Source organism: Schistocerca serialis, chromosome 7, assembly GCF_023864345.2.
Source record: "Schistocerca serialis cubense isolate TAMUIC-IGC-003099 chromosome 7, iqSchSeri2.2, whole genome shotgun sequence".
Lineage (NCBI taxonomy): Eukaryota > Metazoa > Arthropoda > Insecta > Orthoptera > Acrididae > Schistocerca > Schistocerca serialis.
This window is the reverse complement of record NC_064644.1, coordinates 78905123-79193480: the sequence shown is the minus strand read 5'-3', so window position 1 is coordinate 79193480 and position 288358 is coordinate 78905123. Positions and strand designations below refer to the sequence as shown.

General features: G+C 44.3%; 1 protein-coding gene across 1 annotated transcript; it reads right to left on the bottom strand.

The window, feature by feature from the left end:
• Positions 1-73308: 73308 nt before the first annotated feature.
• Positions 73309-268537, bottom strand: LOC126412895 (zinc finger protein basonuclin-2-like). The gene is made up of 9 exons (XM_050082785.1): positions 268399-268537; positions 260112-260227; positions 219084-219186; positions 137275-137471; positions 111245-111485; positions 107603-107788; positions 93024-93292; positions 85151-85413; positions 73309-76668 (listed from the first exon to the last, which is right to left on the bottom strand). The coding sequence occupies exons 1-9, from the start codon at positions 268433-268435 to the stop codon at positions 76272-76274; spliced, it is 1809 nt and encodes a 602-aa protein (XP_049938742.1). The 5' UTR covers positions 268436-268537; the 3' UTR covers positions 73309-76271.
• Positions 268538-288358: the final 19821 nt, after the last annotated feature.

Here is a 288358-nt window from a genome sequence, read left to right as displayed (position 1 = left end):
AAGAAGACTGTATTGTTGTCTCTGCGGTACAGTTGCCTTAGCTTATGATGCGGATGGTCTATCTACATTGCCCCTGTCCTTGGACGCCCTCAGTACTTAAATGTAGAATGTAGGATGCTATTTAAAGAAAACGTACTGTTGTTCATATCTTAATAACGAATCACGTTACAAAAAGACATTCATACTGATTAGTGTCCCGCTGTATGGGATAGATTATTGGGGCGGCGGTAATTTATTTTGTGTGCCAACCAACGACCTACTCGCTTGGAGATGATGTTTGAAAAAGAGGCAAGTGAGGATGTAACAACCATCCAAAATGGCGGAAAACTGTGTTTAATCGTGTGGAAAATATGTTGCAGAAACCACGATATGTATCAGCGGACGCCGTTTTCAGGCCTGCAACTGGCAACTGGTTACGTATAGCGGATAGCCGGCGGCCGGGCGAGAATGTAACGGGCATCAAAGAGCACATAATCGCGACTACCGAAGATTAAACTTACATAAAATGTAAAGTAATATAAAAAGCACATGCGCTGTGGTATATCGGAATGGGTTTTATGCTAATCCGTACGTTGCAAAGCTAGGATTCTGGATTCATTCTTGAACTGGGAACAAGTTAGGGACTTTAAGTGGAACATTAATGTATTCGTTCCAAGCAAATATATAATGATGTTGAATTTTGATGGAAGCGTTTAGTAGCTTGGACGTGAAGAACAGCTTCGACTGAATGATTTCGAACTATGTTGTGGTGATTTATACTTGAGCTTAATTTGAAACATTCAAGAAATCAGACTGAGAGCAGTTTAAGTGAGTGACAGTTTATTTACACGGTAACAGTGAGATTATTGTTTGACTTGGGTCAATTGTTCGCATACTGCCACAGTTTAGAATTTTCCCCCTCAACTTCTTCTGATAAGTCAGATTTCATTGAGAAAAGTCAGGGCTCAATAACGACTAGTAGAATCCTACTAAGTATGGGGATTTGTATTGAAGTCTCGCTTTGTGTGGCTTCTCCCTGGGTCGGTGACTACATCTTGAAAGACTCAAGTTTCAACAGGACAGTCGTTTGATCGAATACATGCACACGAAGAACGTAAAAGCCCGTAGGATAGGAGAAACGCCGCACCCCTGGTAGGTAAACAACGTTTTACTCGATACACTGTTTGTTTCGCATCTGGACAAAAAGTTATTTTGGATGGTCATGATAAATTGGACACGCTGCAAATACATCAGACAATGTATATCAGGTAACATAAAGCACCTTCTCATATTACCCATCGGGTTTTGTCGAACGACGCGAAAGAACTGCATTTTCTCCTTCATTGTAATTTTTTTTAATAAATGTTGTTTCATTTATGTATGATCTTTTCTACGCATAGTTTAGTGCGAGTATTTTAAAAAGTAAAATAGTCTTCACTTTCAGATATTTGCTTATTTTTGCATAAGCACATTCACATGAAAAGTACTCTATCCCTCATGCACTCTTCGCAGTGCATCACAAAAACAAAACCAACTATTCAGAACACACAAAAGCACAAACGCCACGTGAGTAACCTAGCCGAGACAACTTCCTATGTTAGCAGACGACACCGCTGTGTCCTCTCTCCTTCTTCCACATTTTACCTTTACTCGAGTGAGAAATTTTACTTCCAACTACAAGTACAAGGCAGTCTCAGTATTGTGATTTTTTTGTGCTTGCTCCAAAATCTTCCGTTTCTCATTTCGATTGTCTTGCTGTTTTCTTATGGATTCTCTATCATCATCCTTCTCCCTTATGGGTTGTGCTTCATCACAGTATGTCCCCCTATGGTTTACATGTACGACGCCATTGTTTAGTTACAGCGAGAGTTGTATAGTATTCGTTAACGTGCTACAATCGTTATTTCTTCAAACCCTTGGTGGATACATCAGTTATTTAAGTTGCCGAGAAGAACCACATAAAAACCACACGTGGCGGAGAGTACCTCAGCCACCAATAGTCATTCTCTTCCTGTTCCACTCGCAAATACCTAATTTCTTTTATCTTGTCTTCGGTGTAGCAAGGCGAAAATGCCGGTTCATAAATTTTCTCAGTCGTGTTTGATGAACTCAACCCCATCTTCCCTTCAGTGATTCTCATTTGACTCCACGATCCTCGTAATACTCTTGTTTGGCCGAACCTTTCGGGAAGAAATCTACCAGCGCGGGTCTAGGGGGTTTCCATGCCTGCCTTCGATCCGACCTGGTGGGGATCACACTTGAGCAGTACTCCAGAATTGGTCACACTAGTATTCTATACTCGTTCTTCTTTATAGATAGCTTCACTTCCCTGAAATTCTCTCACGAAACGGAAGCCGACCACTGGCCTCGCCTACTATGGGCCTTATGTGCTCTTTCCACTTCATATCGCTTTGCGACGCTACGGCTGGATATTTAATCTCCGTGTGTGCGTCAAGAAGCACAGCACTAATACGGTAATAGAACATTACAGAACTGTGTTTCCCATTCATCTGCATTAATAAACATTTTCCTACATTTAGTACTTGCTGCTTCTCATCACACCAAATACCAAGTCTATCTAAGTCACCTTTTATTATCAGACAATCACCCAACTACAGTACTTCCCATATACTACCTCGTCATCAGAAAACAGTCGCTGATTGCTGCTCATCCTCTGTCCAATGATCCTTTACATGTGTGTACTGAGTACAAGGGCGGTCCTACCACAGTTCCCTGGGACCCTTCGGACGATACCCTTGCGTATGATAAACATTTGCCATCGAGGACATCGTACTGGGTTCCATCAGTTAAATAAGTCCTCTAGGCACTCGCATGTCTCCATTCCAAATCCTCGGATCTTCGGCAACAGCCTCCAAGGGGCAACGCGTCAAACGCTTTCGGAAATCAAGGAAAATGGATAACTGCCCGGTCCTCTTCATCCATTGTTCGGCCGATATCATCTGAGATAAGGCCAAGATGAGTTTCGGGCGAACGATGCTTTCCAAATCCATGCTGATTTGTGGATATTATGTTGAGACTTAGGATATGTTCAAGAATTCTGTAGCAAAACGATGTTAGTGATCACGTTCTATAATCAGCGGGTCCGTGCTTTTACCGTTACTACATTTTGGAATTGCATCCATTTTTTCCCAATCGATTCGGATTTGCGCTGGGCGAGAGGTTTTAGATAAATGCAGTCTACGCAAGATAAATTACTTTTCCCAATATTGTGTAGAACAGACCGAGAAGACCATTACTCTCTCTAAATTTCAGTCTCATTTAATTAGTTTGTTTGTCCTATACAAATTTCCCCAAACTTACAAGGTCTCAAAATTTGTAGTTGGCGTAGGATCCTAAACCAAATACTTTCAGTTAAGAAACGGAAAGATGAGTACCTGGCGTTACGTATATTTAGAAACTTCTTTGAGTGCCTCTCTAAAGTAAAACCTGTAGCTACTCGTGCTGTGCAGTCTTATTTGAATCCGAAATAACACAGATATAGAAAATGTAACCACTGTTTGAGTATAGATGGTGTAAATATTTTGCACGCAGTCCCTTCCGTAGATAGACTAAAATTCCCCACTCTGATAATTAGCACAAGCCTTTGACATACTTTATGCACGAGTGACCCTATGTGTCATTTCTTTAACATGTCCCCGTGTATTGTTACCCTCATCAATTTGCATCATGTCATCTTAACCTCGCGATTAAAGACTGCCATTTATGGAGCGTACAACTTTATAAATATACATATATGAAAAAGAACATGATGACGTCCAAAACTTGCTGATCGAAGGCAATAACAAATTGGGAATCAAAGTCTTATGAGTTTCTATAGTTTATATACTGAAATGGTGTGCATGTTGTTATTGTTGTGGTCTTCAGTCCAGAGACAGGTTCGATGCAGCTCTCCATGCTACTCTATCCTGTGCAAGCTTCTTCACCTCCGAGTAACTACTGCAACCTACATCATTCTGATTCTGCTTAGTGTATTCATCTCTTGCTCTCCCTCTACGACTTTTACCCTCCACGCTTCACTCCAGTACTAAATTGGTGATCCCTTGATGCCTCAGAACGTGTCTACCAGACGATGCCTTCTTCTAGTCAAGTTGTGCCACAAACTCCTCCCCAATTCTATTCAGTACCTCCTCATTAGTTGTGTGATCTACCCATCTAATCTTCAGAATTCTTCTGTAGCACCACATTTCGAAAGCTTCAGTTTCCGGTCTACAATGTTTATCGTACGCGTTTCACTTCCATACACGTCTACACTCCATATAAGTACTTTCAGAAATGACTTCCTGGCACTTAAATCTATACTCGATGTCCACAAATTTCTCTCCCTCAGAAACGCTTTCCTTGCAATAGTCACACCACATTCTATATGCTCTAGATTTCGACCAGCATCAATTATTTTCCTCCCCAAATAGCAAAATTTATTTAGTACTTTATGTGTCTCATTTCCTAATCTAATTCCCTCAGCATCACCTGATTTAATTTGATTACATTCCATTATCCTAGTTTTACTCTCGTTGATGTTCATCTTATATCCTCTTTTCAAGACACTGTCCATTCCGTTCAACTGCTCTTCCAAGTCCTTTGCTGTCTCTGACAGATTTAAAATGTCGTCGGCAAACCTCAAATTTTTATTTCTTCGCCCTTGATTTTAATGCCTACTCCAAATTTTTCTTTTGTTTCCTTTACTGCTTGTTCAATATACAGACTGAATAACGTCGGGGATAGGCTAGAAACCTGTGTCACTCCCATCCCAACTACTGCTTCCCTTTCATGCCCCTCGACTCTTATAACTGCCATCTGGTTTCTGTACAAATTGTAAATAGCCTTTCGCTCCCTGTATTTTACCCCTGGCACCTTCAGAATTGGAGATGAAGAAGCTTGCACAGGATAGAGTAGCATGGAGAGCTGCATCAAACCAGTCTCAAGACTGAAGACCACAACAACAACAACAACCTTTAGAATTTGAAAGAGAGTATTTCAGTCAACATTGTCAAAAACTTTATCTTAGTCTACAAATGCTAGAAATGTAGGTTTGCCTTTCCTTAATCTTTCTTCTAAGGTAAGTTGTAAGGTCAGTATTGTCTCACGTGTTCCAACATTTCTACGGAATCCAAACTGATCATCCCCGAGGTCGGCTCCCACCAGTTTTTCCATTCGTCTCTAAGGAATTCGTGTTAGTGTTTTGCAACCGTGACTTATTAATCTGAAAGTTCGGTAATTTTCACACCTGTCAACACCTGCTTCCTTTGAGATCGGAATTATTATATCCTTCTTGAAGTCTGAGGGTATTTAGCCTGTCACATACATTTTGCTCACTAGATAGTAGAAATTGGTCATGGCTGTCTCTACCGAGGCTATCAGTAGTTCTAATGGAATGTTGTCTACTGTCGGCGCCTTGTTTCGACATAGGTCTTTCAGTGCTCTGTCAAATTCTTCACGCAGTCCCATATCTCCCATTTCACCTTCATCTACGTCCTCTTCAATTTCCATCAAATTGCCCTCAAGTACATCGCGCTTGTATTGACCTTACTCCTTCCAAGTTTCTGCTTCCCCTTCATTGCTCGGGACTGGTTTCCCATCTGAGCTCTTGATATTCATACAGAGGGTTCTCTTTCCTCCAAAGATATCTTTAATTTTCCTGTAGGCGGTATCTACCTTACTCCTAGTGATGTATGCTTCTACATTCTTGCATTTGTCCTCTAGCCATGGCTGCTGAGACATTTTGCACTTCTTGTCGATCTCATTTTTGAGACGTTTGTATTCCTTTTCGCGTGCTTCATTTACTGCATTTTTATATTTTCTCCTTTCATCAGTTAAATTCAATATCTCCTCTCTTACTAGTCTTCGTCTTTTTACCTACTTCATCCTCTGCTGCCTTCACTATTTCATCTCTCAAAGCTACCCATTCTTCTTCTAGTGTATTTCTTTCCCCCGTATTTGTCAATCGTCCCTAATGCTCTTTCTACGACTCCTGGTTCTTTCAGCTTATCCAGGTCTCTTCTCCTTAAATTACCGCCTTTTTGTAGTTTCTTCAGTTCTAATCTATAGCTCATAACCAATAGATTGTGGTTAGAGTTCACATCTGCCCCTGGAAATGTGTTACGATTTAAAACCTGTTTCCTATATCTCTGTTCTACCATTATATAATCTATCTGAAACCTTGCAGTGTCTCCAGGCCGCTTCCAGGTATACAACCTTCTTTCGTGATTCTTAAACCAAGTGTTGGCTATAACTAGGTTATGCTCTGTGGGAAATTCTACCAGGCAGCTTCCTCTTTCATTCCTTACCCCTAGTTCATATTCACCTATTTCTTTTCCTTCTCTTCCTTTCCCTACTATCCAATTCCAGTCCCCCATGAGTATTAAATTTTCGTCTCCCTTAAGTATCTGAATAATTTCGTTTATCACGTGACACATTTCTTCAATCTTTTCGTCATCTGCGGAGCTACTTGACATATAAACGTATACTACTGTCGTAGACGTGGGATTGGTGTCTGTCGTGGCTATAATAATACATTCACTATGGTGTTCATAGTAGCGTAGTAGTATATGAAGTCAATATACAGCATAAATAGCTGAACACCAGCACTCCGTAGTCTTATAGAAGCCTTCTTTCAGAACTGTCTTCAGCTTGGAACTCCCTGGAAGATTAAAACTGTGTGCTGAATCTTAACCAGAACCTTGCCTTTCGCGGAAAATGTTCTTAGCATTTGAGCTACCGAAGCATGACTCACGCTCCGTTTTACTAGCTTCAGTTCCATCATTAGCTGTCTCCGAGTTTCTGAATTTACAAAAGCTTTTAGCATACCTTATCGGGCAAGTGCAGTAGCTTCTCTGAGATGAAGAGGTTGGCACAGGACAGTATGTCATGGCGAGCATCATCAAACCAGTCTGATGACTGATGACTCCCTCATACCCAATTCTCCCCCATACCATCGCCCCCCCCCCCAAAAAGAAACTGGACACAGTTTTCTGAAAAAAAAAAGTGTAGCTCTCTTAGCTGCAGCCTAGAGGATGTTACCAGAGTTAATCTTTCACACCGTAATGTTCCTTCCCCCGCAATGTTAAGTCTTCTGAAGCTTGTCCTCTTGGTTTCCCTAAGGGGAGAGGGAAGGCAATTTTTATCCCTATTCTGCCTATGCTACTTCACTCTTTGAAGAACTGTGAGTGTTAAAACAGTGAAATTTTTGATGAATGTATATAACATACATGCCTGGAATTGCAAGAAAAACGAACCAAATACCTGTAACGGATCTGAAGAAAAAATTTTTATTGCTTTCACTAATATAATTTCACTTTTTAATGCGTTAAATACTATAACACAGTTTCAGTTGCGGTGGTGGTTCTCAATTTCCTTGTAAAACTTATTACCATCCTGAATAGAAACTGACCAAATTCCGTACTTCTAACCCAATTACTATAGAAAATAATAGTACCTGTAAGTCAAAAATTGTAGTTTTGGGGACAGTTAATTAAAGTTTAGTATTGCAATTTTGGTATAGTTATTAATGAGAAAAACTTACCGCTAATATTTTCCAGCACCATACCGGGCACCATTTGACTCACACCGTTCTTTTTTTCTTCTCTTGGTCCCTCTTATTTTCTGTCTAGCTTCTTTTGTGAATTTTTAATTAGCAATTACTGCTTTGCAGATTCTCCCTTTATGTATTTGCACTAAAGATTTCGCAGTCTATCCAATATTTTCAAAATATCCAGTTTTCTTATTAAACCATCACTGAACCGTAAAATAGCATCATAAACACCAAATTTCAGGGTTTTAATCTGAATAAATACAGTTTTCGGTAACAGGATCTAAATGACAGAAGTCACACATTCATTAAAATTTTACGTTTTCCCATGAAGGCATTTCTTCAGCAAAGTACGTTTACTAATATCTCTAAATATAGGTATCATTTCATTTATTATTGCTGCAGGTAAAGAATGTTTGTGGTTATACGTTGCCCTTCTGTACTTGCACGAAACGGCAGGATCATTCGCGCAAAGACAGTGATACCGGAGAAAGAGAGTCCAATAGCTTTTTTCAGGTTTTCTAGATTCCCAACATTGCTTCTTATGGCCAAGCCATAAAATAATCTATTTCAACATTTGTCAGGAGACCTGTGCCACGCTCGAAAGCACGATCGGAACGTTGAGTATAACAACAGAAGTAGGAAATAACATACAAGGAATAAGAGGAACCTGTGCATTATCTCCGCACGGTGCGGAAAAGAAAGCGTGGCATTTATATACCAGATCGTACAGAGCGTCAGGGAAACCATAAAACCAACGAAAAAATTGTCCTAGTTCCATAAAACAAAAACTGTTTTCCTAGAAATAGCGGGCATTTCAAATACGCAAAAATGTAAAAATCGATTTCTTGAGCTCGTTTGCCTTCCGTTGCCCATAAAACTACCCACGTGTTTGAAAATCGACAGAAGCTGCACAAAAGGTAGTTTGTTCACGAATAAGCCGCTCACAAAAGTGTAAATTTGACTTAAAATATGGGTCTAGATCACGTAAAGCACTGTAATTTTTTTTTTTTTTGAAATTTGTAGTAAGATCCTATGGGACCAAACTGCTGAGGTCATCGGTCCCTAAGCTTACACACTACTTAATCTAACTTAAACTAACATACGCTAAGGACAACACACACATAGGCCCGAGGGACGACTCGAACCTCCGACGTGGGAGCCGCGCGAACCGTGCCAAGGCGACATAGACTACGCTGCTACCCCGCGCGGTTAACGCACTACACTTTGTACGTACTAAAAAATGTAAAAATTTCTCAAAACAGTGCGTTTTTCTGTCGAAGATTATCACCTGGTCTCAGATCAGTTCGGCTTTTGTGGAGCTTTCCTCGATTTATGAATCACAGTAACGTTCTTAAAATTTATCCAAGCTGCAGAGCACTAGATCCACAAAACCTATATTTTCTGTTCACATGAATTGACGCACTTAAGTTTCTATAATTGCATTTCCTTGTCTCTCATCTACTCTATTCCTCTTTTCTATTACTTTCTCTCCTTTCCTTTTCCTTCCTCTATATTTTCATCTTCTCTTTTGAAGTCTTGGTCACATTATCAATCACGTCTACGCCCAAATTAATGTAATTCGTATTCGTAGCGTCCTTCATGTTTGGTAAACCTAGAACTTTCTGCATATACTTAACGTGATGTTTGCGGCATTCACTTGCGAACTGCACTTTGGCCAACATTCTTTTGCGACATCATTATGAGATCCGTGACAGTAATCGTCGGCACAGCTACAGCAGTTCCCTTCGTACGTAAGAACAAGAGAACGACTTATCACGTCGAGATGCACTTGTGAACACGATGTGAAAGCTGCAGAACAAGTGGACTATCTATTACGAGCTGTTATTTCGACGCGGACCAGATTGTGTCTTTCGATTTCTGCTTATTAATTAGACACGCAGCTCTGCAATACCGCCTAGCAGCCATTAAATCAACACTCTATCTCCGCCTCAGATCGCAACCTTGCACGAACTAGGCTAGTAATTTACATAGAGCAGGAGATATGCCCGTGGGAGACGGCTGCGGCTGTGTGAGAACGAAGGAAGTACAATAAGGCGTTCTTTTAAGGACTGGTTCGCGTCAGCCAATGTAAAGCACTAATTTATCAACGTTTCATTTTCCAGTCGGTATAAGACATTGCAAATTTCACTTTGTTGCTCTTAAGGTTTCTTTAAATTCATTTTTAATCATTTTTCGCATGAATTTATGTATTCCGCTTCTTGCATTTCGTATTCTACTTAGCAAACATTCCTTCCTTATTTTGTATTTCACGTTATTCTTATAGTCAACAAACGGGCTACGTATCAAACAAGTCAGTTTACTAATTACAAAAAATATTGTGATTACATTTACAGAACTGTGCGTTTCGTCATCCTCTAGGCTGTATAACAGATTTACGAATGTCTTGATACTATCGCGCGGTATCAGGATCGTTTCTACTTCTATTATGACAATTTTTGTTGCCATCACAAACTCTTTCACTGCGTCTTGCTACTTATTAGACAGGTATAGTGTCTTACAGTTAACTAGAAAGTATGCTGATCGGTAGCTAACAAAGTTATTCGAGAGTAAATCGTATGTCTATGTAGTGTTCAATGAAGGAATGACAAATTTCCTTCTGAATGAACTCGTATTATTAGCGACAAATTCCATTAATGCATTCGTGTATGGGAATTATAGGGCAAGAGTTCTAAGACCTTGAACAACAACCTGCGTGCCGGCCGGAGGGGCCGAGCGGATAAAGGCGCTACAGTCTGGAACCGCACGACCGCTACGATCGCAGGTTCGAATCCTGCCTTGGGTATGGATGTGTGTGATGTCCTTAGGTTAGTTAGGTTTAAGTAGTTCTAAGTTCTAGGGGACTTATGACCACAGCAGTTGAGTCCCATAGAGCTCAGAGCCATTTGAACCATTTGAACAACCTGCGTGAAGTTCGTCAACTAAGACACTAAGCTAAGAAAATCCTATGTAATTGCACAGAGACGCTCAAATTCTGGCCACTTGTGACATAACACAGTGAAAGTAAATGGAACACCAAATATCCTCGATCCAGTGTGTATGACCTAAAAGAATTATCCTCTTAGCGAGGACAGCGCGCTTCTCTTTCTTTGTTTCTTTATTTTTTAAAGGAATGTAAGAGAGTATGTTTTTCCTTTATATTCATTTCTGAGAACATAAAATATTTGAATTCACACATTATTTAATCGTCTTGTGATGAAATCTCACTTTTACGAAAATTCTATGACAAAAAACTGTACGCACTTCTCTTTTATGCCTTTATTTGTTGTTGCTTTCACGATTGGTGGCAAATCATTCATATATAGTTCAAGGAAACTAGTAGCCCTGCATAGAGCCATGAAGGCACGAAATACTTCACAGCACTCTTGTTACATCTTTTGGTACTGGAGGACAACTTTCTTCTTGTTGATATTGGAAGGTAGCGATCTCAGTCCTCTTTTCTAGAATCTAACTTGTAAAAGTGAGCACATCGCGTAAGAATGCATCATTACGCTTTTGGACACGCATCTCCACCTATCCTTTATCTAATTCAAATGCTTACTCGTTCATAAAACACACATCCAAAAAAAAAAAAAAAGTTTTGCTTCACCGCGGTTCCCAGTAAGTCCCGAAGATAGACGCTGACTATGGATATTGTATCACAGCCACAGTTCCTCTGAATTTTCAGAGATGTCACAAACCCACGCCGGCCGGGGTGGCCGAGCGGTTCTAGGCGCTACAGTCTGGAACCGCGCAACCGCTACGGTCGGTCACAAGTTCGAATCCTGCCTATGGCATGGTTGTGTGTGATGTCCTTAGGTTAGTTAGGTTTAAGTAGTTCTACGTTCAAGGGGACTGATGACCTCAGAAGTTAAGTCCCATAGAGCTCAGAGGCATTTGAACAATTTTTTTGACGTTTGTCAACGACAGAGTAATTATGTCAGAGACGTAAAAGAGCCCAGAGAGCAGCTGAACGGAATGGACAGTGTCTTGAAAGAAAGATTATGAAATGAATATCCACAAAAGTAATACATGGATGATGGAATGCAGAAGAATGAAATCAGTCGATGCTGCTGGAATTAGGTTAGGAAATGATAGGAAATGAGTTTTGACATTTGGGCAGCAAACTAATTGACGATGTCTGAAGCAAAAAGAATGTAAAATACAGAGTGGCAATAGCAGGAATAGTGTTCCTATAAAAGTGAGATTCGTTAACATCGAATACAAATTGAAGTGTTAGGAAGTCTATTCGAAAGCTATTTATCGGAAGTGAAGCGTTATATGGAAACGAAACATGGACGATAAACAGTTCAGACAAGAAGGGAACAAAGATTTTTAAGTACGGTGTCACAAAAGAATGCCGAAAATTAGATGGGTGGATGGGACAACTGTTAAAAAGGTCCTTAGTCGATTTGCGTAGGAAAGAAATTTGTGTCATACCTTGACTAAAATAAGGGTTCAGTTAAAAACGATACATTCTGAGCCATCAAGAAATAGTCAGTTTGGTAATGGAGAGAAATGTCTGGGGGAAGAGGGGTGGGTGGGGGGTACGGGGAGGGGTAGGTGCGGGTAAACATTGTAAAGGAACAAAACTGCTGGACAACGAAAAACAATTTCAATTGTATTTAGAGGGTGTTAAAGAATGAAATCTTAAGGCGGTGATTAAGGTGGTGCAATTCGGAATGCTTTGGAATAAGGAACCAACAGCCAGAAGTGTGAGATAAAGTTATTAAGTTAGTAATAGGTGTCTGATCTCTTGTCACTTGAGTAGCTAGATTCCCATCAATTGACGTTACCCCACTGCTACGGACGCAAGACTATAAACAAACAGTTTAGTACTCCACCTGAGCCTATAAACAGAAAGTTGTTTACTTAATGCTTGTCATGATTCAGTTCACTCCTTCCATTCGTCTAGATAAGCTTATGTATTGTGGTATGAGTGGGACAGTGCACAAATGGTTTAATTCATACTTAACTGGAAATATGCAGAAGGTTGAAATTAACAGTACAGACAGTCTGCAGAAGCCATCAGAGTCCTCTAACTGGGTTGGCATCAAGAATGGTGTGCCACAGAGCTCAGTTTATGGTCCCTTAGGATATATTAACGACTTGCCACTCTATATTCATGTAGATGCAAAGCTAGTTCTAACTGCTGACGATACAAGTATGGGTGCTACAGTCTGGAACCGCGCGACCGCTACAGTCGCAGGTTCGAATCATGCCTCGGGCATGGCTGTGTGTGTTGTCCTTAGGTTAGCTAGGTTTAAGTAGTTCTAAGTTCTAGGGGACTGATGATCTCAGAAATTAAGTTCCATAGTGCTCAGAGCCATTTTCCATTCATGTCCATTGGGCATTCCGATGGACTTGGGAAATTCCAGCACGAAAAAGCGGAACACTACGCGAGCAGAATTGCTACAGAGTGGCTCCAGGATCACTTCTGCTGGCCACCAAACTCCCCAGACCTGTCTGGATCCGAGCGACCACTACGGTCGCAGGTTCGAATGCTGCCTCGGGTATGGATGTGTGTGATGTCCTTAGTTATGTTTAAGTAGTTCTAAGTTCTAGGGGACTGATGAACTCAAAAGTTAAGTTCCATAGTGCTCAGAGCCATTTTATCCCCAGACATGAACATTATTGAGAATATCTGGGAAACCTCGCAACGCGTTGTTCAGAAGAGATCTCCAACCCCTCATACTCTTACGGATTTATGGACAGCGCTAAAGGATTCATGGTGTGAGTTCCCTCCGGCACTACTTCACACATTAGTCGAGTCCATGCCACGTCGTGTTGCGGCACTTCTGCGTGCTCGTGAGAGCCCTACAGGATATTAGGAAGGCGTACAGGTTTCTTAGGTTCTTCAGTGTATACTTTTGTATAGCACAGATAGATACTGGAAGCTTGGTGCACATTACAGTTACGTGATTAGTAAAAGTTAGATTTTCAGCTATTATTATTCCTAGACTCTTCGCTGAAGGAGTTGATATTTATCTCCATTAGGGTTAAACACGGCATCATTCCGTCTTCAGGCCTCAAGTGACCCATCGGGACGATCCGATGCGGATAGGAGGGGCGTGTGGTCAGCACACTGCTCTCCCGGTCGTTATGATAGTTTTATTTGACCGGAGCCGCTACTATTCGATCGAGTAGCTCCTCTACTTGCATCACGAGGCTGAGTGCAACCCGAGAAATGGTAACAGCGCACGGCGGCCCAGATGGTCACCCACCCAAGTGCCGACCAGGCCCGACAGCGCTTAACTTTGGTGTTTCGTCGGGAACCGGTGTATCTACTGCGGCAAGGCCATTACCTTTTAAACCTGGTAGTGATTCCCAATATTTCGGACTATGAGCCCATAATGACCAATTGGGTTTCAGATGGGTGGAGCTCTAACTGCGTCCAGTTTGGTGGAGCACAGTAGTCGGTATTGAGATTCTCGATAGCTGTCTTAGAGGTTTTAGATCTTGCAATGAGGTTGGGCTGCAGGTCATCAGCGTACATGTGGTATTTTCAGTAGTACAATACTGATGACACATCATTTACAGAGAATGAAAAGAGTATAGGACGCAATTGCGAATCCTGGGGGACGCTTGATACTCCCTGCCTCCTTTGTGTTTTATGGTGCTGGAGATGATGAATTGGTGGCGAGACGTCAAGTATGAGTGAAACCATTGCACTGTACTTGAGGGGAAATTTAGGATGCTTAGTTTGGCAAGTAAAATACAATACTCCACGTTTTCAAAGGCTTCGCTGAAATCTAAGAAGTACATGAAAGTTGTCTCTTGCGCATCCATGGCAAGGTTCAGGTCACCTGTTTAACATAATTGAGGTAGATGCTGTGTTGCGATATTTACAGGAAGCATGACTGGTATTCGTAAAGTAGGTTGCTTGTACACTACTGGCCATTAAAATTGCTACATCAAGAAGAAATGTAGATGATAAACGGGTATTCATTGGAATATTATATTAGAACTGACATGTGATAACATTTTCACAAAATTTGGGTGCATAGATCCTGAGAAATCAGTACGCAGAGCAACCACCTCTGGCCTTGATACGCCTGGTCATTGAGTCAAACAGAGCTTGGATGGCGTGTACAGGTACAGCTGCACATGCAGCTTCAACACGACACTACAGTTCATCAAGAGTAGTGACTGGCGTATTGTGACGAGCCAGTTGCTCGGCCACCATGGCAGTCGAACATTTTCTATATCCAGAAAGGCCCGTACAAGACCTTCAACATGCGGTCGTGCATTATCCTGATGAAATATAGAGTTTCGCAGGGATCGAATGAAGGGTAGAACCACCGATCATAACACATCTGAATTGTAACGTCCACTGTTCAAAGTGCCGTCAATGCGAACAAGAGGTGACCGAGACGTGTAACCAATGGCACTCCATACCATGACGCCGGGTGATACGACAGTATGGCGATGACGAATACACCCTTCCAATTTGCGTTCACCGCGATGTCGCCAAACACGGATGCGACCATCATCATGCTGTAAACAGAACTTAGATTCATCCGAAAAAATGACGTTTTGTCATTCGAGCACCCAGGTTCGTCGTTGAGTACACCATCGCTGGCGCTCCTGTGTGTAATGCAGCGTCAAGGGTAACCGCAGTCATGGTATCCGAGCTGATAGTCCATGCTGCTGCCAACGTCGTCGAACTGTTCGTGCAGATGGTTGTTGTCTTGCAAACGTCCCCATCTGTTGGCTCAGGGATCGAGACGTGGCTGCACGACCGTTACAGCGACGAGGATAAGATGCCTGTCATCTCGACTGCTAGTGATAGGAGGCTATTGGGATCCAGCACGGCGTTCCGAATTACCCTCCTGAACCCACCGATTCCATATTCTGCCAACAGTCACTGGATCTCGACCAAAGCGAGCAGCAATGTCGCGATAGGATAAACCGCAATCGCGACGGGCTACTATCCGACGTTTATCAAAGTCGGAAACGTGATGGTACGCATTTCTCCTCCTTACATGAGGCATCGCAACAACGTTTCACCAGGCAACGTCGGTCAACTGCTGTTTGTGTATGAGAAATCGGTTGGGAACTTTCCTCATGTCAGCACGTTGTAGGTGTCGCCACCGGCGCCAACCTTGTGTGAATGCTCTGAAAAGCTAATCATTTGCATATCACAGCATCTTCTCCCTGTCGGTTAAATTTCGCGTCTATAGCACGTCATTTTCGTAGTGTAGCAATTTTAATGTTCAGTAGTGTATTTAGGCATTTGATGGCTGGTCGTGGGCAGTATATCCTAAGGTCTTGGACAGTGCAGGAAGAGTGCTGTGGCAGCGTGATTTATAGGTAATTGCATAACAAGTCCCAGTATCCAGGCCTTGTAGCCGAAATTTTTGCACGGGATCGACTGCTGGCGTTGATATCTTACAAGCGTGCCTTTTTATCCTTAAAATATGAGGTCGATGCGGAATCTGTTCGTGGCGCATCAGTCACGTCGCTCTCGCCCGGTGCACGGAATTACGGGCGCGCCGAGCGCTGTCGGTGGCGAGAGGCCTAAACAGATGGCTCGTGACGCAAGCGCCCATTGGCTGCGACGCAGGCAGCCGCACGCCTCGGCGGCGCCGGCTGTTGACGGCGGGCTTAAACGACACGCGTGCGATCGGATCGACCCCGCGTAAGCAGCCGCGTATTTCGGCACCCCCTGTAAACAACTCGGGCGGGCGGGCCGCGCTTAAGAAGGCGCCGCCGGCGAATATTTAGCACGTGTCGTCTTCGCTCCACTTAATCGCTCGGGCGAACCCAGCGAGCGGCTAGTCTTTATGAAGTGGGGGAGCCGATTTCGCCAGCGCTGACATGTGCCCGGCGCCGGCCGGAAGGGGAGGTTTGTTTGCGTTCTGCCCGCGGATGGGCCAGACGGCTTCACGAGACGGTCATTGATCTTGTCACTGTCCGTTTACTCGATTCAGACTACGACCACCGTTTTACAGGCCGTCAGTCACGCAAGTTGATGTGTGAGCCGTGAAAATTTGCAAATGGAGACAAATTTTCACGAGTTGCGACATAAACATAGTAATGATTTTCAAAGACCCACGAAGGTATTTATTCTACACTACTGGCCATTAAAATTACTACACCACGAAGATGTCGTGCTACAGACGCGAAATTTAACCGACAGGAAGAAGATGCTGTGATATGCAAATGATTAGCTTTACAGAGCATACACACAAGGTTGGCGCCAGTGGCGGCACCTACAACGTGCTGAAAAAGAATAGTTCGAATGGCTCTGAGCACTATGGGCCTTAACTTCTGAGGTCATCAGTCCCGTAGAGCTTAGAACTACTTAAACCTAACTAACCTAAGAACATCACCCACATCCATACCCGAGGCAGGATTCGAACGACCATAGCGGTCGCGCGGTTCCAGACCGTAGCCCCTAGAACCGCTCCGCCACTTCGGCCGGCGTAACGTGCTGACATGAGGAGAGTTCCCAACCGATTTCTCATACACAAACAGCAGTTGACCGGCGTTGCCTGGCGAAACGTTCTTGTGATGCCTCGTGTAAGGAGGAGTAATGCGTACCTCCACGTTTCCGACTTTAATAAAGGTCGCATTGTAGTCCATCGCGATTGCGGTTTTTCGTATCGCGACATTCCTGCTCGCGTTGGTCGAGATCCAATGACTGTTAGCAGAATGTGGAATCGGTGGGTTCAGGAGGGTAATACGGAACGCCGTGCTGGATCCCAACGGCCTCGTATCACTAGCAGGCGAGATGACAGGCATTTTATCCGCATGGCTGTAACGGATCGTGCAGCCACGTCTCGATCCCTGAGTCAAAAGATGGGGACGTTTGCAAGACAACAACCATCTGCACGAACAGTTCGACGACGTTAGCAGCAGCTCGGAGACCATGGCTGCGGTTACCCTTGACACTGCGCCGGCGATGGTGTACTCAACGACGACACTGGGTGCAGGAAAGGCAAAACGTCATTTTCTCGGATAAATCCAGGTTCTGTTTACAGCATCGTGATGTCGCATCCGTGTTTGGCGACATCGCGGTGAACGCATATTGGAAGCGTGTATTCGTCATCGCCATACTGGCGTATCGTATCACCCGGCGTGATGGTATGAGGTGCCATTGGTTACACGTCTCTGTCACCTCTTGTTCGCAACGACGTCACTTTGAACAGTGGACGTTACATTTCAGATGTGTAACGACCCGTGGCTCTATCCTTCATTCGATCCGTGCGAAACCCTACATTTCAGCAGGATAATGGACGACCGCTTCTTGGAGGTCTTGTACCGGCCTTTCTGGATACAGAAAATGTTCGACTGCAATGGTGGCTGAACAACTGGCTCGTCACAATACGCCAGTCACTACTCTTGATGAACTGTGGTATCGTGTTGAAACTGCATGGGCAGCTGTACCTGTACATGCCATCCAAGCTCTGTTTGACTCAATGCCCAGGCGTATTAGGGCTGTTATTACGGCCAGCGGTGGTTGTTATGGTACTGATTTCTCAGGATCTATGCACCCAAATTACGTGAAAATGTAATCACATGTCAGTTCTAGTATATTTGTCCAATGAATACCCGTTTATCATCTGCATTTCTTCTTGGTGTAGCAATTTTAATGGCCAGTAGTGTATTTGTATTATAATCCAGGAACGGAGGGCAAAATGTCCATAAACCAAATCATTAATTTCAGTCGCTAATGTCCATCTTCAGACCTGAATAAACGCAGCAACGCCATGTTACTAATATACTGATTCTACTCGTGCCTGAAGACTGTCATTACTGACTGAATGTATAGCTTTATTTGTAAGATGCTTACCTGGCGTGATCATTCAGTGCAGGACTCGATCTCTGAACTTACACCGCAGTCTTCTTGCGAAAACAAATTGATTCGCCAAGATTGCTATGATAACAAATACTTACGTACTGTCTTTTCTTTCGGACATGTCCGAAAGAAGAGACAGCGTTTTTGATCCAACAGCCATTGTGAATTAAGACACAAAGGAATTATAGGCCGTGGGTGTGAGTGGACATTGATTGAAATCATTGGGGAAAGCTGAAAATTTGGGCAGCTAACCGTCTGACCGAACACGCTGAGCTACCGTGCCGGCGACGACTAGTCCCTTCGGACACAGTGGTCATTGCAAAGAACAGACACACCAAGTATGTGCATAATTAAGGCCAGGCAGCCAATGATCTCTTCAGTGCAGATGCATACCAGGTTCGAACTGTTATGGTAATCGGCGAAATGCCTCCAGTAATGAGGATAGAGCACGGAGCACTACATTTGTAGTATGTGGATAGGATGAGAATTTGGATCTGACGGGAGGCGTGCTAGGATAGTCCGTGCAGCCGCAATTACCTCTGTGTCCAGATAGCTGAGAGGTCAGAGCATCTGCCTAGTAAGTGCAAGATCCGGGATCGACTCTCGACCCGGCACAAACTTTCAACTGTCCCCGTTGGTGTCAGTCTGTGCCCACTCGCAGCCACGATCTGCAATTCCCTTGTGTGTTAATATGTTAACAAAATTACTTGATTACTAGTTTCCGCATTATGCACTGCCGTCTTCATACCAATAAAAACAAAATATGCCGAGATTACAGACTAACGGTCATAGAAAAAATGTAGTAGGGCACGCGCAGCATACCAAATACGAGAAGTACATACCCATAGAATCGGGCAGTGGTAGTCAAGCTTAAAGCAACCTCTCACGTTAGGACTATACAACACACTGTAAAAAAAATAAGTAATAAATAATGTTCATATGGACGGATACAATCAAATGGTTCAAGTGGCTCTGAGCGCTATGGGACTTAACTTCTTAGGTCATCAGTCCCCTAGAACTTAGAACTACTTAAACCTAACTAACTTAAGGACATCACACACATCCATGCCCAGGCAGGATTCGAACCTGCGACCGCAGCGGTCGCGCGGTTCCATACTGTAGCGCCTAGAACCGCTCGGCCACTTCGGCCGGCACGGATACAATCCAAAGTAAAAGTATAATAATGAATACCTTCATAAGAAAAATTTATTCTGTGTGAAACTCAGAGTACAAATAACACGAAGAAGACGGGTACACCCCACATCTTTCCGTCTCGTGGTGTAAAGCAATGTTAGCTGCGACAGAGTAACTGACAACTGGATTTCGAGTATATCGGAAATAAGTGCTGAGAAGTACCACCAGATGGCGGTCATTGATCACTGATCCGCTGTGTACGCCCCACTAAATATCTTACATCACTGTCAGCTTTTAAATTTGGCACATTTTCTTTTTATAGAGCCGAAGATGGCAGTACATATTACCGAAATTAGTGCTCCAGTGTTGCGTTAACACAGCGATTTTAGCAAAAATATTGGTTTTCACAAGAAGACTACAGTATTGATTTATAATCATTTTGTGGTCCATCACTACCATGTTTCCTCACGGTTAGTTGGTTATACATTACTTTCGGCTACTAATTACCTGCATTTTTTAGCACAGTATTGTATGAGAGTGAATCGTGGATTGAAGGAAAACTGGAAAAGAAGGCAAAGGGAAGTTTTGAGTTGTGGTGTTACTGAAGACTGCTGGAAATTGAGTGGGTTGATATGAAATGAGCAGGTTCTCCGAGGAATCGGCGAGGAATGAATTACATCGAAAATATTGACTAGAAGACGAGACTAGATGATAGGATACTTGTTAAGGCGTTTTACCAAAGGCTGTTGGTTATCATTCACATATTTAAATGTACGACGTATAGGGTGAGTACGTTGAGGATATCTTTCAGCGTATAAGTCTCTAGCTCTCACTGAATTTCGTTGATATTCTCCGTAAATGAGAAGCATACCGACATTTTTTACGAAGGAGTACATCATTCACATTCGCTTGATTCGACGATACTAGTGTTACCGTTCCTATTAGTGTTGTATTGCTAAACCGTCGAATGGTACTTACATGTCAGTGGCACGTTAGATGACAAATATTTACTGTGCAAATATTTACAATTGTCAGAGCATGTGCTTCGATAAGTGCCGAAGTGATAGGGAATACCACTCAACCCATGATAAGAATACTGAAGCACTGCATTGATACCAATGGTCATCATTTCGAACATCTTCTGTAAATGGACGTTCATGCCACCTTTGTGCCTTTCGTTGACCTTGAAAGACCTTACTGTTATACATTATGGAATTCGTCTCGATAGCCACTATCAGAAAATAAGTACCAAAGTACTGCACCCCTTTAAAAAAAACGAAGTCGACCTTCATATCTCTGACGCGACCCCATCCTAGCAACAAAAAACCAGCGTCATATTATGGCCCCCGTTGTCCCATGCAACATTTGTCCCACAAACTTTTCAGCTCCTGCCATACTTTCGGAGCTATTCTTGGTGGCTATAGTTAGTGATTCACCCTTTATAGTCTGAGCTAATTACTTTTACTTTTTCTTATTTTGTATGTTTTCATTTGTTGATTTACTATCACAACATACATTCCTACAAAAGCACTGTGTTATCCCGAAAAGTGGGTAAAGTAAACCACCTGATGCACGGTCTCCTACATCTTTATGGTCAAAATTACATAGATTAGCGGACACTGTTTTGAGAAAAGTAATCAGGAGATTAAAAAAGAAATGCTATAGGAGAAAGCGTCCCATCATCCTAATGAGTGCACTGCATACAACGCGGAGCGTTCACGAAACAATAGAGTTTAATGATTACGGAGTCATACAGGTTGTCATTTCAGCCAAGACGATATGCAATCGAAGTAGGCAGGGAGTGGCTAATATCATCAAGCAGGGTGACTTGCAGGAAACTGACAGGCAAATAGAGGCGGGATTCAGCAGAAGCTTCAGCATTTGATTCATGATTACAATGAGAGACGACAGCCCACACAATTTAAGAATTAGGTAATGACCATCAGAAACTGTACGACGCTTGTTTGGTATGATTTGTTGCCAGTCGTGACTATTAATGTTCAAGTATTCATGTTACTAGAGAGTAATGGAACGTCATGTGAATATCCACATGTATACGTAGCTTAAAAACGTGTTGTAACTTCTTTGCTTGATTTTATAAGACTGTACAACTTTGTTCTACTTTCTTTTACGAACTATTTTCATGTTTGTAAGTGGGTGCCTAGTACTGATTAGTAAAAATCGACAGTGGCAGAAATAATAAAGACTGACGTAACAGCTGACGGTGTGCAACAACGTTTTCGACAAATATTCATGAACTGCTTTACATTCACTGGTACTCTGGATGTCGAAAGCTACATTCAAAGTTAAATACTGTCAGAAAAATCATGAGGAAGCTTTGTAAAAAGACCGCATGTTAATTACTGTTACAACGGTCTTTCCGTGGCAGCGAGTTGACTGTATACTTCTACGTATCACTTTTCTAAGTATACCCAACAAATATAATCTTGAGCATCTTGAGCTCCACATGTGATTAATACTAATAGGAACCACCACAGCTGTATTGATACGTATTTATTGTCTCACGAGCGGTTCCGTTTGTTAGAATATTATTAGGTTACCTTGTAATGCCAGTACCATGATTTAAGGCAACGAGACCTCTTAAATCATGATACTGGCATAACTCGCCAATCTGATAGTGTTCGAAAGAACGAAGCCGGTCGTGACACAATAAATGTGAATCTATACAGCTGTCGTGTTTCTCGTTAATATTGTTATTACCCAACACATATTCTCAAGGCAAACGTCACTTTTCTTCCAGACAGAGAGTCATTTAAGTCTTCCGAGCACCTGTGTGACATATCGCATCAGCTACATTGGGTTACCATCAAATCAGGGCGTCTTTAAATTCTTTCGATGCGTTCGCTCAAGCAAAATTGACGCGGAAGCTAAACAATGGTTCAACAGTCCACAAAGGTAATCTAAACTCTCCCGGGAAACATTTAGAGGCAATAAATTACAAAACCGGTAAAGCTGCACGGAAATTTCTTGTTTATTTGAAATGTGACCAGTTTCAGAACTTTTTAGTCCATTATCGAGATCGAAAACTGGTGAATATATAAATAAAAAGAAACTACTTTGCAAGTTTGGCAGTTTTGTAACTTTAGTGAGCCGTAGTAAGTTGCTGTCTATAGCCATTTAGCATGCTAAAACTCAGTAAATTTATAGGTAAGTCAGGACTGTTTGCGGAGTGTTTTGGTGTAAAGAACCCGCAGCATCCGGAGGCTCTGAAACGGAAATGTTCATTTTATTTGTTCCTTAGGTTATATTCCTGATGTTGCGCACCAGTGTGAATGCGTATAGTGTGAAAGATAGCGTTTTAATTGCAATAACAGAAACTTTCTGAAGTGCGAGTACTTTGATTCTTAGAAAAAAAGCCTCTTGCGTACACCTTGCAGGTATGAGACATATATAGTGTGTTTCAAACATACTTTTATGTTCTTCGGGGGCAGCTTCCTTACAATAAAACTAGGAAAAATATGGACACTAGAATGCATACTTTAAGAGCTAAGAGCACTTGTTCAGTAGAAGAGGCGTGTCTGACAGTAGTGAATACGAGCAAGTGCTCACAGGTCTTCAGGTGTACGCTTCAGAGTTCATGTTTACTATATATTTTTTTCTTGTTTTGATGTAACAAATCTGACGCCAAACTTTGTAAAACTGTTTTTGAAACACCGAGTGAAAAGTCATTCAGAAAAAGGTTTTCGACGAGAAATTGGGTAATAGAAGCTCATGTACGATTACACCAGTCTTGAATAAATTTCAAAACGAATGGTTTGGAACCGATGTTCGTAAATTAATTACGGAGAAGTCAGTGAATACTTTGATGATGTCGATGTTTCTGGAATACTTGATTTTGTTCGTAACAGTCTGAGAGGTGGGCATCCTAGAGACAATTAGCCTACAGAGAATTTAACGTCTGTGTTTCGTTATGAATTTCAATTATCTTCATAAGGAAAGAAAGCAGTTTTTAATATACCGGATGATCAAAAAGTCAGTATAAATTTGAAAACTGAATAAATCACGGAATAATGTAGATAGAGAGGTACAAATTGACACACATGCTTGGAATAACATGGGGTTTTATTAGAACCAAAAAAATACAAACGTTCAAAAAATGTCCGACAGATGGCGCTTCATCTGATGAGAATAGCAATAATTAGCATAACAAAGTAAGACAAAGCAAAGATGATGTTCTTTTCAGGAAATAATATGTCCACCATCATTCCTCAACAATAGCTGTAGTCGAGGAACAATGTTGTGAATAGCATTGTAAAGCATGTTCGGAGTTATGGTGAGGCATTGGCGTCGGATGTTGTCTTTCAACCTCCCTAGAGATGTAGGTCGATAACGATACACTTGCGACTTCAGGTAACCCCAAAGCCAATAATCGCACGGACTGAGGTCTGGGGACCTAGGAGGCCAAGCATGACGAAAGTGGCGATTGAGCACACGATCATCGCCAAACGACGCGCGCAAGAGATCTTTTACGCGTGTAGCAATATGGGGTGATATTTTTTTTTTTTTTGTTCCAATAAAACCCCATGTCAGTCCAAGCATTTGTGTCAATTTTTACCTCTCTATCTACATTATTCCGTGGCTTATTAAGTTTTCAAATTTATAATGACTTTTTGATCACCCGGTATGTATTTACGTTGTCAGTTTGCATGTGTAAGTGTGATATGCTTGTGTAGCGTAAGGGGCTGCCTAGTGGTCTCCGAGGTAGGGAGGTGAGCCGAAATAGAATCGAATACGAACGGCAAGAGGTTCAGTGAGTTGCCACGTTCGCTTAGACAATTGCTGGTCCGGTACCCAAATACCGCCTTAGAGTAACGATACATAAACAGTGAAAAATAGGATAAAGCACAGAACACAGCTGCCACGATTCCCAGACAGATGGCACACAAACTCACCTTCCTTGAGTTACTCTGACGACGGCACCGCCAGGAAGAGCGTCCGGTCACAGAGATAAATAAATAAAATGAAATTTCCCAAATCGTGAACAAGCAGATCTCGTGCTAGACGGTATAAACGCTAGAGAAACCGAGAGAGAAGTGTGCAGACAAACCACAGCACAGGGAATTGAGTATTCTTTCAAACCTTTGTAAATATCAGGTTGCCGACTATGAAATCCCTTGTGGACTTTACAAAAATTGAAATACTGTTTATTTATTCACTGCTTATTTAGTCTGATCAGATTATGGCCTTAAGCCCTTTCTTACATCTGAACAGGAACAACACATACTAAAGATGTTAACAATAATGATGAAAATAATAGTAGATACTAAGAATAATAGTGGCAATAATAGTAAGGGGCATTAAGAATGAGAACGATATACGTTAGTATAGGGCATTTGAATACATGTTTAGTATTGTAGAAGCAGACCAAAAGTGATGGTCCAGAATTGGTACCATATGTCTCCTAATTTTATCGTCTCTGTATTCTTTGATTTCAATTTGTCTTCTGATACAAAAATGAAAAATGTCAAGGCATTGAATCATGAAGCGGAACCATCAGGTAAAGTTATTAAAAGGTTTCAGGTATCAATCTATCAGATCACCAAAATCATCAATAATGTAATCGAACAGTTCGCTTATAATGAAACAAGACCATTTTTACCATATTGAATTGAGTGACGAGTTCGTTCAGACAGATACTTCGCAGTGGTAGACAACATCAACGCCATACACCCAGTCAATAAAGTGGAAGTTGTAAATGATTCGGCAGAAAGATGCGTCTAACTCGAAGACGACTGCAATAAAAACACACCCACACACACACAACCACAAAAACCCACACACACACCCACACAAACCGAACGAGTGTGTGCCTCAGTTCTTATCCGAGGGTCGCCGTAAATTTTCAGGGCATAAAAATGAGATTTCATCAACGAATAAGAATTAGTAACAAAAAATTGCGTCTCTCATCATATTTGCCTCATATACATTGTCCCCACTAAAGTTCTACATTGAATTTTGAAGTTAATCCAACAAATTTAATGTTGTTCTTGTGTTCCTCAGTCGAGAGATTGGTTTTATGTACCTCTCCATGCTACTCTATCGTGTGCAAGCTTCTTCATCTCCGAGTAACTACTGAAATCTACATCCTACTGAATCTGCTTAGCGTATTCATCTCTTGGTCTCCCTCAACCAGTTTTACTCTCCACGCTTCCATCCAGTACTAAATTTGTAATCCCTTGGTGCCTCAGAACGTGTCCTACCAACTGATCCCTTCTTCTAGTCAAAGTTGTGCCCCAAATGCATCTTCTCCCCAATTCTGTTGGGCACCTCCTCATTAGTTATGTGATCTACCCATCTAATCTTCAGCATTCTTCTGCAGCACCACATTTCGAAAGCTTCTATTCTCTTCTTGTCTCAACTATTTATCGTCCATGTTTCACTTCCAAACAAGACTACACTCCATACAAATACTATCAGAAAAGACTTCCTGTCACCTAAATCTTTACTCAATACTAACAAATTTCTAATCTTCAGAAAAGCTTTCCTTGCCATTGCCAGTCCACATTTTATATCCACTCTACTTCGACCATCATCAGTTATTTTGCTCCCCAAACAGCAAAACTCCTTTCCTAATCTAATTCCCTCAGCATCACCTGATTTAATTCGACTACACTCAATTATGCTTGTTTTGCTTTTGTTTGTCTCCATATATCCTCAAGATACTATACATTCCGTTCAACTGCTCTTCCAGGTCCTTTGCTGTCTCTGACACAATTACAATGTCGTCGGCAAACTTCAAAGTTTTTATTTCTTCACCATGGATTTTAATTCCTACTCCAAATTTTTCTTTTGTTTCCTTTCTGCTTGCTCAATATACAGATTGAACAACATCGGGGATAGGCTACAAACCTGTCTTACTCCCTTCCCAACCGCTGCTTCCCTTCACGCGCTTGGACTTTTACAGCTTTCTGTACAAATTGTAAAGAGCCTTTCGCTCCTTGTATTTGACCCCTGCCAGCTTCAGAATTTGAAAGAGGTATTCCAGTCGACATTTCTCTAAGTCTACAAATGCTAGAACCGTAGGTTTGCCTTTCCTTAATCTATCTTCTAAAATAAGTCGTAGGGTCAGTGTAGCCTGGCGTGTTCCAACATTTCTGTGGAGTCCAACCTGATCTTCCCCGAGGTCAGCTTCCACCAGTTTTTCCATTCGTCTGCAAAGAATCCATGTTAGCAGTTTACAGCCGTTACTTATTAAACGGAGTGTTTGGTTATTTTCACACCTGTCAACACCTGCTCTTTGGGATTGGAATTATTATATTGTTCTTGAAGTCTGAGTGTATTTCTCCTGTCCCATACATCTTGTTCACCAGATGGTAGAGTTTTGTCATCGGTGGCTCTCCCAAGGCTATTGGTAATTCTAAAGTAATGTTGTCTACTCCCGGGGACTTGTTTCGAGTTAGGGGTTTGAGTGCTATGTCACATTCTCCACACAATAACATATCTCCCATTTCATCTTCATCTATGTCCTCTTCAATTTCCATAATACTGCCCTCAATTTGATTGCCCTTATACAGAACCTCTATATACTCCTTCCTGCTTCTCCTTCTTTTGTTAGAACTGGTTTTCCATATGAGCACTTGGTACTCACACTCCTTTCTCCAAATGTCTCTTTAATTGTCCTGTAGGTGTCTTACCCTTAGTGATATCTGCCTCTACGTCCTTACATTTCTCCTCTAGTCATCCCTGCTTATCCATTTTGCACTTCCTGTCGATCTCATTTTGGAGACGTTTATATTCCTTTTTGCTGTTTAATTTACTCCGTTTTTATATTTTCTCCTTTCATCAGTTAAATTCAATATCTCTTCTGTTATCCAAGGATTCCTGCTAGCTCTCGTCTTTTTACCTACTAGATTCTTTGCTGCTTTTATTATTTCATCCCTTAAAGCTAATCAAATTTCTTCAACTCCTTTTCTTTCCCCCGTTCTTGGTAATCGTTCTCTAATGCCCTCTCTGAAACTATCTACAACTTCTGGTTCTTTCACTTTCTCCAGGTCTCATCTCCTTAAATTTGCACCTTTTTGCAGTTTCTTCAGTTTTAATCTATAGCTCATAACCAATAGATTGTGGTCAGAGTCCACATCTGCCCCTGAAAATGTCTTACATTTTAAAACCTCTGTCCTAAATCTCTGCCTACCATTATGTAACCTATCTGAAACCTTCCAGTGTCTCCAGGCATCTTCCGCGTATACAACCTTCTTTCATGATTCTTAAACCAAGTGTTAGCTATGGTTAAGTTCTAACATTCTGCGTGGTGTCTGTTTGATCTACATCGTGTCTCCCTACCACTTTCGCGCATCGACGCTCTGAGCGCGTTTTTTAGGGAATTGACTAGTTTGAACCTGGGACCTGTTGCTGGTAAGGAGACGTCAGACCACACATGACATGTAGAATTCAGAAGAGTTCAGTGAGACTAGCGATGATATAACCTAATACTTAATGATTTCAGCGTCAGCTCCACTGCACTCCCTGTAAAAGAATCTTAATACTAACTAAACTTAGTGAAAGGGGTTCAAGGCTTTCCTATTTTTAGTTAGCTGGTAAAATAACGTCGAAACAGCAGTTAAGTTTACCATTGGACATTTGATTCTACTCACAAAACATTGTTTATAAATTGCACTATTGATAAAAGGAAATGTTTTAATACAGGATGGTAAAAACGAACTGCGTTCAACAAAAATGTGAACGAATGTTCCCTGAGTGGGTTTCCAAGTTCTACAATGGATCGAAGGATGACCTATGCCATATCACATATATAATCTAGGTTTAAATTAAGTTTCACAAGAGAGAAAACTATCAAAATGGTCTACAGTGACCCTCAATTATCTTTAATTACGTATCTAACTTGTCGTAAATTACAGTGGCTGATGTGGCTTCTCAATAACTATATAACAGAAAAATCGTCGCGTTTCAGATTTTTACTTCAAGTGGCAAATGTGAACACCATGAGCTTTAATTGACGATCGACTCTAGTATTACGCAAAAAGGGGGTGTAACAGATGAGACTTCTGCAGTTCTGAGTGAAGCCTTATGCGCTCAAAAAATACGACATCGCGTGCGTTCATTACCTTGTCGGTGTTCGTCTGGGGGCGGCGGGCAGCACAGCTCCGCTCACCTCGCCGTCTCGGAAGCAACTCTCTCCTAACTTCTCCTTACTACAATTTACCGAAGATGGTTTAAAAAAACTATCTGGCTGTGTTTTCATGTGACCAATCAGGGTCACAGTGTTAAGCTTAAGCTCCACCTGCAAAAATTCTGTGTATCCAATGAGAAACGTTATACTTTTCGTGGTGGGGCAATGTTTTTTAAAGTTTGCAACGTAACAGAGACGCGAAAAGTCTCACGCTAAAACTTGCAGCTGGTGTGGTCCTTTTAGCGGTATCGTAAGATCTATACTGTTCTTCTGGAGGGCTCTATCTTTTAACATGGGCCGGGGGGTGGTCCTGACGTAACAGAGACGTGAAAAAGTCTCACGCTAAAACTTGCAGGTGGTGTGGTCCTAGCGGTTAGCTGGGAACGTGGGTGTCCGTCCCTTATCGTAGGGCCTTCCAGCTTAACACGGTTCTGTTCTCGGCTTCTGTTCTCGTTTCTCCCCTCGGAACTGCGTCTGTCTCACGGTGGAAAGGTATGACATGCATTTAGGAATTCTTGTGTCAGTCTGTGGTATTCCATTTGCTCACTCGTTACTCGTATTACTTTGGTTAATTTAATGTCACGATTTATTCGGAGCTATGTGACATACTACTGGATTTGCTTATCACGTCAGGGTTTTCATGGAAGGTGTTGGATTTGCCTGACACCTTACAAAGTTATGCTCTGTGCAAAATTGTACCACTCGGCTTCCTCTTTCATTCGATATTCACCCACTACTTTTATTTGCCTTCTTTTTCCTAGTATCGAATTCCAATCCCCCATGAGTATTAAATTTTCGTGTCCCTTCACTCCTCAGTCGGAGTTCAGTCGGCATCGAGCGCCAGTGAGGTCTGCACTGCCAATATTCGCCCGACCGCTGGCGACCCACATGCACTGTCAGGTGGAAGGAGACTTGAGCAGGGACGACCGTCGGTTGGTCGTTCGGTCGGTTGTGTCATCGGGCGACGTGTATTTGGTCTTTTGACCGTTTCTAGGCCCCGTCGGTGGGTCATCTTGCCGAACGTGGGTTGGTTCCTTCCTTGTGCAGAGATGTCGGGTTGCCAGTGGGCCGGTGTTCCCTCTGCATGGCTGGGGATGTCGTCCGTCGTCCGTCCGGAGACAGTCGGGACGGAGCAGCAGTGAGCTCCGGACAGCCACGACTCGCCCGACCGTTCCCGACACACATAACATGAGTTGGGACGACCTTGGTTGGTCGTTCGGTCGCTCTTCTCATCGGTCGACGACCGGTTATGGAAACTCTGTGTGTGTCGACTTGTGATTCGTCCTTTTTTTCCACAGTCATTGGTTTTAGGATTGTCGGAGTTCTTGGTGCAAGTGTTTACGTGGAACTGTGCGTAGCTTCTGTAATTTCCACTGAACAGTTACGAATGCTGTCTGCGTACTGAAGTAGGCAGTCGGTCGTTGGCGTAGAGCAGTGAGTCTGTGTTTCCTCGCCGTGTTGATGCTGTCCGGCATGGCGTGTAGGCCGACAGCCTTGGTGTTAATTTACATTTATGAGTGGTTATTGTCCCTTGGCTGTGTTTAAACGGCAGTTTTGAAGACGTGGTGCTCCTAGTATCTTCGTCCTCGCTGATGTTGTCGTGCCGTTGGTCGGGCAAAAGAGGATTGTTTGGGTTGTTAGTCGGTCCTTCAGCCGTCCCTGGATCGGGTTGCCGTCCGATTGTTTAATCTTACTTTTGGCTGCCTGTCTCACACAAACTCTATCTCAATTCTTTGTTATTCAGGCCTTAAGCCCTCAGTTTATCTATCTCCAGTGTGTGGCCTTCAACCGAGTTTTTATATAAAATTTTGTAACTAAGGCCTTCAGCAGTGCCGGCCGCGGTGGCCGAGCGGTTCTAAGCGCTTCAGCCCAGAACCGTGAGACCACTACGGTCGCAGGTTCGAATCCTGCCTCGGTCACGGATGTGTGTGATGTCCTTAGGTTAGTTAGGTTTAAGTAGTTCTAAGTTCTAGGAGACTGATGACCTCAGATGTTAAGTCCCATAGTGCTCCGAGCCATTTGAACCATTTGAACCTTCAGCCGTGTGTGTTCCTTAAAGCAATTTTAATAACAGGTGTTCGGGCCTTCAGCTTTTAAGGGCATGTTTGATTAAGTGTATTAGCAGAATAAAGTTTGTATGTTTTATGCAACTGACCGTAACTGATTTTGGCCCCTTTCCACAACTATAACCTGATCCGCTCTGTCCTGCGAAACCAGATTTCAATAATGACGTAGGAAACCCTGCCACGTGATTCACCTAAGCGCAAATGACAGCACCACCATCTTACCGCCCTTTTGTACCTTGAGTAGGCTGTACCACCGCCACCAGTAAACGTCGGTTCGCTATCCCATGACTTATGTCAGCTCAGTGTCAGCAGGAAAGCGCAAAATATGACATTTATGGACAAATAGTTTTGTATTAAGGTAATGTGTTGCAAATGCAATTATCGATACACATCAGTTGCACTCTGACAGTTGATAATAGATTAGATTAGTACTTGTTCAAAAAAAAAAAAAAAATGGTTCAAATGGCTCTGAGCACTATGGGACTTAATATCTGAGCTCATCAATCCCCTAGAACTTAGAACTACTTAAACCTAACTAACCTAGGGACATCACACACATCCATGCCCGAGGCAGGCTTCGAACCTGCGACCGTAGCGGTCGCGCGGTTCCAGACTGCAGCGCCTAGAACCGCTCGGCCACCCCGGCCGGCAGTACTTGTTCCATAGATCATGAATACTACACTTTGTAATGATGTGGAACGTGTCAGGTTAATAAAAGGTGTCTGTACAAGATATTACAACACACAAAATATTACATAGCACTTAAAATCTTTTTTTGGTGGGTTGAGGAAATTACCCACTTACTATATCCAAAAATTCATGTAATAAATAAAAGCAGTTGCCATTCAGAAGTTCTTTTAATTTCCTTTTAAATGCTATATGGCTGTCTGTCAGACTTTTGATGCTGTTAGGTAAGTCACCAAAGACTTTTGTGGCAGCATAATTTACCCCCTTCTGAGCCAAAGTTAGATTTAACCTTGAGTAGTGAACATCATCCTTTCTCCTAGTGTTGTAGCCACGTACACTGCTATTACTTTTGAATTCCTTCGGATTGTTAATAACAAATTTCATAAGTGAATATATATGTATTGTGAGGCTACAGTGAAGATCTCTAGCTCTTTAAATAAGTGGCTGCAGGATGATCTTGGATGAACTCCAGCAATTATTCTGATTACACGCTTTTGTGCAATGAACAAACTTTTACTCAATGATGAATTACCCCAGAATATGATGCCATACGAAAGCAGAGAAGCAAAAATAGGCGTAGTAAGCTAATTTACTCAGATGTATATCGACAAAATTTGCAATGACCCTAATAGCATAAGTAGCTGAACTCAAACGTCTCAGCAGATCCTCAGTGTCTTTTTTCCAGTTCAACCCCTCATCAATGCATGCACCTAGAAATTTTGAATATTCTACCTTAGCTACCGATTTCTGATCGAAGTCTATATGTATTAATGGTGTCATTCCATTTACTGTATGGGACTGTATATACTATGTTTTGTCAAAGTTTAATGGGAGCCCATGTACAGAGAACCACTTAATGATTTTCTGAAAACCATCGTTTACAATTTCATCAGTTAATTCTTGTCTGTTGGATGCGATAGCTATACTTGTATCATCGCATTAGTCTCGATTACATCACAGTATACAGAGAAGGACTGACGCTTTCACCAAGCTTTATCCCGAGACGATCATTAAAATTTGATGACTGCCGCCCGCTACCAGGATGTCCATCTGTGCACAGTGGGCCTATAATTAGAACGTGTCACTCCGCCTCAGTGTCGGCGACCTCGGCTGCCAGCTCCATTGACGACCGCTGGCGCGGCCATTGTAAACACGGCGTCGTCAGCTGCGCGGCGCCTTGTGCGGCCCGTGCCAGCAGATCAGAGCGCCGCCCGCAGGCCGTTGACACGCGGGCGATGATCGGCGCAGTCCGTTTACTTTGCGCGGACTTCTTTTTGTGCCGGCGGCGCGTGCGCTTCCGGCTGTCCCGTGACGTCAGCGGAAGCGAGTGACCGGCCGGAGCGCGAGTCAGCAGTCAGGTGGCTAACGAGAGCCGAGAGCCGCGTGTCGCCGTGCGCCAGTGCGCATGCGCGCCCGCCGTCCTGCGCCAATTAGCGCCGCAGCCTGCGAGGGGGTCTCAGCTGGCGGCGCCGCTTCCGGTCAACACGATTCCTCTTTGCTGAGAAGGCGAGCCATTCCGTAAGTAGTGCCTGCAGGGTCGGACTTCCCCATAATCCAGGTAGGCCGGTGACTGGGTCACTGCAAGGACGGAGGTCACCGAGTTGTATTATCAGACCCACTTCCCACCAAATTGGGATTTAGGAACAGGTTGTTCACGAAATTCAGTATTATAAGTATTATATCGAGAGGTTGTAACAATGGAAAATTGTACTGAAATGCAGGAGGATCTGCAACGAATTGACGCATGGTGCAGGGAATGGCAATTGAATCTCAATTTAGACAAGTGTAATGTGCTGCGAATACATAGAAAGAAAGATCCTTTATCATTTATCTACAATATAGCAGATCAGCAACTGGAAGCAGTTAATTCCAAAAATTATATGGGAGTAGGCATTAGGAGTGATTTAAAATGGAATGATCATATAAAGTTGATCGTCGGTAAAGCAGATGCCAGACTGAGATTCATTAGAAGAATCCTAAGGAAATGCAATCCGAAAACAAAGGAAGCAGGTTACAGTACATTTGTTCGCCCACTACTTGAATATTGCTCACCAGGTACGGTTGATAGAAGAGACAGAGAAGATCCAACGGAGAGCAGCGCGCTTCGTTACAGGATCATTTACTAATCGCGAGAGCGTTACGGAGATGATAGATAAAATCCAGTGGAAAATTCTGCAGGAGAGACGCTCAGTAGCTCGGTACGAGCTTTTGTTGAAGTTTCGAGAACATTCCTTCACCGAGGAGTCAAGCAGTATATCACGCGAAGAGACCACGAGGCTAAAAACAGAGAGATCAGAGCCAACACAGAGGCATACCGACAATCTTTCTTTCCACGAACAATACGAGACTGGAATAGAAGGGAGAACCGATAGACGTACTCAAGGTACCCTCCGCCACACACCGTCAGGTGGCTTGCTGGGAATGGATCTAGATGTAGATGTAGATGTAGATAAGGCTCTCAGAGTTGCAGCACAGAGTGAGGGAGAGAAAGAGAGAGAAATATTTTCATATGATACAATGAATGTCTGATCAGAAGTTTCCAGACACCGCTACGTAGTGCGGAGTTGACTGCTAGATGTCACGCCAGTATACAAGCAGACGGCGAGTATTGTTTTGTCAGTAAAGGAACAGTGATAGCAGTACGGATCGCTGAGGAGAGCTCAGTGACTTCTAACGTGGACTAGTCGTTGTATCCCTTGAGCAACAAAACCGTCGCGCACATTTCAACTTTGTTGCAGCTGCCGAAGTCGACTGTTGTGAAGTGCAAACACTAAGGAAGAACACAGCAATCCCAGGCAGGTCCCAAGAACTGACGAAGAGGGGCGGTCGGATACTGCAGTGGGTGGTTGTACAGAATTGCATGAAAAACGGCTGAGAAAACACACTTGACATCTTAACGCCAAGTAAACCTGAGCTAATAACGAGCATCAAAACGGAAGTAGGGATTAGTGAACACAAGGGTTATCGTAGCGAGACTGAGTATCGTAATTCCCAAATCCTCCAAAAATAAACGAAAAAGTACCTATTCCGAAAAGCAGGTAATTCACTTGACGCCTCCCTGAGAGACAAACTCCACTGCTTCCAAATTAACAATGTAAGAAATAGTATCGGCAGCACTTGAGAAATTTATACCAAATAAAATCAGCAAACGACAAAGCTGATCCCAACTGGTGCACAAAATGGGTCAGAACACTGCTGCACAAATAACGGAAAACGCATTCCAAATTTAAACCAATGCAAAATCTCCAAGACTGGCTATCTTTTACAGAAGCTCGAAATTTAGTGGGGACATCAATGCCAAATGCTTATTATAGTTTCCACAACGAAACTTTGTCACGAAACGTGGCAGAAAATCCAAAAAGATTGTGGTCGTATGTAAAGAATGGCAGCGGCAAGACACAGGCAATGCCCTCTCTGCGCGACAGAAATGTAAACACTATTGACGACAGTGCTGCGAAAGTAGTTTTGCCGACCGCTGTGGCAGAGCGGTTCTAGGCGCTTCGCCGGCCGAAGTGGCCGTGCGGTTAAAGGCGGTGCAGTCTGGAACCGCGCGACTGCTACGGTCGCAGGTTCGAATCCTGCCTCGGGCATGGAAGTTTGTGATGTCCTTAGGTTAGTTAGGTTTAACTAGTTCTAAGTTCTAGGGGACTAATGACCTCAGCAGTTGAGTCCCATAGTGCTCAGAGCCATTTGAACCATTTTTTTTCTAGGCGCTTCAGTCCGGAACCACGCTGCTGCTATGGTCGCAGGTTCGAATTCTGCCCCGGGCATGAATGTGTGTCATGTCCTTAGGTTAGTTAGGTTTAAGTAGTTCTAAGTGTAGGGAACTGATGACCTCAGATCCACAGTGCTTAGAGACATTTGAACCATTGTTTGAAAGCAGGTTAACTAAACACAGCCTTTCGAAATTCCTTCACCAAAGTAGACGAAACAAATATTCCATAATTCCAATGAAGAACAGCTGCCAACATGAGTGACTTAGAAGTAGATATCCTCGGAGCAGTGAAGCAACTTAAATCACTCAATGAAAGCAAGTCTTCTGGTGCAGACTTCGTACCAATTACGTTCCTTTCAGAGTATGCTGACGCAATAGTTCCATACTTAATATGAGTTGGATTTACGCATAACCAAGGCACGCCCAGGCCGAAGGCACCGCAACGAAAGAGGTCGCCGAGTCGTGGTCGATATACGAAGGATCCGTATCCAAACAGTGGAAATTGCACAGGTCACACCGATATTCAAGAAATGTAGTAGGAGTAATCCACTAAATTACAGGCCCGTATCATTAGCGTCGATATGCAGCATGATTTTGGAACGTGTATCGCGTTCGAACACTATGAATTACCTAGAAGAGATCGGTCTATCGGCGCACACTCGACGCGGATTAAAAAAAAAAAAAAAAAATCTTTCTTGTGAAACACAACTAGCCCTTTACACACACGAAGTGTTGAGTGTTATTGACAGTGAATTTCAGATTGATTTCGTATCTCTAGATTTCCGGAAGGCTTCTGACACTGTACCACACAAGCGAATTGTAGTGAAATTGCGTGCTTATGGAATATCGTCTCATTTATGTGACTAGATTCGTGATTTCCTGTCAGAGACGTCACAGTTCATAGTAATTGAGGGAAAGTCATCGAGTTACTCGAACTACTGCAATACAGCGATCGCCAATACTGCCAGCTAAATAAAAGATTCTGACTACTGAAGGCACTAACTACTGATAGGCATAGTTAGCAAATGAAAGATTTTGATAGAGAAGAAACAATGAATTTACCTTAATAGTGTTCAAAAGTCATCATATATATCAATTCATGACATCCATCTTTACAAATTTCCTTTTTCTGGTGGACAAACATCCAGATCGTCCGCTTATAGCAACCTCTCAAAACTCTTGCATCTCGCTCTCTACATCAACCACTGCTAGCCGCTCACCTCCAACTGCCCAACGCTACGCACTGTTCACATCCAACTGCCCAACACTACAGTAGCGAATATTCCAACAATGAGTCCAAACAGCCACAGACTGCACACAGCACAGTCAGTGATTTTCACACAGAGCTCTTCGTGGCGTTACCAACATAAAAACCTAAACAGCCTACTTACAACTGTGATTCGAGGTGGTCGACGTATCACAATCAAACACTTCGCTGCTCAGTTGGACGTCTCTATTGCTTATGCTGGCACCCTCGTCCACGAGTTGGCGTACTCGGTGGTGTGTGCGCGCTGGGTTCCTCCGTGCCTAATAGAAGACTATAAAGAGCAACTGCTTGCTCGTTACGATTCCGATCGTGACAAATTTTTGTCGAAGGAAACAAACCAGCAATCCGTGGAGTTGGGCCACACCACCTGTCATGTGAAGAGAGTTCAAAGCCGCCCCTCAGCCTATAGAGTCGTCGCGGCGGTCTTCTGGGACTCTGAAGGGGGTATCTGAGTTTCTCCCTCATGGTACAACGATCAGTTCGGAAGTGTATTGTGCTACCCTCAGGAAACTGAAGAAACGTGTCTTCATATTCACAAAAATCTAAACGAACTTCTTCTCCACGACAACACAAGGCCTGACAGAAGTTTGCACACCTGAGAGGAGCTCATAGAACTTCCATGGGCTGTTCTTAAGTATCCATTCTACAGCCCCGATCTTGTACCTTCCGACTTCCAGCTGTTTTACACGATGAAGAAGGCTTTCCATGGTGAATAGTGTGTGGATGATAGGGACGTTATTGATGCAGTAAGACGTTGGCTCCGACGTCGCCAAGTAGCGTGGTATCATGCGGGAATACAGGCCCTCTCAGTGGGTTAAACGGTGGCATTATAAAATATGGTTTGAAAGGTCTCTGTTGGATTCCTTTCATGTTAATTTCTTAAAACTGTTGTCATTTACGGCATACATTCCACTTCTAAATTTACTGTGGTGTTTCTGGCTATCTGGGAGGAGACTGAGCTGTGGAACGTGTTACTTTTACACATAAACAAGAACGATCTGTCACACTACTACACTTCAAAACACAGTTTATATGTAATTCATGTCACACAATCTCACATGGAACCCACATGCGCTTTCTTTTATATAGTGTATATGATAAGATACTGTCACCCCCTTTCCCTTATGTGTGAAAGGATGAATGAGCAAATGTATTTCTAGTTGCATGCTTGATGGTAACAGACAAGCCTGTCTACTAGAGATCAGTAGGACCACCGTTGGAACAGGTAGCTACGCTTTCTAAAAGCAAAGTGGTTTCTATTCTTGGTATGGTCCTGTCTGCCTCTTGTCATGTTGGTATAGGAAGCTGCCTCTCTGGTCACTTCCGATTGTATCTGTGAGGCACCCTCAGTGGGGGCCAACGCCCGTCTGTCCACGGCGAGCGTCTGAAGTGGTAAGATCTCCAGCTAAGCGCATCTCTGCTGTCCATAGGACAATGGATTTCTTAAGTTCATCCTAACTGAAAATTTAATCACTTTTGTTTCAGGTTTAGATCTAAAATATCTTATGTTATCTTAAACTGCAACGCAGTGTAATTCGAATGTGAAGTTCAGAATATCTTCCAGTAGTTGCTTTGTCACTACTTTGTGAGCAAAGTGGAACCACGTGTTGATGATCCGTAACTCTAACTACGATCATCAATCTTAAATGCGAATGTGCGTGAGATTATAACGTCTCGTCTTGACAATATTTTTCAATATAGCAACTTTTCTTTATGTTCAACCCACGTGGGGTGTACTTTGTGAGACCAGTACCACATGCTTATATAATTGTTTGACCCATCAGGCTAATGACGATAGTAACCAGTTGGAGGTTCTTCTTTTGAAAATTGAGTTTCGATGTAATTTATTTTAATTATCAAAATTATTGTTGAGTTACACTGTTTGTGTAAACCAAGTTGACCACGTGAAGCATGTGGTGTAAGCATCAAAGTAGCCCTCAGCTATTCTTTTCTGGAAGATTTCACAGAGAGTTAGTATGAATTTAGTATACCAGTGTGTGGTAATTTCATGACAGACAGGATTGCGCTACGGTCGCAACTTCTTTGGGTGAAAATTGAATCGGTTGGTTGTGGTTAATTTCCTCTTGCATATGTTTCAACGTTCTTCGTGTGTTGTTTTATGAATGCAGTGTTGTATGCAATCTCCAATTCTTGCCTCCATATTTGATGTGTTCTGTAAGATTACAAACTCATATTTTCACAATCCTAAATAAAGCACCAGTTTTGTTATGAATCAAGTTTAATATGCTGAAATTTTAATGGAACAATGATTAATGTTAAATAAATGTCCAAATATAAACTGATTTATTTCTTTTTATTTAAATTCTCTTTATATATATATATATATATATATATACTCACCGGTTTTCGTAAGATGACTATTAAAAGATTATAATTAATGTTAATCTGGTTGGCAATTTGGTAAACTTGACTGGATACCTGGAGAAACAGTTGCTCAGTAATGCAAGGATAACTTCCCCAGATAGCGTACAGCTTTTAACCCGCTGTTATTATCTTGAATATCAGCACCGCTTTCAGAACAACTTAATGCATCAACTTTACAGGACTTTACATGTTTTGTAGCGAAAAGAGTGGGGAGTATTATGGTGTATTGGAATCCTGAATAAAACCAGCCTACTTTCAGAAAAGAAAGCTCGTTGCCTTACTTACTGAATGCCCCTCAATGATCGGCAGCAATTCAGTAATTTCGGTCTTCTGACTCCATAAAACAAAAGAAATGCCACGTAGATTTTACAGTATCAATGCCGGATTGTCAGTCGTGAAAACCTGTTTGCAACAGAAAAAAAATTATATATAATTATGAATGCTAATGATAGTTCGTCCTAGTTCTAATGGCGTCAAGGAGCGTGAAACTAGTTCGAGGAAATGAGTGGAAACATTAATTAGCCATGAGAGTAATGGAGACTTGATGCAAAGGCGGTATGTACGGCAAGGTTTCCAAAACTGCCTCAGAGGTAGGTTCGCAGGCGGCTCGCAGTGCGGACAGTGTGGGAAACTGGTCGCTTCTCCCGACGCGGCCGAACTGCTACCGTGATAAATCGCTTGCGATTCCAGGGCGCCTGAGATGACAACGTACTAACATGGCGACAGACGTCTAAGCCACTCTTCAGAACAGATCAACATCAAGTGGACTAGGCGAGAAACTGCTTAAGAGTGGGCTGGGGACAGTGCCTCTGCCAGTTTTATTATCTACGGTGACTGCCTCCATCCTTTAAAAATAGCCCCTCTCCTCTAACCGATCCTTAAGGCTGCTGCGGTTATGTTGGACAAGGGTGTCTTCCAAGTTCTTAAGTTGGCTATTCCACTGTGGCACTAACTCGAGGACACCGAGGAAGAAACGGTGTTCCCCCACGACAGCTTGACACCTAAACCAATTTTAACCAAATGTCTTTTCTATTTTTTTTAAAGGTCCATGCAATGTTGCGACTTCTTTAACAACGTACTTTTCAGGTATAACAAATTTATTCTGACCTTATAAACCTAAGGTCCTATGCCTTTGCAACATATCGACAGAGCTAGAATTCTTAACAAATTTGGTTTAACAGTGTAAATATGTTTATTAAGTCTTTTAGCTCACTTAATATGCAGTCGATCAGTGATGGCCGTAATTGGACTCGTAAATTCCTCTTCTGTCTAAATCTGCGATTGAATGTTAAATTAATTGAATAAATATGTAGCCTTCTCTCTCTTCATATGGGCTGGACGTATGGGCAACTACTGCAACTCCATTAAAGCTACCTACATGTAAACAGGAGCGATAACTAGACAAGTTTTCGTTAGTTTCCTTACATAGTTAAATATACTTGTCACAGAGTTGAAATATCGTATGCTTTATGATCATGCTATGGTGAAAAATTTAGGTCAAGGGTAGTAACCTAGAAATTTGTTGACATCCACATATGTTAGTAGTTTTACATCTGCCATGCATCCTGCAACTTGTCCTCCGCAAGCTAAGAAACGTTCTTCTATTACTCGATTTGCGTCCATTTTAGGCTGAAAATATCTATATTATACAGCGTTATCTAACGTGCTACTTACAGTTTTCTGCTTTTTTGTCTTACTTCCCTTGTTCAATATGTGTTAAAAACGCGTAATCCTTTTGCTGTTACATACACTTTTGAAGCATTTCATCAGCAAAAGACAAAGATTCTGCCGCCCGTGTCAAGTAGTGTTATAGCTATGTGACGTTCATTTGTTTAGTTTCATGTTTGAAGAGTGGTGTGCGATTTCAAAGTGTTGCTGACATGTGATATATTTAATTCGCTTGTGTGTATATATATAAGTGGTCGAACTAAAACATTCATATTTCTTTACGTACTACACGAATATGTAATGAAAATGGGAGTTCCTATTTAAAAAAACGCAGTTGATATCCGTTTGATCTATGGCAGCGCCATCTAGCGGAGCAACCATAGCGCCATCTGGTTTCCCCCTTCAATCAAGTTTCGTTATTTGTAGTTTTTTCGTTTGACGCTTGTTTCGTGAGGTATTTGGCCCGGTCAGGTTCAATGGACCAACCTGTATAATATGAAAGAGAGAAAGTGAGAGACAGAAAAGGGGAGTGTGTCTGCGGAGGATACTTTGATCTTACATGAGAACATTATGGCGGTTCAGTTTGTCGGATACATGAAAAGTTGACTGACTGAAGAAACAAGTACCTTTTGTCCAAAATTTCCTGTGAATAACGTATGCTATTAACGACAATTTGGTCGGGAGGATGGTTCCCCTATACTCTCCGTCCAAATATTTCATTGCACTTGAGTATTGGACTTAGTTTCTACGAACCTTACCACACCGCTCAGGCACATGGGTAATAAATAAAAAATAAAAAAATATTCATTTTGAGGTATCTTGCTACGTCTTAAAAGTCGTTGTTCTTTTTTTACCTCTAGAATTTTAAGGTTACTGAAGTCTAAAATTATAATTTATGGACGCCCTGCATACCTCGGGACAACCTCCGTAGCTGAGTGGTCGGTGTAGATGTGTGCCGTGCGGAGAACCCAGGTTAGCTTCCCGGTGCTACCAGGGATTTTTCCTTGTTGGAAGGAGTGGTACGGGATACACTCAGCCTCGTAACACCAACAGAAGGTCTACTTGGATGATAAGTGGGCTGCAAAGTCGACAACGGCCGAGAGAGCGATACGCTGACCTCACACCCTCTGTGGCCAGAGCGGTAGCGTTTTAAGGTACGTTGTCCAAGACGCGACGCACACTAGCGACTGCGACGGGTCGCTACGTGACGTCAGAAGTTGCCTGCTGGCGCATGCGCAGTTCGAGTTTGGGATGCGACGCGCGACTATTGCGGCAGCTGCCGCAGCACTGCACCAGTGAGCAGTGTTGCGACGGAAGTCGGACGACACAAAGACGTACGGCTGCCAGAAAGATGTCGATTCAGTCAAGGAAATCTGAAATGAGCCACTCACAGGATGTGATGCTCTGTGAGCTGGTCTCGCAACATCCTTGCCTTTACGATTTGAAGAACCCTAAATATAGAGACACTATGTTCAGAGACAGAATTTAGGAAGAAATTGTTGCACAGTTGAAACTGGCAGGTGAGTGAATATATAATATTTTCCCATTAATGCAATTTTTTCAGGCCTGTTATGAAAATCAGCATAATCCATGCAGATGTAGAATTAGAATTATGGAAATGAACTTGCAGGTCAATTTTCGCATTACTCTTTTTTGTGACGATAAAAATTGAAAACGGCAAGTACATTATAAAATGAACAATCTAAAGTACAACGAGAAAGTTACATTTTACAGTACCTTCACTTTGAAAGTAAACGGTAGATTGGTGTCTTGATGATACCTTCTAGTTGTGAAAAACGACCACCAGATTGTTGTACAGCTTTCTGTAATCAATAGATGTTCGTTTTTGAGGAAGACGTTTCTCAACAGATTGCACAAACAGTATGCTGCAATAAGTAATTTGTCACATTCACTTCAATTCATTGGTAGAAGATGGTGTTCAAAAAACTTCTGCCAAAAGTGCACAACTGTTTTACAAGGCCCTTCTGGTGTGACACAGTTCACAATTGAAATTCGTCTTTTGTAAATCTTTTGAGTGCAGCTTGGCAAGATTAAATGTTCATGTCATCCATAACGATGTATGCTGTCAGAATGTAAGAATATGGAAGTTCGTTTGGATGGGAATAAAGTGTCAGTCGGCTATGAAAGTTGCCTTAGCTTATTCCAAAAGTTTCTGCATGGGAGAAACTGACAAGTATAATTTGGGGAAATTTTGTGAACAAGCACAGACATTATTTCTTCCACATTTCTGCCAGTGTATACTGTAGACGTTCAGAATGAAAATTCTAGAGATGTTTAAGGTGTAACCCTATCTTGTTGTCAAGAACTTGAAACAATGCGATGACGCTAGCATGCGCTTATTGTTAATAAACTTATCTTTCATTAGAATTTTAGGTGAAACGTTCAAAAACAGATGGAGGAATATTCGGGACTCGTATCAGAGAAATAAACGAGAAAGAAAGCTTGGAACAGGTTCAGATGCTTCAGCAAAACCAAGAAAATGGGTTCTGCTTGATCACTTGGCTTTAAGAAACCTACATTTCGTGGCATTTTAAATGAAATTGTTAAGAGCATATGGAGAAATATTAGTAACTCATACCGGAGAAATATATGACATAAAATGGTTTCATTAGGTCCAAATGTGTCATCGAAACAAAACAAATGCATTCTCTATCGTGTGATGACCACACGGTTCTCGTTGCGCGTCGACAGAACTGGCGGCTAGTCGCGACGCTCCCGGAGATATATGAGCCCAAATCTCGGAAACGGAGATCGATATCATTCTGATCTCAACTTTAAAAACAATTTCGATATGTTAGCTTCTTTTCATCGGCAACGATGTATGACCTAACGTGAACCATACGCAAAGTAGCCAGCGACCACATTTTTCACTGTACACAATTCAAATTTTATGCAGTAGGTTACTTGTAAATTAAGTATCGGAATAACTGTGACGAATATCGGAAAAATAAACACCTCTTTATCAAGTTGTGATGTGAAACTGTAAGATACGCAAACATCAATTTTTTGTGCCTTTTACTTTCCTCACAATCGATAGAGAAGTAATATACAGCGAAAAAAACCACACAATACCGGAAGAGATACTTTTCAATTTTTTAAAGTAAAAGGAAAATCTATATCGAAAAACTAACTCTGGGAGCCGATGTAACTTTGTTGCATTAACATACAGTATTTTTTACAGCAAGAAAATCGGAATTCTTATTTTTCTTATGCATTTGAATCCGCCGCCGCCGACCGTAGCTTGGGAAACAGCGACGACTCCAGTCGTATTGCGGCCTTGTCGCCGTCTGCCAGGGTGGGAAAAGAGGAGGGGGCAGCGTCGCAGTCGCAGCCAACTGTCGCGTCTTGCACAACGTAACTTTAGTTTGCTTCTGTATATCTCAGTCTCCAAGCATGACGCCACAAAACGCTATCAATGGGAGCTGCGAGAATGCAGTCGTGGCGCTCAGCACTGACAAAGTGCCACGTGGTGAGGAACACAGGAGGGTTGCCGGGTTTCGCAGGGTAGTGGGCAGGAAGCACGGCGCGCCGCCACTTCCCAGGCCCGATGACTCCGGTGGTCCCCGGAGCGAAACGCGGACCGCCATCTTCCGCGACGTCGCGCCTGATGCATATTCCATGAGACAATTAGCCGGCGGCTCTGCTGCCTGCGGTGGCACTCCGGTAATTCCTGCGGCAGGGATGCACAAATCTGGAAGGCGGCGTTATCGCGGTCTAAGGGACGACGCTTCTAAATGTGGTCCGTCGCCGCCAATGTGCTACGGAGGCAGAGGCCTTGCTCAGCTGCGACAGTGTCATGGTGATGGAGCTCTATTCGTACTATTGGTGAAAATACACTTTGTTGCTCGAATTTCAGTTCATAGAATGGTTCAAATGGCTCTGAGCACTATGGGACTTAACATCTGAGGTCATCAGTCCCCTAGAACTAAGAACTACGAGGGTCAGTCAAAAAGTAATGCCTCCTATTTTTTTTTCTACGTTTAATTGTCAGGAAATTTAAATGCAATTACATAGGTTGAAAACCACAACATTGAGGATCATTTTGTCATTTTTCAATGTAATCTCCGCCCATCTCTACAGTTTTGGTCCATCTTTGAACAAGGGCATGTATCCCAGCACGGTAAAAATCACAGCTCTTCTTCCTAAGCCATTGACGCACGGATGTTTTGACGGCCTCCTCATCTTCAAAATGAATCCCACGATGAGCTTCTTTTAGTGGCCCAAACAGATGGAAGTCTGATGGTGCCAGGTCAGAGCTGTATGGGGGATGAGGCAAAACTTCCCATCCAATTTTGACAATCTCGTCAGAGGTGTGACGACTGGTGTGTGGTCTTGCACTGTCATGCAAAAGAAGAACATCTGCCATTGATTTTGTTGGGCGAACTCGCTGAAGACGTGCTTTAAGTTTGTTGAGGGTTGTGACGTATTGAACAGAATTTATTGTGCATCCCTGCTCCAAAAAATCAACCAGAATCACACCCTCTGTATCCCAGAAAACTGTTGCCATAACTTTCCCTGCCGATCGCACAGTTTTGAATTTTTTCTTCCTCGGCGAGCTTGTGTGACGCCACTCCATTGACTGCCTCTTTGATTCGGGTTCAAAAAAATGCACCCATGTTTCGTCCCCGGTCACAATTTTTTTCAGAAACTCATCTCCCTCCAAACGGAAGCGCTGCAAGTGTTGGGAGGCTATTGTTTTCCTTGCCTCTTTATTCTGATCGGTTAACATTCTTGGAACCCACCGTACACAAACTTTTGAGTACCCCAATTGTTTAATAATCGTGATCACACTGCCTTTACTAAGAGAAATAATGCGACACACTTCATCTGCAGTCACCCGACGGTCACCACGAATGATGTCATCAACTTGCTGAATGTTGTGTGGAGTCACTGCACTCACCGGCCTGCCGCTCCGCTTTTCGTCAGTCAACGGTGTTTGCCCTTCAGCTTCCTTACAACGACGAACCCATCGTCTAACAGTGCTGACATCCACTGTCACAACACCATACACCTTCTTCAGTCTTTCATGAATGCTTATGGGCGTTTCACCTTCTGCATTCAAGAATTCAATCACACAACGCTGTCTCAAACGAACATCGATGTCGGCCATCTTACAAACTTCTGCTGTGCTGCCACCTGTTGACACAGAAAGTTACTACTGCAGTGGATTGCAGAAGAAGGTTTGAGGAATGGCGCCAAATTCAAATTTTTCACTTAACTTAATTTCTTTAAGTAGAAAAAAAATGGGAGGCATTACTTTTTGACCGACCCTCGTACTTAAACCGAACAAACCACACATGCACGCCCGAGGCAGGATTCGAACTTGCGACCGTAGCGGTCGTGCGGTTCCGGACTGAAGCACGTAGAACCGCTCGGTCACACCGGCCGGCCATTCATCGCTCTATAACTATTTTTTTTATAATATCTTGTCAGTTGCTAAGCAGTCTTAGCTGTGTCTGGTTGAACGTTTCGTGGCCACTGTTTACTTCTGCATCGGGATCTTCCACCGAAGACTGTTTCACGATTTCAGGCTCGTCCTCTGTTGCTGGTGACGGACTTGAGTGAAGTCCGCAGCTGGAAAATACACACTATCTGATCAAAAGTATCCGCGCACCTCTGTGTAATGGGTTGGTTGGTTGGTGGGAGGGGACGAAACAGCGAGGTCATCGGTCCCATTGAGTTAGGGAAGGACGGGGAAGGAAGTCTGCAGTGTCCTTTCAAAGGAACCATCCCAGCATTTACCTTAAGCGATTTAGGGAAATCACGGAAAACCTATATCAGAATGGCTGGATGCAGGTTTGAACCGTCGTCGTACCGAATGCGAGCCCAGCGTGCAAACCACTGCACCACATCTCTCGGTGTGTAATGGGTAATTGACCACTAGGTAGCACTAGAGCCGGACATGCCAGTATAAGAGGCGGCTGGGAGTCTTGTGCTGTCAGCAGAGAAACAGTAATGGCAGATGGGGCCGGGCAGCAGAGGTCAGTGACTTCTGACGTGGACTAGTCATTCGGCGTCAACTGAGTTACAAATCCATCAGGGACGTGTGGATCCGACGAGAGATGTTCAGTTTGCTGTTGGTGATGCGACTGTGAAATGGAATCTCGTGGAAAGAATCACAGCCAAACAATGACCAGACGGACCACGTGTACCGGCCGAGCACAACGGGGAGTGGCTGTAGAAAATCGCATGTAATCAGCAGAAGGGATTGCTCGTGAAGTTCAAAGTGTTACCAGCAGTCCGGCCATTACAGTAACTATGCGTGTGGTTCTAAAACGAATGGGGTACAGTTTTCGAGCTCTTCATGAGCCACACTTTTCTGTAGTCAGTACTAAGCGATGACTGAGACACTGCAAAGACCGAACGTTCACTGGAAGACGCATGACTGGAAACGAGTAATTCAGAGTGATGAATCACGCTGAAACGTCCCTTTAGAAAAAATTATGAATGACTGTGCTAGTAAACTTCTGTGTTATTTGATACGAAGACAGCTGAGTAAAACTGAAGGTTCTCAGACAGTTCTCTCTTTACTTATTCTGATCGTCACTAAACTAACATACAATATTTTTAGCGTTACGCAATCTGATTTTCAATAATCCCCACAAAAGAATGGCCCTGACTAACAATAACCTATACCTTTCATGAATCACTTACCTCACAAAAATCTTCGTTACTCTAACTACTGCAATATAGCGAGCGCCAATACTGCCAGCTAAATAAAAGGTTCCAACTACTGAAGGCACTAACTGCTGATAGGCATAGTTAGCAAATGAAAGATTCTGATAACGAACGAACAATGTATTTACCTGAATAGCGTTCAAAAGTCGTAATATATATAATTTTGTGACATCGAATTAAACAAATTTCTTTTTTCTGACGGACACTCGTCCAGATCGTCCGTCGTGAAAACTCCTACATCTCTCTCCCCACATCCACCACTGCTGGCGGCTCACCTCCAACTGCACAACGCTACGCGCTGTTCACATCCAACTGCCCAACACTACACTGGTGAATATTCCAGCAATGCCAACCAGCCACAGACTGCACACAGCTCAGTCGGTGATTTTCATACAGAGCGCTACGTGGCGTTACCAACATAAAAACCTAAACAGCCTACTTGCAACGCTAAGCCGTGTGACATTCCGATGCGCAAGCTCTGATTTGGCGAATACCTGGAAAACTTCATCCGCCATCATGTGCGCTGCCAACGGTATGGGGATGTGTTTCGCGGAGAGTATTACTGCATTTTAGAAAACGCTGAATGCTGGACAACATTGCAGCTTTGTGTACTACGCACAATAGAGGAACAGTTCGGAATCAATGACTGTTTTCATTATAAAGACAATACACCCTGTCATAAATAAAAATACGTGAGGCAATGATTTGTAATCAGCAACATTCCTCAACTGGGTGGGCTTGCCCAGAGTCCGGACCTCAACCCAATGGAACATTTTCGGGATGGATTAAAACGTCGACCTCGCTCCAGATCGCAGCGTTCAATATTACTACCTTCTCTAGCTCTAACTCTCGAGGGACAATGAACTGCTATTCCGCCACAGACATTCACGCACCTCATTTAATATGTCCTCAACAGAGTTCAAGTCGTAATGAAGGCGAAGGGTGGACACCGACCATATACAGGGTATTTCAGAAGTGATGGTCAATAACTGAGACATGGCCAAAAGTAGCTAAAAAGCTTCAAGAAACAAATCAACAGCTATCGAGAAACTACACACTTTCGGTTGCGATTTATCAGTGTCTAGGAACACACGGCATCTCTAAACACTGAAGCAAGTGTTCGAAATGTTGTCCATGCGCCTGCATGCAACACTGAACTCGTCTCTGAAATGACCTGCGAATCCTCTCAGGCAGTCCTGGGGAATTCCGTAAATGCTGGAAGGCTGCTTCAATCCGCCAGCGTAATTCCTCAAGAGAGTTCACCTTGGTAGCATAGACCAGTCTTTTGACGTGACCCCAGAGACAGAAATCCATGGAATTTAAATCCGGACACCTTGAAGGCTATGGCTCCTCTATTACCCTGCCGCTCTCCTAAATGAAAATGTGCTGGAGTACCGTCGTGCATGAACCACATGTTAACGCGGCCGTGCAGTGGGATGTCATTATGCACATCTGGAAGTGCAGTGTGAAGAAACTGAGTGTACTGCAGTCCGGTTAGTCTGTGGGTAGGAAATGTGGTCCTTTCATGCGGTCTCCGAGCAGTCCTGCCCAGACGTTCAACACGTAACGCTGCTAGTGTCGTGATACCTGTGTTGCATTAGAATTGACATCGGCCCACATGTGACAGTTATGGTAGTTAAAAATACCGCCACTGGTAGATCCAGCCTCATCTGTGAACAGAATACTGCCTACAAACAGGGCATTCAGGGTACACTGTTGCTACAGCCATTGCCAGAAATTCTTTCCAGGAGGGAAGTCTGCACTGTTGCGGGCTTGCACTCGCTGGAGATGATACGGATAGAGTGCTTGCGATGTAAAATCTGCCACACGGTTATGTGACTCAGGACACGGTCTTGGGCAGTAATTCTCCTAGTTGAAGTGCTCAGACGTTAGTGTTGAATGCGTAACACCCTTTCCTCACATCTGGTGTAATCGCTCTGGGTCGACCTTCTCGTATATGGCGAGCGAAACTCTCATTTCCTCTAAGGCGTTGATGTAACCGCCTAAATGTACCTGTCAGTCAGCCTGCGGAGAGGAAAAGCTTCTTCATACAATCGTGCAGCCTCAGCGGCACTGCCATTCGCTTTGCCACATATGAAGTGCGTGTCAGCGTAATCGTCATAGGTGTAACGTCTGTCCACGAAGCCTTCAGGTTCGTAACTTATTGTGAGGCCGGTATGGCACAGCGCACGCAGGGGGAAAGGGAAATAGTTGCGCATGCGTAAACAAACATATAGTCGATCCCAAACCTTGAGATACCGACGTAAATACTGCGGTATCCAGGTCTGTTTACAGTTGGTTCCCAACTCGAACTAATGTGCTATCCCGGCAACGGTTGATTTGGAGACCGCCGGCCGGAGTGGCCGTGCGGTTGTAGGTATTACAGTCTGGAACCGAGTGACTGCTACGGTCGCAGGTTCGAATCCTGCCTCGGGCATGGATGTGTGTGATGTCCTTAGGTTAGTTAGGTTTAATTAGTTCTAAGTCCTAGGCGACTGATGACCTCAGAAGCTAAGTCGCATAATGCTCAGAGCCATTTGAACCATTTTGATTTGGAGACCCATGTTTATTGGGGCTTTTTAACTCCTTTTGGCCGTACTTCTCGCGTGTGAATTATTGACCATCACTTCTGAAACACCCTGCAAATGTCCGCTAATAGGTGTCCGGACACTTTTGGTGAAATAGTGTAATTTAACTGACCGCTGACTGAGGACAGGTGCTTCGTTTTGCCAGCTGACAGGCCCGGGTGACCGACGAGCCAGCTGTGCCGTATAGGCGGGCCTGCCGGACAGCGGCCGTCGTCAGCGAAACGTCAAGTCATCATAACGGGCCCCCAATTACTCAGTGTCCTCGCTGGGACAGCGCACAGCTCCCACCTCGTACGCCGGCCGTCGCCAGCTGTTGCTTCAGCTTCCGGGCAGAGACGGGCGGCCGTCGGCCACCATTACCCTCTCTCCGAAGCTGAACACATTTCTCTCTTGCTCTCGTTACACATATGAATGATAAAACGTGTCCACACCACATCCGAGAATAGATTTGTACATAAACTGGGATAACCTACAGCGGGAGACCAACAAATCTCTCGCAAATGAACAAAATCTCTGCTGTAGTCTGAAATAGAGCGGAAATTTATAGCGACGGTCCTTTTCTTTACAGACGAATGGAAAAATTGGTTGAAGCCGACTTCGGGGAAGATCAGTTTGGATTCCGTAGAAATGTTGGAACACGTGAGGCAATACTGACCCTACGACTTATCTTAGAAGAAACATTAAGGAAAGGCAAACCTACGTTTCTAGCATTTGTAGACTTAGAGTAGGCTTTTGACAATGTTGATTGGAATATTCTCTTTCATATTCTGAAGGTGGAAGGGGCAAAATATAGGGAGCGAAAGGCTATTTGCAATTTGTACAGAAACCAGATGGCAGTTATAAGAGTCGAGGGACATGAAAGGGAAGCAGTGGTTGGGAATGGAGTGAGACAAGGTTATAGCCTGTCCCCGATGTTGTACAATCTGTATATTGAGCAAGAGTAAAGGAAACAAAAGAAAAATTCGGAGTAGGTATTAAAATCCATGGAGAAGAAATAAAAACTTTGAGGTTTGCCGATGACATTGTAATTCTGTCAGAGACACCAAAGGACTTGGAAGAGCAGTTGAACGGAATGGACAGTATCTTGAAAGGAGGATATAAGATGAACATCAACAAAAGCAAAACGATGATAATAGAATGTAGTCGAATTAAGTCGGGTGATGCTGAAGGAATTAGATTAGGAAATGAGACACTTAAAGTAGTAAAGGAGTTTTGCTATTTGGGGAGCAAAATAACTGATGATGGTTGAAGTAGAGAGGATATAAAATGTAGACTGGCAATGGCAAGGAAAGCGTTTCTGAAGAAGAGAAATTTGTTAACATCGAGTATAGATTTAAGTGTCATGAAGTCGTTTCTGAAAGTATTTGTATGGAGTGTAGCCATGTATGGAAGTGAAACGTGGACGATAAATAGTTTAGACAAGAAGAGAATAGAAGCTTTCGAAATGTGGTGCTACAGAATAATGCTGAAGATTAGATGGGTAGATCACGTAATCCATGAGGAGGTATTGAATGGGATTGGGGAGGAGAGGAGTTTGTGGCACAACTGGACTAGAAGAAAGAATCGGTTGGTAGGACATGTTCTGAGGCATCAAGGGATCACCAATTTAGTACTGGAGGGCAGAGTGGAGGGTAAAAATCGTAGAGGGAGACCAAGAGATGAATACACTAAGCAGATTCTGAAGGATGTAGGTTGGAGTAGGTACTGGGAGATGAAGAGGCTTGCACAGGATAGAGTACCACGGAGAGCTGCATCAAACCAGTCTCAGGACTGAAGACCACAACAACAACAACCTTTTCTAATTTACGTATCTAGGTAGGGGAACACAAATATGCCATCGAATACTTGGTTGTCCGACACCTTGAATAGATGGAATTCTTGCAGGGATGCTGAAAGAGGGATGTGATGTGCCACAACAGAGTTTACCGCCTGGTCTGTTTGATTTGGAAGAGAGAAATGTTCTAGGCAGAATGGGGAAATTTATGATTGTGAACACTGTGTACATTGTAAGCATTAGTTTTTCTCCTTCCCCTCCCACCCATTCTTAATCTTCACCTACTTATTCAGACTACCACTCCCACTCGAGCCAACAAGTTACTTTCGGATGTTTGTCCCCTTCCATAATAACCAAACCTGGTCTTTTGTTCATAGTTCCTTTAATGACAGAACTTTATCTAACCATGAAACTTTACATTTTAATGTAATTTAAAATAATGGTAGGACAGGTGTTATGTATTCCATTTTCTGTGTTTATAATGTATGACTTCCCTGTATATTTTAACCTTTTAATACTTACAAGGGAACCTCCCCATCGCATCCCCCTCAGATTTAGTTATAATTTGGCACTGTGGATAGGCCTTGAAAAACTGAACACAGATCAATCGAGAAAACAGGAAGAAGTTGTGTGGAACTATGAAAAAATAAGCAAAATATACAAACTGAGTAGTCCATCGGCAACATAAGCAATATAAAGGAGGACGTAAGCGCACGGTCGCCGTGGTCCCGTGGTCAGCGTGAGCTGCTGCGGAGTGAGAGGTCTTTGGTTCAAGTCTTCATTCTAGCGAAAATTTTACTTTCTTTATTTTTGCAAAGTTATGATCTGTCCCTTCGTTCATTGACGTCTCTGTTCACTGTAACAAGTTTAGTGTCTGTGTTTTGCGACCGCACCGCAAAACCGTGCGATTAGTAGACGAATGGACGTGCTTCTGCAATGGGAACCGAAAACATTTGATCCAGTAAAACACGTCTTATATATTCCATACGACACTGGTGACGGCATGTGCGTCACATGACAGAAATACGTTGTGGACCCACCTAACTTGCACACTTGGCGAATGGGTAAAAAGATTCTTCTACCTTGCCCGATTTAGGTTTTCTTGTGGATGTGATAATCACTCCCAAAAAAGTGATGAAAACATAAGAGTGTGTCACATAAACTGCAACAAATGAATGCAACAGTTTCACAGTCGCACAGTTTCCTCTGTGCTCTCTCAAAACATATGTTTTTAACGTTTTCAAGTTTTTCCGTGTGTAGACCTGTATATGTCCAAGGAAATCTGAACATGTCCTGGAATTTTGGAGAGCGAAGTTGATTATGTTTGAGTGCCTGAACTCTGATAATTGCCTGAAAATAAAAATTCTCAGTTGATGGAAGACTTGAACCAAGGACCTCTCGATCCACAGCTGCTCACGCTAACCACGGGACCACGGCGCTACTGAGTTCGCATCATTCAAAAAGTGGCCTATCTCCCACATGGACTACTCAGTTTGTATATTTTGATTATTTTTTCATACTTACACACAACTTCTTCCTGTTTTCTCGACTGATCTGTGTTCAGTTTTTCAAGGCCTATCCACTGTGCCAACTTATAACCAAATCTGAGGGGGGTGCGATGGGGAGGTTCCCCTGTTAGTACTCTTACTACAGCTGTTTTCTTTCATACAATATGAGGCTTACCGTTCCTTTTAAACACCCGTGCAAATAAAATTGGAGTATAGGTGTGTATATATAGGCAACGCTGTAACATTGAGAACATTGGGTATCCACCCTCTTCACTTCATCTACTTAATGCGACTACCTTTTTCCTCCCCTCTCACATCAATAAATCGCCATCACCTATCTATTTAATACCTTCGATCTACTCCTTCTAATCCTAATGTGCACCATTTCCTGATTCACTATGGACTGGCACCCCTCGCCAACTGTACCACCACTTTTTTCCCCATTTTGCACGATTGTACACTTGGTCTTTCATAACAATCATTGATCCTTTTAATTAAACAGTTTTCAATTCCAACGTCGTTTGTGACCATTTATTTTACGACTTCTGACAAGAAAGTTCGGTGAATGAAGTCAGACCGGTCGTTCGGGCAACACTGTCGACTCACGACGCCGCACCTGCGTAGCGCCCCGTGTTGACAGCCTGCCCCCACCGTAGTTCAGATGAACATCGTGTGTGTTCTGTGTTAGACCTGATGGAAGAAACTGCTTGTTTAGTGCGTTGGTTCCGAACTGAGATCAGGACAATGAACGAGCAAAGGATCAATTTAAAGTTTTGTTTTAAGCTTGGCAAGACGTCGAAAGAAACGCATACAATGGTTATACGTGTTTATGGGGATCAAACACTGTCCATGAAGTGTATGCACGAGTGGTTCGCCCGTTTTCGACGAGGCGGGAAAGCGTTTCTGACAATCTCCGTTGCGGACGACCGGCGACATTGAGAAAACATTGAGAAAGTGAACATATTAATGACGAACGACTGTCGATTAACTATGGGCTTGAACTGCAGATGAACCGTGAATCCGTGCGACAAATCCTTCCCCACGATTTAGGGCGGAGGAAAACGTGTTGTCGTCTTATGCCACATCAACTGACTGACGATCAGAAACAGGCACGTTTAGAGGCTTCACAGGATTTTGTCGAAACGGTGGATGCGACGACCACTTTCTTCAACGGTATTGTCACTCAGGATGAAACCTGGTGTCTCCGGTACGACCCTGAGACGAGACGGCAAAGCTTGGAATGGCGTTCTCCGACATCACCTCGTCGGAAAAAGGTCAAAGCCGAAAAATCACGCATAAAAACGATGCTCATCACCTTTTACGATAGTCGAGGCATTATCCACAACAAATTTCTTCCTGAGGAAAAGACTCTGAACGCTGCACGATACGAGATAATTTTGATCCGTTTCATGTAACGTTTACGCAGGGTACGACCCCAGTACGCACAACAGGGTTCTTGTTTTTTTGCTCACGATAACACTCTCCCGCACACACCCATTATCGTCAAACAGTTCCTGTCTAAAAATGGGGTGGTGCTTCTTGAACATCTACCATACTCGCCGGATCTCAATCCTCCAGACTTCTTCTTATTCCGTCGACTCAAACTCGCTTTGAAAGGAACGAGATTTGACGAGATTCCTGACATCCAACGAAACGTGGCGCGGCTTTTGAACACTGGCCAAAGGAACACTTTGTGCAAAGTTTCCAGGACATGCATCGCAGAGCTCAGCGGTGCATAGTTCTGGGTGGTGACTGTTTAGAAGGACAGAAACGTAACTGTAGTTCATAGTTCATCCACGTTAGTGTTACATGACTATTCACCAAACCTCACTGTCAGAAGTTGTACATATAACTGACCAATTTTTTAAATACGGTTGTAATTCATAACAATGTATAACTGTTTATTTTATAATTCACCATGTGTCAAATATTCCACTCTTCCAAGATGTATCTTTAATTAAATCTTGTACGTAATTATGTAGTTACTTATCTTTAATGACGATGTTGTAAGTCGCCTTTCTTACATGCACACTGGGAAGTTAGCTGTTCACGCCATAATATATAAACACTGGCATCCTCCGCCCACTTCAAAGATAATATAACCAGCTTGTACAATAAAGAGTCCCATTACCTGTCCCCAAGACGTACCATGGATCGCACGGTGCAGACTGGGATGCCTTTATGATGATCTTTGACGATCGTTTCACTTATGTCAGCGGCTGCCTGGGGACCGTGTAGCTAAGTTTAAAACCTGTGATTTCGTCATCTGTTTTATTCCACAACCAGATCAAACGTATCATTCTAATTGCCAGTAAATTACCACATTACACAAATTTTCTCCCATTTACTTTTGACAAAAAAGGTTTATATAACCGAAGATACATGTTTTCACGATGACTTGGGTTCTATTCAAGATTAATGATTTATAACACGTAAGTAAGGAGAAATATTGAAATAATGCGGCCCATACATTGATTTAATTGCGCGCCCTGCTTTTTTCTGATACTTTGTGTGATACTTGTACTTGCATTGTGCTTTAAACTGTTGCAGTTGTAACGCTTGATAATCTCCTAAGGCCGAAATCTACATGCTGGAATAAAACCTGTTGTACAGTCAAATGGTGGTTATGTCTTTCAGAAAGAATACAAGCAGCTCGTCAACTGCCCGATGCTTAAGAAAGGAGACCAAATATGAGCTGCAGCGACTACACAGGAAACACCTTGCTAAGTACAGCTTATAAGATCTTGAGCACGACGCTGCTGAAGCGGATAACACCATACATGGAGGAGACACTTGGATTCCAGGAAGCAGGATTTAGAAAGTGAAAATGCTCATTAGACCAACTGCGCATAGTAAGCAACTATTATCGAAGAGCCGGGAATTTCGCAGAGATGATCACTGCCTTTCTGTGCACTTCCAGGAAGCATGGTAGTGTGAATAGGCGAACAGTACGGTAAGAACTGGAATGGGCAGAAGCTATCAAAAAACTGATAAAAGTAAGACAGGAATGTACCCAAGAGACACTATACATGGTGAAAATGAATGGAAAGATGTCGGAGAAGTTCAAGGTGAGAAATGGAGTGCGTCAGGGAGACTACCTCTATCCTGCTGTTTAATCCGGTAATATAAAGGGCACCGAAAAAAATAACAAGCTTAGAGAGATGAATTCAGCGGGGTCGAAGCCCCGACACCCTGCACTAAGCAGAAGATGTAGTTTTAATACCACAGACCGAGCAACATTTGGTTCTGATGGTAAGAGTGTTAATAGAAGAGGCAGTGGGAGTAGACATGAAGATGAATGTGGCTAATACGATAGCTCGGAGCGAGCAGAAAGGATTATGACGAGCCTTTCGAAGTGAATGGTAATCTCTACTAGAGGGTAAAGGATTTCAAATGTCTTGCGGCAGTACTCAGTGAAAGGAGTGAAGTGGACCAGAAAATAATGGCAAGAATTCAAGTAGGAGACAGGTCAACACATGCAGTCAGGAAGCTGATCAAATCCTGGCTTCTATGAGGATTAGGATAGACGGGACTGTAATACACCCCGTCATCCTACACAGAGCAGAGACCTAGATTCTGACCCCCCCCCCAAAAAAAAAAAAAGACTCATCACATTTGAGAACGCAGTTCTAAGACAGACTTTTCGACAAGTGAAATATAAAGACGACTGAAGAAAGAAGGAAAAACCACGAACTGTAGGAGATGTAAATATTTCTGCTCATTGTGGCAGTGATTAAAGAGAGGAGACTGAAGTGGTGTGGCCACGGAATGAGTGGAGAAAGCCAGATCACCAGGCAGCTGATGGAAGAAGACACCTGAGGTAACAGACGAAGACCAGAGCTGAGATGGCCTGGTGTTATCAGAGGGGAAATGAGTACGATGGGACTGGCTGAATTGGAATATATGGCTACACGGTTTGTGTAATCATCCTAGAAACTAAGTCAGTTGTTGTCTACAGACCGATCGAGCGGCACTGCAAGACAACCGCCTCTTTTTAGAAATTAAGAATTTTTAAAATTCTTTGGAGACTTGGCAACTGAAATGAAAGTAAGTGAAGACAGCTGGAGAGGATTTTGCGAAATGAGCTAGGCGACACAAGGAATCACTCTTATCTCCCACGGTGTATGCGCTGTAACAAATCTCCGTGGCAGCAGTACTAGTTATTTCAGCTGTACTAGCTGGTAGGTAAACCCACAAGAGGCGACTCAAAGTGCTTCTCGCAGTTCGCGAATAAATATTCAAACTATTAAATATGTAATGTGTATCAACACACTTACCATTAGATACTTCCTCTGCTATCTCACACACCGGAATAATTCTAACTGACGATTTGAACTGGACTCGCAAAAGAATTGGCAAGACTTTTACTGCGAGGCCACTTACCGTCCAGAAATCAGTTTAAACTCTGAAGCTATTAACTTCTCATTCTTTCGAGTCCAAACTCCCATACCCTTATTCTTTTCCCGAGTCTCGACACCGCCACAACGTCTGTTGGCTTGCTTCCCATTCGCTGCCCCCGTCGTCTCTTTCCACCTGTGCTGTTTAGTCGTGGTGACGTCCATTGCATTCCAGGTTTGTAATACAGATTTTGAACCAACCAGCTAACATTAATGATAAGAGTTTAAAAAAAAAAGTTTAAATCACTACATACCTTAATCAGTCGCTTTCCATTAAGCATTACGTTAACATAAACACTCTGTTGCTAACCCAAGATGTTAGTGGTGTGCATATTTTCCATATTAAGTGAGGATGTGAGCATGTGAGTATTTACAAATAAGGTAAACTAGTTTTGCATGTTGAGGCGTGTACATTAAACGTTTGCAAGTTTGCTGTCGAGGAAACTTTACCCCAGTCTCTGGTTATGATGGACGCTCTTCTACTGCGAGGAGACAGCAGATGCTGGTCTCGACATCGGCACGGCCAGCTACTCTCGGGGCAGCGTTACCTGCGTTTCTCGATAAGTGGCTTGTAACCCTTTTCCGTGCATTTCACAGTGTGTCTAATGTAACAGCACTCCTCTGCGTTTTTCGTACTCGAAATATTTTGGACCCATTTATACACATATCTGTCCTGACCAGCAGTATTTCCAAAGGAAACCACCAAAAATGTTTTCTATACGGGGCTATATTCACTCGGCTTAAACCTTTTCTCTCACGTCTTCTCTAGTCAGCCTTCCAAGCTGGAATCTTTAAACTATTGAAACCCACATTCAGAATGCCCATTTATACGGCCTGGAACTTGTGAGAAAGCTACTCACAAGGGAAACTCCTCATCGCAATCCCCTCAGATTTAGTGGTAAGATGGCACACTGGATAGCCCATCAAACACTGAACACAGATCGAGCATGAAAACAGGAAGAAGGCCTACTGAACTGTACAAAAGAAACAGTGAGCAGTCCAAACTCAACATCAGAAGCATTGAGCGCATTTGAGACGTCACGTCCTCGTCGTTATGAAGTCACGGTGAAGGACTACGAACGGTGAGATCCGTGTTCAAATCTTCCTCGCGCTCATTTTTTTTCCAGAAAAAGACGAACTTTCCGTTCGGTTATTGACGTGTCTGTTCGTGTATTCAAATTTTTGTCTGTATCGTGGTCTAGAGTTAATTTCCAACAGCGAGGTTTATTACGTGAGTACCGCATGTTACGAAATCTTGGTTCAGTTTTGGAAGTTTTGGCTTTTGAATTCTTCTGTTTTAACGTACTTCACACCCGTTTATTTGTTATTTTCATTTCTGTCTATGCGGCATTTCGCCTGGTCTCACTATTCATCGCACGTACTTGCGACGATAATACACTCCTGGAAATTGAAATAAGAACACCGTGAATTCATTGTCCCAGGAAGGGGAAACTTTATTGACACATTCCTGGGGTCAGATACATCACATGATCACACTGACAGAACCACAGGCACATAGACACAGGCAACAGAGCATGCACAATGTCGGCACTAGTACAGTGTATATCCACCTTTCGCAGCAATGCAGGCTGCTATTCTCCTATGGAGACGATCGTAGAGATGCTGGATGTAGTCCTGTGGAACGGTCATCCAGTCCCAAACATGCTCAATGGGGGACAGATCCGGAGATCTTGCTGGCCAGGGTAGTTGACTTACACCTTCTAGAGCACGTTGGGTGGCACGGGATACATGCGGACGTGCATTGTCCTGTTGGAACAGCAAGTTCCCTTGCCGGTCTAGGAATGGTAGAACCATGGTTCGATGACGGTTTGGATGTACCGTGCACTATTCAGTGTCCCCTCGACGATCACCAGTGGTGTACGGCCAGTGTAGGAGATCGCTCCCCACACCATGATGCCGGGTGTTGGCCCTGTGTGCCTCGGTCGTATGCAGTCCTGATTGTGGCGCTCACCTGCACGGCGCCAAACACGCATACGACCATCATTGGCACCAAGGCAGAAGCGACTCTCATCGCTGAAGACGACACGTCTCCATTCGTCCCTCCATTCACGCCTGTCGCGACACCACTGGAGGCGGGCTGCACGATGTTGGGGCGTGAGCGGAAGACGGCCTAACGGTGTGCGGGACCGCTGCCTAGCTTCATGGAGACGGTTGCGAATGGTCCTCGCCGATACCCCAGGAGCAACAGTGTCCCTAATTTGCTGGGAAGTGGCGGTGCGGTCCCCTACGGCACTGCGTAGGATCCTACTGTCTTGGCGTGCATCCGTGCGTCGCTGCGGTCCGGTCCCAGGTCGACGGGCACGTGCACCTTCCGCCGACCACTGGCGACAACATCGATGTACTGTGGAGACCTCACGCCCCACGTGTTGAGCAATTCGGCGGTACGTCCACCCGGCCTCCCGCATGCCCACTATACGCCCTCGCTCAAAGTCCGTCAACTGCACATACGGTTCAAGTCCACGCTGTCGCGGCATGCTACCAGTGTTAAAGACTGCGATGGAGCTCCGTATGCCACGGCAAACTGGCTGACACTGACGGCGGCGGTGCACAAATGCTGCGCAGCTAGCGCCATTCGACGGCCAACACCGCGGTTCCTGGTGTGTCCGCTGTGCCGTGCGTGTGATCATTGCTTGTACAGCCCTCTCGCAATGTCCGGAGCAAGTATGGTGGGTCTGACACACCGGTGTCAATGTGTTCTTTTTTCCATTTCCAGGAGTGTATATTTTACCACATGACTATTCTTAACCAGTGTGTAGTAGAACTGCCAAAGCTACAGAAGGAGAACAGACACGTCAATGAACGGACGGACAGTATATAAGTAAATAAAAAAAAAGGGTCGGTTACGGAGAAGATTTGAACACCCGTCTCTCCCTTTGCAATCCAACACCGTGACCACACACGCACGATGCTGATGTTCTAATTCACTCGATGTTGCCCGTCTTCAGCTTCGATTGTTCACTGTTTCTATTTTGCTTCCTTTTTCACAATTCAATACGCCTTCTTCCTGTTTTCATGCTTGATCTGTGTTCAGTTTTTAACAGGCTGTCCACTGGACCATTTTACCACTGAAACTGAGGGGGTGGGGTGGAGGGAGGAGCGCTGGGGAGTTTCCCTTGTCAGAACATCGTTCCTCATACTGAAATTAGTCTTGAAAGTGTTCAGGTCCACCAAATCATACTCAGGAGTTCGTACCGTAATCTCTCAGGCTTCTGTTGTTTTAAACCCTTGTGGCAGATTACAACTGTGTGCCAGATAGTTGCTCAGTCAGGTTTTACCGATGAAAATTTCTCTGGCCACCACGATTCTACCTCTGGATTGAAAACTCTGCTCTAACACACTTCAGAGCTCGGTTGTGGAGGGCAATTAATCACGAGAATGCGCTATCAACATTACTACTTAGATGATGGATGAAATGTTTCTTTTAGAAAAAGTGGACTGCCTTTGTCATATACCGGGTGATCAAAAAGTCAGTATAAATCTGAAAACTGAATAAATCACGGAATAATGTAGATAGGGAGGTACAAATTGACACACATGCTTGGAATGACATGGGGTTTTATTAGAATCAAAAAAATACAAAAGTTCAAAAATGTCCGACAGATGGCGCTTCATCTGATCAGAATAGCAATAATTAGCACAACAAAGTAAGACAAAGCAAACATGATGTTCTTTACAGGAAATGCTCAATATGTCCACCATCATTCCTCAACAATAGCTGTAGTCGAGGAATAATGTTGTGAACAGCACTGTAAAGCATGTCCGGAGTTATGGTGAGGCATTGGCGTCCGATGTTGTCTTTCAGCATCCCTAGACATGTCGTTCGATCACGATACACTTGCGACTTCAGGTAACCCCGAAGCCAATAATCGCACGGACTGAGGTCTGGGGACCTGGGAGACCAAGCATGACGAAAGTGGTTGCTGAGCACACGATCATCACCAAACGACGCGCGCAAGAGATCTTTCACGCGGCTAGCAATATGGGGTGGAGTGCCATCCTGCATATGCATCGTACGTTCCAGCAGGTGTTTATCAGCCAGGCTGGGGATGATGCGATTCTGTAACATATCGGCGTACCTCTTACCCATCACAGTAGCAGTTACAAAACCAGAACCACGCATTTCCTCGAAGAAAAAAGGCCCGATAATGGTAGATGTGGTAAATCCAACCCATACCGTGACTTTCTCGTCGTGCAATGGAGTTTCCACGACAGTTCTAGGATTTTCGGTAGCCCAAATTCTGCAGTTGTGGGCGTTGACAGACCCTCGGAGCGTGAAATGAGCTTCGTCGGTCCACAACACGTTACTCAACCAATCGTCGTCTCCCGCCATCTTTTGAAACGCCCACACCGCAAATGCCATCCGCATCACTAAGTCGCCAGATAACAGTTCATGATGCCGATGGATTTTTTACGGATAGCGTCGGAGGGTTCGCCTATGTGCCAACCAAACAGAAGTGTATGGAATGCCGGTGCGACGTGCGAGTGCACGAGCGCCGACTTCCCCGTGCATAGACGAATCCGCTACATCTCCATTTCTTCCTGAACTGTCTCAGCAGCATTACGCCTTGTGCTCGGTCGGCCACTACGGGGTCTATCGTCTAAACAACCCGTGGCTTCGAACTTCGAAATCATTCTCGCCACAGCTGCATTTATCAACGGACCTTTACCCGTTCAAATCCACTTCCTATGGCGATAGGATCGTAACGCTGAATTAGCACATTCCCCGTTCTGATAATACAGCTTCACTAAAAGCGCCTTTTCGGGTAACGTCAACATGCTGCGACTGCTGGCGCATCTGATTCTCTCTCTCACTACAGCTCCATTTATACACAATTGTCAGGTGCAGTCACTGACGTTTTGCTGTCCAGCGCCATCTTTCGGACATTTTGTGAACTTTGTTTCTTTTTTGTTCTAATAAAACCGCATGTGTATCAATTTTTACCTCTCTACCTACATTATTCCGTGGTTTATTAGGTTTTCAAATTTATACTGACTTTTTGGTCACCCGGTACTTACCACTACACCGGGTCTCACAGTCCTTTACAGTAAAAGTTATACACATAAGTCCTTCATTTCCGTTGCCGTATTGTAGATAGTTACTTACTGAAACTCTTTCAAATCCGCGTATACAGATCGATGGAAATGTGTGTTTCATCCCCAAACAAGTTTCGTTTTAGTAAAATGAAACATCAATGGTGGTATTCTATGCCTGGTTTTCGCACACATCAGCAAACGCCGTTCGCTTGAATGTTTTTAAAGTTGTAAACAAACTGTAGTGGTAATATATGGCGGTGTGTTAATCAACAAATGTGTAGATCTAGAAAACCATATGGGAGTGGGACAGAATGAATAGTGCCAGACGATGGAATAACTCAGAAACGTGTTATCAGATAGTGCTTCCCGGCGTGCCCAAAAACCAGCCATTACATTCCACAACTGACGATGTTTTGTTTCAATAAAACGAATTGCGTTTCGTGACAAAACACACATTTTCTTGTAGTAGCCAAAATGGAATTAAATGACGTTCAGTAATCATACAGATAGTAAAGCGCTCTAAACTCAGATGCGGAAGGGCAGATGTTAATACTAACGAGAGATACAGCAAGCATCAGATATTTACAACTGATACATCATTACGGTCGCAGTTGTGATATAATGCAGATGGTTACAGGTTTCGGCCGTTGGGATCCATCTACAGGTATTTTTAGTGTGGTTAAAAAGTAACACTGTTTCTTCACAGTGCTTGGCTGCGCCAACGTTAGTTTTGATTACTAACATGTTGCACCACACATTTACCTATTCATTTAATGATTTCTGCAAAATGTAGAGTACGTTTAATGTCACTAGAATTGTGAGCAATCAATGGGGTGGGTACGAGATGCTTTCTGCACAGAGAGCGATTCTTCGTAGCTTTGCCCGTTTATTGTCTCTATTCCACTGTCATCACTTGTGCTCGAACGAGGTGATGAACACAAAATGTTGAGTGCGTATTCTGAACTGCTCGTTGTGACATCCTCTCGTTGTCAGCGGCCACCCCAGACGGCAGCTTAAGAGCTTTCCCCAGAGCTACAGTCCATAAATTATTATCGCAGCTGTCATTCCAAGTTCCACATGCTGTAAAGTGATTCTGGAGAAACAATGCTGCACCTTGAATCTCATCTGGAGTTTATGGCCACATATGTACGTGTTATAAATCATCGCATGCCTTCCGTAGTCGTCGGTGTTTCCTAATAGATCGATTGTTTTAATTTTCGCCACAGATAAAAATATGGAAGTCTTGTTTCGTCAGTGAGCAGTCCAATTTGCGTTTGCTGCCCCCCCCCCTCCCCCTTAGCTGAGTGGTCAGCGTGGCGGAATGCGACGCCAAGGGTCCCGGGGATCGATTCCCGACTGGGGCAAGATCTTTTCTCCTCTCAGGGACTGGGTGTTGTGTCGTCCTCATCATCATTTGATCCCCATCTCCAACCGCAAGTTGCCCAATGTGGCGTCGAATGCAATAGGAACTTGCCTTCGGCAGCCGAACTTCCCGGCCCACAATGCCGTGAGCTCGAGTGCTCTCCAAATGTTCTCTTCACAGAGTCTGTTCGCTACACGAGCAGAATGGGAGGGACATCCGTCATCTTGGTACCACACTGATAGCCTTTCCTCCAGTGAAATGTTTTCTAAAAACTGCGGCAGCAGCGTATCTTAGGAACTCGAGATACTTGAGCGTATTTAGATTCCCATCGATAAAACAGGGACCAATGATACGGGTCTTGGAAAATACCCAACAAACATTGATAGACCAATAGCGTTGTTTTTATCCACTTCTTTGAGTCAGAGCGGATTTTCAACTGATGATTAATGGATCTGACCAAGATTGACTTGCCCATGGTATGTAAACTACGCGTATTTCTTACACACAATTTTTCATAGATATGCCGCAACACATTACACTTTTCGTAGATAAAATTCGGAGAACTGTAGACAGTTTTGGAGCCCACTGCCATGAAGGTGTAGATATAGCGAAATGTGTACAGGATGAAATGCGATGGAATATAGTGTCTGCAGAACACTCGCTTTGTTGGTCCCTCTTGTACTTCTGAGAAGCCTCTTAGTGACATATGTACTGTATGTTACTCGTCTTTTTCCTTCACGTATTTTACTCTCCACACTTCCAGTGTCTAGAACTTTTTCATAGCGTTTACAAAGATATATCACGAATGTTTCACACGATCCTGATACTATTCAGCATACAACCATATTGCAGCTCTAATAGTCTGACGACATTCGCCATTAACGGTATTCTCTTTTTGGACTATCGTATATGCTGTGAACGTCTTGACAGATTCACGAGCAAGTTATCTGACTGCTACAACAGTAGAACACAGGCTGATGGGCTTCAAACGCACAGGTTAGCACAAGAACCATGCCTGTGTTACGTGTCTGCTTACTTCTGGTATACGACGCATTGTCTCTTCTCGTAACTATATTAACTATAGAGATATCGAAATCAACTTCACTTTTCACGTGGAGCTATACTAATTTCTGCTGCTACTATCTTAGTTCTAAAAGAGACCAATTCCACAGAGTTTCACTCTCAAAAATCCAGTTAGTAGTTCTGGAGAAGCTACAATATTTAGACGATATTTATCTATACTAAACATGAAACAGGTTCCTGCAGTCTGTCGAAGATCGTGTTGTTATTCCGAATTGTTCGCTCAAGCGCGTTCTAGCCTGATGCACGTAAGAAGCTACTTACAAAAGCAGAATACTGGAAAAAGGGTTAACTTTAAAGTGATCCTAATCACAGGTGGCTCCGTGTGGTTGGATTGACATCCCAACTGGAGCGGAAAGGACGAGGGATTCAAGGATGGTTCCCCAGTAAAACACGATAACAGTTCCGCTCTCATTTCTCCCAGAGCACTGATGGATAGGTGTACGTCAAAAACTGAAATTAATTTGTGAAGCAGGGAATTGTGGGAGAAAGACCCGATTTCAAGAAGGACGTCGCACAGATGTGCAGAACTATAGACCTATATCTCTACGGACTTAATGCCAAGCCACACACTGACAGCGCAAAACTACACTGCTGGAAGAGAAAAATAGTACTTCTGGAAAGACGACGTCGATTTTGGCCCGATGACGGATTGTGGCAACTGGAAGATAGCGAGTGGCATTGCCACAACAGTGCCATCTTTGTCTACGCTTTAATAGAGAATAGCCATGCCCAGAAGGTTCAGTGTGGTACAGATGTCTGAAGTACGCCGGCAGCGATGCCAAGGGCACGCACTCGTGCTTCCTACAGCGAACTCAGCTTCTTTTAAATGGTCCAGGTTGGAGCCTTCCGAGTAGCGGGATGATCTCTTGGAGATTGTCGCACAGATGATAAAATGGTAGATATCGAAATAGACGACAGATGGATAGACAAACAATTAAAATCGCTCAAAAGAAGAAAGGCCGCTGGACCTGATGGGATACAAGTTCGATTTTACACAGAGTGCGCGAAGGAACTTGCCCCCCTTCTAGCAGCGGTGTACCGTAGGTCTCTAGAAGAGCGTAGCGTTCCAAAGGATTGGAAAAGGGCACAGGTCATCCCCGATATCAAGAAGGGACGTCGAACATATGTGCAGAACTATAGACCTATATCTCTAACGTCGATCAGTTGTAGAATTGTGGAACACATATTATGTTCGGGTATAATGACTTTCCTGGAGACTAGAAATCTACACTGCAGGAATCAGCATGTGTTTCAAAAAAGACAATCGTGCTATTCGTCCACGAGACTCAAAGGGCCATAGACACGGGTTCCGAGGTAGATGCCGTGTTTCTTCACTTCCGCAAGGCGTTCGATACAGTTCCCCACAGTCGTTTAATGAACAAAGTAACAGCATATGGACTATCAGACCAATTGTGTGATTGGATTGAAGAGATACTAGATAACAGAACGCAGCCTGTCATTCTCAATGGAGAGAAGTCTTCCGAAGTAAGAGTGATTACAGGTGTGCCAAAGGGGACTGTCGTAGGCCCGTTGCTATTCACAATATAGAAAAATGACCTTGTGGACGACATCGGAAGTTCACTGGGGCTTTTTGTGGATGATGCTGTAGTATGTCGAGAGGTTGTAACAAGGGAAAATTGTACTGAAATGCAGGAGGATCTGCAGCGAATTGACGCATGGTGCAAGCAATGGCAATTGAATCTCAATGTAGACAAGTGTAATGTGCTGCGAATACATAGAAAGAAAGATCCCTTATCATTTAGCTACAATATAGCAGATCAGCAACTGGAAGCAGTTAATTTCATAAATTATCTGGGAGTAGGCATTGGGAGTGATTTAAAATGGAATGATCATATCAAGTTGATCGTCGGTAAAGCAGATGCCAGACTGAGATTCATTGGAAGAATCCTAAGGAAATGCAATCCGAAAACAAAGGAAGTAGGTTACAGTACACTTTTCGCCCACTGCTTGAGTACTGCTCAGCAGTGTGGGATTCGTACCAGATAGGGTTGATAGAAGAGATAGAGAAGATCCAACGGAGAGCAGCGCGCTTCGTTACAGGATCATTTAGTAATCGCGAAAGCGTTACGGAGATGATAGATAAACTCCAGTGGAAGACTCTGCAGGAGAGACGCTCAGTAGCTCGGTACGGGCTTTTGTTGAAGTTTCGAGAACATACTTTCACCGAGGAGTCAAGCAGTATATTGCTCCCTCCTACGTATATCTCGCGAAGAAAACATGAGGATAAAATCAGAGAGATTAGAGCCCACACAAAGGCATACCGACAATCCTTCTTTCCACGAACAATACGAGACTGGAATAGAAGGGAGAACCGATAAAGGTACTCAAGGTACGCTCCGCCACACACCGTGCCTTTGGGCACTCTAACCAGCTAACCGGTGCTCGGTACACGCAGAATGTTGTTAGACACACTCTTTCGCCGTTCTTGCAACAAGAAGTTAGTGTGTTGTTCCAACACGATAATGTTCGTTCACGCACTGCCAGTGGAACTCGACGTGCTCTGCAAGACGTGAGGCAACTCACCTGGCCAGTACGATCTGTGGACTACTCTCCAACCGAGCACGTGTGGGATGAAATGGGACGAGCAGTGACTCGTTGAAGTCCTCATCCAACAATGCTTACGAAAGTACGGGAACAGCTCCAGCAGCCGTACAGTATCGACTAAATTCGCCATCTGTATTATGAACTGGACAACAGAGTCAGCGTCTGCATTGTCGCCCGTGGAGGCCACACTATGTGCTAATATGGGAGTTTCAGTGTGGGTCGGTAACTGGCACCTCAGATCCGGTTGCGCTATTTCATGTACTCCATAAGCAATTTTGTAACAGTTGTAAGACGTGTATATTTCTATTGTCTATTGTCAAACCACATTTTATGAAAGATGTTTATATTTTATTAATAGGATTAAGTAGGAATAATTAATATTTCTCATGTCGGAATCAATTATGGTAGCAGGGAATGTCTGCACCAAAGTATTGTTGGAAAGAGAGACCGCACATTGACATAATTTTAAAAAGGGCGGGAGAGACAGATTATGGATACATTATAAGAAAAGAGCGGGAAGGACCGCGCATTGATACATTTTGTAATGGTAGCAGGGATTGTCTGCACCAGAATGCATTGCTGGCAGGAGAGACCGCACTTTAGCGTTCGTAGGAAGTCTGTAGTAAGCGAGATGTGAAACGAGTCGGTAGCAGGTCTGAAGCGAGAGGTTGAGAGGAGCAGTGTGCCTGCCAGCCACTAGCTGTGATTTACAAGAGATTATAAACGGATGTACAGAGACATCAGCTAACTATTATCATAAGAGGAACTAATATTATTGAATTAATTTTTTGAGAAACTCGAGACTACTGAAGGTGTGTTTGCGCATTGCTAGTTGTAAGGTTATTGTAAAAAGTAAGTCCCATTTGAACGTTTGTAAAATCATCTCATTCAGGATATAATCAATTTTTGCCAGCAGTATTGCATTACTGATTATAATCCATCTCAAAAACCATCAACGTAAAACTTCGCAAAATTTTATTTTTGTCAAGATAAAGTTTAACTGTAGGAATTACGTAACTTCAGTCAAATTAATTAAAGAATAACGTCAGCTTTGCTATTGAAGAATAACGTCAGCTTTGGTAATAAATACAGCCACTTATTATGACAGCCCACCAGCAGATAATAGAGTATAGTAAACTAGAGTAAGTATTTTCATGTCGCAGTTCGATTTAGCAGTCAGATGGCGATCCAGTAACAGTAAAATGGTACGTAACAGTTTCGGGTTATTGCAGGTAACGACTGAGGGCCACGACGACGACACATTCGATGTTTCGTCGAAATAATCAACAAATCACTTTTAATAAGCAGCATTTAAATTTGTGTGCGAAGAGTGAGAAAGAGAATTAATTTGAAAGGGAATATTTCATTTGTTGTTATTAAGCAAGAGGTAGAAATCCTAAGGGAAGGTTTCATAATTTATTGTAAAAGGGAAGGTTGCGTAACAAAGGAGACGGGAAGGTTTCACTATGAATCTTGAGTGAATTGAAAACCTTTCCAAGGGTGAGCACATTTTTTTCCGGCAGTGTACAGCAGAAACAGCAACATAAAGGAAATCACGAAAGATTATGGTGCGGCCCTCAGGAGATTGGAGGAGCGACTTCAGAGTGTTCGTCGGCACAAAAATGCAAACGAACTTCTCGTTCTACATGGAAAGCAAGGACTCACCCAAGTCCGCGCACCCGAAAGGAGGTCACTAAACTTTCTTGGACTATTCTTCCTCATCCACCCTACACCCCGAATCTCACACCTTCCGACTTCCATTTGTTTGGCCCAATGAAGCACGCATTCTGCGGGAAGCAATACGTGGATTGTTGGAAGGTTACTGAAGTAGCAACTGATTGACTCCGACGTCGACCAGTAGAGTAGTACCATGAGGGCAAAGAGGACCCCACAGTGAGTTGGCATGAGGCCGTCGCCTCGAACGAAAATTATGTTGAAAAACGGGATTTTGTAGCCAAAAGAGCAAGGAATAATATGTTTATTGGAATCCTGAATAAAACTAACCTTCTCTCACGAAAAAAAATGTGCATTGCACGCCCCTTGTAGCTTCATGACAGGAATATACAGGGTGAGTCACCTAACATTACCGCTGGATATATTTCGTAAACCACATCAAATACTGACGAATCGATTCCACAGACCGAACGTGAGGAGAGGGGGTAGTGTAATTGGTTAATACAAACCATAAAAAAATGCACGGAAATATGTTCTTTTAACACAAACCTACGTTTTTTAAATGGAACCCTGTTAGTTTTGATAGCACATCTGAACATATAAACAATTACGTAATCAGTGCCGTTTGTTGCATTGTAAAATGTTAATTACATCCGGAGATATTGTAACCTAAAATTGACGCTTGAGTACCACTCCTCCGCTGTTCGATCGTGTGTATCGGAGAGCACCGAATTACGTAGGGATCCAAAGGGAACGGTGATGGACCTTAGGTACAGAAGAGACTGGAACAGCACATTACGTCCACATGCTAACACCTTTTTATTGGTCTTTTTCATTGACGCACATGTACATTACCATGAGAGGTGAGGTACATGTACACACGTGGTTTCCGTTTTCAATTACGGAGTGGAATAGAGTGTGTCGCGACATGTCAGGCCAACAGATGTTCAATGTGGTGGCCATCATTTGCTGCACACAATTGCAATCTCTGGCGTAATGAATGTCGTACACGCCGCAGTACATCTGGTGTAATGTCGCCGCAGGCTGCCACAATACGTTGTTTCATATCCTTTGGAGCTGTAGGCACATCACGGTACACATTCTCTTTTAACGTACCCCACAGAAAGAAGTCCAGAGGTGCAAGCTCAGGAGAACGGGCTGCCCAATTTATGCGTCCTCCACGTCCTATGGTAATGTACATGTGCGTCATTGAAAAAGACCAATAAAAAGGTGTTAGCATGTGGACGTAATGTGCTGTTCCAGTCTCTTCTGTACCTAAGGTCCGTCACCGTTCCCTTTGGATCCCTACGTAATTCGGTGCTCCCCGATACACACGATCGAACAGCGGAGGAGTGGTACTCAAGCGTCAAATTTAGGTTACAATATCTCCGGATGTAATCAACATTTTACAATGCAACAAACGGCACTGATTACGTATTTGTTTATATGTTCAGATGTGCTAACAAAACTAACGGGGTTCCATTTAAAAAATGTAGATTTGTGTTAAAAGAACATACTTCCGTGCATATTTTTATGGTTTGTATTAACCAATTACACTAGCCCCTCTCCTCACGTTCGGTCTGTGGAATCGGTTCGTCAGTATTTGATGTGGTTTACGAAATATATCCAGCGGTAATGTTAGGTGACTCACCCCGTATATACCTAAAGTGAGGATAGTTGAAGGTCCTACGTTCCTACTGAAGGAGATGATTTCATGGACGAGCGTGCTATATGACCCACAGAGACCACATCCAGAGCATTGCTCTTTGAGATTGTCTCGGTTTTCTTTGTGTTGGGAGCTTCATGTACAGGGACAGTTAAGGAAGTCGTATCCTAGTTTTCCATTTATTCTTAGCATCCTCCTTTCAGTTCTTGGTTTCCGTATTTATGTATAGGGCGAACTAATATTTTGTATTTAAAAGTGGACTGGCGGGACAGCATCTTGCATTCTAAATCTGGCTTGTCGTGCTAAGCTTAATCTGTGCTCTGCATTTCTTGCTTTTTTCTGTTGTGTGAAGGCTGTATTTTGTCTGTGCTAGTTACACCGGTATCGCGGCGGTGCAACACTTTATTTCCTCTTCATGCGATATTACGTATTTCTTTCAACTTTGACAGAATATAGCAATAAGTTTCAGTTTCAAAACACATAATTCCTATGCCAAATATTGTAATTTCTCTGAAGCGCGTCGTATTTTCGGCTACGTGTCATAAGTTACTTCAAAATTGCGTGTCACTTTCTCTCATCTTCTTCGCTTCATTTTGGATACTACCTGGAAGCATTCTGAAATTCATAACATAGGGTACAGAATACTATGTAGTCGAACCAGTGTATCAGGTCAGTTTCTAACATGCAGCAGTAGTTATAAGAGACTACATCACAAAATGCAGGCGTGACACAACAAAGGCTCAGTCCAACATAGAATCTGCGATTTACTATCATTCATTCAGAGTAACACAGTCTTGCACAGAAATCTTGTATACACGGGTCAGTACTCGACTGATGAGATGAAGTCTCCACTGCCCCAAATAAAACGCCGTTGATCAGTGCTGTCTCAGCTCCTTATTCTATATGAAGGAGAGCACGTTTTCTGTCGCACATTTTTCCGTTGTTACTACAACAAATGATGTTATTCTGAAAACAAGCTGGCAGCAAAGTAAAATTACACATTGCAGTGAAAGGCTTGAGGTCTTTTTCGGTATGACTCTGTGTCATCCGTGTTTCTAATTAAATAGGTATTTTCGAAACATGAATGCAGTTATTCATGCTATCCGTTTGCATGTGCTACAGCAATGACATCTTTTTCTTCACGGGATCCACAAATGGACAAATCAGATTTAAAGTTGCTCTGTGTGTTCAGAGAATTCTATTGTGTCATAATCTAGGTGCATCTGCTGATAGACAAAACAAAAACGTACTAACACTTTCTGTAGTACGCTATCACAAAGTGTCCTGCTCGTAATCAGTCTCTTAGTTTCATTGTACTTGTGCAGCGATATGAACAAATGCATTGTCCTGACATAAACAAAAATTAACAATGGAAATTATAGCGATGTATATAAATAACTATTGTGTATTACTGGCAACAATAAACTACTCTAAGTAGTCTTTATCATTAATGAACTTAGCTTTCATGCATTTTGAAACTGATTGCATTCTTTGTTCCCCCTTCTTATTTATTCTGAAAAAAACTGCACTATGTTCCGATAGGAGCACTGAAATTATCTGAAAATGTATCGGGCTTTCTTTTAAGCTTATGTAACAATCAAGACCCTATGTAACAGCTAGACAGGTATTTACCCGATCAGTCGGAAAAGTTTCGAGAGGTGATTAAGAAAAAAACGATGTTGATTTAAATGCTTCAGTGTTCTTATATAGTCTCACCCCACTTGAGCGTAACGCACAAAACATTCGTACAGTCATATGAGATTGACAGAAAAGTTGTTCTTCGGGATGTTTTCAGCTCGAACATCACATTGCCTTCAATCTCAGTTATCTCATCAACGTCTCGACTCTTTATGTGAATGTCGTTTTGTGGTAGTTTCATATTGACAACACCAAGTTTCGTTACCCTTAACGATTTTTACTGGAAGAGTACTGTCCGCATTTTGCATTTCAATCAAGTCACGCCAGGCGTCCAGCGTCGTTGTTTTTGTTTCGGAGTCGACGTGCCTTTCCACACAATTTCTCCAAAACATTCAGGAGGATGTCTTGAACACTGGATTTGCACTCTCTTACAACTTGTGGCACAAAAACATTGACACGCTACAGCAGCACAGTCACTGATTATCATTATCAGTTCATAACTTAATGGTCGAATTCAAATCTGTTCATTACAGTTGTTCAGTTCAAACTCCTATTGTAGTTAGTGCGCTGAGATCGCTTGTATGCCAGAAATAAAATCAGTCTTGGGACTCTGAGTAATTAAAACTCACGAATTTCTATTAGTCTTGAGACCCTTCGCTGTGGGAACTGCATCAGCATTCTTATGGAAGTCTATGAACAACATTGTTCTCACATCTGAGCCTTGAATCCCATTATGCCTATTTTATAAGCTCACAACCCTCAAAATAATTATGTTATCATCAGACAATTGGAAGTTGATTATGCAGTGTCATTTGAAATTTATGGTCGCTGAAAATAGAAGGTAAGGATATATCGAAAGGTTTGGTCATTTTAGATAGTGACTCAGGATGTATCAATTACTTGTCCATTCTAAGTTTTAATATTGATACAAAAATTACAATTTTATATTTGTGGTACACATATACAAATCACGGTCATCACACCATGGACATACTACTGGACTGAACAATTGGTTCCTTATAGTCCTACTTGAGGCCATTTTAAATTGACATTAATGTAGGCAGGTATTTGTACATCATCCTCTAAACGTCAGTCTCGTCGTGGTCTTATATAGTAAAAAGAGAAATATTTCTACAAATGGCTACAGCCACTGCACAATCGCTAAAATATGACGTTGCATATAAATTTTCGCAACCAGTTTAATTCATGAGACTTAGGATACATCATGCTATAAAGAACCACAAAATTTACAGTTACATTTGTACAAATTCATACGCTGAAATGCAATTTTAGAAGACTGCCAAATAGAAAAATATGGTTTTATCTGCTGAGCGAGATTGAAATACAGGAACTTTACGTTAATACTAAGTGTGCTCGACAGAGCAGTAGGCAAGAGTTGCGGCACATTACACATACGATGAGAATTAAGTGCAGGCCAAGACCTGACAGTTATTCTTGATTCGTACTGCCACTCGGCAGCAGTTTGTGTGGTACACGGTTTTGGAGCTCCGCAGGAGTCAATACTCTGTTCAGAATTCCTTTAGGAGTGACACCTACGAAGGAAATAGTGGGTTGAGACCCAGACAGTAGACAATGCCATTCCACAAGTCCTGTAGCCGTGGCAACAAATCCTGGTTGCGAAACGTTCATCCACATCCTAACTCCCCCCAAATAAAATAATTCCCATTTGCACTATGTGGATGTTCAGGCAGTTAGTTCTTCTATGGAATTACTACTGTTGGAGGAGTTATTACTGTTTTTTTGCGTGATAATAACATGTTACTTACAAACGTATTGATCAGTAACCCATAATGAAACCAAAGCAATTGATCAGATAGCACTTGATGAGCGAGTGGAGCATCATGCTTAACATTTAATTGAAATTACTTTTGTTGGCAATCATTGACGCTGCTGAATTTGGAGCACATGAAAATACGATCTACCCTTAGGATTTCGTTAGTGTAATTTGTTCACTTATCTTCAATAACAAAAAAAGTGTCTTGCTTGACGAAAATTTGATACCGTTAGTACACGTAAAACACAGAGAGCGAAAGGTTAACTACAACATGTACAGAAACTGGACTATAGTTGTGATTCGAAGAACATGAAAAGGAAGTAATCATTGAGAAGGGAGTGGGAGAAGATTGTAAGCTATTTCCGATGTTATTCCATCTGTACATCATCAGAGCTGTGAGGTAAAGCAAGGACAAATTTGTAAAGGCAATTTGAGTCTTGGAGAATAAATTAATACTTTGATGTTTGAGAGTGTCATTCTAATTTTGGCAGAGAAGCTAAGGTCTTCCAAGATCAATTATAAAATGGATATAAAATACTGAAACAAAGGTAAGAGAATATAGACGAATGAAATAAGGTGGAACTGTGAGAATTAAATTAGGAAATGAGACTGTACAAGTTATGCTATCTTGTCAGCAAAGTAAGTGATAATGGTTGAAACAGAGAGAACATCAAATGCAGACTGGCTACAGTAATAAAAGAATTTCTGGAAAAAAAGAGGAACTTGTTAAAACGAGTGTAAATTTAAGTGTCAGAAAGTGTATTCTCTGGGTGTTTGTCTGGAGTGTAGCAAGGAACGAAGGTGAAACGTACACAATTAGCACTTGAGACAAGAAGAGAATGGGTTTTTAAATGTGGCGTCACTGAAGAATGCTGAATACTGATAAAGCGAATAACGAATGGTTACGTATTTAGTACAATCGGGAAAAAATATATGCAGCTTCACTAAAAGAAGGGTCATCTGATAAGACACGTACTGAGGCATCAATGAGTCATCATTTCGGAAATGGAGGGAAGTGTCGCAGGTAAAAATTGATGAGAAAAAGCAAGCGCTTACTGCCCTAATAAGGTTTTAATGGATATAGACGCAGAGGTTATGTAGAAGAGATGAAGAAGTGTGCACAAGATAGACTAAAGTGGACAGCTGTGCCAACAATGGTGTGTCCACCTAACTTCAACAACAACAACAAAATTTTTCGCTTGTCAAAACTTCGGTGACATGGAGAGGAAATACGTTTTCGTGAACTTCCCGTCAACGTTTTAAAAGTTTACAGTAATGATGTAGGCAGTAGCAACGAGTTAAAACTTGTACCTGGACTGGATTTGAACCCAGGTCTTCCGCTTTCTAGGCAGATGCGCTATCCATCACTGGCACTCCAACTTCCACACCTGCATGAACTATCCTATGCGCCTCCTTCCCTGATACAAATTCCATTTCACTCCTCAACCCATTGTTGTTCTCCTTCTAAACTCGCATCAGTATTGTCGAGACTCTCCGATATTGGAACAGCAGCTCAGCAGCAAGACAAATGGGGTTCATCCTGCCTGTACCGCAGGCATGTGATAAACGTAGGAGTCAGTACGTCTATCATTGACTGCATAGGATTTTAAAAATTCGCTGTAGCAAGTAAAATTGGGATGACAACACTGCAGGACACATTGATGGTTGGTTGGTTGGTTGACTTCTGGGAGAGGGCCAAACAGCGAGGTCATCAGTCCCATCGGATTAGGGAGGGATTGAAAGGAAGTTGGATGTGCCCTTTCAAAGGTACCATCCCAGAAGCTGCCTGAAGCAATTTAGGGAAATCACGGAAAACATAAATCAGGATGGCCAGACGCGTGTTTGAACTGTCGTCCTCCCGAATACCAGTCCAGTGTGCTAACCACTGCGCCACCTCGCTCGATCACGACACATTGGTGCCAGCTCGCGAGTTCGACCAGTCTATATCAAACATGAGACTGCAACGTGCTCCGTGCGCGATGCGGTATCTCTGTTCCGCGCCTATTCGTGCTCCTGCGGAAGTGTCAGCCCTGAAGTTATTCTGAACAGAGTAGCAGAGTTTCACTACAGGCGGCAGTCGTCCTCCGAGGAGAGCGAGTCCGAGGCGAAGAGCTTGGCGGGGCTCTCGCCGGCGACGGCGGCGCAGCGCGTGGGGTGCTGGCTCTTCCGCTTGCGCGTCCCCCTCTGCGGCGGCTCGGGCGCGGCGGCAGGCGTTTCGGCCGCAGACGCGTCTTCGGGAGCGGTCAGCTTGGGCGACTCCTCGCCGCTCTCCTGCTGCCACCGCCTCTGCAGGCGCTTCAGCCAGCTGGGCTCCGGCTTCTCGTCCGCTTCGCCGTCCCCGCCCCCAGCCTTCGTGTCGGCGTCGGACTCGCCCTCGTAGACCGCGCCGTTGTTCTTGGGCGACATGGACGAGTCCTCGGAGGACGTGTGCACCTGCCCGGTCTGCGTCGAGTCCTCGAACCTGTAACCAGCATGAGAAATAGTGAGAAATAGTAAGGGGCCAGGTGAAGTACATAACTGAAAACTCAAGGTCTTTTAGACCTAAACGGTTGGCAGCTGCAATGCTTGTAAAATGACAGGGAGAGGTTTCAAGGTTGGGATCGACTTTTTGATGCCATCTCCAAGGTGGTTTGCAATCCATGTTACACAGTTCTAGAGGCTGTAGAGGGGGCTGGTAGATCAAGTTTTACATAGGAACCCATGCCCGGAAACAGAAACTAACGACGCTGAGAGCGTGGAAATTACAGGTGCAGACGTCTATAAATGTATGTATACACAGGGTGATCCCCCTGATGGTATTACATACTTTCTACATCTACATCTACATGGATACTCTGCAAATCACATTTAAGTGCCTGACAGAGGGTTCTATTATTCCTATCTCGTATAGCGCGCGGAAAGACTGAACACCTATATCTTTCCGTACAAGCTCTGATTTCCCTTATTTTATCGTGCTAATCGTTCCGCCTTATGTAGGTCGGTGTCAACAAAATATTTTCGCATTCGCGGGAGAAAGTTGGTGATTGGAATTTCGTGAGAAGATTCCGTCGCAACGAAAAACGCCTTCCTTTTAATGATTTCCAGCCAAAATCCTGTGTCATTTCTGTGACACTCTCTCCCATATTTCGCGATAGTACAAAACGTGCTTCCTTCCTTTGAACTTTTTCGATGTACTCCGTCAGTCCTACCTGGTAAGGATCCCACACAGCGCAGCAGTATTCTAAAAGAGGACGGAAAAGCGTAGTGTAGGCAGTCTCCTTAGTAGGTCTGTTACATTTTCTAAGTGTCCTACCTGTGTTCTTTCCAATTTAAGCTGTTCGTAATTGTAATACCTAGGTATTTAGTTGAATTTACGGCTTTTAGATTAGACTGATTTATCGTGTAACCGAAGTTTAACGAGTTCCTTTTAGCACTCATTTGGATGACCTCACACTTTTCGTTATTTAGGGTCACTTGCCACTTTTCGTACCATTCAGATATTTTTTTCTAAATCGTTTTGCAGTTTGTTTTGATCTTCTGATGACTTTATTAGTCGATAAACGACAGCGTCATCTGCAGACAACCGAAGATGGCTGCTCACATTGTCTCCCAAATCGTTTATATCGATGAGGAACAGCAAAGGACCTATAACACGACCTCGGGGAACGCCAGAAATCACTTCTGTTTTACACGATGACTTTCCATCAATTACTACGAACTGTGACATCTCTGACAGGAAATCATAAATCCAGTCACATAACTGAGACGACATTCCATACGCACGCAATTTTAGTACGAGCCGCTTGTGTGGTACAGTGTCAAAAGCCTTCCGGAAATCCAGGAATACGGAGTCGATCTGAAATCCCTTGTCAATAGCACTCAGCACTTCATGTGAATAAAGAGCAAGTTGTATTTCACAGGAACGATGTTTTCTAAAGCGATGTTGACTGTGTGTCAGTAAGACCGTTTCCTTCGAGATAATTCATAATTTTCGAACACAATATGTGCCTAAAATCCTGCTGCATATCGAAGTTAACGATATGGGCCTGTAATTTAGTGGATTACTCCTACTACCTTTCTTGAATATTGGTGTGAGCTGTGCAACTTTCCAGTATTTGGGTACGGATCTTTCGTCCAGCGACCGGTTGTATATGATTGTTAAGTATGGAGCTAATGCATCACCATAATCCGAAAGGAACCTCACTGGTATACAATCTGGACCAGAAGACTTGCTTCAATTAAGTGATCTGAGTTGCTTCACTACTCCGAGGATATTTACTTCTACGTTACTCATGTTGGCAGCTGTTCTCAATTCGAATTCTGGAATATTTACTTCGTCTTCTTTTGTGAAGGCATTTGAATGCTGTGTTAAGTAAATCTGCTTTGGCAGCACTATCTTCGATAGTATTTCCATTGTTATCGCGCAGAGAAGGCACTGATTGTTTCTAGCCGCTAAAATACTCCACATATGGCCAGAATCTCTTTGGATTTTCTGCCAGGTTTCGAGACAAAGTTTCGTTGTGGAAACTGTTACAGGCGTCTCGTATTGAACACCGCGCTGTTTCGAGCTTCTGTAAAGGATCGCCAATTTTGGGAATTTTGCATCTTTTTAAATTTGGCATGTTTGTTTCGTTGTTTCTGCAACAGTGTTCCTAGGATGCTGGAGAAGGATAAAAACATCAATTTGAAGTTTGGGTCCTGAACCTGAAAAAGAGCGCTTCGAAAGTTATAAGGAAAAACCGTTTTGATATTTCTAACCGTGCAATACCTTCTGCAACTTTCGGAAGTGTGTTACACGAATCGTGAAAACACCTTGTATATGACGGCGTACATAAAGGTAGCCAAGGTAGCACACTCAGCAGCAGTTAACACTGGTGGGCCACCATTTGCGAGTAATTGAGGGAAAAATTTCTTATGATCTACCAGAGCGCTTAAGATAGCGGCATTTTTCGCCAACTGCTCCGCAGCCTAGTGAATCACGTGATCAGACACTGATAATATTCTTATTCCAGTTAAAAAGAAGGAAGAACTGCACACAACCAGACCTTAATAAGACAACAAAAGTAGACCAAAGAAGGCAAAATTTGGTGAGCGAAGGAGGGATTTTGAGAGTGGTTAGAGGGCAAATAGAAAACAGTGTGGCGGCTACGATAAAAAAGTAAGAAAACAATTAAAAAAGGCTGTCCAAGGCGCCACGCCAGACTCAAGAATTAGTTTTGGCTGCAAAAGCACCTAAGAAAGTTGATCTTAAAAAAATAAAAAAGAAACAACATAAATTAGCAAATAATAAAAAGCAGCTATGTTATTTGGCTGGAATGCTCAAGATTCTTGGTTGGAGTCCCGTTTCGTGCGACATTTTTGCTATGACGTGTTTCTCAGAGTGATTTATCATTATGTTTCTACATGAATCAGTCTAAATATAGCTTTTTTAATTTATGATCCTTTGGTGTATCATTTTACCAACGTACTGACGTTTCCTGCTATCTTTTTTAACCTTTATTGTTCTGTCAACTGCAATCTTTGCCCGCCTGGTGTTAATTGGTTTTGCTTATCTATCATAACATACAAACATTTAAAATTACCACTCTCCCAGTTAAGACGTATAAGAGAAAATAAACTGTTTATATTGGCTTTGCAGTGGCGTGAAAGATGTACTTTGTTCTGGATGATTACAGTAATAAATGCATTTAAAGCAAAAATTCTTCTCATTCCATGGACAAAATAACTTAGGTGAAGATTTAGAGGAAAGAAAGTTTTATAAATAAAGCGAAAGTCAAGCAAAATGAGTAATAGAAATACCGATTGCATTACCTTGGACGAAAATGGAACAAATTAAATCGAAGTAATACAGAAAAATAATTCAAATCACATGGGCAAGGTTTCCAAATGGAACAAGAATAAAATCAAATAAAGAGCCAATAAAAATGGTTCAAATGGCTCTGAGCACTATGCGACTCAACTTCTGAGGTCATCAGTCGCCTAGAACTTAGAACTAATTAAACCTAACTAACCTAAGGACATCACACACATCCATGCCCGAGGCAGGATTCGAACCTGCGACCGTAGCGGTCACGCGGTTCCAGACTGAAGCGCCTTTAACCGCACGGCCACACCGGCCGGCCAGCCAATAAAAGTTTGCATAATAACCTACATCACGGTATAGATGATTCCAAACAGTCGATCCCACCCTGACCATCTCCCCTTCTCACTGGCCAAGAGTCACCGATAGGATTATGACGTTTGAAAAAGCGTAATGCATGACGCCCGAACGTTGCAGCTAAATGTGGAAAATGTCGCGAGTGTAGACACGTGATCCGAGCTGTCTGTTACAGACAGACGTGCACTGAACATGGCAGGAGGTCGTGAGTTAGTTGAAAGTGAAATGGTTATCGGCGTAAGACGCTTGGATCACAGCATATCGGAGTTTACAAAAGGGTTAGCGTTTCAGAGATCGTCACTGTCAGCAATGGATCTTCAGTATCTCACTGACGTTGTTTCCACACTCTTAAACCGCCACACAGAAAGAGCACAAGTGTGACGAAAGAACACATGTCACTTAGCCTGCGCAAGTTCATACGTAATGATCGGTGGTCTACTGTGAGTAACACAGCCGCCGAACTGAATGTGGGGCGTCAGGAACTCGTTTGTACAGCGATTCTACCGATGTAAATGCATAACACGGGCTTCAGCGGCCGGCGAACAATTCGTCTGCCAGTGACTTCCCAGGAATTTGGCCACTGAGTGTATGCTGAAGCGGTACCTATGAAGTATTGGGTGAAATGCGACCTGAGGCGTATCGATGTGGTGCCTCCTTTCTTATTCATTCTGATTCTCAATAGATAAAAGTCAGTAGGGTGGGATAAAAATGAACAAGCATCGAGTGTGTGCATGTAAATTAGATGGCGGTAAGCTTAGCGGAAGTCGTTTGACAAGTTAAATTAATTTAAAGGGATTGGCTTGAGTTGTACTAATGATTTATTCAAACCATGCCTCTGAGTTGGGGGTGTCCTACACGCCAAATCTTGTTCATCTGACAACCGGCTGCGTCAACGACAACGGTGGAGAGAGTAAGTAGCAATATCACGATTGGAGCGAAACTGGACCTGTCTGCAGGTAGTCTGAAAATCAGTGAGATATTTTGAGACTGAAAAATTCACAGATTTAGACAGACTTGTCGTAGAGAGCGCTGATCAACAACGTTCCACAAGCAGTTGTGCTTTGCAGCTCTGAAATGCGAGCAGATAGGAACAGTGACATAAAGAAACGCGAAACCTTTAAAAGAAGAGTAATGAAGTGGATCTGTCGCAATATTAACCATGGAGGAGCACTGAGACGTTGGACGTATAAATTAGTATACAAATACAACTTGCTCATCATATGTTACAAAATAAGAGAATTATCTGTAGCTGTTACGGAATGCCACAAAAAAATTCGTTCTCTTGGCAAAAGAGTGCGTTGGTCGACTTAGCTGGGAAATGACCTAACCTAGCAGGGTGTCTTGGAGACTAGAAGGAAACAGCTCTTGTTCGTTGCCGATGGGGGCCACTAGTTGCGGGTTTCGTTCAAAATACAATATTTTTAGTTGTTAGTGGTAGAAAACTGCATTACTCTTCTAACTGAGCCGTTGTTGGACAACTCTAAAACGTACCAGTGGCTGCAAATTGTGTCTAGTTATTGTGTATACCATCGATATTTTGTAGAGGGTCCTCAAAATGTCAAACTACCTCCACCATCAGAAAGAATGCAGTGGAGGAATTCTATTGATCATACTGTTAGTTTTGTTACTGTGATGCAACGTTTTTCGCTGTTTTGCAACGTTGACCATTCGCGGCAGGTTAAGACGGCGCACCCAATAGAAAACCGAATACCTGTCTCTGGAAGATAGTGTTTTTCCGGTCAAAATGATACGTGCACGCCTAACTGATCCAATACACGATTCATGTAATCATAATCTCCCCACACCATGATTACAAGGAACTGACCCACATCACGTGTAGGGAGAAAAAAATAAAATCTGGATTCATTGTGGCTTCGGTGACGAATTAATTGCAGTGTCGCGAGAAGGATGGAAATTTGACTGAACTCAGTCCCTCTCAAAGGAACTATTCTGGATTCGCCGTTAAGGAAATCAAGAGAAACGTAAATCCTGATATGTGGATGGCGATTAAAGCCCCATTCTTCTCGATTACAGGTGGATTAAAAAGTCTGTCACCTATCTCGGTCATAGGGTGGGGGGGTCACATGAATTTTAGAAAATATGAATGATAGCACTGAAATAATGAGGCTGAGGCATAGTGCATTTACCAGGATATATACATTTCTTTTTTAACCGTTACGTAAATACAAGGGGCTTTCAGTGAGTATTCTTTTTTTCTCTGCTGATTTCGGTTGACAAAATGCGGAGTTTGTTATGGATATCGTGGAATATTCCCGCTTCAGCCACTATGATTTCATGGCGTTGCGACTGGTGGTGTCTATTACGGAGGAGCGTTCCAAGCAGAGGGCTGTCACTGAAACGCTTTGGCTTAAAACCAGACCATTTCAGCCATTCACCGGTGCTTTCAGAATGCCTACAGAGGTGAGGCAGTGAACAAAAGCACGGTGAGTCATTGGGAGAGGTGGCTGTAACCATCGCAACAAGGTCGCGCAAACGTTTCCTATCTCCTGTACACCGTTGTGACTCCAGCAGAGTGGGAACGTGCGAACACTCTCAATCGAGGTGATCCACAGATCACGATCAAACACCTCGCTGCTCAACTGGACGCCTCTGTTGGTAGCATTGACAGACAGTTGAAATACTGAAAGATGTGTGCCCGTTGGGTTCCTCGAAAAAATGGTTCAAATGGCTCCGAGCACTATGGGACTTAACATCTGAGGTCATCAGTCCCCTAGAACTTAGAACTACTTAAACCTAACTAACCTAAGGACATCACACACATCCGTGCCCGAGGCAGGATTCGAACCTGCGGCCGTAGCGGTCGCGCGGTTCCAGACTGAAGCGCCTATAACCGCTCGGCCACATCGGCCGGCCTGAGCTCGTCGCTGCCTCACAGAAGCTCATAAAGAGCAACGAAGGACCACGCTGCTCGTAACAATTTTTTTGTCGAACTGGCGATGAAACATGGGTCATCACTTCGAACCGGAAACAAAACATTAATCCTTGGAGTGGACGCCGCACCTGCTCTCCTCCGAAGACAAAGTTTGAAGTCGCACCCTTAGCCGACAAACTCATAGCGACGGTCTTCTGGAACTGTGGAATGGCTATTCTGTTTGATGTCTCCCTTTTGGTGCAACGATCAACTGTGAAGAGTACTGTGCTTACTCAGGGTACTGAAGAAACGACTTCAGCATGTTCGTTGCCACAAAAATACAAACGAACTTCTTATTGTCCGTGACATTTTATTTATTTATTTATTGCCAAATTATAGACCTGTTACCTGATGTTTAAAACAGGTCGTAAGTCTTACAATTTTGGTTTTTCATCTTTTTACAATTTTCTTTTCTTTTGTTTTATCTACAACATTTACAAAGAATGATACTTTTCAAATTAACAATAATTTATGGTTGAAATATATATAAAATTTTGTTGTTTTTTAAGAAGAATATAAAAAGAAGATAGGATAGAGGAGAGATTTGTTAGTATCATCACCGAATCTGACTGACGGTGAATACCTCGGAATGGTTTCTTCGAGCCGTTGACCGCCAGTCACACACACACACACACACACACACACACACACACACACACAAATGGTTATTATTCTCCGTGACAACGCAAGGTCTTAAACACGGGTTGGGTTGTTTGGGGGTCATCGGTCTCATACAGCCGGCCGAAGTGGCCGTGTGGTTAAGGGCGCTGCAGTCTGGAACCGCAAGACCGCTACGGTCGCAGGTTCGAATCCTGCTTCGGGCATGGATGTTTGTGATGTCCTTAGGTTAGTTAGGTTTAACTAGTTCTAAGTTCTAGGGGACTAATGACCTCAGCAGTTGAGTCCCATAGTGCTCAGAGCCATCTGAGCCATCGGTCTCATCGAATTAGGGAAGGATGGGATAGAACGTCGGCCGTGCCCTTTCAAAGGAATCATCCCGGCGTTTGCCTGGAGCGATTTTGGGAAATCACGGAAAACCTAAATCAGGATGGCCGGACCGATAAACAATAGTTTGTGCACTCGAGGGGACCTCACAGAACTTCATTGGACTGCTCTTGCTCGTCACCTTACAGCCCGGATCTCGCAAATTCCGACCACCACCTGTCTGACCCAATGAAGGATATCACTCCACGGGAAGCAGTGCGTGGATGATAAGGAAGTTATTAATGCATCAGAACGTTGCCTCAGAAATCGACCAGTGGAATGGTAACACGCGCGCATACAGGTCCTCCCAGTAAGGTGGCGTAAGGCCGTCGCATTACACGGAGACTGTGTAGAACAACTGGTTTTGTAGCCAAAATAGCGAGCGATAATATGGGGTATTGGAAACCTGAATAAAACCAAACTGTTTACAGAAAAAAAAGTTGCATCACTAAATCTTGTACATGACTCCAAGTTCAGAGACCGTGAATAGTTACAATTGAAAGAAAATCAGCCCTCGGTCACTATTTTTAACAAATTAACCTGGTTTCGACACTGCTAGGAGTGTCTTCCTCAGAATTTAAAATCAAAGAATGGTCTATATTCAATGACATGGTCACAGAATTATGACTAAAAACGTATACTCTATCATACGTTTTTAGTCATAATTCTGTGACCATGTTATAGAATATAGACCATTCTTTGGTTTAAATTCTGAGGAAGACACTCCTAGCAGTGTCGAATCCAGGTTAATTTGTTAAAAATAGTGACCGAGGGCTGATTTTGTTTCAATTGTTACATCAATTGTTGAACGTCCCTCGAGTAAACGGAGAAAATAGGTCTACAAAGAGCAGTAAAAGGAATAAATAGGTAAATAAAAAAAGGGGGACTCACCTGAGCTCTGGCCGCGCGCCCTGCAGGAGCCTGAGGCTGAGCACGCGGGTCAGCGTGTCTTCCGCGCTGACGCCACCCACGCCGACGTCGACGGCGCCGGCAGCGCCGAGTCCGGCCGGCGCGGCGTCGGCGGGCAAGCGGCTGGGGTATCGCACGGCGAGGTCGGCGCGCCGGAACTGCAGCTGGTGCAGCTTGGGGTTGGGGTTGGCGCTGTGGCGGTTGCGCGACCGCCGCGAGCTGAACATCATGTTGCAGCCCTCCACCTGCGGGCACACGGCGCGTTCAGACGCGTCCACTGCTGCACACCACTGCGGCTACACGAAACACTTGCTGCCGTTTTAAGAAAGTGCATGGGAGGCATTCAAGAGAGGAAAGCTACTGGGTGCACAAGTACACTGATGTACATAACGTCCGTATTTGATGACCTCGTTCTCGACGGAACGTTAAAACCTAATCTTTCATTCCTCCCTTGCAAAAACCTTAACGACGAAAGTAGTTTTCGCATGACGTGTCGCTGCCAAGTAACATAGCTCTATCAAGCTTGGACCGTACATAGAAAAAACTGCCACTGTACAGTACAGAAGGTAAGTGAAAGAATACAAACCGAGACGAACCCAGAAATGGCGTTTTATATTGAAACATAATAATTACGCTCAGGCCACCGCGATTCATGATAGTCCCCTGGACATTACAAAAGGCAGCACATGGTTCTTAATAGGGCGTGCGGTTATAACTGGCTTCGCTGCAGGCTATGCAATGTGCTCCTACACTTCCTGCAAGTTAGGTAAGTAGTTCTTCTGTAGGGAGTTCCATTCTTCGACGAAACTGCTGGGTGGTCCTCGGAGCATGTGGACATCTTGCAAAACGTCTCCAAAACGCATCCCCTACGTCCTCCATGGGATTTAAGTTGGGAGTAACGGCTACGGCAGCCAATTCACCGAATATACTCTCATTCCAAGGGTTCCTCCACCAGCGCTTTCGATGCTGTCGCTCATTATCCCGCATAATAATGAAATAAGGAACGAATGCAGCCCTGAAAATACGTCCTGGCAACATTACGCCTCCTCACGTCATAACAACTGGACTCTCAAAAGTATTACGGTTCTACTCTATCCTGGTTTCATTAAATGTTCTCCCCCTCGCCCTTTAGCGTTGTCACACCCGTATTGCTGCCTACGTATTATGGTGTGGAGAGGCATAATGTTGCATGGGCGTACTGAACTCCAAACTTCCATACACGGTCCTGTCACCGATCAACTTTATTTTCACACCTTACTCCTTCCCGCACGTGCGTCTTGTTGAGGGTTCATTCGGCCCTGAGTTCAGATTTTGGTATGACAATGAGCAACGATGTGGAACAGCGCAGGTGACGGAGCTCCTGGAACGATAAGATAATCGGTGAATGGAGTGGTCTGCCCCCCCCCCCCCCAACAAAATCCCACTGACTACGTGACCGCGTGTTGGATGCGTTGAGGTGTCGCATTGCAAGACGTTCATATGTACCAACGACATTATGCAGTCACCAGCCGCGCTAGTGCACGAATGGAACGCCATACCATAAGAAATCCTAGCTAACCTTTCGGCCAGCATGGGAGCACGTTGCACAGCATTACCTTCAGTACTAGACTGCAGCAGTTCTCTCAATACCTCCCCCCCCCCCCCCCCCCCCCCCCCCGCTGTGTTACCTGGCAGTGACTCATCATGCGAAAGCTACTTTCACCCGTAAGTTTCGCACAGCAGTATAACTTTTCTCTGAGCATCTTCGTGTACTTGCGGCGCACCGATAGATTCACTAAATTTCGGGTGTTCGGGTGAGCAAAGCCTTCAACAAAATTGCTTCTCTTAATATTTCGGCCGTATGCCTTACGGACTTCTTTTGGTGCTGACTGAATGAAGGTACGACATTCGCTCCTTCCTTTTACACGGGTGGAATGAGCCACTGCGCGTGCGGCCGCAGACGCACAGGTGTCACATGTGTCATTCGGTGGCAAATAAGTATGTTTAAATTGAATCTGAAGCTACGCAGTCGATTCACGCTGGGATATCGATGTGTGACTGCACTGTAGCAACTTTATTACAGCAAGTGCCGGCTTTCGCGATTTGTGCAAGCTGAAAACGCTATGTCCATGAATCAAATTCTTCCCCAAACGAATTTCAACTGCTTCTTTCACCAGCGAGTGCTAAAAAGATAATGTCGACATTGTTCATACCGAACAGAGTGATTGGTGTCGATATAGTCCTCTGTCACAGACGATCTATTGGGCTGTAGCAGCTCCGTGTACCCGCGGCGGTCCACATTTAGATAAAAGAATCATTTCAAACGCTCTGTGGAACATGTAACTAACTAATGAACTAACTTCTGTGCATCTTTCACAAACTGTACGAGTCGTCTACTAGACGTACGACAAGCCACCCTTACAGGGGATGAAGTATGGCGTCCCCAGCCTTGTGGAGCATCGAGTCATCTGCGGCAAAACCCTGGAGTGCTAGTGTTTTCAGTGGAGGGCGAAAAATCACATTAACTTCGTGCTAGGTATGGATGCGAAAGACTTCCCACGTACTGCACGAACGCCATCGATTGAAATTTCCCTGTGTCTTCTTCCTCAGTCATTCTGTGCTCCTTGGGTTGCATTCGCAACGCCTTGGGTATCTGCTGTAGAGAATATCCGTGTGCTTCACAGACTCCCCCTAAGTGTACAATCTCATCTGCATGTTGCATTACTGACGAGAGCAGTCTGCCGCACGTCCTTCACTAGATAGTCAGCTCGTTGTGGGATACTTCAAACAATGTTTACGGCCGCGCCGAAGTGGACGCACTAATGTCTGTCTGTGGACTACCCTTTGCCTTTGTATGGAGGCGACATTTGTGTACTGGCAGTATAAATTTGCTGCAGAGGTAACGCACGAGTTTCCGCGGTGATGACTGGTCACAGGTGGGGAAATACATCTCACTAATGCGAACCCCCCGGGTTCCATGGAGACTCACTGAGAATCTGGCTTCAACAGACGGTAGTTCTAGCCAACTAGAAAAGCCTGGGTCCGCATACTCCGTAAGGATGCTATGACAGCACCGCCTCCACATCCGCGCGGGGACTGATGGGTGGTTTCGCTACTGCTGGCCGTTGGCTGAAGGTGCTCGCCTCCAGTGGGGCGATTTTCCTTCGCTGGTACCGGGACGGCGTGCTGAGCTAGTTGAAAGAGCTCGATTTTCTGATACTGTAGCCGATACTGTCTCCCTAACGTACTTTACGCCCCAGCGTAATGTAACAGGAACTGTTTTGATTCAGTGCTTTCGTATTATAGACCAATAAATAACGCAATCTTACGTCCCACATCTTCACAGTTCCATGAACATGAGGCAAGGCCGCAATATTGTCTGCCAGATGTCACGGTATAGAAATTTAGTGCTTTATTAAGTGACTGTGATATGTAGAGTCCCGACGTTGGCTGTTTCGCAAAGCAGACTTGTCGGATTTTATTGCTGTTCGCTAGGGAAACGTTTACGTGGGACATCAGGCCTGTTTATGACTGCAGTGTGGATTTATTTACAGGCTGGAAGCACCATTTTATGGTCGAGCAAGAGTAACCAGAGCATGTAATTCTGGATGTAACTAAAGGAAGCACTGTTTTCCATGTTTCGTGGAAAGGACTTGTAATATAGTTCCCAGACGTTTCCTCTACTACGAAGTAGTGTCCTCCGTCGAAAATGGCAAGGATGTCCAGTACGATCACCACAAGAGTCCAGCCTGGCACAACAATTCCCGTCAACTTTATTAGACTTTAATATCCTGTAGCTTTCATATATAATTTTCTCCGTCTCCTTGTCGGATCAAATTTGAGATATAAGTCGACCTTGCTACGACTTCCTCCATTGTCATCGACAGAAGCACATGAGTATGACCATAAAAGTAATCATTCAGGTAATCTCGAACGCAGATGTGGAAATGTAGAAGTCCGCCAGCTTCTTGAAAGACGAAATCCCTGCTATCAGTTTCAAGTTGTGGAAAGAGCCGCAAGCACAGAATGTCAATACAGGTGGCAACATTGAGCTCTCAGGGGTAAACCTGTACTGGATATGGCGCAAAAAATTTTAAGTTTATCGGAATCCCGCAAGTGCTCCACCGTTGCATGTACATTCTCTCTCCCCCAATGGCGTGTCTCGTGTTGGCTGAACTTCACCGAAAGATGAGAAGTGGCATCGTCAGTGAAGATTAATTTGCTTCGCAAGTCGGCACTTTAACGGGTGACTCTGTACATCTAATTGACTTCTGTAAATCGTTAAACAATTAATTTGGTATAGTAATGCGAATGGACTATTTCCCTCTATTTTTGATATCGAAATTGTGTCAGCTCTCCCTTTGTCCCCAGCATTAGCTAATAGGAATGTAGTTTTCTGAGGAGAGATGAAAACCTCCGTTATGGCTTGCAGGAGCTGCCATATGTGCTGTTTCATTCTTAACCTATTACGAAGGATTTTCCACGATGTTGGCTGACGTATGTTGAATTCTGCACTAGCTAGATATGCACACTTTGTGGGACTTCATAACATCACGCACCTCATATGATCTACTCTCTGTTCTCACACGTCCAGTCAGCCCAAACGGTTTGCATCCCACAACCCTCCTCCATCAATTTCCTGTACCACTTCACTCTTCAGTTAGAAACTGATGGTGTCTTTTGGAACTTAAGATGAAAACTTTTTGCATGCTCACTACCGACTGGCAACTGGCAAATTCTAGGACGCAAAATACTTTCTCTGCTTAGTTCACATCCATATTCAGCAACTACTGTTGGCGGTTTTCCATACTAACCTGGCGGCACCACGTATAAAGAAAGAGATAAAGAGGAAAAAAATTGAAAGTGTCTTTCAAGCACTTTATTATTTATTATGCTACGTTTAGCCGTTTACCTATACCGATTTTTTTTAAATGATTCGTGGGCTTTATAACTACCAAGTATTTTCTTAGACGTTAATATTCTTGGTAACTGTATTTCATCTTCAAAACAGATTCTTCTAAAACTCTTGTACAATAAATACTGGAAGATTAATTTGTGGGTTCCAAATCATGTTTTTAACCCAACAGCGAAGGTTATACAGGAGGAGGAGATTAGGATTTAACGTCCCGTCGACGTCGAGGTCATTAGAGACGGAGCACAAGCTCGCATTAGGGAAGGATGGAGAAGGAAAGAATTTGTCTTAAGCGAATTTGGGGAAATCGCGGGAAACCTAAATCTGGTTGGCCGGACTCGGGTTTGAACTGTCGTCCTCCGAAATGCATATCGAGTGTCCTAACCACTGCGCCACCTGACTCGGTAACCCACAAACAGACTACACTAAAAAAGGAGAATAATAAAGGGTGACAATTATTGAATTATATCAAATAAAATCGTCATAACATCTGAACGGTTTGCATTGGGAGTTCAAACTGCACGGTTGGCTGCGAAGGGATGATGGGAATTACTATGCGCATTTGTGCAACGAAGCCGACTTTCATTTGGATGGGTTCGTCAATAAGGAAAATTGGCGCATTTGGGCGACTGAGAATCCGAATTTCGCGATCGAGAAATCTCTTCACACTCAGCGGGTGACTGTCTAGTGTGCACTGTCCAGTCACGGAATAATCCGTGCGACATTCCTTGATGGAACGGTGACTAACGAACGGTACGTGCAGGTTTTGGAAGATGATTTCATCCCCATTAGCCAAGGTGACCCTGTTTTCGACAAGATGTGGTACATGTGCTGGATGGAGCTCCACACCATCGAAGCAGAAGATTGTTTGATGTCCTGGAGGAGCACTTCGGTGACCATATTCTGGCTCTAGGTTCCCAGAGGTCACTGGTATGGGCCTCTATTGGCCGCCGTATTTTCCGGATCTGAACACATGCGACTCCTTTTTGTGAAGCTACATTTAAGACAATATGTACAGCAATAGCCCCAAAATCACTGCTGAGCTGACAAAAGCCAATCAGGAGGTAATCGACAGCATCGATGTTCCGACACTTCAGCGGGTCATGCAGAATTTCGCTATTTCTGTGCGACACATCATCGCTAATAATGGCAGAAATATCTAACATGTCGTAACCTCAATCCGAGTATCTGTAGTGACGGGTACATATCGAACAAAGTGTGTGCACCCCGTAGTTTGTAACTAACTTACGTTTTTTCGTATAGTTCAACAAATGTCACCCTGTATGTGCCTTCAGGGCGCAAGAGGTTAAGCAGGAGTAACACAGTAATAGCCTTGGATATATATATAGAGTGATAGTTTAGGCCGCGGGAGCAGACAACATTCCCTTAGAACTACTGACGGCCTTGGGGGAGCCAGTCCTGACAAAACTCTACCATCTGGTGAGCAAGAAGTATGAGACAGGCGAAATACCCTCAGACTTCAAGAAGAATATAATAATTCCAATCCCAAAGAAAGCAGGTGTTGACAGATGTGAAAATTACCGAACTATCAGTTTAATAAGTCACAGATGCAAAATTCTAATGCGAATTCTTTACAGACGAATGGAAAAACTGGTAGAAGCCGACCTCGGGGAGGATCAGTTAGGATTCCGTAGAAATATTGGAACACGTCAGGCAATACTGACCTTACGATTTACCTTAGAAGAAAGATTAAGGAAAGGCAAACCTACGTTTTTAGCATTTGTAGACTTAGAGAAAGCTTTTGACAATGTTGACTGGAACACTCTCTTTCAAATTCTAAAGGTGGTAGGGGTAAAATACAGGGAGCGAAAGGCTATTTACAATTTGTACAGAAACTAGATGGCAGTTATAAGAGTCGAGCGGCACGAGAGGGAAGCAGTGGATGGGAAGGGAGTGAGACAGGGTTGTAGTCTCTCCCCGATGTTATTCAATCTGTATATTGAGCAAGCAGTAAAGGAAACAAAAGAAAAATTCGGATTAGGTATTAAAATCCATGGAGAAGAAATAAAAACTTTGAGGTTCGCCGATGACATTGTAATTCTATCAGAGACAACAAAGGACTTGGAAGAGCAGTTGAACGGAATGGACAGTGTCTTCAAAGGAGGATATAAGATGAACATCAACAAAAGCAAAACGAGGATAATGGAATGTAGTCGAATTAAGTTGGGTGATGCTGAGGGAATTATATTCGGAGATGAGACGCTTAAAGTAGTAAATGGGTTTTGCTATTTGGGGAGAAAAATAACTGATGATGGTCGAAGTAGAGAAGATATAAAATGTAGACTGGCAACGGCAAGGAAAGCGTTTCTGAAGAAGAAGAATTTGTTAACATCGAGTATAGATTTAAGTGTCAGGAAGTTGTTTCTGAAAGTATTTGTATGGAGTGTAGCCGTGTATGGAAGTGAAACATGGACAATAAATAGTTTGGACAAGAAGAGAATAGAAGCTTTCGAAATGTGGTGCTACAGAAGAATGCTGAAGATTATTTAGGTAGATCACATAACTAATGATGAAGTATCGAACAGAATTGGGGAGGAGTTTGTGGCACAACTTGACAAAAAGAAGGGACCGGTTAGTAGGACATGTTCTGAGGCATCAAGGGATCACAAATTTAGCATTGGAGGGCAGCGTGGAGATTAAAAATCGTATAGGAAGACCAAGAGATGAATACACTAAGCAGATTGAGAAGGATGTAGGTTGCAGTAAGTACTGGGAGATGAAGAAGCTTGCACAGGATAGGACAACATGGAGAGCTGCATCAAACCAGTCTCAGGACTGAAGACCACAACAACAACAACAACAGTTTAGGTCATGGGGAACAAGTTCTGCTAGCGAAAAGATGTTGGCTGATGCTCGTATATAGTAGACGAGTTTTTCTTTTTGGGTTTCTAACTAAGCTACATTTCAGTGAAAAATGCACTTAGGTACAAGTGAGATACGTACCGTGCACTTGTGCATCTCACGGAGGTGGACAGCCGAGAAGTGTATCTTGAGCGCGCCCTTGTCGCAGAAGGTCTTGAGGCAGACGTTGCACTGGACTCGCTTCTTGCCCAGCGCAGGCTTCCCCTGGGAACCGCCAGACTGCATCTCCGTCGCACTCACGCCTCCGCTCCTGGAGTTCCAGCCGGACGCCTTGCCCATTTTCCCAGAGCCCGATTTTGGCCTCGGTGAGCAGCCATCCCGGCTCAGGTCGAGCGCAGTCTCGTAAGCGCCTGCAACAAACGAGTGAGGTACCACATGAAGAGGCTGGCTCATCCGGCGGCGGTGCAGCGAAGAAATAACCAACAGACTTAGAATGGTAAACTTTGTTTCGAGCATTCACGTCTGCACTGTGCTCTGTGTCAATCTGGTACACCACATTCTTGAACTTGTAACTTCACTTGGAGCTGTACAAAGTAGCACAGCGATAAGAAACTAAAACATACTGGGTAGGCATAATAAAACTGGCTCAGAAAATAGTACATGCTTCCTGAAGTTGGCAACCCACTTACATCATCTACAACTGGTGCAGTTGATGTTAAGTTGCCAGAATGAGATTTTCAATCTGTAGCGGAGTGTGCGCTTATATGAAACTTCCTGGCTGATTAAAACTGTGTGCCGGACCGAGACTCGAACTCGGGACTTTTGTTTTCGCGGGCAAGTGCTCTACCATGTTTTTTTCCGTTGTTGATCCTTGTGTTAGGTCGTTGCGGACGTCACATGACATCCGTTCAAGTTCGTTTGCTGATCCTTCCACTCAGTTTTTATTACAGAGGCCAAACGGCTCTCAGACCGAACACGCTGAGCTACCGCGCTGGCTGGCAATCTGAGCTACCCAAGCACGACTCCCGCCCCGTCCTCACAGCTTTACTTCTGCCAGTACTTCGTCTCCTACCTTCCAAGCTTTACAGAAGGTCTCCTGCGAACCTTGCTGAACTAGCACTCCAGGAAGAAAGGATATTTCGGAGACATGGCTTAGCCACAGCCTGCGGGATGTTTCCAGAATGAGATTTTCACTCTGCAGCGGAGTGTGCGTTGATATGAAACTTCCTGGCACATTAAAACTGTGTGCCGGATTGAGACTCGAGCTCGAGACGAGGTACTGGCAGAAGTAAAGCTGTGAGGACGGGGCGTGAGTCGTGCTTGGATGGCTCAGATGGTAGACCACTTGCCCGCGAAAGGCAAATGTCCTGAATTCGAGTCTCGGTCCGGCACACAGTATTAATGTGCCAGGAAGTTAGATGCTAAGTTGGTTTGCATATCTTAAAATGAATGTAATATTTTTCGGGCTAGTTTTATTTTTCCCACCCAGCATTTGGTGCTATGAATCAAAAACAGCCAATTCGCTATGGTGCAAATTTCTTGTTGCTTTCCCTAATAATCCTGTGCAGAAACATGATCACCGAGCAAGGCGGGGCAGTGGAAAGAGACGGGGTCATAATATTCATCCAGTCATCCAAATTTCGGTTTTCCATGATTCTCTCAAATCGCATAAGGCCAATACCAGAATGATGCCTTCGAAATGTACAAGGCTGGTTTCTTCTCCAATCTTCGCTAATCACAGCTCCTGCATCCTTCCTTCGTTCCAAAAACATAGTTATACTAGACATGTTGCATTTATAGGTGCAGAAATTAAGAAACATCTACGACAAGGTTCGTAAGTGATGGTCTCTAGCGCGAAGACTTGTTTAATACAACTCTTCACGCTAGTCTAGCCTTAGCAGGTCCCTTCATTTTAACGTAATTACTGCTACTAACATCCACTTGAACGTTCTTGCTGTAGTCAAAACTTTCCATATAAACGTTTTTAACGCCCCACACTTCCCTTTGCTTCCAGATGTACTATTCTTTGATGAATCGAAATTGTCACAGCTGAAAGAGTGAACCTGATTAGATTAACCTAGGATGTCCTTGACGTTCCGTATCGGTCCAGTATTTCGAAAATGGAGAGTCCTAAAGTTTCCAGGTGAGATGCGTGTTAGCAGTTTTTCATGGGCGAAATGGCGTGATATGCATATTGCCTGGCGCGTAGAAGAAACTTTCCAATGTCAAATGATATTAATATCATTGAATTAATCTCTTAAAACCAAATATTTTCTATGTGAAATTGCATATTAAATAAGGTTCACCACTCAATTTTTGCTTCAACATCTGACCATAAGGCATTTTACCCAAAAATTTCGGATGAATCTTTTTTTTTTTTTTTTTAAAAAAAAAGGTAGGCCTAGAATACAGATTATTGTAACTAAGTACCAAACAATAGATCGCTTCAAGAGTTTCTCATATTTAGGCTGCAACTCAACATAAGCATTCAATTATGGCTTTAGCAGAAAGGTCAAAATATTTCTTTATTTCGTGTGCCACAATGAAGAGGAATTTGACTGGAGGTCACAAAAGATAAGAGATGACAATGTTGAACATTACATAGCATCAGGAGAAAGAAATAGAGAGCTCATGAATGAGACTCCTTAGAAAACTGACTGGATAAACATTACTGGCCAGAACAAATTCAAGTCAAGAATAAAAGGTATTTATCCAGGGTGGAAATGCAAAGTATAATAACAATTTTCAGGGATACGTCATTATAACAGAAGGAACCAGAATGGTTAAAACGCAGTTAACAACAATCTAAAACATGGAAAAAGGGATGGTTTGAGACCAAAGAAATGAGGAACTAAGAGTTTTGAGAGCAGAAGCAGCAGAAAGTTTATATCAAATGGCTCTGAGCACTATGGGACTTAACTACTGTGGTCATCAGTCCCATCCATGCCCGAGGCAGGATTCGAACCTGCGACCGTAGCGGTCACGCGGTTCCAGACTGTGGCGCCTATAACCGCACGACCACTCCGACCGGCTGATAGTTTATATCCAATCATAATGAAAACAATTACAAATTTTACGCATTTAATTTAAACCTCAGCAACATTACCTCTGTTACTATCCATTCAGTTATGAACACTGGCTCATTACCACAACAGTCGTCCTTTCACATTACTTACAACAGTAATTTGTTCTGTTAGAACTGAAAAAGATATTAGAAGTAATTCTGTGGTATGTTCAACTAAATGTAAACTATAATGACTTTAGTTTAAAATATCTAGGTGAACCTGAAACTCGGGCAGCAAAGTAACTACTTTTGGTGGAAGTAGGGAGTATAGAATATGCGGACTGGCGATAGTAAGAAAAGGATTTCTGAAAAGGAGAATGTGCTGTCGTCCAAAGAGTGAGGTCTCATGTTAAAGTCGGTACCTCACGACGGGACCAAAAGCTATAGAAAGTCGCTGCCAGACTCAGCCACGAATGACAGATGTCGACGAAGACACGCCATCAAGAGGTTCCCTACGCCGGCACTGCCGGGTCTACATATGTTAGAGTGCAGTGCGGCGCACCCTACTCTCTAACAGCCACGGTGATAGCAGCCTCTTCGAAGTTCAGATCAAGAGCGAACTAGTGCCATTAGAACAGTGTACTAAAGCTAAATGTAAAGTAATAACAAAATTTTGTACATGGCTGCACGTTCAGAGATCGTAAATAGTTACAATTGAAAAAGAAACAGCCCTCGGTCACTATATTTTTAACAAATTAACCTGGTTTCAACACTGCTAGGAGTGTCTTCTTCAGAATTTAAAACAAAGAATGATCTATATTCTGTAACATGGTCACAGAATAATGAGTAAAAACGTATGATAGGGTATAAGTACGGAATCATCGTAAAAGATTGACAGTACTTATATGTCATTTATAAAATAATAAATATGCCAAAAGGGCATTAGTCACAAAGCTATTTAAGATAAAGAAAACTGTGATGGCGAGCCACTAAGGGCTGCTCGTTACTTGCGTGGTGCAGGTTGCAACCTGCACCATGCAAGTAACGACCACGCAAGTAACGAGCAGCCGTTAGTGGCTCGCCATCACAGTTTTCTTTATCTTAAATAGCTTTGTGACTAATGCCCTTTTGGCATATTTAATATTTTATAAATGACATATAAGTACTGTCAATCTTTTACGATGATTCCGTACTTATACCCTATCATACGTTTTTACTCTTTATTCTGTGACCATGTTACAAAATATAGACCATTCTTTGTTTTAAAGTCCGCAGCTCGTGGTCGTGCGGTAGCGTTCTCGCTTCCCACGCCCGGGTTCCCGGGTTCGATTCCTGGCGGGGTCAGGGATTTTCTCTGCCTCGTGATGACTGGGTGTTGTGTGATGTCCTTAGGTTAGTTAGGTTTAAGTAGTTCTCAGTTCTAGGGGACTGATGACCATAGATGTTAAGTCCGATAGTGCTGAGAACCATTTGTTTTAAATTCTGAAGAAGACACTCCTAGCAGTGTTGAAACCAGGTTAATTTGTTAAAAATATAGTGACCGAGGGCTGTTTCTTTTTCAATTATAAAGTAATAATCCACTGTTACCAGTACAAGTACTGAACTGATATGACAGCGTTCTATGGTTTGTATCAAACGTGCACTGTCCAGGCAAATTAACGTCACCATCTGTCAAAAGCAGCTTTTACAGCGCGTACCACTTTAAGACATGCAGAAAGACAATCAGTGCGGTCCCGGGAGGTACCGACAGAGACGTGCAGCCACACGACTCCAGCGCCACGGCCAGCTGAGCTAGATTTCTCGGTTGAGGACTATGCCGCCAACAGCCGAGCGAGACGGTCCGACAGATTCTCGACTGAGTGTAAATGCCCGGGGAGTCTTATGGCCGGTGGAGTACGGTGAATTCTTCCTGGTGCTCGTCGAACTGCGCACATACGCTGCGAGGTGTGTGCCGCGTTGCATTGTCTTGCTGATAAATGCTATCTTGACGAGGAAAAACGTGTACGAGTGGGCGTGGTGGTTCAAATGGCTCTGAGCACTATGGGACTCAACTTCTGAGGTCATTAGTCCCCTAGAACTTAGAACTAGTTAAACCTAAGGACATCACAAACATCCATGCCCGAGGCAGGATTCGAACCTGCGACCGTAGCGGTCCGGCGGTTCCAGACTGCAGCGCCTTTAACCGCACGGCCACTTCGGCCGGCGAGTGGGCGTGGTCCTCGAGGATAAATGCATACTTCTGTTAGTTCATGATGTTTTCCAGAGCGACGGTATCATCCCGGGAATTCCTCGAAGACATTCCCCAGATCATAGTGAACCCTCCTCTCCGGCTCGGACCCTTCTGACGATTGTTGCTAGGTGTTTCCTTTCAGACTTTTCACGCCGCACACGCCGACGGCCACCTGTCCACAGGAGCATAAAACGTGATTCATCTGGAAAGAACGCCTGTCGTCAACCGGTTGCGGTACTGGCGTGCAAACACAGCCGTCGTCCCACATGAACAGCATTTAGCACGGGTGCGCTAGCCGCGCGCCTGCTGCGGCGGCCCATACACAGCACCTTTCCCTGAACGGAGTTGAAGAGGCAGCTGTAGTATATTCACCTGCACACACAGCCGTCGTTTATCCGTATCATCTTGTGGCCTGCGGTGCACCACAGTGGCCTAGGCGCGTGTTATGGGTAGCGCCATTTTGCAGTGTACAGTATACTTTAACAACGGCGGCACACGAACAGCTTACAAATTTAGCTGTTTCGGAAATTATTTCATCCTTAGCCCGAAAATCAATTAAGATGCCCTTTCGGACGTCATATACACTACTGGCCATTGAAATTGCTACACCACGAGGATGACGTACTAGCGACGCGATATTTAACCGACAGGAAGAAGATGCTGTGATATGCAAATTATTAGCTTTTCAGAGCATTCACACAAGGTTGGCGTGGGTACTGACACCTACAACGTGCTGACATGAGCAAACTTTCCAACGGATTTCTCATACACAAACAGCGGTTGACCGGCGTTGCCTGGTGAAACGTTGTTGTGATGCCTCGTGTAAGGAGGAGAAATGCGTATCATCACGTTTCCGACTTTGATAAAGGTCGGATTGTAGCCTATCGCGATTGCGGTTTATCGTATCGCGACATTGCTGCTCCCGTTGGTCGAGATCCAATGACTGTTAGCAAAATATGGAATCGGTGGGTTCAGGAGGGTAATACGGGACGCCGTGCTGGATCCCAATGGCCACGTATCACTAGCAGTCGAGATGACAGGCATATTATCCGCATGGCTGTAACGGATCGTGCAGCCACGTCTCGATCCCTGAGCCAACAGATGGGGACGTTTGCAAGTCAACAACCATCTGCACGAACAGTTCGACGACGTTTGCAGCACCATGGACTATCAGCTTGGAGACCATGGCTGCGGTTACCATTGACGCTGCATCACAGACAGGAGCGCCTGAGATGGTGTACTCAACGACGAACCTGGGTGCACGAATGGCTAAACGTCATTTTTTCGCATGAACCCAGGTTCTGTTTACATCATCATTATGGTCGCATCCGTGTTTGGCGACATCGCGGTGAACGCACATTGGAAGCGTGTATTCGTCATCGCCATACTGGCGTATCACTCGGCGTGATGGTATGGGGTGCCATTGGTTACACTTCTCGATCACCTCTTGTTCGCATTGACGGCACTTTGAACAGTGGACGTTACATTTCAGATGTGTTACGACCCGTGGCTCTCCCCTTCATTCGATCCCTGCGAAACCCTACATTTCAGCAGGATAATGCACTACCGCATGTTGCAGGTCCTGTACGGGCCTTTCTGGATACAGAAAATGTTCGACTGCTGCCCTGGCCAGCACATTCTCCAGATCTCTCACCAATTGAAAACGTCTGGTCAATGGTGGCCGAGCAACTGGCTCGTTACAATACGCCAGTCACTACTCTCAATGCCTAGGCGTATCAAAGCCGTTGTTACGGCCAGAGGTGGTTGTTTTGGGTACTGATTTCTCAGGATCTCTTCACCCAAATTGCGAGAAAATCTAATCACATGTCAGTTCTAGTATAATATATTTGTCCAATGAATACCCGTTTACCATCTGCATTTCTTGTTGGTGTAGCAATGGCCAGTAGTGTAATATTCTCCGTTTTCGCATTACGAGGACTGCAGTATTTTTTGCATGTTTCGCCCCCCTCCCCCCCACCTCCACCCACCGCCTGACACACTTCACGCCATACGTACCCTCCTCTGCTAGCGCTGCCACCTGTCGTCTGTGAGTGGTTATTGCCGTTGACATCGAACATAGGTTGTGCTGACATTTACGCGACGGGCCCTGTATATCGTCCCTCATATGGATATGGATTTCTTCCAGGCTATCCTGTATTAAAGTGTTTTCCGAAAACTGATCTAATGTTCATCATATGTCGTAACATATACTCCTTCTGCTCCAGAACTAAAAGCTTAGAGCTTTTATGTAGGCTTTCTACGACGTATAAAAGATAAATATCCTAACATCGATATCAATTTCGCTGGCTATACTAGTATGGATAATTGCACTGAACTGTGATGTCAGGAAGAACTCAGCTCACAGCTGTTAAAATTATTGTTTATTAAAACACGACCGGTTTCGCTGCTTCAAGCATCATCATCAGGTGAACCTACATCATAAGAAGCAAAGTATAGTGTCACCATTTTTTGCGGATATTAAAATCAGTAAAGGAATGTCTAAAATACACTCACAACGTTAAAAAATCATAGACATACATAGTGAGAATTTACTACTCATAAAATATCGTCAGTACTATGGTGACCGAAAGGTAAAGAAAACTTTCTTTAAAACTTGGCTTCATGTAAAAAGAAAAAAAAAGAAAATATTTTTTTTAGTGAGGAGACGATACTTTTTTTTTTAAAAAAAAGGCCGGGTTGGCGATATAGAATTGTCACTACTAATACGATTAGTCTTGGCACACGCAAATTACAAAGCGGAAAGTATCAGGCGGTAGTGTCTTACATGAGAAGGAGAGACCGTCTGGCTGGCGGAACAGAAGTTATCCATGTGGGTAGTGCGACGTCATATACTTATGACTAGGAGCGCTGGGTCGCTGACTTTTGGTATTGCCAATCTTCTCTGAATAGTAAGTTTTGACTAGGAGCGATGGGTATGCCCATGAGTTTTAATATTGTTAGTATAAAGGGTGTACATAAAGTTCGGGAACACTTTCAATTATCTATTCCACAAGAACCAAACATTGTAAAGATATCACACACGCGTCATTTTGAAGAGAAACTTTCAAAGTTTTTTTTCATATATACCGCCACAGTGCAGTTTGGTAATTTGTCGATAGTCAGCGCTATTCGCAAACAAGGCGAGTTTACGTGCGGAGCGAGGTTTCTGTGTGTTGGAGTTCGACAAAAACAAGTGTGCTACAGCTGTTCAGCGGATGTTCAGAACCAAATACGGTAAGAAGCCACCAACAAGGAAGGCCATTTACCACTGGCATAACAAATTCGTTACGACGGATTGCTTGCGCCCGGCGAAGAGAAGCGGACGTCCCAGTGTGAGCGAAGTGAATGTGGAGCGCGTACGAGAGACATTCATAAGGAGTCCAAAGAAATCGGTGCGTCGTGCATCTCGTGAACTCGAAATGGCTCCAGTGACAGTGTGGAAAGTCCTGCGACAGAAGCTGTCTGTGAAGCCATTCAAATTGGAGCTAGTGCAGAAGCTCAATGACGACGACAAATACAAGCGTTTTGAGTTTTGCTCGCAGTTGTAACAATTGAATGAGGATGGGGATGGTATTGTTGAGCGCTTAATGCCGGCCGCGGTGGTCTAGCGGTTCAGGCGCTCAGTCCGGGACCGCGCGACTACTACGGTCGCAGGTTCGAATCCTGCCTCGGGCATGGATGTGTGTGATGTCCTTAGGTTAGTTAGGTTTAAGTAGTTCTAAGTTCTAGGGGACTGATGACCACAGATGTTAAGTCCAATAGTGCTCAGAGCCATTTGAACCATTTTTTGAGCGCTTAATTTTTAGCAACGAAGCCACTTTTCACATTAATGGGAAAGTGAACAGGCATTATTGTCGAATCTGGGGCACAAAGCATCCACACCAATGCAGTGAGTTTGAGCGTGTTTCCCCAACGGTAAATGTTTTTGTGCCTTGTCATGTCAAAAATTGTACGGGCCATTCTTCTTCGCCGAGAGCACTAATCACTGGATACTCCTACTTGGACATGTTGCACCAATGGCTGATGCCTCAAATGCAATCGGACTCTCCGTTCATCTTCCAGCAGGATGGGGCTCCACCCCCATTTTCATCGTGAAGTTCGTCGGTACTTGAACACGGAGCTGCCGCACCGATGGATCGGCCGTGCTACAGAAGGGGACAGCTGTTTCGTGAAATGGCCTCCCGGATCAGCAGATCTCACTCCGTATGACTTTTTTCTGTACATGGCTGTATCGCCTCTACCACGTTATGTGTTAGAGCCCAGGGAGAAAATACGGGAAGCGACTGCCACAGCCGACAATGCCATGCTGTAACGGGTATGGCAAGAATTCGATTGACGTATTGACGTCTCCCGGGTCACTCACGGCTCGAATTTTTGAAAAAAAAAAAAAAAAAAAAAAAAAAAAAAAAAAAAAAGAAAGAAAGAGTTTCTCTTCAAAATGCAATATGAATGACATCTGTACAATGTTTAGTTTTTGTGCAATAAATAATTGAAAGTGTTCCCGGACTTCGATGCCATTATGGCCTTATCACTTTAGGACATGGTGTAAAAAAGATCTGAGGATGGTCATTACGGACTGAAACCGATCATCGTCTAAAGAATTGATATTGTGATCAGAGACTGGAATAAAAAACATTTGGATAAAATAGTTTGCATTAAACTAGTTTTTAGGGTGAAGACCACAGCAATAACCAGCTGAGGTACCGTTTAAGTGGAAGAAGTGGCATCCACCCGTATATGAGGAACGCATTGAGTAACACCAGTCGGGTTTGAAAGCCACTCAGTATTACGGACTTCTGCGCTGTGCTCTTCGAATGATTATTGGAGGTGACACGGTCGGATACTAATTACTTCGACGTCTCGTGAATTAGCGTCAACATCTGGTAATATATTCCAAAGCAACCGAATACAACCAGACTGCAAGGAGAACCGAAACAAATCGTGCGTCCCTACTTGGATATCGGAAGTCCAGAGCATTACGTGTAGATATGGCCTACACCGTTAATGACCGGCGCTGAGATCACCACGCTCAATGGGTCTACTGTATAGCCTAACTGTATAATTTCGTAAGACTGATGCCGAACAAGCACACTCATCGGCACATTAGCGAGTGACTCATCAGAATCTTTTTTATACTCGTCGTTCGTCACAGCGGCGCGCTCATTACGCCATCAAAGTCTTCTGAGCTCACAAACACGCACGGTCATTCAGTCATACATTTCGGAGCTGTTGTCAAACTCGTCTCGCTTTCTGTTTCCAAACGGTTAAGGTAACTCAGCACAAATTTACCACTACATTATATTTTGAAGAGAAGCAAAGCATGATCGGTAACTCAAACCGTCACTGACCTATAGTAGCATTCCAAGTATTACAGCCTCACAAAACCAGTTATTTTCGTCCTTCAGATTTTGAACAGCTAAGACCTTCCAATTATTTTCATCCTTTAGATTTTGAAACCCAACACCTTCAGATATTTCGCAGACGAGTTCTACTACATCTGAAATTTTTTGCTTGGCAAAATTTTTGTTAAGTAAGATTCACCATGTAATTTATTCGCTACGAACTATTTCCTGAGTTAAGAAACTGGAATATTTCCGTGATATTCATTCTATACATTTTGCAACAACTAAAGAAAGCCAAGGTGAAGTTCAGAAAGCGAATTAAAGTTGAGGTAGAAGAAATGATATCTTTGCGGTTTGAAAATCACTCTGTAATTCCGTTGGGAATGGCAAAGCACTTGGAGGTTTACTTGAAAGGGTTTGATGTCGAAAATATGTTATAACAAGGACACCAACAAAGGAAATGATACACTAGAAGTACGAAATGACTTTCGGCATTTGAGCAAGAGAATAACGGACGATAGCCGGGAAATCAAAACGAGGACGAGGAACATTTCAGATACTATATAAGAAAAATATGGTGCTACAAAATAATGGCGAAAATTGGTAAGATATGTAATGAAGTATTGAATTGAAACGGGGAGAAAAGGAATTTATGGCGCAGCTTGACTAGAAGAAGGGGTCAGTTAATAGGACGCACTGAGGCATCATGAAATTGTTTATAGTTGCAAGATAAGTGCGGTGGGTAAAAGCTGTAGATCGAGAATTATGTTTGACTTCAGTAAACAGAGATGAAGCAGACTGAGGCCTCTAACTGAAGACAGGCGGCCGGGGTGGCCGATTGGTTCTAGGCGCTACAGTCTGGAACTTCGCGACCGCTACGGTCGCAGGTTCGAATCCTGCCTCGGGCATGGATGTGTGTGATGTCCTTAGGTTAGTTAGGTTTAATTAGTTCTAAGTTCTAGGGGACTGATGCTTCAGAAGTTAGGTCCCATAGTGCTCAGAGCCATTTTTTTTTAAAAACTGAAGACAACAACAGCTTCAGTAATGAGCTGTCCAAAAGCCATAATGGATGTTGTTGTTGTGGTCTTCACTCGAAAGACTGGTTAAATAAAGCTCCATGCTACTCTATCCTGTGCAAACCTCTTCACCTCCAAATAACTACTGCTATCTACAGCGTTCTGAACCTGATGATTGTATTCATCTCCTGATTTCCCTCTACAATTTTTACCCCCTACCCTTCCCTCCGGCACTAAATTGGTGATCCTTTGTTAAGCCCTACCAACCGATCCCTTCCCCTGGTCAGGTTATCAGGTTATGCCAGAAATTGTTCTTCTCTGCAGTTCTGTTCAGTACCTTTTCATTAGTTACGCGATCTACCCATCTGATGTTCAGCATTCTTCTGTAGCACCACGCTTCAAAATTTTCTATTCTCTTCTTGCCTAAGACTTTTATCATCCATTTTACACTTCCATACATGCCTACACTCCAGAAAAATACCTACAGAAAATACTTCCTGTCACTTCAATCTATATTAGATATTAAAAAATCCCTATTCTTTAGAAATCCTTTTCTTGTCATTGTCAGTCTACATTTTATATCTTCTCTATTTCGGCCATTATCAGTTATTTTGCTGCCTAAATAGCAAAACTCATCTACTACTTCAATTCTCTGGTTTCCTGATCCAATTCCCTAAGCATCATCTGATTTAATTCGACTAAAATTATCCTTGTTTTCATTTTGTTGGTGTTCACCCTATATCTTCCTTTCAAGAGGCACTCCATTCCGTTACCTGCTCTTCCAAGACCTTTGCTGTCTCGGACAGAATTACAGTGTCATCGGCAAACCGCAAAGATTTTATTTCTTCCTACTAAACTTTAATTCGTACTTCAAATTTTTCTTTGGTTCCCTTCACTGCTTGCTCAGTGTACAGATTGAATAATATCGGGCGGGTATAGGCTATAACCCTTTCTCAGTAAAATTTTGTACTTGTGGGGATCCAAAGCCTCTAAAAATGGTTCAAATGGCTCTGAGCACTATGGGACTTAACATCTGAGGTCATCAGTCCCCTAGAACTTAGAACTACTTAAACCTAACTAACCTAAGGACATCACACACATCCATGCCCGAGGCAGGATTCGAACCTGCGACCGTAGTGGTCGCGTGGTTCCAGACTGTAGCGGCTAGAACCGCTCGGCCACTCCGGCCGGCAAAGCCTCTAATAAATGTAAACATGGTTCTTAGTATGAAGTAATGCGATGTTTATTGAGTCGTACGATTAGCTAAGTTCGACTAAGCGTCATTGTCAAGCACTTTTGTAACATCTACATTTCATGTCATTTTCAGATCTTTGTTAGTTACAAATAAAAAGTAGCCACATTCCGTTATTTTACGAAGGGTCCACACTACAGCGATACTTTCTCAAATACTGATTTCCTTTCGTGACCATCAACTCTTAGAGCAGGCGTTTGGGTTTGTACAAGTTGTAATTAGCCTTTCGCTCCCTGTTTTTTTTACGCCTGGTACCTTCAGAATTTCAAAGACAGTATTCCAGTCAACATTGTCAAAAGCTTTCTTCAAGTGGAACAAATGCTGTAAACGCAGGTTTTCTTTTGCTTAACATTTCTTCATAAAGATAAATCAGTCATTACTGCCTCGCGTGTTCGTATATTTCAGCTAAATCCAAACTATACTTCCCCGAGGTTGGCTTCTACCATCTTTTCCATTCACCTGTAAAAATTTCATGAAACATTTTGCAGCTGTGACTTACCAAACTGATAGGACGGTAATATGAACATCTGTCAGCACCTGTTTTCTTTGTAATTGGAATTATTATATTGTTCTTGAAGTCTGACGTTATTCCACCTCTCTTATTCATCTTGCACATCAGATGGAAGAGTTTTGTCATTGGTGGCTATCCCAAGGCTGTCATTGGCTCTTAACGGAATTCCGTCAATTCCCAGGGCCTTGTCTGGACTTTCACTACTCTATCAAGTTCTTCTCGCATTATCATATCTCCCATCTCATCTTCATCTACGGCCTGTTATAAATAATGTATGAAGATGATACCGAGGTTCAAGATCAAAATACTTCTTAGGTTTCTGCATTATGTTTGTTAAAGGATCCCATTTTAATGGAGAGAATTATCAAGGTCGAAATTTACGACACTTCTCAGAATCTTCAACGACTGAAGGACCGCGAACTGTTACTAAGTAATATTACGGTATATTGATAATTTTTACTTATGGACCGTCTGACAGCAACTGAATAAAACGTAGTTTTAGTGCCATACGCGTTTCGCCTTTATTTTCTGCAAGGCATCATCAGTGGCCTGGAGTATGTACATATGTTAGCTATGTAATTTACATTTTTGTCACTGTCCCTATAGGTTATAAACAGTTCTGGTGGTTGGTATTTCCTATTAGGTAGTAATGTGTCGAACTGTACTTACAGATTGCGTGGGCAATTTCTTACATATTACGCTCCTGTTGCATTTTTGGTGTTGTTCTTCTTCTTATGAATGCCAATTTGCGGTTTTTCTTCCCAGTGACAAAAATGTAAATTAAATGGCTAACATATGCACATATTCCAGGCCACTGATGATGCCTTGCAGAAAATAAAGGCGAAACGCGTATGGCACTAAAATTGTGTTTTATTCAGTTGCTGTCAGACGGTCCATAAGTAAAAATTATCAATATACCGTAATATTACACGCTACTGAGGAAGACAGGACTAAAAAAGTTGAAGATATTACGAAGTAAATTTAGGTTAAAGGAGGTTAGGAATTGTGCAACTATCAAAGGAAATCGAGGGCATAAAACATCAGATATCGATATCAGAGAACAAACTGCGCATGTCTATAACGATGATGATTAAAACGGTACAGGAAACTTGTTACAGCGAAACGGGGTTTCGCAACTTGGCCGTCATTTGGCGAACCCATCTCCAGGATGTCTCAGCTGAAGAAGAGGAAAGAAATATAGTGCTGTTAAAATTTGGCAGAAAATCTGTCACCAGTGCTTAGACTTTTATTGTAACATGTGAGACCTTGTTTAATTACAGAGGTGCAGACAGTAATTATCCGATGTCCGGTGCATTAAGGACTCGCCGTGGAACCGGTTGCTGGCAGCGAGGGCAGGACACGTACCGTTACACTCTTCCGAGGATCCGCCGTCGGAAATGCTGGCACCGGGCGACGCCAGGACGGCGGGGGTGGAGCTGCCGCGCGCGCCCGGCCACAACGACGCGGACGTCGACGGCGAGGGGGAAGCGGCCAGCAGCGGCGAAGGGGCGGCGTCCTGCAGGACTTCCAGCGGCGGCAGCCGCACCTTGCCTGCGCAACACCGTGGCAACTGCCGCTTCAGCGAGGCTCTACTCACTCTCCTTCCGCTACATACATTTTACAGGTAATATGGTGAGTCACGAAGCCCCTGCAGCTAGGGGAGGTGCAATACATGAATCTGCAGAAGTGTGTTTCATGTTTGACTGTAATAACCACAGAAACGGATTTAATATCCCCTCCGCACAGCAACTGATTACAATTCGGATTGTTAACACATACACTGATGAGCCAAAACATTATAACCACCTGCTTCATAGAGTGTTTGCCCATCTTTGGAACGAAATACATAAATAATACTGCGTATCAGGGATTCGGTAGTTTGTTGGTAGGTTTGCGGAGGTATGATGCATTAGAAGTCTAGGCACAGGTCATGTAATTCGCGTAAATAATGGCGCCAGATAGCGACCCAGATGGGTTCCACAAGATTTACATAAGGCGAATTTGATCGCCGAGAGATCAGGGTGAGGTCACTATAATGCTCCTCAAACCACTGTACACGGTTCTGTCTCCGAGACATTTGCTGCTGAAAGTTGATGTCGGCGTCGGGGAAGGCATCAAGCACGAACGGATGTAAGTGGTTGGCAGCTGTCAGCGTGTTTTCGATTGCTACCACAGGTCCCGTGCAAGCGCAGGAGAATGTCTCCCATACCATAATACTGCTCCCACCAGCCTTCGTCCGTGGCCCGCTGTGCGTTTCGAGTCGCCGTACATCTCGCTGACGGCGTTTGTGGAAACGATCATCGACCTAGTGTACCCAAAATGTAATTCATCCGACACACTTCCACTGATCGACGATTTGGTATTATATCTCACATTGTATGCCAAGAAAGAGGGAAAATGAATCATTCGGAACACTAGGTATAATTTATGTCATACTATCGAATTTCGATTGTCCCGTGTCCACTGCAGTCGTAAGTGACGATGTCGCTGGATCAACATGTGAACACCTAGGAGTGATACGATCACCAGTGTGCTGCGAAACACTTGTGCGTGCACCAGCATTGTGCTCTTTCGATTGAGATGTCACAGATCACTATCTACCCTATCTTACAGTGCAGACAAGGCTTCGAACCCGACGTTCTGTGAAGAGTCGTGGACTTCCAATTATTTAGCGCCTAGTGATACTTTCATTGCCCTTCTACCTCTTTCCGTAGAATCTCAGGACGTTAACACGTGAAATTCGACCAGCTTCGCCGTTTTCGAGTTACTCGTTCACAGCCTCTGCGTAATAATGTTTTGGCTGCTCAATGTATTCATTATTTGTGGAATAGTAGAGATGGTTGTTCATGGTCACTTAAGTATAGAACTTACAGGCGCTAAGTCTATTGTATTCCAGTTACGTTTTTAATGTAAGTGTATTCTGATGCGATGATAATGTTACAGTCAAATTGTTTTCATTAACTGCGTGCATGAATCATGAATTTATCTACGAAAGCGCACAATTTATTTAAAACTGCGCATTTTGGGTTTTACTTGCATTACTAAACCACACGTTAAACAGACTCGACTGCTTTCAGACCGTAGAAAAAATGTAGTGAAATATCTCTGGACGCATGATGTATCATGTTCGATATCGGTAATATATTTTATTCCAACTAGGGCTTTTAACTTGCGTGACTTTTCTTTTGACTAAGGCTGAGTTTGTTTTGTTATCTATCTCAGATCTTGGTCATCAGAGATTGCCACCTTACTGTTGACGAGGAGGATTGTGCACTCTGTAATGACCCATAGAGTCAAGCTGGTGGGAGGTGAAGCTCTTGGTAGTGCTAGTCAGTCCACAACGTAGAGGTTGGGGGAGTGGCAAGTGGACTCTTCTAGGCGTAGGGAAGCCAATTCTGCAGGCCGGAGTGGCCGTGCGGTTCTAGGCGCTACAGTCTGGAACCGAGCGACCGCTACGGTCGCAGGTTCGAATCCTGCCTCGAGCATGGATGTGTGTGTTGTCCTTAGGTTAGTTAGGTTTATTTAGTTCTAAGTTGTAGGCGACTGATGACCTCAGAAGTTAAGTCGCATAGTGCTCAGAGCCATTTTTTTAAGCCAATTCTCATCAACAGCCACGATGAGAAACAGGGAAAGATACCGTAGGAAACCTCAAGAGATGGACCGATGGCTGTAGCAACCTTTTAAGGGAGCCAACTTGAAAAGAAAAACAGGTGTGTTGGGGCACATAAAGAGGGCAGCCCCGCCATCTAACTACGCCACTACAGGCCGGTATTTTGGAACAGGAGAATTATAATGTTCCTCAGAATCTCCAGCATGAACCGATAAACCGAAGGCAACACTGATGTACAACGGGAACAAACGACTTGGAATAGACAGTGTCCTCAAATTGGCTACTTAGAGTTCATAAAATACTGACATGGCCATTATAACGGAAACCAAAAAGAAATCAAGAGGCTCCATAACAATAAACAGATATGATTTGCTCTAGAGTGGAGTCCGTTAGAAGGAAAGGGCCTGTGCTGAAGCTGGTATTCTGTGTAAGACAGAAATGTGTGGGTTATGAAAAGACGCTCGATCATCATAGGTCATTCTACAGTATATAACACTCTACGCACAGTCATCGTGCTAGTTTGACTGCTGGTAGCATCTGGGAGTGATTCCTTCTGCTGATTTCAAACGATTTCTTTACAACCACCTTCGTCAATGCTTGACTATCCCTGTCTGTCTGATCTCGGTTTAGCTGTGTCTCCCCTTGAGAATCACACTCAGCAACGATCGAATTGGGGAGCTTCAGAAGGGTCGAAATATGGTTCAAATGGCTCTGAGCACTATGGGACTTAACTTCTATGTCATCAGTCCCCTAGAACTTAGATCTACTTAAACCTAACTAACCTAAGGACATCACACACATCCATGCCCGAGGCAGGATTCGAACCTGCGACTGTAGCGGTCGCGCGGTTCCAGACTGTAGCGCCCAGAACCGCTCGGCCATCCCGGCCGGCGGTCGAAATATGCCTGATGGGTTTGTAATTCGCATGACGTACAGTGTCTAGTCTCGTTCGACGCCACTGATCTCTGCTTGCTGACCCATTGTGCTGTTACTTTTTCTTCACTGACAACACAATACTCCCGGCCTTCTTCTGAACTGGCGGGTCCATCTCTGGTGACATTCCGCGTTATACAGGGGTGCCCAGACACTTTTCGTCAGTGTACTCAGGCAACCGATAACTTGGTTTCTCCGTAGCCGTTTGTTGTCGCGCCCAGTGAACTGCAGGTGTGGTTCAAAAATGGCTCTGAGCACTAAGGGACTTAACATCTGAGGTCATCAGTCCCCTAGAACTTAGAACAACTTAAACCTAACTAACCTAAGGACGTCACACACATCCATGCCCGAAGCAGGATTCGAACCTGCGACCGTAACGGCCACGCGGTTCCAGACTGAAGCGCCTTTAACCGCACGGCCACACCGGCCGGCAACTGCAGGTGTGGGGCGGCTGATGTACTTACCGGGGGCGGCATGGGGCGGGGAGGCGGGCGGCGACGTCCTGGCGGGTGAGGGCGGCAGCGCGTGCGCCGTGTGGTGGGCGGCGGCGCCCACCCCCGCGTGGGGCGGCGGCCCGTCGCACGCCGCCAGCAGCTGCAGCGCCAGCGAGTGCGTGTCCGCGAAGCGCACGCACGCACGCACCAGCGCCGACTCCTCCTCCGCCGAGCACATCTGCCACGAGTCCAGACGCTCGCCGCACGCGTCCTGAAGCCAGACACAAACCACTCACTCGTGTGCCGAGCCAGTGACCAATGACGGATGGAGCGAGGAGGACATCAAAAGCAGACTAGCACTGGCAAAAAGGGCATTCCTCGTCAAGAGATGCCTACTCGAACATAGTCCTTAATTTGAGGCACCAATTTCTGATCGTGTACGGTTGGACCACAGCACTGTACGGTAGTGGAAATTGGACTGTGGGAAAAGCGGAACAGAAGAGAATCGAGGCATTTGAGATGGGGTGCTACAGACGAATCTTGAAAATTAGGTGGACTGATAAGTTAGTGATGAGGAGGTTTTGCGCAGAATCGGAGATGAAAGGAATATGTGGGAAACACTGACAAGGAGTAGGGACAGGATGATAGGACATCTGTTAAGACATCAGCGAATGATATCCGTGGTACTAGAGGGAGCAGCAGAAGGCAAAGAATGTAGAGGAAGATACAGATTGGAATACCTCCAGCAAATAATTGAGGACTTAGGCCGCAAGTGGTCCTCTGACATGAAGAGGTTGGCACAGGAGAGGAATTCTTGGCGGGCCCGCATGCCGCACCAAACCAGTCAGAAGACTGATGACTAAAAATAAAAATTAAAAAAACGTGTCCCCAATACCCAATGTTTCCACAACGTATACGATATTCATACTTCTTTTCATGTGAGTCCCGACGTAAATGGCGATTTTCAATTAAATGGAAAGAAGAATTAGTCATGAATAGTTGGTGACTGCTCAGCTGTGAATTGCACTAAACATTGCAAAAAATGGTTTTTCACGTCTTTACAATTCCAAGCGATCGCAAACGAAGAAAAAAAGGGGTCACGATCTCACAACTGGGAAGCAGTGTCTGGCGCTCAACCGTGTGTTGTAACTGTATGTTAAGAAAAGTAGTTTTAAACATGAAACCAGATGTTTACAATTGCGTTTTCTTCCCCAGTCGAAAACTATACTGAATCAGTTCGTCTCAAAATTTTTCGGCTCCTGACGTATTTTCGGAATTCGGAAAGTTCAGTGGATTATTCACTGGGATTTATTTGTAAGTCTTTATCGTAACCATAAATACATAAACTGAATAATATGTAACCGCAGTTCTATTTATGTACAATAGGATGAGTCATAATCAAGATATTTTTATAGCGGACTGGTCATTGTGAGGGAACCTGTGTAAGTGACATAACTTCAAAGAATAAAGTTTTGACCACAACTCAGCAAACTAGAAATGATCTGTTTTATTTTTGTGTTAATCACAAAGACTTTTAACAGCAGCGTGAATTCCAGATATTCACACTTCGTGTTTGGGAGTGTGGGCAGGGGAAAAAGGGGGTGGGGTGGTTACTCAGACCTCCCTGCAGGGCAGCATCTAATTTAACCTAATGAGCAAAAAATAACATAAAATCTTACTTTTGGGAAATACGCCTGTATGGATATACTTCTAAGGTTGACTTCATGTATGTCATAATTCTAGGGCCTTTTAAATAATGCCAATGTTGTGGGATATTAATATTACAACTTCGTGATCCTATTCGCTTTCTGCATGAACAGGTGAGAATGCTGAATAGGTTTAACACTCACAGGGTAAATAATGCGCAATCTTCGGAGTTAACGAAAACATGGCGGACAATTCGGCTCAGTTTATAAGAACTCCACTCTCGGCTGCGCACGCCGGCACACGCTATTCGCTGTTACGTACAGTCCACCAGTTTCCAGTATATACATGATCACACTGAGATTCACGCTTCAGTATTTTTGCAAGGAGGTGCTTCACAGTTGTAATATGTGTAATGATATATACGTTCCTATGCACAATCAAATGCTCTATTAGTATTACTGAAGCGTGCTGCTAGCTTCAATCTATGTGGACCATCTATGGGTACCTGGTAATCTACACACATACAGCGTGATTCAGCGCCCCCTACCGGTATCAATTTATGCAGCCTGAATGTTATATACGGCGTTCAAAAACCATGCTCGAGACTTTTATATCCACTCGCTCGCTATGTGCAAGCTATTCGTCCAACAGAAAAAAATCTACAACACCTTTCTTTCATGAATTTAATGTAGTTAAATTTTGTGCTGGGGTACGTTTTCGCCATAGTTTTCGAGTCATTCAAGAAAAACGTACAAAAGAGACCTCCAAACGCGCCCTCACGCGCATACTCAGCCCCCCACCGGTCAGGATTTCTAGTATATTGTTAATGGCACTCCCTGCTACCACCGTACAAAAATTTGTGACTGAACTAATTATTTCCCAAATTCGACTCTTTTCCATCTTCACTGGTTGGCCTTATTACATCACCGGCTTACTTGAGCAAACAGAAATTATAAAACTGACCTATGTGTAAATTTTCACTAACCGTTCTGTGAATTTTAACAGGATAAAATCAACAATTATATCATTGTATTCATCAGATCTTCCGACTGCAAAACTATTATGATTGTAAGGTTTTAGTTTGGATCGAATTGTCAACGTAATTAGCTTTAGCGTAACGTTTACAAAAGACGTTTCTCTTTCATTATCCTCACGGTCACGTTTGAATTAATAACGTTAACGAATCAGTCGACTACGCTGGTGGCGTAATAGCCAAATCAACAGAGACCAAAAATTTTCGAATATTGGGACTAGTTTGTTTTGTCATAAATATTTGTATAGTGGTAGGAAGGAGTACCTCGAACTAAAAATCCTGACTGGTGAGGGATGAGTTTGGGAGTGCAGGTGCGTTTGAAGGTTATTCTTGGACGTTTTCCTTGAATAACTCGGAAACCGTGTCCTCCAACGAAGGCGCAGGCGCAGCCCATTACGAAGTTTAACTACTCTGAATTTCCTACAAAATTATATATATATATATATATATATATATATATTCTCTTGCTCGCAACGCACAAACTATATATATATATATATATTCTCTTGCTCGCAACGCACAAACAGTTTGTGCGTTGCGAGCAAGAGAATATTAAAATCTCGGGCCTGGATTTTGAAGGCCAGAATTAGCGCTGCGGGTTGCCTAAAAAGATTTCGTTGGGGGCAGCTCAATCGCCCTTTATGAATCAAAGATCAGTGCCACGTTTTATTGTCTGCTAATCTCTGGAACCATTTGAATGCGGTTTTCAGTTGTTGATAGATTGATTACCAAAGGCGATATGCTTATATCACTACAAATTACGCTGCCTGAAAAAAAAGTGAATCATTTAGGAGTGGAGAAGGAGATGAAATGAAACTAAACGGGTTGACAGAGTATATCACGTTTTCCATTGATTACATAATCGAGTCACTTATACAAAGAAATCGGCAGTATGATCCCACTTAGCAGTATGACATCACACCTCTTCTGGCCTCGATGCATCCACTTATTCTGTTGATAAGGGTATCATGCTGGCTGGCGCTGTATCTGAGGCAAGTTGGCCCACAAACGCGGCAGGCTAACTGGTCCTTGAAATCCTAGATAATGGCACAGCATGGAGTCGACCTTCGCGCTGCTCCCTCACGTGTTTTATCGGGAACATATGGGGAACTTGGTGGCCACGGGAGAATCCCAGCATCGTGCAGATAGTTCATAGACAAACGTGCCATGAATGGGGGAGCATTACCCTGTCGAAAAATCGCACTACGGTGCTGTCGCGTTTAAGGTAATACGTGAGGACGCAGCATGTCTGTGAGGTACCGTCGTGCTGTCAGACTAATCACTGTCTTCCGTGAGCCGAAGTCATACCCGTTGTATCACTCCACCGTGACACCAGGAGTAACACCGCTAAGGCTCTCCAAAACTTTGGAACAATGGGACCTTTCTCCCTGTTACCATCATACTAGCTGACGATGGTTATAAAGGATAGTGTAGAACCGTAGTTCATCACAGGATAAAAAAAAATGTTGCGGGTGATAGTTGCCTTGTGTGAACTACATCATTCCTCGTAAGTTCTGTCGCCTTTCTAAATGATACGTTGCAGGCGACAACTTTATTTCTCTCACTGGTACATGTCTGACTGAAATGTATGGGAGCGTTAATAAGAGTGACCCAATGTATGACGTGGTAACATATTTTGGTCAATCCCTTGCACACTGAGCGTCCTGCATGATCTTTGAGAGGGTACAAAACACGGAGCAACCACTTCAGCAGTTTGTGACTACGGTCGTGAATTAACAGCGCGCCCCGCCGCATTGGCTCATGTCATTCCACTGCATTAATTCAACTGTCGTTGCACTGACCTATGAAATGATAGTACGCCGCATCAAATACCTCGAATTGTGAAACGCCTCCAGCAGCAACTATCAATGCGGTGAAATTTGAGGCGTCTCCTCAAGGGCATCAACCTGGGTAACGCAATGGTAAGACAAGTAGACTCGCATTCTGGGGGACATTGTTTCAAAACCCCGTGCCGCTATCCAGATATAGCTGTCCATGACTTACCTAAATTCTTAAGACGCCGTGATAGTTCTTTCGATTTCCATCTTCTGTCCTGGTTTTCTTATGATATCTTAGTGCCTTATTAAGGTTATCTCTTCCGCCGGCGCAACTCTTCTTAATCTCTCTTTTTTTTCGTCGTGAAATGTTAGTTGGTGTGTACTTTTTTCCATGGCCCTCGAAATGCGGCACATTTATTCCCTTGATTCGTAACTTTTATCTTCTCTTTTTAGGTCCAGTATCTTCCTAAAGATATTCTATTCTTCGTTTGTTTTCTGTATATCGTGTTTACAACTCTACTATCTCAAGCTTAGATAACACTTCGTTCGTCGCTGGTGTCTTGAAATCACTAGTTTTAACGTCCGTTGTTATCCTCTCTTAACAACAAAATTTCCTGGACATAGAGAAGTAGTTGTGATCTTCTTCGTCCCCCCTTTCACTTCTTCATTACTGCTACATTTCCTGTTACTTATTCTCTTAGATTAATGCGTCAGTGTACTGTACGGTGCCTCCTGATGTTTCAAATCTAAGTGGCAGGCAATATCATCTTGTTGTGGGCAGTATTTAGTCCTACTCTTGTTATAGTATAACTTTATCAGTACTCCGTCCCACTTAGTATCACAATGTCATCCGCAAATGGAAGATATCCTCGTATGTCCTGCAGTCCTTTTTGTCTTGCTTTCCGAGGTTGTTGCTTTCCGCTGTGATCGCTTCATCGTGTACCAGACAGGACAGCATGGGAAAAAGCCAGTCTCCCTGTTTGACGTACACCATAGTATGAAAAGAAATGCTTCCCAATATCATCCTTGCCTTAACATCTCTTAATAATTCAGTTCTCCTGTAGCGTCTTCTCATCCTGTCTACTGTTCTTCATGATCATCACTTTCTTGAAATACCGAAACGTTACAGCTGCTTTATTGTCCTTCAAGGGCCTGTGTCCTATCAGTGGTATCAGCGTCAAGTTCTCCATGCCTTCCTGCGCTCTTCTACCGCCTCCTTTGCTAGGCTCCTACTGCACTTTAAGATCTACTATGCTAATAAGAAATGCAGGCAGCAACTTGTAGCCAATATGTATGACGTATGTTTCCCCGTAATGGTTTACCCCTCGATAAATCACTGTACTATGACAACACATTTCCATTCTTCGAGCAGTTTCCGTGTCTTCCAAATGCGATTAATAACCTTTGTCACTTTATCTAAACCTGTTATCGATGCGCAATTTTTATAATCTGATAAGTATGGTGCAAACTCTTCTCCAATTCGTTCGTCCTCTTTAACACGATTGTAAGATAGGAGGAGATTTTTCTTAAGAGCGATGCCGGAACCTGCGTGTGGAATTCCCTCTGACAGCGGGACTTTCTGTGCGGTACGGAGTCCGCCCTTTCCGTGCCGCCCATGCGGTGAGGCCAGAATGTAAAACAGGCGCTGCGACGCAGCAGAGACGGCAATTTACATCGAGACCGAGTGTGAGAACATTTCGCGTGGGAAAGAAACCCAGCCTCGTCGTAATCGTCACGCATCTCATTTCCTTCTGTTCAGAAATTCAGAGACATTTCCCCGTACCCTGTCCTTCCCCCGTTTTCAGTCTCCGCCTCCTGCATCATTTGTACGTATCCCGAAAAACGTTTGACTCGACACAAAACCGACGTTTATTAACGGAAATAAGATTTTGTGGGGTATCAAGCAGAATTTGTGACTTTATTGATTGCTTGGTAGGGACGACGACACCGCATGTTATCTTGGGATGGAGATTCATCGATGGATTAAGTGAATTTCAGGTCTGCTCCAGGGAGTAGTTTTGAGGCTTTTGCTATTCATGTTGTACACTAATGATCTGACAGTCAGTATTAATAGTAGACTTTTCGAAGATGATGTAGCTCTCGGGAATGACATCATCATCATCATTACAGGTCGTCGTACTTATTGCTGATTGCCGTGACCCCATGAACCAAGCGTCGCCTTACTGGACTCTTAGCAGCTTCTCTCATGGAGTGCAGAAGAGTAAGACTTGATATCTTCTTGATGTGCTCTATCCACTTGATCGCTGTTCTCACCCGTGGTCTTGTACTCTCGATCTTTCCATCCATGAAGATTTTGTCCATTTCTTCCCACAATACAACAAAACAACTGGAGTATTTTTTGCTTGGCACGAGAGAAAGACGCCAGGAGATATTAAATTTCTTGATAATGGGCTCATTAGTTCTTTTTTCAATACATTTTATGTACAGCATTCTGCGCCAGGACAAAACTCAAGTACGTCAAAACGCTGGTCTCGAGGGTCCACGAGTGTTTCAATAAGCTGGATCTCTGTACTTTTCGTTTCCTATCGCTCAGTTCCGCCAAATATTGGCGAGCTTCTTCATAGCCACTCGGTCTACCGTGCTACGCTCCTTGTCCCACCTTCCAAAAACTTCCCGTGTCGCAGATGGTTGACCCACGATACTTGAGAAAACGTGTTACTTCCACTTCCTCGCACAACTATTTACTCATATTAAATGAAACAAGTTTACTGTTACTAGTCACTGTTTATTTATCTCCACGACGCGTTTCAAAGGTTTCAACCTCCATCATCAGGTGGATTTACAGTTAAATTTATCCATATTATATGGATGCTGTTTGAGGTCTGCGATTGTATTATAAGATTATGTGGAATAATTTTATACTGCTGCAGTCACTTTTTACTAACATTTTATTAGCACAATGCATTTCGCCAGCATGCTGCCTTCATCAGGTGCATTATACAGTTACTTATACATAAGCTGGTAGGTTATGTACATTAGCTGTGTGTGTCAGTGGGGTTAAGAATCGAAAAATAAACATTTTTGTTGGCGATTTCATTTTCTGGCACACAGTTGTTAGTATGACATTTGTTTGTGTTGTGTTACGATTATTTGGAAGAATTTGTGCCACTGTCTCCGGTGGTCACAGGTTCCTTTTACTGTCATAACACATCATATCCATACTGCCATATTTTATAAACAAATATGCACTAGAGACAGTCCCACAAGTTCCTCCAAATAATTGTAACACAACACACACACACACACACACACACAAATGTCATACTAACAAATGTAAATCCACCTGATGATGGAAGTTGAAACCTTTGAAACGCGTCGCGGAGATAAATAAACAGTGACTGGTAACAGTAAACTTATTGTTTCATTTCATCTCAATAACAGTGACGGTAACGCCTAATCTAAAATGTTAGCATTTAAAGATAAAAATATTTACTCACATTTGATAAGATTTCAATATGGTACAAAAGATGGAAACTTCCTTTACAAGTTCACAAATTTAAAATAGTTTGCTTCAGAAAAGAAAATTTGTAATATCGTGTTAAAGCAATGTCAATGGCGCAATTCTAATCAGTCAGCTCATACAAGAATGTGGATGTAAGCTTTGCAATAACAACAAATGGAACGATCACATGGGTTCAGTCGTAGATGACTGACATCGATTAATTTATAGGATACTAAGAAAATGCAGCCACACTACAAAACAGATTACTTACGTAGCACTCACCCTAGAATATTGCTGTAGTGTGTACATCCTCATCTACATACATTATCTGCAAGCTACAGAACGGTACGTGGCGGAGGGTGCCCTGAACCACTATTGGTCATTTGCTTTACTGTTCCACTCGCAAACAGAGAGCGGGAAAAACGACTGTATCCCTTCGTATGCGCCCTAATTTCTCCTATCTTATCACCGTAGTCCTTTCGCGCAATGTATGAGGGATATCCGAAAAGTAAGTTCCGATCGGTCAAGTAATGGAAACCACTGTGAAAATCTGATAAAGCTTTGCACATATGTGTTCGACAGTGTCTGTAGTACGAGTGTCGGTTACATCACTTTACTCTTTTCAGTTCTGAGTGCATGGTGAGCACATAAAGATGCGTAGAAAATGGTTTCTCCCGCCAAGTATGAGGTCCTGGTGACGGATTTCGCCTGATGTTATGCAGCCCACATTACAGAACTGTCATACGGTTCCCACTTTGTGACAATTCTCGGTCGCAATCTGCAGGTGCAATGGAAATGCTCCTGCAGCGTTTTCGATGGGAAGTGTTTGATCACCCGCACTACAGCCCGTAATTGACTCCCTCTATGTCATCTCTGCTCACATTAACTACTGGCTATGAAGACAACATTGTCGCACAGACAACTAGCTATAGATGAGCGTAGAGAATTGGCGGGAAGCACAGCCGCCTTCTATGACGAGGGTATTGGAATGTTGGTAGAACGCTATGACAAATGTCCAAGTCGGAGTGGTGACTATGTAGAGCAGTGGCTGGAAGCTGTAGCTGTTACAGACAAAATATTTCTGATTTTCAAAGTGGTTTCCATTTCGCGATAAATAGGAACTTACTTTCTGGATATCCCTCGTATATTGGCGGTAGTAGAATCGTTCGGCAGTCAGCTTTAAATGCCGGTTCTCTACATTTTCTCAATAGTGTCTCTCGAAAAGAACGTCACCTTCCCTTCAGGGATTCCCATTTGAGATTCTGAAACATCTCCGTAACACTCACGTATTGTTCAAACCTATCGGTAACAAATCTAGCAGCCCGCCTCTGAATTGGTTTGATGTCTTCCTTCAATCCGACCTGGTTCAGATCCCAAACATTCGAGCAGTACTCAAGAATAGGTCGCACCAGCGTCCTACATGCGGTCTCCTTTACTGGTGAACCACTTCCTTCTAAAATCTTCCCAATAAACCGAAGTCGAGTATTCGCCTTCCCTACCCCTCACACGCACGTTCCATATCATGTCGGTTTGCAGCGTTACGCTCAGATATTTAAACGACTTGACTGCGTCTAGTAATACTGTACCCGAACATTACAGGTTTAATCTTCCTACTCATCCGCATTAACTTAACATTTTTCGTGTTTAGTGCCAGCTGCCATTCATCACACCAACTGGAAATTTTGCCTGTCTTGTATCTTCCTACAGTCACTCAACTTCGACACCACTAACGGGGGATACTGGACGTATACTCAGAAGAGCAGGGCCGAAAATCACAGGTCACAGAGATGCTGAAAAACTTGATCTGGTGTTTATTTTAAGAGAAGCATCAAACATCCCGCAAAAGACTATTTATACAATTTCGAGAATCTGCTTTAAGTGAATGGTCTAGGAATATACTACAACCGTCTATGTATAGATTTCGTAGCGATCACGAAGACAGGATTAGATTAATTACAACGCGCACCGAGGCCCCTACGCATTATTCTTCCCGCGCGACTTACATGTAACAGGAAGAGCCCTGGTAAGTGTTCCATGGGAAGTGCCCCCTGTCATGCAAATATAACATAGTAGTTTGCAGGGCGTAGATTTATAAATTTCTGGTGAATGTCAACACAAAGACAAATTGCTGTTTGGTTTGACGATGTTACCAGTTTTGCAGTATCTCTTACTGAAGAGAAATTGAGAGAGCTCAAAGCGTACTTTATGTTGCGCCCGAAACTATGCCTCTAAGGCGTTTTGTTTCCGCTCATTCCGTATGTTATCACTTTCGGGTCAGCTGTCATTCACGTTATGAAGTCAAACAAATAATGAGAGCAACACGCAGGCCAAGCGTGTCCCTCATGAATGTTTGTGTTTTACCCGTGCGTCAAAGTCACCATCAGTTAATAATTCATACCAGCACACACATACGCCTACAACAAGAATAACGTTGTACTATTCCTTCTGGATCAATGTTGCGGACGTGTACTGACCACATTCAGATTTTTATCTTCCTTAGCCGCATTCACGGTGACACGTCGTATCAGAGATGCCTTGTTACTTGCATGACTTCGTAATGAAGTTGACTGCTGGCCATAATAGAACTGGGAATTATCGACTGAAGGTTGTGGATTTGAGTGAAACAGTAAATCGAGAAAATTTTTTGCCTCCGTAGATAATTGCTCGTAACAAATCAGATCGTACTACGTGCACTGCGGGAGTGACTATAATGACAAAGACAATGATAGCGCTGTATGTGAAATATAAATGAGCAGCTTGTGTGGCGACAACAGTGTTGTGAAATTATTTCAGTAATCTTCCTCTCTTTATGAAAGTGGCGAAGGCTCACGGAGGGAGTGCGGATGCGGGGGGATGCTCGGCGGTTTTAATTATTTTACGGTGTCTGATGATACGGACAAGACTTTATCATTCTAGAGCCGGTTATTAATTAATGCTGGGAAGGCGCGCCGCGGTGTGGGAGTTTAGCGGTGAGTTAAAAGGCAGCGCGCGCTCTTGGCTGCACTTCTCCTGCCGGCATCCACGCTGCTTCATTATTCATCGGCGGCAGCGGGCCTGCTCGCTAACGAGAGGGAAATCCTTTCCTTCTTATCCCGGCAGCGCTGCGGCCTGATCCCGGAAAGAACTGCGGGAGGATGCTGCGGTTTTCGGCACGGGGAAGGCGCGGGGAGGAAGGGCGGCCAACTACGGTAGCTAGCTGCAGCGACATTAAGGGCTGGGGTTTTAAATATGAACGCGAGCAGCGCACAGGAAGAGATTAGCTAAAGACAAGGCGAGCGGCGAACGGCGCATCCAAGCCGCCGGGGGAGAGTAGCCAGTGTGAGAGGGGCACGGAGCCTGGGGCAGCCAACACGGCCAGCGCTGCGTGCGAGGCCAACAGCAACTCACAGGAAGGCCTCGGCGCTTGTTGGTGACGTCACGTCAGCTAGGCACGGCGGACGCCAGGTCTGTTGCAGGCAGAAACGCCTGGGCGTGCTTCTCACTATAAATCTCTTATTTTTGGACAAAATTTTTTGGTACTGTTTTCGATTCTGCAGTTTTATTTAGATGAAAGATTTTCTTACAATCGTAAAGCTACAAATGAAGATCATAGTTCTGTATTACTGAACCCTGTCGAAACAAACGTAGATCAATACGAGAGGATGCTTTGCCCCATTGCAAGCTTCGGAAATTTTACATTCAAGTAACTATATTTACTTGATCCATTTTGTTATCGAAACTTTCCCCAACCCCTTACAATGAACTCGTTTCTTTTATTTGTTTATTTATTTTCGTTTGACATCGTCACTGGAAATCTGAACTAATTTACATGTGTAAATGTCCAACTGTTGCCAGTCATTAGATTACAGTCGTTTTCAACGAAAGGAGTTCTAAACAGGAAACAAAATAGCTTCATACATCGAAAATACTGCTGAGCTTAACCTTTTTTAAACATGCACATTAGAAAAGATAAATATTCCCCTCTTGCCACTGAAAGGAGAAACCTTATAAGATAAAAAAATTTTATTTGAGAAAACAAGTATCTCTCTTTTGCCTCTTCTTCTGTCCCCCCAACCCATCCCCAAACGTGTACAATCGCAAGACATTTCATTAACATTCAGTGCTCCTCACCCCATAGTCAACCAAGATACCTAAAGAAGAGCACCAATATGTTCACAGTTTCTTGTAAAAGCAACCCAGTACAAACGTAACTTCCTCATATTTACAAATAAGGTAAAGAAGCACGAATTCTGTTGCTGCTGGACCATGAAGTTGTTTTTGTATGTCAATCCTTAGAACAGGTGGAAATTTAAGTTCAGGAGTACACTATTTGTTAAGAATTGTAATGAATTGCACAATTAATTGATTGCAGAAATCTCTCAGAACAATGTGTGTTGGTCAACTACCGCCAATAGTTTCACATTTTCCTGTGTCAGAGAGGGAGACACCGCCATTATGAGTATGCCTGCAACAGACCTGGCGTTCGCCGTGCCTAGCTGACGTGACGTCACCAAAAAGCGCCGAGGCCTTCCTTTGCTCTGCCCGCATCTCGTGGTCGTGCGGTAGCGTTCTCGCTTCCCACGCCCGGGTTCCCGGGTTCGATTCCCGGCGGGGTCAGGGATTTTCTCTGCCTCGTGATGGCTGGGTGTTGTGTGCTGTCCTTAGGTTAGTTAGGTTTAAGTAGTTCTAAGTTCTAGGGGACTGATGACCATAGATGTTAAGTCCCATAGTGCTCAGAGCCATTTGAGCCATTTTTGAGCCTTCCTTTGAGTCGGTGTTGCTCTTGAAAGGAGGCGCCACGCCAGTTACGTGCAGCCAGCATCCTTGTTCCAGGACTAATGCGGCCACAACTAACGTGCAATACGTCATTTGAGTTTACCGGTCCTTTTTAATTGCCTATCATATTTAACGTCCATTAAAATTTGTGTCTGATGAGATCTACTTTCATCTAGGGACACGAAAATTTCACGAAAACGAAACCAAGAATGATTACGCGAATTTCAAGGTGTTTAGCGAGCTAACAGGGATTCAAGAACTTTTACGAAATATCTCGAAATCGGCGATTTTTCCGAAATGTCGCGAAATTTGTCCTTTCCCCGTACAAAATATGTTGTAAATCTAAGGGACAGCAGTATACTAATATTCGTAACTCATAGTTATTGAATAGTGAAATTGAATTTTGAGTTCGTACTTCTTCAAATCTGATGTTCGTGTACCATTAAAAATACTACCGAAATTTGAAACACCGAGATTGGAAAGAGAATAACACCGAAATTGAACAGAACTATAACACAGAAACTGGAAATAATTACACCGAAATTAGAAGAAATAACACCGAAATTAGAAAAAAAACACCGAATTTGCCAAAAAAGAGACCGAATTTGGCAAAAAATTAGACTAAATTTAGTAAAAGATAAGAATGAATTTAGCAAAAAATTAGTACCGAATATGCCAAAAACTAACGAATCCGGCAAAAACAGCGAGTCTGGGAAAAACAGTGTCAGCGAATCTAGTAAAGACAACATCGAAGCTGGCCAAAAAAGTCACCTGGTTTGGCCAAAAATAATTCTGGATCTTTTCAAAAATAAATCGTTACTGCCAAAAAATAACAGCAATGTTACCAAAAAACAACACAGATATTGGCAGAAAAATAACACCAATTTGAGCATAGAGTAATTTTTTTCTACACCTACTTATTTGTTACATTCATTGCCTTTAACTCAAGTGCTCACTAATAATAAATTCACACATCAGCTACTCCCGTGGATACCCTTCCATTTGTTGTTCAGGCTTACAGGTTCACAACTTCAATTCTTGATCCCGAAAACATACGCCCCGCTTTATAACCTGCCGCCTGTCGCCACAACTACCCAACTGTCGTTTCCTCCGCACTCACCACACCCTTTCAGAGCTGAACCTTCGTCTTTCATTCTAATGGCTAGTGACGTCATTCCCATGGCGTCCGAAAAATCGTACGTCAGAATTTCGGTGTGTCTTGCGAATCAAAGTAATTATCAAGTAAAATTTTTTATATGTAAGACCCTGGATTTGTATGTAATCCATCTTTGACAGTTAACGAATCTTAACACTACACAGAAACACGTCTCATTGAAGAAACAATACCGACTAACAGACAGACAACACGAACAGATTCATAAAACTCATAAATGGGGTCTTACTTGGCAAAACACTAAACATTTGAAACTTCCTGGCAGATTAAAACTGTGTGTCGGACCGAGACTCGAACTCGGCTAAGCCATGTCTCCGCGGTATCCTTTCATCCAGGAGTGCTAGCTCTGCAAGGTTCGCAGGAGAGCTTCTGTGAAGTTTAGGAGGCGAGGTACTGGCGGATTTGAAGCAGTGAGGACGGGTCGCGAGTCATGCTTGGGTAGCTCAGCTGGTAGAGCACTTGCCCGCGAAAGGCAAAGGTCCCGAGCTCGCGTCTTGGTCCGGCATACAGCTTTAATCTGCCAGGTAGTTTCACATCAGCGCACACTCCGCTGCAAAGTGAAAATCTCATTCTACAACTAAACATTTGCTTGAAAAAAAATTTTTGTAATACAGTATCAAAATTAACAGTGATCATACTATACACGCCAGCCGGAGTGGCCGAGCGGTTCTAGGCGCTACAGTCTGGAACCGCGCGACCGCTACGGTCGCAGGTTCGAATCCTGCCTCGGGCATGGATGTGTGTGATGTCCTTAGGTTAGTTAGGTTTAAGTAGTTCTAAGTTCTAGGGGACTTATGACCTCAGAAGTTAAGTCCCATAGTGCTCAGAGCCATTTGAACCATACTACACACATTAATGGTGTTCTTCCGGGTGGCTGGCCGAGTTTGTATTTCAGATTTTGCACAATATTTCGACGACCGACCCAGTCATGTCAAGGCTTTCCTAGTTATTCCAGCCGGCCGGTGTGGCCATGCTGTCTAGGCGCTTCAGTCTGGAACCGCGTGACCGCTCCGGTCGCAGGTTCGAATCCTGCCTCTGGCATCGATGTGTGTGACGTCCTTAAGTTAGTCAGGTTTAAGTAGTTCTAAGTTCTAGGGGACTGATGACAACAGATGTTAAGTCCCATAGTGCTCAGAGCCATTTAGTTATTCCACACTGTCGGTAAAATACTGAGGTTTCCATTTCACTCTGTTCACATGCAACAGCGCATACAGAGTACATGAAATGATTGCATTTACAGATCATTAGCACAAGCACGTCTGACGTACCATGTGTCGACCCATGCCGAAACACCCATAATAGTACGTGGTATAGCCTGCGCGGGCGGTAATGCAGCGGCTGACTAGTCGATCGTATAAATGATGAATACTGTCCTGCAATACAGTCCTTCTCGACGCGTTCAAGTAATTCTGTAAAAGTTGTTGGCTGCCATGTCGCACGAGTCACTTCTCGTCCCGTCATGTTCAGCACGTGCTAAACTTGAGACATTTTGCTGTCCAGGGAAATTGCTACACGTCTTTCAGAGCACGCTGAGTTGCACGGGCAGTGTGTGAGCTAGCATTACCCTGTTGGAACATCACATGACCTTCCTATTGCAAGAACGGCGTAAGAACGAGTCTAACAACATTCTTGACGTACCGAGCGCTGGTTAGCTGGTTAGTGTGCCCAAAGGTGAACGAGAATTGTAGCTTATCGTTCGCCGTACCATAAGCCCTGAGGCTGCCCTTGTGTGTGTTGGACGACCGTGTTCAAGCGTTCTACGTCGTACACGTAAACGACCATCACGTGCAGCAAGGATCTGGTTTCAGCGCTGAAGACCGCGGCGATCGATTCCACCCCCAAAGCGAAGGAACCAGTCGAGCCGTGCTAGTCGATGATGTGGCGTGAGTGGAAGACTTGATAGAGGTGTACGTGCCCGTAGTCCAACTGCTAGCAACCGGTTCGCAACAGGTGGTGTTGACATATCTGGGTTCACAAGCCCTCTTATTATCTGCCACCGCTGCCCTTATAATAGGACTATTCTCGCGGACGTCTGTGCTGCGTGGGCTTGAAGAACCTCGCCTACGGGCGTGAGAATGTTCACGTGATGACTGATAGCAGCGTCGTTGAACAGCTGACGCATCACGTTAGTTCTCTGAAAAGCCCACTAGGAAGGCCACAATCTGAGCCCTTTCAGACTCGCTCAGTTGGCTGTAGGAAGCAAGAGTGAGTCTCCGTGGCATGACTGCCTGCTCGCTTCACACTGAGCCTTCTGCGTGTGGGCGCTCCCTATTAAAGGGAAGACACAGATGCTGCTCTGATGGACTACGATATCTAATGGTGAACAACGTGGAAAGAATTATCAGTACATCTGCTATGCCCCAGGTGGCATATGCCGTCATCGGATCAAAATCGATGTCGTTTTTACATGTGAACAACTTTTTGTTTTCCTGCACTGTATTGTATGTCCTCTCTGCCTGGACTCCAGCCTGGCAATCAACTATAGTTGATCTTGCGCCGCTATACCTCACTAGCTGTACCCGGCACGAGTTGTAGTGTCTCTCTTTCTTTCGAAGTAGGTGCACGTATACAAAGTACACACTCTGATACGTACAAGTTAAATTAAAGGCAGCGATTCGATTTGCGTCATACGCGTTGGTCGCACTCTCGTGTGACATCTGCACATTGTCGATGGGTTGGGCATACAAATAAGTCTTTAAATGTCGCCTTAACCAGAAATCGAACGGGTTCACGTCTGGTGAAAGGGAGGGCATTCTTTTGTCCAATAGATCGCTCACGGGTCGTGGTGGTGAGCTACTGTCGCTTAATCCATAAGAAATGGCGTGGTGCACGGTTGAATACAAATCAAAGTCCTTTTTCTTTACCACTTGCGCTGGTAATTCATCTCGCACAAATCGGCGATACGCAACACCCATTATGAATCTTTCAGCGAAAATACATTCAGGGAAGGGATTATGTCGTCTCACCTTCATGACTGCTGGAGGATTTGCATCTACCGACACGCATGTACTGTGGTAATTTACCATGCCATCTCTTATGAATCCTGACTTACCTGTAAATACTACACATTACCTGTCACAATCAATGGCCCATACCTCAACAGGTATTAGTTCCACGACATACAATTACAGGAACATATGTTCCAGTTTTGACCAATACCACCTCCTGAAGAATAACGCGACACTTTCTTTTAACCTTACTGTTCAAATGGCTCTGAGCACTATCGGACTTAACATCTGAGGTCATCAGTCCCCTAGAACTTAGAACTACTTAAACCTAACTACCCTAAGGACAGCACACACATCCATGCCCGAGGCAGGATTCGAACCTGCGACCATAGCGGTCGCGCGGTTCCAGACTGAAGCGCCTAGAACCGCTCGGCCACACCGGCCGGCTAACCTTACTGTGTGAAAATACGAAGCTGCAATGCCCATGTTGTTCAGAAGACGGACACTGTGGCGAATGCAGCCGTTTTGAAACACACGAATTGTATTCGCAACTGCGAAAACGAACAGACATCAGCAGTGTACGGCAACGACCATAGTCCAAATGTGTTCCGGACTGGAGCTCGAACATGGGTATCTCACTTTACATGAGCGTCGCCCTGACCACTTTGGCTACTCGTACACGAATCACGATCAGGGCCAAACTCCCATATGTTGTCGTTCCAGCGTCAAAAACTGTACTCGCACACACGTAATATAATTCCCGTGTCCAGGAGGACATTTTAAGTGAAAGTCGCTGCCTGGTATTGACTAATAAATCCAACATTGCAGTGACTATGATGTTTGGATGAAAGATGCATGAGGGAAATACATAATGTCTGTCCGAGAACAGGTTGTGACGCAGGAACGAAGATTTATGGACGTCTGGGTCTGGTCGTGAGTCATGCACAGATAGCCATAGCGAAACGGTAAACCCAAGTTCGACTCTCCGTCCGGCACAAATTTTCATTGTCGTCATTCCCTTATAGAACAGACGGTTGTTCGTATTCGTAACTGCGAACACATTTCATCTACAAAAAATGTCTTTTGATGATAACAATATGCCGCGGGGGATTAGCCGAGCGGCCTCAGGCGTTGCAGTCATGGACTGTGCGGCTGGTCCTGGCGGAGGTTCCAGTCCTCCCTCGGGCATGGGTGTGTGTGTGTTTGTCCTTAGGATAATTTAGGTTAAGTAGTGTGTAAGCTTTGTCAAACTCTTCACATCTCCCATTTCATCTTCATCTACAGACAACATTCCATTAGAACTACTGACAGACTTGGGAGAGCTAGTCCTGACAAAACTCTACCATCTGGTGAGCAAGATGTATGAGACAGGCGAAATACCCTCAGACTTCAAGAAGAATATAATAATTCCAATCCCAAAGAAAGCAGGTGTTGACAGATGCGAAAATTACCGAACTACGAGCTATCAGTTTAATAAGTCAATACTAACGCGAATTCTTTACAGACGAATGGAAAAACTGGTAGAAGCCGATCTTGGGGATGATCAGTTTGGATTCCGTAGAAATACTGGAACACGTGAGGCAATACTGACCCTACGACTTATCTTAGAAGCTAGATTAAGGAAAGGCAAACCTACGTTTCTAGCATTTGTAGACTTAGAGAAAGCTTTTGACAATGTTGATTGGAATACTCTCTTTCAAATTCTGAAGGTGGCAGGGGTAAAATACAGGGAGCGAAAGGCTATTTACAATTTGTACAGAAAGCAGATGGCAGTAATAAGAGTCGAGGGGTATGAAAGGGAAGCAGTGGTTGGGAAGGGAGTGAGACAGGGTTGTAGCCTCTCCCCGATGTTATTCAATCTGTATATTGAGCAAGCAGTAAAGGAAACGAAAGAAAAATTTAAAGTAGGTATTAAAATCCAGGGAGAAGAAATAAAAACTTTGAGGTTCGCCGATGACATTGTAATTCTGTCAGAGACAGCAAAGGACTTGGAAGAGCAGTTGAACGGAATGGATAGTATCTTGAAGGGAGGATATAAGATGAACATCAACAAAAGCAAAACGAGGATAATGGAATGTAGTCGAATTAAGTTGGGTGACGCTGAGGGTATTAGATTAGGAAATGAGACACTTAAAGTAGTAAAGGAGTTTTGTTATTTGGGGAGCAAAATAACTGATGAAGGTCGAAGTAGAGAGGATATAAAATGTTGACTGGCAATGGGAAGGAAAGCGTTTCTGAAGAAGAGAAATTTGTTAACATCGAGTATTGATTTAAGTATTAGGAAGTAGTTTCTGAAAGTATTTGTATGGAGTGTAGCCATGTATGGAAGTGAAACGCGGACGATAAATGGTTTGCACAAGAAGAGAATAGAAGCTTTCGAAATGTGGTGCTACAGAAGAATGCTGAAGATTAGATGGGTAGATCACATAACTAATGAGGAGGTATTGAACAGAATTGGGGAGAAGACGAGTTTGTGGCACAACTTGACTAGAAGAAGGGATCGGTTCGTAGGACATGTTCTGAGGCATCAAGGGATCACCTATTTAGTATTGTAGGGTAGCGTGGAGGGTAAAAATTGCAGAGGAGACCAAGAGATGAATACACTAAGCAGATTCAGAAGGATGTAGGCTGCAGTAGGTACTGGGAGATGAAGAAGCTTGCACAGGATAGAGTAGTATCAAACCAGTCTCAGGACTGAAGACTACAACAACAACAACAGTGTGTAAGCTTAGGGACTGATGACCTTAGCAGTTAAGCCCCGTAAGATTTCACACACATTTGAACATTTCTTTTACGATAACAATACAGGGGCTAAAGCTGGTAATTCATGTACCAGAGGGCTTGTGTTATTGACATCCGTCCGATATTTGCAGCCAAAGAAAATGTGATTTAGGTCGTCCACTTTAGCACAGTCGAAGAGAGAGATGGTACATTGTTGATGTGATTGCAATTTGTTTCAGTGGCCCACGATTAAACGCCATACAGATTTAATGACTAGCAATGCCCTTGCGCTGCTGGAACGGAAAAGTAAATGGTGAGAAACGTGCCGCGGTGGCGTTGAGTGGTGTCCGCAGAGTTACACATGTCGGGGGCTGAGGACAAGTGGGGGCGGACCGAGCGCCGACTGCGGCGGTAATGGGCCGAAAGGCGACCCCTGCCATTAGCGGGCTACTTTGTTCTCCGGCGCTAATGGGGGCGGCAGGTAGGTGCGGGGGCGGCGCCGGGGGCGGCTTCCGCCACAGGGAGAGGGCGCGGGCTCCGAGTCAGCGCTGGCGACCAGACTACATACAGTTCCGAACGGCGACTGCGGTTTCTTCCAGAAGCTGCAGATGTTCAGACGGTCGAGCACTGACGTAACTACATGCGCTGGGGCCTTGGGGGCCTTACACCTGCCCCTCCGTGGCAGTCAGTTACCTCATTCTCAATTCACCAAAATGTCACCCAGACCTCACATCTCACAACCAGCCCCGCCGCCCACATCTTTCCCTCTTTTAAAGTTTTTATTGATTTGTTGGGGAAAATACACTCGTTGCCCTATACTTCACAGATGTGAGGCGTTCAAGAAGAAATACGACACTTTCTTTTTGAAAGCAGGTTTGTTTTGTTCAGGATGCCGACACACCGTATTACTGGCTGCAAGACCCTATTTTTTAGCATAATCTCCGATGTGACGGCCTTACGCCAACTTACGGGCAGGGCTTGTATGCCGCCAAGCTATCGATGGACGTCGGAGGCAACGTCTTGCTGCATCAATAACCTCTCCATGGTTCAAATGGCTCTGAGCTCCATGGGACTCAACTTCTGAGGTCATAGTCCACTAGAACTTAGAACTAGTTAAACCTAACTAACCTAAGGACATCACAATCATTCATGCCCGAGGCAGGATTCGAACCTGCGACCGTAGCGGTCTTGCGGTTCCAGACTGCAGCGCCTAGAACCGCTCGGCCACAGCGGCCGGCAATAACCTCTCCATCATCCACGTACTACTTCCCGGGCAGTGCGCCCTTCATTGGGCCAAACAGACGCAAGTCGGAAGGTGCGAGATCCGGGCGCTAGGGTGGATGAGGAAGAGCAGTCCAATGAACTTTTCTGAGCTCTTCTCGGGTTCGCAGACTTGTGTGATGTCTTGCGTTGTCACGGAGAAGGAGAAGTGCGTTGGTATTGGTCGATCATTTCGAATGAGAGAGTCCGTACGTTCTAAAAAAAAAAAAATGGTTCAAATGGCTCTGAGCACTATGGGACTCAACTGCTGAGGTCATTAGTCCCCTAGAACTTAGAACTAGTTAAACCTAACTAACCTAAGGACATCACAAACATCCATGCCCGAGGCAGGATTCGAACCTGCGACCGTAGCGGTCTTGCGGTTCCAGACTGCAGCGCCTTTAACCGCACGGCCACTTCGGCCGGCCCGTACGTTCTAACATTGCAGGAGTAACAGCTATACAGGATGTTACAAAAAGTTACGGCCAAACTTTCAGGAAACATTCCTCACACACTAAGAAAGAAAATATGTTATGTGGACATGTGTCCGGAAACACTTACTTTCCATGTAATTATTACTTCAAATCACATTAATCATGGAATGGAAACACACAGCAACAGAACGTACCAGCGTGACTTCAAACACTTTGTTACAGGAAATGTTCAAAATGTCCTCCGTTAGCGAGGATACATGCATCCACCCTCCGTCGCATGGAATCCCTGATGCGCTGATGCAGAAATGGAGAATGGCGCATTGTATCACAGCCGTCCACAATACGAGCACGAGGATTCTCTACATTTGGTACCGGGGTTGCGTAGACAAGAGCTTTCAAATGCTCCCATAAACGAAAGTCAAGAGGGTTGAGGTCAGGAGAGCGTGGAGGCCATGGAATTGGTCCGCCTCTACCAATCCACCGGTCACCGAATCTGTTGTACGAACACTTCGACTGAAACGTGCAGGAGCTCCATCGTGTATGAACCACATGTTGTGTCGTACTTGTAAAGGCACATGTTCTAGCAGCACAGGTAGAGTGTCCCGTATGAAATCATGATAACGTCCTCCACTGAGCGTAGGCGGAAGAACGTGGGGCGCAATCAAGACATCACCAACAATGCCTGCCCAAACGTTCACAGAAAATCTGTGTTGATGACGTGATTGCACAATTGCGTGCGGATTCTCGTCAGCCCACGCATGTTGATTGTGAAAATTTTCAATTTGATCACGTTGGAATGAAGCCTCATCCGTAAAGAGAACTTGCACTGAAATGAGGATTGACACATTGTTGGATGAGCCATTCGCAGAAGTGTACCCGTGGAGGCCGATCAGCTGCTGATAGTGCCTGCACACGCTGTACGTGGTACGGAAACAACTGGTTCTCCCGTAGCACTCTACATACAGTGACGTGGTCAACGTTACCTTGTACAGCAGCAACTTTTCTGACACTGACATTAGGGTCATCGTCAACTGCACGAAGAATTGCCTCGTCCATTGCAGGTGTCCTCGTCGTTCTAGGTCTTCCCCAGTCGTGAGTCATAGACTGGAATGTTCCGTGCTCTCTAAGACGCCGATCAATTGCTTCGAACGTCTTCCTGTCGGGACATCTTCGTTCTGGAAATCTGTCTCGATACAAATGTACCGCGCCACGGCTATTGCCCCGTGCTAATCCATACATCAAATGGGCATCTGCCAACTCCGCATTTGTAAACACTGCACTGACTGCAAAACCACGTTCGTGATGAACACTGACCTGTTGATGGTACGTACTGATGTGCTTGATGCTAGTACTGTAGAGCAATGAGTCGCATGTCAACACAAGCACCGAAGTCAACATTACCTTCCTTCAATTGGGCCAACTGGCGGTGAATCGAAGAAGTACAGTACATACTGACGAAACTAAAATGAGCTCTAACATGGAAATTAAGCGTTTCCGGACACATGTCCACATAACATCTTTTCTTTATTTGTGTGTGAGGAATGTTTCCTGAAAGTTTGGCCGTACCTTTTTGTAACACCCTGTATACGGCCTGCCGGCACGCGGCAGATGGGGCAGGTTTGCACAACCTTGTAGCGATGATGACAAGCACATCACCTAACGACTCGCCGTGCTTTTGTTCACTGACCGGTTTCCGAAGACCTATGAATATCTGTGATGCTCTGGTTTACCACCAGAACAAAGTCAATGACGGCTCTCTACTGGTAACGGACCTCCGTTACAGGAGCCATTTTGATGGCTTCGCGTAGCACCGCCACCTGTCGGAACTTCGTGAAACTGTACGGGTTGAAATGGGAGTATTCCACGATCTCCCACAACAAATTCTGCATTTCGTCAAACGAAATTGGCAGAGAAAAAAAAATTTGTTGCGCTACTTAACGAACACCCGTCGTAAGTTAGCAGTTTCTCAAAAGATCCTTTGATGCTACTTTTAACAGTGCTGTTCCTAAGAGGTCATATGCATCTGCAACGACCTTACTTTCAGATAGTACGACCCTTTCATAGCTTATTGCATTTAGTATGACCCTTTCATAGCCTACTGCATTTTTTCTAATACTTTCCCCTGAATTACTTAAAGAGTAATAAAGTTTTGGGATTTAGTTTTCTTTTAAGTTCATCATATTTCTTACTCTGAAAGGGTAAAAAAACTCTTGGATTCAAGTGTCTTTTTACAACTTATTCCTACACATCATTCATCACGTTTCTTACAGGTAAGAATAAAGTTTATGAAAGTGGTAAGAACTCCGTCGATTGTTTGCTGTAAGTGCATGGATGACGCCGTACATCGCATGTCAACATGTTAGGTGTAGTGCTTTAGCATTAATTTGAAAGTACTCGTAAAACAAGTTTTCGAATCCTGTCACCTCTGGCGAAGCAAGTTGTACATCTTTTTTCAGAATATCCATTATTCACTATGAATGATGAACTGCAACTGATTTAAATTGGCGACTTTTTGTGATCAAAACAGGGCCCAGCAATACCGGTATTAGTACACATTTGCTACAGTGACCACTTCAACTATCACCTGCCAGGGTAGATTATTCCTACACGTCGGTCAGGGACCTGAAAATGGCTTAGTAAAACGCTAAAACTGGTTTCCCAATAAAATAAGGTTGAAAAATGACGGCTCAAAGGTGTTTCATTTGGCATCTAACGAACAGCCGAGTCTCGCAACCATCGCTAAAAAGATGGACATACAGAGAAGTAATATCTTGTTCGACTCTTGCTGAAACTACTCTCACGAAGTTTCCATAGTAAACCTCTGCGTGATGCAAACGCCTCGCTTGTAATGTCTACCAATTAAGTTTGTTGAACATGTCTGTAACGCTCTTGCGCGGACTAAACGATCGTGTGAGGATCTTCGTTGGATCTTCTCTGTCAGTCCTACCGGATAAAGATTCCAGACGGATGAATAGTACTCAAGAATCGGTTGAGCAAGCGCCTTGGACCTCACTTCGTTCGTGGATGAGCTGTATTTACTTAACATTCTTCCTATCAATCTCAGTTGGGCATTGGTTTTCCTACTCTTTGTTTAATGTTGTCATTCCACTTAAGGTCGCTCTAGATAGTTACTGCCCTTGTGGCAGATACGTTTGCAGCAATTTTTCATCAATTGTGCAGTTGTACAGTAGTGGATTTCTTTTCCTATGTATGAGCAATATGTTACGTTTATTTACGGTGTGGTCAACTGTGAATGCCTGCACCACTCATAATAAATCCTCAGTAGGTCATTTTGCAAACTAATACTGTCTTATGGTATTGCTATATTTTTATAGACAACTGTATCATCTGCGAAGAGTCTTACAGAGCTTCCGACGCTTTCTAGCACATCATTTATGTACATTGTAAACATTAACAGCCGTATCACACTTCCTTGGGATTCACCGGAAATTATCATTACGTGTGTCGATTTTGTTCCATTAAGAGCGACGGTCTTTACGTCAGGAAGTCTCGTATCCATTGGCTAATCTGGTCACATACTCGGCAGGTTCGTATTTTTTTTTTACTAAATGGCAAGGCGGGAAGATGTCAAAGGCATTTCTGAGGTCAAGTAACACGGCATTCTTCCGAATGCGTTGTCTACTGCGGTATGGATCTCATGAAGGAACAGAGGAAGCTGCGGTTCGCAGTATCTCTGTTTGCGGAACCCATGTTGTCTTATATTCCGGAGATTATCGTTCCCCAAAAGCGTCATAATAAGTGAGCAGAAAACATGTACCCTAATTCTACAACATTTTGACGTCAACAATATAGGCCTATAATTATGTGCATCTGTCCCACGACCCTTCTTGAAAGCCGGCCGGAGTGGCCGAGCGGTTCTAGGCGCTACAGTCTGGAACCGCGCGACCGCTATGGTCGCAGGTTCGAATCCTGCCTCGGGCATGGAAGTGTGTGATGTCCTTAGGTTAGTTAGGTTTAAGTAGTTATAGGGGACTGTTGACCTCAGAGGTTAAGTCCCATAGTGCTCAGAGCCATCTGAAACATTTGAACCTTCTTGAAAATGGAATGTCTTTCGCTTTTTTTTTTCCTATTGCTGGGTGCCCTTCACTGGTCTACGATAAAGTGCTGCTTGAAGGTGAGCAAGTTCTTTCGGATATTTTTGTGTAGAATCTTACATCTATCTCATCTGGTCCTGATGCCTTTCCGCTACTAAGAGATTGTAATTGCTTTTCTATTTCGCGAACGGCTATCTCAGTCTCTATCTTTTCGATGTTGGTTGAAATGTGGGATCGTGTTATGATTTTCCGCGGTGGAACAATTTAGTTAGACGAAATTCAGTCCGCCTTCGAACCAATAATGCCTGGGCGGGACAGCCAGCCTCTGTGGCCGAGCGTTTCTAGGTGCTTCAGTCTAGAACCGCGCTGCTGCTACGGTCGCAGGTTCGAATCCTGCCTCGGGCATGGATGTGTGTGATGTCCTTAGGTTAGTTAGGTTTACGTAGTTCTAAGTCTAGGGGCCTGATGACCTCAGATGTTAAGTTCCATAGTGCTCAGAGCCATTTGCACCATTTTGAACCTGGGTGGGACAGCAACTACGCCATCCTGACAACCATAGGAACTCCTGCCCAGCCCTCCATCTACAGTCGGGCCACGACGACCTCTGCAGTAAATATCTTGTGGAGAATTTCGATATTTCTGTTTAGTTTCCGCATGTTCTTATGAAATTACTGTAGCTAAGGTACCCAGATGTTCAGACCGAGACAGGGTGAGTGCTTTCCAAAGAGAAAGAAACTGAGAGGACTCTAATGGCGGAGTGGGACTGGCTGAGAGCGGGGTCGCTGTACTTACCCGGACGATGTAGCCGCGAGCGTAGTCGTCGAGCGTCCAGCCGAACTGGAGCAGCAGCTGGGCCAGCTGTCGACGGCCGACGCTGGAGAAGAGCCTGTCCAGCAGGATCTTGAGCCGGATGGGCAGCGCCTGGCAGCCGTAGAGCACCAGGGAGGCCGCGTGTTCCACGTCGCTCTGGTGCGGCAGCTGCGGCAGCGCTGTGGGCACACAACAAGGTGGCGCTGTGCTCAGCGGCTACTGTACCGGCGTGCAAGTAATGGAGGTGCTCTACCACAAGGATTAGCCATAGCTTCTACATTATTTACAATATAGTTTTGCTGATGACCAAATCATTTTTCCAGAAAATGAGAATGACGTAATCTACTAGGCTAGAAAGGTGCACAACGCATATCATAAATGGGGTTAAGCACTTAGAGAGGAAGAAGTACTCGTTTACCGGAGGACTGAGTCACGAACAGAAACACTGGGCTAGGTCTGTGGACTCTTAAAAATTATTGTAATTTCTGACAAAGATGGATCTAGTGAAAGCGAAATTAAGAACTGCATTGGACAAGGTAGACGAGCAAACAGACAATTAAATCGCAGTTTTAAATGAAAAAGATAAGTATATTTACAATCGTTGTAGCAAATATTAGAATGTATGGCTCAGAAACATCGGAAATAACTCACAGTTCTAAGTGAGACTTCTTGGTAAAGGAGATGGATACAGTGGGATGGTGCTGCAGGTTGACACTACGTGACAAAATTAAAAATGAATGCGGACTGGGCACGACTGTAATGAATACAGTCGGAGGAAAATTAATGAGATGCCATGGGCATTTGTCCTGTAGGAGTGAGGACAGGTGACATAGCACGATTATCTATACATTTCAACTTACAGAAGAAGAAGAAGAAGAAGAAGAGGAGGATGATCGAAACCATTACGCGCAGAGGGAGACAGAAGAGCTACACTATATGATCAGAAGTATCCGCACACCTGGCTGAACATGACTTACATGTTCTTGGCGTCCCCCAACGATAACGCTCGAATTCATTATGGTGTTGGCCCACCCTTAGCCTTGCTGACAGCTTGCACTCTCGCAGGCACACGTTCAATCAGGTGCTGGAAGGTTTCTTGGGGAATGCCAGCCCATTCTTCACAGAGTGCTGCACTGAGGAGAGGTATCGAAGTCGGTCCGTGAAGCCTGGCATGAAGTCCGCGTTCCAAATCATCCCTAAGGCGTTCTATAAAATTCAGGTCACGACTCTGTGCAGGTGAGTCCATTACAGGAATGTTATTGTCGTGTAACCATTCCGCGACAGGCTGTGCATTATGAGCAGGTGTTCGATCGTGTTGAAAGAAGCAGTCGCCATACCCTAATTGCTCTTCAACAGCGGGAAGCAAGAAGGTGCTCAAAACATCAACTTAGGCCTGTGCTGTGATAGTGCCACGCAAAACAACAAGGGGTTTAAGCCCCTTCCATGAAACACACGACCACAACATAACACCACAGCCTCCGAATTTTACTGTTGGCACTACACACGCTAGCAGATGACGTTCTCAGGGCATTCGCCATACCCGCACTCTGCCTTCGGATCGCCACATTGTATATTTTCGCTCCTTACACCAAGTGAGGTGTCGTTTGGCATTTGCCGGCGTGATGTGTGGCTTACGAGCAGACGCTCTACCATGAAATCAAAATTTTCTCATCGCCCGCCTAAGTGTCATAGTACTTGCAGTGGCTCCTGATGCAGTTTGGAATTCCTCTGTGATGGTCTGGATAGATGTCTGCTTATTACACATTACGACCCTCTTCGGGTTTCGGCGGTCTCTGTCAGTCAACAGACGATGTCCACTCGTACATTTTTGTGCTGTACAGGCCCCTTCACGTTTCCACTTCACTATCACACCGGAAACTGTGGAACTAGGGATGTTTAGGAGTGTGGAAATCTCGCGCACAGACGTATGACACAAGCGACACCCTATAACCTGACCACGTTCGAAGTCCTTGAGTTCTGCGGAGCGCCCCATTCTGCTCTTTCACGATATCTAATGACTACTGAGGTCGCTGATATGGAATACCTGGCAGTAGGTGGCAGCACAATGCACCTAATATGAAAAACGTATGTTTTTGGCGGTGTCTGGATACTTTTCATCAGATAGTGTATACGAGAGCGGAATCTGCAGGAGGCACATTGGAAATATACGACACTCTGGAAGCTAGGATTCGAAAAGGAACTATATTGTTTTATAAAATCGCAGTTAAAAATATAAATAAAATATAATAAAACAGTGAATAGTTCGCCTCCACTATGTATGGTCAAGTGCCTCTTATGATCTACTGTGTATGTTGATCAGTTTTCATGGTCATTATTGTTTAAAGTAACACTACGGAGTGTTTTCATGTTATTTTATTTGTTGCATGAACGTCGCAGTGATCTAACGAGCGCTGACAGCTATTTTTTACGCAAAACGGAAAAATCTCTCCTGCTGGAGTCAACTTACACGAGGTCGAGGGTCGTCCATCGCAAGAAAGAGCCTGAAAATGCACAAAACCTCTGCGGCGATTATTTATACAACACGAAAAATGAAAATTGTAAAAGTAATGATTAAATTCCGATGCTGTAATCAGTTCTTGTTCCCGTCACCATCAAATCAGCTACTACGTTGTTACACCACCTGAGGTTTCCTAGTACGTCACATCGTATTGTACTCTTTGGCGCCCAGTAAACCAACTTAAAGCTGTTATGAAGATAAAAAATAATCAGAGTTATCAATATTTCCTATAATGAAACTTCTGCCACCAATTTTCTGTAAACATAGGTCGGAACGTTTGTCGATCGTTCAGTTCCTCGATGGTAGAAACCCACTCCTTTGATCACGGAGCCATACGAGACCCGCTGAGTGACCGTCCTCGTCGTTTGAAAATCTCCCCCCCCCCCCCCATTACCCTCATTATGTTCTTTCAAAAAATGGTTCAAATGGCTCTGAGCAATATGGGACTTAACTTCTGACGTCATCAGTCCCCTAGAACTTAGAACTACTTAAACCTAACAAACCTACGGACATCACACACATCCATGTCCGTGGCAGGATTCGAACCTGCGACCGTAGCGATCGCGTGGTTGTAGACTGTAGCGCCTAGAACCACTCGGCCATCTCGGCCGGCTATGTACTTTCAGTCAGCCGGAAAGAAGAAAATGTAATGGGGAAGGATCTGGATTTTCCTGTCAGCATCACTCACATCTGTGTGGCTTTAGTCCATATCTCGCCAGAAAATTACTTTGGGCCTGTATTAAATTACAAAATCTTATATATGGCTGCTATTCGGCAACTCATTAAATCTGAAGGGGCTGAAATAATCAGCCAGGCAGTTGCAAACCAGAGGTTTATTGAGCCCCTGACCTAGGTTTCGAAATTTATACAAATATCTTCTTCACAATGAGTGGGCCCTTAAAATGTTCATAAAGGATTAGAGACTACGAGGTTAATTCAAATGAAACCTGGTCAGTGCGTCGCCGGCCGCAGTGGTCTAGCGGTTCTAGGCGCTCAGTCCGGAACCGCGCGACTGCTACGGTCGCAGGTTCGAATCCTGCCTCGGGCATGGATGTGTGTGATGTCCTTCGGTTAGTTAGGTTTAAGTAGTTCTAAGTTCTAGGGGACTGTTGACCGCAGATGTTAAGTCCCATAGTGCTCAGAGCCATTTGAACCATTTTGGTCAGTGCGTCTACCTTTGCCTTACACGTATGGTGGCACCAAGTAACTGAGGGTATGGTGGCGAAATCTATTGGCAGAGAGACTGACGCGTGCGCAACGTTTGATGTTACATAGTGCCAGTGTGGTTTCACGGCGAAGAAAAGGTGGTCACAGAAGTTTGCGTCCATTACCTAATATGATGGCGAGTAACTAGTAACAACGAGGAGTGATTCGATTTTTGGCGGTGGAGGTAGTTGGAGATCGTAAAATGTATCGACAGATGAAGACTGCGCACGGTAAGTACAGTCTGAGTCGTTAAGATGTTGTGGAATGGCGCGAGTCACTGGAAGACGATGCTCGTCCTGGACAGGCTCATCGTGTCGTCACACTGGAAACGGTTGCGGAAGTGAATGCTTTAGTCTTGGGCAACCACAGAATCACCGCGGACGAGAACCATCGGTTACTAGCTGTTAGCAACGGACGACGAAGTGTGTGACTGGGTCCAGGCCAGGGATGCCATAGCAGTCTACTAGCTTCTTCAAGGATGGAATCGACCGGCTAGTGTCGTAATGGGGTCGGCCGCTGTGGCCGGGCGCCTCTAGGTGCTTCAGTCTGGAACCGCGCTGCTGCTACTGTCGCAAGTACGACTCTTGCCTCGGCATGGATGTGTGTGATGTCCTTACGTTAGTTAGGTTTAAGTAGTTCTAAGTCTAGGAGACTTATGACCTCAGATGTTACGTCCCATAGTGCTTCGAGGCATTTGAAACATTTGTCGTAATGGGACAAATATGCCAACAGTTTTGTCGATTATTTTTGAGTGAGTGTACTGTGTATAACAACATATTTTAGTTAATAAAATCGTTACTGTTACTTTACACTAGTGACCGGGTTTCATTTGAATGCCCCTTATATTTTTACATACATAACAATATATTAAAAGAGACCAATATTTGTTATGTAACTGTATTCACCTGCTACACCAAAGGGTGATAAAATACATTACCTGTACCCGAGCGGCTCCTGTCATACATAAAATTCATATGAAAACCACAAATATCACATATCATGGATTGAAACAGCACCCACATTACACTCAGCGCACGTCATAATAAATGCTCACTTGTATACGCTGCGGGCTTTCAAAATAACTACTACGTACCCTCCGATTCGACGTTGGACAATTAAAAGATTTCGCTGGTTTCGTTGTCTACGGGCTGAAATACGTGGTTGCCGCATTACAAGCCAAATACTGCTAAGTCTACAGTGCACAATATGAATACACACATGAATCGAATGGTCGCAGGTTTCCATCACTCGGAAACTGCGAATTATGAATGCAACATATACATTTATAAATGAAAGTTTGCAATTAAATAAAATCTGCAGGTACTATCTTGTTGTTGTTGTGGTCTTCAGTCCTGAGACTGGTTTGATGGAGCTCTCCATGCTACTCTATCCTGTGCAAGCTTCTTCATCTCCCAGTACATACTGCAACCTACATCCCTCTGAATCTGCTTAGTGTATTCATCTCTTGGTCTCCCTCTACGATTTTTACCCTCCACTGCTAAATTTGTGATCCCTTGATGCCTGAGAACATGTCCTACCAACCGATCCCTTCTTCCAGTCAAGTTGTGCCACAAATTTCTCCCCAATCCTGTTCAATACCTCCTCATTAGTTACGTGATCTACCCATCTAATCTTCAACATTATTCTGTAGCACCACATTTCGAAAGCTTCTATTCTCTTCTTGTCCTAACTATTTATCGTCCATGTTTCACTTCCATACATTACTAAACTCCATACAAATACTTTCAGAAATGACTTCCTAACACTTAAATCTATACTCGATGTTAACAAATTTCCCTTCTTCAGAAACGCTTTCCTTGCCATTGCCAGTCTACATTTGATATCCTCTCTACTCCGACCATCATCAGTTATTTTGCTCCCCAAATAGCAAAACTCCTTTACTACTTTAAGTGTCTCATTTCCTAATCTAATTCCCTCAGCATCACCCGACTTAATTCGACTACATTCCATTATCCTCGTTTTGTTTTGTTGATGTTCACCTTATATCCTCCTTTCAAGACACTGTCCATTCCGTTCAACTGCTCTTCCAAGTCCTTTGCTGCCTCTGACAGAATTACAATTTCATCGGCGAACCTCAAAGTTTTTATTTCTCCTCCCTGGATTTTAATACCTACTTTAAATTTTTCTTTCGTTTCCTTTACTGCTTGCTCAATATAAAGATAGAATAACATCTGGGAGAGGCTACAACCCTGTCTCACTCCCTTCCCAACCACTGCTTCCCTTTCACGTCCCTCGATTCTTATAACTGCCATCTGGTTTCTGTACAAATTGTAAATAGCCTTTCGCTCCCTGTATTTTACCCCTACCACCTTTAGAATTTGAAAGAGAGTATTCCAGTCAACATTGTCAAAAGCATTCTCCAAGTCTACAAATGCTAGAAATGTAGGTTTGCCTTTCGTTAATCTTTCTTCTAAGATAAGTCGTAAGGTCAGTATTGCCTCTCACGTGTTCCAACATTTCTACGGAATCCAATCTGACATTCGTCTGTAAAGAATTCGCGTTAGTATTTTGCGAATGTGACTTATTAAACTGATAGTTCGACAATCTTTACATCTGTCAACACCTGCTTTCTTTGGGATTGGAATTATTATATTCTTCTTGATGTCTGAGGGTATTTCGCCTGTCTCGTACATCTTGCTCACCAAATGGTAGAGTTTTGTCAGGACTGGCTCTCCCAAGGCCGTCAGTAGTTCTAATGGAATGTTGTCTACTCCCGGGGCCTTGTTTCGACACAGGTCTTTCAGTGCTCTGTCAAACTCTTCACGCAGGTTCGTATCTGTCGTTTGGTACTATCTTAAGGATTTTAAATTATGAGTATGATAGTAGAAGTACTTTTGAGCTTGCGGTATATTTCTGCAAAACACATATTGGTATGTATGGTCTAGCAGTCAAATAAAATATAAGTCGAATGACAAGGAAACAATAAATTCCTACAGGACATAATTAATTATGAACAACAACACAGCTCGCGAGATATTCACTTCTGTACCATTACTACGACTTCACTGCAGAGGCCACGGAAATCACACAAGAGCATAGGACGGCACTCCTAAATATTTCTATCTCTCGCGACCCGGCGCAAACTGCTCCACTGTCCAAGTCTTTCTGCCGACTGGGCGTTGCTCCCATCCAGTCCCCCCATTCACGAGCGCTGTGACTGGCTAGAGCGCCGGCGCCAACGCACCCACACACATACTTAAGCACATACGAAATACTGGAGTTACAATTAAATAACTGAAATTAAATAAATATTCCTACGGCTGGACCATAAACATGCTTATTAAATAGGTAAACAATTAAATAAACATATACCAAAAGAAAAGAACCAAAAGGTAGGCCAGGAGCCTAATGTCTCTGTGCTTTCTAAAACACAGTAAATAATTGACCAGCTTCTTCATGAATAGCATATATCGGATATTAACAAAGACATAGATAAATCAATATACAGGGTGTTACAAAAAAGTACGGCCAAACTTTCAGAAAACATTCCTCACACACAAAGAAAGAAAATATGTTGTGTGGACATGTGTCCGGAAACGCTTACTTTCCATGTTAGAGCTCATTTTATTACTTCTCTTCAAATCACAATCATGCAATGGAAACACACAGCAACAGAACGTACCAGCGTGACTTCAAACACTTTGTTACAGGAAATGTTCAAAATGACCTCCGTTAGCGAGGAACATGCATCCACCCTCCGTCGCATGGAATCCCTGACGCGCTGATGCAGCCCTGGAGAATGGCGTATTGTATCACAGCCGTCCACAATACGAGCACGGAGAGTCTCTACATTTGCTACCGGGGTTGCGTAGACAAGAGTTTTCAAATGCCCACATAAATGAAAGTCAAGGGGGTTGAGGTCTGGAGAGCGTGGAGGCCATGGAATTGGTCCGCCTCTACCAATCTATCGGTCACTGAATCCGTTGTTGAGAAGCGTACGAACACTTCGACTGAAATGTGCAATAGCTCCATCGTGCATGAACCACATGTTGTGTCGTACTTGTAAAGGCACATGTTCTAGCAGCACAGGTAGAGTATCCCGTATGAAATCATGATAACGTGCTCCATTGAGCGTACATAGTGACGAAACTAAAATGAGCTCTAACATGGAAATTAAGCGTTTCCGGACACATGTCCACATGTGCTTGGGTAGCTCAGTTGGTAGAGCACTTGCCAAAAAGGCAAAGGTCCCGAGTTCGAGTCTCGGTCCGGCACACAGTTTTAATCTGCCAGGAAGTTTCATATCAGCGCACACTCCGCTCCAGAGTGAAAATCTCATTCTGGAAATAGTAATGTTCATTGATTGGCGACTCCATGGAGTGTTCTGTGCACCACGACCAGATAATGGATATAAATGGAAGGAGAAACAGCATTGGTCGTATTTGTTTCCTTTATTATCCGCAAAATCAATTTTCGGTCACTTAGTGACCATCCTCAGTGCCGTAACATACAATTAAAATTGGTAGGCACTGATAGGCTCTAAGCGTGTTGATACCAGTGCCTACCAATTTTAATCGTATATTACAGCACTGAGGATGGTCACTAAGTGACCGAAAATCGATTTTACGGATAATAAAACAAACAAATATGACCAATGCTGTTTCTCCTTCCAATTATAGTAATGTTCATGTTTCTTTCTGATGTATCATGATTCATCTGGCTACTATTAGTTTCTATACGAAGTGTGAAATGTCCGCTACTATGGTTCACAAAGTCCGCCATCTTTGGCACTCCCGGCACAGACGTCTCCTTCGACACAAAGCGCCGTCCGCGTCTCGGTGTCAACATGGAATTCCCAGCCACGCGGCCGATGGACCTCCTGCTCCGACCACCCATCTCGTCCGGGTAACGTTTAGCACCACGTGGTCACCCAGCCGGGCGGTAGCGTTCTCGCTTCCCACGCCCGGGTTCCCGGGTTCGATTCCCGGCGGGGTCAGGGATTTTCTCTGCCTCGTGATGAGTGGGTGTTGTGTGCTGTCCTTAGGTTAGTTAGGTTTAAGTAGTTCTAAGTTCTAGGGGACTGATGACCATAGATGTTAAGTCCCATAGTGCTCAGAGCTATTCGAGGGCCCAGCCGGGCGGCCCGCGCGGCCACAGCTTCCTCTACATCTACATCTACGTGACTACTCTACAATTCACATTTAAGTGCTTGGCAGAGGGTTCATCGAACCACAATCATACTATCTCCCTACCATTCCACTCCCGAACAGCGCGCGGGAAGAATGAACAAAAAAATGGCTCTGAGCACTATGGGACTTAACATCTATGGTCATCAGTCCCCTAGAACTTAAAACTACTTAAACCTAACTAACCTAAGGACAGCACACAACACCCAGCCATCACGAGGCAGAGAAAATCCCTGACCCCGCCGGGAATCGAACCCGGGAACCCGGGCGTGGGAAGCGAGAACGCTACCGCACGACCACGAGATGCGGGCGAAGAATGAACAGCCGGCCGCGGCGGCCGTGTGGTTCTAGGGGCTGCAGTCCGGTACCGCGGGACTGCTAAGGTCGCAGGTTCGAATCCTGCCTCGGGCATGGATGTGTGTGATGTCCTTAGGTTAGTTAGGTTTAAGCAGTTGTAAGTTCTAGGGGACTGATGACCTAGGATGTTAAGTCCCATAGTGTTCAGAGCCATTTTGAATTTTGAAAAACGAACACCTAACCTAAACCTTTCTGTTCGAGCTCTGCTTTCTCTTATTTTATTTTGATGATCATTCCTACCTATGTAGGTTGGACTGAACAAAATATTTTCGCATTCGGAAGAGAAAGTTGGTGACTGAAATTTCGTAAATAGATCTCGCCGCGACGAAAAACGTCTTTGCTTTAATGACTTCCATCCCAACTCGCGCATCATATCTGCCACACTCTCTCCCCTATTACGTGATAATACAAAACGAGCTGCCCTTTTTTGCATCCTTTCGATGACCTCCGTCAATCCCACCTGGTAAGGGTCCGACACCGCGCAGCAATATTCTAACAGAGGACGAACGAGTGTAGTGTAAGCTGTCTCTTTAGTGGACTTGTTGCATCTCCTAAGTGCCCTGCCAATGAAACGCAACCTTTGGCTCGCCTTCCCCACAATATTATCAATGTGGTCTTTCCAACTGAAGTTGTTCGTAATTTTTACACCCAGGTACTTAGTTGAATTGACAGCCTTGAGAATTGTACTATTTATCGAGTAATCGAATTCCAACGGATTTCTTTCGAAACTTATGTGGATCAACTCACACTTTTCGTTATTTAGCGTCAACTGCCACCTGCCACACCATACAGCAATCTTTTCTAAATCGCTTTGCAACTGATACTGGTCTTCGGATGACCTTACTAGACGGTAAATTACAGCATCATCTGCGAACAACCTAAGAGAACTGCTCAGATTGTCACCCAGGTCATTTATATAGATCAGGAACAGCAGAGGTCCCAGGATGCTTCCCTGGGGAACACCTGATATCAATTCAGTTTTACTCGATGGTTTGCCGTCTATTATTACGAACTGCGACCTTCCTGAGAGGAAATCACGAATCCAGTCGCACAACTGAGACGATACCCCATAGGCCTGCAGCTTGATTAGAACTCGCTTGTGGGGAACGGTGTCAAAAGCTTTCCGGAAATCTAGAAATACGGAATCAATTTGACATCCCCTGTGGATATTTTCAGGGCGCGACGACTCGCCCGTTACCTCACAACGCCCACTGGTAAAGGCTCTTGTCTGCATAAAACTATAACAGCTGTCCAAAGAACAAAATATTTGCATAACGTAAGTATTCACCATGCCAGAGACAAAGGCCAACTGTTCGAAGGTACAGGCTCAAGCAATAAGTAAAAATTGGGATGAAGAGGCCGCTAAATACATGTGCGCCTCGCTTGTGTTAAGTAACAGCATTTTAAATTGAAGTAAGAATGAACTTTTCTTCTACAAGGCCACTAATAATACAATAAACTCATTATGTATAAAATCTCTAATATATTTGCTCACAGGGTAATACTGTATGTAAATTCCACGTGCAGAATCTACAGTTCTACTTACAAAGTACCACTGTTACAAATACATGGAGAAAGAAGAGCAAATTAAGGCGGTTTGCCCAGGATAATCGTACTGACCGTCGTGTTTCAACTTTGGAGTACGTTTCCAGTTGCCACGGTATTTCACTCCCACGCCGTAATCTCCACCTGTTATCCATACCACAGCAGAGCTGCGTCTCCAGCACACGCGGAACGTGTACTCTTTTACATCTACATCTACATTTATACTCCGCAAGCTACCCAGCGGTGTGTGGCGGAGGGCACTTCACGTGCCACTGTCATTACCTCCCTTTCCTGTTCCGGTACGTATGGTTCGCGGGAAGAACGACTCCTGGAAAGCCTCCGTGCGCGCTCTAATCTCTCCAATTTTACATTCGTGTTCTCCTCGGGAGGTATAAGTAGGGGGAAGCAATATATTCGATACCTCATCCAGAAACGCACCCTCTCGAAACCTGGACAGAAAGCTACACCGCGATGCAGAGCGCCTCTCTTGCTGAGTCTGCCACTTGAGTTTGCTAAACATCTCCGTAACGCTATCACGCTTACCAAATAACACTCTGACGAAGCGCACCGCTCTTCTTTGGATCTTCTCTATCTCCTCTGTCAACCCGACCTGGTACGGATCCCACACTGATGAGCAATACTCAAGTATAGGTCGAACGAGTGTTTTGTAAGCCACCTCCTTTGTTGATGCACTACATTTTGTAAGGACTCTCCCAATGAATTTCAACCTGGCACCCGCCTTACCAACAATTAATTTTATATGACCATTCCACTTCAAATCGTTCCGCACGCATACTCCAAGATATTTTACAGAAGTAACTGCTCTCAGTGTTTGTTCCGCTATCATATAATCATACAATAAAGGGTCCTTCTTTCTATGTATTCGCAGTACATTACATTTGTCTATGTTAAGGGTCAGTTGCCACTCCCTGCACCAAGTGCCTATCCGCTGCAGATCTTCCTGCATTTCGCTGCAGTTTTCTAATGCTGCTACTTCTCTGTATACTACAGCATCATCCGCGAAAAGCCGCATGGAACTTCCTACACTATCTACTATCTTCTTTTCTGACAATGTGCCATTCTTTTCCCCTACTTATTAACTGAGGAAGTTACGATCAGCTGACCACATATCCTCAAAGAAATATTTATACTCTGAGCAGTAAAGGTATAAGAAATAATATCCCTGGTTTTAAAACTGGTAAAAGTATTTCATGTTTCATTAAAAAACAGTTGAGCTATTAAATGAACGTGAATGGAAGCTGTTTATCTCCAGCTGACTGAGAATAATCGCAAGTACGTTACTGTAGAAAATGTTTGATTTCGTATTTGAGTGCTAACGCACGAACCAGAGATTCAGTGGAGACAGGTAATGAGCCACGAAACTCCCACAGCATTCTGCAACTTGCTACTGAAGTGACGCCAAGCGGAAGGCACGAACAGACACACTGCCATACGTTTGTATATTAATGGAGTGGAGCAGCAAATTCAAGATGTAAATGAGGTCGTACTTCTGAGTTTATTGAGATTCTCATACCTGCCTGTCGCTCTGTCGGATCACCTGGCGCAATATGGAGTGGTTGGTACTACATGCAGCTGTATCGCACGATACCGGGGAGCATAATTTCAAGTCATCTGATCAGCCATTATGTATATATGTGTGTGTGTGTGTGTGTGTGTGTGTGTGTGTGTGTGTGTGTCAGAAAGAGAGAGAGAGAGAGAGAGAGAGAGAGAGAGAGAGAGAGAGAGAGACCTTCCTCTGAAGTCGACAGGTTCGGCCTGTGCATTTCACTTTGTCAAATATACAGTACAGCGACTCGGTTCGCTAGCGTTATGATAATTCTTACTTTGAACGTTATATAAACTCTGCTCTTCCCTCATTGACTCTATTGACACACAAATGTTTTCCAGTGACGACATACTAGCTATAGCGTTATGTAATAATAATATATTTTGCAAGTGAAGTGATACGTACAAAAACTATAAAAAGAGTCGTGCGACTATCAAATGCGTAAAGACAGTGTGTTATGTAAACAACTATGAAAATTAGTAGTTTTAAAAACAAAGAAAATAATGATGTATTTGAAAAATAAAGGTCATTGTACTGATAAGTATTCATTTGTGTTCTTCAACCGATTTATACATTTAAAGCTTCGCTCTCTCTCTCTCTCTCTCTCTCTCTCTCTCTCTCTCTCTCTCTCTCTGTGTGAGTAAGTGTGGCTCTTTGTATTTGTATGGTTGTCTTCCGATGCGTTATTACGTGAACTGCTTATCCAGGCGCAAATGGTTCAAATCGCTCTGAGCACTGTGGGACTTAACTTCTCAGGTTATCAGTCCCCTAGAACTTAGAACTACTTAAACCTAACTAACCTAAGGACGTCACATACATCCATCCCCGAGGCAGGATTCGAACCTGCGACAGTAGAGAACGCGCGGTTCCAGACTGTAGCGCCTAGAACCGCTCGGCCACTCCGGCCGGCTTATCCAGGTGCACAATGTAATGTACTGTAATTTACAGGGCTGACGTCAGATAGGTACTGAGTCAAATGTGTGTCGAATTTTATTTACAGAAATGTTAAACCTATGTAAAATAATCCCAGCTTTCAGAATTATAGCATTGTCTGCATCGGAGTGAAAAAAAGCATCGCTGGAGTGCTGCAATCCACCGCCATTATGCGGCACACTTAAAATTTACATTATTGTTTCACAGTAGAGTCTCTGTCAGCGCAGACTATTTAATATTTTTTCCTATATCGGCCGGCCTGTGTGGCCGAGCGGTTCAAGGCGCTTCAGTCTGAAACGCGCGACCGCTACGGTCGCAGGTTCGAATCCTGCCTCGGGCATGGATGTGTGTGACATCCTTATGTTAGTTAGGTTAATTAGTTCTAAGTTCTAGGGGACTTGTGACCTCAGATGTTAAGTCCCATAGTGCTCAAAGACATTTGAACCATTTTCCTCTATCAAAGCTGAGCACCCATAACAGGCAGTTTGATGACGAAGTTGGCAATCAATTTAAGGCATTATGTGGAATCAGCACCTGGCCTGTACTACTTCTAAAGGAGAACGAGTTTCATTACAATGATTGAAGATTATATTATCACGCTGAAAAGTAAATTTACAGCTAAAAACATACCTTATTTTCAGGAATAATTATCACGGTGCATTTCGTTGTGTTTTAATGTGTTCATAAGATATCGATCGTGTTTATAATTTGCACAGCGTTGTACATTGTTTCTTCTACTGTTTTATCAATTGCAGCAATATTACGCCAGTTATAATCAATTTCACTGGAATAATGACAGCAATAGTTTATTAACATATCAATATTTTGAAAGAAATTATAAAACACGTTACTGTCAGTATACGGGCACATTAAGTAGCCGTTTTGCTGTCTCTGCAGCATGAAACGTATTCATCTGCGTGGGAATGAGCCAGTGACGTATCGACTGCAGCCTTGCAATTCACGGTCCACGTTCCCTCGAACATTTACAAAATGGAACAACACTCTCCTGAACGGACAGCGCTCTTGTTTATAATAAATAACATCGGCTATTGCAGAACAAAGTCCCAGAATATTCAGAAAACGTTAGTTAAACAAATATGATCATGTTAGCTATGTGTGAACCTACTGTCCCACCCACTACAGCTCATGACTATCGATTACGCTACGATTTCGAGACGACGTACATTCTAGATTATATGTTACACAATTTGTACAAATATCTATTGTAGTAACAGATGTCATCAAAAAACAGGTTCAAATGGCTCTGAGCACCATGGGACTTAACATCTGAGGTCATCAGTCCCCTAGAACTTAGAACTACTTAAACCTAACTAACCTAAGGACATCACACACATCCATGCCCGAGGCAGGATTCGAACCTGCGACCGTAGCGGTCGCGCGGTTCCAGACTGAAGCGCCAAGAAACGCTCGGCTACAACGGCCGGAAAAAGCGTTTAACTAACGATTTGTGGTTTCAGGGCCTTTTATTGTAACAATTCGTACCAAATACAACGCGTTTCGAGAGATCTTTAGCGTGTCAGCAGCATATATTCATAGTAAGTACGATCATCAACAAAAGTGTTGCATCACCTTGAACGTCTCTGTTGGCTTCCTTTCATGTTAATTTCTTAAATCTGTTGTCATTTACGGCATAAATTCCTCTTCTAAATTTACTGTGGCGTTTCTGATTATCTGGGAGGAGACTGAGTAGTGGAACGTGTTACTTTTACACATAAACAAGAACGATCTGTCACACTACTACACTTTAAAACACAGTTTATATGTAATTCATGTCACACAGTCTCATACGGAACCTACATCCGCTTTCTTTTATATACTGTATATGATAAGATCTGTCATCCCCCTTCCCTTCTGTGTGAGAGGATGAATGAGCAAATGTATTTCTAGTTGCATGCTTGAGGGTAGCAGACAAGCCTGTCTGCTAGAGAACAGTAGGACCAACGCCGGAACAGGTAGCTACGCTTTCTAAAAGCAGAGAGGTTTCTATTCTTAGTATGGTCCTGTCCGTCCCTTGTCATGTTGGTATAGGAAGCTGCCTCTCTGGTCACTTCCGTTTGTATTTGTGAGGCACCCCTCAGGAAGGGCCCACGGCAGTCTGTCCACGGCGAGCGTCTGAAGTGGTAAGATCTCCGGCTAAGCGCGTGTCTGCTAAGTCCGTAGGACAATGGATTTCTTAAGTTCAACCTAACTGAAAATTTAATCACCTTTATTTCAGGTTTATCTCTAAAATATCTAATGTTATCTTAAATTTCAACGCAGTGTGATTCGAGTGTACAGTTCAGAATATTTTGCAGTAGTTGCTTTGTCACTACTTTGTGAGTAAAGTGGAACCACGTGTTGATCAGTAACTCTAAGATCATCAATCTTAAATGCGAATGTGCGTGAGATTATAACGTCTCGTCTTGACAATATTTAGCAATATAGCAACTTTTCTTTATGTTCAACACACGTGGGGTGTACTTTGTGAGACCAGTACCACGTGCTTATACAATTGTTTGCCCCATCAGGTTAATAGTAAGACGTTAGTAACCAGTTCGAGGTTTTTCTTTTGTAAATTGCTTTTCGATCTAATTTAACTATCAAAATTATTGTGGAGTTACACTCTTTGTGTAAACCAAGTTGACCACGTGAAACATGTGGTGTAATCATCAAAGCAGCCACCAGCTATTCCTTTCAGGAAGATTTCACAGAGAGTTAGTATGAATTTAGTATAGCAGTGTGTGGTAATCTCATGACGGACAGGATTGCGCTACGAACGTAACTTCTTTGGGTGAAAATTGAATCGGTTGGTTGTGGTTAATTTCCTCTTGCATATGTTACAACATTCTACGTGTGTTATTTTATGAATGCAGTGTTGTATGCAGTCTCCCAATCTTGGCTCAATATTTGATGTGTTCCGTAAGATTACAAACTCACATTTTCACAATCCTAAATAAGGCACCAGTTTAGGAGGTATGAATCAAGTTTAATATGCTTAAATTTCAATGATCAATGTTAAAATAAATTTCCAAATATAAACTAATTTATTTCTTATTATTTAAATTCTCTTTATATATATATATATATATATATATATATATATATATATATATATATAACTATTAAAAGATTATAATTAATGTTTGTCTGGTTGGGGATTTGGTAAGCTAGACTGGATACCTGGTGAAACATTTGCGCAGTAATGCAAGGTTAACTTCCCCAGACAGCTCACAGCTTTTAACCCATTTTTATGGTCGTGAACATCAGCACCAATTACACCTCAAATTAAAGCAACAACATTACAATCTTTATATGTAATGCAGGTGTGTTGCTATTGTGATTGTTCCTTTGTCTGTAGTAACGTACTTCCTGACGTTGATTTTAAAGATACCCACAGTTACCTGAGCGCTACCTACGGATGGTATGCAGGTAAAGCATCAGTAGGGACGGATTAGAGACGTCTGTGGAACACTAGAGTGTACATTCATTACGGCGCAAAGGTCAGTCGCGACCAGTGATCGGGTTCGCATTATAACGTTACACGCAGAAGACTTCTCAATCAGGGAAGTTGCGAACATGTCCATCGGAGTCAAAGTAAGATGGTGCGGTCATGGACTGACAGGTAGTGTTCAGGACTTAGCACTCCAAAAGCCGTTCACGTTCGACAAGTGCGCAAGATTACACATATCTATGACTTTTGGGCTGACTGCTCCAGGACTGAATGCGGCTTTCGAAGAGGCTACAGGATGTCATATATTGCACCTAACAGATAAGAGACTATTGCATGATGCGATTCCCATTTCCGACCGTCATGGCGAGCACCAAGTCGTACACCACAACACCGGGGACTCCGTTACATATGGGCAAGAAATCAAGAGAATGGACACCCCAGGGTTGGCGTCCAATGTTGTTTACGTTTGAAACTCGGACTCGTTTGTATCCTGATAATCCAACAGAACATGGTTGGAGACAATCCGGTGATATCGAAAGCCTCTGACATTGTGTCCCACTTGTGCAACAAGCTGGTGGTGGAGCGGTGTTCTACGGTGGAATTACATGGGGATACCGTGCGCCTCACTTCGTTGTTGATGCTATCTCGCTGCTCTAAGGTATACGGACGAGATTCATCAACCAATAGTGGGACCGTATCGCCAATATTTTGATGACATTTTCATGTTGATGGATTGTTACTCGCGTGCTCATTGTGCTGGTCTCGGGAACACGTTCATTCAGCATGCCAGGATCCCCAGAATGGAGTAAGCTGGCTGTTTCGCGGACATGAACCAGACTGAAAATGTGTGGGATCAACTTAAACGAGCTGTTCGCAACGTACACAAAATTGCCGCTGAAGAGTGGGACAATTTGGACTAGGGTTGATGACCTCATTAATGGAATGCCAAATGAGTGTAAGAAATGAGTATAAATGTTTGTCTGAGGGTCAGCTTTTGATTCCTGTCCAATGAATTACGAAATGAAGGAGTCACGCAAAACCTTTGTTGACGTGTGTGAAAACCGCCAAATACAAAGTCCAAAAGACTAAATCCAATATGGCGTCTTCTAAGTTCCGCGCATGACGTAAAACCGATTATCCATCTCATTGGCCACATTCCTTAGCACGAGGCAGAAATCTGCCTTGGCATATTATTCCCTCACGCCTCGCAACTTAGCAACACGTGAAATTCCAGGCTGTGGCGTCACAAAACTCTACCTCTCAACATCCACGAACGCTTTCACGTCAGGTGATACTCTAAGAGGCCGGATATCCAGCTGGAATCTTCCACAAGACTACGTCGTGGCGTAAAGATGATGAACGACTGCTGCAGCTACACGGCGACACCATATGACGCAACGGCCTTCACTTTAAATTATATTTAATACGCCGACACACCATTCCACAGCGCATCGTGTAATACTACTCCCCAGTGCTAAACGTAATTTATGAAACAGACTAAAATATTTACGGTGCAAGCGAATAACAATAGCAACACGGAGGATCGATGTGGGCTGTCGGTATAAACACAACACCTGAATGGTTACGCACATTTCCCTACAGGAATCGAAGGCAGTCGTGCTGCTCCCGCCATAAACGAGCGTTCGAGAAATGAAATTAAATAATAAAAGGCAGTCCGACAAGATTACAAGAGATACTACATCGCGCGTTCTCGACAAGAAGAAAAGCAGGAAAGGAACCAGTCGTGACAAGTGGCGAGGGAGGTGGACAAGCATTCAGACATATTGTGAATAAAAACAAACAGACGCGAAAAAAAGGAACGAAAGTACGTCTGTATCTTGGCTGTCGTGTCATGTAATGAAGTGACTGGCTCGTAAACCGAACGTCTGGCGTGTCGTAAAGCGCCGCTTTAGGTCTCGACGACTTCCAGTGGATGCCTGGTTAGCGAACTCGGCTGAAGATTTAAGACGGCTACGTTGAACGCTTTTCTGATCTAGTCTCCATCACAGGTAGTTACGAGACTGCTGACTTATTCTCCAATCAACAGCAAATGGAGTTGGCGCTTTCGAAAAATTTCCTTCGGAACAAAATGGTTCCCTAATTCAATATACGACTTCTCTTCGGCCTACAATTTCCTGTGTGCAAACTGCTCCTAACAGCACGCGTTGCGGATCACAGAACAGCTTCATATTTAATTTCGATGCTATAAATCAGGTACGTATTTCTTCACAGCCAACAGTTTTTCCTCGGTACGACATACTTTTAAACGAAAAATGAGTATTGCTAAAACAAACGTACAAGGAAAAGTTGGGTGTCTTCAACGACGAAAGACAAGCCTTGCTGCAGATGTGAACTATACTCAGTTTTAAACAATCTGTTTCATAATGTTCCAAGGTGATAGTTACGTCAACAAGACGTCAAGGTAAAGTCATTCGTCATTTATCTTTTTGAAATTTTATTTATTATTATTTCACGGACTATCATTAATTGTGTGCTCGAACATCCCAGTGTATGGAAGACATTGTTTATTTAAATGAACAGTGCGCATTTAATATCGTCACGGATCAAATGGTTCAAATAGCTCTGAGCACTATGGGACTTAACATCTGTGGTCACCAGTCCCCTAGAACTTAGAACTACTGAAACCTAACTAACCTAAGGACATCACACACATCCATGCCCGAGGCAGGATTCGAACCTGCGACCATAGCGGTCACGCGGTTCCAGACTGAAGCGCCTAGAGCCGCACGGCCACACCGGCCGGCGTCACGGATCATAAAAATCGATTAGGAGGCAATTTTTGCAGAAAACTGGCAGTCCGGAACAGACAAAAGTTATATGTATTCTAATAGACACCGATTCAAGGTACTAATTTTATAAAAAAATAGACGTTTTGCTACTTTTTTTAATAAATAAATACATATGTCGAGTACTGACTGACTCTGTAACATCTATCTGTGTTGCTCCAGTTTCTACTATTGGCCTGTAACACTAACACAGCAGTATCATTCTTATATGGAATTCCAGGTGTTTGAAATTGGTCTAACAGCTCAAACTACAGTACTAAAAAGGAAGAATACATGTCAGCCAGTTGTCGAACCATGGCGTCATTTACAAAGTTTATAGATGCTGAAGAACCACGAAGAACGAAGCCAACACTCTTATCTTAGTTCAATTACATTACATTACATTTATCGTTTTCCATGGATCCCTTGGAGGGGAGTCTCTGGGATGTGGAAAGAGTCAAAGTTTTTTTTTAGATACTTTTTTACTCAGATACATGGATATCGTACAATTCTAATGCAGACTTCTGAGCTACAATCGATCGATGGAATAGAAGGTGTTGGCCGACAGGAAGTTCTTTAATTCACTCTGACACCAATCTTCATCACTTACAAGACCTTTGATATGCTCTGGTAAGTTACTGAATATATGAGTACCCATGTGTTTGACTCCTTTTTGTACTAATGTTAAGCTTTTATATCCTTATACAGATTGTTTTTCGCTCTGGTATTATAATCATGTTTTGCACTATTTTGTGTAAAAAGAGTCTTATTGGAAATAACAATGGACATCATTGAGTACATGTACTGAGAAGTAGTAGTTAGAATACCAAGTTTCTTAAAGAGGTCTCTGCATGATGATCTAGGACTAACACCAGATATAATTCTAATGACTCGTTTCTGGCCGGCCGAAGTGGCCGTGCGGTTAAAGGCGCTGCAGTCTGGAACCGCAAGACCGCTACGGTCGCAGGTTCGAATCCTGCCTCGGGCATGGATGTTTGTGATGTCCTTAGGTTAGTTAGGTTTAACTAGTTGTAAGTTCTAGGGGACTAATGAGCTCAGCAGTTGAGTCCCATAGTGCTCAGAGCCATTTGAACCATTTGACTCGTTTCTGAATTTTGAAAACTTTCTCTTTGTGAGAGGAGTTTCCCCTAAAGATGATTCCGTAACTCATTAGTGAAGCGATTTTCCGTCTTGTGCATCACTCTGGTGAGTAACGGACTGTCGCAACGATCTCGTCACGACGTGGTTCACTCTAGGAAGGAACGGAGCGAGAGAGAGAGAGAGAGAGAGAGAGAGAGAGAGAGAGAGAAAATCAGTTCGAGCAATTGGCTATAGTTAAGGTTTGGACTTTAATTCCTGTTTCGTATTACTACTGAAAATTGCACTAGCCTCTCTGAAAGCTTTGCTTCCTGTTAAACCTCAGTTTCAGATTACTCACTCATAATTTCTTGATCGTTTCTGAGCCTTGTTGTAGCCAAATACCCACCTTAAGGCATTTATAGAAGATGAGCGTCGTGCATTTAACAGCGTGTTCTCTCTATCTTTTAATTACGCTACCAGAAGCATCCCCTATCCCCCAGATCAGGCTTTTTTCATGTTTCTTCCAGATATTTAGAAAAACCAGTGTTTCATCTTCCTTCCATACACTAGCAAAAAATTGGAATTTTGTGGTATGTTCCTATGGGACAAACAGCAGAGGTCATCGGTCCCTAGGCTTACACACTACTTTAACTTACGTTAAGGGTAACACACACCTACATGCCCGAGGCAGGACTCGAACCTCCGACGGGGTGGGGGGGGGGGGGTGGGGAGGGGAGCCGCACGAAGCGTGGCAAGGCGCCTCAGACAACGCGGCTACCCCGCGTGGGTCCCACGCACTAGACGCGAGTTTAAATGTGTGTGTGTACTGGGTGCTGAACCGGGGATCTAGAAACGACGGAGAGGCTTCGGCCCGTCGTAGCCCTCAGTGGCTCACAACTCCACAACAGGCCACAGCTGTCAATCCGCCCCACACCGAACTCAAGATTACTGTGTGGTTCGGTCCCCAGCGGACCCTCCCAGAAACGTCTCATACCACACTGTAACTCCAAATGTTTGTGTGGTAGAGAAATTATGGTGTACGCGTACGTGGAGACAGTGTTTGCGCAGCAATCGCCGGCACAGTGTACCTGAGGCGGAATAAGGGGAACCAGCCCGCATTCGCCGAGGCAGATGGAAAACCGACTTAAAAACCATTCACAGGCTGGCTGGCACACCGGACCTCGACACTAATCCGCCGGGTGGATTAGTGCCGGGGACCGGCACTACTTCCCGCTCGGGAAGCAGCGTGTTAGACGGCGCGGCTATCTGGGCGGGCGAATTGAAACTTAGTTCATCTGGAATTAAGTAGTTCAGAGAAGTGGAAATAGTAAGCACACCTGTCTCAGCCGTGCGATAAGGTCGCGAAATTACAGAATGTAAGGTATTGCGCAACACAATAATGAACGCAGGGATAGCCTTACAGTGCTCTTCCAACTTTTAATGCCAGAGACAAAAAACTGTGGGCTCTAGAGAAACGCGGGATAAAGATTGCGGCACTCCATGTCTTATGAATTAATAGAGTGGCGCGGATCACAGATTATATACATCACACCGAAATGTGACACAGTGTCCGAAATAGCTGGATGACGCAAGCGCGAGTGTCTCGTGTAATAACACAGCCCGCGGGTGGGATCCGACACAGCAGGTATTACTTCTGACAACTCGGCAATGAGCGAGCGAGCCGTGGCGAGGCAAGCGACGACATTTTAAGTGGCCGCAGTGATGCAAGTGCGGACAAATCAAGGCACACACAGCGCATGCGCACACTGCATCGCACGCGCGCCTTTCACGGTTATCACGCGGGGACAATGGCGAGCCAGGCGGCGTCGTGGCAGCTCTACGGAGCCCGACCCGTCCGACTGCCCGCACGTACAAAGTACAGCCGTACAGCGCACATCCAAAGGTATTCCTGCGCCCCAACAGTTTTAACTGACTCATCACCAGACGAGACTGTCTAGTTCACGGCGGTGTTTGCAGACGCAATGCATCCGTTTCTTATACCGTCCTCATACGGGACGTGCTTCTCGACGCGAAATGCAGCAAACAGGGCTTCCAGTGTCACTGATGCACGCGCGCTGGTACTAGGAATGTTTCGGTGATAGTCATCATTTGCAAAGTATCGATGTTAAGTTTTTAAACATCGGCACTGAAGCCTTTGAATAATCGTAACATCGATGTTGTAGACAAAATGTAGACCTCCGATGTCGGAAAAAATACCAGATTACTTGTTACCAGAGCCAAAAATTTTTTTAGTTATTTCAACGAATCTTTTTATGAATGTTTCATGCAACAATATCAGTGTAATGGTTAAAGCAGTAGAAATAGCATTTCCTCACAGGCTCAAACTTTTAGCAAAAGACATCCGTTGAAATGACTGACAAACGGCTTGCGTTGATTACTGCTGAGGAAAGAATTGTAACGTGGTGTAGCAGCAAGTCACGAGTCAAGAAATGAATCCGACCTCAAACTAATTCGAAATGTATTCATTAGATGTAAAGATGTAAAAATTTTTTTGCAGCTAGATTCAGTGATTCTGCTTGACAATTGCTAAGGAACAGACGCATCGTTGGGCAGGAATAATCACAGAATGAGATTTTCACTCTGCAGCGGAGTGCGCGCTGATTTGAAACTTCCTGGCAGATTAAACCTGTGTGCCGGACCGAGACTCGAACTCGGGACCTTTGCCTTTCGCGGGCAAGTGCTCTACCATCTGAGCTACCCAAGAAGGACTCACAAAAGCCTTGTCTCCACAATATCCTTTCTTTCAGGAGTGCTAGTTCTGCAGGGTTCGCAGGAGATCAAAAATGGTTCAAATGGCTCTGAGCACTATGGGACTCAACTGCTGAGGTCATTAGTCCCCTAGAATTTAGAACTAGTTAAACCTATCTAACCTAAGGACATCACAAACATCCATGCCTGAGGCAGGATTCGAACCTGCGACCGTAGAGGTCTTGCGGTTCCAGACTGCAGCGCCTTTAACCGCACGGCCACTTCGGCCGGCTGCGCAGGAGAGGTTCTGTAAAGTTTGCAAGGTAGGAGACGAGGTACTGCCAGAAGTGAAGCTGTGAGGACGGGGCGTGAGTCGTGCTTTGGTAGCTCAGATGGTAGAGCACTTGCCCGCGAAAGGCAAAGGTCCTGAGTTCGAGTCTCGGTCTTGCACACAATTTTAATCTGCCAGGAAGTTTCGGGAATAATCACATCAACACGCTATATACGTGACAGAGGTGGATTGGTATACTCACAATGAATAATGTTAGAGATTTCACCACATGGGAAAGTAGGATAACAGACATTATTAATGTTCACGTTTGGCACAGATCAGACTCCCCACATAACGGTCGATATCGGACTCTCGCTAAGGAATGTGCGCTCCTCAAGCACTAACCCACATCTTGCACTTGCTATCCATGTTGGCCACTAAACGGTTGAGGAGTCCTTGCGTTATACTGTTCCGCAACTCTCTCAAGGCGGTTTTCAGTGCTTGCACGGTTCCGGGAGAGGGTGTGCGTTGAGAAACATGTCTGCTAAGGGCATCCCAGGAATGCTGTATAGAGTTTAAGTTCGGCGAGTATGCAGGCCGTTCCTTACGTTGAATATCTTCACTTTCCAGTATGTCCGACACCTCAGCGGCCTTTATGGGTGGACATTGTCGTCCACAAACAGGAAGTAGGGACCTACCGAACCCCTAGACAGAGGGACATGATTCAGAATAATCTGCCTGCAATGCCGTTGTGCTTTAACGGCACCTCAATGAAAGATAGGCAGCGGTGTTCGGCCATTCAGCATAATGCCTACCCGCATCGTAACGCCTACGCCGTACTGATGACGTCCGTGAACATTCTGTGGTTTTTAACGTGTTCCTCTTTCTCTCTACAAACTAACTGGCGGTCAGAATCACCACTATGCAGCGGGATTCGTTACCCGGGACCACTGTTGCCGACTCCAACCAACATGATTGCTTCACCAACAAACTCTTTCTCGACGACGGCGTGGTGGAAGTGGGATGTATTTAAGAGGCTTCCGAGTATGCAAACCAGCTTGAATCGCCAAGAAATGGTTCTATTAGAGACACGTGTACCGATAGCAGTTGAAAAGTCTTCAGCAATTTGCCTAGGCGTGACATGGTTCAAATGGCTCTGAGCACTATGGGACTTAACATCTATGGTCATCAGTCCCCTAGAACTTAAAACTACTTAAACCTAACTAACATAAGGACAGCACACAACACCCAGCCATCACGAGGCAGAGAAAATCCCTGACCCCGCCGGGAATCGAACACGGGAACCCGTGCGTGGGAAGCGAGAACGCTACCGCACGACCACGAGATGCGGGCGGCGTGACATGCATGTTCCTTTTCGCCATTAGGGCTACGCAGGAAGAGGACTGCGTACGACTCCCGGCATGCTTTCGAACAGCGTTTCCGGCTGCGGCGACCTTTCTTAATCGCGAGAAGACCCTAGTGGACGCAGCCATTACTGTGGCCACAGTAGCAGGGACACTCTGGCCGGCTTCGAGCTCTCCCACTGCTCGCCCTTGACCGTAAGCACTCAAATAATGTCTTGCAGGCATATAGTACTAATCGTTTCCACAACAACTTTAGAATGCATACAGAGCGTTCGTGCGAAGGCTTCGCTGTAGCTAACACGTTCCTGCCTCTCGATATCCTTCTACTGTCAGTGGTCGGGTGTTACTTAGCAGTTGTCACTTGTTCCTTAGCAAAGAATAGAAACCTGTCGATGGAGTAGGTCGCCAGTTACTGAACAAGGCCCTAAGTTAAACCTCCAATTAGTCTAAATTACTATAGTGTAATTGTAACAGCCGGCCGGGGAGGCCGAGCGGTTCTAGGCGCTTCAGTCTGGAACCGAGCGACCGCTACGGTCGCAGGTTCGAATCCTGTCTCAAACATGTATGTGTGTGATGTCCTTAGGTTAGCTAGGTTTAAGTAGTTCTAAGCTCTAGGGGACTGATGACCTCAGATGTTAAGTCCCATAGTGCTCAGAACGATTTGGACCATTTTCAGAGAAGTTTGCTTGCATATCTCCTTGAGCTGGCTCCTAACTCAGATTGTTCAGTGCAGCATTCTGCTCGTCGTGTTAAATTTTTGCACGCTCTTAGGGAAACACCCAGCATAAACCCACCAAACATGGGCTTCAGCTGAGGTACAATACGGCTTCAATGGTTCAAATGGCTCTGAGCGCTACGCGACTTAACTTCTGAGGTCATCAGTCGCCTAGAACTTAGAACTACTTAAACCTAACTAACCTAAGGACATCACACACATCCATGATCGTAGAACCGCACGGCCACACCGGCCGGCAATACGGCATCTCTGAACTCTGTAGCGTGTACTGAAAGGGCAGATGGCCAGTATGTGACGCAGGTGGCGTTCTTCAGTTCGTTGGTCTACATTCAAAGGCGTGTTCAGAATACCTGACATGCTAGAGAAAGACTCCGCCGTTTGCTTTTTCCAGAAACCCAGTACCCTCAACGCTGACTTCCGAATGCAAGATCCGTGTGACGACGACTTTAAACGACACCGCTGGTGCACGAGACTGCCGGACCCCCTACCTTCTCGCGCGCTTTCGCGCTCTGGAGGAACAGGCCCGGCGGCGCGGCACACACAATAGGGCATGGGCGGCCGGCCGCGGCTGTCTTCGCTACCTGGGCCGCCTGGGGGGGACACGGGGTCCAGCACCGGCTCCAGCCAATTCCCGCAGGAATGCGTGCCGGCCTGGAGCCCGCGTCATTAGGCCGGTGCCTCATTACGGGACGTGTCACGGCGCGCGGCCGGGGCCCAAAACAAATTGCCCGCGAGCCGCAAGGCCGCCGCTCCGGCCTACCTGTGTATGTGTCTGTGTGTGTGTCGACGCCGCCGGCGGTGCTCACCTGCTGCTGCCCGGCTCGTAAAACGCCGGCCGCCGAGTCCACACATCACGGCGCGCCGATCGCTAATCTCCCACGTACCGTAGTGGTGAGCTGAGCAACGAAAAGGGATTAGCAAAGGGTAAAGGTAGCAGTCGATCGCAGAGTGCATATTCCTCCGTCTTAGGACACTTTAGACTGCAGTAGACTTGGCGGGACACATGCAAACTTCGCTCAGTATACCTGCCCACTACGTCCCATCCCACCTGCACCCTGATGGACATCGCCTACCGGAAACCTCCGTATGCCCGCTGTGAGGCGCTGTGCTGTCCTGCGCGAATCTCTCAACCCCAGTGCAAATTCTGTATGTCCATCTTTTCACAGATGATTGCGGAACTTGGCTGTGCGATACAGGACGTCAAGTTAAACACCTTTCAGCCGTCTACGAGTAGTTTCCAACACTCTTTTATTTGTAACCAGTTTCAGCGTTTCACTATGTCATTTTCAGGCCCCTGACCGACGTGTCGGAAGGTTCTATTTCGTTCATGATCAAAATTGGGCCAGCAGTACTGGTATTGGTAGGTTTTCGCTATAGCGGTCACTTCAACCATGATCTGCCACGCAAATGTCCAGCAGCTTCACCTATGGTCGACATAACTTTCTACGGTGTACTCTCTTAGGCTTATTGCACTCGTTCAAAGTTGTTAACCGTTACACCTTGCTATTCCTTATTTTATGATGCATACCCTATCCCAATACGAAAAATCGTTATGTACTGCCACCTCAAGATAATTTCATTGGAAACGTAAGTTCTTTTATGAAGCATACTCTGTTCTTTTAAATTGTGTCTTGCTTAACATATGATTTTATAATGCTCATACAGCGTGTTCCAGGAGGAGAGGTCAATATACAGGGATATTACAGGAACAAACATTCGAAACAAAAATATCTACCGAACGAGGTGGCGCAATGCTTAGCACATTGCATCCGTAATCGGGAGGACGACGGTTCAAGCCCGCGTCCGGCCACCCTGATTTAGATTTTCCGTAATTTCCCTATATCGCTCCAGGCAAATCTAGGGATGGTTCCTTTGAAAGGACACGGCCGACTTCCTTCCCAACCTTCCCTAATCCGATGGCATCATCTTAAAGGTGTTCTAGAAAATTCAGATCAGGACTCCGTGCAGGCCAGTCCATTACAGCGATGTTATTGTCGTGTAACCACTCCGCCACAGGCTGTGCGTTATCAACAGGTGCTTGATCGTGTTGAAAGAATCAAACGCCATCCCCGAATTGCTCTTTAACAGTGGGAAAGAAGAACGTGCTTAAAACATCAATGTAGGCCTGTGCTGCGATAGTGCCACGCAAAACAAGGGGTGCAAGGCCCTCCATGAAAAACATGACCACACCAAAACACCACCGCCTCCGAATTTTACTGTTGCCACTACACATGTTGGCAGATCACGTTCACTGGGTATTCGCCACATCCACACCCTGCCATCGGATCGCCACATTGTGTACCATGATTCGTTACTTCAGCTTTTCCACTGTTCAATCGTCCAATGTTTACGCTCCTTACACCAAGCTAGGCGTCGTTTGGCATTTACCGGCGTGATTTGTTGCTCATAAGCAGCCGCTCGACCACGAAATTCAAGTTTTCTCATCTCCCGCCTAACTGTCATAGTACCTGAAGTGTATCCGGACACATTTTGGAATTCCTGTCTGATGGACTGGATAGATGTCTCCCTATTACACATTACGACCCTCTTCATCTGTCGGAGGCCTCTGTCAGTCAACAGACAAAGTCTGCCTGTACATTTTTGTGCTGTACGTGTCCCTTCACGTTTCCACTTCACTATCACCTCGGAAACAGTGGACCTAGGGGTGTTTAGGAGTGTGGAAATCTCGCGTATAGACGTATGACACAAGTGACACCCAGTCACCTGACCACGTTCGAAGTCCTTGAGTTCCGCGACGCGCTCCATTCTGCTCTCTCGCTATGTCAAATGACTACTGAGGCCGCTGATATGGAGTGCATGGCAATAGGTGGCAGCACAATGCACCTAATATGAAAAACGTATGTTTTGGGGGGTGTCCGGATACTTTTGATCACAAAGTGTATGTATTTCGTTCCAACACACTATCTCGCAGATGGTTGTAATGTTTTAGCTAATCAGCGTATGTTGGTCGAATACGTGGAGCTAGCACCGTTTCGACTACTGCTGCGTCACAGACAAGAACACGATGGGTGACGTCACTTAGGCGCTATGCGTCACGGGGGTGACGGGCGGCGCACTGGGAAAGGAGACAAGGACGGCGGATGGCGGCACCTGAGACGCCTTGTTCCTCCGCCGGCGTCCTGCAGAGGAGGACCTCACCAGGATACGCAGAAGGCGGCTGAGTAGTCAGAGGCGACGCAGTTGCCGGAAGGGGACGGAACGCAGCCAACCGAGCCTGGGAAGTCCGGAGTCCCCTCCTGTCTTCCTCCGTGCGGAAGTCGAGTCACCAGAGAATGCCGCGCGATTCCTCGGGAGGCTGACTGACTCATTCTCACGCAGCACTACAAAGTTCCTCGCAAACACGACACAGCTTGAACTCTTAACTGAGAACTGACCAGAAAGTAAATTCCGGAGTACCTATGGTACTGTTATCGGACCTTACACCCTATCTGATCAAAGATATCCGGACCCTCCTACCAGACACCACGAGAGGGGAGCTCCGCCCCCTTACGATAGGTTGAGGGAAGTATTGCGTTGTGGGCAGAGAACGGCTAACAGCAGAATGGGTGGGTCAGGATTAACAGTGACCTCGACCGTAGACTAATTATTGGATGTCACCTAATTGACGATACCGAGCGCGGGCAGGCTTCACGTAGTGACGGACAGGGACTGTCCTGCATTGCGGAAGGTGGTCGTAAACAATCTCTTGAAATCAGCGAAAGGAGTCACTCGTGAGTGTTATCAGTCGTCCAGTTAGCATAATGATTTGCACAGGGAGTTAAGGTGAACAGGGTACAGTGGTCGAGCAGATCCTCATAACGCACACTTTTCTGTTGTCAACCCTAAGCGACACTTGACGTTGAGTATAGAGCGACGCTATTAAACACTGGACGACTGGAAGTGAGTGATCTGGAGTGATGGCCCACGCTATTTCCTGCAGCATATCCGACGGAAGAATTGGGGTTTAGCAAATGCCTGAAGATTGTATCCTGTTCTCATTTGTAGGGCTAACAGTTAAGCACGGAAGACGTTATCACACTACGTGGGTGTTTACCGTGTTTATTGTGGTATCACCGCCAGACACCACACTTGCTAGGTGGTAGCCTTTAAATCGGCCGCGGTCCGTTAGTATACGTCAGACCCGCGTGTCGCCACTGTCAGTGATAGCAGACCGAGCGCCACCACACGGCAGGTCTAGACAGACGTCCTGGCACTCGCCCCAGTTGTACAGCCGACTTTGCTAGCGAAGCTACACTGACCGATACGCTCTCATTTGGCGAGACGATAGTTAGCATAGCCATTTGCTACGACATAGCAAGGCGCCGTATTCAATTGATATTTATTGTGTGAAGCATGTATCATCAAGAGCGATGTTCTACAATTGTGGATTAAAGTTAAGTATTATATCAACTACTTACTTTATTTGCAATTCTTAAGATATTGATATTGTCCTGTTCCAGACCTCACGCCAGTCAGCGTGTAATTAAACGCGTGCATTTCGGCCTCCTCTAGAAAAACAGTGTTGGCTCTTCTGCCAACACTACATATATTACGTGGTTGCTATACTGCGCTTAAGAAAGTGTTGCATGCGGAAAGATATCGAGTACTTTTTGCTGCACTGTGTTCAGTATAGAGTAGTAAAATAGTTTTCAGGCGGTGACGCTCTGTATCTGCTTGACAATGCATTCCGTCATAAAGCGGCGTCTGCTTCTGGACCATAACGTCGCTGCAAAGAACTGGCGCGTCCAGAGTCCCAATCTCAACTCGATGGAACACCGTTGGGAGGAGTTAGAACGTCGACTTGACTGCAGACCGTGGCGTAAAACATTACTGCTTTGACAACCTGTGGTGGCCGTCCCTCTTCGCCAGGTTAAGGGAAATAAGGCTGTTAGCTTCCCTCTACAATAGCATCCTCGACTACTGCACAGCCTGAGTGGCGGAGTGGGGGGCTGGTATACGCAAGGCTGTCAAGAGAATAACGAAGGGATGTCCACACGGCTCGATCTGCGGACCAATATTTTGGTATATCCCAATCGAGCCCTTGCTGAACACGCTGGACAGTGACGACAGGGTAAGAGGTGTGGTGGCATACGCACACGACCTGCTCGTAATGGTCTCAGCCAACTCGAGAGCAGCAATAGAGACAAAAGGCACCCAACCGCTTCACAACATTAACAACTGGAGCAAAGAAAATAAATTAAAAATAGCTCCCAACAAAACTTTACATTTACTGCTCAGAGGGACACTACAGAGGAATCCAATTCTAAAAGTAGGCAATACAAGCTCACAGAGGAAGCAAGCCACACGTTAGTAGACAATACAAGCTTACAGAGGAAGCAAGCCACACCTTATCTAGGACTGCATCTTGACGCAAAACAGACTTTTAACTATCATATCAAACTGACAATTGACAAAGCCTCCAAAATTATGCACAAACTAGAAAGACTCAACACAACTCAGTGAAAATTACCTATTACGACGATAAGGGGCTAACACATTGCGATATTTGAATCCATCGCATGCTTCGCCGCAAGTACGTGGGCTCACCTACTGAACACACACACTAACAAGACAATTGCAAGACGAGGTTAACGTAGTGTACTCCTGAGAATGAGAGGAGCCTTCAACACCACAACACTGGAGGCACTTTACGTTGTGTTGAGGACCTATTCTATAGACATAACAATACGTTATAGAGTTGCACTTTACTGGTTTAAGAGGGACCGGCTCGATAAAGTCACCGAAATTACAGAAGCCAATATTATGAACAAAACATAAATGAAACAATGGCGGATTCAAACATGGCAGACAGAGCGGGACGCATCCGACAAGGGTCGCCGAGTACACTCTTTCTTTCCTGACGCAAACGAAACATTACACCTGAAACTTGTCGACCCAAGAGGGGGGATGGTTCATTTCCTGACAGGCCACGGGCCGTATCCGGTACATTTAAACCGCATGGGACTAACTAACGATGAAATACGCATTTACCGAGCGAGGTGGCGCAGTGGTAGCACACTGGACTCGTATTCGGGAGGACGACGGTTCAATCCCGCGTCCGGCCATCCTGATTTAGGTTTTCCGTGATTTCCCTAAATCGCTCCAGGCCAATGCTGGGATGGTTCCTTTCAAAGGGCACGGCCGACTTCCTTCCCCATCCTTCCCTAATCCGATGAGACCGCTGACCTCGCTGTTTGGTCTCTTCCCCCAAAAACAACCAACAATACGCATTTGCGGAGAAACTGGGACATCAGGACATGTCACACTGATATGCAACACGCTGGCACAAGTGAGACCTATACAGAACGACAATGACATCGCCAGAATAATACGCAATGCCGCTGATTGGAACACAATACATAGCGTGGCCGAGCGGTTCTAGGCGCTACAGTCTGGAACCGCGCGACAGCTACGGTCGCAGGTTCGAATCCCGCCTCGGGCATGGACGTGTGTGATGTCCTTAGGTTAGTTAGGTTTAAGTAGTTCTAAGTCTAGGGGGACTGATGACCTCAGACGTTAAGTCCCATAGTGCTCAGAGCCATTTGAACCATAGCGTAGCCGATACTCTATTGAACACACTGCATGAAGAATACAAGCGCCAAAGCCCTTATGGAAGAAGGCGTAGACAAGCACAAACTACACAGCAAACCAACTGGGAGGACACAAGCACGACCGCAGATTCCGAAACCAAGGAAGGATCCAACACACTAAGTGAGCATGACTCAGAAGGGATCAACACGTAAGGGACCGGAACAAGCAACTCATGACACTACATGCCACAACACAGTCACGAACAACACAACAATCATAAAACAATAAACACCAGCACCACATACTAAGACTCTAGTAATAACGTAACTTCACTTGGGAGGGGAAGGCTCGAAGAACTTTTATTCCGAGGCTCCTACTCCCCAACGACATATTGCATAGTGTTTAAAGTATACTGCACAGCAGTAATGTTTTGTTCGTTTTATTATGTGTAGATAGAAGTGTATTCTCTTCTCTATTTAAAGCTACAATGAATTAGCTTTGTATAAAACTAAAAATGTAATGTATTAAGTTATCAAAGGACTTTTGATTCAAGTAGCAATGAACTACATTCTACTTCTACAAACATAAGTGCATTTCTCATGTAAAACTAAAATTGATGTATTCCATGTATGAAATGCTCAATCAGTATTTAATCTGTATAACACCAGGTGCATATATCTAGGGTATCACATAGAACATACCGCAACTACCAATAATAGGACAAGCAGACAGCTACTGAGTTTCATGTAGTTTCCTGACTTGCAACACACTCAGCAACATACCAGTACACGCAAACACATTGAACATACGTAAGCACGAACCATTTCATTTCATATGAGGCTCTACCGAGACCTTCACACCTGAAATATGTAGAAATAGGCCATTACTAACCAACATGCTACGTAAGTTATATTACAAGTCCGGATACAGTGCATCACTTCCCTATACATATTGCAAATTATTTTCACCACACTCACTGTATTACTTATTTCTTTTTATTTTTCTTTTACATTTGCGTTATATAAATTATATTTTCATCAACTAGGCAGAAACAAATTATATAGAACCATTTTAACTTCCGTTAAGCACTGAGTTCGCTGTAACCTTAGAGAAATTTTTATATATTGTGTTCTTCATATTATTTAAAACAGCATTAACAACCGTATACCAATAGGACTGTAAGAATGAGAAGTGTTTGCTGTTGGGTTTAGAGGCATCCGACCCACCTTACATTTCAAGGCGGTGGGTTACTCTGTACTGTTAACGAAATAAATAAATTACTGCTTTCTCTGGATTCGGCCCTCGAGGAAGAATGGCTTTCCATTTACCCTACAGACATTCAAATATCTCACTGAATGCGTCCCGGCAGAGTTTAAACTTTCTTGAAGGGGTGGTGTGGATACATCCATATTAATGTAATTTAACAGGCATGCGGGTTGTATAGACCAGTTAGTGCATGGGAACGGCGTAGTACAGAAGATTGGAATCTCTACGAGGCTGTTTGCGTATGATGCTGTTGCGATTACGGAAGTCGCAACGCTAGAAATGCGCAGCGAAATGGAAAACAACCTGCAGAAGATCAACACTCGGTTCAGGGACAGGCGGTTGAACCTCGATAAAATAAAATAAAATAAAAAGTACAGCCTACTGTGCACAAGTAGGTGGAAGTACACTCTTGAACAACCAGTGGAAGCACTCACAACCACTTTCAGAGCAGTGGCCTCTTAAAAGTAATTATACAAAATGCAGGTGTCAGACTCAGACTGGAAGAGAATCAAGCACTCTAGCCAGCCATTTCCTTTTGGAATTAACAGCACTCCTCTGCTATGAGTCGTTTCCTGCCAGCAAGTGTCGCAAATTAGTCGCAACAGGAACTGGGAAAACCTGCCTCCAAGTGAAATCACAAGCCGTGAAGCCCGCCTAGCACGCCCCAGCCACGTGTCTCTGACATTCACTCGGAAAATAACGGACAACTCGCGAAAATAGTATCGCGGCAGAAATAGATGGGCGCTGTTTCCACGCTCCAGAACAACTGGATCAGGGTAAGGAACGCACGCGATAATGTGGCTTATGGAGCGTAGATATACACTGAAGAGAGAAAGAAATTTGTACACCTGGTTAATATAGTGTAGGGCTCCAGCGAGCACACGGAAGTGCCGCAGCCCGACGTGGCGTGTACCCTGCTAGTGTCTGAAGCAGTGCTAGAGGGAACTGACACCATCAATTCTGCCATATAGGCCTATGCTCAATGATGTTCGTGTCTGGCCAGCGGAAGTGTTTAAATTCAGAAGAGTGTTCCTGGAGCCATCGTGGACGTGTGGGATATCGCATTGTCTTGCTGGAATTGGACAAGTCCGTCGGAATGCCCAATAACATGAAAGGATGCAGGTGATCAGGCAGGATGTTTACGTACGATTCACCTGACAGAATCGTATCTAGAGGTTCCAGGGGTCCCATATCACTCCAAATGCGCATGCCCCACACCAATACAGAGCTTCCACCAGCTTGAACAGTCCCCTCCTGAAAGGCAGAGTCCATGGATTCATGAGGTTGTCACCATAACCGAACACGTCCATCAGCTCTTGAAAAGAGACTCGTCCGATCAGACTAAATATTTCCAGTCGTAAATAGTCCAGTATCGGTGTTGATGGGCCCAGGCGAAACGTAACGCTTGGCTCTGAGCACTATGGGACTTAACATCTGAGGTCATCAGTCCCGTAGAACTTAGAACGACTTAAAACCTAACTAACCTAAGGACAGCACACATATCCATGCCCGAGGCAGGATTCGAACCTGCGACCGTAACGTTTTGTGTCGTGTAGTCATTAACGGTACACGAGTGGTCCTTCGGCTCCAAAATCCAATATCGATGATGTCTCGTTGAATAGTTCTCACGCTGACACTTGCTGATGGCCCGGCATTGAAATCTGCAGCAATTTGCGGAAGGATTGCACTTCGTCACGCTGAAAGATTCTGTTCAGTCGTCGTTGGTCCCATTCTTGCAAGATCTTTTTCCGGCAACAGCGATGTCGGAGATTTGATGTTTTAACCGGATTCCTGATATTTGCGATATACTCGTGAAAAGGTCGTACGGGAAAATCCCCAGTTCATCGCTACCTCGGAGATGCTGTGTCCCATCGCTCGTACGCAGACTGTAACACCACTTTCAAACTCACTTAAACCTTGAAAATTTGCTACTGTAACAGCAGTAACCGTTCTAACAACTGCGCCAGACACTTGTCTTACACAGGCGTTGCCGACCGCAGCGCCGTATTCTGACTGTTTACAAAGTACTCGAATACGCATACCTATACCAGTTTCTTTGACGCTTCAGTGTAGAACTACTTCGTTTCAGGGCCTCGTTCCTCGTGCCAGGCCATCCAGAGTCCCCTGGAATCTCATATCGGTTGCCTCCGCTGCCAGCTGACCCCCGCTCGTTAATATTTAACGCTTGGCCCGCAGGGATCCGGCCGGGCTTTGGGGTCTGGCGTCTGACCTGACTCCGCGGAAGGGGCCCACTAACTATCTACCTATGTATGGAGCTGCCAGCGCTACGAGAACCGGTCCCCGCACACAACTGGGGCACTGCAGGCGCTCCCCTCCGCCACTGTGCGTTTGTCACAGCCGCAAGTGGCAGCTGCTAGCTTCCGCGAGTAGCGGTCTCGGCGTTTGCACGAACCTGCGTCGGACAGTGAGGTTTCCCTCACCTGCCCTCTCGTGTACGATGCATCTACTGTATAACCCCAAAACATTTACACTCAACTACCTTCTTACTCTTTACTACGCACTTATTTCACATAAATTTCAAGCTTGCCACTGCCCGATGCTAACAACGGAAACACCCCGTCGTACCCCTCTCAGATTTCGTAATAAGATGGCCCAGTGCATACTCCGTCAAAAACTGAACACAGATCAAGAATGAAAACAGGGAGAAGGTGCACTGAACTGTGGAAAAAAGAAGCAAAATAGAAATGAATAGCCACTAAGCCGACTTTATGTGGTAACGGTGTTGGCCTGCAAGTGGGGAGAATTACACTACTGGCCATTGAAATTGCTACACCACGAAGATGACGTCCTACGGAAGCGAAATTTAACCGACAGGAAGACGATGCTGTGATATGCAAATGATTAGCTTTTCAGAGCATTCACACAAGGTTGGAGCCGGTGGCGAAACTTACAATGTGCTGACATGAGGAAAGTTTCCAACCGATTTCTCATACACAAACAGCAGTTGACCGGCGTTGCCTGGTGAAACGATGTTGTGATGCCTCGTGTAAGGAGGAGAATGCGTACCATCACGTTTCCGACTTTGATTCAGGTCGAATTGAAGCCTATCGCGATTGCGGTTTATCGTATCGCGACATTGCTGCTCGCGTTGGTCGACATTCAATGACTGTTAGCAGAATATGGAATCGGTGGGTTCAGGAGGGTAATACGGAACGCCGTGCTGGATCCCAACGGCCTCGTATCACTAGCAGTCGAGATGACAGGCATCTTAGTCGCATGGCTGTAACGGATCGTGCAGCCACGTCTCGATCCCTGAGTCAACAGATGGGGACGTTTGCAAGACAACAACCGTCTGCACGAACACTTCGACGACGTTTGTAGCAGCATGGGCTATCAGTTCGGAGACCATGGCTGCGGTTACTCTTGACGCTGCATCACAGACAGGAGCGCCTGCGATGGTGTACTCAACGACGAACCTGGGTGCACGAATGGCAAAACGTCACTTTTTCGGATGAATCCAGGTTCTGTTCATAGCATCGTGATAGTCGCATCCGTGTTTGGCGACATCGCGGTGAACGCACATTGGAAGCGTGTATTCGTCATCGCCATACTGGCTTATCACCCGGCGCGATGGTATGGGGTGCCATCGGTTACACGTCTCGGTCACCTCTTGTTCGCATTGACGACACTTTGAATAGTGGACGTTACATTTCAGATGTGTTACGACCCGTGGCTCTTCCTTTCATTCGATCCCTGCGAAACCCTACATTTCATCCAGATAATGCACGACCGCATCTCGCAGGCCCTGTACGCGCCTTTCTGAATACAGAAAATTTTCGAGTGCTGCTCTGGCCAGCACATTCTCCTGATCTCTCACCAATTCAAAACGTCTGGTCAATGGTGGCCGACCGACTGGCTCGTGACAATACGCCATTCACTACTCTTGATGAAATGTGGTATCATGTTGAAGCTGCATGGGCAGCTGTACCTGTTCACGCCATCCAAGCTCTGTTTGTCTGAATGCCCAGGCGTATCAAGGCCGTTATAACGGCCAGAGGTGGTTGTTCTGGGTACTGATTTCTCAGGATCTATGCACCCAAATTGCGTGAAAATGGAATGACATGTCGGTTCTAGTATAACACATTTGTCCAATGAATACCCGTTTATCATCTGCATTTCTTCTTAGTGTAGCAATTTTAATGGCCAGTAGTGTATGTTTAAAGTGGCTAAGGGCTCTCCTTCTCAAATACTTGGTGAATATAATGTGGATATTTGCGCGCGATAGTCTACACTTCTTTCTAACCCGCACCCGTTGGAGACGCAGGTGGTTCTTACACCCAAAGCACTTCTTTGCAGAGTATAAGTAATATGCGTACCAAGTTTGTTCAAATCGACCCAGTCACTTAGGAGGAGATTTGCATCATTCATACTCATACTTTTATATGTATGGATTTCAAGAAGAAGGCAGGTTGTGACCTCACAACAACCAGTTTGACAAGTCGTGCTTCCGTCCTGTACAGTGACTGCGGTCCCTCGAGACGGCAGTCCGCCTCGTCTGCCTCAGCTGGGTGCTGGCCGCCGGTGATGTGCCGGCATCCAGCGCCTCCCCCCCCCCCCCCCCTCCTCCAGCTGGTGCGGGCCGGCCCTGCTAGCGCTGATTTATCTGCTCCGCCCACCGCCTCACGGCCTGCCGGCTGCCGCGGCACTGGTCGCCAGTCTTTTGTCCGCCACACTCCCAAACACCACCGGGCGCAGCGGGCGCCTTCGGCGCGTTCACCGATCCCATTTTGGAGCCATTGGTGTTTTACCTTATTCGACTCAACGCCATCCCCCCTCTCCCCCACCTTCCATCGTGGGGGGGAAAGCCCGAAAAAGTTTTCATCCACTGGTGTATACGGTTTTCACGCGACTCAACTTGCGGAGTGTAATATCTCTTTATATTCGATGAATTATTCTGATACAACACTACCTTGAATGACGTTTACTAATCGTCTTCGTGCGGATTAGCCTGAGCATTGTTTGAAGAATTGTAATCTGAATATTGAGATTTATGACAAAAGATAACTGATACGATATTGTACGATTAAAAGGGAAATATATATATATTGCTCCTTCATACAAAAGGTGTGTATTTGACATTTGAGAATTAATGATATTCATCGATATATTGCGTAGTTGTTAATCAGAAGGGAACTTCCGAAACACTGGATACGAACCTGCATTTAATAATCCAAGAGCTCCATTACTTCTTCGGAAGGTTAAACTTCATCAAAGCCAAATATCCGCTTGATCTGAGGTTTCCCGACTGATTATACAACGCTCCCAAAAATACGAGGCATTTTATTTGTACAGATTAGCAGACTGCCGCAAAGCACGAGCCTGCAGACAAGAAGAATCATCGCCTGATTTCATTCTAACAAGTAAAATTTCTGAATCATTTTGAGTGACTAAGTTATGACTGTGTTTCTTATTATGAATGATTGATTGCTCGAACGAATTGAGAACTACATAACGACATAATTACATAGATAGGAGGAAAGTTACAGGAGGATCAAGCGTAGATTACATGTACTTCTTTTGCCCATACTTCCAGAAGCTCTCCCAGATCTGGCAGAACAGAGCGATAACGAGCACGACAAAGATTCGGCTTACTGAAACACTCGTCAGCCGGCCGCAGTGGCCGAGCGGTTCTAGGCGCTTCATTCCAGAACCGCGCTACGGTCGCAGGTTCGAATCCTGCCTCGGGCATGGATGTGTGTGATGTCCTTAGGTTAGTTAGATTTAAGTAGTTCTAAGTCTAGGGGACTGATGACCTCAGATGTTAAGTGCTTAGAGCCATTTGAACCAAACACTCGTATTTTCCGTCTCCTTTTAATTTTGCGTAACAAGATACCAGCGGAGTATTGATGCATACAATGGACTGGAAGAAAAATTAATTTGTCTATTACCGCGCAACTCAGTATCTATATACACCTTTCTTCTCACATCGCCTAAAAAAAATACTCCAGTTCTTTTTCCATATTGTGAGAAGAGGTGGAGAAAACGGGAAAATAGTCATGGAAGGAAAGATCTAGGGCACCAGACGCAGGGGAGAGCAGCTAGCATTTGGACAGGTCAAGTAAAGGAGATCTCCAGTCTACTTCTTCAGCAGTCTCTGAGAAAAGCTGGTAATCATTCGATATGGGGACGCTTTGTTCAGGGTGTCACGTTAGCTTGTTGGTTGGTTGAATTTTTTTGGTGGGGGGGGTGGCGGGGGGGGGGGGGGTAGCGGACTAATCAGCGAGGCCTTCCGTCCAATCGGATTAGGGAAGGATTGGGAAGGAAGTCGGCCGTGTCCTTTCAAAGGAACCATTCTTGAATTTGCCTGAAGCGGTTCAGGGAAATAACGGAAAATCTAAATCATGATGGCCGGACGCGGGTTTGAATCGTTGTTCTTCCGAATGCGGGTTCAGTGTGCTCACCACAGTGGCACCAAGTTCGCTCATGGTGTCACGACGCTCAGCTATGAGCACAACGACTTCTGAAGACAGCCATACTGAGGAGATCCTTAAGGATGTAGAATAACATATGTTCAAAAGACAACCACACACAATACAAATTTATGAAGATAACAGATACGCCCCAACATATCGTCAACAGATCCCAGTCTCTGAACTGCTTGTGTTGCGGTATCGTGTTTGTGCGCTAAGATGATAAAAATTGTTTATAAAATCCCACAGGTTTTTCTTCTTGTAAGTTACTTTGTTATTGCTTAAAATGGGTAATTGCAGTGTCATATTACGATCTCAAAAATGAACTACACCTATTTGCAACGAAATGATGTTCAAAACAGAAAACTGGCTACATCTACCAAACATAAGTGTAATGCAATCCACTGATCCACCTGAGCCTGAGTGTGTAAGCCGTGAAAATACGTAGTGCGAGAAAATGATAGTGACTGACACACATAAACGGAAGGCGCTGCTCACTAAACTCCGAAGTCCGACCTTCACCGAGGATGTAGAGCATATATTATTACCACCAACTTTCAAATCGCGTAATGACCACCATTCAAAGATAAGGGTAATTAGAGCTAGTACTGAGGCGTTCAGACAGTCGTTTTTCCCCTCACACGATCCGCGAGTGGAACAGAGGGGGGGAAATATGACTTTGACGTGAATTGTACCCTCCGCCACACACCGCTTGGTAGCTAGCGGAGTGTATATGTAGATGTAGATGTTTAAAACAAATTTTCAACCATTACGGATGCGAGAAGAACGCAATCAGAATACGAGAAATATATTTATAACGGGTGCAATACACACGAGAAGTCTAAATGAGAAGCTCACTGTGATGAAACCAACTTCTCTTAACTACGAAATGAAAGCAAACATAGAAGACTAAAAAAATCAGCCAGTAACAAAGGAGTGTGATTGATAAAACTGCAGCCCTCCAGGTGGCATGGCAATGAACCGCGGGTGCGTTACCAGAAGTCCCTTTACGAGTTTCACCCCCGGTGTTTACACCAGAGAGAAGTGTTCTCGCTCTTGCACATTCGCTTGTGGTCGCTCTCCGGTGTGAAGAGCTTCGAGCCACCTCCACTGCGGGCGACTGGGGTGCTCCCCGAACACGTGCTCGGTGGTGCGTGGCGGGCAGTAGGTATCCCAGAGGACGGCTCGCGTGCCGCACCGCCTCCTGGGCCGCAGCAGCCGCCGACAGCGCGGCCCGATCGCCCGCTGAGAAGGGCCGCCAAGGACGGCCAAGGTCACCCGCAAGGTGAGGCTCTAGGCAGCCGGGCCACTTGTCTGTCAGAGATTTATCCCGGCGGGCGGCCGCCGCGGCCGTATTTTTCACCCCCGCTGTTTGGCCGCCTCTCAGCGGGGAGCGCTCGCTGCGCTTCAGTCCTTTGTTTCCGGCCGCCATCTTAATGAGCTAGGTCCCTCGCTCGCCGCGCTCCTCCAGAACTCTGCATTCAAAATCCGGGCACGTAGCCTGCGAGATATTAGCGCGACAACTTGCCGGTAGCCCTTACGACTTCCCGAATACGATAACGGACAGACCGAGGCGTATTTGAACAGCCCCCACAACTTTCACTGAGTTTGTGCGAGGACCATCGGCTGCGTCTCTGCTTTGGTAGAGTTAGATCTGTTTCTAGATTCGTGCGTTGTACGTACAATGTGTCATTTTGTTCTTCACACAATTTGAGAAACGAGATAAATAAAAAACGGTGCACCACGAAGGAAATATCCGAAGAGACGACAGAAATCAGGAGATGCGATGTACAGACAACAAAATAATTACAATTTCGGAAGAAGTGAATGATTTATTAACTGTTTTTTCATTCCAGTCTTTGATCGCAATATAAAGTCCTTCGACCATGACCGGTTTAAGCCGGTAATGTCGTAATGTGATAAACCAGTAATAGCATCGTCGTCAGAACATAAATACACTCAGCAAAGCATCGTCACGTAAAACTAAAATATGGTGTAAAATAGGCCACATCGTCGACACGTCCGGACGATGAATCCGGGGCTGTGTGTGCCTCTTGACAGTTGCTCGGTTCTCTCGTTGTGTCGTCTCTCTAGGTCGACCACTCCATCCCCGACGCTGTGTTCGGCTACGGTTCACCCATTCCTGCCAGCATCCTCGAGTAGCGGCCTCGCTCCTTTTCAAACGGCGAGCGACTTGCCGATTTCTCCAGCCCAACTACATGGCATCGCTCCTATTAAAATGTCGAGCGATTCACCGATTACTCCAACCGGCTTCTTTGAGCCCAACTATGCATCCTCTGTCAAATGCTGCCATCTGCGTACTTTGTTCACGCGCCTGATTGCGTGACATGGTTATAATGTCTAGTTGACGACACGAAATGAAACTAGCAAAGATTTTATGCCCTGATATCGCCATGTGCTCAGTTTAATATGCTTGCCAGCTGCACGGTCGAACAGCGTTTCAGCGCCACATTTTCATCGAGAGGCCGTGACAATTTACGATTTGGCATTTGCCGTCAATACCTGTATGAATGTCAGTCTGTGACTAATTTGCATAAATCCTTCGCGATGCGTCGTCTCTCTCTCTCTCTCTCTCTCTCTCTCTCTCTCTCTCTCTCTCTCCGCCCCCTCCCCTTTGTGTTAGACAGTATTTACTAACAATTCATTGTAAATAATCCTTCACTGTTGAAGGAATAGTGATGACGATGTCTAGAACGCAAGAAGAAAGTAGGCAAAGTAGTTTTAAACCCACAATAAAATCATTTCTTCCTGACAACTTATATTATGTAGAAAGTGTTTTATCTAAAAACTGGCAGCCTGTAAAAAATTATAAAATAACGAAAGACTAGTCTTAAGTCTAGTTGATAAATACGAGGGTCACTCCAAAAGAAATGCACACTATTTTTGTGAAAATACATTCTGCACGTGTGAAAGTTTTGCAGTGTGTAGATACATCCTTCCCGCTTGTTTTCAAACTTAGTTCAAACTGTTCCCGTGGGTGGCGCCGTCACAGCATGTCTTCAAGATGGCTGCTTCGTCAGAAGAAACGTGCTGTCATAAAATTCCTGTGCTGTGAAAACGAGACAGTGGGAAACATCCACAAGAGGTTGAAAAAGGTGTATGGAGATGCTGCTGTCGATCGCAGTACAGTTAGTCGGTGGGCAAGCAAGTTACGTGATGAAAGCGGGCATGGCAATATTGTGGATTGTCCTCGCAGCGGCAGGCCTCGTACTGCACACACTCCAGACAATGTGCAGAGAGTTAACGAATTGGTGACTGCTGACAGACGCATCACAGTGAACGAATTGTCACGCTATATTGGGATAGGGGAAGGAAGTGTTTGCAGAATACTAAAAGTGTTGGCGTTAAAAAAGGTTTGTGCCGGGTGGGTTCCCACGATGTTGACAGTGGCTCACAAAGAAACAAGAAAAACGGTATGCAGCGAACTTTTGGAACAGTACGAGAATGGTGGAGATGAATTTCTTGGAAGAATTGTGACAAATGATGAAACATGGCTCCATCATTTGTCACCAGAGACGAAGAGGCAATCAATGGAGTGGTATTATGCAAATTCACCCAAGAAAAAAAATTCAAAACCACACCTGCTGGAAAAGTTATGGCTACGGTGTTTTTCGATTCCGAAGGACTCTTGCTTGTGGACATCATGCCAAGTGGAACCACCATAAATTCTGATGCGTATGTGATGACAATGAAGAAACTTCAAGCTCGACTGAGTCGTGTCCGGCAAAAGCAGGATGCTCTGCTGTTGCACGACAACGCACGGCCACATGCCAGTCAGAAAACCATGGAAGCGATCACAAAACTCGAATGGACAACACTGAAACACCCGCCTTACAATCCTGACCTGGCTCCATGTGACTATCATCTCTTTGGGAATCTGAAAGACTCTCTTCGTGGAATAAGGTTTGAAGATGATGACTCCCTTGTGCACGCTGCCAAACAGTGGCTCGAACAGGTTGGTCCAGAATTTTACAGTGCGGGTATACAGGCGCTGGTTCTAAGATGGCGTAAGTCAGTTGAGAGAGATGGAAATTATGTGGATAAATGAAAATATGGTTCCTAAAGGATGTATCTACACACTGTAAAACTTTCAAACATCTAGAATAAAAGATGGATTTAAAAAAAATAGTGTGCATTTCTTTTGGAGTGACCCTCGTAATATGCTCCTTAATGGTAAAATAATTCGTTGCACACCACTCGTCCGAATGATCTCCGGAACATGGAGCCCCGTAACTGACGAGTCGCGAGACAATGTCTTCAGGAAATATTGCGGTTATTTCTAGTACTCGGAAATGATAATTAACTGCACTGGTGAGCGGTTCTAGGCGCTACAGTCTGGAACCGCGCGACCGCTACGGTCGCAGGTTCGAATCCTGCCTCGGGCATGGATGTGTGTGATGTCCTTAGGTTAGTTAGGTTTAAGTAGTTCTAAGTTCTAGGGGACTGATGACCTCAGCAGTTAAGCCCCATAGTGCTCAGAGCCATTAAAACCATTTTGAACTGCACTGGTGTCCAAAATTAAATCAACAAATGGTTCAAATGGCTCGAGCACTATGGGACTTAACTTCGGAGATCATCAGTCCCCTAGAACTTAGAATTAAACCTAACTATCCTAAGGACATCACACACATCCATGCCCGGGGCAGGATTTGAACCTGCGACCGTAGTGGTCGCGCGGATCCGACTGTAGCACCTAGAACCGCTTACAGCAACAAACTGCTTTTTCCCCGGCCTGTGTCTAATTCACGATATTATCGTACAAACCGTCAACAGATGTCTTCACGATCGAGTTCTGCATAGTTGATGGCATTCCGATCAACGGACAACACCTATCAAGCGGAGTAGTGTTTGCAGGGTAGTTCCACACGCACAATCGCTGTGTACACAGTCGCAGCCGGTGCAGTATGGCACAGAAAAGACGCCTTGCAGACTCTCTTCTGTGGAGGGGGACAGGAAGAATGGAAGCAGGAGAGTTCCAAACTGGTGTAGGGCGACGGCTTAATGCGAATCGTTCTGTTCTTTCTCGGAAGAGGCGACAGTTTATAGAGACCGAAACTGTATCGCGGGTATCAGAACGCGGCTGACCACGTGTGACGTCAGGAAGAGAGGACCATTATTTGGCTGTAAGGGCACGACTGTACTGCCTTGGCCGGCCGCGGTGGTCTAGCGGTTCTAGGCGCTCAGTCCGGAACCGCGGGACTGCTACGGTCGCGTGTTCGAATCCTGCCTCGGGCATGGATGTGTGTGATGTCCTTAGGTTAGTTAGGTTTAAGTAGTTCTAAGTTCTAGGGGACTGATGACCACAGATGTTAAGTCCCATAGTGCTCAGAGCCATTTTTTTTTGTACTGCCTTGCACGCAACTGACATCTGACCTTGCAGCGTCCCCTGGACGTTTTGTATCGAGGCAAACGGTGTACAAAAGCCTTCAGCAGAGTGACCTTTATTGTCGGAGACCTGTTGTCTGTTTACCTCTGGCGTGTCTTCACAGAAGGGAACGTCTGGAGTGGAGCAGTCAACATGGCACCTGGACGGTCGAAAGGTGGGCCGATGTTCTTTTCACAGATGAGTCCCAATTTGGTCTGGAGGGCGTTTCTCGACGGATTCGCATGTGGAGGGCACGTGGAACACGGTTTCGGATCCCAAAAATAGTGGAAAGGGACCGATATCGAGGAGGATCCCTAATAGTGTGGGCAGGGATTATGTTAACCACTTGAACACCTCTTAGTGAAATTTTACGGCTGAATCAGCAAGGCTTAACTGCTTCCAGGTGCCGTAAGGAGATCTTGGAATCGCACGCGTGGTTGTTGCAAGGTGCTGTGGGCCCAGACTTCGTATTGATGGACGATAATGCTCGACCTCATACAGCAGGGCTGGTCGCATGGCCTGCCGCTCTCCCGATTTGAATCCCACAGTGCACGTCAGGGGAAGTGTTAGAGAGGCGGCTTGCGCAACGTCAGCATCCACCAACCAATCTGCGAGACTTGGGAGCACCTCTGCAGGAAGAATGGGCGTTACTGCCTCAACGTGAGGATGATGACAGAATTCAGAGCATGTCCCCTCGTTGTCAGGCCTGCATTGGTGCGACATGTACTCACACCCTATACTGAGGACATTAATCAGTTGTCAGAATTTGTGTGCAAATCCGTTACGTTGGAAAAAAATGGAGAACAATTTTGTCTACCGTTATGTATGTTCAAACTGTTTATGTTCTGTATTACACTACTGGCCATTAAAATTGCTACACCACGAAGATGACGTGCTACACACGCGAAATTTAACTGACATGAAGAAGATGCTGTAATATGCAATTGATTACCTTTTCAGACCATTCACACAAGGATAGCGCCGGTGGCGACACCTACAACGTGCTGACATGAGGAAAGTTTCCAACCGATTTCTCATACACAAACAGCAGTTGATCGGCGTTGCCTGTTGAAACGTTGTTGTGATGCCTCGTGTAAGGAGGAGAAATGCGTACCATCACATTTCCGACTTTGATAAAGGTCGGATTGTAGCCTATCGCGATTGCCGTTTATCGTATCGCGACATTGCTGCTCGCGTTCGTCGAGATCCATTTACTGTTAGCAGAATATGGAATCGGTGGGTTCAGGAGGGTAATACGGAACGCCGTGCTGGATTGCAACGGCCTCGTATCACTAGCAGTCGACATGACATGCATCTTATCCGCATTGCTGTAACGCATCGTGCAGCCACGTCTCGATCCCTGAGTCAACAGATGCGGGCGTTTGCAAGACAACTGCACACTTCGACGACGTCTGCAGCGGCATGGAGTATCAGCTCGGAGACCACGGCTGCGGTTACCCTTGACGCTGCATCACAGACAGGAGCGCCTGCGATGGTATACTAAACGACGAACCTGGGTGCACGAATGGCAAAAAGTCATATTTTCGGATGAATCCAGGTTCTGTTTACAGCATCATGATGGTCGCATCCGTGTTTGGCGACATCGCGGTGAACGCACACTGGAAGCGTGTATTCGTCGTCGCCATACTGGCGTATCACCGGGCGTGATGGTATGCGGAGCCATTGGTTACACGTCTCGGTCACCTCTTGTTCGCATTGACGGCACTTTGAACAGTGGAGGTTACATTTCAGATGTGTTATGATCCGAGCCTCTACCGTTCATTCGATCCCTGCGAAACATTAGATTTCAGCAGGATAATGCACGACTGCATGTTGCAGTTCCTGTGCGGGCCTTTCTGGAGGAGGAGGAGATTAGTGTTTACCGTCCCGTCGACAACGAGGTCATTAGAGACGGAGCGCAAGCTCGGGTTAGGGAAGGATGGGGAAGGAAATCGGCCGTGCCCTTTCAAAGGAACCATCCCGGCATTTGCCTGAAGCGATTTAGGGAAATCACGGAAAACCTAAATCAGGATGGCCGGAGGCGGGACTGAACCGTCGTCCTCCCGAATGCGAGTCCAGTGTGCTAACCATTGCGCCACCTCGCTCGGTCTGGCCTTTCTGCATACAGAAAATGTTCGACTGCTGCCCTGGCCAGCACATTCTCCAGATATCTCACCAACTGAAAACGTCTGGTCAGTGGTGGCCGAGCAACTGGCTCGTCACAATTCACCAGTCACTACTCGTGATAAACTGTGGTATCGTGTTGAAGCTGCATGGGCAGCTGTACATGTACACGCCATCCAAGCTCTGTTTGACTCAATGCCCAGGCGTATCAAGGCCGTTATTACGGCCAGAGGTGGTTGTTCTGGGTAGTAATTTCTCAGGATCTATCCATCCAAATTGCGTGAAAATGTAATCACATGTCAGTTCTAGTATATTTGTCCAATGAATACCCGTTTATAATCTGCATTTCTTCTTGGTGTAGCAATTTTAATGGCCAGTACTGTATTTACATTTTTTCTACATTGCTATGAGCTGTTTACATTATTTTGTGGCAAAACTCCGGCCGGAAAGGCCGTGCGGTTCTAGGCGCTACAGTCTGGAACCGGGCGACCGCTACGGTTGCAGGTTCGAATCCTGCCTCGGGCACGGATGTGTGTGATGTCCTTACGTTAGTTATGTTTAATTAGTTCTAAGTTCTAGGCGACTGATGACCTCAGGAGGTAAGTCGCATAGTGCTCAGAGCTATTTGAACCATTTTTGTGGCAAAACAAACGCAACCTTCCAAAATGACCGGTTGTTTCTTTAATATTGGATATCAGTGTGCAAACCAATTACGAGTCGGTATCCAACTCCTACAAGCAAATCGTATAGTATCCGCCTGTAACGTTAAGTTCCGATGACGCCGCTTCCGTTATATCGCCAGTCCTTAGCGGCAGACTGGAGGTGCTGGCGCTGACCAGCAGGGCCTCCAGCTTCCTCCAGCGTCGCGTGGCGGGCGGCCGCGGCGGCTCCCCCTGGAGGACCACGCCCCTGTCCGGGCGCGCCGGTTCGCCTCGCGTGACAGCGAGACCCGGCCGCCGGCCGCATAGAGGTGCAAATTGCGGCTCCCTAATTGCCGGCCGTAACCAGCCGCCCGCTGAGCTTGAGACGGCGCCGGCGGCGAGCGGCCTGCACGCTGCGCGCCTCGGCCTCTGCTTATTAGCCACCATCTCCGCTCCTGCACTTTGCCAGCAGCGACTGGTTCCCCTTACCAGCCTGCTACACACAAGGGAAACTCCCCGTCGAACACCCCCCCCCCCCGCCTTCGCATTTATTGTTAAGTAGGTCCATTGGATAGCCCGTTGTAAGGTGTCAGGCAAATCCAACACCTTCCATGAAAACTCTGACATGATAAGCTAATCCTGCAGTGTGTCACATAGCTCCGAATAAATCCTGACATTAAATTAACCAAAGTAATATGATCAACGAGTGAGCAAATTGAATACCACACACTAACACAAGAACGCCTAAATGCATGTCATACCTTCCCACCGTGAGACAGACGCAGTTCCGAGGGAAGAAACGAGTACAGAAGCCGTGAGCAGAACCGTGTTAAGCTAGAAGGCCCTACGATAAGTGACAGACACCCACGTCGCCAGACAACCACCAGGACCACCCTCCAGCCCATGTTAAAAGCTAGAGCCCTCCAGAAGAACAGTATATATCTTATGATAACACTAAAAGGGCCACACCAGCTGCAAGTTTTAGCGTGAGACTTTTTCGCGTCTCTGTTACGTTGCAAACTTTAAAAGCATTGCCCCACCACGAAAAGTATAACGTTTCTCATTGGACAGACAGAATTTTTGTAGGCAGAGCTTAAGGTTAATATTGAGACCCTGATTGGTCAGATGAAAACACAGCCAGATAGTTTTTTTTAAAACCAATTTCGGTAAATTGTAGTAAGGAGAAGTTAGGAAAGAGTTGCTTCGGAGACGGCGAGCTATATGGAGCTGCACCGGCCGCCGCCCCCTGACGAACACCGACAAGGTAATGAACGCACGCGATGCCGCATTTTTGATCACATAAGGCTTCACTCAGAACTGCAGAAGTCTCATCTGTTACATCCCCTTTTTACGTAATACTAGTGTCGATCGTCAATTGAAGCTCATGGTATTCACATTTGCTACGTAAGTTAAAATCTGAAACGCGATGATTTTTCTGTTATATAATTATTGAGAAGCCACACCAGCCACTGTAATTTACAACAAGTTAGATAAGTAATTAAAGATAATTGAGGGTCACTGTAGACCATTTTGGTAGTTTTCTCTTTTGTGAAACTTAATTTAAACCTAGATTATAGATGTGATATGGCATAGGTCATCCTTCGATCCATTGTAGAACTTGGAAACCCATTGAGGGAATATTCGTTCACATTTATGTTGAACGCAGTTGGTTTTTGTCATCTTGTATTAAAACATTTCCTTTTAGCAATAGTGCAATTTATAAACAATGTTTTGTGAGTAGAATTAAATTTCCAATGGTAAACTTAACTGCTTTTTCGACGCTATTTTACCAGCTAACGAAAGTAGGAAAGCCTTGAACCCCTTCCACTAAATTTAGTTAGTATTAAGATTCTTTTACAGGGAGTGCAGTGGAGCTGAAGCTGAAATCATTAAGTATTTGGTTGTATCATCGCTAGTCTCACTGAACTCTTCTGAACTCTACATGTCATGTGTGGTCTAGCGTCTCCTTACCAGCAACAGGTCCCAGGTTCAAACCAGTCAATTCCCTAAAAAAACACGCTCAGAGCGTCGTTGCGCGAAAGTGATAGGGAGGCACGACATAGAACAAACAGACACCACGCAGAATGTTAGACCGTACAGGTCAAACATGGAAGGTGTACTGAACTGTGGAAAAAAGAATTAAAACAGAATCAGTGAACGGTGCAAATTAAATATGTGGAATATCGAGCAACGTTACCGACCGTAGAGTTATGGTTGAGAAGGGGGAGACCGTTCAAGTCTCCCTCGTGCCCTTTATTGTTTTCACAAATATACGAAGTGGCTGTCCCGTCATTGACGTGTCTGTTCTCCTTCTTGGCAATTGTCATACTATACGGAGCTTATAGATTATGAGTCATGTGATGGGAATATATTGTCCGTAGCTCGTGGTCTCGCGCTCATGTTGTCGCTTCCCGAGCACAGAGTCCCGGGTTCGATTCCCGGCGGTGTCAGGGATTTTCACACGCCGCGAGATGACCGGGTGTTTGTGTTGTCCTCGTTGTTTCATCATCTTTCATGTACGTGGCGAGACTGGACTAAGTAAATGTTGGGAATTTGTACGGACGCTGGTAACCGCGCAGTAGAGCGCCCCACAATCCAAACATCATCACCAAGAATATATTACCGTCGCAAGTAAATGCGATGAACAGTGAGAGCAGGCGAGATGCCGCATAGAGCTCTCACAACAAATAAACGGGCGTGAACTACGTTACGACGAAGGAAATCACGGGTCAAAACTTCCCAAACGTAACCGATGAGGTGGTACATGTGTAGAACAAATAGGAGTTACGTACGTCTGTAGGTCCCTTCATTACACGTCGCTGTTGCAAACGGACATTACGCCACGACATATAAACATGAACAGACATGTCAGTGACCGGACGAACAGCTCGTAATTTTGTGGAAAAAAAAAAAAAGAATAGGGCGCGAGGGAGACTTGAACCCGTACGTCCCACTTCGCAGTCAACACCGTGGCCGCACAACCACGACGCTACGGTCAGTAATACTACTCGATATTCCACATATTAAATTTGGACCGTTCACTTCTTTCCACAACTTAGTACACCTTCCTCCTGCCTTTATATTTGATCTGTGTTAAGTTTTTCACGGGCTGTCCAATGTGCCAACTTACCACTAAAGGTAAGTGGGGTGGGATGGGGAGGGGGGGGGGTTCGCTTGTCATACACACGACTGTTTTCCTTTAGACCAAAGATAAAAAAGGAAGAAAGTTTAGAAGTCAGAAAGCCAAACGAACTTACGTTGTTGTCTTCGGTATTTCACTGGGAAAAAGATGAGAAACAATTATTCACATAAAAATCAATTTTTAATACACCAAGTTTTTAAATCTGGCTAAGGAATATAAAATAATTTCCCCTCCACACAGATTCCTAAGCACATACAGATAGTACGGAAAATTTGTCTGACAGTTTGTAGTAGCTATCAAAACACATGTAAAACTGATTCTCACCACGTTGTATAACCTAATAGTAAAGAAGTGAACTATCCATGCATCAAATATATACCGAAAACTCCGAATGTTTTCCGTTTAAAGTCCCACAATTATTTTCATAGCTATTAAAACTTCATGATCACAAATTATCAGGACTGGCTTTATCGCCTTAGGAACCTGTGTGGGGATAGCAGGAATTATTTTATACTTTTTAGACCGGTTTAAAGGATTGGAGCGTTAGAATTGATTTTCATTTAAATTATTATATTCCGCTTTTCAGTCATGTGAATCAAATTTTTCAGTACATTTCAAACAGTCGGGATTAAAACAGAGACATGTCGTACATTTCACGTATATTTCAATTTCTCTTCACCTGAGTGCTGCGTCACATCACCTGAAAGTTGCTGGATTTGGACGGGTTACTCCGGTAAAAAAAATATCAGATCTGAAGATGGTTCTGGATGAACCGAAACCGGCCATATGAATAAAAATTTTGCAATCAAGACGGATTATAAGTAAAATTGTATAATCACTGATTGTTGCTATCCCATCAGACATGATGTCTGGTTTTGCAAAATCCCTTTGCAGCGTCAAACTGTACTAGCTGGACTGCGGATAGCACTTTGGAACTCACGAGTGACTTCTCGGCTGATTTCACGCTATTTTCTACAACAACTCTTCACAATGCTGAACGATCCCTGTCCGTCAGAAGTCAGCGTGAGCTCTGCCTGCTTTTGGTTTAGCTGCCGTCGTTCCTTCGTGTTTTCACTTGCCAGTCACATCGCTAACAGTCGACTTGGGCTGCTGCAGGTGGATTGGAATATCTCTGATGGGTTTATCACTCGGACGACATCCAATGATTACCGTAAGTCCGAAGCCACTGAGCTGTACTGAGCAATCCATTCTGGTGTTACTGGTTCTGTGCTGACCAAGGACACCGATACCCGCGAACAGGGAGGAGTGAGGTGGGGGGGGGGGGGAGGAGGGGGAAAGAGCCGTACCCTAGTCCGCTAGATCTACATCTACATCTACATTTATACTCCGCAAGCCACCCAACGGTGTGTGGCGGAGGGCACTTACCGTGCCACTGTCATTACTTTCCTTTCCTGTTCCAGTCGCGTACGGTTCGCGGGAAGAACGACAGCCGGAAAGCCTCCGTGCGATCTCCAATCTCTCTAATTTTACATTCGTGATCTCCTCGGGAGGTATACGTAGGAGGAAGCAATATATTCGATACCTCATCCAGAAACGCACCCTCTCGAAACCTGGACAGCAAGCTACACCGCGATGCAGAGCGCCTCTCTTGCAGATTCTGCCACTTGAGTTTGCTAAACATCTCCGTAACGCTATCACGCTTACCAAATAACCCTGTGGCGAAACGCGACGCTCTTCTTTGGATCTTCTCTATCTCCTGTCAACCCGACCTGGTACGGATCAGACACTGATGCGCAATACTCAAGTATAGGTATAACGAGTGCTTTGCAAGCCACCTCCTTTGTTGATGGATTATATTTTCTAAGGACTCTCCCAATGAATCTCAACCTGGCACCCGCCTTACCAACAATTAATTTTATATGATCATTCCACTTCAAATCGTTCCGTACGGATACTCCCAGATATTTCACAGAAGTAACTGCTACCAGTGTTTGTTCTGCTATTGTATAATCATACAATAAAGACTCCTTCTTTCTATGTATTCGCAATACATTACGTTTGTCTATGTTAAGGGTTAGTTGCTAGTCCCTGCACCAAGTGCCTATCCGCTGCAGATCTTCCGGCATTTCGCTGCATTTTCTAATGGTGCAACTTCTCTGTGTACTACAGCATCATCCGCGGAAAGCCGCATGGAACTTCCGACACTATCTAAGGTAAAGGAAGAAATTTACTGCAGCGAGGTGTTTTACTTTCAAGAAAATGATTTAAAATGCAGCGTTATGCAGGTTTTTAACAGGGTCGGTACTTGAACTTCTTTATGGGTACTTAGGGGTCGCCATTCGTCTTCCAAAATATTAAAAATTCTCCATATCGTCAGGTCTAATCCCCCTCCCCTCTCCTACAAACTATCGTAAGGCCACCCTTAGTACTGATAATTCAACAGTCTCCGCTTCATTTTATAGTGGTGGGTCCGTCTCTCGTTGTGTGTAGTGGTCAGATCCGTATTACACAAAAGTGCATGGATACATTTGCTCAGACAAAGTACACAATACATTATTGTCATTTACGTGTACGTTCAGGATCACGTGTCAGCCCCTACAATACTCCTGACAGTATTTGGTGGGCTAATGATGCGAAACAACACCTGACGTCACAGGACACTCCGAATACCCCACAAAGCCGTTTCGAGTGTCTCACTGTGCCCAGATTTGTGAAGAAAAAAATCTACTACTTTCCACTGCACTGCAATTACATCGAAATACGGAGGAGCAACGGCTGCCACGAAATTCCGTCGTTATTAGCACGGAAAATATAGCGTTATAAGTTTTCTTGCGTTAGAATCAAAACGGCAGAAGTTAACTCGACGAGATAAAAATGAACAGCGTGTGCGGAGCCCGGCGGACGGAACAGATCACGCACGCTGCGCTGGCCTGGACGACGGCTCGGCCGACCGGGTCCCGGTGGGAACCAATCAAAGCCTGTGGCGGGTTTTTTACGCGGCGCGGTGTTCCATATTGATGAGGAGGTGGAGCCAGCCACCGCGGCCGCAGAGACAATGGCGCCACCGTCGCCTCCGTTGGCCCACGCAGCGCTGGGCGGGGGTGGGGGACGGTGTCCCGCCGGAACCAGAGACGGCGATTCTCATCACTGCCTACCTGGAGCGGGCTCAAATTGTCGTTCGGCAGTTCAGTGCAGCATATTCGAGTAATGATCTCACCGAGTATAGGAGGGACTGACACTATCAGACAAAGGAATGTTACACGCCAATGTCGTCATTTAAAAAGTATAAAAAAAAAAGAACTCAACTCCGTCCACAGAACCTGGAGGTACCCTTGTACCGACCGTCCGCCGTGTCATCCTCTCCCAATTACTCCACAGGACGCGGACTGGAGGGGCGTGAGTTCAGTACACCGATGTCCCGCCCATTGTCAGTTTTCTGACCTGTTCTCTCTACTATTAGATCAAGTGGTTCCTCAGTTGACATCTCGAGGCACAGTACCCCTCGTTCCAGTCTTCCCAGCAGTATTGGGAATCCAAAGCGGATCCTCCACATAGTAGTTAGCCGCCCTGACTACTCAGCTACGAGGGCGGAGTCGTAGGGTCGGTAAGTCAGAAAATTTGAAAAAAAAAAAGGATGGCTTGAAGACAGATATAGTAGGATACTAGTCTGACGTAAGGGAGTACAGGATTTCTGTTCGGGCATCGGACAAATCTTCGGACTGAATGTCGCAACAAAAATGGCTCTGAGCACTATGGGACTCAACTGCTGAGGTCATTAGTCCACTAGAACTTAGAACTAGTTAAACCTAACTAACCTATCAGAAAAATCCATGCCCGAGGCAGGATTCGAACCTGCGACCGTAGCGGTCTTGCGGTTCCAGACTGCAGCGCCTTTAACCGCACGGCCACTTCGGCCGGCAATGTCGCAACAGAACAGTATCTTGCTTCTCCTCTTTTCATCATCTTTTTCTTCTCCTTCTTCTTATTCTTCTTCTACAGGTTCTGAGTTTAGGCATTGATGCCTTTTCCGTCTTCACTTTTCACTGCTACATAGTCCTGGGTCTTCCTAGGTCCCTTCTTCCTCTTCGCTAGTAAAGCATAACCTAAGGTGCAAGTCTCACTACACTCATTCTTTTTGGGTGATGATCCAGTAACTTTTTATTTTCTTCAATCTGTGCATTAATATTACAAGTATCTAGACGATTCCTAATATCTTGATTCACTATTTCATTTTCGCTGGTAGCACCTATCACTTTCCGGAGAAATCTGGATTCTGCTGCTTGTAGTTTACTTTCATCACGCGTGATTCACTTCTGCATACCAGTGCAAGTGTAACCATAGTTTCATAAAATTTTGTTACCTTTCGTATTTTCCTCTTTATCATCATCATCATTTTCTTTCGGCCTTTGTCCCACTTCAACTCGGGGTCGGCGTTGTTACTATGGATCTGGCGATGTTAGTGTCGTAATTAGTGTGGCCCAGCTGTCTGCGTCTTGTGTAAGCCACGAAATAGTGCGAACGTCTTCAAATGTCTACGAGTCGTTCAACTGAGGCCGGATGTGGGGACCAGCCCAGTATTCACCTAGTGTGATATAGAAAACCGCCCAAAAGTCACATCCAGACTGGCCAGCACATCGGTCCTCGCTGGTCGGTAATCCGCCGGGCGGATTCGATTCGGAGCCGGCGCGCCTAACCGAGTCCAGGAAGCAGCGCATTAGCGCCCTCGGCTAACCTCGCGAGTTTTTATCACGGTATATATTGATTGGTATTTGTTAATCTTACTTTCCACATCTTTGATCACATCCTGGCTCATATCGCGTCGAAAAAAATTTTAGCTGGTGGGGTGCCATTATCAGTTTTGAGCGGGTGTTGTATTTCAATGATAAACGACGGTTATATACTCTTCTCCCTAATTCATGTAGTTCATACAATGCTTTTCTATAGCTCATCTTCAGTTTCATCCCGAGCTATCACATGATATACATACATAGTACTATTAACATGTTTATTTCTGCTATCCTGTATATCCTGATTTACTTACTGTCTCCAGTTCCGAATCGAATCTTTCATGTCAAAGCAGTGCCATACTCACGAAATGAGCGCACGAAAACAGATGCAGGAATCGTACATAGTCACTGTAAGGAAGTTTTTAATGGAGGTGGTTTGCCTCCTTCCGATCTGTTACGGAGTATCATGTGGCATTTGTGGAGAGTAAATGTCACACTACTTGCATAGTGTAGTATTCGTTTTTGTGTTGTTATGGATAAAGGGAAGGTACAGGTTGAAGTCTGGTGCTGGTACGTAGTCTTCTCCTCACGAATAGACCAAGGGGGACGCCGAGCTCCTATGTCCTCATCCGACGAATGAACCACCATCAACAATGACGAACACCTTCACTTCACGAGACACTGGGAAGACGTTTGGAAAACTGGAGCAGTGACTTGTAACAATGAATTTTATGCACCACTTCTCCTCCCCCTGCCAGCTGAAAACTGGCAGTGAAAAGTTCAACGACCACCAGCTTGAGCATCAGTACAACGGTGTGCGCTTTCGACTTAGGCTATGGAGTCGGGTAAATCATTTACACTAAAGAGACAAAGAAACTGGCCCACCTGCCTAATATGGTGTAATGCCAATATTACAATCGAATTATCGACTTCATTGTAGCTAGCATTTACCCTGTCCCAGTAAGCTTTACGTGTACTCTAGTCACTGCACAGCTTGCCCAGACGGGAAGGAAAGACGGTTTGCAGTCTTCTATGTCAGCGACGGACAAATAAGCTTACAAGTGTACAACAGATACCAGGGATTTTTGAAAGAATGTGGCAGAATTGCATGTGCTGTTCCAATACGTGCACTGAGTGTGGCGGTTGTCGCTTCGAATAATTACTATGAGCTACGTTTTGTATGTCCGTAACACTATAAATATGCGCTTCCGATCATTGGTTGTCTATCTAACCGACTGTGGACCCACTATCAACTGTTTCAGTTTGACCCAAAAAATTTGAGACACCCTCTATACACGTACAAAACCATACGTAGCTCACTGTTGCCATCGAAGTACATTTTCTACAGGTCTGTGACGCATACGGGCGGCTGAATTGTGGCACCTGCAGGCCAATATGATAACTTAAAGAAAAGAACTAAGCAGCTTACGATAAGGTCACGCAACACGAAGACTTCACGGGCAATGGTAACCATTTGTCTGTATCGCTGTCGTCTTCTGAAAATATTTCTCACTGCTAAAAAAGGAGGAGCCTTATGATTGCTCGTCCGGAGAAAACACACATCCCGCAGGAGCTACCGCGACAGACGGCGGCCTCCGGCGGCGGCTTCCTTTGATGCCGCAGCCTGCGCCGGTGTGCCGAGTCACGTGGTCATTACGCTGCCGGCCGTCATTTGTCACGTGGTCTCGGCGACTGCAGCACGGCACATTACACCGCGGGTAAGTGCATATTAATTGCGGCCGCTTTTGTTGCGCACTCGCCGTCGCGAGATGCGGCCGCCACGCACGCATTTTCCTCCAAGCGCTGCTTTCTCGCGAGCAGCGAGCCGCAACGTAATGCGACGAAGATCTGACGTCGCTTCGGGACGGAGCGGTTAATTGTCGCCAAAGGAGTAAGAATCTCGTTAATGTCTCTAAAGAATTGTTCTGATTCTGGAGCAGCGAGCGTGAAGGAGCCGATACAGGGAGAACGTCTGCAGCGATTTACAGTCCGTGTTCAGCCCAACGCGCTGAGTACTGATCTGCAGTATCTCAGGACTCTTGATGTACAGTAACATCTTTGTCAGTGTGGATGCACCACGATGCGTATTACGAGGGACCAAGATGGGAGATACCTTTGTGAATTATTGGTTAGAATACAGAATGGTATGCTAAAAAACAATTAATAATGACACATAAAACAGTGTACAGATAATTATTGTACATACACTGAGCCGAAAAAAGTCACTGGATACATCCCAATATCGTGTTCGACGTACTTTTGCCCGGCATGGTGCAGCAATGCTACGTGGGATGGACTCAACAATACGTTGGAAGTCAGCTGGAGAAATACTGAGCCACGCAGTCTCTTTATTGCGAAACAGTTGCCAGTCCAGGATTTTGTGCACGAACTGACCTCTTCAAAAATGGCTCTGAGCACTATGGGGCTTAACAGCTGAGGTCATCAGTCGCCTAGAACTTAGAACGACTTAAACCTAACTAACCTAAGGATATCACACACATCCATTCCCGAGGCAGGATTCGAACCTGCGACCGTAGCAGTCGCGCGGTTCCGGACTGAGGCGCCTAGAACCGCTCGGCCGCACCGGCATCTCTCAACGCTGTAGCGTGTATCTTCCTCCGTTTGTGCAGCGCTTCATTGAGTTCAGACGCTAGCGTGACGTGCTAGTTACGCACATTCGGATCGTCAGCACCTACGCACTGCGCGCGCCTTGCTCCTGTTACGCAACGAGACAGCCTATATCTGCTGGGCTATGTGAGCATCCGTTGTGCATTCGTTCGCCGCTGACGCACGCCTCACCAGATGTCCAACAGTCTTGCTGTGTTCACGAGCCACGTGTGTGCCCTGTGAGACTCATTACTGACCCTGATTATGCGCAATTGCTGTGTACCTACTCGTCAACATTCCTTTACATAAATTATACAGGGTGATATCGTGACTATGTTAATACTTTAAGGGATGATTAAAACTGCTCTCTGCCAAAGCTACGGTTCGGGATTTTCAATAAAATACACACACGGCGCAGTAAATAGTAGGATTCCCAATAGCATTGGTAGGAAAAGAAACAGAAATGAAGGTGTTAGAGAGACACTGGGATACGACGACTTCTCTCTCTCTCTCTCTCTCTCTCTCTCTCTCTCTCTCTCTCTCTCTCTCTCTATTTCTTTAATTAGAACCACACAATAATCAGTAATAAGAATAAGTTGATCACATACTTTCAGAGCTTTTATGTGACCAAATGAATTGTTTTTAATGCAAGTACAGTTTACGTGCACAAACATAAAACATATATAATCAATAATTTCCGTTATTATTTTGTACTCAACAGAATGTTCCTCATCATGATCGAAGACAAGAGTTTCTTGTTATCAGTATTAAACGCGAAAATTGTTTATGAATTTCAGAAACATTTTTATATAAATTTGGCGAAGTATTAAAGCGATTTTTGATATAATTTTGCTTTGCAGTATTTTATATATTACCTTTTTTTTTGAGAAAATAGCGTTTTCTAGCGCTATGTGATGAATCCGTACTTTTTCTTTATTTTTTACTACAACGTCCCGCTCTTTCACGTTGCAAACCAACAGTTTTCGAATAAAACCTGAATTAAACATTAACGTTTTTAATTTTGCTGCATACACTGTTTCTTTATACGTAAAAGACAGGAGGCTAACTATGTAGTACAAAAACTTCCGTAGGTTATGAGGCCCTTTACATATCGTCTTTCGATTTCTAGGTAGTTCTCCGCATCCGGTTTCTAAGGGGATCTAGCAAGAGAGAGATCAGATATGTAAAGGAAGCGATTGTTATGAGGTAACGCCCGATAGCTCTGCAACACATCTGTCGTACATGTATTGTAGGTACGACCTCAGCTGACCAAAGTTACTAGGATACCTACGGTAGTCTGCGCTTACTTATGATAGCTTACTGTAGTTTTACAACCCTAGGGATGACGGAGAAATGTAAGTGAATCAATATGAGGCATGGAATCCTGGTCCAGAAGCGACCGAATCGAAACGTATAAACGGAAATCGTTCTGATACCCTTGGTAGTGGACAGTCCCTACTGCAAGTTCTTTGCTTTCAATATTTTGGGAGGAGGTAGTGTGGACCGAAACAGAAAAGAAAAACAGTTCAGTAAATATGGGCTCTCCCGCCGCGCGGGATTAGCCGAGCGGTCTCAGGCGCTGCAATCATGGACAGTGCGGCTGGTCCCGGCGGAGGTTCGAGTCCTCCCTCGGGCATGGGTGTGTGTGTTTGCCCTTAGGATGATTTAGGTTAAATAGTGTGTAAGCTTAGGGACTGATGACCTTAGCAGTTAAGTCCCATGAGATTTCACACACATTTGAACAATATGGGCTCTGAAGTGCATCCTCAAGACCTGCGATCGCTTGTTCATGTTTGCTACTGTGAAACACATCTCTTCTACTTGTGTGATGGCTACTGTGTTCGCCCACTGTTACTGGTAAAGACCTGAGTTTATTACAGTTTGGTTAGTCGCCACAAATGAAACTAACTGCGCAGAAACTGCTTTGGAAGTGTGTCAATCTGATACTGAAATAAACATTTTACTTTTCCACTGACCACCGAACATGTCATCAAATAGTTATATAAAGGGAAAGAAATTTTCACTGTCACCAACAGACTAGTAGCTTGAGTTGGGAAGATCCCGGCCGCCAGATACGAGGGCAGTTCAATAAGTAATGCAACACATTTTTTTTCTCGGCCAATTTTGGTTGAAAAAACCGGAAATTTCTTGTGGAATATTTTCAAACATTCCCGCTTCGTCTCGCATAGTTTCATTGACTTCCGACAGGTGGCAGCGCTGTACGGAGCTGTTAAAATGGCGTCTGTAACGGACGTGCGTTGTAAACAACGGGCAGTGATCGAGTTTCTTTTGGCGGAAAACCAGGGCATCTCAGATATTCATAGGCACTTGCAGAATGTCTACGGTGATCTGGCAGTGGACAAAAGCACGGTGAGTCGTTGGGCAAAGCGTGTGTCATCATCGCCGCAAGGTCAAGCAAGACTGTCTGATCTCCCGCGTGCGGGCCGGCCGTGCACAGCTGTGACTCCTGCAATGGCGGAGCGTGCGAACACACTCGTTCGAGATGATCGACGGATCACCATCAAACAACTCAGTGCTCAACTTGACATCTCTGTTGGTAGTGCTGTCACAATTGTTCACCAGTTGGGATATTCAAAGGTTTGTTCCCGCTGCGTCCCTCGTTGTCTAACCGCACACCGTAAAGAGCAAAGGAGAACCATCTGTGCGGAATTGCTTGCTCGTCATGTGGCTGAGGGTGACAATTTCTTGTCAAAGATTGTTACAGGCGATGAAACATGGGTTCATCACTTCGAACCTGAAACAAAACGGCAATCAATGGAGTGGCGCCACACCCACTCCCCTACCAAGAAAAAGTTTAAAGCCATACCCTCAGCCGGTAAAGTCATGGTTACAGTCTTCTGGGACGCTGAAGGCGTTATTCTGTTCGATGTCCTTCCCCATGGTCAAACGATCAACTCTGAAGTGTATTGTGCTACTCTTCAGAAATTGAAGAAACGACTTCAGCGTGTTCGTAGGCACAAAAATCTGAACGAACTTCTCCTTCTTCATGACAACGCAAGACCTCACACAAGTCTTCGCACCCGAGAGGAGCTCACAAAACATCAGTGGACTGTTCTTCCTCATGCACCCTGCAGCCCTGATCTCGCACCGTCGGATTTCCATATGTTTGGCCCAATGAAGGACGCAATCCGTGGGAGGCACTACTCGGATGATGAAGAAGTTATTGATGCAGTACGACGTTGGCTCCGACATCGACCAGTGGAATGGTACCGAGCAGGCATACAGGCAATCATTTCAAGGTGGCGTAAGGCCGTAGCATTGAATGGAGATTACGTCGATAAATAGTGTTGTGTAGTTAAAAGATTGGGGAATAACCTGGTGTATTTCAATGCTGAATAAAACAACCCCTGTTTCAGAAAAAAATGTGTTGCATTACTTATTGAACTGCCCTCGTAGTGTGCATTGCAGCGGCTTAAATCCCAAACCTAAGGATATGTGAGAATGGGGCATGTGAGACTGTTAGTGGTGACCCGTTCGTAGTCGAGGATGTGGTCCGCTTGGTACTATTACAGGAAAACCAGCTGCACATTGAAATTACGCCACTTCTCTTTTCTTGCAGTCCCTAGCCAAGCAAATTAACACAAATACAGTACGAACTACAGAACCACCCATCACTGTCTACAAGACGAGACAGATACCTTGCTGGGAATCATAACAGGTAGGAGAAAGAGACGGCCCAGACATCCCCAACGATTAGTGACGCTTTCTTTTTTTTTTGCAAATACAGAACTAACTACTGTGAGGAATGATGCGATTTGACAGGTCAGCTTCACCGTAACAATGGAAAATATTTCAAATATTTAAAAGTCAAATTAGACATGCCAGGCGTATACTGAAAAGCTGCTAGTTTTCGAATCTGGTGGCAGAGTTGGAACTCGTCAGTGATGTATAAAATGTGGGACATAATGCTACACATCGACACACTGCCAAAGACGACAGCATGACATCGTAGAAACGTCGCGGTTTTTTAAAAACAGCCACCCCGGTTAAAAACACGAAAGCTTTTAATCACTGTTGAATGTTTTCCCTCGAGGCACGAAGTTTAGTCCTTCGTATCTCAGCGCTTCTACTAAAGCTGGTAAATCAAAGGGCCTTTAGAGCTTCACAACAGTGTCTCATGGGCAGAAGGACTGTATGAGCCAGAATCTCCCTAGTTTTATATGAAATAATGGATTCATCCAGGCTGTTTAATGTTGCTTTACTATTCCGTCACGTGCCTATAAAATCGTAACTTTTCGTCAGCAAGGCTACAGCTGTTCTTGTAGCAAACCGGCCGTCCCCACTTTGGTGCATGAAATTCGGCAAATACCTTTGGATAAACTAAGTTAGTTTGGGTCTGTTGTGACCACCGATTTACATACTTCTTTCTATATCGGAAAATGTACTTGACAAATGGCGAGACGTCCCAAAACAGGTCGCGCTTGACTGTACATTAAAGGAGTATTACACACCATAGGCGTTGTCGTTATTTACATACTATCGACACTAATTTGACACCGCAAAAATAGCCTCGTGTGTTCGCTGTGGGGAGGGTTAGTTGAATTTCAAATTGCTGGATTGGCTATGGGCACTATGGGACTTAACATCTGTGGTCATCAGTCCCTTAGAACTTAGAACTACTTAAACCTAACTAACCTAAGGACAACACACACATCCATGCCCGAGGCAGGACTCGAACCTGCAACCGCAGCGGTCACGCGGTTCCAGACTGAAGCGCCTAGACCGCACGGCCACACCGGCTGGCAAATTGTTGGAGCCACGATGCAATATGAGGCTGTCAGTGAAACAAATAAAACGTTGATTACGAGGTAATATCTTTTATTTCCTGTAGGTCTCTTTGTCACACAGGAGATTCTGAGTTTCATGTCCACAGACCAGAAAGGGTAGAACTGATGCCAGCCAATACATCAGAAGCTACTGAATCTAACACTAGATCTGAAACTGCGAAAAAGTAAGTAAAACAATAGTCAAAGAGTAATTATAAACGTATTGCAATGTTTGATTATTGTTTGCTTTGTGGGAAGTACAAGCAAAGCTCCAAAGATTCTGTCACATATGAGACGACAGCGCTTTCACTGCCAGCAGATCCAGTAGCAAATGAGAAAATTTTAAGTGGGGCAGGATTAATATGTGACGCCTTAAGGATAAGTTTAAAGGAAAGCAATGCAGCAAAGTTATTGTGTCTTAGTTGTAAATTACAGATTTGAAGTTAGTTTGATTCAAATCTTTTACATTGTGTCTTGTTATAGATAATTCTTCTCCCAAAAGCAGTACATACATAAGCGCAGTTTTGCAAAGGACTTTCGTTAATGGAATGGCCGCAAGACTCCTTCTGCGGTTGTTGCCGGCTTAGTGCAAGGAAATATTTACGCCTTAATAAAAAATACAAAAGAATAAAAATCACCACCTGAAAAAATTAAAGCCAACAACATTCTCATAAAAACAATTCTAGTATATTCAGCCAAAAAAAAAAAAAAAAAATACTTCAGCGACTAGCGTATATTATGATAATGAGATGAAATATGAGGACCCCACATAACTGAGTTCCTGAGCAAAGAAATCGACTCGGCCGTGAAGCTAATCCAGAACCCCGCGATCTAGAAAGAGAGACGCTAACCGCTAGACAGCGATGTGCGTACGCTGTTGTTATTATAAAATGATAACTACGTACATACTGTCATCGTATTTGCCTCCTCAGTCCGTCAGAATAATTGTGCAACCGACTTGGACTTTGGAACTAGCGAGACGGAGCAGCGGTTAGCACACTGGACTCTTACTAGGGAGGATGACTGTTGGAATCCCCGTCCGGTAACCCAGATTTAAATTTACTGTGCTTTCCCTAAATCGCCCAAAGCAAATGCCGGGATGGTTCCTTAGAAAGGCTACGGGAGATTTCCTTGTCCATCCTTCCCAGATCCGAATTTGTGCTCCGTCTCTAATGACTTCGTTGTCGATGAGGTGCTAAACAGTTACCTTCCTTTTTCCGACATTGGTAAATCCATCTCCGTTACATTCCTACCCCCGACGCAGGCCTCAGTTTCGCCACTGCCAGCACCGCCAGGCAGCCCTCCGGCTTAGACGGGAAAGCGTCCGCCGCTGCACCTGCTGGTGAACCATAGAGCCAGTTGGTGACAAGTGGTCACCTTACACTTCACCCCGTCCCCCGTGACCTCTGGGGTCGCTCCAGGGGCCGACCAGGTTCGCCAGCGGCAAGTTCATCGCCTCTGGAAGCTCTCCATATTCATGAGCCTCCACGCTCCTCGCACAGCCTGCTGCTTTTTTTTTTCTGTCAGGGCACACCTGTAGTTGCGACAGCTGAGACTTGAAGCCGCAGGTGAATATCGGAGCCGCATCAACAGCGAGCTGAGTGGGCTGAACGGTACAACAAGTTTATAAGTGTGCTGCAGACAAGTTCCTTTTGGACGGATTACGGGACAGCTACGTCAGAAGGAAGCTGGTGAGTCAACAGAAAGGGTCTTGTTACTGTCATCAGTATGGAGAAAGGGTAAACCGTGATAAGTAATGCATACAGGCCTACTTCTCCCACTTGTGTTGACCACACAACGTAACTGTTTGTCCAGAAGCGAAATAAAAAAAAGTATCAAGTAAATGTTGTTTAACTACCAGAATGATTGCTTTTCCTGTATTCGTTCATTGTGAACAGCAGTATGTCTTAAATAGCACCCTACACTTTTTTATTCTATAGGCTATTTCCTTATTTCAAGACCTGTTGACAAACGTATGACAGTGTACCATTCACGTAAATATGACGTCATTAAAAACATGACCACGAACTTGACTTTGATTCTCATGTACTATCATATGGTGGAGATAGCCAGGATACCGTAATTAGTCTGAAAATGGACACTGGTCATTTTGTCTGTGGTATGACGTATCAGTATCACCCCACAGGCGTCGTGAAGTTGGCAACTGTATTGCAAGTTTCCGTGAGACGCTGATATCGGTCGCGCGGGATCTGACAGACCCAATGGCGCGCGCCTGCTGACCCACGCCTCCAGTGGGTCTGTACAGGGAACGCCCTCTGCCGCCACGATAATAGGATGGCTGGTGGCAGCTGCTCAACCTGTTCATGATTGGAGCCTCGTCGCTACGACACGCTACACAGACGCCACCTAGTCGTGGCTTCAACTCCATCGTTACTGCTCTTGTACAGGGATCCCCTTCCTTGTTGACACTCAGACCTGCGCTTCGTTTCTTGCTTCATTATTTGTAAAGACTCTTCGTACGCTTGGACAGGTTAAACAAATCTTCTGTTTTCTATGTTGACCTGTTCGCTGATTATGTCTGCTCCTGTTCAGCTTTCCTATGACGACAGCTGCCGCGTCACTCTGCAGCCCACCTCTCCTTACCCTTGTGTACGAAGTCCAACATAACAAAAAAAATGTTCAAATTTGTGTGAAATCTTATGGGACTGAACTGCTAAGGTCATCAGTCCCTAAGCGTACACACTACTTAACCTAAATTATCCTAAGAACAAACACACGCCCATGCCCGAGGGAGGACTCGAACCTCCGCCGGGACCAGCCGCACAGCCAACATAACACATTCATCCATCTTTAGTTCGAGGTTTTATGTGAGTACAATGTACATGAATGAAAAGAATGTAGATGCTACTCACCTATGGGGAATGTAAGCAAAACTGTAACGGCAGCCGGCCGGAGTGACCGAGCGGTTCTAGGCGCTTCAGTCCGGAACCGCGTGACTGCTACGGTCGCAGGTTCGAATCCTGCCTCGGGCATGGATGTGTGTGAAGTCCTTAGGTTAGTTAGGTTTAAGTAGTTCTAAGTTCTAGGGGTCTGATGACTCAGATGTTAAGTCCGATAGTGCTCAGAGCCATATGAACCAGTAACGGCAATGTTTTCTTATATACAATACATGCCGTAGAAAACTGTAGTAGCATTTCTACGTTCTCTTCATATACTACATACTGTACTAAGGTAATCTCCCATGGCGCTATGGAAAAGAGTCGTGATGCACATAAAAAAACGTAATTGGTGCAGTTGTTTACTATGTAAATCACCTCAGTTAAATTTTCATGGAACCTATATCGGTCTGTTACGATCCTAGCAGCGCATTTCCTAGTTACGTCGATGCGTTCTGTCGACAAGTGTCCCAAACAATATTCTGGTCTACAGTGATTTGGACAGACGATGGTAAGATCGGAAATAACCTTTTAGTAACCGTTTAACAACTCAGAAGTGGCAGGAAGACGTTTCCATATTTGAGCATCTCAAAGGTTAACTGTACAGCACTTCCACTAATGCGGTTAAAGAATGGGAGCACGCGTGATCAGGGGTGTTTGACAGAGTTTGCAACTAACAGCAGAGACAAGTACAGTAATGATTCCAAATGTGAGGACGACACGTGGAACAGCTCCTTTGACAGGTGAAGTAGTGTTTCTTATTAAGGTAGGCCTTGCATGAAGTTTTAGCTCAATTAGACACGGTCGTAAGTAAGAAATTTAGATTTCAAGTGCATTTATACTAATCACGACAATATTCGATACTGAAGTCTGTGATGATGGAGGTGAAGGGGGGTGGTGGAGTGGGGGGGCTTAACAAGAAAGGGGGATGTTACCGAAAATGTAAACATTCCTTTAGAAATCTTTGCACCCAGAATGAGTAAGTCAGAATTCTGAACTTTCGGATGTACGGAGAAAAATACCTGCGTTTTAATGTCAAATTATAGTAAAAAACCATGGTTCAGTACATTGCCACAAACACAAATATTTTAATTTTTTCATTCCCCTTTTACAAAAAGCCTTAGCTGATTTTATCATCACGCATTAGGTTTGAAATCATAATCGTAGGGTGTTAAGAGGATCATAAGATCGCTGATCTACAATTATTAGTTTATGTTTAAAATTTTGATATTTACGAAACATTAAATTTTTTCACAATCAAAATTACGTATTTTTTTCCGGTCATCCAAGTTATAAACCGCAATTTAATTGAAGGTAATTCTTTAGTTCCAATGACACAGCGACATGTTTCGAACGTCGCCTGAAAATTTCATGGCATTAATTCATACACTTTTTGAGAAAAGGCTTTTAACAACGCAAAAAAATGTAAAACTGAGAAAATGCGTTTTAGGATTTATAACATATAATAACATGACTGTATTTTAAACTCTTTATCATCCTAAAGGTTTTTCGTCCCTTGCCTTCCAATCTGTCTGGATACTATTTATAGGTCAGACAGTGTCCTATCCGGCTTATTAATCATGCTCTGATAGATGCAGTAAACACACCTGGATGTACACTCTACAAAGCATATCAAATTTGTCGTTATTCCCCTCATTGACTTATAAAGCAACATTGTAGACACCTGTTTGTGGTAAATTAAGCTCTCTTTGAGCATCTAATCCAAATTAATTTGCTTACGCTTTCATTTGTTTTGTGTCTTTTCCCATGAAGACACTTTCTCAGTTAGTCGGAGTTTCTAAGACACCTGCATGTGAGCTTAGTTCTATTCATAAAAGATTCTGTTAGTGAATGGTTATGTGAATAGGTTTCATTTCTAATGTTATGCTTACACCATTCGTCTTTCGCGCACATATTATGCGTCGGCGTTTCGACAACGGATAGTTTGTGAAAATAGTATACACACATAGCACACCTCGTTGCATCTAAACTGTTTCTGTGAAACCTACGTTACTTAAACACAGTTTTCTCACATTCCGTTATGCTCTTCAGTTCCACGTAAAGGTTTCGGTGTTTCAGTCACCACATATTAATACGCGTTCCTATCATCGAAACGTAAACAAACCACATGCGCCGAAGTTGTCAGCCACAGAGACAGATTTCACCCTAAAAGTAATTGTCAGCCAAATACATTCACAAAAAGTCATCTGAAGCAAGCAGTATCCCAGACGTCTGGAAAGGTGGGCGTGGCTACGAGGGCAGAGCAATATTTTAATATTTCACAGGCATTTTTAAGGTTACCATGAAGATAAAATTTATACACAACTTAGATAATACTCTACAGAAGAAAGAAATATTTTTGAGAAATCGGTTTTTCGATCCGAAATTCATGACAGCCTCCATGTTAACATATATTATGAAATATCTTTCTCACGGCTCTTTTACGGTCTTACATTGTGTGGATCGTATATTTCAACCTGTGTCAGTTTTCGCTATTAATTCTAACACACTCCGCTTTCGAACTCTGCACTAGGGCGCCTCCGGAGCCCCGCCCATCTTGGAGCATGCAAGATCCCCTCGCTTCTAAACAATACTGTTACTACTCAGCTTAGCCGCGAGTCCGTAGAGGGTGGTGTATGTGGCGTACAGTATAACTGGTCAGCATTTCCACCCGGAATTTTGCGAGTGTAAGTCGGACCTTCCTTGATCCGCCTTGGTGGGTAGTGTCGTCGGATTTCCTCCTACCTGTGCGCATTGCAGCTCTCGTAAATGTCGTCTCTTGCAAATTCTTCAATAGCGCATTGGATGTCTCTGTCGGTGGAAGCTAATTATCTGAAACTGCTGTCGATCAACTTTGGGGTATCTATTTACTCGAAATTAACATTCAGAATGCCGTAATATCACTTTTATTCATATTAGATCAATAATGAAACACTCATGTCACAAACTACTCGTAAACGAGAGCATGGCGACCATCGAACAAGACAGGAAGAGCTCGTAACAGCGACTGCCGACTTTGGCGCGCAGTCCGTATCTCTTACTAGTTTCGTAACAGTTCGTGGATTTCCGATCAAGTTCCTACTTACTAAGATATGCATTTGTTAATGAACGGGTGAGAATTTTAACAAGGCAAAATTATGATAAATAGCTTTAAACATCCAGAGGCTCCTCCTAGTATTCATGTTGTCATAAATGACTAATTATTAAATATAAATACACTCCTGGAAATGGAAAAAAAGAACACATTGACACCGGTGTGTCAGACCCACCATACTTGCTCCGGACACTGCGAGAGGGCTGTAAAAGCAATGATCACACGCACGGCACAGCGGACACACCAGGAACCGCGGTGTTGGCCGTCGAATGGCGCTAGCTGCGCAGCATTTGTGCACCGCCGCCGTCAGTGTCAGCCAGTTTGCCGTGGCATACGGAGCCCCATCGCAGTCTTTAACACTGGTAGCATGCCGCGACAGCGTGGACGTGAACCGTATGTGCAGTTGACGGACTTTGAGCGAGGGCGTATAGTGGGCATGCGGGAGGCCGGGTGGACGTACCGCCGAATTGCTCAACACGTGGAGCGTGAGGTCTCCACAGTACATCGATGTTGTCGCCAGTGGTCGGCGGAAGGTGCACGTGCCCGTCGACCTGGGACCGGACCGCAGCGACGCACGGATGCACGCCAAGACCGTAGGATCCTACGCAGTGCCGTAGGGGACCGCACCGCCACTTCCCAGCAAATTAGGGACACTGTTGCTCCTGGGGTATCGGCGAGGACCATTCGCAACCGTCTTCATGAAGCTGGGCTACGGTCCCGCACACCGTTAGGCCGTCTTCCGCTCACGCCCCAACATCGTGCAGCCCGCCTCCAGTGGTGTCGCGACAGGCGTGAATGGAGGGACGAATGGAGACGTGTCGTCTTTAGCGATGAGAGTCGCTTCTGCCTTGGTGCCAATGACGGTCGTATGCGTGTTTGGCGCCGTGCAGGTGAGCGCCACAATCAGGACTGCATACGACCGAGGCACACAGGGCCAACACCCGGCATCATGGTGTGGGGAGCGATCTCCTACACTGGCCGTACACCACTGGTGATCGTCGAGGGGACACTGAGTAGTGCACGGTACATCCAAACCGTCATCGAACCCATCGTTCTACCATTCCTAGACCAGCAAGGGAACTAGAAGGTGTAAGTCAACTACCCTGGCCAGCAAGATCTCCGGATCTGTCCCCCATTGAGCATGTTTGGGACTGGATGAAGCGTCGTCTCACGCGGTCTGCACGTCCAGCACGAACGCTGGTCCAACTGAGGCGCCAGGTGGAAATGGCATGGCAAGCCGTTCCACAGGACTACATCCAGCATCTCTACGATCGTCTCCATGGGAGAATAGCAGCCTGCATTGCTGCGAAAGGTGGATATACACTGTACTAGTGCCGACATTGTGCATGCTCTGTTGCCTGTGTCTATGTGCCTGTGGTTCTGTCAGTGTGATCATGTGATGTATCTGACCCCAGGAATGTGTCAATAAAGTTTCCCCTTCCTGGGACAATGAATTCACGGTGTTCTTATTTCAATTTCCAGGAGTGTAAATAAAATCGGTGACTTTGGCGCCAAGATAGCGGTACTTCCCGTCATGTATATTTCCCAGGCTGACGCTCGTTGCTACGGTCCAGCGCCAAGGCCCCCCCCCCCCCCCTTCTACGCGCGACATGTGGTCGCTGCGTCGCCTAGCCAGCCAGCGTGGGAAATGCTCTCCGACTCATGGCCGGATACGGACTACAGCACTTCTAAACTATCGTGAATACATCAATAAGGGACAATAATTTATTAAAATTGGTAAAAATGTCTTCCTCGCGTAAGACGCACCTTACAAGCACCGAGCATCTGCTTGTGTCGTTTGGGGCCTTAAGCCGGTCCTGTTCAAAGACCAGGGCTGTAAAGTGCAAAGATCCGTAATAGCACAGCGTGAAAACACCCAGCATTGCTGTACGTGTACTATTACTGGAGCTATTTGCTTTTAGTGACTCTGCGGTCGGAAATGTCAGCGCGAGGCGGATTCTGGTGGTAGAGTCGGGGAGGTTTCGAATGTCGGACGCGCCAGCGGTGCAGACAGCAGCGCCTCCCCGCGGCGGCCTTGGGAACGCCCACCAGCTCGCTCTCACGGAACAGACGGCCGCGGGCTCTGCATAAATCCAGCTAGGCCGGCGCCTCGTAATTACGCGGCCATAACTGTAGCGGCAGCTCGTCCGCGTCGCAGGTCCACGTGAGGGGCTGCAATCCCACGCTCGCGGCCGCCGGGTTGGCCTTGTTCGGGGGCCGGCGGATCTGATACGCTGGTGACGCGTGTCTAGCTGCTTTCTGGCGCGCTCTGGCCTACCTCCCAAATATGACACCGCTGATGGAGGTACGTGCGTCGCATGCTGACGATGAGCTGGAGGGGCTGCCCGGTGCTACGCGCGAGGAGACGACTGTACTGCGGCTACGGTGAAACATCCGTGTTTATTCTACACAAGGGTGCCATGAAGGTATTGTGCAAAGTCGATAATCGAACATCTTGGATACGCCTCTTCACGGACACTGGAACGCTTACCCTACTGGCCATTAAAATTGCAACACCACGAAGATGACGTGCTACAGACGCGAAATTTAACCGACAGGAAGAAGATGCTGTGATATGCAAATGATTAGCTTTTCAGAGCATTCACACAAAGTTGGCGCCGGTGGCGATACCTACAACGTGCCGTCATGAGGAACGCTTCCAACCGATTTCTCATACACAAACAACAGTTGACTGACGTTGCCTGCTGAAACGTTGTTGTGATGCCTCGTGTAAGGAGGAGAAATGCGTACCATCGCGTTTCCGACTTTGATACAGGTCGGATTGTAGCATATCGCGATTGCTGTTTATCGTATCGCGACATTGCTGCTCACGATGGTCGAGATCCAATGACTGTTAACAGAATATGGAATCGGTGGGTTCAGGAGGGTAATACGGAACGCCGTGCTGGATCCCAACGGCCTCGGATCACTAGCAGTCCAGATGACAGGCATCTTATCCACATGGCTGTAACGGATCGTGCAGCCACGTCTCGATCCCTGAGACAACAGATGGGGACGTTTGCAAGACAACAACCATCTGCACGAACAGTTCGGCGACGTTTGCAGCAGCATGGCCTATCAGCTCGGAGACCATAGCCGCGGTTACCCTTGACGCTGCACCACAGACAGGAGCGCCTGCGATGGTGTACTCGGCGACGAACCTGGGAGCACGAATGGCAAAACATCATTTTTTCGGATGAGTCCAGGTTATGTTTACAGCATCATGATGGTCGCATCCGTGTTTGGCGACATCGCGGTGAAGGCACATTGGAAGCGTCTATTCGTCATCACCATACTGGCGTATCACCCGGCGTGAAGGTATGGGGTGCCATTGGTTACACGCCTCGGTCACTTCTTGTTCGCACTGACGGTACTTTGAACAATGGACGTTACATTTCATTTCAGATGTGTTATGACCCGTGGCTCTACCCATCATTCGATCCCTGCGAAACCCTACATTTCACCAGGATAATGCACGAACGCATGTTGCAGGTCCTGTACAAGCCTTTCTGGATACAGAAATGTTCGACTGCTGCCCTGACCAGTACATTCTCCAGATATGTCACCAACTGAAAACGTTTGGTCAATGGGGGCCGAGCAACTGGCTCGTCACAATACGCTAGTCACTACTCGTGATGAATTCTGGTATCATGTTGAAGCTGCATAGGCAGCTGTACCTGTACACGCCATCCAAGCTCTGTTTGACTCAATGCCCAGGCGTATGAAGGCCGTTATTACGGCCAGATGTGGTTGTTCTGGGTACCGATTTCTCAGGATCTATGCACCTAAATTGCATGAAAATGTAATCACATGTCAGTTCTAGTATAATATATTTGCCCAATGAATACCCGTTTATCATATGCATTTCTTTTTGGTGTAGCTGTTTTAATGGCCAGTAGTGTACACTTTCAGGATGACAATTATTGAATTACGAAAAAGATCGTAAATTACTTACTAACTACGGCGTGCATAACCATTATTCAACATGTAAACGTCACTACAGATATACGGATTTAGGTTATGATATGTTCGATATGCTTGCCATCATTGACGATGATGTGACGCAGACGAATAGCGAAATTCTGCATGATCCGCTGAAGTGTCGGAACATCGATGCTGTCGATGACCTACCTAGCAATGGTGTCGGGATTATTGCTGTACACCTCTCTTTAATATAGCCCCACAAAAAAGGAGTCGCATGTGTTCAAGGCCGGAAAGTATGGTGGCCAATCGAGGCCCATACCAGTGGCCTCTGGATACCCCAGTGGTTCCCAAAGTGCTCCTCCAGGAAATCACTCTGCTTCTTCGATGGGGTCGACCTCTGTCTTGCATGAACCGATTCTTGTCGAGATCAGGGTCGCTTCGGATAATGGGGATCAAAACATTTTCCAAAACGTTCACGTTATATCAACAAGATCGCACCGATTATTCCGTGACTGGACGCTGCACACAACGCAGTCACCCGTTGAGGGCGAAGAGACTTCTCGGTCGCGAAATGCGGATTCTCAGTCCCCCAAATACCCCAATTTTGATTATTGAAAGTGGGCTTCGTCGCACGAACGCGAATACTAATTCCCATCATGCCATTTGTGGATTTCCGGACGGCTTTTGACACTGTTGGTTGGTTGGTTGGTTTGGGGAAGGAGACCAGACAGCGTGGTCATCGGTCTCATCGGATTAGGGAAAGATGGGGAAGGAAGTCGGCCGTGCCCTTTCAGAGGAACCATCCCGGCATTTGCCTGGAGTGATTTAGGGAAATCACGGAAAACCTAAATCAGGATGGCCGGACGCGGGATTGAACCGTCGTCCTCCCGAATGCGAGTCCAGTGTCTAACCACTGCGCCACCTCGCTCGGTTTTTGACACTGTACCACACAAGCTGCTTGTGGTGAAACTGTATGCTTATGGAATACCGTCTCAGTTATGTGACAGGATTCGTGATTTCCTGTCAGGGAGGTCACAGTTCGTAGTAACTGATGAAAAGTCATCGATTGAAACAGAAGTGATTTCTAGCGTTCCCCAAGGTAGTGTTATAGACCGTTTGCTGTTCCTTATCTATATAAACGATTTGGAAGACAATCTGAGCAGCCGCCTTAGGTTCTGTGCAGATGACGCTGTCGTTTATCGAATAATAAAGTCATCAAAAGACCAAAACAAATTTAGAAAATGTATCTGTATGGTTCTAAAATTGACAATTGACCCTAAATAACTAAAAGTGTGAGGTCATCCACGTGAGTGCTAAAAGGAATCCCTTAAACTTCGGTTACACGATAATTCAGTCAAATCTGAAGGCCGTAAATTCAACTAAATACCTAGAAATTAAAACTACGAAAAACTTAAGCGAAGACGAACCAAAGACTGCGTTTTATTGGCAGGACACTTAGAAAATGTAACACATCGACTAGGGAGACTGCCTACACTATGCTTGTCCGTCCTTTTTTGGAATACTGCTGCGCGGTATGGGCTCCTTACCAGGTAGGATTGATGGAGTGCATAGAAAAAGTTCAAAGAAGGGCAGCACGTTTTGTATTATGGCGAAATAGGGGAGAGGGTGTCACTGAAAAGATACAGGATGTGGGATGGATATCATTAAAACAAAGGGGTTTTTCGCTGCGGAGAAATCTTCTCACGAAATTCAAATTACCAACTTTCTCCTTGGAATGCGAAAATATTTTGTTGACGCCTACCTACATAGGGAGAAACGATCACCACGATAAAATAAGGGAAGTCAGAGCTCGTGCGGAAAGATATAGGTGTTCGTTCTTTTAGCGCGCTACACGAGACTGGCACAATAGAGAATAGTAAATGTGGTTCGATGAACCCTCTGCCAGGCACTTAAAAGTGATTTGCAGAGTATCCATGTAGATGTAGACTCGTGGACTGCCCAGTGGAGTCGCTCATTACACCATTTCACTGAATATAAAAAACGTGTGCCTCATGAGGAGATGCTGTACCTGTGGATTGGCAAGAGAGCCAACCCACTATGAGAGGAAGCCGAAAGGCACGCGTTTTAGCTCACGCAGGCTGGCTTGAGGTCTGGAACAGGACAAGGAAGTTAGACTTTAGCAAAAAAGGACGTAGCTGTTGGAATACTTAACTTTAATCCATAAATGGTGAACATCGCTCTTGACGGTACAAGTTTTACAGCATCAATAGTAACTGGCAATGGCGCTTTGCTAGGTCGTAGCAAATGACGTAGCTGAAGGCTATGCTAACTATCGTCTCGGAAAATGAGAGCGTAATTTGTCAGTGAACCATCGCTAGCAAAGTCAGCTGTACAACTGAGGCGAGTGCCAGAAAGTCTCTCTAGACCTGCCGTGTGGCGGCGCTCGGTCTGCAATCACTGATATTGGCGACACGCGGGTCCGACGTATACTAACGGACCGCGGCCGATTTAAAGGCTACCACCTAGCAAGTGTGGTGTCTGGCGGTGACACCACAGTACCATTGTAAGCCTGTCATCTCAACTCCCTACGCGCAGTCACTGACCTAACTGCATTACCACACTGGAACTCACGAATGATTTCTCTCGCTGATTCTCGACAACAGTCGACGGTTGCTCTCCGACAGTGCAAGGTTGTTCCTTCGCGTTTCCACTTCACAATCGGATTACCAGCAAGGTAAGGTTGAAATGTCCCTGATGGATCTGTTAAGCGGCATTCGATGACGAGTCCACGCTCCAACTCACTGCACACTCCCGACCGACCCATTCTGCTGTTATTGTTATATTGAAAACACAATACACCCCCCCCCCCCCTTCCCGACTACTTATATATTGAAAACACAATCCCCCCCCCCCGGCTACTTTTCAACTGCCAGGTACTGCCCTTGTGACGTCTAGTAATCAACTCTACATTACATAGGGTGTCCAGATACTTTTCATAACCTTCTGTAAGCGTTTCTTATTGTAACAAAGCTTGTTATGGTTTACTAATTTTTAAATGTTTCAAATAGCTCTAAGCGCTATGGGACTTCACATCTGAGGTCACCAGTCCCCTAGACTTAGAACTACTTAAACCTAACTAACCTAAGGACATCACACACATCCATGCCCGAGGCAGGACTCGAACTAGCGATCATAGCAGCAGCGCGGTACCTGACTGAAGCGCCTAGAACCGATCGGTCACAGCTGCCGGCTTACTCATTTTTAATTATTTTATATTCCGTATATCTGGCATATATAAGACAGACCGGGAATAGTCGTATTCCGTCCTTTTCGGATCTGAAGATGAATCTATATTGTACAGTAACCGAAATCGATATGTGAATTATAATTTGCGACCACAATAAAAATTCCGAATTCAGTATCAGTTAACGAAGAACGTACCCTACGCAGACAAGTCAGAACCACCCAGTCTTTTCTCCAATATTGGAAAAAAAAGAAGGTGCCAGCGAAGAAGTGTCTGATGGTTCAAATGGCTCTGAGCACTATGGGTCTCAACTGCTGTGGTCATAAGTCCCCTAGAACTTAGAACTAATTAAACCTAACTAACCTAAGGACATCACACACATCCATGCCCGAGGCAGGATTCAAACCTGCGACCGTAGCGGTCGTGTGGTTCCAGACTGTAGCGCCTTTAACCGCTCGGCCACTCCGGCCGGCCAAGTGTCTGATGCATGCATTACGACTTGTTGGACGATATTCCCACTTACTCGTATCATTAACGCGCGATTTTTGACGTCACGATCAAACTTGGCGATGTACAATACTGAAAAGTAAAAATCAATAAACAACGAATATTTAACAAGAGGTCGGCGTGAAGTAATCAATAAGATTTCAGTCGGGATGCAACGTACAATTCGTACTTTCGTGTTAATAACTGACCCAGGCGTTTAAAAACCTTATCCATATAAGACTACGTTTGAACTGCTTTAAATGTGACCTTTACGATAAAAGCCTCTCATTATTCAAAAATCAAGAGATCCGGTTACGTGGGCTGTTTAAATGGTGAGTGTTATTCCAAGTAAGGCTGTCATTATCTGTGACATTATAGCAACTGAGTGGGGACGACCGTTATATTATACAGGTGAAAGTAATTGCAGCCTTTATAGCGTGACAGGACAGGAGCAGTAACTTCGAGCACTACAGGGCTGACCGCATCGGCAGTGAAATGTGGCGTAACGGGATATCGCCGAGACGCCACAATATAGAGGTCATGAGACTCGTAAAAGAGTTTCAGCAACAACATCTATGTGAGCGTGCAAATGTTAGATATCTAGATTGGGTTATGTAGTTGGTAATTCTGTCAGAGACACCAAAGGACTTGGAAGATGAGATGAACGGAACGAAATTAGGCTACAAGATGAACAGAATAGATATCGCCTCGAAAGGAAATTATAAGATGAATATTAATTAAAGTAAAAGAAGGATAATGGGACGCAATCGAATTGAATCACGCGATTGTATTACAAAATGAGGCACTAAAAGTTGTTAGTTAATTTTGGTATATGGGGAGGGAAACAATGATTGTGGCCAAAAAAGAACTGATATAAAATGCAGACTGGCAGTGACAAGAAAAGCATAACGGAAAGAGAAAAATTTGCTAACATGGAATATAAATTTAAGTCTTCAAAAGTTAGTACCATTAAAAGGCCTATTATCAAGTTAGTGAAAGTTAACTGTTTCTCGAAATTTACTGCGCTGGGCAAGGTTTTTTATTTTTTTTGGAACACGGAATAAAATTTCAAAGTTTTCATAGTGTCTCCTGCGGCCAAATAGCGTAATGTTACTTGTCACGTGATCGTATCAGATTTTGAAGTCATTGGTGAATGCGTTCCAAAAGGCAGTCAAACTGAGTTTGAGACAGTCGTAATACGTTTTCGAAATCTTCAGGACAATGATTTTTTAATTCCATGTCAACCAAATTACTTTCCCCCGATTTTCATTGAAGCACCCAGTTCCTAACGCACCATCGTCTTCTCTTCCGTTTTTCCAACCGATTCTTTCTCTGTGCTAAAATAGGACCGAAAACGGAATCGCCGGACGAAGTGGCCGAGTGGCTCTAAGCGCTACAGTCTGGAACTGCGCGACCGCTGCGGTCGCAGGTTCGAATCCTGCCTCGGGCATGGATGTGTGTGATTTCTAAGTTCTAAGTTCTAGGGGACTGATGACCTCAGAAGTTAAGTCCCATAGTGCTCAGAGCCATTTGAACCATTTTTGAAAACGGAATCCACCAAAGCACATGCCTCGATAGCGAGCTCGTTCATAGCCGGCTTCGTGCAATCAACCGAATCACGCTTTGGTCGGCGCTTCAATACGTGTGAAATCGCCACAACCCACGACTCATGCGGTCACTTCTGTCATGGCGTGACAGCAAGTGCGAAAGCGTAGAACACATCCGCATTCACGCCCGGAGGAAACCCGCCTTTACACGGTATTAGTGGGACGTGCCGTGGGGCTTACTCACTTTTTCTTCAGTTCTGTTTACATTCTGAGCACAAAAGAACTCCCTGAGTACGAGCAAAAATAATTGTACCCTAATCGCAGGCACGGGACGAGACGTCTGACACCTCAGTCCATTTCGTTCGCGGAAGCAGCGAAATACTGGCCTAGGAACACAAATACAGAACTAGCGGACGGGTCGGTGTTTACGATGGGCCGCTAGGGAATTCCGCTGTTTTCGCCGCATTTAATTGTTTCTGCGCGTCGCGCGCGCTGTTTGAGTTGGCCCGGCGTCGTGACGAGACGGCGCCGCCACTATAAGCGAGGCTGACAGCGGCGTCGGCGTCGTAAAATAGAGTGGCGCCCGCCCGGGCCGTGTTTACACGCTGATGAAGTGCGCCGTCGCGGAAACGCCGCGCGCGCGCGCGTCTATATTAAACGCCCGAGCCGGGGACCAGTGTATCAATATACAGCGACTCGGCCGCCGGCTAATTTTAAAGTCGGACTTACTTAACGGCCGGCGGCCGGCGCCTCCTTCTCGGAAGTACGCCCCGTAAGACCCGGGATACTCGCCATCTGCCCTCGGGGCAGCCGTGGACTCCGCGCGGGAGAATGCGCGAACACAAATCAGACCTTCCAGGGTCTGTGTCGCAGTACACCCTATTTTCAACAGCAGCAGGTTGCATTACGAGGAACGGGATCGCGAATTTCTGTCCTCACGCCCACAGTCGTAATTCTTGCAAAGTCTTTCTAGCTAATGCATCTCGACGGATTACTGCCAAATTCCTTAAGATTAATAGGGTAAAATACTGGGGGCAGCAAAATCAACACGACGTAGTATACAGCGAGGCGTTAAATATGAAACAACAGCGGAGATACGTAAGCACTAAACGAAAACTAAACTCCGTCCGATCGGGTGCCTGAAGGCGCAACGGTACCGACCGAACGCCGTGTCATCCTCAGTTGATACTTGTCACTCGATGAGGATATGTTGCGGGCGGTATAAAACCTGGAAGTAGAGGCTGCTGAATCCCCTTGTATGAAACAGCAGAGGGCCTGCAACAGTTGCTTGGATAACGCCAGATATCACATCTGTTTCACTCGGTGGTTTCCCTTTAATTATTTCGTACTGTGTCCTTTCTGACAAGAAATCATGTTTGACTGTACTGGACAGTAAACGATTTTTAAGAAGTACTTGAATAACCGCTGACGGTTCCAGCAATTCAGAAACATCGTTCTTTTCGACATCAATTTGTGACAGCGAATTTTTTTAGTTACATATTTCAGCGCCAGGTCACACAAATCGTATCATTACCGCATCCGACCTCTTAAAAAGCTCACCGTGCATCTGATCGGCAACTGCTAAGGTTACAAGATAGGCTCCTCTGTAAATTTAAAAACTAATGTATTCAGAAATGCTGACTGCGATGGGAGAGGAAGGCATGCATGCCCTACATTTAACATGTAATGTGTGGAAAAAGGATGAAGGAACTAAAGACTGGACTACCTCTGTCCTAATTCCTCTGCACAAAAAAGGATCTGATAGGGACTCCTCCAACTATAACCATCACAGTACACATTATACCTCACAGAAAATGCTGGGCTATTATGATGTGGCCATACAAGGTTCGAATAATTTGCACTGGAGATGGTCACATAGTGACGAAATCTATCTGTAAAATAAAGAACTTCAGTATTTACGACAGATGCTGTCATTTATCCAATATACATTGTCTCAAAAAGTCGTCATGGTTTGTTGTTGTTGTGGTCTTCAGTCCAGAGGCTGGTTTGATGCTGCTCTCCATGCTACTCTATCCTGTGCAAGCTTCTTCATCTTCCAGTACTTACTGCACCCAACATCCTTCTGAATCTGTTTAGTGTAGTCATCTCTTGGTCTCCCTCCACAATTTTTATCCTCGACGCTGCCCTCCAATACTAAATTGGTGATCCCTTGATGCCTCAGAATATGCCTTACCAACCAATCCCTTCTTCTAGTCAAGATGCGCCACAAATTTCTCTTCTTTCCAATTCTATTCAATACCTCCTCATTAGTTAAGTGATCTACCCATCTAATCTACAGCATTATCCTGTAGCACCACATTTCGAAAGCTTCTATTCTCTTCCTGTCCAAACTATTTACCGTCCATGTTTCACTTCCATACATGGCTACATTCAATACAAATACTTTCAGAAATTACTTCCTGACACTTAAATCTATACTCGATGTTAACAAATTTCTCTTCTCCAGAAACGCTTCCCTTGCCATTGCCAGGCTACATTTTATATCCTCTCTACTTCATCAGTTATTTTGCTCCCCAAATAGCAAAACTCATTTACTACTTTAAGTGTCTGATTTCCTAATCTAATTCCCGCAGCATCAGCCGACTTAATTCGACTACATTCGATTACCCTCCTTTTGCTTTTGTTGATGTTCATCTTATATCCTCCTTTCAAGACACTGTCCATTCCGTTCAACTGCTCTTCCAAGTCCTTTGCTGTCTCTGACAGAATTACAATGTCATCGGACAACCTGAAAGGTTTTATTTCTTCTCCATGGATTTTAATTCGTACTCCGAATTTTTATGATTTGAAAACGTTACTTACTAACGTACAACAAGACGTAACTTGTCAAAGTTCAACTGAAGAGTCGTTAGAGGCGCTCACGAATATCGTATACGATTTTCTGACAGCACCTTTACGTGTACCACTAAGACTGGCCATTTATTATTGTAGAATTAGCTTGGAAGAGATTGTTTAGCTGTGGAATTCTCGCTGTTCCGTAGCAAAAAAAATAGTTCAAATGGCTCTGAGCACTGTGGGACTCAACATCTGTGGTCATCAGTCCCCTAGAACTTAGAACTACCTAAACCTAACTAACCTAAGGACATCACACACATCCATGCCCGAGGCAGGATTCGAACCTGCGACCGTAGCAGTCGCGCGGTTCGTCGCGCGGTTCCGGACTGAGCGCCTAGAACCGCGAGACCACCGCGGCCGGCGTTCCGTAGCAGTTGTTAACAAGTGGCGAATAGCGCTGCATCTAGTCCGCTGCGAGTATAGGCAGCTGCGGCAGGCAACTCCAGTTTGGCAGCAGGCAGAATGATGGGCAGGAACTTACGGACGAACAGAGCGTGCAGCGCACTTACCGTGGGACAGCCAGCCGTGCCCGCAGGAGTCGCAGGACCGCATCACCTCCTGGCCGGGGCAGAAGGACGGGCAGAAGCAGGCAGGTGCCGCGCACCGCAGGCCCTGCAACAAGAACATACCTCGTTCAGCGTCCTCACGTGGCAGTCTAGTCATACGATCGGAGTGGATCACTCTCTCTAACTTGTACAATGCAGCGAACCACAACAGCACATACAGGGTGGTCCATTGATACTGACCGGGCCAAATATCTCTCGAAATAAGCATGAAACGAAAAAACTACGAAGAACGAAACTCGTCTAGCTTGAAGGGGGAAACCAGATGGCGCTATGGTTGGCAGCTAGATGGCGCTGCTATAGGTCAAACGGATATCAACTGCATTTTTTTAAAATAGGAACCCCCATTTTTTATTACATTTTCGTGTAGTACGTAAAGAAATATTAATGTTTTTGTTGGACCACTTTTTTTCGCTTTGTGATAGATGGCGCTGTAAGAATCACAAACGTATAAGTACGTAGTATCACGTAACATTCCGCCAGTGCGGACGGTATTTGCTTCGTGATACATTACCCGTGTTAAAATGGACCGTTTATCAGTTGCGGAAAAGGTCGATATTGTGTTGATGTATGGCTATTGTGATCAAAATGCCCAACGGGCGTGTGCTATGTATGCTGCTCGGTATCCTGGACGACATCATCCAAGTGTACCGACCGTTACGTTATTTAAGGAAACAGGAAGTGTTCAGCCACATGTGAAACGTCAACCACACCCTGCAACAAATGATGCCCAAGTAGGTGTTTTAGCTGCTGTCGGGGCTTATCCGCACATCAGTAGCACACAAATTTCGTGAGAATCGGGAATCTCAAAAACGTCGGTGTTGAGAATGCTACATCAACATCGATTGCACTAGTACCATATTTCTCTGCACCAGGAATTGCATGGCGACGACTTTGAACGTCGTGTACAATTCTGCCACTGGCCGCAAGTAAAATTACCGGACGATGACAGACTTTTTGCGTTCGTTCCATTTAGCGACGAAGCTTCATTCACCAACAGCGTAACGTAAACCAGCATAATATGCACTATTGGGCAACGGAAAATCCACGATGGCTGCGACAAGTGGAACATCAGCGAACTTGGCGGGTTAATGTATGGTGCGGCATTATGAGAGGAAGGATAACTGGCCCTCATTTTACTGACGGCAATCTAAATGGTGCAATGTATACTGATTTCCTACATAATGTTCTACCGATGTTACTACAAGATATTTCATTGCATGACAGAATGGTGATGTACTTCAAACATGGATGTCCGGCACATAGGTCACGTGCGATTGAAGCAGTATTGAATAGCATATTTCATGGCAGGTGGATTGGTCGTCGAAGCACCATACCTTGGCCCGCACGTTCACCGGATCTGACCTCCCTAGATTTCTTTCTGTAGGGACAGTTGAAGGATATTTGCTCTCGTGATCCACCGACAACGCCTGAGAACATGCGTCAGCGCATTTTCCATGCTTGTGCGAACATTACGGAAGGCGAACTACTCGCTGTTGAGAGGAATTTCGTTACACGTATTGCCACATGCATTGAGGTTGACGGACATCGTTTTCAGCATTTATTGCATTAATGTTGTATTTACAGGTAATCACGCCGTAACAGCATGCGTTCTCAGAAATGATAAGTTCACAAAGGTACATCTATCACATTGGAACAACCGAAATAAAATGTTCAAACGTACGTACGTTCTGTATTTTAATTTAAAAAACCTACCTGTTACCAACTGTTCGTCTAAAATTGTGAGCCATATGTTTGTGACTATTACAGCGCCATCTATCACAAAGCGAAAAAAGTGGTGCAACTATAACATTCATATTTCTTTACTTACTACACGAATAAGTAATAAAAAATGGGGGTTCCTATTTAAAAAAACGCAGTTGATATCCGCTAGACCTATGGCAGCGCCATCTAGCGGGCCAACCATAGCGCCATCTGGTTTCCTCCTTGAAGCTAGACAAGTTTCGTTCTTTATAGTTTTTTCGTTTGACGCTTATTTCGTGCGATATTTGGCCCGGTCACGATCAATGGACCACCCTGTACACACGCCCAGAATCTTTATTACTCACATTACACTCATTTCACGACAGTTAAAAAAATATCAATAATAATAATTTGCAGTACCACTGCGGTACTGGAATCAGGGAACCAAGAATCGATTCTCCAGTGCCTTGTATTTATCAAACTTCACTCATTACTAACCCAAGATGTACAGAGAGGCAACAGAAATTAAAAATATAAAAACAATCGCAACAGATTACACAAGTCGCGTGTCTCGATGCTTAGTAAAGCACAGGGCGCCGACTCTACTACAGTACTACGTCCACCAGCAGAAAAGTGGAACTCGCCTTTCACTGCCGAAAGCTGCCCTAATTGTAACTCGCCCACACCCACCAAGTTGTCCATCGCTGTATGTCGCTCATACTCGTTCGCCCTCACTTGCCAATTCTTACTCACTCATTCTGTCCGACTTATTGACATCATCTCTTTCTCCTGTTCAAATGGCTCTGAGCACTTCTGATGATGATGATGATGAGGATGAGGATGAGGTCTCATACTCCGAGGAGGGTAGGGGACGATGTGGGAGACCGCATCGCTGTACTAGGCAGGGTCCTAGTGGAGGTGGGTTGCCGTTGCCTCCCTCCGACCGTAATGGGGATGAATGATGATGATGATGAACATGACAAAAACAACAACACCCACTCATCTCCAGGCAGGAAAAATCCCTGACCCCGCCGGGAATTGAACCCGGAACCCCGTGCGCGGGAGGGGGGGGGGAGGGGAGAGGGGGGGGCGAGAACGCTACCGCAAGACCACGAGCTTCGGATAGTATCGCAATATCCTGTTCAATTAACATGCTCAGACTACGGGTTTTTTTTGTCATCAGTCTACTGACTGGTTTGATGCGGCCCGCCACGAATTTCTTTCCTGTGCTAACCTCTTCATCTCAGAGTAGCACTTGCAACCTACGTCCTCAATTATTTGCTTGACGTATTCCAATCTCTGTCTTCCTCTACAGTTTTTGCCCTCTACAGTTCCCTCTAGTACCATGGAAGTCATTCCCTCATGTCTTAGCAGATGTCCTATCATCCTGTCCCTTCTCCTTATCAGTGTTTTCCACATATTCCTTTCCTCTCCGATTCTGCGTAGAACCTCCTCATTCCTTACCTTATCAGTCCACCTAATTTTCAACATTCGTCTATAGCACCAATTCTCAAATGCTTCGATTCTCTTCTGTTCCGGTTTTGCCACAGTCCATGTTTCACTACCATACAATGCTGTACTCCAGACGTACATCCTCAGAAATTTCTTCCTCAAATTAAGGCCGATATTTGATATTAGTAGACTTCTCTTGGCCAGAAATGCCTTTTTTGCCATAGCGAGCCTGCTTTTGATGTCCTCCTTGCTCCGTCCGTCATTGGTTATTTTACTGCCTAGGTAGCAGAATTCCTTAACTTAATTCACGTCGTGACCATCAATCCTGATGTTAAGCTTCTCGGTGTTCTCATTTGTACTACTTCTCATTACCTTCGTCTTTCTCCGATTTACTCTCAAACCATACTGTGTACTCATTAGACTTCATTCCGTTCAGCAGATCATTTAATTCTTCTTCCCTTTCACTCAGGATAGCAATGTCATCAGCGAATCGTATCATTGATATCCTTTCACCTTGTATTTTAATTCCACTCCTGAACCTTTCTTTTATTTCCATCATTGCTTCCTCGATGTACAGATTGAAGAGTAGGGGCGAAAGGCTACAGCCTTGTCTTACACCCTTCTTAATACGAGCACTTCGTTCTTGATCGTCCACTCTTATTATTCTCTCTTGGTTGTTGTACATATTGTATATGACCCGTCTCTCCCTGTAGCTTACCCCTATTTTTTCAGAATCTCGAACAGCTTGCACCATTTTATATTGTCGAACGCTTTTTCCAGGTCGACAAATCCTATGAAAGTGTCTTGATTTTTCTTTAGCCTTGCTTCCATTACTAGCCGTAACGTCAGAATTGCCTCTCTCGTCCCTTTACTTTTCCTAAAGCCAAACTGATCGTCACCTAGCGCATTCTCAATTCTCTTTTCCATTCTTCTGTATATTATTCTTGTAAGCAGCTTGGATGCATGAGCTGTTAAGCTGATTGTGCGATAATTCTCGCACTTGTCAGCTCTTGCCGTCTTCGGAATTGTGTGGATGACGCTTTTCCGAAAGTCAGATGGTATATCGCCAGACTCATATATTCTACACACCAACGGTATATAAATAAAGTCCGCTAAGAGTAAATACCGAACATGAAGGCCTGCATTGTATGTGCACATCTGTTTACAGTGGCAGACTGTCATACATCTGCAGGCCAGAGAAAGAAGGCGTCGCGAAGCAGTAGCCCGCCGTAGCCGGCGGCCGACGCGCGCGCCACTGCTAGAGCGGCGGCAGTGACGGGCACTAGACGCAGCGGGACCCCTCGGCGCCGGCAAAAGGAAGAACCTGGGGCTCGGCAGGCCCTTGACGTGCGTAGGCCGCGCTGCTGCTGCCGCCGCGAGCCGAGTCACGCAGGCGGCACGCGTGATGCTGCCGGCAGCGCCGTGGGAACCGCCGCCTTCCCACCTCCGCGGCGCCGGTAATTTATGCGGCCAGTGTGGTGCCAGCGCTACGTCACGCCACGCTACGCAAACCCCGGCCGACCTGACACGGCCGCATAATTACTACGGGCAGGCGAGCGACACGCACGCCGTACAGAGCAGGCGCTGATTTCGCCACACGAGTTCCGAGTAACCACAGCCTGATTTAAACTCGTTTATGTTTATAAACCGCGGTGTCCCATTTACCTTGGCATAATAATGTTTTGACCAGAAGCAAAAGAAAATATTATGTAGCTACTAGGGCGTCATTAACCAGCGTGCCTGACTTTCTAGTAACTTCGTTCGTTGCGAAGACATCAGCAGCATTAGGCCTACCTTTCCCTTTCAAACAGCACATCACGATTTTATTTTCCAGTCATTTTCCTCTCGTCAAGACCTGATCAAAAAAGTCGCGTAAACCAGACGTTATAAAAATTGTCACACAAAACTGACTTTGACTCTCCTCCGCTAGCACACAGTGCAAGTATCGGGGGATAACGTAGCTCCCATACTTACTGGTGTTGACATCGTGCAGCTGTCATTAAACAAACGGTGTTAACGAGTGCTACAGGCCGGCCAGAGTGGTCGAGCGGTTCTAGGCGCAACAGTCCGGAACCGCGCGACCACTACGGTCGCAGGTTCGAATCCTGCCTCGGGCATGGACGTGTGTGATGTCCATAGGTTAGTACTTCTAGTGCTCATAGCCATTTGAACTATTTCTGAGTGCTGCAGTGCAGGTTGTTAACATCACAGGACACTGAAAAATCGTAGTTACGTTCGGTAATCGGTTGGCACACGGAGTATGCTTACAAAAATTACAGTTCCACTTTCTGCCACCAGGTGAAAATATGTCGCTGTACGCAGTAATAATGTGAAACGTTTCCTGTATTGACATCGGCATGCTGTTTATTGCTTGGCCGCACGTGTTCTTTTGTGAAGTGACTGTTGGTGTAAAGGGTTTCCGTACGAAATGCAGTGCCTGTTGAGAAGAAAACCGTGCACTGCTGGTAAAGTTGTTTCGTCAAACGACGGCAATAGTAGCGCTGCACTGTGGGAATATCGCCGACAGAAGCAACTGCAAAGAGGCCCCATGTCAATAAATAAGCCAAAGAATATGATTAGGGAATCTGATGAATTAGGTGAATTGGGTGGTGCAGCAGGGTCAGGTCGGTGTCCCACTCCCATGGCAGCTGTTGATGAAGTTGTAAGTAGGCTGTTTAGGTTTTTATGTTGGTAACGCCACGTAACGCTCTGTACGAAAATCACTGACTGTGCTGCGTGCAGTCTGTGGCTGGTTAGCATTGTTGGAATATTCACTATTGTAGTGTTGGGCAGTTGGATGTGAACAGCGCGTAGCGTTGCGCAATTGGAGGTGAGCCTACAGCAGTGGTGGATGTGGGGAAAGAGATGGCGGAGTTTTGAGAGCGGACGATCTGGACGTGTGTCCGCCAGAAAGTGTAAATTTGTAAGACCGGATGTCATGAACTGATATATATATATATTATGATGACTTTTGAACATTATTAAGGTAAATACATTGTTTGTTCTCTATCAAAATCTTTCATTTGCTGACTATGCGTATCAGTAGTTAGTGCCTTCAGTAGTTAGAACCTTTTATTTAGCTGGCAGTATTGGCGCTCGCTGTACTGCAGTAGTTCGAGTAACGAAGATTTTTGTGAGGTAAGTGATTCATGAAAGTATAGGCTATTGTTAGTCAGGGCCATTCTTTTGTAGAGATTGTTGAAAGTCAGATTGCGTTGCGCTAAAAATATTGTGTGTCTGTTTAGTGTTGATCAGAATAAGTAAAGAGAGTAATGTCTGAGTACGTTCAGTTGTGCTCAGCTGTTTGAAAATCAAATAACGTAGAGGTTTATCAGCACAGTCATTCATAAATTTTTCTAAGGCGCCGTTTCTAAGTTTCTGTAGATACAGCCGACCGTGCAGCACACGCCTCAAATTCTGCAGCCATTGGTCAGGCTCCGAAACGGGAATTGTCTCTCCCCTGGTCAACAGTTAAAACATTTTGCGACGCATTTTACACTGGAATCTCGTAGAAGATTAAGAATGAGCACCAAATTAAGTACCAAGATTGGTTACAACGCCATGACTTTGCCCTTCATTCTTTGGCACTCCTGGAAATGGATCAAATGTGGCTGGGGAATATTCTTTGGACAGAGGAGGCACATTTTTCTCTTTATGGTGCCGTCAATGCACCGAACTGCAGCATATGGGCTTCTACTCCGTCATATTTTGGCCAGGAACGTCTAGTGCACTTCGCAAATGTGACTGTTGGTGTGTTTTCACAAGCTCCTTCATTTTCGGTCCGTTTTGCTACGAGGAGATGACGCACTGTGGCCCTGCTAAGTGTACAGTGACGTCTGCAAGTAATAGGGACCACCTTGCGCAACAAATGATTTTAGCTCCGCAAGAACGCTACCGTGTCCGCTTCGTCATTTTACTGCAAAATGAGGCGACACCACATCTCATTTGCCGGGTGCAACATCTGCTTCGAGAACCTTTGGCAATGCCCACATCATCTGCAGACAATTTCACGATACATGGCCTTCCAGATCCCCCTACCTGAACACTCGTGATTTCTTACTGTGGAAATACCTGAAAGATAGTGTCTATCACGGATGTATACAGACCGTGTTCTGGAGGATAGCATACGTCGACATATCGCTCTGAATACACCAAATGTGCTGCGAGCAACTTTCGACCATTACGTGTAATGGATGCAGAATGTTGCAGAATCAGGAGGCCATACTGAATCCATGTTATAACTTGTGACCACATCCTAATAAACGTGCCAGAAGCAGCGTTATCATCCGTTTGATCGTTCTTACCCTTTTCCTGCCCTTTTCCTATTTACAGCGACATATTTTCGCCCGCTGGCAGAAAGTCGAACTACTATTTTTCTTTTCAGCATACTCCACGAGTGCGCCAGTTAATGAACGTAACTATGACGTTTCAGCGTCCTGCTATGTATACAGCCCGCACTACAGCACTCGGAACAGTGTTTAATTACAACCACCCAGTACAGTCGTCTTTAGCTGAATATTTGCGTGCGTGCAACGTACACAACGAAGGGAAAGTAGAAATGGTGCTCATCAATGGAGAACGCAAGCAGAGTAGTGGAATGTGCGTATGGCACAGTGGGCGGAAATCCGTTGTGGAGAGTTCGGCCGCCTGACGCAAGACTTTTTATTCGACGCCAATCCTGCGAAATGCCCGTTGTTGATAACGAAATACCGCGTCCATAGCGGAGAAAACCCCAGTCCGGCCGGGAATTGAACCCAGGGCGCAGTGATCGAGAGTCAGCAACTCTAACCACAAGAGCACAATGAGCTCGGCCGGCAGAGGTGGCCGAGCGGTTCTAGGCGCTACAGTCTGGAACCGCGCAACCGCTACGGTCGCAGTTTCGAATCCTGCCTCGGGCATGGATGTGTGTGATGTCCTTAGGTTAGTTAGGTTCAGGTAGTTCTAAGTTGTAGGGGACTGATGACCTCAGTAGTTAAGTCCCATAGTGCTCAGAGCCATTTGAACAATGAGCTGCTGACTAGCAAAACAGTATCTGCCGTTATGTTTTCTATTTACAAAACGGCTACACGTAGTGCAGTACTGCAGCATACTTTCAAACGATATGTTGTGTGTAGTACAATCAATCCTTCACTAAAAACTGCGTTATCTTTACTTTTCCTTTATTGTAGTTGCAGGTAGACGTAATGCTACTCAACCAGAGGAACTCCATACAGAGTGACACGTTGACAAGAAGCCATCTTCAGGACGTATGCTTTCGTGTCTCGTTGTGACGTTTCAGGAAACCGGAATTTTCAGCTCAATGCAACGCAATGGTCGCCGAATTCCCATGCTTTTAATAACGTCAACTATGCGTGAATGTTACACAATGATACGGTTTTGAACAAGTCTTGAGGAGAGTAAGAGGATATGTAATTTTTCCGTCTGGGAAGTCCGCAGCTCGTGGTCGTGCGGTAGCGTTCTCGCTTCCCGCGCCCGGGTTCCCGGGTTCGATTGCCGGCGGGGTCAGGGATTTTCTCTGCCTCGTGATGACTGGGTGTTGTGTGATGTCCTTAGGTTAGTTAGGTTTAAGTAGTTCTAAGTTCTAGGGGACTGATGACCATAGATGTTAAGTCCCATAGTGCTCAGAACCATCCGTCTGGGAAACAGCTTCAAGCTTATCACACCAAATCTCGAAATCTTTTGACCTCAATGAAACATTCTTTTTTCCATCTTCGTTTCTAAGACTACTATTTCGTAATGGATCTTTCAAAATTTGTGTGTCGCACAGCGTTTCAGATGTACAAGATTCGAAAAGCTTTTTGTTTCAAATTTCTGTATTTTACCGAGTGTCTCTGCTATGGGTCGTCAGGCGCATTTTCTGTACTGTTTCTGCAGGTATTTGCAATTTTGTTCTTGCAATGTGTAGATGAAGTAAGCCTAAACAAATCCTACGCATCACACCTTTCATACGACGCCTAGCGTCTATGGAAAGCGTCCGTCCGTCTCCCATTACAGACAAAGTGATTTTGAAGTCGGAATTTTACGTACCCATTAGATAATGGGCTCCCAAATCAGTTTAGTGCGTTATTGGTTTTACCGATGTGTATAAATGGGAACAGTTAAACAAGAAGGATAATCAGGTACTCCACCAGCGACTGAGCAGGAGCCGGCCGGAGTGGCCGAGCGGTTAAAGGCGCTACAGTCTGGAACCGCACGACCGCTACGGACGCAGGTTCGAATCCTGCCTCGGGCATGAATGTGTGTAATTTCCTTAGGTTAGTTAGGTTTACGTAGTTCTAAGTTCTAGGGGACTTATGACCACAGCAGTTGAGTCCCATAGTGCTCAGAGCCATTTGCCATTTTTGACTGAGCAGGGCTTATACATGGCGGTAACAGCCAGCCCATGCCAGTGCAGTTATGTCGCTGCTGGTGCCCAGGTTATTCCTTGTGTTTTACGGTACCTATTAAGACACACAGGTAAATGGAATATTTCACTAGAGTAATTTGGGACCGCTCTGTCGAATGGGCACATAAAATTCCGATTTAAAAATCACTTTGTTTGTAATGGGAAAGGAACAGGCGCTTTCCGTAGACGCTACGCGTTGCACGACAGACGTGATGAATGTTTCAAAAACCAGACTGCAAATGTCTGCCGAAACACGATAGAAAATGCGCGTGACGACCCATACGAGAGGGTAACCAGTTGAAACGAGTCATCGATGACTGGCAGGCACGATACATGGATCAGTCCGGCTTAGTACTTGTCCACAATGCCACTTGATGCGGAGTCGGACGGAGCCTACAAATTTGCAGGTGTTAACAAAAATGTGGAAACGTCGCAGCAAATGCAAGCTTGAACATAAACGCAGATGGTAGCCAAGGCTGCAGGTTTGCACTGTTGTATTTGACCACGAACGGCACGAGTGTGCCGGCCGCGGTGGCCGAGCTGTTCTAGGCGCTTCAGTCCGGAGCCGCGCGACCGATACGGTCGCAGGTTCGAATCCTGCCTCGGGCATCGTTACGTGTGGTGTCCTTAGGTTAGCTAGGTTTAAGTAGTTCTAAGTTCTAGGGGACTGACGACCTCAGATGTTAAGTCCCATAGTGCTCAAAGCCATTTGATTTCGCTACCGTTGTACCTGGCACGAACGGCAGCTGTGCAACGCCCTCATGCGTTGCAAGTGTCAGTCGTGGGCAGAACAGTGTTCTGTGTAGTTGGCGAGTGCCTTGGGTCGGAGCCAAGTGAATTCGAAAGTGGACAAATTGTTGATGCTAGTTTAATGGGTGCTTCCGTAACCGAGATAGCCAAATTGCTTGGTGTTTCACGAGGCACCGTGTCGAAGGTTTATAACACGTACAGGGAAAGCGGCAAGACATCATTCACCACGACAATGAAAGTATGTGTTAAGCGATCGTAACAGACGGCCATGGAAGAGGACTATGATGAAAGCCGGCCGGAGTGTCTGAGCGGTTCTAGGCGACTCAGTCTGGAATCGCGCGACCGCTACGGTCGCAGGTTCGAATCCTACCTCGGGCATGGTTGTGTGTGATGTCCTTATGTTAGCTAGGTTTAAGTAGTTGTAAGTTCTAGGCGACTGAAGACCTCAGATGTTAAGTCCCATAGTGCTTAGAGCCATTTGAACCATTTTTTGGCACCTGTCCAATGTTCTTAATACATTGTAACTGCCTGTCGTGGTGGGAAGAGTGTTCTGCGTATATTATGTCGGAGCTGAGGGAATTCTAATGCGTGCAAATGATTGGTGTTCCGACGGGAGGTGCCTCCGTAACCAAGGGAAGCAAAACTGCTTGATCTTCCAAGGGGCATCGTATCGAATATTTATACTGCATACAGGAAAAACGGAGAAACATCAACCAGTAAATCACTAGGTGGACGAATGTGTGTGTTTAGTGATTGTGACAGACGGTTATTGAAGACGTAAGAAAGAGACAGAATTGAATGTCGCACTCGCGAACGCTGTAAGCACCAAAACGACACGTACGTCTCTAGAAGACCGTAAGGATCCAAAGGATTGGAAAAGGGCACAGGTCATCCCCTTTTTCGAGAAGGGACGTCGAACAGATGTGCAGAACTATAGACCTATATCTCTAACGACGATCAGTTGTACAATTTTGGAACACGTATTATGTTCGAGCATAATGACTTTTCTGGAGACTACAAATCTACTCTGTAGGAATCAGCATGGGTTTCGAAAAAGATGATCTGGTGAAACCCAGCTTGGGCTATTCGTCCACGAGACTCAGAGGGCCATAGACACGGGTTCTCAGATAGATGCCGTGCTTCTTGACTTCCGCAAGGCGTTCGAACCAGCTCCCCACAGTCGTTTAATGAACAAAGTAAGAGATTATGGACTATCAGACCAATTGTGTGATTGGATTGAAGTGTTCCTAGATAACAGAACGCAGCATTTCATTCTCAATGGAGAGAAGTCTTCCGAAGCAAGAGTGATTTCAGGCGTGCCGCAGGGGAGTCGTAGGACCGTTGCTATTCACAATATACACAAATGACCTTGTGGATAACATCGGAAGTTCACTGAGGCTTTTTGCGGACGATGCTGTAGTATATCCAGAGGTTGTAACAATAGAAAATAGTGCTGAAATGCAGGAGGATCTGCAACGAACTGACACATGGTGAAGGGAATGGCAATTGAATCTCAATGTACACAAATGTGCTGCGAATACATAGAAAGGAAGATCCTTTATCATTTAGCTACAATATAGCAGGTCAGCAACTGGAAGCAGTTAATTCGATAAATTATCTGGGAGTAGGCATTAGGAGTGATTTAAAATGGAATGATCATATAAAGTTCATCGTCGGTAAAGCAGATACCAGAATGAGATTCATTGGAAGAGTCCTAAGGAAATGCAATCTGCAAACAAAGGAAGTAGGTTACAATACACTTGTTCGCTCACTGGATGAATATTGCTCACCAGTGTGTGATCCGTACGAGATAGGGTTGATAGAAGAGAGAGAGAAGATATAACGGAAAGCAGCGTACTTCGTTACAGGATCATTTAGTAATCGCGAAAGCGTTACGGAGATGATAGATAAACTCCAGAGGACGACTCTGCAGGAGACGCTCAGTAGCTCGGTAGCGGCTTTAGTTGAAGGTTCGAGAACATACCGTCACCGAAGAGTCAAGCAGTATATTGCTCAAATGGTTCAAATGGCTCTGAGCACTGTGGGACTTAACATCTATGGTCATCAGTCCCCTAGAACTTAGAACTACTTAAACCTAACTAACCTAAGGACATCACACAACACCCAGCCATCACGAGGCAGAGAAAATCCCCGACCCCGCCGGGAATCGAACCCGGGAACCCGGGCGTGGGAAGCGAGAACGCTACCGCACGACCACGAGATGCGGGCCAGTATATTGCTCCCTCCTACGTATATCTCGCCAAGAGACCATGAGGATAAAATCAGAGCGATTAGAGTCCATACAGAGGCATACGGACGATCTTTCTTTCTACGAACAATACGAGACTGGAATAGAACGGACAACCGATAGAGATACTCAAAGTACCTTCCGTCACACACAGTCAGGTGGCTTGCGGAGTATGGATGTAGATGTAGATGTAGAAGGTGCATCATAAGCACGGAAGTCAGTGCGAGGATTCCGAACCCACTTATCAGTGATGCAAGTGCCCCTAACAGGAAAACGTGATGCCGAAGCTATAAAACCTAGACTACGGACCAATGGAAGAATTTGATAAAACGCGTCTTTTTTCACACTGTGTACAAGCTTCTGGCCGAGTTTACATCCCAAGACTGAAGTACGGCGGGCGTTTCGTGGTGGTCTGTGCAGCCATATCGTGGCACTGCATGGGGCCAATGGTTACTTTACAAGGTCGCATTACTGCCGAGGTTTATTTAACCATTTTGACTGATCAGCTCCACCCCAGACAGACAGTTTGTTTCTCAGTGGTGGTTCTGGGTTCCAACACGACAGGATTCCCGATCATACAGCTCGCATAAATCAGGACTGGTTTTGTGAGCGAGAGGACGAATTTGTACATCTCCCAGGCAACCATAGTCAGCAGATGTTAATATTAGTGAGTTTTGTGGTCTACTTTTGGAGAGAAGGGTGCTTGACTGATAACCACCTACACCTTCGCTACTCCAACTTGCCACCATTTTCAGGAAGAGTGGTACAAGATTATCTTGAAAACCATATAGGGCCTGTATGTCCATTTAGAGATGACTGGAAGCTGTTTTGAATCCAGAAGGGTTTCCTACAGCCTATTAGGCATGGTAAAGTGCTGTGTTCTCGGTGTTTCCAAATTTTGTACAAGCCATGCATGCCAACCACTCGAATTCCCCAGAAAGCCTTGCGTTACGGGTACTGGTCTCGTCACTGCCAACACTGGTGATATATGGTGGTTACACACTGGAAAGCCGTGAATCACCCACACAGAACGGTCACCCATCGAGCGACATTCCCGGTACAGAAGATTCTCGCTCGAAGCGGGCCCGGCATACCCCTGAGACCTTGTACTACAGACCGACCCGGTCCGTTAACTTTAGAGCCACATCAGGTGCTGATTTTATGCCGCTCATAAAGTTTTGTCCATGTGGAATAAGCGGGCATAATTTTCTCTTCCCAGCGTCGGTCGTAAAGAGCGAAACACGTTGCTGGCTACTGTTACATTCTGCGAACAAATTACCAGATCCTTATTACCTTCTCAGTCGACGATACGCCCGGTCGACTTAACTTTGCTGACGTACTGTGGCACGCACCTTATTATGCAGAGCTTAGCTGTTACACAATCAAATGAAGACTACTTTCTGAGAAAGCTGAATTAAAGTTTTATTTCGCATTTTATACTGGACTAACTTGGCGGACAAAAAAACTAATAACGTATCTTTCACCTAAAGATGGCGACTGATCTCTGAAATCATTCCTACGGTGTAATATTTGTGGGTACAACCACTGCAAATTTGGTGGCCGAATAAACGTTCAGTTTGACTTGTCTCTAATCCAACAACAATTAAATGAAATGTCATTTCGGACAGTCAGTATTACACTTCATTTGCTTCAGAATTTAAAGAATGATACGCGAAGAGGACTGTCTGCATGTACGGGGAGAGGGAGGGGTTATTACCAATACGTTTGTGCCCTCACTGATCTAAAAAAATTTACCTGTATTTCATGATGTAAAATGCGTCTCAGGTCCTATCACATGAAAGCCTCGATTAGTTGTCGACTGTTGGTTAGCAGGTTTTAAACTGAGCCCACTTTTAATGTGTCCTTTTAGTGCTATTGCTGCTAGCTATTAATTGGCATATTACTTTCTGAGAGCACAGACTGTAAGGTTTTGCTGCTTTCCCTGTTGATCAGTAACGGGAGCTTGTAAATAGGAGTGGCACATGCGTGTTTTTTTTTTTTAACCTGAGGACTGTAGCGCGCTTTTCCACGTTGCTACTTATATATCCCCACTAACTTTAAAACTTGTTTGCCACTCATGTAAAAGAAGAGTTTCATTGCGCTTTACGGTTTATGTAATAATCTTATATCGCAGCTTCCACTCACTTTTACCACAGTTCTGTACCGACCTGTTCAATACGCTCCTTTACTACGCATAACGCACTTATTTCGTGTACTTTTTGTGTATTTTTTGTGTTTTTTGTTAATTTTAAATGTAAACTACTAAGCAAAATTTTGAACGGCCGGGCTAGTGGCCCCGCCTTCTTCTCTACGTCAATAGATGGCAGCACCCTTGCCACACTTGAGGATGGGCTTTGAGAACCCGAAACCGGTCGTGATAATAAAAGAAATTTACAACTGAAGTGGTATTTTCAACATCTAGTATAACGCTCAGTTGTGGATATTCGTCCAACAGGATTGTTTGTCAACTACATGACATGAAATCGGCGTAACATGTGAACGGTTTGCGTTGGTACGGTTGGCCGCGAGGCATGATGGGAATTAGTATTCGCGTTCGTGCGACGAAGCCCACTTTCATTTGGGTGGGTCCGCCAATAAGCAGAACTGGTGCATTTGGGGGACTGAGAATCCGCATTTCGCGAGCGAGAAATCTCTTCGCCCTCAACGGGGGACTGCGTTATGTGCAGCGTCCAGTCACGGAATAATCGGTGCGATTTTTGTTGGTATGATGAGAACGTTTTGGAAAATGATTTCATCCCCATTATCGAAAGCGATCCTGATCTCGAGAAGATGTCGCTCATGCAACACAGAGCTCGACCCCATCGAAGCAGGAGCACTTTGGGGACCGCATTCTAGTACTGGGGTTCCGAGAGGTCACTGGCGCGGGCGTCGATTGACCGCCATACTCTCTGGATCTGAACACATGTGGGGCTTCATAAAAAGACAAGGTGTACAGCAATAACCCCAAAACCATTGCTGAGCTGAAAACAGCCATTCAGGAGGTCATCCATAGCATCGATGTTCCGAAACCTCAACGGGTCATGCAGAATTTCGTTATTCGTCTGTGCCGCAGCATCGCCAATGATGGCAGGCATATCGAACGTGTCATAACCTCAATCCGAATATCTGTACTGACGTTCACATGTTGAATAAAGTGTGTGCAAGACGTAGTTTGTTACTGGTTTACGTTTCTTTTTCATATAGTTCAATAATAATTATTGAACTACATCCATTGTGTACGTTATACTCCATGTTCCATTCCCAACTGAACTTTTGCAGAACTGAACTGAAAACTTTTAAAACTCCTATCATTCGAATCGAATTTAAATGATGTCCTAAGTTCCTTTAATTCGGCATAAGAATACACAACTTTGAGCTTTCTTTATGATGTTTTATTTCTGTTACTAAACTGTCGCATAACTTTGTCAGAAGATACCGCACAACCTGAGGAAAAAGTTTTAAACAACAGATTAAGGTTCCGCAATGCTGCGACACCTACCTTCTTATCGCGACAATGCGTCTATTAAGAATTTTTTTGCACGGCCACAACAAGATTAAATTACGTTGTGAAGCAGTTTATCATGAGAGTGTTTTGCAGTACCTATCATGCAAAATCTTACTTAGCGAGGCAGATTGTTATCGTCTGTGCGACCACCAGCGACTGAGGCAACCAATTTTCCACGGCCGATGACCAGATGGCCATCGTTAAAAATTATGGAGAAATCTACGTCACTTCCGCCCAGTAATGAGGAGACAAGGCCAGTCTCATCTCTTAACGGAGAACGAACTCTCTGCCCACTCGATTCCACTACAAGTAACTATCGTACAAGACACGTCTTCTTGAAAAATCTGGCAAAACTGTGTTACCAACTGGAGCAGTTACTGGCGCAGAGAAAGTAGGCACTGTATCACAGAAGTACTACTAGCGCCAGTAACAATCGATAGTGCTTCGTTTCCGAACATGAAGGTAAGTAAAACACATTTCTGTCGAATAGGAGTGATGTAAACAACCAGTGTCTAGGTGTAGGTAACAGCAAATAATCGCACAGATGAGAACTGAAATGCGCGTTTGAGATGAAGAAAACCAATGATCAGCGTATCGACAAATTTTTAGTAATAAAAGTCGGTCGGTTTATCTAACAACTTAACAGAATTTTGGGACCTGTTACCGTTCCTTACCTAGTTTGTTGTGCTCACCACTACAAACTACACGACGTAAATTCCCACATCTGAGAGATGCGCTGGAATGTTGCAAGGTACTATCTTCTAAAACACTGTTGTAATTGTTATTTTGGTAGACATCATGTTCAGTGAAGACACCAGTGTTACAAAGTGCAGCTTCCCCTAAGTGGACGAAATGCTATAGTAAACCATGAAAAAAAGTTGTTTGTATCGTCTTAGAATACGGTCATGGCCGCGAGAATTGTACTACTTCTTAGGTTTAGATGTTTCGTTTTCAAATATTATAATTTCACGAGGGTAGTTGAGAGTGCTTTCACGTCTGTACAATGCTTGTTGTATATTCCTTAGATCGAGTTGGTTTCCTTTCCTAATATTTCTCTGCCAGTAAATATTTGAAATTTTCTAGCCGTTGCCGTCCGTTACATTGTCTTTCACCTACTGAGCAGTTATGGACGCATTTAGTTTCGTTCGTATTTCCTCGTATCGAAGAGTGTCCTCTCACATAGCTTCTCGTCACTTACCTAGCTTACAGGATCTAGAATAGAGCTGCATTATATCGATACGGATACTTTATTATTCAACTCTGAAGGCAAACAACGAGTGACTGCCGGCCAGTGTGGCCACGCGGTTAAAGGCGCTTCAGTGTGGAACCGCGCGACCGCTACGGTCGCAGGTTCGAATCCTGCCTCGGGCATGGATGTGTGTGATGTCCTTAGGTTAGTTAGGTTTAAGTATTTCTAAGTTCTAGGGGACTGATGACCTCAGATGTTAAGTCCCATAGTGCTCAGAGCCATTTGAACCATTTTTGAACGAGTGACTGGATACACACACGCCCACGCGTCCCCCCCCCCCCCCACATGTACACACTTTATATAACACGACAACGCTTTTCATCCAAAAAATGCGACCAAATTTCGTTGAATGAACGATCAATAACCTGAAACTAGTGCTTCCATAAGATGAGTTTGAATAAACCAGTTTCACTCGTCAAGGAATAATATGAGGATTAGGAGAAGAGCTATGAGTGCTTCTTCGTCTTCGACACTGTGAAGTAAATCTATTACGTACTCTTCACTTTCCTTATTTTGATAGATGGCAGTATGGACCAAAACAAGAAAGAAACGCCGAGTAAACATGGGCGCTAAAGTCCATATCATAAGAGCAATGACCACTTCTTCATCTTCACTAGTATGAAAACAAACAATCCTGTTGGCAGAACATCCGCAACTGAGCATTATAGAGGAGGTTGAAAATACCGCTTCAGTTGTAAATTATTTAATTTTCTCACGGCCGGTTTCGGACTGTTATAAACCCATCCTCAAGTGTCGTAGCTGTGCTGTGGTCCCCGAGCACCGCGTGTACCATGCGCGGTGTGCTGCCTATGTAAAACAGTTGCTGCATCCGTAAAACGACGCGATCAACAGTTGCTCGCAGCAGTTTATGGTGGAATCCGAGCAACGTGTGAAACGTCCCCTTAGAAAAATTATAAATGACTGTGCATAAACTGACACACAATATTTTTAGCGCAACGCAATCTGACTTTCAAAAATCCCTACAAAAGAATGGCCCTGACTAACAATAACCTATACATTTCATGAATGACTTACCTCACAAAAATCTTCGTTACTCAATCTACTGCAATACAGCGTGCGCCAGTACTGCCAGCTGAATAAAAGATTCTAACTACTGATAGGCACAGTTAGCAAATGAAAGATTTTGATAAGGAACAAACAATGTATTTTCCTTAATAGTGTTCAAAAGTCATTATATATATATCAGTTCATGATATCCAGTATTGCAAATTTACTCTTTTTGGCGCACACACGTCCAGATCGTCCGTTCTTAAAATTTTGCCATCTCTCTCCCCACATCCATCACTGCTGGCGGCTCACCTCCAACTGCGCAACGCTACGTGCTGTTAACAGTCAACTGCCCAACACTACAATAGCGACTATTCCAACAATGCCACCCAGCCACAGACTGCACACAGCACAGCCGGTGATTTTCATACAGAGCGCTACGTGGCGTTACCAATATAAAAACCTAAACAGCCTACTTACACGTGTTAATGTACGCTGGCCTTCAGATCAGGTAGAGATCAAACGTGTCCCTGGTAAACGCTGTCTTTTACATAACCCCAAAGTCAAAAGTCGCATCCTGGGGGATGTATACCTGGAAAATCCATGCAGATAACAAGTTCGTAGAAAGTTGCGTTGAGCACATCTTTCAATGTGCGAGCGACGTGACACGTTGCCCCTTTTGCATGAAAACAGTGGTTTTCACACAGCTGCGCTCTTCCAAAGCAGGACTCACATGCTGTACAAGGAGGTCTCGATAATGTGCAGACGTCACGTCACACCTGATAGGCCCTCTGGGTGTATTCTCTTCAAGGAAGAAAGGACCGAGAGTAAAGGTGCAGGTGAATCCACACCGCACAGTCATAAACGGCGACAGCAATGGTTCTTCGTGCACAACACTCGGTTTAACAGTACCCCAAATTTGGCATTTCTGCGAATCCAGTGCAATCTGTAGTGTAAAATGTGCCTTGTCACTCCGCAGAAGATTTCCCGCCCACGAGTCATCGACTTCCGTACGTGCCAGAAACCGAGGACGAAATTCTGAACGCTGCTGCGCTTCATGAGGTTTCGGTTGGTGCAGTCACGATCCTGTGCGGTAAAGCAGACCGCAAAATTTTTCGTACTGTTGACCATGGGATGGGAAATTCCGGTGACGCTGGAGAAGCGCTAGCACTACCCGGGGCACGTGCTGCATGGTCAGTTACAGCAAGAGGAACCTCGACAATGACGTTCACCGGGGTAGGACGCGTTCCTCTTCCAGGCCCCACAGCCAGCTCAGCTGTGCTTTCGAATTTCATGTCATCTTCTTAAGAACATTTAATGACAGCGGGTTTCTGCTCAAACCTCTCAGTGCAGCACTGCAATTGATGCCGTTTACACAAAACAGTTTCGTTAACAACATGTTGTTGTTGTTGTGGTCTTCAGTCCTGAGACTGGTTTGATGCAGCTCTCCATGCTACTCTATCCTATGCAAGCTTCTTCATCTCCCAGTACCTACTGCAACCTACATCCTTCAGAATCTGCTTAGTGTATTGATCTCTTGGTCTCCCTCTACGATTTTTACCCTCCACGCTGCCCTCCAATGCTAAATTTGTGATCCCTTGATGCCTCAAAACATGTCCTACCAACCGATCCCTTCTTCTAGTCAAGTTGTGCCACAAACTTCTCTTCTCCCTAATCCTATTCAATACCTCCTCATTAGTTACGTGATCTACCCACCTTATCTTCAGCATTCTTCTGTAGCACCACATTTCGAAAGCATCTATTCTCTTCTTGTCCAAACTGGTTATCGTCCTTGTTTCATTCCATACATGGCTACACTCCATACAAATACTTTCAGAAACGACTTCCTGACACTTAAATCTATACTCGGTGTTAACAAATTTCTCTTCTTCAGAAACGATTTCCTTGCCATTGCCAGTCTACATTTTATATCCTCTCTACTTCGACCGTCATCAGTTATTTTGCTCCCCAAATAGCAAAACTCCTTTACTACTTTAAGTGTCTCATATCCTAATCTAATCCCCTCAGCATCACCCGATTTAATTTGACTACATTCCATTATCCTCGTTTTGCTTTTGTTGATGTTCATCTTATATCCTCCTTTCAAGACACTGTTCATTCCGTTCAACTGCTCTTCCATGTCCTTTGCTGTCTCTGACAGAATTACAATGTCATCGGCGAACCTCAAAGTTCTTACTTCTTCTCCATGAATTTTAATACCTACTCCGAATTTTTCTTTTGTTTCCTTTACTGCTTGCTCAATATACAGATTGAATACCATCGGGGAGAGGCTACAACCCTGTCTCACTCCCTTCCCAACCTCTGCCTCCCTTTCATGCCCCTAGACTCTTATAACTGCCATCTGGTTTCTGTACAAATTGTAAATAGCCTTTCGGACCCTGTAGTTTACCCCTGCCACCTTCAGAATTTGAAAGAGAGTATTCCAGTCAACATTGTCAAAAGCTTTCTCTAAGTCTACAAATGCTAGAAACGTAGGTTTGCCTTTTCTTAATCTTTCTTCTAAGATAAGTCGTAAGGTTAGTATTGCCTCACGTGTTCCAACATTTCTACGGAATCCAAACTGATCTTCCCCGAGGTCCGCTTCTACCAGTTTTTCCATTCGTCTGTAAAGAATTCGCGTTAGTATTTTGCAGCTGTGACTTATTAAACTGATAGTTCGGCTAACAACATATGGATTCTCTTCTCGACAGCGATACTTTCACTCGCATTATGGCCTGTCAAATGACTGTGTGGCCATACCGTCATACAAACAGTGTACAACGCCAGATTTGCACTTGGTGGCCAAAACAGGAACTATTACGTCCAGTGGAAGTTTGTTCCGCATTAACGCATTAGCAAATCTACCAAGTTTCGCTGCAGTGCTGTAATTACAGCCCACACTGGCCCCGTGAATAGCTCTACGTAAGTGGGAAATGTTAGTAATTTAGGCAATAGCGTCGACGCCATTTAGAATGCGTATAAGCTGCTAATACTTCTCCTGGTGTGCATTAACGAATACGTAAGAAGTGCAAGGATCAAAGAATAACGAGAAAATATCTTACATATGTTGTTCTCGTCGTTCTTTTTTCGTCCGAAGACTGGCTTGATACAGCTCTCCGCGCTACTGTATCCTGTGCAAGCCTCTTCATCTCAGAATAAGCGCTGCAATCACATCATTTTGAACCTGATTACTGTATTCATCTCTTGGTCTCCCTGTACAATTTTTTTACTCCCCACGCTTCCCTCCAATACGAAATTAGTGATCCCTAGATTTCTTAGACTGTGTCCTATGAACCAATCCCTTCTTTTGCTCAAGTTATGCCACAAATTTCTTTTCTCTCCCAGTTCATTACCTTCTCATCTGCTACATGATCTACTCACCTAATCTTCTGTGGCACCACATTTCAGAAGCTTCTATAATTGTCTAAACTGTTTGCCGTCCACATTACACTCTGTAGAAATACCTTCAGAAAAGACTTCCAAGTACTTAAATCTATATTCGATGTTAACAAAATCTAATTCTTCAGAAACAATTTTTTCTGCCTTTGCCAGTGTACATTTTATATTCTCTCTACTTCGGCCATCAAAAGTTACTTGGTGCTCAAATAGCAAAAACTACTTTTAGTCTCGTTTCCTCGTCTAATTCCTTTAGCACAGCCTGATTTAATTCGAATGCATTCCATTACTCTTGTTTTGCTTTCGTTAACATTCATCTTGTATCACCTTTTCAAGAAACTGTTCATGCCGTTCATCTGCTTTTCCAGGTCGTTTGCTGGCTCCGACAGAATTTACAATGTCATCGGCAAAGTGCAAAGTTTTTATCTCTTCTTCCTGAACTTTAATTCCTTCTCCAGTTTTTTCTTTGGTTTGCTTTACTCCTTGCTCAATGTACAGACTGAATAACGTCGGGGATGGGCTACAACCCTGTTTCACTCCCTTCGAGATGGCCGCTCCCCTTTCATACTCCCCAATTCTTACAACTTCCGTCTGGTTCCTGTATAACTTGTATGTTGTATGTAACACTGCGCTCCGTTATTTGACCCCAGCTACCTTCAGAAATTCAAACAGTATATTCCAGTCGACATAGTCACAAACTTTCTCCAAACGCACAAAACTACATGAGTTGGTTTACCTTTCCTGAACTTCTCCTCTAAGAGAAGTAGTAGTATCAATACTTCCTCGCGTGTTTATACTCCTCTCCGTAATCCAAACTCATCTTCCCCGAGGTCGTCTTCTACCAGTTTTTACATTCTTCTGGAAGTAATTCAACTTAGTACATTGCAAACATGACTTATGAAACTGACAGTTCGGCAATACTCTCTCTTGCAAGAACTGGTTAAGAAAACGATGTAAATTACAGAACAAATTAGGAAAAGAAAATTAATGTTCTGCGGGCCCAAGAAAAGAAACACTTCTAGCAGGATGACGAGAAAACTTGGAGTATTTTGAAAAATTAAAAGGCAAACCCAACTGGTTAGGGATGTGAACACAGATCTAGAAGAAATTAGTGTAAATAAGCAAGAAATTGGAGACTGACAAAAGTTGAGTCTTGGAAAAGAAGATAAATGTGGACTTACTGAGAAATAAAAATCTTCTCCATGTTTTGAGGTTGAAGAGGTATGAAACGGGGCGAGTATGTAAGTAGTATCAGTACATGGGAACGCGAATGAATGAGTTATATTGTTCTGGAAAGTACAGTATATTTGTTCTAGCCGACTTACGATATAGTTCTGGCATAGGATGGCGATGAAAAGCATGTGTCTTTGTCGTTCATAAGGGAACGAATCGACAGAAGCTAAGGTATATTCGTGGATACTTCACGACAGTGTCATAGTGCGTTACTGTTTATAATGCTATACACACTGACGGAAAAAAGTCGCAGCATCAAAAAATAATTAATACAGAATAATGCAATTTCGAGAACACATTTGTCTAGGTAATATTTTAAGTGATTAATACTGCTAGATCACAGGTTAATGTAATCGCTTGAAATCGATTGGAAATATGAAATGCTGGTACATTAATAACCGTTGTAGCTGCCAGAATGTTGAATGCAAGCATTCAAACGTGCATGCATTGTGTTGTACAGGTGCTACATGTCAGCTTGTGGGGTGTACTTCCATGCCTGTTTCACTTGGTCAATTACGGGGACGGATAGTGCTGTTTGGAATGACGATGGAGTTCTCGTCGGATGATGCCCCGCCTGTTCTGGATTGGAGACAAATCTGGTGACCGACCATGTCAAGGCAATATGTCGACACTCTATACAGCACGTCGGTTTTTTTTTTTTTTGTCTACAGCTCCCTCTAGTACCATGGAAGTCATTCCCTCATGTCTTAGCAGATGTCCTATCATCCTGTCCCTTCTCCTTATCAGTGTTTTCCACATATTCCTTTCCTCTCCGATTCTGCGTAGAACCTCCTCATTCCTTACCTTATCAGTCCACCTAATTTTCAACATTCGTCTATAGCACCACATCTCAAATGCTTCGATTCTCTTCTGTTCCGGTTTTCCCACAGTCCATGGTTCACTACCATACAATGCTGTACTCCAGACGTACATCCTCAGAAATTTCTTCCTCAAATTAAGGCCGGTATTTGATATTAGTAGACTTCTCTTGGCCAGAAATGCCTTTTTTTCCATAGCGAGTCTGCTTTTGATGTCCTCCTTGCTCCGTCCGTCATTGGTTATTTTACTGCCTAGGTAGCAGAATTCTTTAACTTCATTGACTTCGTGACCATCAATCCTGATGTTAAGTTTCTCGCTGTTCTCATTTCTACTACTTCTCATTACCTTTGTCTTTCTCCGATTTACTCTCAAACCATACTGTGAACTCATTAGACTGTTCATTCCGTTCAGCAGATCATTTAATTCTTCTTCACTTTCACTCAGGATAGGAATGTCATCAGCGAATCGTATCATTGATATCCTTTCACCTTGTATTTTAATTCCACTCCTGAACCTTTGTTTTATTTCCATCATTGCTTCCCCGATGTACAGACTGAAGAATAGGGGCGAAAGGCTACAGCCTTGTCTTACGCCCTTCTTAATACGAGCACTTCGTTCTTGATCGTCCACTCTTATTATTCCCTCTTGGTTGTTGTACATATTGTATATGACCCATCTCTCCCTATAGCTTAGCCCCACTTTTTTCAGAATCTCGAACAGCTTGCACCATTTTATATTGTCGAACGCTTTTTCCAGGTCGACAAATCCTATGAAAGTGTCTTGATTTTTCTTTAGCCTTGCTTCCATTATTAGCCGTAACGTCAGAATTGCCTCTCTCGTCCCTTTACTTTTCCTAAAGCCAAACTGATCGTCACCTAGCGCATTCTCAATTTTCTTTTCCATTCTTCTGTGTATTATTCTTGTAAGCAGCTTGGATGCATGAGCTGTTAAGCTGATTGTGCGATAATTCTCGCACTTGTCAGCTCTTGCCGTCTTCGGAATTGTGTGGATGATGCTTTTCCGAAAGTCAGATGGTATATCGCCAGACTCATACATTCTACACACCAACGTGAATAGTCGTTTTGTTGCCACTTCCGCCAATGATTTTAGAAATTCTGATGGAATGTTATCTATCCCTTCTGCCTTATTTGACCGTAAGTCCTCCAAAGCTCTTTTAAATTCCGATTCTATTACTGGATCCCCTATCTCTTCTAAATCGACTCCTGTTTCTTCTTCTATCACATCAGACAAATCTTCACCCTCATAGAGGCTTTCAATGTATTCTTTCCACCTATCTGCTCTCTCCTCTGCATTTAACAGTGGAATTCCCGTTGCACTCTTAATGTTACCACCGTTGCTTTTAATGTCACCAAAGGTTGTTTTGACTTTCCTGTATGCTGAGTCTGTCCTTCCGACAATCATATCTTTTTCGATGTCTTCACATTTTTCCTGCAGTCATTTCGTCTTAGCTTCCCTGCACTTCCTATTTATTTCATTCCTCAGCGACTTGTATTTCTGTATTCCTGATTTTCCCGGAACATGTTTGTACTTCCTCCTTTCACCAATCAACTGAAGTATTTCTTCTGTTACCCATGGTTTCTTCGCAGCTACCTTCTTTGTATCTATGTTTTCCTTCCCAACTTCTGTGATGGCCCTTTTCAGAGATGTCCATTCCTCTTCAACTGTACTGCCTACTGCGCTATTCCTTATTGCTGTATCTATAGCGTAAGAGAACTTCAAACGTATCTCGTCATTCCTTAGTACTTCCGTATCCCACTTCTTTGCGTATTGATTCTTCCTGACTAATGTCTTGAACTTCAGCCTACTCTTCATCACTACTATATTGTGATCTGAGTCTATATCTGCTCCTGGGTACGCCTTACAATCGGGCTATAACAGCGATATGTGGGCCAGAGTCCTTCTGTTGGATAACAACACTGCAGCGCTGATCACGAATAGCAGCACAACAAGTGGAGTCACCAGACTCACATACGAATTTGCGGCCAGGGTGCGGCGGATAAACACGAGAGCACTACTGCTGTCAGACGCCCGCCAGACCACAGATCCAGGTGTAGCTCCAGTGCGTCCTGCACGCAGACAGGTTGGTTGCAGGTTCTCAACTGGCTTCCTTCTAACCAACATTGCCACTGCTGAGTTCTGCCAACTGACGAGTCGGGCGTCGGAGATAAATCGGCCGTTGTGGAACATGCACTTCAGTCACGTGACCGTGTAGTTAAGTTTTCTGAAACTACAGTTTTAAGTGCTACCACGAACTATTATCCACGACTGTATAGGGAGGCTATTGAAATTTATAAACATGAAGATAATTTTAATAGAAAAGAAGAGGCCTTGAAATTAAGCGAGATACGGACAGTGGCGTTACAGAATCGATAAGTGATTTTTATCTATGACGGACTACTATCGATAGTTACATTTTATCTTTGACTAGTTTTCTCTTTGCTGCTATGTGCAAGCTAGACCACGCCCACTTTCCTCGGTATTTAGGCCGCTCTCCGACGCCCGACTCGTCAGTCGGGAGGACTCAGCAGGACCAGCCGTACCTCTGAAGATGTCCAACGTAGTTTTGGACGAAACGTTAGGAATAGAAGAATTCCACGGACCATGGCCATATAATCCGGAAGAATTATCAACAACATTCCCTGTCCATTTCCTCCATGTTCACTAAACGCTTTCATATGATTTCAACCAAATTTGGTACACGTATTAGTTACAATCTGGAAAGATATGCTGCGGGGTTAAGCGTGATAACGTGGAGGGAGAATAGGGAGGAGTAGATGAAGAGAGAAAAGAAAGTGGTGGAGATGAACCAGAAGACTGGAATAAATACGTACCCGGGCACCGCAGGTTACTCAGCTAGTAAACGCATAAAGGCAACTGTAGAATCTGCAGATGACACGTTAGGGTTCAATGAAATACTCGTAAGAAACCGTAATTTATCGAATAAAGCAGTGGCTTACAGAATTCCGATCCCTGAGTGTTGCAGTCTGTTACTCTTACCAGGTTGAATCATTAGAACAGGCACAAAAGATTCGACCAGGAGCTGTGTGTTTCGTCTGGGGATAATTTAATGAGTCCAAAATCGTCATGGAGATGCTACAATTACAGATGGTGTGTTTCACCGAGAGGTTTGGTACTGAAATTCGAAAAACTTACATACTAAGGGAAGTCGGGCTGTATACTACTTCCTCCCACCCTTCATTTCGCGAAATAACCACAACGAGAAAATCAGAGGTATTAGAGCCAATTCAGAGGCTTTCCAGCAGTCGTTCTCTGCACGTTTCATTCGTGTATGCAAGAAGATAAGGGAGAACAAGTACCAGAAACATCCTCCAGCACACACCCTGAGGTGGCTTTCCGAGTAGAGATGTAGATGAGGGTCGCGTTCTTAGAAGAGCGGCCAGTTATTCCTCATATGGAAGCCAACAGGTACCGTATCGAATCCAACGGCCGATCTTCTGCAGGGTGCCACTTTTCAATTCTTCGATTACTCGTTTCCATTTCCGCCATTTTTGTATCCGTTTGACGTTTGAAAGCGGTTACTGTGTTGTGATGGCCTAGGGCGAGGCAGTTACGGAAGATAAAATTCTACTCAATTCGTTGCTGGGTACAACCTCGGTCAAGTTGTGGGCTGGTCTGCAAGGTAAGGTCGGAGTTGCAGGACAGGTTGCGAGGGCAGGGCACTCGCAGGGCGAGAGAAAGGGCGCGAGTGTGCGCCAGGGTGTCTCAAGTCGGAGGGAAAGACGCCTGCATAAGGAATGAGGGCTCGAGCAGAAGGCACCGCTCATAAAGGCTTTCACGCCATTGTCGCGGCGGCTCCGTCTGTTCGCAGCCGAGGAAGCTGCAGCGGTCCCGCGCAGAGTAATGGAGCCGGTGTGCTGCACCGACCGCACGCTTCCTGGTGCAACGTTGTCTGTGTCTACAGGCGTGGCTCCTTTTAAAAAAAACACTCTGTAACGGACGCCACGAGAGGCTGGGAGAAAGAAAGTTATTCTACGAGGCGCATTCAAGTTCTAAGGCCTCCGATTTTTTTTCTAATTAACTACTCACCCAAAATCGATGAAACTGGCGTTACTTCTCGACGTAATCGCCCTGCAGACGTACACATTTTTCACAACGCTGACGCCATGATTCCATGGCAGCGGCGAAGGCTTCTTAGGAGTCTGTTTTGACCACTGCAAAATCGCTGAGGCAATAGCAGCACGGCTGGTGAATGTGCGGCCACGGAGAGTGTCTTTCATTGTTGGAAAAAGCCAAAAGTCACTAGGAGCCAGGTCAGGTGAGTAGGGAGCATGAGGAATCACTTCAAAGTTGTTATCACGAAGAAACTGTTGCGTAACGTTAGCTCGATGTGCGGGTGCGTTGTCTTGGTGAAACAGCACACGCGCAGCCCTTCCCGGACGTTTTTGTTGCAGTGCAGGAAGGAATTTGTTCTTCAAAACATTTTCGTAGGATGCACCTGTTGCCGTAGTGCCCTTTGGAACGCAATGGGTAAGGATTTCACCCTCGCTGTCCCAGAACATGGACACCATCATTTTTTCAGCACTGGCGGTTACCCGAAATTTTTTTGGTGGCGGTGAATCTGTGTGCTTCCATTGAGCTGACTGGCGCTTTGTTTCTGGATTGAAAAATGGCATCCACGTCTCATTCATTGTCACAACCGACGAGAATTAAGTCCCATTCTTGCTGTCGTTGCGCGTCAACATTGCTTGGCAACATGCCACACGGGCAGCCATGTGGTCGTCCGTCAGCATTCGTGGCACCCACCTGGATGACACTTTTCGCATTTTCAGGTCGTCATGCAGGATTGTGTGCACAGAACCCACACAAATGCCAACTCTGGAGGCGATCTGTTCAACAGTCATTCTGCGATCCCCCAAAACAATTCTCTCCACTTTCTCGATCGTGTCGTCAGACCGGCTTGTGCGAGCCCGAGGTTGTTTCAGTTTGTTGTCACACGATGTTCTGCCTTGATTAAACTGTCGCAGCCACGAACGCACTTTCGACACATCCATAACTCCATCACCACATGTCTCCTTTAACTGTCGATGAATTTCAATTGGTTTCACACCACGCAAATTCAGAAAACGAATGATTGCACGCTGTTCAAGTAAGGAAAACGTCGCCATTTTAAGTATTTAAAACAGTTCTCATTCTCGCCGCTGGCGGTAAAATTCCATCTGCCGTATGGTGCTGCCATCTCTGGGACGTATTGACAATGAAGCGGCCTCATTTTAAATCAATGCGCATGTTTCTATCTCTTTCCAGTCTGGAGAAAAAAAATCGGAGGCCTTAGAACTTGAATGCACCTCGTAATGCACGTACATACAAAACTCACCGCGGACAAGTGTTACGAAAGTAACCAGTCACTCGAGAGATATTCCACTTTATACAAGCCATCATCTCATAGCTTTGTTAGTGCCCAAACACGTTTCAGCACTTTATGTGTTATTTTTAATTGGATTTTTTTTATTTCCTTTCTGAAAAATTATTGTGTATTTTTGGCTCAAAAGTATTTACATTTCAGAAGGAGCGATTATTGGTCATCAAATATTTTACATTAGCTTACTTATGGTATGCAACTGAGACGTACGTGCGTATCTGACTAGAGGTATTATAACGGGCGATTCAGCTAGCTGTTCCGCTGTCGTTTGAAGCAATCCATAGTGTTACAGCTCGCCTTCACAAACCGTGCGCAAGATTTTCCTATTCTTTCGCTCACTACGCGCAAACTATTAGTCCTATACAGAAAATTGATCAGAACCTTTTTGTAGGAACCGCGCGACCGCTACGGTCCTGCTCGGGCATGGATGTGTGTGATGTCCGTAGGTTAGTTACGTTTTAGTAGTTCTAAGTTCTAGGGGACTGAAGACCTCAGAAGTCTCAAAGTGCTCAAAGCCATTTGAGCCTTTTTTTTGTAGGAAATTTACTGTAGTTAAATTTTGTAATTGGATACGTTTTCAATGGAGCACACGGTTTTCGAATTATTCAAGTAAAACATACCCCCTCACTCATCGCTAACCTGTCATGATTTCTGTGTGTTGTTTGGTTGTTTGTGGCACTCTCCTGCCGCTCGTACAAGCACAGTTGTTTCAAAATCAACTATCTGAGGGGGGCGGGGGGAACTTTGGTGTGGTTTTATGGTCGCAAGTCGGAAACCACGTATTTCCAGACATGTGAATACCACGTGGGATCTATCCTGCTATGTTCGAATACAGTATGCGTAGTGTGGCACTTGACACATCGATGAAATATCCTCGTTAAGTTGAAAAGCGATATGAAATTAAAAGAGGCCGTGAGGTCGGTATTACGCAAGCCGGAAGGTCCACTTTGGGTTATTGGGAGAGCTGTGGGAAAGTGTAGCTCATCTGCAAAGGGGAAAGCGTATACAATACTAATGCGAACCATTCTTCAGCACGGTACTGCTGAGTGTTTGGGACCCCTACCAGATCGAATTACAGAAGGAGACGTACGCAATTAAAATCGTTCAAATGGCTCTGAGCATATGGGACTTAATTTCTGAGGTCATGAGTCCCCTAGAACTTAGAACTACTTAAACCTAACTGACCTAAGAACATTACACACAACCATGCCCGAGGCAGGATTCGAACCTGCGACGTAGCGGTCGCGCGGTTCCAGACTGGAGCGCCTAGAAGCGCTCGGCCACTCTGGCCGGCCGCAATTAAAAGGCGTTCAGCTGTAGGTTCGATCAAAACACAAGTATTACGGAGATGCTTCTTGAACTCAAATGTGAATCTTTGGAGGGAAGACGATATTCTTCTACTACCTGCACGTGAGTCATACAGACATGAAATTAGGCCCTGTTTTAGAAGTACCCTCTATGACAACGGGCTGGTTGCTGTATTTGTTCGAGCAACACCGTAACTTCATTCCTGGACAGTTCGCTTGAATCTACCTTTGGATGGGTGCAGGTGACGACGTTTCCCACGCCACAGCCGCTGTGAGACTTTGCTCGCTTTTCAGGCGGTACAGAGAACAACAGTCCAGTTGTTGTGTGCCGGCTTTCGCGGCGGTCTGCGGTTCCGCGGTAATGCTGCCTTTGACCCCGGCCCGGTGAAGCAGTTTGCAGTGACTCGCACAGTGCAACCAATCGGATCACGCTTCGAGCCTTTGTTGCACGTACAGTGGAAGAGTGCAGCGCTGCGCTGTTTGGACTTGTGTGTCCCGGGCACCTGCAGAGACGGAGAGGAACCTGGGAAGCCGTCGCCACCGCGAGCGGCAGCGCCGCTCGTGTTTACTGCGATAATGACGCCGGCCGAGGCAGAATACGGGCTATTGTTTCCGTTCGTGCCGCCTCATCGCTTTTGTCGACAGGTCGTCACGACCGGCGCGGGACCCTAAATAAGAGAAGCGGGCTGGGGGGCTCTTGAGGTCGCCGCGCCGGCGGTGTGAGGGCCGGTTGCAGCGCTCCTTCCTGCAGTCCCACCCCCACCTCTCCATTCCCATCTCCCAGTACCACTACGCGACACGCTTTCAGACGCACCGCAGCAGTCGTGCGCCGGAGCCTCGCAACAGAGAAAACAACCGTCCTCCCCCGCCTTCCACCCTCTCCCCCCACCCCACGCCTCCATCGTACCTGCGAAGCTGGAGTAGATAAGGGCAGCCCATTAAAGTCTTGTTGGCGGACGCGGCGGTCGACCGGGCGTTTATTACACGCAATCAACGACATCCCACGCCGGATGCCCGCCGCCGCGGTGTCCCACGTCGAGTGGCAACGAATACCTGGGGGCAGCTGGCGGCAGTCAAATGGGCCGACAGTCAAATGGGCCGGCCGCTTTGTGGTCGCATCATTAACGCCGCCGGCGGCAATCAGCGCGCTGACTCGACCGATCCCATTGTCGGCTGTCGCCTTGTTACACAGTGGGTGTGTGCGGGCGAGCGCGCGCCCTCTCGCTGTCACTCTGGCCGCTTTTGTCGCACCGGCCGCCGCGCCGCCGCCGCCGCCTGCGCGCCCGCGACACACACAGAGCCGCGAGCCGCCCGGCCTGCCCGACACCCACTGCTCCTCTTCTTGATTTTCACTTCTCTCCCCGTCCCGCTCCGGCTCATCAGCAGCTTTTATGCAACCGCGGGGGCGGTGCCGGACTTCATTAAGGGCGATTCTGGCCGGTGGGAAGCGCTCCAGCGTTATCGCTGCGCGGAATCACGCTCTCGACCTGTGATCGCGGAGACTTCTCCAAGGCTGTGGCCGACAGCGAGTCACATCCGACGAGTCACGCCGTTTGCTCATATTCAGCATATTTCGATGGGACGTATGCTACTCTACTACATCTGCATCTGTTGTTGTTGTTGTTGTTGTTGTGGTGGTCTTCAGTCCTGAGACTGGTTTGATGCAGCTCTCCATGCTACTCTATCCTGTGCAAGCTTCTTCATCTCCCAGTACCTACTGCAACCCACATCCTTCTGAATCTGCTTAGTGTATTCATCTCTTGGTCTCCCTCTACAATTTTTACCCTCCACGCTGCCCTCCAATGCTAAATTTGTGATCCCTTGATGCCTCAGAACATGTCCTACTAACTGGTCCCTTCTTTTTGTCAAGTGGTGCCACATACTCCTCTTCTCCCCAATTCTATTCAATACTTAATCATTAGTTATGTGATCTACCCATCTAATCTTCAACATTCTTCTGTAGCACCACATTTCGAAAGCTTCTATTCTCTTCTTGTCTAAACTATTTATCGTCCACGTATCACTTCTATACATGACTATACTCCATACAAACACTTTCAGAAACGACTTCCTGACAAATCTATACTCGATGTTAACAAATTTCTCTTCTTCAGAAACGATTTCCTTTCCATAGCCAGTCTACATTTTATATCCTCGCTACTTCGACCATCATCAGTTATTTTGCTCCCCAAATAGCAAAACTCCTTTACTACTTTAAGTGTCTCATTTCCTAATCCAATTCCCTCAGCATCACCCAACTTAATTCGACTACATTCCATTATCCTCGTTTCGCTTTTGTTGATGTTCATCTTATATCCTCCTTTCAAGACACTGTCTATTCCGTTCAACTGCTCTTCCAAGTCCTTTGCTGTCTCTGATAGAATTACAATGTCATCGGCGAACCTCAAAGTTTTTATTTCTTCTCCATGGATTTTAATACCTACTCCGAATTTTTCTTTTGTTTCCTTCACTGCTTGCTCAATATACAGATTGAATAACATCGGGGAGAGGCTACAACCCTGTCTCACTCCCTTCCCAACCTCTGCCTCCCTTTCATGCCCCTCGACTCTTGTAACTGCCATCTGGTTTCTGTACAAATTGTAAATAGCCTTTCGGACCCTGTAGTTTACCCCTGCCACCTTCAGAATTTGAAAGAGAGTATTCCAGTCAACATTGTCAAAAGCATTCTCTAAGTCTACAAATGCTAGAAATGTAGGTTTGCCTTTCCTTAATCTTTCTTCTAAGATAAGTCGTAAGGTTAGTATTGCCTCACGTGTTCCAACATTTCTACGGAATCAAAACTGATCTTCCCCGAGGTCGGCTTCTACCAGTTTTTCCATTCGTCTGTAAAGAATTCGCGTTAGTATTTTGCATCTGTGACTTATTAAACTGATATTTCGGTAATTTTCACATCTCTCAACACCTGCTTTCTTTGGGATTGGAATTATTATATTCTTCTTGAAGTCTGAGGGTATTTCGCCTTTCTCATACATCTTGCTCACCATCTGCATCTACAGGGTGAAAAGTATTTAAACCGACAAAATCTGGGCGGTTGTAGGGGACATCAAAACAAATATTTTTCCTTCATGTCATTTTTTCGTATGAGTAGTAGTTAAACCGGTAGAGGAAGATTTCTCTGGCGGCAAATTAATTAAACCACCAAAAATACCTTTCCATTTTTTTATGACCAAGAGACAACACATTAACACAACCCAATTTCAGTTACAGTAGATTTTCAAATATGCCTCCATTGACACGTAAACAAAGGTTATACTGTCGGATAAAAACCCCAGGAACATCCTGAATTGTTCCTGCTGCTGCTACTAACCGGGCAACCAGATCCTCTTCTGATGCAACAGGAGTCGCGTAAACAAGGTTGCGCATCTCACCCCACACAAAAAAGTCCATAGGGGACATATCTGGCGATCGAGCAGGCCATGGTACAGGACCACTTCTGCCAATCCACGTTTGTGAGAACCATCGGTCCAGGAATCGACGCCCACGACAACTGAAAAGTGCCGGCGCCCTGTCATGTTGGATCCACATGCGTTGTCTTGTAGGGAGCGGGTAGTTGATAAATCCGGTCTGCAGCTACGCAGTACGCACCAACCATATCAATGTACTCACTCCAGGTGTATCTCTCCATTAGTAAACAGAGACAATGCACTACTACACTGGTGGACAGCAGTTGCCTACAACTGGAGAGCGTAATACGGCCTCCACCGGTTTAAATAATCCTCATAGGAAAAAATGACATTAGGGAAAAATATTTGTTTAGATGTCCCCTACAACCTCCGAGAGTTTGTCGGTTTAAATACTTTTCACCCTGTATACTCAGAAGGGAAACTCCTCAATGCACCCGCTCAGATTTGATGGGAAGTTGGCCCATCGGATAGCCCGTCAAAAACAGGGTACAGATCAAGCATGAAAACAGTAAGAAGGTGTACTCAATTGTGGAAAAAAGAAGCAAACCAGGAACAGTGAACGGACCAAATTTAAAGTGCGCAATATCTAGCAACGTTAGCCACCGTTGTGTCGCGGTTGTGTGGTGACGGTGTTGGACTGCGGAGGGGCAGAGATCCGAGTTCAAATCCCCCTCGGGTCTCCCTTTTTTCTTTTTTTTTTCTCTCTCCACGATATTGCAAACTGTCCGTCCGGTCACTGACGTGACTCTACGTTGTTTTCAAATTTGAGTACGTCTCGTAACGTCAGTCTGAAACAGCGACTTTTAACGGAGAGACCTTCAGATGTACCGACCTCCTATCTGTTACACAAAGGTACCACTTGTTATTCCTCTTACATTTCGTTTCTGAAGTTTTGACTCTTCGTTTCTTTCTTTGTAACATCAGTTCACACCCATTTATTTGTTGTTTCCATTTCTGTAAGAGGTCTGTGCGGCACCTCCCCTGCTCTCACTATTCATCGCAGAATGTCAGTCATGTTATAAGAATATACTACCGTCGCAAGTAAATGTGATGAATGGTGAGAGCAGGTGATATGCCGCATAGACCTCTCACAGAAATGAAAACAACAAATAAACAGGTCTGAACTCCATTACAATGAAGAAATTCAAAACTTGCAAAACGGAACGCCAGAGGCATAACATGAGGTACCTGTGTAGGACGAATAAGGGGTAGGATTTGGGCTGGACATCATTAAAAGAAAGGCGTTTTTCGTTGCGACGAAATCTTCTCACCAAATTCCAATCACTAAATTTCTCCTCCGAATGCGAAAATATTTTATTGATACCGACCTACATAGGGAGGAACGATCACCTAGATAAAATAAGGGAAATCACAGCTCGTACGGAAAGATACAGGTGTTCATTCTTTCCACGCGCTTTGCGAGATTGGAATAATAGAGAATTGTGAAGGTGGTTCGATTAACCCTCTGCCAGGCTCTTAAATGTGATTTGCAGAGTATCCATGTAGATGTAGATGTACGTACGTCTGGAGATCCATTCGTTACACGTCGCTGTTGCGAAAGGACATTACACCACGACATATACACAAATCTGCATACAGCGAACAGACGTGTCAATGACCGGACGGATAGTTCGTAATTTTGTGGAAAAAAGGAAGTGAATGAAAGTGATTTGAACGCAGATCTCCACTTTCGCAGTCTAAAACCGTGACCACACACCCACGACACGACGCTCGTTAATGTAGCTCGACATTGCACCCATTAAATTTGGACAGTTCATTGTTTGTGTTCTGCTTCTTGTTTCAACAGTTCAATGTACTTTCTTCCCGTTTTAATGCTTGATCTGTGTTCAGTTTTTGATGGGCTATCCAACAAGCCTAGTTTCCATTGAAGCTGAAGGGGATGCGATGAGGAATTTCCCATGTCACCAAACTACCTCACGAAGTGTAGCGTGAGGTACTGTTCAGCCATTCCCTATTCCATTCGCAAAGGGCGCATGCCACATAGACCTCTCACAGAAATGAAAACAACAAATAAATGGGTACGAACTATGTTACAAAGAAAGAATTCAAGAATGAAAATTTCCGAAACGGTCTGCAAGAGGCATAACAAGTGGTACTTTCGTATTAGCTTTAATTTCTCGAATATCGTCACTATGATGATTTAGAGAGACGTCAGTTCAAAACGTCTCGAAACAGGATTAGAACAAAATAGAGATAAGTTAAGATTGTTCGTTTGCTTCAGATGTTCTACATTGTCACCCTCCACCTAAGTACAACGCTCAGCAAGCTCATACAATCATATGAAACTATCAAAAATGTCCTTTTTTGGGTAGTTGTTCATGCCTCGCGTCATTTTGGCCTCATAGCCAGTTATGTCGTTTAAACATTGACCTATACTGCAGTTTTTATTTTGGGGGATAAAAAAGTCATTCAGCTCCAAATCACGTGAATGTGGAGTGCGGTTGAAAAGTGGCACTTGTTCTCCTCCCCCCCCCTCCCCCCTAGAACGTGCACTATTACTGCAGCTATGTGATGGACCAGACTGTCATGCAGCAAGAAGAAATTCCTCCCCTTCTATTTTCGCGAACGAACCCTCTGAATCCTCTTGCACAACTGATCCGTGACAAGCAAGTGAAACTGGGAATTTACAGTACTGGCGATGGGAAGAAATTCCCCGTCGGTACGGCCGTGAGAATCAAAAAGTGGTGATCAGCGTTGTCTTTACTTTCAATTCTCTCATCGACACCTTCTTTGATCGTGACGAACAATCAGAGCCCCATTCGGTAGGTCCGCATTGATAACACAAATTCGCATCAGCCGCGATGATTTTTTCCCGAAACGAACTGTCGGCGTTTTTCACTTCAACCAAGTCGCGGCAAGCGTCCACAGATCGTTGATGTTGTTCGGGAATCAAAGTATGACGGACAAAACATGCACAAACTTTTCTCTTCTTCAGAACATTCTGGAGCATGTACTGAACGCTACATCTAGAGCTGTTGAGTCCTTCAGCGATAGTTCTGCATGAGACGACGGTTGGATTTCAAAAGTTGACGCTTTTTCTGTGTTCCCAGAGGACGAACTTCATCTCTCGTCGTCTTCTGGTGACGCGTGTCCTTCTTTTAAACGTTTAAACTATTGAAGCACTCGTGCGTGACTTAAACGATTATCTTCGTAACCCTTTTTCATGGTCTTAGATGCCATCGTAGTCGTTTTACCGAATAAAACATGAAACTGAATCTCTGCCGTTTACTGCACTGCGATTAGTGGCAATAAAGTTGACACACTAGGGCCGCACGTCCACTATTTAGCACTCTCCGCCCATAATTAACTGGTCGAACGTACATCTGTTGTCTACAGTTGTTAGTTGAAGCTGCCCCTGGGGTTAACTGCGCTGAAGTGACTTACGCGCTACGAGTAAAATCAGTTTGACGATTCGTACGTGTAGGAAGGAGTAATGTGTTGCCCTGTTCTTGCCGGAACGTTCTCTCTCTGAATTTCAATAGTATACCTCTCCGTCACGCCTCGTTTGTTGTGTCTGCCACAAGAGTCTGCTGCGTATCTCCCTTAAGCTTTCACGCTGACTAAACGATCCCGTGACAAAATTCGCCGCTCTTCGATGGATCGTAAGACTTCTCCTAATCCTACATGTTAAGATGTTCTTGTCACGCATTCTGCATAAACTGAGGTTCAAAGTTTTCCGAGTAGACCAAGCTGAATACCATGCGATAAGGGCGTTACCGCGAGCGACTAAGGGTCCCCAAGGCAGCTCGGTAATGAGTCTCGTTATTTGTTTTTCCTTTCACGATAAACACGTCTGATGATTTATGAGTCGCCGTTCAAGCATCTGGCAGCAGTTCTGTTTCAAAAACGGTAAGCCTGTCTTTGCTGTATATAGCAAGAACAAGCGTAATGAACGGCTATGTGAAGAGCTAATACCTTTTCTGGAATCGAAACGAAGGGATCTGCAGCACAGCGGGTAGGAAAGCAGGCAACATCGGCCCTTTCCACGAACAGGGGAAACAGCTGTTTTCTACTGACCCTACAAAAATGTGCGTTATTCGAAGCAGGTGCGGTGTGTCACGACTTCACTGCGATACACGTGTGTGTGTGAACTGATAAATACATGACCAGTTCAGCACGATTGCTTTCCTTGAACGTAACAATAAGATTATGATCACTGTAGTTGCTTTTCGAAGAAACACGATTTGTTGTAGCGATACAAGTGTTTAGTGGAAGGAAAAAAAATAAAAACTATGACAACTGCAGTTCATGGAGAAGAAGTAAAAGCTTAGAGCTTTGTCGCTGACATTGAAATTCTGTCAGAGGCGGGAAAGGACTTAGAAGACCAACTGAATGGAATAGATAGCGTCTTGAAAAAATGAACGCAGGAAAAGAAAAGTTAATGGAATGTACTCTACTTAAACGAGGTAATACCGAGGGAATTAAATTAGAAAATGAAACTCTAAAAGTAGCCGTTGGGTAGCAGAGGAACTGATGATGGTCCGAGCTGAGAGGAAATAGCAATAAAATCTTGGCAAGAATGGCGTTTTTAAAAAACGATAATTTGTTAAAATCTAATAAAAATTTCAGCGTTAGGAAGTCTCTTTTGAAAGTAGATTTGTCTGGAGTGTGGGCGTGTACGAAAGTGGAACGTGGACGAGAAACAGTTTCGACAAGAAGAGAACAGAAGCTTCTAAAATGTGGTGCCACCAGAAAAATGTTGAATATTAGATGGGTAGATCGAGTAACTAAAGAGAACCTACCGAATCGCATTAGGGAAAAAAACTATGGCAGAACTTGACTAAAAGAAAGATCTGGTGATAGGGCACGTCCTGGGGCGTTAAGGAATCGTGTTTAATAGTGAAGTGTGGGCTGTGGGCTGTGTGTGTGTGTGTGTGTGTGTGTGTGTGTGTGTGTGTGTGTGTGTGTGTGTGTGTGTGTGTGTGAATTGCATAGGCGCAACCAAACCTTACGCCGGTATTACACTTTCAAATTTCTTTGTCAAAGATTTGATCAAAGATGTGATCAAATATTCCGTCAAATATATTTGAAAAAAATCTTTGACGTAGCGCTAGTGTCATCACATTTTTCGTCAAAGTTCAAGATGGCTGACAACAACAACTTGTTATTAACCGCAGCAATTGCATTGTGTGCACATGCGGAAGATAAGTGGGGGAAAAAAGGAAACATACATACGAGGTTGACAGTCTTAAATTTCTGGGATTACAACTTGATAATAAACTCAGTTGGGTGGAGCACACCACAGAACTGCAGAAACGCCTTAATAAATCTGTATTTGCAATTCGAGTGTTAGTAGACATAGGCGACATAAAAATTAAAAAAATCTTGCATACTTTGCCTACTTTCTTTCCATAATGTCATATTGAAATTCTGTCAGAGGCGGGAAAGGACTTAGAAGACCAACTGAATGGAATAGATAGCGTCTTGAAAAAATGAACGCAGGAAAAGAAAAGTTAATGGAATGTACTCTACTTAAACGAGGTAATACCGAGGGAATTAAATTAGAAAATGAAACTCTAAAAGTAGCCGTTGGGTAGCAGAGTAACTGATGATGGTCCGAGCTGAGAGGAAATAGCAATAAAATCTTGGCAAGAATGGCGTTTTTAAAAAACGATAATTTGTTAAAATCTAATAAAAATTTCAGCGTTAGGAAGTCTCTTTTGAAAGTAGATTTGTCTGGAGTGTGGGCGTGTACGAAAGTGGAACGTGGACGAGAAACAGTTTCGACAAGAAGAGAACAGAAGCTTCTAAAATGTGGTGCCACCAGAAAAATGTTGAATATTAGATGGGTAGATCGAGTAACTAAAGAGAACCTACCGAATCGCATTAGGGAAAAAAACTATGGCAGAACTTGACTAAAAGAAAGATCTGGTGATAGGGCACGTCCTGGGGCGTTAAGGAATCGTGTTTAATAGTGAAGTGTGGGCTGTGGGCTGTGTGTGTGTGTGTGTGTGTGTGTGTGTGTGTGTGTGTGTGTGTGTGTGTGTGTGAATTGCATAGGCGCAACCAAACGATTTTGGGGTAAGTCTTCAAGTCAAACAAAAGTTTTCAGAGTCCAAAAGCGTGTAATACGTATTATTTGTGGAGTAAATTCACGGACGTCCTGTAGAAACCTCTTGAACGAACTGGGTGTACTAACTACTGCCGCTCAGTATATTTACTCCTTAATGAAATTTGTTCTAAATAATGTATCTCTTTTTCCAACAAATAGTTCATACATACAATACCAGGTACAAAAATGATCTGCACAAGGACTTAAAAGCACTTACTTTAGTTCGAAAAGGGGTTCACTACTCAGGAACACTCATCTTCAATAATGTGCCAGCAAACATAAAAAAATTTAGTTACAAATAAAGATGTTTAAAAGGAACCTGAAAGACATACTAGTGGCCAACTCCTTCTACCCCATTGACGAGATTTTTAATAGAAACAAGTGTTGGATTGTATGTATTCATACATCTGCAGAAGACAGGCTCACTGGAACACTCTGATTCCTTGGTACAGGAGAGGGTTATGTTAGGTTAGGTTAGGTTAGGTCAGGTCTCCAATCTTCTTAATCTATTTTGGTATTCAGGGCGCCTCATGTTGTAAAGCGCCACATCAGCTTCATACATCTCTATTAATTTTGTAGTTGTCGGCACACACCAATTGTATTTACCGGCAACTTTTATAAAAAAACTGCAGACGACAGAATGCCGCAGCGATGATAGCGCTCCATGCGGTAACCTGTCACATTGCAGTGAACAGAAGACAAGCGACTTCTTTGATCAAATCTACAGCGAGGCCCTATTTTGGATCAAATATTGGACGAAATTTGACAAAGTTCCCTATTACACCATCAAATATCTTTGACAAAGATATTGGACAAAGATATTTGACAAAGAAATTTGATAGTGTAATACCGGCCTTACATACAGAAGCACGATCAAATGGATGTAGGGTGCACTAGTTATCCAGCGACGGAGAGCCTTGACCAAGTAGTAGCGTCGACAGCTGCACCAAACCAGTCTTCGGAGTGAGGACCGCGACACCGACACGGAGTGCCTTAACAGACGCAGACTGGACGCTTACCGTGGTGGAGGTTTTCTCCGACTTGACGGTCGATTGCGGCAGCGTGCAGTCTCCCAGCTCTTCCCTCATTTCCGCCGCCTTTTCCTCCGCCGTCATGACGTCACCGCAGCCTTCATCTGTAACAAGCGAGAGAAAGCGCCGTCACACTCTCACCAAACATGCGGCACGCAGCTGCGACGGTTAGCGATTGTTTACAGCTCTCAAAGCTATACGTTCCACCACGCCCGGGTTCGATTCCCGGCGGGGTCAGGGATTTTCTCTGCCTCGTGATGACTGGGTGTTGTGCGCTGTCCATAGGTTAGTTAGGTTTAAGTAGTTCCAAGTTCTAGGGGACTGATGACCATGGATGTTAAGTCCCATAGTGCTCAGAGCCATTTGAACCATTTATACGTTCCAACTACTCGCCATGTCACGGACTGCGCGGCCCCTCCCGGCGGAGTTTCGAGTTCTCCCTCGGGCATGGATATGTGAGTTGTTTTTATTATAAGTTAGTTTGAGTTGTGTGTAAGTCTAGGACCGATGACTTATGTAGTTTGGTCCATTAGGAATTCACATACATTTGAAGATTTGGTGTGCTTGTCGACCACATGGCGAAACTAAATTTGACTGCAACGGCTAGGGCGTAGCGTCTTTAATGTCACGTACGTCAAGCGTGCAGAACTAGCACTCCTGAAAGAAAGGATATTGCGGATATTGCCCGCGAAAGGCAACGGTCGCGAGTTCGAGTCTCGGTCCGGCACATAGTTTTAATCTGCCAGGAAGTTTGAATACACATGCGGCAAGCTTGCCGAATAGCTAAAGGTAACATACGCAACGATACGGGCCAGAAACTTTAAAAAATGTAGATTTCGTAGACAAAATTGTGTAGACCTTTTACAGCATGTATGAGAGTAGGAGCCTTTTAACAACTTTTACAGCATCTATAACACATAGAATGAAATTTTCACTCTACAGCGGAGTGTGCGCTGATATGAAACTTCCTGGCAGATTAAAACTGTGTGCCGGACCGAGACTCGAGCACGAGACCTTTGCCTTTCGCGGGCAAGTGCTCTACCAACTGAGCTACCCAAGCACGACTCACGCCCCGTCCTCACAGCTTTACTTCTGCCAGTACCTCGCCTCCTACCTTCCAAACTTTACAGAAGCTCTCCTGCGAACCTTGCAGAACTAGCACTCCTGAAAGAAAGGATATTGCGGATATTGCCCGCGAAAGGCAAAGGTCCCGAGTTCAAGTCTCGGTCCGGCACACAGTTTTAATCTGTCAGACGTTTCATCTATAACACATCTTTCTGGAATTCTCATTCTATGAAGAACATCCAAATGACATTGCAGTGGACAATTATGTGGTCGCGGGGTGGCTACCATCTGCAACCCAGCGGCGCATATTTGATAAGACCTTCTTCAGAGCAGAACTTCACCTGCACACGTGCGTTTCGACAGTGTTCAGACGATATGGGACATCGGCAGCATTAGTGCTCTAAAAAGAACGGATATTTATGCAACAAGGTAGATACAGAGTTAGCCGCAGGATTATATCAGAGAGCTCCAACGATAAAAGATCTGTTTGGTGGGAGTGACAGCATGGATGTGTGCCTGTCACTTTAAGCCTCTCTCACTGGTTTCTACTTCCATTGACTTGATGAGTAAAGCGCAGGACTGGTCAATGTGTGCCAGTTTGTGATGAAGAAATTGTGGCACAGTTGGTTGGTTGGTTGATTTGAGGGAGGTAACCAAACAGCGAAGTCATCGGTCCACTCGGATTAGGGAAGGATGGGGAAGGAAGTCGTACGTGCCCCTTCAAAGAAACCACCCCAGAATTTGCCTGAAGCGATTTGTGGAAGTCACGGGAAACCTAAATCAGGATAGCCAGACGCGGGTTTGAGGCGTCGTCCTCCCGAATGCGAGTCCAGTGTGCTAACCACTGCGCCACCTCTGCCTGTATCCAAGCACGAATCGACCCGTTATATTTATGTTGTATACCAAACAAGCCACACCAGATGACCCTTACAAACACGGACCTCCCCCTGCTTCCGTGTCACATCCTCCAGTGCGTAGTGTACATCTGCAGATGGTGTGAACAGCAGCCAACAGGGAACCCTATCAACCGTGGACTACTTTGCTTCCACCTAATACGCCTACTGATGGACATGGAAATACTTCCGCCGATAGCCATCAAAACACGATGTGCCACAGACATTCTGACAGTTCTGCACCAGCAGTCACACAATTAGGAGCCATCAGTTAGACAGCGCATTTCAGTGCCTGCAGTTTAGCTCGGTACAGTATCTAAGACTACGTTGCAACTTAGCAGTCGCTATTTATGGAGTAATGTCAGCGCAGTTATGACTTGTAGAGACAATACATTGACTGTCACGAGACAGCAAAGTTGCTGTTATGTCATTGAATTATATTTAGTATACCAAGTATCACGCATCAAACTGTACCAAAATATCATTTTGTATAATACTTTTAATAAATGAAATTTGCTATTTCTTATTGTGTTGCCACATATTTGTTATTCTGCGGCATTATCAAATAAGTGTTTATTTAGAAGCGTGCAAATCAGCCACCGTTAAGGAACGATAAGAGGTAGTTTATTGCTGCCGTGATGTTTGGGCTGAATTAATGGTAACTTTCAGTTACTACATACACAAGAGATTATAACACAAAGCAAGTGAATCCACCATTATGATCACATACATTAGAATACTATCTGATAGAAGTCGGGGGAAGACCACTGAAAAAAGATGGACTAATGGTCAGAGTATGACACTCGCGTCTCCGTAGCACCGCCGAATTTTTGGGACATGGAAGAAAGAAGAAAGGCGCCAACAGAACTTTTCTAGCATTCGGCTGGCTAAGTTTCTCTAATCCACAGAAACAGTAAACAACGATAGTTGGGCGGCGATATGGGCTTCATCTAGCTACCCGAAAACAAGGCTTCTGTCGTAATAAATGTACTATCCCCCTCACAAAGATTCTCGAGAAACAAGAAATTTGTAGGGAGTGCTTGAAGTATCCATATTCCCTTCTTCTCGCAGCAGGTTGGCAGTCTCATGATCCCACTTATCGCCTGACACTCAGAGAACGGCAGATGCCAGTCTTCCTGCACAATGTCTTCGGGCAGCTCCAAACACATTGCTTCCTTGTCTAAAATTACAGTAAATGAGAAACGAGTTGCCAGTGAATCCAGTTTTTGTCACATTTTGCTTAAATTCAGACTTTGCCCTGAGAAAACATATTGCGGGCCACACTTCGTTTGCCGATGGATCACAGCCGTTTTGATCAAGTCTCCAAATGAGTAACGAACAAAGAGCGGAACACAGATTATTTCCTAATTATAGCACTACCGCTATCTGGCAGAAAAGAAAACCATATTTATCCGTGAAAACGCAAACTCTGTTCGTTCATATTACTGTACAACTGGTTAGATGGATGAAAACGTATAGAAACAGTCTAAGAGACCGCGTACAAAAACAGACTAGCGTCGCGTAAAGTCAACCATTTGGTGTAGAGAATTAATTACTTTCAGAACTCACCCTACCCTAGTTAATAACAAAGAAGAATTAGCTCCCATGCTTCGTATGATACTGTCTGTCTTCCGTAAGTGCTACGACAACAGTACCACTGAAAAAACCACTGTATGATTATGTTAACGATAATATTATCCCACGATTTCTTGATAATGTGGTTTATGTCTAGAAACACGTGACTCGTATAAAGTTTAAACAAGGTGTCCAGAAATTGGACGGCAACAGTAAAAGTCATTTTAACCAATTTTAGCGAGCAGCCTTGGTTGAAAAAACCAACAGTTATGGTTACAAATATTCATATAAAATACAAAGGTCTCGGATTCGATTCCTGATCAGACTTAGCTTTTTCATCTGTAATTCATCACTCCTTTCACATCCGACAAGGCTTATTGTAAACTGATTAAAATGACTTTCATTGAAACCGTCCAGTTTCTTGACACCTTGTTTGAACTTTATACGAGTCACGTGTTCCTAGACATAAACATCATGATCAAGAAACTGTGACAAAATATAATCGATGAGCATAAATATACCGTGGTTTCTCCAATGTTACAGTTGTCATTGCACGTACGGAGCAGCGTCTGAGGAGAGAGAGAATCGTCTATCTACCTACACAAATGCCGTGGCTCGGAGTCCATGCACCTTCACTCCAGAACAAAAACAACAACGTGTGGACGCCTGTAGTGACTCGATTGAAATACAAAACGCGGACAGTTCACTTTTGGAATGAATCATCACGGGTGACGAGATTTGGTGTTACAAATACGAGCCCACCACAAAATACCGAAGAGCAGAAATTCGCATGAAGGTTCATCGCTCAGACGACATCACCGAAATTCGAGCCAATAATACGCCGGAGTTGAAAGACCTTTAGTGACAGTTTTTGATGGTTTTATAAACTTTTGGACGTTGTACTCAAGCGAGGGAAGACTACGCAGAACACGTGCACCATTTTTAACACCACCTTAACTTTTATCTATTTTTTATTAGTCCAGTGTCGAAACTTTTTTACCAGAAGGGATGCATTACAATCCTGCGTTGCGGTTGGTCATTTACGCAAAATGAGACAGTTTTGCTAGGTGGCAACCAACAGGTACTACTGTAGAATTTTCATGTAAATGGCATGACAACTGCGTTTGTTGCCAGAATGCTGTCGTAGATAAAATAAACAATATTTTTGCGTCTATAATTCGAAGGTGTGCCCTGTAATCTAATCTGTACCCCCTGAGAAACAACTGATGGTGATGCCCGTGTTGTCGGGAACAATGCGCACGCCACATAATCGGGTTATAGGCGTTAAAACGCGAACGGGCGGCGAGTTCGCGAGCGTGCCGCTAGATGTCCTCCCCAGCTCCGCTACGCTACGCTCATCTGCCTTCGCGTCTCGCCCGACTTAGGAGAGGCTGCGTGCGGCGTGATGGGGCGAGAGAACGTGCTTCCCGCGATCAGACGTCACTGCACGTGGGACAATGATGTACATGACATGAGTCACCTACACATCTCTTTCCATCCGTTATTTGCACAGAACGTCGAAAACTATTAGCTATCATTTCTCGTGTTAAGTGTTAGAGAAGGAATGTACAAGAAGTTAAGTTCCACTGTAGCGCGTACAGACGGACACAAGAGTTACGTGCGGGTGTCTCTTACCGGGAGAAATATTTTCGAAAATATGCATGCAACTGACACAGTAAGACGGATTAATACATTGAATGGGCGAAAAATATTTTGAACACGGAATCCAAGATGACAGTGTGTCCTCCCAACGTTACAGAACATTCAACTCAGCGCCGAATGTTAGTGCCTAGACGATTCTAAACTAACAACATTAAATAACACTAGAAAACTGATGCATTTCCTAACCAAGCGCCGCAGAGTGTCAGAGTGAAGCCTTTTTATACGCATATTGTTTGGAAAGAAAATATCGTAAACGCATAAATTTTATGATCTTTTTAAGGCATGAAGAGAAAAGGATATTGGAAAAGAGTCTGACAAAAATTTCGAGTATGTACTCGAAAGTCGGATACGATCTTGGCGGTCTTATTAAGCGCCAGCTAGAACGGAAAATTTGCAGTTTTACTACGAAGCGAAATAGTAACTGAAAATCTCGTATGCACAGAAAATGATCGTCAACAACTTTCCTACAAAAATTCAATGTGATGGGCAACAGAACTACCGACATGTGTCACTACTCACTTCTTAACAAGGAATACATTTAGAAAAATGACCAATTATTTGTTTATTGTGAAGTGGTGGACGAGTTATCCCACAACTTTGTATTTCAAAAACGCGTAACGAAATGAATTAAGTCTCAGACTGGGAGAATCCAAACGTAAGCGTAGGATAACGTACTAAGCAGTCGCCATGAGCCACATAAGCTCCGTGGTTAATAGATTGCACGTTGACACGGAATTATAAGCACAACTACAAAAATTCGCAAGCAATTATACTTGCATGGCATCCGCAGCGGCTGAAGGTCATGGTGAATGAAAACGACACAGACAGCTGGTAAAACTGGGTTTTAATTGACGACACTACCTGTGTTTCACGGCTTACAGCCGCATGTTCGGGTGCGACAAAAATTATTACATAAATCCAGCGTAGGTGAAACCAACAGTATTGCCTGAATACTGGCTAAGAACATTGAGTTCACCTATGCTGGATTAATGTAGTAATTTTTGTTGCACTCGAAGATACGGCTGTAAGCTGTGAAAAACGGTAGTGTGGTCACTTACGCATAAAACCAACTTTTACCAGCTCTCAGCGATGTCTTCATTCATCGCACAGAAATCCGAGTACACTTGCACAGCACGTACTGAAATACTGACAACAAAGTAAAACTTTCATCCGACTGTAATGCGATCCCACATTCTTTGGTGGAGCTATGAGGATCACCTGTTGGTTTTCGTAGCAACTACCTGCTTAACGTCCTAAAGCCAGTCATATTTCATAACGATAGTCCTGGAAGGCGAGCAGTACGCCTTGCACGCTACCACACACAATAAAATGACATATTGAACAGACGTCTGTTGCAGACGACGGCACTGACAAGAACAAAAGAAAGCGCTGTAACAACGTCTTTTACGCACCAAAGCATAAGGTAACCAGTTTGACGAAGCAAGATGCCATAATGTTCGAAAAATAAGTGAACACATTAACCCAGGTTTTTGTAGCTGTGGTTGTTTGTCTCGAACCCGCAGGCACCGAAGGTCGTCGCTCATACAACTATACTACGTGAATCATCTCAGTGCGTGCCTTTTTGAAGGCATCTTTCGAAATACCAAGCATTAATGTCGAAGTAACAATGACACTCCCCAAGTCATTAACTACGTATTAGAAAGTCTCGCCGTGTTTCGAAGGATTATTGCTATCTTCGGGCGACAGTCCTATAACTCATCAGGTATCTCTCGGCAATGCATCGTGATTAGCAACTATAAGGATTTATGACTGGCCACTAAGTGTGCTCGCTTTCACAGTATTAACATTTAGTCCCAGACACAGGCGTTTCATCGTCATTAGTTGTATCTCATTTCTGACTATTTCATTAATGGACCTTTAAGACGTACAGCACATGAAAACAAAAGAAACGACAGCACTAAAATTACAGAACCATTCAGCACATCATTAAAAAAATGACAACATTGCAAAAGCACAATAAAAAAGAAACTCAAGTCAGTCGCAGCAGAGGGGATTTGTACTACCGGTACTTCATCTTCCACCTCTGTCGGCTCGACTAATTTGGGGACTGTTAAAACTCGAGCCTTCCATGGCTTCCTTGGACGTCCCCATTGGTGTTTATCAGCAGAGTGGATACAATAATGACCAGTTCGCCATTATTTACTGCCAGTATGGAAAAAAGTTTAACAGATGGTAATCACTGGCTGAAAACTACTCAGAAAAGAGGTACACTCGATTTACTCACATACACACAAAACTTTAGTTCCACTAAAGTTGTCAGTCCTTATTTTACACGAACACGTTAACCGCCATTTAAATATTCTTAGCATCTTGAAACCTACGTGTACCATCACATGCCAAGTCGAATTACTTCCTTTTTCAAATGTAATACTCACGTACTTGTCACAATCCACGATGCCGTCCAGTCGAAAAGTGGCATAACGAACTTGCGACTGAGTAAATACAGGTAATGTGGAACTGAAAATATCTGCGTTGGTCGAAGCACTGATCAGCGTTGGTCAAGGTACTCAGACGTGTGTAACGAATGGAAATACTTCTTCAGGGTAAAAAGTGCATTTTGCCATCAGCCGTTACGAGAGAAGACATCAATGACACTGTCTCTCAGAGATATGTCGATTACAGCTTCGGCTGTCGACATGTCTATCCACAACGGGTCTATTCTTACTAGAGTGCAGAAGAGTAGCTGGCTGTTATCCTCATTTACGGTAAGAAATCAACTGCGCGCACCAGCGTTTCGAAGAATTACACCAGCGTCATCCGGTGGATACGTCTTTGTGGAAGTGTGAGTCGCTTCGTTCAATTGTAAACCGGCCGTTATTTGTGTATTAGTAATGCTTTGACAGTTGTCACGGTTAGAGGTAACACCGCAAGAGTTTAACAGCAGACCATATTTGGCAACCATGAGACAGAGAGGTACTCTGATCGGGCTGTCTTTCGCTGTAGGCGTTCGATCTCTTGTAGTTCAGCAGAATCCGCACGTGACACGACACTGCCCGCCCTACGCAGCACACACACACACACAGGCGCGCGCGCACACAGACACTGAAGCCATCACCCACCTGTTCCCATGATGACGTAGTGCTGGGAGTCCCGCATCGGTCAGCGCACTTTCATGCTGGTCCCGCGCCGGCGGAAGCTGCGTCGCACGGTGGTGCGGCGTGTACACAGCGCGAGCGGTGCGGTCTGCTCGGCCCGCGGTCGGCCACTGCCGTGGGGCGACATGTCGCCGCGTCGCCCCCGGTCGCCTCCCCTCCCCCCGCGGGCGAGACGCCGACCTGCCCCCACCACCGGCCGGCCGGGCAGTGACAGCGAACCAGAGACAGGCGCGCCTCCGCCGGTCCGCCCCGGCTGTCGCACGCAGGTGCCACCCGGCAGCTGCGCCCGGGACCGCGCCCAGCTCGCGCGCCTTGACCCTTCACAGTCGGCGTCTCGCGAGGGCAAGTCGACCGCGGGGACGGCCGATTCCGGCGGCGCAATTATTACGGCACAGGCAGAGCAAAGGTGTCACTTCATTCACAAAGCACGCAGTCCAGGGGGACAGTCTGTTAGGTCCGCAGTGAACCGTAAAATTACTACTGGTTCACCAAAGGTTATTAATCTCAATCAGTACACAAAATGTAATGTGGAAGTAGATGCCAAGGAATAACTGGTGAAATTACACACAACTTTGAGTAACACTCTTTATTCAAAACTTCCTGGCAGATTAAAACTGTGTGCCGAACCGAGACTCGAACTCGGGAAGGTAGGAGACGAGGTACTGGAAGAAGTGAAGCTGTGGGGACGGGGCGTGAGTCGTGCTTGGGTAGGTCAGTGGTAGAGCACTTGCCCGCGAAAGGCAGAGGTCTCGAGTTCGAGTCTCGGTCCGGTACACTGTTTTAATGTGCCAGGATGTTTCATATCAGCGCACACTCCGCTGCAGAGTGAAAATCTCAGTCTACTCTTTAGTCAAGTTTGGTGCAAGACTTTACGATATTAAAAAAACAAACAAACAACAATCATTTAACAAGTAAGTCACAATTTACGATAGGAAAGGACTTTTCAATTGTTAAATTATTATTAAAAAATTTCACGCCTGTAAAAGGTAAGTACAGGCAAGCAATTTAACATATACAACGCGACGCTGTATAATGTTTCAAGCTCAGCTAAATTACAGGTGAATTTCACTCCATTCATTAAATGGCGCAGATTCAAACTTGTCTGCAACATATACAGACAATCCTGTCTACAAAAGTTCTCAAAATAGGAAAACCAGTACGCATGAGTAATGCACACGGAGGGACGTTCACAGTTAATATCATTAAAATTTCCAAAATATATAAAAGAACAAATTTTACAAATTTCTGCCAGTTAACTTACGCCAAAAACACACGCTCGCCAGGTAGGACTTGCGAACTTTTACAGCGTTCTCCTTTCAAGGCAACAATTTCTACCCGCAATGAAATGGCAAACTTTTGCATGGCAAGAAAACACACTAATAACCAACTACCTGTATAAAACACATAAGCGCGTTGAGTAAAAGCCTTAGAAGATGTGAAATTGAAAAAAACACACAACAGTTTTTGCTGACCAGAAACAATATAAAAAATCCACTACGGCGTACGTTAACAACCTTGCTTGATTATATCCAAATATACATAAACACAAATTCACGTAAGTTACAGCTTCCAGATGAGCAGGAATTCGTTATGCAATTGACTAGTTCTCACCACGAGGCAAAAGGAATTTTTCTTCTTTCTTTTACACGTCAGTCTAGTAATGCTAGTTATGACAGGCGATACAATGGATCAGGTCTTAGTGCCTTGCATTTTAAACAGCACAGTCATTGGTGCCTTAGACTTTCACAGACATGGCAGAGGCTGTTGTTGTTGTTGTTGTGGTCTACAGTCCTGAGACTGGTTTGATGCAGCTCTCCATGCTACTCTATCCTGTGCAAATTTCTTCATCTCCCAGTACTTACTACAACCTACGTCCTTCTGAATCTGCTTAGTGTATTCATCTCTTGGTATCCCTGTACGATTTTTACCCTCCACGCTGCCCTCCAATGCTAAATTTGTGATCCCCTGATGCCTCAGAACATGCCCTACCAACCGGTCCCTTCATCTTGTCAAGTTGTGCCCAAACTCCTCTTCTCCCCTATTCTATTCAATACCTCCTCATTAGTTATGTGATCTACCCACTTAATCTTCAGCATTCTTCTGTACCACCACATTTCGAAAGCTTCTATTCTCTTCTTGTCCAAACTATTTATCGTCCATGTTTCACTTCCATACATAGCTACACCCCATACAAATACTTTCAGAAACGACTTCCTGACACTTAAATCTATACTAGATGTTAACAAATTTCTCTTCTTCAGAAACGCTTTGCTTGCCATTGCCAGTCTACATTTTATATTCTCTCTACTTCGACCATCATCAGTTATTTTGCTCCCCAAATAGCAAAACTCCTTTACTACTTTAAGTATCTCATTTCTTAATCTAATTCCCTCAGAATCACCCGATTTAATTCGACTACATTCCATGATCCTCGTTTAACAGTACAGTCATTGGTGCCCTAGACTTTCACAGACACGGCAGAGGCTCAGTCGAATAAACTCATAGGTAAGCTGGGAGGGGAAAGAAGCAATCCGAACCACAGATTTACTCTGACTCTCCCCCTTTCGTCCTCAAAAGGGGACAAACGGACAACCCTTTCTAATATTACCACCTTCCCGCGGGTGGGCAGGCGAGAATGAAGGGCGGGAAACATCGCCCCCCCCCCCCCCCCCCCAAAAAAAAAAAAATACGGCTGGTATAATTAACAAGAATAAGTAAACTGAATTAAATTAATCTTCATAAAATCTGTTAACAATCAATACTCAACTTCTGGTGCGTTACGACTGCCAGGACTGAACCAACGCAGCACTTCCAAATTCTCTGCCGAGCCGCCCGCTGCCGGCCGTTTCGACGAACGCAGGAATTTTGAGAACCTCCTCACCGGTCGACAACATACGGCCGAACTGCAGATTAGGCCCCTTGCGGACCCACGCTCAGGAAGATTCCTTTCGCGGCGAGCAGTTAACGCCCCATACCGCGGAGCCGCTGCTCGCGTCGCTTACGCTGACGCCACGGTCTGCGTGCTGTCCCTCTTCTAGCACCTCAAACGGCTCTGAGCACTATGGGACTTAACATCTATGGCTATAAGTCCCCTAGAACTTAGAACTACTTAAACCTAACTAACCTAAGGACATCACACAACACCCAGTCATCACGAGGCAGAGAAAATCCCTGACCCCGCCGGGAATCGAACCCCGGAACCCGGGCGTGGGAAGCGAGAACGCTACCGCACGACCACGAGCTGCGGACCTAGCACCTCAGAGAAGTCGCTTCTTGATGCCCCGACTGCCAACTCTCCACGAGAGCCCATACAGCCACCTCTTAAACCCACACGAACCGCCCACTTGTAAGACGTGTATATTTCTATTGTCTATTGTCAAATCACAATTTATGAAATATGTTTATATTTTATTAATAGGATTAAGTAGGAATAATTTATATTTGTCATGTTGGAAATAATTGTGGTAGCAGGGAATGTCTGCACCAAAGTATTGTTGACAAGAGAGACAGCAAATTGATATAATTTTAAAAAGGCGGGAGAGACCGCGCTTTGATACATTTTGTAATTGTAGCAGGGATTGTCTGCACCAGAAAGCATTGTTGGCAGGAGAGACTGCACTTTAGCGTTCCTAGAAAGTCAGTAGTAAGCGAATTGTGAAGCGAGTCAGTAGCAGGTCTGAAGCGAGAGGTTGAGAGGAGCGGTGTGCCTGCCAGCCACCAGCTATGATTTACAAGAGATTGTAAACGGATGTACAGAGACATCAGCTAACTATTATCAAAAGAGGAACTAATATTATTGAATTAGTTGTTTGGGAAACTCAAGACTACCGAAGGTATGTTTGCGCATTGCTAGTTGTAAGATTATTGTAAAAAGTAAGTCCCATTTGAACGTTTGTAAAATCATTTCATTCGGAATATAATTAATTTTTGCCAGCAATGTTGCATTACTGATTATAATCCATCCCAAAAACCATCAACGTAAAAATTTGCAAAAATTTTATTGCTGTCAAGAAAAATTTAACTATGAATTACGGAACTTCAGTCAAATTAATTAAAGAATAACGTCAGCTTTGCTATTAAAGAATAACGTCAGCTTTGGTAATAAATACAGCCACTTATTATGACGGCCCGCCAGCAGTTAATAGAGTATAGTAAACCAGAGTAAGTATATTCATGTCGCAGTTCGATGTAGTAGTCAGATGGCGATCCAGTAACAGTAAAAAGAAAGGTAAGGAACAGTTTTGGGTTATTGCAGGTAAATTTGTATGCGAAGATTGAAAAAGAGAATAAATTTCAAAGGGAAGATTTCATTTGTTATTATTAAGCAAGAGATAGAAATCCTAAGGGAAGGTTACATAGGTTGTTGTAAAAGGGAAGGTTATCATTAACAAAAGAGGTATAGAGGAGACGGGAAAGTTTCACAATGTTACTTACAATCCGTCTTGATTACAAAATTTTTATTCATATGACCCGTTTCGGTTCATCTAGAACCATCTTCAGATCTGATATTTCGGTTACAGGAGTAACCCGTCCAAATCCAGCAACTTTCACATGCTGCGTGAAAGTTGCTGGATTTGGACGAGTTACTCCTGTAACCGAAACATCAGATCTGAAGATGGTTCTAGACGAACCGAAACCGGTCATATGAATAAAAATTTTACAATCAAGACGCATTATAAGAAACGTTGTAAAATCACTGATTTCTGCTTTCCTATGAAACATTATGTCTGTTTTTGCAAAGGAAGCGTTTAAACTGAAGAGTGATTTTTGAGCCGTTCTCTAGCAATTGTTGACGTGAAATTTCTGGAACTGCCCTAGACCGCCGGAATGTACAGTGGACACGAATAGATACAGGTGATCAGACAGGATGGTTAAGCACGTGTCACCTGTCAGAGGGATCCTATATCACTCCAACTGCACACGCCCCATACCAGTACAGAGCCTCCACCAGCTTGAACAGTCCCCTGCTGACATGCAGAGTCCATGGATTCATGAGGTTGTTTCGATACCCCTGGACGTCGGTCCTCTCGATAGAATCTGAAACGAGACTCGTCCGATCGGGCAACATGTTTCCAGTCGTCAACAATCCATTGTCGGTGTTGACGAGCCGCCGGTGTGGCCGAGCGGTTTTAGGCGTTTCAGTCTGGAACCACGCGACCGCTACGGTCGCAGGTTCGAATCCTGCCTCGGGCATGGATGTGTGTGATGTCCTTAGGTTAGTTAGATTTAAGTAGTTCTAAGTTCTAGGGGAATGATGACCTCAGATGTTAAGTCCCATAGTGTTCAGAGCCATTTGAACCATTTTTGTTGGAGAGCCAAGGCGAGGCGTAAAGCTTTGTGTCGTGCAGTCACAAAGGGTACACGAGTGGTCCTTCGGCTCCGAAATCCCATATCGATGATGTTTCGTTGATTGGTTAGCACGCTGACAATTATTGATGGCCCAGCATTGAAATCTGTAGCAATTTGCGGAAGGGTTGCAGTTATGTAATGCTGCACGATTCTCTTCACTCGTCGTTGGTCCCGTTCTTGCAGTATCTTTTTCCGGCCGCAGCGATGTCGGAAATTTGATGTTTTACAGGATTCCTGATATTCACGTGAAATGGTCGTACGGGAAAATCCCCATTTTATCGCTACTTCGGAGATGCTGTCTTCCATTGCTCGTGTGCCGAGTATAACATCACGTTCAAACTCAACTAAATCTTGATAACCTGCTGTTGTAGCAGAAGTAACGACTGCGACATACGCTTCTCTTTTATAGACGTTGTCGACCGCAGCGCCGTACTCTGCCTGTTTACTTATCTCTGTATTTGTATACGCATACCTATACCACTTTGGTGCTTCAGTGTATATACTCTCAATAATGACATTAAGTTTTTCACTGTAGCGTTGGCCTCGTTTTATAGCTGCACTCTGCTGCTGAAAAGAACTTTCTGATGAACTTTCTGTTGAAACTCATGTGTCTACATCTACCTGGAGCAGGCAACAGAAACTATTCAGTACTCAGTGGTCCCATTCACCGCTCCCCAGCTAGATCATTTGATGTAATTCTTTTCAGTCCTCGAATAATCACCCAATACAGATGCAGCCTCAGAATTCTATCTACAGTCTCCAGTTTACGAAAAAATGGTTCAAATGGCTCTGAGTACTATGGGACTCAACTGCTGAGGTCATTAGTCCCCTAGAACTTAGAACTAGTTAAACCTAACTAACCTAAGGACATCACAAACATCCATGCCCGAGGCAGGATTCGAACCTGCGACCGTAGCGGTCTTGCGGTTCCAGACTGCAGCGCCTTTAACCGCACGGCCATTTCGGCCGGCCTCCAGTTTACACTCAAAAGACGATTTAAACTCACTAAATCTAGAACTCAGTATACGAAATACACAATCAACAGTTTGACGAGAACGATAAAATATGTCGTCAGAAACTTTCTTTTTGCCATTACTAATAACTCTGCATTTAGGAAAGCGTCGCATTGAGTTTTTTAATAGTGGAAATGCCTTCTGCTACGAAAACGTAAAGAACTTATGATTTCGGCATCAGAGCCGGAATCTAACTGCTCAGGCAGAAAAAAAAAATGGTTCAAATGGCTCTGAGCACTATGGGACTTAACTTCTGAGGTCATCAGTCCCTTAGAACTTAGAACTACTTAAACATAACTAACCTAAGGACATCACACACATCCATGCCCGAGGCAGGATTCGAACCTGCGACCGTAGCGGTCGCGCGGTTCCAGACTGTAGCGCCTAGAACCGCTCGGCCACCCTGGCCGGCCTGCTCAGGCAGACTCGCGGCGCTTGGCGCTTGCTGGGCCTCTACTGACAAGGGAAACTCCCCATTGTACGCCCCTCAGATTTAGTGGTAAGAGAGCCGATCAAAAGCTGAACACAGATGGAGCATGGAAACAGGAAGAAAGTGTACTGAACCGTGAAAAAAAATGCAAAATACAAACAGTGATGTGTCCAAGAACAAAAAGTGTAGTAAAGTGCAGCTTGAAACGGCAACAGTGTCGTGGCTAGGTGATGGTGTTGGGCTGCCAAACATGCGAGCAGTGTGGAAAACTCTCTAGTGCCTTTTTTTTCCGCACTACTTTATCAACTGTCCGTCTGGCCATTGAAATGTTGGTCCTCTTTCGGTAGCCTTTTCAGTTCACATACTGTATATTGGTTGTAGAATATGACTGTGTGGTAAGAATACGTTGAAACGTCCCCTTAGAAAAATTAATGAATTACTGTGCTGATAAACCTCTTACACGCCGGCCGAAGTGGCCGAGCGGTTCTAGGCGCTTCAGTCTGGAACCGCGCAACCGCCGCGGTCGCAGGTTCGAATCCTGCCTTGGGCATGGATGTGTATAATGTCCTTAGGTTAGTTAGGTTTAAGTAGTTCTAAGTTCTAGGGGACTGATGACCTCAGCTGTTAAGTCCCATAGTGCTCAGAGCCATTTGAACCATTTTTGAAACCTCTTACATTATTTGATTTTCAAACAGCTGAGCAGAACTGAACGTATTCAGACATTTCGCTCTTTACTTATTCTGATCAACACTAAAATGACACACAATATTTTTAGCGCAACGCAATCTGACTTTGAATAATCCCTACAAAAGAATGGCCCTGACTAACATTAACCTATGCCTTTCACGAATCACTTACCTCACAAAAATCTTCATTACTCGAACTACTGCAATACAGCGAGCGCCACTACTGCCAGATAAATAAAAGTTTCAAACTACTGAAGGCACTAACTACTGATAGGCGTAGTTAGCAAATGAAAGATTTTGATAAAGAACAAACAATGTATTTACCTTAATAGTGTTCGAAAGTCATAATATATATATTAGTTCATGTCATCCAGTGTTACAAATTTACTGTCTCTGATGGACACACGTCCAGATCATCCGCTCTCAAAACTCCGCCATCTCTCTCCCCCACATCCACCACTGCTGGCGGCTCACCTCCAACTGCGCAACGCTACGCGCTGTTAACAGCCAACTGCCCAACACTACAATAGCAAATTCCAACAATGCCTCCTAGCCACAGACTGCACACAGCACAGCCAGTGTTCTCATATAGAGCGCTACCGACAGTAGCGTTAACAATATAAGAACCTAAACAGCCTACTTACATAGCCCCCATGCTCCCCACAAAAATTTTACAAATTGTTTCGCTCACTGGCCAATACATATTGTTAAAAATTTTTCACAATTACAATAACAAAGAAATCAAATGTACACACTTATTGATACAATGTTGGTCAAAAGCAAAAATTTTCTCACAGTCCATAAAGACAGTCCTGATCGTTCATCACAGTAAAATTGCAGTGTTTTTCTCAAAGTCTGAGCAGTAAAAGAAAATGCACACGCAAGTAGTGGATTTCCATGCAGTCTTGCAGAAGTAGTGTTGTCCTTCCAACGGAAAGACAGTGCTAACTCTTGACATGCAGACAGGTAATGGGCCACAACAGAGCAAACCCACAGCAGAGTCACTCGAAGTTTTGAAGAATATTGGTAGGTAGGTCATCACAGAGCAGACCCACTGTAGTCCTGGTAGAGATTATGGTATTGGTGGGCCACGAGAGGTGCAGACCCACTTCAGTCCTTGTAGTGACGGCCAGCAGCCATCTGTTGCGACTGTGCAGGTGCACAATCACCATCGAAGAGTCTTGTATTATGTAGCAAGTCCATAAACCACCACTTGTGCACTCACAAAGTTTTTGGAATTATCCGTAGAACCAGCAATGCTGTTAACCAGTCCCTTGCTGAATTATCAACTCACGTGCAATCACTAACAGTCCCAACTTCTCATCTATTGTGCATATACTGTGACCAACAGAAACGTGTGCAGTGAAATGAAACTTAATTTGAAGAACTGGTGTCTATACAATTATAAATTTACGACATGAGAATACAATAACAAAGGTAAAAAATACATCACTAAAGAACATAACAATACAGATAACATTTGAAGTAATACGAGCGTTACAAAAGAATAGAAATAAATTTATACATCAGTCAGCTGTTCGAAAATCAAATAATGTAAGAGGTTTATCAGCACAGTAATTCATTAATTTTTCTAATGGGACGTTTCAGCGTTACCGTCTCAAGTAGCTGTGACGGATAGTGAGACCAGGCGAGATACCACGGAGACGTATAACAGAAATGAAAACAACAAATAATCGGCTGTGAACTATGTTACAACAGAGGATTTCAAGAGTCAAGACTTTCAAAACTGAACGCAACTTCGAAAACGTTAAAAACGTATGTTTTGACAGAGCACAGAGAAACTGTGTGATTGTGAACCTTTTGCATTAATTTGCTGCAGCTTATGTGACAAACTATTATGTTTTCGCCATTTCCCTGGGCGTGATCATATTTATACGAAAACCTAAATCGGGCCAGTAGGCATAAAAAAAATGGTTCAAATGGCTCTGAGCACTATGGGACTTAATATCTATGGCCATCAGTCCCCTAGAACTTAGAATTACTTAAACCTAACTAACCTAAGGACAGCACACAACACCCAGTTATCACGAGGCAGAGAAAATCCCTGACCCCGCCGGGAATCGAAACCGGGTAGCCGGGCGTGGGAAGCGAGAACGCTACCACACGACCACAGTAGGCATATCTCACTCACGTAGCAGCCGTACAAATTAGGTGCGTCGATAAGGCATCCCTATCACATGACACACGTAATGTCACTAATGCCGTGTATGACCAACACCGACTCAAAGGAAGGCTTCGGCGCTTGTTGGTGACGTCACGTCAGCTAGGCACGGCGATCGCCAGGTCTGTTGCAGGCAGCGTCGTACTTATCACTATAAATCTCTTATTTTTGGACAAAATGCTTGGTATTGTTTTGGATTCTGCAGTTTTATTTAGATGAAATCATAGTTCTGTTTTACTGAATCCTGTCGAAACAAACGTAGATCAATATGAGAAGATGCTTTTCCCTATCACAAGATTCGGAAATTTTACATTCAAGTAACTATATTTACTTGAGCCATTTTGCTATCGAAACTTACCCCAACCCCCTTACAATTAACTCGTTTCTTTTATTTATTTATTTATTTTCGTTTGACATCGTTACTGGAAATGTGAACTAATTTACATGTGTAAATGTCCAACTGTTGCCAGTCATTAGATTACAGTCGTTTTCAACGAAAGGAGTTCTAAACAGGAAACAAAATAGCTTCATACATCGAAAATGTTGCTGAGCTTAAACTTTTTTAAACATGCATATTAGAGAAGATAAATATTCCCCTCTTGCAACTGAAAGGAGAAACTTTATAAGACAAAAAAATTTTGTTTCATAAAACAAGTATCTCTCTTTTTCCTCTTCTTCTGTCTCCCACCCCCTCCCCCAACGTGTACAATCGCAAGATATTTCATTAACATTCAGTGCTCCTCACCCCATAGTCAACCAAGATACCTAAAGAAGAGCACCAATATGTTCACAGTTTCTTGTAAAAGCAACCCAGTACAAACGTAACTTCCTCAGATTTACAAATAAGGTAAAGAAGCACGAATTCTGTTGCTGCTGGACCATGAAGTTGTTTTTGTATGTCAATTCCGAGAGACTTGGGCAATTCCAACAGGATAATGCGACACCCCACACGACCATAATTGCTACAGAGCGGCTCCAGGAACAATCCTCGGAGTTTAAACACTTGCGCTGGCCACCAAATTCCACAGACAAGAACATTATTGTGCATGGTCAGTTTCCTGAGCGATTAAAGTACTCAGTAGTAAAGCCGCTTTATAAAAAGGGAGAAAGGGATAATGTAGATAATTTTAGAGCTATTTCTATGCCATCAGTGTTTTCAAAAGTTATCGAAAAGGCTGTGTATGTAAGGTTAATTGATCATTTTATATCACACATTGCTATCAAATGTACAGTTCGTCTTTAGAAGTCGTTTGACAACTGAAAATGCTATATTCTCTTTTCTCTGTGAGGTAGTGGATGGGCTAAACAAAACGTTTCGAACGCTTGGCGTATTTTTTGATTTAACAAAGGCATTTGACTGTTTTGATCTCACAATATTGCTCCAGAAGTTGGACCATTACGGAATAAGGGGAGTAGCTCACAATTGGTTCACCTCTTACTTCAGCAACAGGCAGCAAAAGGTCATTATTCACAATTTTGATAACGGCTGTAATGTGGGATCTGAGTGGGGTACTGTCAAGTGGGGGGTGCCCCAGGGATCAGTGTTGGGGCCGCTCCTGTTCCTTATTTATATAAATGATATGCCCTCTAGTATTATGGGTAACTCTAAAATATTTCTGTTTGCTGATGACACTAGTTTGGTAGTAAAGGATGTTGTGTGCAACATTGACTCGGTTTCAAGTAGTGCAGTACATGACCTCATTTCATGGTCTTTAGAAAATAAACTAACGTTAAATCACAGTAAGACTCAGTCTTGTTCAAAGACTTAATACTGCCATTTTCACTATTCGAACGGTATCAAGAGTGAGTGATACTTCGACACGTAAATTAGTCTACTTTGCTTATTTTCATTCACTTATGTCGTATGGTATTATGTTTTGGGGTAACTCTTCCCATTCTAGAAGGATATTTTTGGCGCAGAAACGGGTGGTTCGGGCAATAAGTGGTGTGAGTTCACGAACCTCTTGTCGACCTCTGTTCACGAGTCTGGGTATTTTGACATTGGCCTCTAAATATGTATATTCCTTATTGTCGTTTCTTGTTAACAATATTAGCTTATTCCCAAGAATAAACAGCTTTCGCTCAGTTAATACTCGGCAGAAAGATACTTCGAAACGTAAATTAGTCTATTTTGCTTATTTTCATTCACTTATGTCGTATGGTATCATGTTTTGGGGTAACTCTTCCAATTCTAGAAGGTTATTTTTGGCTCAGAAACGGGCGGTTCGGGCAATAAGTGGTGTGAGTTCATGAACCTCTTGTCGCCCTCTGTTCACGAGTCTGGGTATTTTGACATTGGCCTCTAAATATGTATATTCCTTATTGTCGTTTCTTGTTAACAATATTAGCTTATTCCCAAGAATAAACAGCTTTCACTCAGTTAATACTCGGCAGAAATCAAACCTCCATTTGGATCAGATTTCCTTAACTCTTGTGCAAAAAGGTGTGCAGTATACTGCTGCATGCATTTTCAATAAGCTCAAATTCAAAAATCTTAGCAGTAACCCACGCGCTTTCGAATCGAACCTGAAAAGTTTCCTCATGGGTCACTCCTATTCTGTCGCGGAGTTCCTTGAAAAATTAAGCTGATTCTTGGCTCAAATGGCTCTGAGCACTATGGGACTCAACTGCTGAGGTCATTAGTCCCCTAGAACTTAGAACTAGTTAAACCTAACTAACCTAAGGACATCACAAACATCCATGCCCGCGGCAGGATTCGAACCTGCGACCGTAGCGGTCTCGCGGTTCCAGACTGCAGCGCCTTTAACCGCACGGCCACTTCGGCCGGCAAGCTGATTCTTATTGTATTGCTGACAGCGTTTACTTAAACTTATGGACTGACTTATTTTCAGGTTCATGAACATTTATTTTTATCTGTTATTACTTTTATGTTGTAAGTTCATGTACTGACGTTCCATGACCTTGGAGATTTGCTCCTCAATTTGGTCCTACGGAACTTGACGTGTAAATAAATAAATAAATAACTGGAATGCCTTGCAACGTGCTTTTCGGAAGAGATCTCCACTCCCTCGTACTCTTACGGTTACGGACGGCTCTTCAGGATTCATGGTGTCAGTTCCCTCCAGCACTGCTTCAGACGTTAGTCGAGCCAATGCCACTTCGTACTGCGGCACTTCTGCGTGCTCGCGGGGGCCCTACACGATATTATCCAGGTGTACCAGTTTCTTTGGCTCTTTCTTTTCACACAGTCCAGTACACCTTCTTCCTGTTTTCACGCTTGATATGTGTTCAGTTCTTGACAGGCTGTCCACTGGGCCATCTAACGACTAAGCTGAGCTGCGGCTGTGCCGCAGGCAGTGTGCACTGACCTGCAGGAACCCCGTTGGTCTGCCACGCCTGAGCTCTGTCTCTGGTGCGTGGACTGTGCGGCGGGCCTAAAGCCGTCGGCACACTGACCGTGCTGTCGAACGTTAATATTGAGCGTGCCAAGTTCAACGTGCTGCTGAACGCTCAGGAACGATGCGACTTGTGCATATGGTACGTGGGCCACAACGTGGTAAACGCGATCGCAACGCACTCCAGCGGCAGTTGAGGGATGTTCCTAGTTCGTAAATCACACTGATTACTCAACGGGCGAGCGTAAAATTCCCACGTGAGCTCTATTAAAACGCACATTTCCTCCTTCGTCCACGAAAAGGAAAGTACCACCTCCAGTCAATAAGGACACATGCTTATAAAAGTTCCATTACAAACAGTGCGGTACAAATTTGGAATGCTTCTCCGCATAAGATGAACATTATTTCATGATTCCCACATTTTAGTAAAACCACAAGGTCAGTCTTACTTGATAACTGTTCCTACACAGTAGCAGAATCTTTGCAACATGTGAATTACGAAGCGTAAAAGAAAAGGGAGCAAAATATCTTTATACAAGTAGCGCAAGCTGTCCTGTAGATTAAGCCAATCGAATAAAGTCACCCCTCAAAAAAAGGAACTTATATTTACATAGCATCAAGTATTATGATATATACTTATATTATACTAATAATTAAGTGTCAGAACCTAATAAAAACACGAATCTTAAGGAAAAAAATTTGGGAGTGTCAAGTAGCGAACCACCGCCGTCAATAAAAGTATTGATTTTTTTTAAAATCTTATTTTGTTCGGTTTCGTTCGTTTAAGTTCGTTGTTGATCGATTAACTCAGTTTTTTATTACAGAGGGCAGCTTACCCTCTTTTTTTTATTTCATTTTGTTCGTTTTCGTTCGTTGTATCTGATCGGGGCGGACGTCGTAAGACACCCTTTTAAGTTCGTTGTTGATCTATTATCTCAATTTATTTTATTACAGAGGGCGGCTAACCCTCTGACCGAGCACGCTGAGCTACCGTGCCGGCATCCCTCTGACCGAACACGCTGACCTACCGTGCCGGCATCATCGCTAGCAAAGTCGGTTGTACAACTGGGGTGATGTTGGAGACTGACGCTACTCATTACGCTAAACTAACATCACATGTAATGTCTCTAATCACATTATGTTACCCCTTGCTGAAACCTTAATCGTAGACATCTTACTAATTGAAATTTGACTATAGCAAATTGTACCAAGAACAATGCGTTCTGGGTGGATCTTCAGTGTGTCGCTGCTTTCAAATAGCCTACTCTCATAATACCCAAGTTACAGCAATTCTTTTGTCACGAATATGATGTTTCTCATTATTTTATTGGAACGAATAACGCAGTTAACAACTGGTTTTCCAGTGATTCTTAATTTGCTGGTGCTCACAAACGGCATATATACATGTAGGCTTGAAATGAATGCCAATATGGCGCCTCACAGCTCTGTACTGAAGGGAGACGGCGTGCGTGTGACGTAGGTGCCGTTGTGACATCTCATTGGTCAACGCTCAGACGCACGCTCAGAATATCTGGCATGCCAGATATTACTCTGCACTTTCGGAAAGACCCCCGAACGTGCTATCCCACGGTATGACATCAGAAACTCGGCACGCTCAACGCTCAACGCTCAACGTTCGTATGCACGGTCCGTGTGCCGACGGCTTAAGGTCCCAGCAGATGCGCAGCGCACGCCGTCTGCCGACGCTTGCCTCTGTAGCTCTGTCTGAAGAGGAGAGTTTTCATCCGCCTCTGCCGCACCTGTTGTCCGTGTTCATCAGCTGTTTCGTCTGCCTGCACTCTGCCAGTACTGAGCTCCCGGCTACAGTATGCGCTCCTGCGGCTACAGTTCACTTCCCCCGTTCATATAAAAACCATTTAATGGTGGAATGCATGATTAATTTAGTTCCTCATTTAGTTAGTGCTTGGTGATAACAGTCATCGGGACTACGCGAGGAAAAGATGAAGGAAGAATGATGGAGAAAGACAGTAGAGAAACTGAAATTCACAAATTCTCTAAGCACATCTGCCCATGGACGTAGCAAAATTAGATGGCTCTTTTAGGTCCAGATAAGTGATAGTCTTGCAGTACCAGCCGGTTCGGTCTTTTGACTTAACTGTGTAACTGTGGTACTAAGCCGGAATACCAATACAGTATTCCCTTACCTCAAGACATGTTCTACGGATACCAAAACGTAATGACTTTTATTTGTTACATACAGTACTTAATTAAATCGTAAGTAAAACTGATACAATTACAAGCCTTGAAGAAAGTGTCTTGTGGTATCGGCCATTGTCTTTTCTAGGATAATATTGGTTATTAAAGATACAGTACACTAATTCTTACTGAATAATAATAGAATACATAAGCACGTGAATTTGTTTTACTATTTCATAACCGTTAATCAACGTTATACATATATCGCAAATAAATACAAAATATTCTTCTGAACCACACCTCCAACTTGTTTCCAGACTCTACACCTGGTACACAGCACCCATACTTCTTCGAATGACTTCAAACACATAATACACTTTTCTGTCTCTTCTGTTGACCCCTATTTCAGTTTTCTTCACCTCTTTGTAAGTGGCTTTCCGTGGCCACCCACTGCGTGTTTAGTTTATTCTGAAAAACACCACGTGAGTTCAACACTCTTCAACTCTCTTTCAGACTTAATTTTGCCTGAGTTTACTCTCTTCGGTGGTGATACTTTTCTAACTGTTTAAACGCTTCAGCTGCCAACTTCGTGGTTATTTTGTTACTCATAACCTTGCTTGGTTGTTGTACATATTGTATATCACCCGTCTCACTCTATAGCTTACCCCTACTTTTTTCAGAATCTCGAACAGCTTGCACCATTTTATATTGTCGAACGCTTTTTCCAGGCCGACAAATCCTATGAAAGTGTCTTGATTTTTCTTTAGCCTTGAAACTTCCCCTTTGAACAATTTATACACGACTGTCTTTAAACTGACACACAATATTTTGTTAGCGCAACGCAATCTGACTTTCAAAATTCCCTACAAAAGAATGGCCCTGACTAACATTAAACTATACCTTTCACAAATCACTAAATCACTTACCTCACAATAATCTTCGTTTCTCCCACTACTGCAATACAGCAAGCGCCACTACTGCCAGCTAAATAAAAGATTCAAACTACTAAAGGCACTAACTACTGATAGGGATAGTTAGCAAATGAAAGATATTAATAGAGAACAAACAATGTATTTACCTTGATATCATCATATATAAATATAGCAGTTCATGACAAATTACAAATCTCCGCCATCTCTCTCCCCACATCCACCACTGCTGGCGGCTCACCTCCAACTGCGCAACGCTACGCCCACATCCAGCTGCTGCTGCCCAACACTACAATGGCAGACAACAATGCAAACTAGCCACAGACTGCACACAGCACAGCCAGTGATTTTCATATTGAGCGCTACGTAACGTTGCCAATAAGAAAACATAAACAGCCTACTTACATAGACAAAACATAAACAGCCTACTTACATAGAGAAAACATAAACAGCCTACTTACATAGAGAAAACATAAACAGCCTACTTACATAGAGAAAACATGAACAGCCTACTTACATAGCCCCCATGCTCCCCACAAAAATTTTTACAAATTGGATTGGGCAGTGGCCAATACAGATTTGAAAAAAAATTTTTATAATTACAATAACAAAGAAATCAAATGCACACACTTATTGATACAACGTTGGTCAAAAGCTAAAATTTTGTCACAGTCCATAAAGACAGTCCTGATCATTCATTATGGTAAAATATAGTGTTTTTCTCAAAGTCTGAGCAGTAGAAGAAAATGCACACGGAAGTAGTGGATTTCCATGCAGTCTTGAAGAAGTAGTGTTGTCCTTCCAACGGAAAGACAGTGCTGACTCTTGACATGCATACAGGTAATGGGCCACAACAGAGCAAACCCACAGCAGAGTCATTCGAAGTTTGGAAGAATATTGGTAGGTAGGTCATCACAGAGCAGACCCACTGTAGTCCTGGTAGAGATTACGGTATTGGTGGGCCACCAGAGGTGCAGACCCACTGTAGTCCTTGTAGAGATAATGATAATGGTGGGTCATCAAAGATGCAGACCCACTGTAGTCCTTGTAGAGATGGCCAGCAGCCATCTGTTGCCATCTGTTGCGACTGTGCAGGTGCACAATCACCATCGAAGAGTCTTGCGAATAATATAGCAAGTCCATAACCACCACTTGTGCACTCACAAAGTGTTTGGAATTGTCCTTAGAACAAACAATGCTGTTATCCAGTCCCTTGCTGAATTATTAACACACGTGCAAACACTAACAGTCCCTACTTCTCACATATTGTCCATATACTATGACCAACAGAAACGTGTGCAGTGAAATGTAACTAACAAGTTAATAATATCATGAACTGGTGACAATTACAATTTTATAACATAATAATACAATAACAAAGGTACAGAATACATTATTAAAAACATAACAATACAGATAACATCTGTAGTACAGGCTTTACAAAAGAATCGAACTAACATATACATCAGTGGAATTATGACATGAGTACATACATAAAAGATCACAATAACTTTTGAAACATCAACTTCACACATGAGCATTAAAACAAAACAGAATTAATAATATCTAACATCTTTACAAAGTAAATAACATATTATTAATGCCAATTATATTCGAGGATAACAGTATTCCTCATCATAGTGAATGTAGCTTAATATTAAAAGAGGAAAAAATTCTATGAAACTACACAGAGACAGGAAGAAAACAACTACACAAGGGTACACAAACACATAGTGGGATAACACCAATAGGAAAGGACAGGGTTCGTTTTCAGTGTAACATTTGGTACTGCAGTCCAACCCAAAACTTCATATATCTTTCCTCTTATTTCATCCTTTGTTTCCACCAAAAAAATCCTATCCAAGCATGCTTTCTGTATTCTATTCATATTTCTTTCAATATAATTATTTCTCAGTGTACAATACTCATTTTGGCCCAAATCTTTTTCATATTGTCCATAGTCAGTTTCTTATATAGTCTATCCCCTCTTAAGCTAACTTAAATCTACTGAGCTCAGATGCTAAACTAAGGGATGAGGCAATGCAGCAGCACATAAAACAATTAATATAAACAGCAATTACCAAAAAATTGGAAAATTGCAAAGCAAGCTACAGTAAATCTAAATTAACAGATAAAATGCAAAATTACAACTAATATGAGCCAATGTGCAGCAACATGAAAAATCAATGAGTAGTAAAATTGGCTTAGCAGAGTAACACAAATTAAAGTTCAGTAGCACTATGCCTGGCAAACAGCAGCAGCAAATATAAAAAAATATAAAACTTATATCTATACATGACAAAGCTCAAGCAGAAAAGATATTACAGTAAAAACAACAATGCAGATAAGGGAAATGTATATTCACATCTTAATATCTATGTAATTAAAGTGGTGCACCACAACAACTGATTGTAAAAAGAAATATTACCATGTACTTGAAAAGAAAATTATGTGTTACTGTTACTAGTTCCTTCTTATTGTTCTTTCCTTTCCAAGTGCTCCTTTTTTTAAAGAATGTGGATCATAAAATAATTATTTAATAGATCTGTTGACAGAAAGTGTTCACATTAGCAAATGCATTTCATTTTATAAAAGCAATGCTGCAACACAGCTGGAAACCAGATATCAAATGAAATAAGCAACTACAAAAAGCAAAGTATAAAAATATCATTCAGTAGTCATGTGACATTTCATAAGTTAGTAGAAACTCTCTCAACTCTCGTAGAAAGACGCTTGTCATAATCAGGTGTGCAGATGTAAAAATATTTCTTGTCATTTTATTAGGCATTTCAGTAAATATCATAAATTACGAGCTCCACAGTATGCTTTCAACAAGGAAATGTCAGTAGCGCGGACAATGGCCTTCCCTTTCTTTTTTTTCTACCTGTGCATCTGATGAGGCACTCACTAATGACTTGTTCTCCAGGCGTCTGACACAGCTGGGTGCCCGCGACGCATTACGTGCAGGTGGTCACTTAACTTTCGTACGGAAATATTTACCGCTACAGTGACAGTCTCATATAAAAATATTTCACAGGTCAAGAATTTGCGTTACAAATCTGTAGAAACAAAATGCTATTGATATAACAGTGTCCAAAAAAATTTTCGTCTGCATTGTAATACATTCACGAATATACACACACATTTCATAACTCTTAAAGTACGTTTCTTGGTTTCCAACATCCTTTTCATAAATCAGAGTCCCTAAACACTACTCATTATTCCTTACCTCATTATACATATACATATTCGTCGCCACTTCTTCAATATTTCATCGTGAGAAATACGTAGCATAATAAACATTCCTCAACAACATAATACACATCGTCGTCGTAATAATAACATCATAACACTTCAGTCAAATCTCAAAATCGTCGTAACTTCCTCCAATAATTTCTAAGCCTAAAAAAATTCTCTGCTCATGTCAAAAGTGCCAGCTGCCTCAAACGTACTTTAAAAATCATGATCTCATACCAAATACATCATTCAAAGCTCTCATAGTATCACAATGGTTCCGAAAAATATGAACAGTTTACAAAGTACAGACAAAATACAGTTTCATAAGTGTGAAGTTATCCAACTGTGTAATTACGTAAACATCTGTCACTGATGTAGTAAAAACGTTTGTCTGTCTCAGTTAAAGGATCAGATAGCTGTGTAATTATGTGTTGGAGAAATATGGTACCGATGTGTAAAGTTGTATAAGCAAATACCATATTAGCTAGGGTTCCTTGTGGTTGCCACACACATGGTACACGAAGTAAGCGTGTACCCCCCTGAGGATTAATGTAATTATACCCTCAGGTGTTAAAGATTACAGCA

What these genes read in the sequence shown, in the direction of transcription:
- LOC126412895 (XM_050082785.1), bottom strand. Translation starts at nt 268,435, where the DNA reads ATGCGGGACTCCCAGCACTACGTCATCATGGGAACAG. An exon ending in GCACGGCTGGCTGTCCCACG is followed by an intron (nt 137,472 to 219,083) that starts GTAAGTGCGCTG and finishes GTGTGCCCACAG; the next exon opens with CGCTGCCGCAGCTGCCGCAC. An exon ending in GTGAGATGCACAAGTGCACG is followed by an intron (nt 85,414 to 93,023) that starts GTACGTATCTCA and finishes GTGTGCCCGCAG; the next exon opens with GTGGAGGGCTGCAACATGAT.